The sequence below is a fragment of the Bufo gargarizans genome, chromosome 5 (genome assembly GCF_014858855.1).
Source record: "Bufo gargarizans isolate SCDJY-AF-19 chromosome 5, ASM1485885v1, whole genome shotgun sequence".
Taxonomy (NCBI): domain Eukaryota; kingdom Metazoa; phylum Chordata; class Amphibia; order Anura; family Bufonidae; genus Bufo; species Bufo gargarizans.
Genome location: NC_058084.1, coordinates 282,368,064 through 282,656,421, shown reverse-complemented (window position 1 = coordinate 282,656,421; position 288,358 = coordinate 282,368,064). Strand labels below are relative to the sequence as shown.

The following is a 288,358-nucleotide window of genomic DNA, read 5'->3' as shown; positions in this document are numbered from 1 at the left end:
GTTTGGCTTGCATAGGTTTCTGGTAATTTTTGTTGCTTCAGCATGCCCAAAACACATGCGGATACAGTTCTCCTGTACTGGCTTCTCTCTCGGCGATACGGACAGCAGTCACGAACGAGGAACCGAGTAAGAAGCACCTTTGGGTTCACCCCATTGTCTCACAATGGTGCAGGAGAGGCCACTTTCATACTTTATACGCCGACTTGAAGCAACACCCGGAGAAATTTCATCTATTTTTCCGGATGTCGGTGTCCACCTTTGACCGTCTGCTGGAGTCTCTTCATCCTGTTCTCATCTTCCAGAACACTAATATGAGGCGCAGCATCACCTGAAGAAAGGCTAATCGTCAATACCAATATTCTAAAGTATGTACACTTTAATTTTTTCCACCTCCTCATATATATATATATTCAGTGGGATGCGAAAGTTTGGGCAACCTTGTTAATCGTCATGATTTTCCTGTATAAATTGTTGGTTGTTACAATAAAAAAATGTCAGTTAAATATATCATATAGAAGACAAACACAGTGATATTTGAGAAGTGAAATGAAGTTTATTGGATTTACAGAAAGTGTGCTATAATTGTTTAAACAAAATTAGGCAGGTGCATAAATGTGGGCACTGTTGTCATTTTATTGATTCCAAAATCTTTAGAACTAATTATTGGAACTCAAATTGGCTTGGTAAGCTCAGTGACCCCTGACCTACATACACAGGTGAATCCAATTATGAGAGAGTATTTAAAGGGTTTCTACCACTTGCATATCACATATTTGGTGTTCAGACACTAGCGATCCGCTAGTGTCTGATGTAGCATACAAGCTAATTATTACATTAATCCGTTCGGCCGATACCTCAAAAAAAGCACTTATATCTTTATGCAAATGAGCCTCTAGGTGCTATGCAGGCGTTTTTCCAGCACCTAGAGGCTCCGTCTACCTTGCAGTTTGCCACCCAGCGCCTCGCTCCAGCACGCCCATCTCTTACTGTATTCGATCCTCCCCCTGCTTCAGCCTTCAGAAATCCCGCGCCTGCGCCGTTCGTCGCGGCATTCGGAGGCATTCGGCGCAGGCGCAGTCAATGTCTGACCGCTCCCCGCTCAGACATTTCCACTGCGCCTGCGCCGATGACACCTGCTACCTACATCAGACACTAGCGGATCGCTAGTGTCTGAACACCAAATATGTGATATGCAAGTGGTAGAAACCCTTTAAGGGGGTCAATTGTAAGTTTCCCTCCTCTTTTAATTTTCTCTGAAGAGTAGCAACATGGGGTCTCAAAACAACTCTCAAATCACCTGAAGACAAAGATTGTTCACCATCATGGTTTAGAGGAAGGATACAGAAAGCTGTCTCAGAGATTTCAGCTGTCTGTTTTCACAGTTAGGAACATATTGAGGAAATGGAAGTGGCAGACCAAGAAAAATCTCGGATAGACAGAAGCAACGAATGGTGAGAACAGTCAGAGTCAACCCACAGACCAGCACCAAAGACCTACAACATCATCTTGCTGCAGATGGAGTCACTGTGCATCGTTCAACCATTCGGCGCACTTTACACAAGGAGATGCTGTATGCAAGAGTGATGCAGAGGAAGCCTTTTCTCCACCCACAGCACAAATAGTGCCACTTGAGGTGGGCTAAAGCACATTTGGACAAGCCAGCTTCATTTTGGAATAAGGTGCTGTGGACTGATGAAACTAAAATTTAGTTATTTGGCCATAACAAGGGGCGTTATGCATGGAGGAAAAAGAACACAGCATTCCAAGAAAAACACCTGCTACCTACAGTAAAATATGGTGGTGGTTCTAACATGCTGTGGGGCTTTGTGGCCAGTGCAGGGACTGGGAATCTTGTCAAAGTTGAGGGACGCATGGATTCCACTCAGTATCAGCAGATTCTGGAGACCAATGCCCAGGAATCAGTGACAAAGCTGAAGCTGCGTTGGGGCTGGATCTTTCAACAAGACGACCCTAAACACTGCTCAAAATCCACTAAGGCATTTATGCAGAGGAACAAGTACAACGTTCTGGAATGGCCATCTCAGTCCCCAGACCTAAATATAATTGAAAATCTGTGGTGTGACTTAAAGAGAGCTGTCCATGCTCAGAAGCCATCAAACCTGAATGAACTAAAGATGTTTTGTAAAGAGGAATGGTCCAAAATACCTTCAACCAGAATCCAGACTCTCATTGGAACCTACAGGAAGCGTTTAGAGGCTGTGATTTCTGCAAAAGGAGGATGTACTAAATATTGATTTCATTTCTTTTTTGTGGTGCCCAAATTTATGCACCTGCCTAATTTTGTTTAAACAATTATAGCACACTTTCTGTAAATCCAATAAACTTCATTTCAGTTCTCAAATATCACTGTGTGTGTCTCCTATATGATATATTTAACTGACATTTTTTATTGTAACAACCAACGATATATACAGGAAAATCATGACAATTAACAAGGTTGCCTAAACTTTCACATCCCACTGTATATATATATATATATATATATATATATATTTAAACCTTTTTTTTTGCCAGATTCCTGGCAACAGGCAACTCTTTTGCCTAACTGCCCTTTGAGTTCTTGCTGGAGAATTCTACCATTTATATGATCGTTCCACACACTTGCAAAGTTATCTGGGCGTGACTTCGAGAGATGGTGATGCCGGAGCCCAGAGTGCAAGATTGGCTACATATTGCTCAGGGATTTGAATAATGCGCCCAGTTTCCAAACTGTATTGGGGCGCTGGATGAAAAGCACATACGTGTGAAGAAGCCGGCTCACTCAGGGTCCAGATTCTTCAATTATAAGCAATATTTTTCTGTGGTCCTGTTGGCCCTGGTTGACAGTGGTCCTGTTGGCCTTGGTTGACAGGTTTATAATTGTCGACATCGGGAGATAGCTGCCTGGATCAGCTGGGCATCCGGCTCCTTTTGTCATTGTGGCTGACGAAGGTTTTGCACTGACACCACATGTGATGCGGCCCTTCTCAGGACGTGATTTAGATGAAAGGAGGTGTGTCTTCAACTACAGGCTGACTTGTACACGTCGTTATGTTGAGTGCGCTTTTGGACTACTTTCCAATAAGTGGAGGGTCTTTATGTCAGCTATACAAATGGATCCTGAGAATGCTACCCTGGGGATTCAAGCGTGTGTTCTTCTTCACTATTGCGATGCTTCCTTTGATGCAAACCTGGACCAATACATGACCTCTTCATCGTTTGGCCTGGACCAGACGCTGCATGGAAGACCAGGATCATCAGGCCTGCATATTCGTGATTTATATGCGGACTATTTTATCAGCCCAGAGGGTGCATTGTCATGGCAGTTAGAAGCAATTCATGCTAGGCAGTAAATGAATATTGACTTAGAACAATGTTGATCAGTTTAGTTTAATTTAGTTAGTTTCCAAGTTGTTATTGTTAGAGTAGGGACTAGCAAGAGAATGAGGACGTCTTGCTGCTGGACGGGTCTCTGCTGGTGTTTCCTCTGGACCAGTTGCTGTCTGTATTTGTGTTTCATCCAAATCTACCGACCCAGTTTGCTCGTCCAGATTATCCACAGTGCTGTAAAAAATAAATAAAAAAAATACAGTTTTTGCCTAAATTTTCTGTACACCTTTTTTTCTTGATTGTAAAGTATAGTGGGCACTCAATATCTGGTACTACATATTGGGTACAACATATTTATTAGTTTAAAATCAATCAATAATCCACCAAGTTATATACGAGACGATCAAATCACAATATAGCAATCAATAAAACACCATAGTATATTATATAGGATAATCTAATGTAAGCAATCCCTAAAAATTCCTGGAGATTAGATAATATATGCAGTCCTAGCCAATGATTGGTTGTTAGTAGGTTAGTTTTTCCATAAAATTCCTCTAAAACGCCTCTAAAAATTCCGATATCATGCGATTGATAAGGTGCACTTGTTTATATCCTACTGTTGTCCTTCAATAGTTTTAAATACGCAAGTCACTTAAAGGTCTCAGTTGCATAGCACATTGTTAGAGTATTAGTTCTGGTTAGGGGTTATTGTGTGCAGTTTAGTAGTTTTGTGCAGTTTAGTAGTTTTACTTACGTCAGTGCACTCACCCCTCTTCTTATACCCAGTAGCGTATGTCCGCCTGCAGTTTTCTTCAGAACTGCTGCAATGATCGGGGACCTCCTTCCGGATCCTGTTCGGCGTCCCACGTGTTCACAGCGTTTCACGTGATCGGAGCATCGGAGCGTCCCACGTGACATCTCTTTGCTGAAAGAGTCGAGTGTTTTTTGCTACCTTTTTTGGGGAGATATCATTTTTGGCGCATTCATTATTAGACATCATTGGGCAAGGTTTTTTTATAATAATGTTTTAACCCAAGGGGTAAGGTGATTTTTTTTAGATCAGGTTTTCATAGACGCAGCGATTCCTAATATGTCTACTTATATTACCACAATGTATATATATATATATATTTATTTTTTATTTATTTTTTTAACTAATTTTAGTTTGTTTAATTAATAATTATTTATTGGCCTTTTTTTTAAACATTTATTTCTGGCCCATAATAGGAACTTCAACTTTTGGGGGTCTGAACCCCTTTTCAATGCATTACTAAACTTCTGTATTGTAATGTATTGCCTTATCCACTAACACTGGGATGGTCAAACTGCGTCTCTACAGTAGTTGAAAAACTACAATTCCCTTCATGCCCTTCTGTAGGCTGTTAACTGTAGACAGCCTTTCCTTGCTGGGAGTTGCAATTTTTGTACAGCTAGCGAGACGCATTTTGCCCATCCCTGCTAACAGGTTGCCTAGGAAACCCAGCAAGGGCTTTAATGAGGAATGGCAGGAAAACTACAAGTTATATTGGTACACCATAGACTTTTTCCAGTGTGCAGGTGCACACAGAGAGGGCTCCGAGTGCCGCCTCTGGCAACCGTGCCATAGATACGCCACCAGTGTAATAATAGTACGTCACTTGTCAGTAAAAATAAAATTGTAATAATATATATTTACTTATGGCCGCAACTCCATGATATCTCTTAAGAACCGCAGCTGCCTGGTGTATAGGTAGGGATGTTTCATTGTACCCGCACCACCGCTACGTGAAGTTTCCGACAACTCCCTTCTAAACTGAAAACGGGTGTTGTTCCACCTTGTCTTTGCTATTTTTACTGTGTGGTAAGGTTAACAGAAAAGTGTATGGTAAAGTGTATGTCCCACCCAGCTTCCTTAACTGGGTGAGGTAAATAAAATCCAGGACAGGTTTTTCCCTGAGGGATCCCAGCTAAAGCCATAAAGGGGAAATAAAGCACAGTCCAGGGAGAGTAATGCCTGGAGAAAGTCTGGGGAGCTGGCTGCCCTGCTGGCTAGAGAAGCAGAGTGCTCTGTGTGACCTGTGTTCAATAGGTGAGCTAGGATCTTTACTGTATTGGTCTGGGCAGGTGTTTTATTTCAGTTTGACTTATGTTTTGTGGTGCTGGACCTTCACCTCACCCACTAAATTATAACTGGGGGTTGCCTGTATTGCAGGAGTGTGATAAATATAGCAGCATTTGGACTTTAACCCTGTGGTCTGCAAGAGAATCTGTCATCGCCGCCCTACCTGAGAGTGTAACCCCTTACAATTGGTGTCGGATGCGGGCAAGCGTCCCTGCTAAAAAAGGCAACAGTCGGTTGCTAAGGGCAACGGCGTGACAGTAAATTATTTATTGTCCTGGGTGAAAGCTGCTGCACCCAATACCATGGAGGAAATGATGAAGTAGCTGGTTCAGGCTAACCTAAGGCAACAACAGGCCATGGAGCAACAGCAGAGGTTTCATGCAGAGGATAAAAAGAGACATGAAGAAGCCTTACAAGTCCAACAACAGGCTAATGCGCAGCAACAACAGGCCATGGCACAGCAGCAAGAAGAAACTAATTGTTTGTTGATGGAGCAGATTACTGCAATAAGAGAGACTGCTGTAACTCCAGCCCCACAAGTGGAGGTAAGCCCCCCAGAGACTTTGAATGTGAGGAAGGTTGTGCAGCGGGCCTTGCAAAAACTGACACTTGATGATGATATTGAGGCCTACCTGACCGTATTTGAGAGGGTGGCAGAAAGAGAGAGGCTGCCAATAGCAGAGTGGGTAGAGGTCCTTGTGCCCTTTTTGTCCGGCGAACCACAAAAGGCCTACTATGACCTCAGGATGCAGGATGTCCGGGACTATGTCAAATAAAAAATGGAGATCCTGGCTCGTTTGAGCGTTACACCAGCGGCTCGTGCCCGGAGGGTCCACACATGGAGCTACACCATGGACAAGCCTGCCCGATCTCAGATGTTTGACCTCCTCCATCTTGTACGGAAGTGGCTGGAACCTGAGACTTCTACACCAGACCAGATTGTGGAGAAAGTAATGGTGGATCGCTACTTTAGAGCCCTCCCAGCGGAGCTGCAACGGTGAGTCGGACATGGAGACCCCAAAACTGCGGATCAGCTTGTAAACCTGGTGGAAAGGTTCCTGTCGACTAAGGACTATCTCCGTGACGTCCCTACCACACCAACACCTCCCCGGAGTGCCCGACCTGTGTCATCTGTGGGTAAGAGAGTTCTGGCTGTTGGGGGTGTGTGGAAGGGTGCAAGAGGGAATAAGGCTCTAGAGGTTGGGCGTGGGCATAAGGCTAAGTCTCTCGGGCAGTCCGGACCCGGAGAGGTTTTCTCACCTAGAAGACCTGGGACGACCCAGTGCTGGAGGTGCCGTGAGTGGGGACACATTGCTGGCTATTGCCCTCTGACCTCAGAGCCCATGGTGTGTGCCGGGAGCCGGAGACAGTCACTGTATGCGTTGCCAGTGTGTGCGGCCTCCCCAGGACTAGAGACTGAGCCGCAGATGTGTACCCTGGTGATAAATGACTGCTCTGTCACGGCTCTGTTGGACTCTGGTAGTCTGGTCACCTTAGTGCATGCCAGCTTCGTGGCTGGTAATTATGTGCCGGAAAAAAGAGTAAGTGTGCTGTGCATCCATGGGGATGCAAAATCATAACCGGTGGCTTGCGTTAAGCTGGAGACTCCAGCTGGGACTGTATCCTATGAAGTCGGGGTCATAAAAAGACTTATGCATGATATGATATTGGGCCGGGACTTCCCCTTGTTTTGGAAGTTGTGGGAGAAGAGAAACATTCCTGCAGAATCTGTGCCGTCTCCTTTAAATAATCATTGCTATGAGGGGCCCATTGAATCCAATGGTTTAAAGGAAAAGACCATTGTAAACAAAAGACAAAGGTGCAAAATAAAGATGTCATGGTAACTGAAATGCCTGATGAAAATATGGGGTTATGTGACGTACCTGATAATGACACTTTTCCATTGCAGGTGTTAGCTGGTGAAGATGAAGCTTCCCCAACTGGGGAAAATGTGTTGGACTTAGGGGTGTCTCGGGGTAACTTTGGTACAGAGCAGTTGAGAGACCCAACTCTCATGAGTGCTCACGAAAATGTTACCGTGATAGATGGTGTACCACAGGTACCAGAAGCTGACCAAAAATTTCCGCATTTTGCCATGAATGGAAACCTGCTGCATCGCGTTATTAAATGCAACAATGAAATTGTGGAGCAGCTTCTGGTGCCAAAACCCTATAGACGTATGGTACTAGATCTTGCATATAACCACGTACTTGGGGGTCATTTGGGTGTTAGTAAAACACAGGAGAGGGTACTACAAAGATTTTTCTGGCCTGGAGTATACAAGGAAGTGGAAATATACTGCGGGTCCTGCCCAACCTGCCAGATAAGTGCCCCGACCTCACATTTCCGGAGTCCCTTGGTGCCTCTTCCCATCATTGAGGTACCTTTTGAAAGAATTGCCATAGATTTGGTGGGTCCCATTGTTAAGTCAGCTAGGGGGCACCAGTATATCTTTGTTGTGTTGGACTATGCCACACGATACCCGGAAGCGGTACCCTTGCGAAACATGGCGTCCAAAATTATTGCCCATGAATTATTTTTCATGTTCTCCCGCACGGGGATCCCTAGAGAAATTCTCATGGACCAGGGTACCCCCTTTATGTCGAAAGTCATGAAAGAGTTGTGCAAGTTGTTCAAAATCACCCAGATACGTACCTCGGTGTACCACCCACAGACAGATGGGTTGGTCGTGAGGTTTAACAAGACGCTGAAACAGATATTGAAAAAAGTAGTAGAAAAGGATGGTCGGGACTGGGACTGCCTCCTACCATACCTTATGTTCTCTGTTAGGGAGGTGCCTCAGGCTTCTACAGGGTTCTCACCATTTGAGTTGCTATATGGCCATCACCCGAGGGGTTTACTCAATGTAGCTAAAGAAACCTGGGAGGCTGAGGCTACTCCCTATAAGAGCGTCATTGAACATGTGGCTGGCATGCAAGACAGGATAGCGACAGTAATGCCCATTGTTAAAGAACATCTGCAAAGAGCCCAGGAGGCTCAAAGCAGAATTTATAACAGGTCTGCCAAAGTAAGGGACTTTCATCCCGGGGACAGGGTCCTGATTCTAGTTCCCACTGTAGAAAGTAAGTTTCTGGCAAAGTGGCAGGGTCCCTACAAGGTTGTGGAAAAAGTGGGCGAGGTGAACTATAAGGTGCACCAACCAGGAAGGAGAAAACCCTACCAGATTTACCACATAAATCTGCTTAAGCCATGGAAAGATCGGGAGTCATTGGTGGCCGCACAGACCATGAGTAAGGAGGTGTCACCACCAATTCCTCTGGTAAAAATTAGTGAGGCATTGTCAGTACCCCAGAAACAAGAAGTAAAGGAGTTTCTACAGAAAAATAGATGAAGGTTTTCTGACCTACCAGGCCGTACCCACCTGATAGAACATTCCGTGAGAACTGAACCCCACAGTAAGGTGAATCTAAAGCCCTATAAGATACCAGAAGCACGCTGAAAAGCGGTATCCTCTGAGGTCAGGCGCATGCTTGAGTTAGGGGTCATTGAGGAATCTACCAGTGAGTGGTCAAGCCCTATTGTCTTAATCCCGAAGCCTAATGGGAGATTTTGTAATGATTTCCGGAAGCTAAATGAGGTATAAAAATTTGATGCGTACCCCATGCCCAGAGTAGACTAACTAATTGAGAGGCTTGGGAAAGCAAGGTACATCACGACCCTTGACCTTACAAAAGGGTATTGGCAGATACCATTATCAGATGATGCTAAAGAAAAGACGGCATTCTCCACTCCAGAAGGGCTGTTCCAGTACACAGTGATGCCATTCGGGTTACATGGAGCCCCTGCTACATTTCAGAGGTTGATGGACCTGATCTTGAAGACACATCGTGACTATGCTGCCGCTTACCTTGATGATGGTCATTTTTTTCATCTGATTGGAGAAGTCACCTCGGGAAGGTACAGGCCGTTATAGACTCCATTAGTGATGCTGGCCTAACCATAAAACCTGAGAAGTGTGCAGTGGGTCTAGAGGAAGCAAAATATCTGGGCTACATTATTGGTAAAGGGCTGGTTAAACCCCAGATCAATAAAGCAGAGGCGATACAAGACTGGCCTAGGCCCTTAACGAAGAAACAAGTCAGGGCCTTCCTTGGCATGACAGGGTACTACCGCTGGTTCGTACCGAATTTTGCCTCGATGGCAACACCATTGACTGACTTAACAAAGTGGACCCCAGAGGCAGAAAAGGCCTTTCAAAGCCTAAAGTCCGCTCTCTGTCAACAACTGGTGCTCATTTCCCCGGATTTTAGAAAAGAGTTTCTAGTCCAGACTGATGCATCTGAGACAGGCTTGGGAGCGGTCCTGTCACAAGTGACCCCAGCAGAGAAAAATTATGCCATAGTGGAACGAGAGTGTCTAGCCATTAAATGGGCTCTGGAGTCACTTAAACATTACCTGCTGGGTAGGAAATTTCAGTTGGTAACAGATCACGCTCCTTTAACTTGGATGAAACAAAACAGGGAGAAAAACGCAAGAGTGACCAGGTGGTTTCTCTCCCTGCAAAATGTTAATTTCAAGGTTGAACATAGGCCGGGGAAATTACAGGGGAACGCAGATGCTTTGTCCAGGATACACTGCTTGTTGGCTAAAAATATCCAGACCTCTGGTCTGGAAAAGAGGGGGGGATATGTGGTAAGATGAACAGAAAAGTGTATGGTAAAGTCCTGGAAGGGGTGTATATCCCACCCAGCTTCCTCAACTGGGTGAGGTAAATAAAATCCAGGACAGGTTTTCCCCTAGCCTGAGAGATCCCAGCTGAAGCCAGCTGGGATCATCAAGGGGAAATAAAGCACAGTCCAGGCTGTCAGTCTGGGGAGAGGAATGCCTGGAGAAAGCCTGGGAAGATGGCTGCGCTGCTGGCTAGAGAAGCCAAATTCTCTGTGTGACCTGTGTTCAATAGGTGAGCTAGGATCTTTACTGTATTAGCCAGGGCCCAGACGGGTAGGTGTTTATTTCAGTTTGACTTATGTTTTGTGGTGCTGGACCTTCACCTTACCCACTGAATTATAACTGGGGTTGCCTGTATTGCCGGAGTGTGATAAATAAAGCAGCATTTGGACTTTAACCCTGTGGTCTGCAAGAGAATCTGTCATCTCCGCCCAGCCTGAGAGTGTAACCCCTTACAACTGTAAAAAAAAAAAAATTGTTGTAACATACTTTGGGGTGCACTTGATGTTATCATCTACTTGCGATGCACTGGGGTCGTCACATACTTTGTGGTACATGGAGGGGTGTATCATACTGTGGGGTGCACTTGGGGGGGCATGTACTTTTGGGTGCACTTGATGTTGTCATATACTTTGCGGTGCACTGGGGGCGTCACATACTTTGTGGTACATTGGGGGGTGTATCATACTGTGGGGTGCACTTAGTGCTGTCACATACTTTGGGGTGCACATGGTAACATCACAGGTCTACACATACCGATGTTCTTTCGCTGGACCTTGCTTGCTTTCTCCCACTCCTCGAGATGAAGCTCCTTTGTTAGTTCCTCCCATGCCGCATCTTTTCGGAACTGTCATGGTATAGTTCGGACCTGGTGTCCCGTAATAGGGGCCGTTCTTGTACAAGAATGATGAGCTTCTCAACATTGATGATGGCCATGATTCTCTTGCAGCCTCCTTTCTCTACTTCATGGTCCTATGTTGCAGCCACATGTGACTGAATGGGGTTTCCTAGAATGTTTTCAGTCCAGGGGTACGCAAAAAACTGATGACATACGGATGCATTTCCGTGTGCTATCCGTTTTTCACGGACCCATTGACTTTCTATGGGGCCACGGACTGCAATTTGCGGCCAAGTATAGGACATGTTCTAAAATAAAAGGAATGGACACACGGAACGGACAGTGCACGGATGACACTGAAAGGAATTCCGCAGTTTTTGAATGGGTCCGTGTATTGTCTGCAAAAATTGCGGAATGGACGTGGAAGAAAAACACGGTTGTGTGAATGCTCCCTTATCTTTACTACCCCTGCTTTCCTGCCCTCCATCATGTTCACGTGATATTTTCCACTGTGTTGGTTCCCAATTTTGATGACATAAAATCTACATCTGAGGCATGACAAGGTTTGTAAGGCTCTGCACTGTAGAATCAACATCATTAGTGACTTTGCCTCTCAGGGTGATGTTATGTTTGGATCCAGGGCTGCCATTAGAAATGTCAGGGCTCCATATAGACAAACCCTGTGTCCCTTGCCATTTTTATTCACACTGTTTACTAATCACAATAAACAATATACTCACTATATTATACAGGTTATTATGATTACAGATATACCAGATTCTGTTTTGTGATATTTAATTAAAAAAGAAAATAGTAAAACTATAAGGCATAACAAAATCTCATCTTCACAACAGAGCTTTTCTATGGGGTTAGGCAACACTATACAGACGTTCTGATATTCAAATCTCACTGAAACCTGTAAAATAATCTTTAGTTAAGGCATAAAAATACAATTTTTACTTTTCCTTTTTGGGAAAAGTTACAATTTTCTGCAAAGGTATTGTTATAAAAATAAATAAATAACAAAACAAAACCCATTAAACCTTTTGCAACATCCTTAGTAGGAAATATCACAAAATACTATTTGGTATCCCTGTAATCATAATAAGCTGTACCATATGGTGATCACATTATTTATAGTAATTAGTAAATGGCACATTTTTTTCCCTTTCATTTCAGTATGCCTGTGAAGAAAATAGCTTTTTAAGCACTGAAAATTCAGACCTTCCAACAAAGCAGGTCTGTAGCGTAATGGCAACTCTTCTGTCTGAGGTCTGGAGTTCAAATCCTGATAAATTTTGTAAAATTCTATGTGATAGGCCTCTCCTCCCCAACACATATACAAAACAGCTCATAGTCCCTGTCCCTCATAAACGTTTAATAGGTAAAGTAAGTTCTATAGGCTTGGAAAGTATAGTTTGTAATTAGATTGAAAACTGGCTAAAGGAATGTGTCCAGAGAGTTGTGGTCAATGATTCCTATTCAGAATGGTCGAGGGTTTTAAGTGGTGTACCCCAAGGTTCAGTGCTGGGTCCTCTATTATTTAATTTATTTATTAATAATATCGAGGATGGTATTAATGGCACCATTTCTCTTTTTGCAGATGACACTAAGCCGTGTAATACTGTGCAGTCTATGGAAGATGTCCATAAAATACAAGCTGACTTGAACACTCTGAGTGATTGGGCATTCACTTGGCAAATGAAGTTGAATATGGATAAATGTAAAGTTATGCATCTTGGTAGTAATAATCTCCATGCATCATATGTCCTAGGGGATGTAACACTGGGAGAGTCACTTATAGAGAAGGATTTGGGTCCTTGTAGATGGTAGAGTAAACAACAGCATACAATGTCAATCAGCTGCTTCTAAGGCCACCAGGATATTGCCTTGCATTAAACGAGACATGGACTTGCGGGGCAGGGATGTAATATTACCTCTTTACAAAGCGTTGGTCTGGCTGGAATATGTGGTTCAGTTCTGGGCACCAGTCCATAGAAAGGACGCTCTGCAGCTGGAAGAAAAGTACAAAGGAGAGCGACTAAACTGATAAGGGGCATGGAAGGTCTTAGTTATGAAGAAAGATTAAAATAATTCAATGTATTAAGTCTTTAGAAGAGACATCTAAGGGGGGACATGATTAACCTATACAAATATATAAATGGGCCATACAAAAAAACGGTGACTGTTCCACGTCAAAAGACAAGTGAGCACTGCCTCTGACTGGAGAAGAAAAAGTTCAGTCTCCAGAAACGTCAAAACTTCTTTACTGTAAGAACTGTGCATCTGTGGAATACACTTCCTCAGGACGTGGTCACAGCAGGAACAGTGAACAGTTTTAAAAAGGGTTTTGATAAATTCTTAAAAGTAAATGACATTAAAGGGGTTAGTTAGTTTTAACTGATGATCTATCCTTTGGATAGATCATCAGCATCTGATTGGCAGGGGTCCGACATCAGCTATTTGAGAATGCAGTGGCGCTATAGCAGCGCCGAAGCCTTCTCACTGTTTACCGCTGGCCCAGTGACGTCACGACTAGTATCAACTAGCCAGAGGATAGATCATCAGATAAAACTAACTGCAGAACCCCTTTAATGCTTATAAAAATGTGTAGAAATATGAGTCTCACTTCCTTCTGGGATTCGCGCCCCCACCTATCCCTTTGTTGAACTTGATGGACTTATGTCTTTTTTCAACCGTATTAACTATGTAACAGCTTCATTAGTATTCACGGCATTGAAGTGAACCCTAATGAGGTTGCCAACCCTTCTTGGATCTGTAATGCTCCAGCTGGGAGGGGATGGACAGGCAGAGACCAGATGCTACAAACACTCCACAGGAGTCTTGCGCTGGCATGTAAACACAGAGAGCAGGTCATAGGTCGCCATTATGACGGAGGAGTCAAAATGCACTCAGAATATCATCATCTGACTTAATTCTGAGGGCATCAATCATTATGTTCCTGGCTGGCAGCAGTGAGCAGGGCTCTGATGGCCCTCCCTGGGGCATTAGCCCACTGGGACATTTTTCTGGTGGTGTGGTCAGGTACCCTTGCAAGTCCAGCAGCCAGTCCACCCCAGACATTTTCTATAAAACTTTCTTTTGGTTGAAGGTTATGGCAAAAGCACCTTCATACCAACAGTTATCCTGGACACAAAGAATAATCTCTGAAAATGAAGGAATAAGTTTCTTACCCCTTTATCTTACAATTATCTAGTAACAATACAAAATTGGCTAATTAAAGTGAGAAAATTAGGAGCAAAGTTGTCCATATCTATAGATAATAGAGCCAAGGAGGGAGGTAAATACATTTTTACTCTTCAGACAGATAAAATAATATAAAAAGTCTTGTTTCCACAGGTTATGAACATCACCATAACTCCACCAACAATAAACAATAGCTGTAATCTGGTCGGGCAGAGATGACACCTGTAAAGGATTTTCCTAGAGGTCTCCAGATGGGTAATGCAGCGATAAGTGGATGTTAAAAGTTAATATGAATGAGACCACTGTTCATCAGAAATGGAAATTGAAAGGTCATCGGCCTAACCAAGAGAGCATCTATTGTGGGGCAACTGAGAATCTTATAAGCCAGAGATATACCCTTGGCACTTGAGGAATTATTGAGTAACCATTTTGTTAATTGTCAACAATGTCCTGTGGAACCAGATGATGAATTCTACACAACTCCAGGCACATTTAAGAGAGGTCATAGGCACTCAAGTGACAAGTCAGACAATTTAAAACAATTTACATCAGCATGGTACACGTGCTAGACAACCTGCAAGGGTACCTGACCACACCACCAGGCACAGGCGTTATCGTCTTGCATGGGCCAGGGAGCATCTACGCTAGACAAGTGACTAGTGGGCCTCAGTGCTGTTCATTGATGAATGTCAGTTCACACTGAGCAGAAATGATGGCCGCCAACAATGTTGTAGACGTCAAGGAGAGTCCTAGGGGTCAGCCACAGACGAACTTTTGGTGGTGTTACAGTGTGGGCAGGTGTGTCTAGTCAATACAGAACTGCCCTACACTTGGTGAATGATACTGTGACAAGCCCATACTACTTTAATAACATCATTTATCCAGTCATTGTGCCTCTGCATGAACAACACAGGCCTAATTTTATCTTCATGGACGACAATGCGCTAGCTCATCAAGGTCGCATCCCTAGGGAACAGCTGCTGGAGAATGGGGTACCTCAAATAGAGTGGCCTGCACTTTCTCCAGACCTGAATCCCATTGAAAACCTATGGGATCGGCTAAGTCGCCGTGTAGAGGCTCGTAACTCTGTACCCCAGAACCTCAATGACCTGAGGGCCGCCCTTCATTAAAACTAGGATACCATGCCTCAGTAGACAAAAAGTTGACTTGCAAAAAGCATGAGACATCGTTGTCAAGCTGTAATTGATGCTCAAGGCCACATGACAAGTTATTGAGACACTGACATTTTTTGTAGGGGTATATCCACCACTGTTGTTGGCTTTTGTCTCAATAAATTGTTTGAGATGAGGAAATCACCATTACATGCTTCTACTTAAATGCCTTTCTTTCATAATATAATATCACTGTAGTATGAACTATTTAAATTTTCGAAAGCCAAATATCCCTAACATTTTGTGAGTAGTGTATATAAGCCCAATTAAAATTAAATGATTGCTAATACAGAAATGATGGCCTACTGAAAATGATGTAGAGAACATGCACTCAAAACGCTCCTTTGCATTAATTACTGCATCAATGTGGTGTAGCATGGAGGTGATCAACCTGTGGCACTGCTGACGTGTTATGGAAGCCTAGGTTTGTTTTGATAACAGCCTTCAGCTCTTTTGGATTATTGTGTCTGATGCACATAACAAGAGGTATTGAGGGCACCGTCCTCCCACCTGGGAATTGAAGGAACACAATCCTGGCCTGATCCGACCGTCCAAGAAATCGGGGTGCAGAGCTTGAACAGAATGAAATGGAGAACAAGATACAGAGATAAGCCGCACTCACCATTCGTGTTCACGCTTCTTTATTGTAGGGCATGTTGCGGCGGCAGACTCACATGGAGCATCAATCCACAGCGACGGCCGTTTTGCGGTATGACCGCTTCCTCCGGCTGTTTGATCCACTCTGGAAATCAAGTGTGTGCTAGTTTATAGCATCATATGGGGGAGGGTCAGCTGACCCATCACTCAAACACCCTTGATGCTACACCCCCTGCACACACCTGAAACACAGGTGCATTGATACATCAGTGCAAGTTTAAGTTTAAAAACAATACTGACACAAATGAAACAAGAGTTACAAAAAGTGACACATAGTCTGCGAATAGTATCTATACACATGGAGGGGTACATAAATATAAATGAAGGGGATGCAAAAGTTAATGCAATAATGTGTAAATACAAAAACGTATAAACATATGTGCAGTGACTAAAGATAATCTAAGATGTATACATAGGAGAATCATATTTAAATAGCGTCCTATTCAATGAATGCTGCCAAATCATTGCGTTCGTTTAATCCTAAACAACCCGTGGCATCCGTTTTAATAATATACCGAGCCTCCTTCTGGAGCAGGGTACGGTGTCTATCGCCTCCGTGAACTGGTGGGGGGACATGTTCTAAGCCGGCAAATCGCAAGACATTTGCGTCTCCCCCATGTTGGCACCGTACATGCTCAATTAGGCGAGTACGTCCCTTGCCTGTTTTAATTGAGTTATGATGTTCTCGTACCTGCTCCATTAAGGATCTCTTGGTTTTTCCTATATAGAAGGATCCACATACACAAATTAACACATAGACTACGTGCGTCGTTCTGCAGTTGATAAATTGATGCACACAGTGTTCCAGACCTCCAAAGAAAAAATGACGGCCTCTAAACATGTATCCGCACAGGGAGCAGTCACCACAGCGATGGTTGCCAATCGGCTTACCGAGTGACAACCAATCGCGCGGTTTCTGCTTGCTGTAACGACTACGCACCAGGATGTCCCTAAACGCGCGACATCGTTTAAAGGCTAATATGGGTTTCTGATCTGTGAATTCACGCTAATCATCCTCTGCCTTTAAGATTTCCCAGTTATTTAATATTGTTTTCTTTATATAGTCTGCCATAGGACTATGCTTGAACACGAACACAAATCTATCCTTTTTCTCTGCACCACTGTCCATCCCACTTTTTCTTTTCCTGCGTTTCATTAGTGATTGTTGCGTGTGGGTTTTAGCCCTCACTAGGGCTGTATCTAACTGCTCTGGTGGATATCCACGCTGGACTGCAGAACGACGCAGTGTATGTGGATCCTTCTATATAGGAAAAACCAAGAGATCCTTAATGGAGCAGGTATGAGAACATCGTAACTCAATTAAAACAGGCAAGGGACGTACTCGCCTAATTGAGCATGTACGGTGCCAACATGGGGGAGACGCAAATGTCTTGCGATTTGCCGGCTTAGAACATGTCCCCCCACCAGTTCACGGAGGCGATAGACACCGTACCCTGCTCCAGAAGGAGGCTCGGTATATTATTAAAACGGATGCCACGGGTTGTTTAGGATTAAACGAACGCAATGATTTGGCAGCATTCATTGAATAGGACGCTATTTAAAGGGGTTCTGCACTTTCATTTAACTGATGATCTATCCTCTGGATAGATCATCAGCTTCTGATCGGCCGGGGTCCGACACCCGGGACCCCCGCCGATCAGCTGTTTGAGAAGGCAGCGGTGCTCCAGCAGCGCCGCAGCCTTCTCACTGTTTACCGCCGGGCCGCCCGCCCACTGACGTCACGACTTGTATCAACTAGAGTGGGCGCGGCTAAGCTCCATTCAAGTGAACAGAGCTTAGCCGCGCCCACTTTAGTTGATACAAGTCGTGACGTCAGTGGGCGGGCGGCCCGGCGGTAAATAGTGAGAAGGCAGCGGCGCTGCTGGAGCGCCACTGCCTTCTCAAACAGCTGATCGGCCGGGGTCCCGGGTGTCGGATCCCCGCCGATCAGAAGCTGATGATCTATCCAGAGGATAGATCATCAGTTAAATGAAAGTGCAGAACCCCTTTAAATATGATTCTCCTATGTATACATCTTAGATTATCTTTAGTCACTGCACATATGTTTATAAGTTTTTGTATTTACACATTATTGCATTAACTTTTGCATCCCCTTCATTTATATTTATGTACCCCTCCATGTGTATAGATACTATTCGCAGACTATGTGTCACTTTTTGTAACTCGTGTTTCATTTGTGTCAGTATTGTTTTTAAACTTAAACTTGCACTGATGTATCGATGCACCTGTGTTTCAGGTGTGTGCAGGGGGTGTAGCATCAAGGGTGTTTGAGTGATGGGTCAGCTGACCCTCCCCCATATGACGCTATAAACTAGCACACACTTGATTCCCAGAGTGGATCAAACAGCCGGAGGAAGCGGTCATACCGCTAAACGGCCGTCGCTGTGGATTGATACTCCATGTGAGTCTGCCGCCGCAACATGACCCTACAATAAAGAAGCGTGAACACGAATGGTGAGTGCGGCTTATCTCTGTATCTTGTTCTCCATTATTGTGTCTGATGTCTCCTCTTGACAATACCCCATAGATTCCCCATGGGGTTTAGGTCAGGAGAGTTTGCTGGCCAATCAAGCACAGTGATGCTGTAGTTATTAAATCAGGTCTTGGTACTTTTGTTAGTGTGGGCAGCTGCCAAGTCCTGCTGGAAAATGAAATCAGCATTTCCATAAAGCTTGTAAGCAGAGGGAAGCAGGAAGTGCTTAACATTTCCTGGTAGTTTGCTGCACTGACTTTGGAATAACAGAGTGGACCAACACCAGCAAAAGACTTGGCTCCCCAAACCATAAATGATTGTGTAAACTTCACACTGGATCTCAAGCAACTTGTATTGTGTGCATCTCCACTCTTCCTCCAAACTCTGAGACCTTGATTTCCAAATGAAATGCAAAATTTAGTCTTATCTGAAAACAGGACTTTGGACCATTGAACAACAGTCCAGTCCTTTTTCTCCTTAGAACAGGTAAGATGCTTCTGATGTTGTCTCTGGGTCGTAAGAGGCTTGACGCAAGGAATGCGACAGTTGTAGCTTATGTCCTGGATAATACATCTGTGTGTGGTGGCTAGAGATGTCGCAAACATAACATTTTCCGTTCGTGAACAGTGAACGCGAATTTCTACAAATGTTCGCGAACCTGTGAACCGGGCGAACCGCCATTGACTTCTAAAGGCAGGCGAATTTTAAAACCCACAGGGACTCTTTCTGGCCACAATAGTGATGGAAAAGTTGTTTCAAGGGGACTAACACCTGGACTGTGGCATGCCGGAGGGGGATCCATGGCAAAACTCTCATGGAAAATTACATAGTTGACGCAGAGTTGGATTTTAATCCATAAAGGGCATAAATCACCTAACAATCCAATTTTTTTTTTAACAACGTGGTTTAAAACATCCAGTGTGTGTATACGATCAGGTATGATGTTGTATCGATCGGGTAGTGTAAGGGTTACGCCCGCTTCAGACATTGACAGACCAAACTCCCCTTTTAATGCACCGCAAACAACCGCAAACAGTCCATTTGCCCAACTGCAAACTTCCCATTTGCACAAGGTTGGATACCAAGCTAGCCATGTCCCGTTTATGTCATTGAAGGTTTCTTCCTCCACCCAGCCACGTACAACACCAAGGGTCCCGGAAAGGTGAATTGAATAGATTTTTCGAATGGGGAGATGGTTAAAAAAACGCTGGCTCCCTCCCCTTTGTTTGAATCCACGGTCACTAAGTCTGTGCCGTGCAATTTACTGTCCCACCCAATATGAGTGCTATTTTCTATAGTTCTCTCTTCTCATCAGTTTAATCCCTGTTACGTCCCATATCAGGGTGGGATGGCCTTTTTTGTCAGGTACCTTCGACTGCCTTCACAGTGACAGACCAAACTCTGATACACCAAACTGAATTGATTTTAGGAATCGGGAGATGGAAAAAGCAGCTTGGTCGGTCCTCTTACTCCCAAGTTGGGGCACTGCGCGTGCACGGAGCAATGTGCTGTGACACCCTATATGAGTGGTGTCTTAACTAGTACTATTCCTATCAGTTTAATCCCTGTTACGTCCCCTATCCGGGGATGTGTGTCAAATTGATTAACCATTGTCGAATTAACAAACCATTACGACATCCTGGAATAATTTAGTTCTGAGCTTTGTACTTGATTTGTATTGGAATTGATGGGGATTTTTTAAATTGTCTGCATTTGTTCTAATAAACTATTAAGAGACTTTATTATGATTTTTTATTTTTATTTTATGTATTAAAAACCCACCCATACAACTTAAAAAAAAAATATTTAAGTTTTTTCTATGAAAAAACATCCAGCCATCCCGATCGCTTTAGGTCTGATCATAATGAAGCAACGGCCTTATCATCTGGGGTGTGGCAACATTGCCAACACACTCATAGAGGCGATGATCGCTTCATTGTGATACGCAAGCCCCTTCACCACAACAAGGTAACGATCACGAAAGGGGACTTGACACTTGTATGTGCCTTTTTTTTTTGTGTGTTTGTTTTTGCAGCCACAGTGCAGCACCAGAGGCCAGACAAATTAGGCATGTACACATGCCTGAAGAACAATGTTATTGTTGCAGCCGCTGTAGCAGCGGCCGGAAAAATTTATGTTTTCAAGACAGAAAGGTGACTAAAACATTGCGGCTTGAACCCTAGTTGGTGGCGGAGAATTCACGAAAGTCATCCGGTATGCAGACATTAAATACAGCAGTGTGGGGACCATTTTGAGGCCAAGGCATGTCATCAGGCCTTTTGTTAGTTAAACGTATCCCCTACTGTCAGTCCCTTCGGGATCCATGCCTCATTCATCTTAATGAAGGTGAGGTAATCAACACTTTTTTGACCAAGGCGACTTCTTTTGTCAGTGACAATGCCTCCTGCTGCACTGAAGGTCCTTTCTGACAAGACACTTGAAGCGGGGCAGGCCAGAAGTTCTATCGCAAACTGGGATAGCTCAGGCCACAGGTCAAGCCTGCACACCCAGTAGTCAAGGGGTTCATCGCTCCTCAGAGTGTCGATATCTGCAGTTAAGGCGAGGTAGTCTGCCACCTGTTGGTCGAGTCGTTCTCTAAGGCTGGATCCCGAAGGGCTGTGGCGATGTGTAGGACTGAAAAAGCTCTGCATGTCCTCCATCAACAACACATCTGTAAAGCGTCCTGTCCTTGCCGCCGTGGTTGTGGTAGTAGGAGGATTACTTTCACCTCTTCCCCAGTTAGATTCCCATTTGGTTTTGAACTGCTGCATCCTTTCTGACTTCCGGTAATTTGGTAACATTTCAGCCACTTTCTGCTTATACCGGGGGTCTAGTAGCGTGGCCACCCAGTACAGGTCGTTCTCCTTCATCCTTTTTATACGAGGGTCCCTCAACAGACATGACAGCATGAAAGACCCCATTTGCACAAGGTTGGATGCCAAGCTACTCATTTCCCGTTCCTCCTCCTCACTGATGTCATTGACGGTCTGTTCTTCCCCCCAGCCACGTACAACACCACGGGTCCCAGATAGGTGACAACAATGAGCACCCTGGGATGCCTGCTGTGGTTGGTCTTCCTCCTCCTCAAAGCCACATTCCTCCTCTGACTCCTCATACTCCTCTTGCAGCGTTGCCGCAGGTCTGGCAAGCGATGATGACAAGGCTGTTTCTGGTGGTGATGGTGACCACAACTCTTCCTCTTCCCGCTCATCTACAGCCTGATCCAGCACTCTTCGCAGGGCAAGCTCCAGGAAGAAAACAAATGGGATGAGGTCACTGATGGTGCCTTCGGTGCGACTGACTAGGTTTGTCACCTCCTCAAAAGGATGCATGAGCGTCCAGTAACGTGGCAAAAAAAATTCTCAGCTCCGCAGAGGCTGTCCTAGCACCCCGGTCATACAAATACTCGTTGACGGCTTTTTCTTGTTGGAGCAGGCGGACGAACATTAGGAGTGTTGAATTCCAACGTGTCGGGCTGTCGCAAATCAAGCGCCTCACTGGCATGTTGTTTCGGCGCTGAATGTCTGAAAAGTGCGCCATGGCCATGTAGGAACGCCTGAAATGGTCACACACCTTCCTGGCCTGCTTGAGGACGTCCTGTAAGCCTTGGTACTTAGACACAAAGCGCTGTACGATGAGATTCAACACATGTGCCATGCACGGCACATGTGACAACTTGCCCAAATTCAATGCCGCCAACAAATTGCTTCCATTGTCACACACCACTTTCCCGATCTCCAGTTGGTGCGGGGTCTGCCACTGATCCACCGGTGCGTTCAGGGCAGACAGGAGTGCTGGTCCGGTGTGGCTCTCTGCTTTCAGGCAAGTCAACCCCAAGACAGCGTGACACTGTTGTATCCGGGATGTGGAATAGACCCTGGGGAGCTGGGGGGATTCAGTTGATGTTCAGCCAGATGCCGCAGCAGAAGAGGACTCAGCCGAGGAGGTTATGGAAGAGGATGGAGTGGGAGGAGTAAAGGAGGTGGCAGTAGGCCTGCCTGCAAGTCGTGGCGGTGTCACCAACTCCGCTGCAGAGCCACGCATTCCATGCTTGGCAGCCGTCAGCAGGTTGACCCAATGCGCAGTGTAGGTGATATACCTGCCCTTACCGTGCTTTGCAGACCAGGTATCAGTGGTCAGATGGACCCTTGCCCCAACACTGTATGCCAGAGATGCCATGACTTCCTTTTCAATCACTGAGTAGAGGTTTGGGATTGCCTTATTAGAAAATAAAAATTGTCCGGGTACCTTCCACTGTGGTGTCCCAATAGCGACAAATTTTTTGAAGGCCTCAGACTCCACCAGCTGGTATGGTAAAAGCTGGCGGGCTAAGAGTTCCGTCAAGCCAGCTGTCAGACGCCGGGCAAGGGGGTGACTCTGTGACATTGGCTTCTTACGCTTAAACATTTCCTTTACAGACACCTGACTTTGGGCAGTTGAGATGGAACTGCTCAAGGTGAGAGGCGGAGTGGCGGGTGGTTGAGAGGGGGCAAGGAGGACAGCAGTGGTTGACGTGGCTGAAGATGCTGGACCAGGAGGAGGATGGTGGCTTTGAGCTTGTGTGCTGCTTCTACTCGTCATCATGTGTTGATCCCATAGGCGTTTGTGATGTGCAATCATGTGCCTTCGCAAAGCAGTTGTACCTAGGTGGGTGTTGGATTTCCCACGACTCAGTTTCTTTTGGCACAGGTTGCAAATGGCATCGCTGTTGTCAGAGGCAGACACACAAAAAAATGCCACACTGCTGAGCTTTGCAATGACAGCATTCTGGTGGTGGCAACAGCATGCGTTGATTGGCGTGCTGTCTGGCTGACCCCGGGTGCCGATACATGCTGTCTGACTGTGCCACTAGCTCCTTGCGACGACCTCCCCCTGCTTCCAGCTTGTCTCCTCCTTCTCTCTGCCTCCCCTTCTGAACTTTCCCCCTCTTCTTCTTCTCTTCGAGCAGGCACCCACGTGGCATCCACGGACACATCGTGATCATCAACCACTTCACTTGTATCTGACACATCAGCAAAGGAAGCAGCGGCGGGTACAACATCATCATCATCACACTGTACGTCCATGTGTGTAATGCTGCCTGACTGAGACATATCCCTGTTATCTACATCCCCTGGCAATAATGGTTGCGCATCACTAATTTCATCCAACTGATGTGTAAATAACTCCTCTGAGGGATCAAGTGAAGCGGCTGTGGTGGTAGTGGTGGTGGTGGCGGCAGGGGGGAGAGTGGTAACTTGAGAGCAGGTGACCAAAGCTGAGCTGGAGGAGGATGGTGCGACAAGGTTCTTAGCGGAAGCTGTTGAAGATTGGGTGTCCTGTGTAAGCCAGTCAACTATTTTCTCCGAATTTTTTGGGTTCAGGGTACGTGGCCTCTGAACACTGGGCATTATTCCAGGGCCAGTGAAAATCACAGCACCATGAACACGACGGCCCCTGCGGCGTGGCCTGCCTCTGCCTGTCATATTACAGCAGATGAGTCTGTAGACACAGAACAATGCCCTAGCTAACGCTTTCCCTATTGAATCAGCAGCAGCTACACGCTCCCTCCTCTCACTGTGAATGCAGTTTACGAATGAATCTAAAATGGATGCTGTCCAGGAGGTGGGAGGGTCTGGGAGGGAGGGTCTGCTGCTGATTGGCTGGAATGTGTCTGCTGACTGTGAGGTACAGGGTCAAAGTTTACTCAATGATGATGTATAGGGGGCGGACCGAACATTGCATATGTTCGCCCGCAGCGGCGAACGCGAACAAGCTATGTTCGCCGGGAACTATTCGCCGGCGAATAGTTCGGGACATCACTAGTGGTGGCTCATGAAGCATTGACTCCAGCTGCAGTTCACTCAATTCTTGAATGAGGTTTGCTTGACAATCCATTCAAGGATGTGGTTATCCCTGTTAATTGTGCACCTTTTTTCTACCACACTTTCTACTTCCTCTCAACTTTCCATTAATATGCTTGAATAAAGCACTCTGAGAACAGCCCGCTTCTTTAGCAATTACCTTTTGTGACTTACCCTCCCTGTGAATGGTGTAAATTACTGTTTTCTGGACAACTGTCAAGTCAGCAGTCTTCCCCAGCATTGTGTAGCCTAATGAACCAGACTGAAGGACCATTTATTTAAAGGCTTAGGAAACATGCATGAGTCTCCAATATTTAACTTTTTCACAATATTCTAACTTTCTAAAATACAGAATGTTGGGTTTTCATTAGCCATAAGCCATAAATCATCAACATTAAAAGATATAAACACTATACATATGTAAACTGCCTGTCCAGAAAAAAAAATCGCCACCCGAAAAAAGTCACACAATGTCACAATATTTATTTTCATCCAGTGTTGCATTAATTTTTCATCAAGATCTTGCATTGATGATGGAAGAGTCTAACTAGTGTGAAAAGCCTTCTCCAGCACATCCCAAAGATTTGCAATGGGGTTAAGGTCTGGACTCTGTGGTGGCCAATCCATGTGTGAAAATGATGTCTCATACTCCCTGAACCACTCTTTCACAATTTGGGCCCGATGAATCCTGACATTGTCATCTTGGAACATGCCCGTGCCATCAGGGAAGAAAAAATCCATTGATGGAATAACCTGGTCATTCAGTATGTTCAGGTAGTCAGCTGACCTCTTGGAGCACATACTGTTGCTGAACCTAGACCTGACCAACTGCAGCAACCCCAGATCATAGCACTGCCCCCACAGGCTTGTACAGTAGGCACTAGGCATGAGGGGTACATCACTTCATCTGCCTCTCATCTTACCCTGATGCGCCCATCACTCTGGAACAGGGTAAATTTTGACTCATCAGACCACATGTCCTTCTTCCATTGCTCCAGAGTCCAATCTTTATGCTCCCTAGCAAATTAAAGCCTTTTTTTTCTGGTTTGCTTCACTGATTAGTGGTTTTTTTACGCCTACACAGCTGTTCAGTCCCGATCCCCTGAGTTCCCTTTGCATTGTGCGTGTGGAAATGCTCTTACTTTCACTATTAAACATAGCCCTGAGTTCTACTGTTGTTTTTCTTCGATTTGATTTCACCAAACGTTTAAGAGATCACCGATCATGATCATTCAGGATTTTTTCCCAGCCACTTTTCTTCCTCAAATATGATGGGTCCCCACTATCCTTCCAGTTTTTAATAATGCGTTGGACAGTTCTTAACCCAATTTTAGTAGTTTCTGCAATCTCCTTAGATGTTTTCTCTGCTTGATGCATGCCAATTATTTGACCCTTCTTAAACAGACTAACATCTTTTCCACAACAACGAGATGTGTCTTTCGACATGGTTGTTTAAGAAATGAGAAGCAACTCATTGCACCAGTTGGGGTTAAATAACTTGCTGCCAGCTGAAAGATAATCACCCATGCAGTAATTATCCAAAATAGAAGGCTCATAACTATTTGGTTTGTTAAATCCAGGTGAAAACTTTTTTTTTTGGGACAGGCAGTGTACACACTCTGTGTGTAATGAATCTATTTAATATATGAGTTTCACTTTTTGAATTGAATTACTGCAATAAATTTTTTCGATGATATTTAGTGAGATACATCTGTATATATAAACCTGCCACACCGTATTGTCTTTTAGCATACAGTGCAGCTGTGAACTTAGGGTAATTACATGGAATCAAGTACTTAGAGTACATATCAAAGGAGAAAATTATTACTTAATAATTTAATGAAGTCTAAAAACTTAGAATTAACATACAGCGATATAATAGAGAAGTGCAAATGTAATTAAAATGGAGCCAAGTGATTAATAAAAATAAAAAATACAGGTTTTTGCTTTTGTAATGTAAAAGGTCATAATAAAAAAAAATAGCTGTTGCTTTATAAACCTGAATATATAATTCTCTAGAATGAAGGTAACAGGTCAGTTTTTACAACATAGGAAACACTGTAAACATGAAACCAATAAAACTGTGGTGGAATTGTGTTTTTTTTTCAATTCCACCACAGTTTTTATTCCAGCATCCCACTACTATGTATGCAAATTTCCCCACAAGAAACACACCCACATACGGCTATGTGAACAGAAAAATTAAAAACACATGGCTTCAGGAGTAAAAAATTTGCAAAAACAAATTGTAAAAAGAATGAAAGCACAAAAACAGAAAATCGCTTGGTCAGGAAAGGGTTAACACTTGTGCATAACCAAATTAAGCACATGACCCAGCAGTGATATGCCGCTTAGGGGCAAGTCACCTCTGCAGCCAGTCACTGGCTGCAGCAGTGCAGGTGACCATGTCTATAGCCTGGCCAAAAGTCCACAAGCCAGGGACTGGAAGATGGATGAACAGGAAGTAAGGGTGAAGTAACAGAGAAGTGGGAGCAGGAAAGTATGACGCTTTCACTAGGTAATACGTGCTTCGGGGCATAACTGAATAGACAAGATTACCAGAAAAATACTTTCAAGAGACTTTGTCATCTTAGACAAGTTCAATTAACTACTGTCCTGCATCAATAGTTAAGATCAGTAATCTCTATACATAATCCCATTCTCCGGTCTCTGTAATGCATTAAGAGGATTCCTGAGCATGCACACATAATGGAGAAGATTCCAGGAGGAGTCCTCTCTATGCTTTACACCGTTGTTTTGTGGGTACACGGTGGGGAAACGAGGGTGAATATAGAGAAACCTGAAAATGGTAAATGTCTTTTACAACATTTTAAGGTTGACTTTTTTTAAAACTGTTAGTGTACATTAAGACATGGCAAATTTGGTTGCAGACTCTTCTATTCATCTGAATGGGGATTGCAGAATTCTATGCGCATTCTGCAGAAACAACTCTATTTAGATCAGGGATCTCAAACTGCGGCCCTCCTGCTGTTGCAAAACTACAACTCCCAGCATGCCCACACAGCCTACAGGTATCAGCCTACAGCAGGGCATTGTGGGAGTTGTAGTTTTGCAACAGCTGGAGATGCCTGATTTAGATGAATGAAACTGATTTTTAGTTGCAGAAATTTCTGCAACAAATCTACTGCATGTGAATATAACCTTAAATTGTATCACAATTTAAACTCTCACATTTGAAAGATGATACTGCACAAGCACTGGAACAGTTGTTGAGGCAACCATGTAAACTTATGGCCAGACTGGGGGCAGAGCCTTTAGGGGAGGCCATCATGACGGGGAGTTGGTTCAGGGAGACCCCAGGGGATAGGGATAATCTAGGTGGTTAGAGGGGTGGGTTTAAGGAGACCCCGGGGAGTGGGGATTAGCCTTTTTAAGTTTAGGGGGAGTGAGTAAGGGGTTAAATAGATAAGGCCAGTGGAAGAGAGAGGCCATTTTAGGTATCCCTGAAATTGGTGTAACACACAAATTTAACCTGTGAGACGGAGCAACTGGAAGAGACTATCAGGCAGCTGAGGACGGCGGCGGAGGTTTGCGGTGCCGGTGGATTCAAGCGCATTTGCAGCAAATGCTCTGGGGGGCGCTATCAGGCTTCCCAACCCCCCTTCCCCCCCGAGCTCAGCGTCATATTCGGAGCCCCTCCAGGGACCCTCCACGGCGGGGACAGCTTCTTCCCATACACCCCGACATGGGAGGAATCCGGCATGTAGGCAGAGCCTGCAGGGTGGCCTGACCCGGTCACCTTGGTCTTCAAGGAAGAGCAGCATGGGAGCAGGACCAGGGTCAGTGGGCACCTTCTCAGGCTCAGGTGAGCAATGTGCCTCCCAGTGCAAGCAAGAAGTCAGTAGGAATGGGGCTGCTGCGTGTCCAGGGGTGGCTGGCAGCAGGCCTCCATCATCAGCAACAGCATCCGGACTGCAGCAGAAAAGAAGCTCCGCCGCTTCTGAGCAAGCCCGGGAAGAGACCGGACCTAACGTTCCTGGCTTGTTCCTAGCCAGGAGACTGGATAGAAATGTAGCATCTGAAGCCGTAGGGTAGTCGCAGAGGACCAAGCAGCTGGATTCAGGATCTGCAGTTGATGGGGACACAGCACCCAGGTGAGACCTCGTGGGGACCTTTAGCGCAGTTAGGGGCAGGGTCTGGGGTGGGGGGAGGGCCCCAGTTGGATTTAGGCAGGGGTCTGGGGCAGTTATTGGGGGGTTTAGCGGGCTTGTTAGCGAGCTGGGGTATGGGGGGACGTCTCCGTTGCCTGCGGTGCGTATGGTGGGGGAGTGCAGGTTTGGATTAGGGTCCACGGTGGCATCGGTACAAACGCAGGAGGAAATGGTGCGGCTGGATGATAAGGCAAGAGGGGAGGTTTATGTTTGCTTTGAGGGGCCGTTAAGGGCGCATTTGAAGCAGGAGATGAGGGAGCGGATTTGGAAAGGGGAATACGTGGAGATTTTTTCCTTGCTCCCGCTGCCCGAGTTGCTTATGAGAGTTTCTGGAGGGACTGTAGAAGGGCTCATTCAGGCATCATTGGCGACCAATACGTGGGAAAAATACTTAAAAGCGTGGCATTACTGGTAGGATTGGTGTGCTAGGTGGGGTGTTAGGAATAAGGAGATGGACGTTCCGCTGTTATTGTTTGTGGGACATTGCAGGGAGGAGGGGTGGTCGATGTCGAAGATGAATAGTTGCATGGCCGGGCTGGCTTTTGAGTTCAGGTTGAGGAAGTTGCCAGATTTTATGAAGTCCTTTTGGTAGTTCGGTTTTTGAGGAGCGGTTATTTAGATTGGCATTTTCATTGGCTTTTCTTGGGGTGTTACGGTTGGGGGAGTTGGTTTGTCCGACAGTTAGTCGGATGGGAGGGTTGCTTAAGGATGACATGGAATTGTTCCACGATAGGGTGGAATTCCTCACCCGGCGTTCAAAAATAGATATGGAGGGAAGAGGGCGTAGAGTTGTTCTGTTCTGCATTCTGGGATGTGCTATGTGTCCAGTGCAATGTATGCGGGATTATGGGGTGGAAAGGAGGAGTGGCGTTTTACCATTGCTAGTTCACATTGATGGGTCTTTTCTGTCCTGTTTTCAGTTCACCGTGTTTTTTTCTAAATATTTGGATCAATTAGGGTTGGGCAAGGCGGGGTATTCTAGTCATTCCTTCAGGATTGGGGCCGTGTCGGAGGCGGCTAGGTGGGGTTTGGGCGATGAGATCATAAAGCGGATCGGGCGCTGGGAGTCTAGGCGTTTTCAATCTTACATACGACTGAATCGTTTGCAAAGTAAAAAGGTCGGGGTCATGGGGGGATGTTCTTGGGGTAGCCGGGTTCTTATAGCAGGATTGTTCTTTGCTTTGGTCTTCTCGTTCCAGGTTCAGTAACAGCCATAGTGTGGATCTTTGGCCATTCTTACATATTCTGGGTGGCTGCCCAGGCAGCGCTTCGACCAGACTGTCAGCAATTAGGGTTGGGGTGCTGCGGGAGATACATAGCTTTATTAGGCAGGATAGGGCACCCGATGTGTTGGTACTGCATGTGGGCGACAATTATTTGGCAGCACGGCCTTTTTTGGGAGCTTCTTCGTGATATCAAGTTCGACCTGCTGAGGCTATGGGCGCTGTTTCCTAAGATGGTGACGGTATGGTCAGACACAGTCCCGAGGATGGAGTGAAGGGGGGCCAGATCAGCGGAGGGTGTGAACAGGGCGAGAGTTAAAGTGAACCGGGCAATGGTTTGTTTTATGGCCAGGAATGGGGCTGTGGCAGTGAGGTATGTGGAGCTCGAAAAAGGTGTTGAGGCATTTTGGAGGTCTGATGGGGTGCATTTAAATTCAGTCGGCTTGGATATGTGGAGTCTGATGTGCAAGACGGGATAGAGACAGCTTTGAATTTATGGAGGGGCGAGCAGACTTAAGTGGTCAAGTCTGGGCGTCGGTGGCAGGGGGAGGTCCTTGAAGTTGGTTATATTCACAGGGGAGGAAGATAGGAGGGCTCTATGGTTGTGGCTGGACTCCCAGTTGTGGCAGAATTAAAAGGGGGCCACTCAGTGGTGCTTCCAAGCTGGGGGGCAATGGTTGGAGGCAAGATGGCTCACCCCGGTGGGGTAATTCCAGTTGTTTGGGGCTTAAAGGACCTCCCCTGTGAGGGGATTATTATGTTGGAGTCAAAACCGCTTCACCCTTGCCGGACGGTACTAGCGTTGACCTCTTTCAGAGGCAGGTTATCAAGGAAATCAAAGAGGGCTCCACCCTGGAAGAAGGAGAGCTTTGTGCTCTAGATTGAATCTCTAAAAATAAATATATAATAATTAAACCGGCCTACAAGGGTGGAAAGACAGTGGTGATGTACAAGACGCAAAACGTACTGCAGAGAAACTTTACTCACTTTTCCCTATTAAACCAGTATGGTACCATATGCGAAAAATCCACAAGTCACTGGTAGATCCTCCAGGACATCCCATCGTGTCTGGCATCAGGTCACTGACCGAGCCCCTCTCCCAGTATTTAGACTGGATTTTGCGACCACTTTTACAAGGGATTCCGTCTTACCTGGAGGACACCAGTGACTTTTTAGGAGCTCTCAAAGAGATTAAGTGGCAAGAAGATTATCTGCTGGCTTCAATAGATGTGGAAAGTCTCTACACAAGGATACCTCAGGAGCAAGGTGTACAAACTATCTGCAGTTTATTAACTAGGCTCGGTAAGAGTTCTCACTACACTGGGTTCATAGGGGAAGCACTGTCTTTTGTATTGTCTCATAACTCCTTTATGTATTATCAGCAATGTTACAGTCAAAAAGCAGGTACAGCTATGGGGACGCCGGTCTCCTGTACCTTTGCTAATCTGTTCTTGGCAGCCTTTGAGGAAAAATACATTTTCACAGTTGCCAATCCATATGTCAAACATATCAGGATATTTCTTAGATACATCGATGATGTCTTCATTATATGAGCTGGTGATAAGAATCTGTTCCACTCCTTTGTAAAGCATCTTTGTAAAGAATTAGAGTTTTTAGATGTCCTAGTTAGTGTGAAGCATGGCAGTCTAGACACCACAATATACAGTGGGATGCGAAGGTTTGGGCAACCTGGTTAATCGTCATGATTTTCCTGTATAAATCGTTGGTTGTTACGATAAAAAATGTCAGTTAAATATATCATATAGGAGACACACACAGTGATATTTGAGAAGTGAAATGAGGTTTATTGGATTTACAGAAAGTGTGCTATAATTGTTTAAACAAAATTAGGCAGGTGCATACATTTGGGCACCACAAAAGAGAAATGAAATCAATATTTAGTAGATCCTCCTTTTGCAGAAATTTTAGCCTCTAAACACTTCCTGTAGGTTCCAATGAGAGTCTGGATTCTGGTTGAAGATATTTTGGACCATTCCTCTTTAGAAAACATCTTTAGTTCATTCAGGTTTGATGGCTTCCGAGCATGGACAGCTCTCTTTAAGTCACACCACAGATTTTCAATTATATTCAGGTCTGAGGACTGAGATGACCATTCCAGAACGTTGTACTTGTTCCTCTGCATAAATGCCTTAGTGGATTTTGAGCAGTGTTTAGGGTCGTTGTCTTGTTGAAAGATCCAGCCCCGGCGCAGCTTCAGCTGAGACAGCTTTCTGTATCCATCCCCTAAACCATGATGGTGAACAATATTTGTCTTTAGGTCATTTGAGAGTTGTTTTGAGACCCCCATGCTACTCTTCAGAGAAAATTAAAAGAGGAGGGAAACTTACAATTGACCCCCTTAAATACTCTTTCTCATAATTGGATTCACCTGTGTATGTAGGTCAGGGGTCACTGACTTTACCAAGCCAATTTGAGTTCCAATAATTTGTTCTAAAGGTTTTGGAATCAATAAAATAACAACAGTGCCTAAATTTATGCACCTGCCTAATTTTGTTTAAACAATTATAGCACACTTTCTGTAAATCCAATAAACTTCATTTCACTTCTCAAATATCACTGTGTGTGTCTCCTATATGATATATTTAACTGACATTTTTTTATTGTAACAATCAACGATTTGTACAGGAAAATCATGACGATTAACAAGGTTGCCCAAACTTTTGCATCCCACTGTATAGGAAACCCACTTCTACAAATGCTCTATTACACTTTCATCCCCCACATGAGTTTTAATCCCCAAAATGTGCTGACAGCTGTTCCTTATGGCCAATTTTTGCAGTTAGCAAGAATAATCACAAATGCAGAAGTGTTTGAAGAACAATGTAGAGACCTAAAGGTACGATTATTACAAAGATAGCCAGCCCAAATCATTAGCTTATCAAAAAGCGCACATACAAAGGAAAAATGGCCTGACATAACGCAAGAAAAAGAAAAATTTGATTGGAGGACAGACTCCAAAAAACGCTAGAGCAGTGTTCACATTTGAATATTCCCCTATGGCCCAAACAATTTAAAAAACTTGACCTGGATAAATGAGAACCTTCACAGACAATTAAAAAAACTATTCTGAACAATTGGCATATGCTACAAAGAGATCATCTCTTGAGAGATAAAATGCAGAATATGCAAAATGTTAGCTTTAGGCGCAGTAAAACTATAGGAGATGTAGTCGCTAATAGTAAATTTGTAAGCTTGCATACCAATTGGCTGGAGAGATGGATACGTTAGATGTGGACACTGCTCTATGTGCGACTTTGTGGATATAGGTACATTAATTCATATAGGAGGTATACAGCACACAGTAAGAGAATTTATTAATTGTAAAACCACATATGTTGTATATGTTATTCTCTGCCCATGTGGCCGATTTTATATAGGCAAAATCTATTGGCCCCTATATATTCGTTTCCGGGAACACAAGAAATCAATTGAAACTGGTATCGGAGCGACCCACCTCATTGAACATATACACATTGCACATCAGGGAGATCAAAAGGTTTTAAAATGTGCTGGCAGTAAGAAGTAGTTAAACTACCCATGAGAGGAGGAGATAGAAAGCATAAACTATTAAAAAAAGAAGCTGAATGGATCATCAAAACTAATGCCATGGGATCATTAGCTGCAAGTTCTACCTTCAAGTACTACATTAAGTACAGTGAAGAGATATTGCAGGAGATAGTCAGGAGGTAGGCTGGAAGGTGGAAACAATACAAAAAAAAGGTAAGATTTGTTTGATTTAAATTGACAATTTTTTTTTCTCCTCTTTAAAATGGCAGACTTGGTTCAGTGCAGGAATTGTTGTGCATTTATTTCATGTTCCACTCTTTGGAGATTCGGATGCTGTCAGATCTGTAGACAGTTCTCCTTACTGCAGCAGGAAATTGCATTTTTGAAATCTGAGATATTTAAATTATCTGTTAAACAAACTCCAGCTAGGACTGCTGCAATGCCACTGCCACAGAGGACCCCCAGAAATGGCAGATGGGTTACTGTAGGTTCTGGAAGACTTAGAGTGGTGGATAGAAGACATGTCCCACAGTCGGTGATTCTCCAAAATTCATTTGCAGCACTCTCAGAATGTAAGGACAACATGGATATGGACTCAAGCACAGAGGGTGAGAAACCATCGACTCCTATGTCTAATGTATGCAAGACTGCAGCCAAGGACAAAAAAGATAAAGTGAAGTCTCAAAGGAAGCAGCTGTTGCTGGGTGATTCAATCATAAGAAGTGTGGAGCTTAAAGAAAATGGTTTTGTGAGATGTCTCCCTGGGGCTACTGCTAGAAGACGTATTATTAATATTGTTAAGCAAGCAAAGCAGGAAGGGGACGTGGATGTTCTTGTCCATCTAGGGACAAATGACCTGGCTTGCAATGAAGTGTCAGAGGTGAAAAAATCTTTTATCACACTTGGTAATGACGTACAGGATTTTGCATCCACCATTTTATTTTCTGAAGTTCTGCCTGTGCATAATGTTCAGAATGATAGGCAGAGGCGCATAAAGGAGTTCAACACATGGCTTGGTAAATGGTGTCAAGAGCAAGGATTTGGCTTTGTTTCTCATAATAGCTCTACTTGGAATAGAAAGGAACTGTACAAAAAAGATGGTTTGCATCTTTCTCTCAAAGGAACAAATGTACTTAGTGAACAACTCCAAGAATTTGCGAAAGAGTATTTAAACTAGGAAGGGGGGGGCAAAAGAGTGAAAATAAAAGAGTCCAATTGCCCCCCGAAACAATGCCAGAACAGGTCAGAAGCACAGAGGGTAAGAAATAAGCTCCGAGTCCTCTCTACAAATGCTCGCAGTTTAGGTAAAAAAATCAATGAACTTGGGTCAATAATGGCATCTGAGAATGTAGATTTAGTGGCTGTTACGGAGACATGGTTTAATGAAAGAAATGACTGGGACATAACCATACCAGGGTACTCTTTATACAGAAGAGACAGAGAAGGCAAGAAAGGAGGAGGAGTGGCCCTCTATGTGAAAGATAGCATTAAATCTAACCTAATACAAGTTGGTGAGGCCAACATAGAGTCAGTTTGGGTTACGTTGCAGTTTGCTAATCATGCAGTAACTCGTGTAGGTGTGATATATAGACCACCTGATCAAGTTAAAGAACTAGATGATCTACTAGAAGAAATAGCTAAAATGACAATGAAAGGAGAAGTTATCATTATGGGAGATTTCAATCTTCCAGATATAAACTGGAAAACCAAAATAGCAAGTTCTACCAGGAGTACAGATATTCTAAATTCCCTACTGGGGTTATCCCTACAACAAATGGTTGAGGAGCCAACCCGGAGGGAGGCCATTTTGGATTTGATATTCACAAATGGGGATTCGGTATATGATGTCATTGTCGGCGAAACCTTGGGATCTAGTGATCACCAGTCAGTGTGGTTTAATATAAGAACTGCGAAAGAGTCCCACCACACAAAAACAAAAGTTTTAGATTTTAGAAAAACAGACTTTTCAAAAATGAAATTAGTCATAAATGAGTCCTTATCAGACTGGAACAGATTACATGGAGTCCAGGAGAAATGGGACTACTTAAAAGGTGCATTATTGAAGGCAACAGAAAATTGCATTAGACTTGTCAGTAAAAGCAAAAAAGGAAGAGACCACTGTGGTACTCAGCAGAAGTGGCCCAAATCATTAAAAATAAAAAGCTAGCATTTTGTAATTATAAAAAAACCCAGAGCAATGAAGATAAGGAAATCTACAAGATTAGGCAGAAAGAGGCCAAGCAAGTTATAAGAACTTCTAAAGCTCAGGCAGAAGAAAAACTAGCTCAGTCTATGAAAAAAGGGGATAAGACATTCTTCAGATATATAAATGAAAAAAGGAAATTAAAACAAGGAATAACTAAATTAAAAATAAAGGACGGAAGGTATGTAGAAGAGAATAAAGGGCTAGCCGACTGCCTTAATGAATACTTCTGTTCAGTTTTTACAAAAGAAAAAGAAGGCGAAGGACCTCCACTAGAAAGGATGACTATTAAATCGTTTGATGCATGTGTCTTTACAGAGGAAGATGTTCTAAGTTTGCTGTCTAAAGTGAAGACAAATAAGTCACAGGGGCCTGATGAGATACACCCAAAATTATTAAAAGAGCTTAGTGGTGAGCTGGCAAAACCGTTAACAGATTTATTTAACCAATCATTAGTAACAGGAGTCGTCCCGGAAGATTGGAAATTGGCAAATGTCGTGTCCATTCACAAGAAAGGTAGTAAGGAGGAATCGAGCAACTATAGACCAGTGAGTCTGACATCAATAGTAGGCAAATTAATGGAAACCCTATTAAAGGATAGGATTGTGGAACATCTAAAATCCCATGGATTGCAAGATGAAAAACAGCATGGGTTTACTTCAGGGAGATCATGTCAAACAAATCTTATAGATTTTTTTGACTGGGTGACTAAAATAATAGACGGTGGAGGTGCAGTAGACATCGCATATCTAGATTTTAGTAAGGCTTTTGACACTGTCCCACATAGAAGACTTATCAATAAACTGCAGTCATTGAGCATGGACTCCCATATTGTTGAGTGGATTAGGCAGTGGCTGAGTGACAGACAACAGAGGGTTGTAGTCAATGGAGAACATTCAAAACAAGGTCATGTTACCAGTGGGATTCCACAGGGATCTGTACTGGGACCAATTTTGTTTAATATCTTCATAAGTGATATTGCAAAAGGCCTCGATGGTAAGGTTTGTCTTTTTGCTGATGACACAAAGATATGTAACAGGGTTGATGTTCCTGGAGGGAAACGCCAAATGGAAAAGGATTTAGGAAAACGAGAAGAATGGTCAGAACTCTGGCAACTGAAATTTAATGTGGATAAGTGCAAGATAATGCACCTGGGGCGTAAAAACCCAAGGGCAGAATATAGAATATTTGACACAGTCCTGACCTCAGTATCTGAGGAAAGGGATTTAGGAGTAATTATTTCAGAAGACTTAAAGGTGGGAAGACAATGTAATAAAGCAGCACGAAATGCCAGCAGAATGCTTGGATGTATAGGGAGAGGTATAAGCAGTAGAAAGAGTGAAGTGCTTATGCCGATGTACAGATCACTGGTGAGACCTCACTTGGAGTATTGTGCGCAGTACTGGAGGCCATATCTCCAGAAGGATATAGATACTCTAGAGAGAGTTCAGAGAAGAGCTACTAAACTGGTCCATGGATTGCAGGATAAAACTTACCAGGAAAGGTTAAAAGACCTTAATATGTATAGCTTGGAAGAAAGAAGAGACAGAGGGGATATGATAGAAACTTTTAAATACATAAAGGGAATCAACTCGGTAAAGGAGGAGAGCATATTTAAAAGAAGAAAAACGACCACAAGAGGACACAGTTTTAAATTAGAGGGGCAAAGGTTTAAAAGTAATATAAGGAAGTATTACTTTACTGAGAGAGTAGTGGATGCATGGAATAGCCTTCCTGCAGAAGTGGTAGCGGCAAATACAGTGAAGGAGTTTAAGCATGCATGGGATAGGCATAAGGCTATCCTTCATATAAGATAGGGCCAGGGACTATTCATAGGATTCAGATATATTGGGCAGACTAGATGGGCCAAATGGTTCTTATCTGCCGACACATTCTATGTTTCTATGTTTCTATCATTAGGTGTGAATGATAAGAATGACCACCTGGCTGTCTTTATATAATGATGTTGTTTTTAACATTGTATGTACAGTTGCAAGAAAAAGTATGTGAACCCTTTGGAATGATATGGATTTCTGCACAAATTGGTAATAAAATGTGATCTGATCTTCATCTAAGTAATAACAATAGACAATCACAGTCTGCTTAAACTATTAACACACAAAGAATTAAATGTTACCATGTTTTTATTGAACACACCATGTAAACATTCACAGTGCAGGTGGAAAAAGTATGTGAACCCTTGGATTTATTAACTGGTTGAACCTCCTTTGGCAGCAATAATTTCAACCAAACGTTTCCTGTAGTTGCAGATCAGACGTGCACAATGGTCAGGAGTAATTCTGGACCATTCCTCTTTACAGAACTGCTTCAGTAATATTCTTGGGATGTCTGGTGTGCTTTCTTGAGGTCATGCCACAGCATCTCAATCGGGTTGAGGTCAGGACTCCTACTGGGTCACTCCAGAAGGCGTTTTTTCTTCTGTTTAAGCCATTCTGTTGTTGATTTACTTCTATGCTTTGGGTCGTTGTCCTGTTGCAACACCCATCTTCTGTTGAGCTTCAGCTGGTGGACAGGTGGCCTTAAGTTATCCTGCAAAATGTCTTGATAAACTTGGGAATTAATTTTTCCTTCGATGATAGCAATCCGTCCAGGCCCTGACGCGGCAAAGCAGCACCAAACCATGATGCCCCCACCACCATACTTCACAGTTGGGATGAGGTTTTGATGTTGTGTGCTGTGCCTCTTTTTCTCCACACATAGTGTGTGTGTTTCTTCCAAATAACTCAACTTTGGTTTTATCTGTTCACAGAATATATTGCCATTACTGCTGTGGAACATCCAGGTGCTCTTGTGCTGCACGTTTACAGTTTGCAATGTTTTTTTGGACAGCAGTGGCTTCCTCTGTGGTATACTCCCATGAAATCCATTTTTGTTTAGTGTTTTACGTATCGTAGATTTGCTAACAGGGATGTTAGCATATGCCAGAGACTTTTGTAAGTCTTTAGCTAACACTCTAGGATTCTTCTTCACCTCATTGAGCAGTCTGCGCTGTGTTCTTGCAGTTATCTTTACAGGACGTTCACTCCTAGGGAGAGTAGCAGCAGTGCTGAACTTTCTCCATTTATAGACAATTTGTCTTACCGTGGACTGATGAACAGCAAGGCTTTTGGAGATACTTTTATAACCCTTTCCAGCTCTTTATGCAAGTCAACAATTCTTAATCATAGGTCTTCTGAGAGCTCTTTTGTGCGAGGTATCATTCACATCAGGCAATGCTTCTGTCATGGAACCATGAACCAGACTTACAACAAGAGATAAGTGGAAAATAAGAAGGTTTTATTGAAGAGCAAGCCGTAAGCAAAGTCCAAACGGATGGCTAAACCGAAGCAGGGTCTTGCGGAGACAGAGGTCAGGAACCAGAAGGGTAGTCAGACGAAGCCAGGATCAGGAACCAACGGGGTAGTCAGACGAAGCCAGGATCAGGAACCAACGGGGTAGTCAGACGAGGCCAGGATCAGGAACCAGAAGCAGCAGCAGTCTTGGAAGCATGTGAACACAGGAGGACCAAGCAAGGAACTGAAGCCACAGACCTCCTATATATATGAGCTAGGCATCCAGCTCCTCCCAGTGGAAAGGAGGAGCCGCAGGGTGGGAGGCTACAAGAAAACCCAGAAACCAAGATGGCCGCCAGCACATGTCAAACGAAGGGAACAGCAAGGAGGTAAGACCATGACAGTACCTCCCCCTCAAGGGCCCCTCCTCCGCGGAGTAAGGAACGGTTTCTGAGGGAAGCGTGCGTGGAAGGCTCGGATCAAGACAGGAGCATGGACATCTGCGGAGGGAACCCAGGAACGCTCCTCTGGACCATAACCACGCCAATGGACCAAAAACTGCACCCGGCCGCGGACCAGGCGTGAGTCCAGGATATTGCTCACCTCATACTCCTCACGATTGCCCACTTGGATCGGACGAGGCCGAGGAATCGAGGAAGTGAAACGATTACACACCAGTGACTTCAACAGGGAGACATGAAACACGTTGGAGATCCGCATGCCAGGAGGAAGCGCAAGGGCATAGGCTACCGGGTTTACCCTGCGAAGCACTCGGAAGGGACCAACAAAGCGAGGCGCCAGCTTGGGAGTGGGCACTCGAAGGTTGAGGTTGCGGGTGGACAACCATACGCGGTCTCCGACCTGGTAGGAAGGAGCGGGCGCTCGTCTGCGATCAGCCTGGAGTCTCTGGCGCTGCGCAGAGACCTCAAGGGACCTCTGGATCTGTACCCAAGAAGCACGTAGGACGGAAAGGTGATCCTCCACAGCCGGAATTTCCTGGGGAGAGAATACCTCCGGTAACACGGCAGGTTGGAACCCATAATTGGCCATGAAGGGAGACGTCCCAGAGGAAGAGTTCACCGCCGTGTTCCTGGCAAACTCAGCCCAAGGCAGGAGGTCAACCCAATTGTCTTGGTGATCGGAGACATAGCAACGAAGGAATTGCTCCAAGGCCTGATTGGATCGTTCTGCGGCCCCATTGGACTGAGGGTGGTAGGCCGAGGAGAAAGAGAGATGAATCCCCAACTGGGAGCAAAAGGCGCGCCAGAACCTGGACACAAACTGACTCCCCCGATCCGACACAATCTCCTTGGGCAAACCGTGCAACCTGAAGACCTCCCTGGCAAAAATCGAGGCCAACTCTTGTGCAGAGGGTAACTTCTTGAGAGGAACACAGTGGCACATTTTGGAAAACCGATCCACTATCATGAGAATGACCGTATGGCCTCGGGATGCAGGGAGGTCCACAATGAAATCCATCCCCAGGTGTGACCATGGACGCTCCCCGGTGGCTATGGGTTGCAAAAGGCCCAACGGAAGGTGCCGAGGGGACTTACTCTGGGCACAAACGGAGCATGCCGCTACATATGCGGCGATGTCGGAACGTAGGGAAGGCCACCAGAACAGACGTGAAACAGCCCAGGACAGCTGATTCTTTCCAGGATGCCCCGCGGCCTTGGAGTTATGGTAGGTTCGCAACAACCGAGTGCGCAACTCCTCAGGCACAAAACACCTGCCGTTGGGTCTCCCAGAGGGAGCACCAGATTGAGCCGCCAAAATCTGCTCACCCAGGGGAGAGGTCAGGCTGGTGCGAATGGCGGCCAGGATCTGATTCGGAGGTATGACCGAAGTCGGAATCGACTCCTCCCCGGACAGCTCGGAGTACTGCCGTGATAAGGCATCCGCTCTGATGTTCTTGGAACCGGGTAGGTAGGAGACCACGTAATTAAAACGTGACAAGAACAGAGCCCATCTGGCCTGATGTGGTGTCAATCTCTTGGCCTCAGAGAGGTAGGTCAGATTCTTGTGGTCCGTCAGGATGAGAACCGGAACCACCGAGCCCTCGAGCAAGTGCCTCCATTCTTTAAGGGCCTGCACGATGGCCAATAACTCCCTGTCACCAATCTGATAGTTGCACTCCGCGGAAGACAGTTTCCGGGAGTAAAACCCACAAGGAAGCAGAGGACCCTCCGGTGTTCTACGCTGAGACAGGAGGGCGCCTACTCCCGTCTCAGACGCGTCCACCTCAAGGACAAACGGCAACCCAGGGTTGGGATGTGACAGAATCGGAGCCGACACAAAGGCGGACTTTAGAGCCTCAAAAGCTCGGATGGCCTCGGGCGGCCAGACCTGGGGATTGCTGCCCTTCCTGGTCAGATCCGTGAGAGGCTTGGCTAGCATGGAAAAGTCCCTGATGAACTTCCGATAATAATTGGCGAAGCCCAAAAAGCGCTGCAGGGCACGAAGACCACTGGGCTGGGGCCACTGTAAGACAGCCGAAACCTTCTCAGGATCCATGGAGAACCCCTCAGCGGAAATGATGTAACCTAAGAAGGTTACCTGGGATCGGTGAAATTCGCATTTCTCAAGCTTACCGAACAGCTTGTTCTCTCGTAACCGTTGCAACACTCGTCTGACATCCATAATGTGGGCCTCCATGGATTCAGAATATACCAAGATCTCATCCAAATAGACCACCACACACTGCTGCAACAGGTCACGGAAAACATCGTTGATGAATTCCTGGAAGACTGCGGGCGCATTGCACAACCCAAAGGGCATAACCAAGGATTCATAATGACCGGTCCTGGTGTTAAACGCGGTCTTCCACTCATCGCCCGCCTTGATCCTTACCAGGTTATATGCCGCCCTCAGGTCGAGTTTGGTAAAGACCGTGGCCCCTTTGAGGCGATCGAACAGCTCGGAAATCAAGGGTATCGGGTAAGCGTTCTTGATCGTGATGCGATTGAGACCCCTGTAATCGATGCAAGGCCTCAATTCACCGCCCTTCTTTTTCACAAAGAAAAATCCAGCCCCTGCCGGGGACGAGGATTTGCGAATGTGTCCGCGTGAAAGCGCCTCCCTCACGTACTCCTCCATGGCCTCATTCTCCGCTACCGACAGTGGATAGACTTTGCCACGAGGAGGAACGGCACCAGATTGTAACTCTATGGCACAATCGTATGGGCGGTGCGGAGGTAGGGCAACCGCACGCACCTTATCGAATACATCCCGGTACTCCTCGTATTCAGGAGGCAACAGAGAGTCCGAGGAAGTACTCAGCAACTTGACAGGCCCATGGATGCAACTAGCCCCACACTGCGGTGACCACGAGAGGATCTCGGCCGATTTCCAATCGAAAGTCGGATTATGCTTCTGGAGCCAGGGGTACCCCAAGACCACCGAGTAGTGTGGAGACGAAATAACCTGGAGACAGACCGACTCTCTGTGAACGGCACCAATGGCCATCCCCACTGGAAGGGTCTCATGAGTCACGTGTGGCGGCAGAAGGGGTCTGCCGTCTATCGCCTCAAGAGCCAGTGGGGAACCTCGAGGCTGCAGAGGAATGGAATTGGCGGCAGCGAACACACTATTAATGAACAAACCACCAGCACCAGAGTCCACCAACGCCTGGGTCGTCACCGAGCCCCCGACCCAGGAGAGGACAACAGTAATCAGTGGTTTGTCAACACGGGAAACCGGGGACGAGGAGACTCCACCCAAGATCTGCCCCCGACAGGATCTCAGGTGCGAGCGTTTCCCGGACGGTTCGGGCATGCCAACCGAAAATGCCCACCGAGACCACAGTACATGCATCGGCCCTCGCGTCTCCGGAGTACCCTCTCCCCCTCGGACAGGCGAGCAAACCCCAGCTGCATGGGTTCACCCCCAGACAAGTCATCCCCAGGAGGCGTGGGAGGAGAGGGAGGCACGGGTGGGACAGCAAACGTAGGCGCCAATCTGTTAGAAGGCCTCCGCAGGCTCTCCTTAAAGGAAGGTCTCTCCCTGAGTCTGGTGTCAATCAAAATCAGGAAAGAAATAAGAGACTCGAGCTCCACTGGTAGGTCCTTAGCTGCAACCTCATCCTTCAAGGCATCCGAGAGACCATGAGAGAAAGCAGCGACCAGAGCCTCATTATTCCAGCCCACCTCTGCTGCCAGGGTACGAAACTCAATGGCGTATTCAGCTACGGATCGTGAACCCTGTCTGATGGACATAAGGAGCTTCGCAGCAGAGGCAGCACGAGCCGGCACATCGAATACCTTCCGAAGAGAAGCAACAAAACCGGAAAACTCGGCAACCACCGGATTGTTGTTCTCCCATAAAGGGCTGGCCCAGGCCAAGGCCTTGTCCGAGAGCAGCGAGATCAAGAAGCCCACCTTTGATCTCTCAGTAGGAAAGGCATGTGGCAGCAACTCGAAGTAAATGCCCACCTGGTTAAGGAAACCTCGGCACTGAGTTGGCTCTCCCCCAAAGCGCTGTGGAAGGGGGGCAGAACCGGTCATACCCCGAAACACCAGAGGCGCAGCAACAGGTGTCGGGGTAGACTCTGGCGCAACAACCGGAGCGGCAGTAGGAGCGGGCCCAGGAGCGACAACCGACCCATCGGCAACGGAAGCTAAATGAGCCGTGCGTTCAAGCAGGGTTTGCAACGCCACAGCGAAACGACCCAACAGGTGATCCTGCTGATCAAGTCTGGCAACCAGCGAAGGTAGCAAGGATGGCCCTGTACCGTCAGAATTCATGGCTTGGTCCTAATGTCATGGAACCATGAACCAGACGTACAACAAGAGATAAGTGGAAAATAAGAAGGTTTTATTGAAGAGCAAGCCGTAAGCAAAGTCCAAACGGATGGCTAAACCGAAGCAGGGTCTTGCGGAGACAGAGGTCAGGAACCAGAAGGGTAGTCAGACGAAGCCAGGATCAGGAACCAACGGGGTAGTCAGACGAAGCCAGGATCAGGAACCAATGGGGTAGTCAGACGAGGCCAGGATCAGGAACCAGAAGCAGCAGCAGTCTTGGAAGCATGTGAACACAGGAGGACCAAGCAAGGAACTGAAGCCACAGACCTCCTATATATATGAGCTAGGCATCCAGCTCCTCCCAGTGGAAAGGAGGAGCCGCAGGGTGGGAGGCTACAAGAAAACCCAGAAACCAAGATGGCCGCCAGCACATGTCAAACGAAGGGAACAGCAAGGAGGTAAGACCATGACAGCTTCTTGTGAAAAGCAAACCCAGAACTGGTGTGTGTTTTTTATAAGGCAGGGCAGCTGTAACCAACACCTCCAATCTCATCTCATTGATTGGACTCCAGTTGTCTGACACCTCACTCCAATTAGCTCTTGGAGATGTCATTAGTCTAGGAGTTCACATACTTTTTCCACCTGCACTGTGAATGTTTACATGGTGTGTTCAATAAAAACATGGTAACATTTAATTCTTTGTGTGTTTATTAGTTTAAGCAGACTGATTGTCGTGACTTAGATGAAGATCAGGTCACATTTTATGACTAATTAGTGCAGAAATCCATATCATTCCAAAGGGTTCACATACTTTTTCTTGCAACTGTATTTGTATTAGATACATCGACATGTAATTGTCTCACCTGTTGACCGGTCACGTGGAGGAGTGAGTGTGGTATTTACTACGGCCCTCAGCCACGTCACAGGAGGCTTGACAAAGAACTGTTTAGTGCGAAACGACTGTTGCCCTGGATTGCTGTGCAGTGACCCGCATCTAGCATGTTTTTACCCAAATAAAGCTGCTATCAATACAACAAATGGTGAGTGGCACTTTTCCTATCGTCTTATTTTTGTGATTGCTATCAACACTTTCAATAGCAGAGCACCACCATAGTATAGCGTGAGCAGCCGTGGCAAGTGTGAATCCAGTCACAAGCTATTAGAAACCGCACAATGCAGTCCCGACTGTGTTTCTCTTCTTCTGAACATTATGTTGGAAATGTTTACATGTTTTATGTTAATAAATACAGCTGCTGTGGCCGATTCATTCCAACCTAGTGTCCGAGTGTTAATATAGATAATTGGGGACTGAACACCAGGTGGGGGAGGTTATCGTGGGGAAGGGATCAGATGAGGAGCAGGAGAGGTTTAGAGGGGTCGGACGGAAGGTAACCAATACCTCCGTCATGCCTAGTGAGTATTATATATGGGTTATATACTAATAAGGACGTGTGAACTATACTTGCTGGGCGTCGTACAGTTACCACCCATAAAGCAGTAGCATCTCTCCACACCTGAAGAGGTGCCCTCTTTTTTTGCATCACTATTGTGCATCTCATCTGTAAGCAGTACATAGACCAGAAGAAGCACATCGTTTGTGTGTGGAACGCATTGCACAAACCTTGTTGATTAACCAACATTACCTGCATACCTGAAGTGCAGTTACTTAGTACATTTGTTAATATAAAGCCACTGTGTCCCTATCTGAGGGCTATGTAAACTACAATCCCTGGCTGCTGCCTCCATTGGGTACAAGATAGTAGCGACAATGTGATTCATCAGCTCTGTGCTGTCCCTTTGCACTTTCTGAACATGTTCATTGTCCTTCCAGGGACAGCACAAAAAGTAGTGTCGTGGGTGAATCACATCCCTGCTGCCATCTTGCACCCAATGGATCTAGCAGCTGAGTACTGAAGGAGTTTACATAACTCATAGATCGGAATCTGGAGACTCGGAGACCTTCTGTTGTGTGGCAGGAGTAAGTTATAATGTCACATACAGAAGAATATCACACACAAAAATAGATTAGGAGGAGCTATTGTCAAATATTTTTTTGAAATTGGCCTTTCAATGAGTGTATAAGCAGTTCTGCCACTACTTCCAATTTATTAATGTGAAAATCAAGTGTACGTGATTCATCAACTACACCCATCAGCTGTGCCTTTAATCTGGAGCTTTGCATCTACATTATTCTTCTCATTAGCACCGAGGACCTGAGTCGGACCTGTGTCAGACCTGTGAGTCATCTCTTATGGCATATAGATGAATGTAAATTAAGACTACATTGCTGTCCAGGAAGTAATATCTTGCAAAGCACGGTGTGCAATTATAGAAAATATGATATAGGACACATTTAGTACAATACTAGTAAACTACCGTAGACTATTTTGTTTCCTGCGGCACTTTCTCATGTACTGATAGTGTACTGATGGAGACATGACATGGAAGACATATCCTTACTGGAGATTGGAAACAAGGAGCAGTGGCAGATAAAGGATATGATATAATTGGAACATATAAGATTAGAAAGCTTAGTGCATTACCATTTTATATTCATTCTGCAGGACCTAAAAGTGATTTCTTCACTACAGTGTGCACAGCAGAACATTTGACGCTTTTTTCACAGTTTTTGTAAAATAATTTTTGTTTATTTAGAGAATAGCTAAATTTCAAATGATACATACATAATTTATCAATAATATCAAGATTCACGCCCCCCCCCCCTTTTTCCCTCCTTTATTCCCAACCATTCACTCAAACCTACCCTCCCTCAGTTTGCGATGCGTCTCAAGGGAAAAAGAAAAAAAAAAGGAAAAATTACAATATAAAGAAAATTGCAGCAAATAAGAGATAAATGGAGGGGGGGGGGGGGCGAGGAAAAGAGAAGGAATAAAAGGAACCTTCATTTGCACCCTTCCTGTATCTTAGACCATTTTTGTTCAGAGTTTCTTTGGTTATATAAAACATTCTCATTTCTTAAACTTTTTGACCAGAGAAAACCAGTCATTGAGGCTTGGGGTGTTCTGTGAAAACCAGGAGTCTGGCTAAAAACTGAATTCTACTCAATAGGACCTTTTGGTACTTATAGCAATTGACCTTAGATAGATCACCTGAAATACAGCACTCCGGTGAAAATGGAATTACTACCTTCAAATTTTGAACAATAAAATTCCGGACTAAGCCCCAGTAGATTTTTAATTCTGGGAAGGACCATAACATGTAAAATCAGCCAAGTGTGAGTCACATCGTGGGCAATTCGAGGTTTCTCTTAAACCACATTTGTTAAGCCATGTTGGGGTAATATATACTCTATGCAGGATATTGAATTGCACCAAGATGTGATTTGCATTGTGCGATATTAATCTTAAACCAGCAAATATATTTTCCTATTGCTGTGACAAAAGCATAGGACAGTCATTTTCCCAGGCCTTCTGGCCGGGGGAAACAACCTGACTCAATACTAAATACCTGACTAAAAACGCTTTTTTCACAGTTGGAGTCATGTTTATGGAGACTGTACAACTGTTACCGTATTCAGAATACTAAAAGTCTTATTTTATTCCTTAAAGGGGTTTCCCAGAATCATAATTTCCCCTGGAACCCCAATGAATCGCAAGAACGTGCGATCCGTGTCTCCCAGTTGAAGGGAGTGGTCCTAAAGAGGGTCTTCCGGAGATAGCTGAGTGCTCATCTATCTTCATCAGTCTCATAGACTTACAATGGAGCAGCAGTGGGCATGTGCAACCACCACTCCATTAAAAAGGGAGACTGCCAGACTCCATGCGGTAATAGCATCCGTGGAAAAGAGATCGATTTGAGACCGGATAAGAGGAGGTGGGGCAAGCGCACAGCCCCGTACTAGAAGCTATTCACCTGGAGACAAATAATTGGAGGCGGGAGAGCACGGGGAAAGACACCAATGTTAGTTGCTTGCTGGACATAGTGTGGACTCTATGCTCATTAATAGTACTGCTGGGTGTCACATAACCTTTCTATCCACATTTACAGACCAGCGATTATACTATAAGTGACTGTCAATAGAAGTTGTACCGCACCTACAGGACATTATATAAAGTACAGTGATTACCGTGGATATGTATTATTAATCAGACATATGTTGCACTTTAATGATCATCATACTTGATTTATTAGGACTAATCATATCTTGAAAAATTTATTTTTATAATGCCTACTAACATAAGGAAATATTTCCATCAATTTATGCTAGACTGCGGTATCTGACGGTTTACATACCACAATATTATTACTGCAGTGGCCAAACATCAAATAATGCAATATAGATTTGAAGCCCCGAGTATTATATTATGAAATGCTTTTAATTGAATCATGCAATACTTTTTATGGTTATTTTTTATGTTTTATTTTCAAATATAATCATGTTTTTCTAGAGAATATGTATGCATTATTGTACTATTTGGACTAGACATACAAACCAGTAGGAGGAGTGCCTATCCTATATTTGCTACTTTATAATTTATATCTGTATCATCTACTTTTAAAATGACCTGATTCCAGGTTGTCATATCCTCAACAAAGAATACTGAACTCTTTTTTTATGTTTTATTTTTCTTTTATATATATATATATATATATATATATATATATATTTGTTATGTCATATGTGTCATGGATACATATATATTCATACTAAAGAATGGACTACAGAATGGTTTTAATGAGCCACAACTTGCTTGGCTACCTTACCACTGTATAACCCTCTTGTTTGGACACATCAGTCTCTGAATATACAGTATGAGATTAGTCACAGTATCTTCATTATTCATTCACCCTTCGTTTGGTGGTAAAAGCAGAATTGTGTTATGGATTCCGTTACCATGGAACATAACGCAATCCTATGATGGAATGCATAACGGAATGCCATTCCGTTACTCATTCCGTCATAATAGAAGTCTATGGGCTATCAAGGTAAAAGAGGAGAAAATATTCAAACGAAGAAAAACTGCTACAAGAGGACATTGTTTTAAATTAGATGGGCAAAGGTTTAAAAGTAATATCAGAAAGTATTACTTTACTGAGAGAGTAGTGGATGCATGGAATAGCCTTCCTGCAGAAGTGGCAGCTGCAAATACAGTGAAGGAGTTTAAGCATGCATGGGATAGGCATAAGGCCATCCTTCATATAAGATAGGGCCAGGGGCTATCCATAGTACTTAGTATATTGGGCAGACTAGATGGGCCAAATGGTTCTCATCTGCCGACACATTCTATGTTTCTATGCAAAACAGATCCGTCCAGTTTCCGTTATGCAGGGAGTCCTCTCATGAATGATGCATAAAAGACATTGAGCTGGAGGATCATGACCTTACATTCTTATCAGCCTGTGGAACAAATAAAGTAGTTAACTGTGCACATATACATTATTAAAATGTGATGTCTTAAGCATGTTAGATTACATGATGGCCTCCTATGCAATGACCTGTTAGTTTACTGCCAAAGGGTTAATGCAATGGTTCACTGTTTAAAGTTATAAGGATGCTTTCTGAGATGTTAACTATGCATTTACTATGGTACAAATGGCTAATGTGATTTTACCATTCGCTATGTATTCCAAAAGGCTAGGTACAGTCAGGTCCATAAATATTGGGACATCGACACAATTCTAACATTTTTGGCTCTATACACCACCACAATGGATTTGACATGAAACGAACAAGATGTGCTTTACCTGCAGACTGTCAATTAAAGCTGTCAGTCTGCAGTTAAAGCACATCTTGTTTGTTTCATTTGAAATCCATTGAGAGTTGACAGCAACAGATTCCAAATGCAAATAGCACACTTGAAATTACCCCAGATCTTTTATCTGCTCATTGTAATTGGGATAATGAGGGAATAACTCACGCCTGGCCATGGAACGGCTGAGAAGCCAAATGTCCCATTACTTTTGGTCCCTTAACAAGTGGGAGGCAAATATGCAAACTGTTGTAATTCCTACACCGTTCACCTGATTTGGATGTAAATACCCTCACATTAAAGCAGCCGGTCTGCAGTTAAAGCACATCTTGTTTGTTTCATTTCAAATCCATTGTGGTGGTGTATAGAGACAAAAATGTTAGAATTGTGTTGATGTCCCAATATTTATGGACCGACTGGATATGGGAAGGAAATAATTACCTGGTAGTTCTTAGTTACAGTTGCGCTGGATCAATTTTCACCTTGTTAGAGAGTCTTCTGGTAAGCAAGCCAGAAAGAAGACCTTTCTTGTGTGGACCAAGAAAAAAATCTTTCTTCAGGAAAACACCATTCCTGCCAGAAAACCATCTTTTCTGCTGAGAACTACCCCTGAGGAAAAAAACATTGAAATATTGCAAATGTTTTAGACCATTTAAGGGCTGCACTTGGACAAAGACAGTAAAGATAACACATGTACAGACGTGGACAAAATTGTTGGTACCCTTTGGTCAATGAAAGAAAAAGTCACAATGGTCACAGAAATAACTTTAATCTGACAAAAGTAATAATAAATTAAAATTCTATAAATGTTAACCAATGAAAGTCAGACATTGTTTTTCAACCATGCTTCAACAGAATTATGTAAAAAAATAAACTCATGAAACAGGCATGGACAAAAATGATGGTACCCCTAACTTAATATTTTGTTGCGCAACCTTTTGAGGCAATCACTGCAATCAAACGCTTCCTGTAACTGTCAATGAGACATCTGCACCTCTCAGCAGGTATTTTGGCCCACTCCTCATGAGCAAACTGCTCCAGTTGTGTCCGGTTTGAAGGGTGCCTTTTCCAGACTGCATGTTTCAGCTCCTTCCAAAGATGCTCAATAGGATTGAGGTCAGGGCTCATAGAAGGCCACTTTAGAATAGTCCAATTTTTTCCTCTTAGCCATTCTTGGGTGTTTTTAGCGGTGTGTTTTGGGTCATTGTCCTGTTGCAAGACCCATGACCTGCGACTGAGACCAAGCTTTCTGACACTGGCTAGTACATTTCTCTCTAGAATTCCTTGATAGTCTTGAGATTTCATTGTACCCTGCACAGATTCAAGACACCCTGTGCCAGACGCAGCAAAGCAGCCCCAGAACATAACAGAGCCTCCTCCATGTTTCACAGTAGGGACAGTGTTCTTTTCTTGATATGCTTCATTTTTTCGTCTGTGAACATACAGCTGATGTGCCTTGGCAAAAACTTCGATTTTTGTCTCATCTGTCCACAGGACATTCTCCCAGAAGCTTTGTGGCTTGTCAACATGTAGTTTGGCATATTCCAGTCTTGCTTTTTTATGATTCGTTTTCAACAATGGTGTCCTCCTTGGTCGTCTCCCATGTAGTCCACTTTGGCTCAAACAACGACGGATGGTGCGATCTGACACTGATGTTCCTTGAGCATGAAGTTCACCTTGAATCTCTTTAGAAGTCTTTCTAGGCTCTTTTGTTACCATTCGGATTATCCGTCTCTTAGATTTGTCATCAATTTTCCTCCTGCGGCCACGTCCAGGGAGGTTGGCTACAGTCCCATGGATCTTAAACTTATGAATAATATGTGCAACTGTACTCACAGGAACATCTAGTTGCTTGGAGATGGTCTTATAGCCTTTACCTTTAACATGCTTGTCTATAATTTTCTTTCTGATCTCTTGAGACAGCTCTTTCCTTTGCTTCCTCTGGTCCATGTCGAGTGTGGTACACACCATATCACCAAACAACACAGTGATTACCTGGAGCCATATATATAGGCCCAATGGCTGATTACAAGGTTGTAGACACCTGTGATGCTAATTAGTGGACACACCTTGAATTAACATGTCCCTTTGGTCACATTATGTTCTGTGTTTTCTAGGGGTACCATCATTTTTGTCCATGCCTGTTTCATAAGTTTATTTTTTTACATAATTCTGTTGAAGCATGGTTGAAAAACAATGTCTGACTTTCATTGGTTAACATTTATAGAATTTTAATTTATTATTACTTTTGTCAGATTAAAGTTATTTCTGTGACCATTGTGACTTTTTCTTTCATTGACCAAAGGGTACCAACAATTTTGTCCACGTCTGTATATGGCTTTAAACTTTACTGCACATGGTTTGGGTTATATTGCTTCTGGCGCTCACCACACTACTGAGACAGTCTGGCCATTTGATTTAGGACTGCACCCTGTAGTTGGGTATTGCAGAGAAATATTGAGAGTGACTGCACGCCTTTGGTCATTTGGGAAGATTGCATGCATAGGACCACCATCATAGCCACCTTCTACACATAGCCTTTGGGAAACGCCAACCTTGTGAAATACTGAGAAGTGTGTTTACTGAGTGTATTTGTACTCTGAGCCCATCATCTATTCTGTGAAAGAGAGACTTCATTTTATTATAATCAAGACAGCCTAGTCCTTGGTCTCTATACTCGATCTGGGTTTTTCTTCCCTGTTCTCCTGCCTTGCACCCTTCTGCTCACCTAACATCAAGGGCATCCCAGCAACAACCAGGCAGGGGACTCCAGAGTCCAGGGTGTGCCCCAAGGGCAAGAAGGGTTTTGCCTCTCCATTCATTGTATGCACAGTCTGGGAAAGTGCTGAAGCAGGGTTAGTCACTGTGAGGAGAACGACTAGCCTCATTGCCATTATCACAACTCCCATCTTTTCCACTACTTAGTATGCCTTCCCCCTGTGGTACAACAGACAACATGCAAAACCTGCTGCGAATAAGCAAAAGCCTCAATCATATGTTAGTGAATCACGAACATGTGCTATTTGTGTGCACACGTATCCATTGAGTTTAATGTGTTTATTCACACATCCTTGTTTTCTGTTGACTGTGAGTCAGTGGAAAAACAACAGAGACATGCATTACTTTGGTTCATGATGCTGACCAATCAAACCCTTTGAAGTCTATGGGTCTGTGAAAACCACTGAAAGAACATGGCATTAAGGATGAAGTACCAAATTCATTCCGATTTTCACCATTTCTTTATTTACTTTGGACGAATTGTGTAAAATAGTGTGCAGCAACATTTTACTGTCCATTTTGGTGGGAATAACCATGAGGAAGGAAGAAGGATGGTTACATGACACTGGGAGGAAGTTTTGGGAAGGGCTTGCCCTAATTGGCTCAGAGACTGACAGACAGCCTGGATCGGCCAATCGGGAAAGGAGTGCAGCAGGCAGGGAGGTACACAACAAGTAGAACACCATTCTGCATTGTACTTGTGACATGGAAAAATGATAGAAGGATGACCTGGAAGGATGATGTGCTGTGGCAATGTCTACTAAAAGAGTCTGCAGACATAAGCCATTGATATACTGTGAAAAGGACAGTATAAGAAGATTATAGGGAGAGAATAGGAGATACATTTGGAAGTGATGGTTATATTAAGGGGTTTAATGTAATCAGGGAAAGAGAGCGAAGGGTGAGAAATAGTCACTATTAGGTGTATTTGCTGGAAGGCTGCTGTCAGCTCAGCTTCTGTCAAGTAGTTGTACTTTACATATTTCTGCAAAAAACTGCCTTTTTTTGGAAATACAATTTTACACTTCTATACAAATTACATTCTTGCATGCACAGTGAATTTCCCCCCTTTTTTTTGTCTAGAAGCCAGTTTCTATTTACTGTTACTGAATACGCGTTGCTACAAGATAAGGGGTTAATAGGATACAGCAGCAAATGCATATCGCATCAGTAACCAAAATTATAACCGTGTTACTGAATGCATTACTACATCACAGTGTCTAGTTTAAAAGATGTTTCTCACCACTGCAAAAAAAAAATTGCATTGTGACACAAGTGTTATCGTGAATGTATGTTATTCTTTGAAAAAAGCACTAGTAATATGACATATTGTATTGTGACACAAGTATTTTAGTGGAGGGCCGTTATTACTGCATTAGAGCATGTAGTTCAAACATGCCTTATTGCAAAAACTGCATTGTTACTTTTGTAATTTGTCAATACCACTGTGCGGTGTGTTTGTGAAAGGGGAGGAATTTGGAACATTTGATTGATTTGTCCATCAAATTACAGGAAAAACACTTGCAATTTTGCTAGTAGCATTTAATGATGTGTATGTACCAAACTGTGACTTTTCATTTAAAAGCCTCATAATAAAATGTCTGGAAAATGGAAGAGTGCAAAATGAAAGACCCATGTCTCGTCCTCCCAGCATTAGAATATGGGTAGCACCAGCCATATGGCCAGTAGTAGTAGTAGAAGTAGTAGTAGTACTAGACCACAGTTCTCCCTGGCTTCCGAAAGGTGCAACATTATTATTGAAGACTAAGAGGATGAGATTGTGGACTGGATGGCCCACTCCTCATCTCAATTGCAAAAGGATGATGTGGAGGTCACCTTTGAGTCTGACACCATGACTTGGTGCCAGGGGCCACAGCATTACTCCTGCTCCTGCTCCTTGCAACCCCAGTTCAGTTTCAGTTGCAGCCTCTCTGTCTTCACTGCCCCCTCCTTGTGGGGCACCTTCTTTTTCCTAAGAGGCAACAGAACCTCACCACACAGTATGGAAGATAGTCAAGATGAGTTATGTGAGAACAGTCAGCACTTTGACTACCATTTGAAAGAGGTTCAGGGGGAGGTGAGAGACCCCATGCATAGCTGTCTTGGTGGCAGTGGTGGTAGCAGTGGCTCCTCTATCCAGGATAATGGTGGTAGGGGCAGTGGTAGTGACAATAGCACTCAGGGAAAATATGGACCAGGATTTATGGACATATCACAGTCCTATAAAAGTGTGGGTATGGGGGGACTATGATGATGAGTGTTTGTTGGACAGAACCTGGAGCTGGATTGGGGTGCTAAGGATCAGGAAGTAACATCTGAAAAGAAGGATATTGGCAGCAGCAACAGCAGAGGCAACGTATAACCAGAACCTCCAAAAAAACAGTCAGGGCCAGACCTACTTCTGAACTTGTAGTGTTGCTGATACTTTGGGGTGCAGGCCCAAAGGCTGCTTCTAGCTGTGTGGGAGTATCTCCTGTCTGTCAGTTTCTGTCCACAGTGCCTAAAGACAAAAGCATTGCCATGTGCAACATCTGCAGGATTAAAATAAGCCATGGGTGTACAAACACAAACATAGGCACCATTGCTCTACTGAACCAAGAAGTGACATCACCAGTTACTGTGGGAAAACAGAAATGGCCACCAGCATCTAGGTGCGGTGCAGTGTTTTTCATCCTCATTATTGCTTACTGTCATCAGGGATCCATAATGGAATGTATGGCTTGGAAACAACTCTACACACCCTGCAATCCACTGGTGCACAAGAGGGGGGGGGGGGGGGATTGTGAATAGGGACAAAAGCAGCATTCCCTGATATTTATCTTACAGCAGACGCTCACGCTAATGCAACAAGGTGCAACAGCAGAAGAACAGCTTACGCATTTTTTCGACTGCCCCATTGCTGTTCAGGACCCACATGGAGAATGTCCTGTGGAGGATGAGGAGGAGGAAGATGAGGAGCTACCACTGAAAGAGGGGTTGAGTTGGTGGTAGAAGAAGAGCAGGAGGCTGATGATGATGACTATCATGGCAACAAATCATCTTAGTGGGGACAGTGCCGGAAAGAACTGGTGACTCCAGCACGCTGGCCAGAATGGCAAGTTGTATACTTGCTTATGTAATGACAGCTGTATCATTCACATAAAGCAGTCTGATGATTACTGGATAGCCATGCTTTTAAGGAAAATGCTATGAAAGCAAAATGCTATGAATGCAAAATGGGGTAATGTTTTCTGCCTGCCAAAATATAGGCCAAATTACTTTATTACTAAGAAAATACTGTATATGCAGCCTGCCACAGCTTTCGGCAAGCAGACCCCCTGTGTGTCTGAGGCCCCTCTGCACCAAGCCCCCCCTCCACCACGCAGAGTCACCCACCTCCAGCCCTCTCCACTACCACAAGCAGCAGAAACCACAGCAGCAGCATCATGCCACGCCAGGCTGATGAAAATCAGCAAATGGAGATGTCAGACCTCAACACCAGGATTTGGTCCTACCTGGACTATCGCCTTTCATCGGTGCATACCATGTTCTCTAACTCAATGGACCTCTAGACAGGCAGACTAGAACAGTGGCCTGAACTGGCCTAGTGTGTTCTCTAAGTTCTCTCTAGCCCAGACTCCAGTGTCATCTCAGAGAGGGTTTTAAGCATGGGGTGTGGTGACAAACAAACCTAAATATCACTTTTGTTGAAATGAACAAGGCATGGATCCATGATGATTTTCACACGCTTTCAGCAGAGGCCAATGAATAGATCTGCCCTTGCAGACGATGCTGCTGCTTCCATTATGCCATTGTCTGTCTGCCTGCCTACCATCATTTTCCATAACGTATGGCTACAGCTGCCGCCATTATGCCACCACTTATGTCTGCCTACCTACCATCATATTCCGTACAGTATGGCTGATGCTGCAGCTGCTACTCCCTACTGTTAATCTCCTACTGCCACTTCCATTACCCCTACTGCCACAACCATTACTGCTGCACAATCACTACTACTACCACCCCTAAACAGTCACTCACACATATCTACTGTCTTGTCTGTCCCATGCTGTGCAGCAGCCACATGCCACTATTAGTCTACTTGCACATCCACACTGCTCGAAATTACAAAGGAGAATTTTTCCAGGCTCGTTTCAAATAAGCCACTCTTTTTTCTGAGAATTAACACTTGTGCGTGTACAAATATGGGCAGGCATTTTGGTCCCATTAACGCATAATTTTTGGACGCTTGTGCAGAATAAGCTAATCTTTCTCCTATTATCATGTGTACATGAGTATAAACAAGGGCAGGGATCTTCCGCCACTGAGGCATAATTGTTGGACACTTTGTCCTAACAAGCCACTATTTTTTTCCATATAAAACCGTGTGTGTATAAACGCTATCTCGTTTTTGGAAGCTTTCTAATATAAAAACGCATAAGACCTGCAATGGTGCAGTGAGTTTTTAATCAGATTGTTTGTTTGTTAACACCATCAAACATGCGTTTAACCATAGCTATATACACTCTGACATTATTTTCATTACATTACGAGACTAAAGGGTGTTATAGAGTAATTATCAGGGCAATTAGAGCAACTTTGATTCTCAACTAATCCATTCTGGTCCAAAGTGAACTTTTTGAAAAGTTTGCTGACATGAAGAGAATCTCAAGAGGTTTGCTCATCTCTATATAGCATTCATGTTCTGTCAGGACATTAGTAGGAGATTAGCTGGAAATCCCTTTTCAGCCTAGCAGCCACATGGAAAACAGATCACATTAAGAAGGGAAAAAACGGACATACAGACCAAACATGGACTCTTCACAGACATTGTCACAGATTGAAAACATCCGGCATGGGGGGGGGGGGGGCAGTCAATAGCAGACAGTGATAGGATGAGCCCATTTGCCCAGGCCCCTCACACACAATGTACTTACCTCACTCCCCAGCAATTTTGTCGCTTCTGAAGCCGCTGCTGTGTCTCCCCAGGGCCGTATTTAATATTGATTAGACCCTGGGCAAAAATTTACTTGGGCCCCCGGGATCCCGCCTTCCCACACCTTAGCAGGCAATCATGCCCTCCACCACAACACACACACACACACACACACACAAATCCACACATCTGGTAGAGTACAGTGAATGACTGTAAATACTTCCAGTTCTGAAGACTCCACCCACAGTATACAGCCCCCCCCCACAGTATACAGGCCCCCCACAGTATACAGGCCCCCCACAGTATACAGCCCCCCAAAGTATACAGTCCCACACAGTATACAGGCCCCCCACTATACAGTAGTTTACAGTATTTTAGCATAACAGCCCCTGTCACCTTTTTCTGATGTAATCTTCACAAAAAAAAGCTCCACAGATAAGGTAAACTTCTCCTGCAGCAACACTCCTGCTAGGACCTGTGATGACCTCATAGCCATGTGACCAGTAATATTGCTAGGTTACTGGTCACATGGTGATAATGTCATAATGTCATCTAAGGTCCTAGATCACATTCACAGCTCTAACAGTACGATGCCTGGACTCAGCACCCCTGTGTAGCTGACAGCTGACACCCGGGGCAGTGGCTAGCAGGGCTCAAGAGGCAGCTGCCTTGGGCCCCCCAGGAGCAACTGGGCCCGGGACAGCTGCCCCTTTTGCCTCTTGGTAAAGACGGCCCTGTGTCTCCCCATTGCATGGATGAAAACATCAGGCGTCAGAGGGGGGGCAGTCAATGGAGAACGGTGACGGGAACAAGCCTCCCTAGCATCACCTGTGCTAGGGGTGGACACCGGCGTTCTTTGCACGTGAGCATAACTAGGCCTGATGAAGGGCTACTGATTAGCCCGAAATGTTGCCATAATTTGTTGTGCATCATGTCCGGCTGAATAAAACTCACAACTTACTTCATCATATCATCTGGAGTGCTGTCTGATTATACTAAGTCTCAAAGTGTTGTTCCTGAGGTGGAGCCAGGAACTTATCCAGGCAAGCACCCACAACAGCCAGATTGTTGTTAAGTGCTGTGATCACCCCGAGGTTGTACAATTGTATGTGATGGGAATACACCTTTAAGCTATCATAATGTTTGTTCAGTAAGCTAAGATCCTAGGCTTTTACAAAGATCTCCATCTTACAGCTGAAGACAGCTCTCCATAAATTTAAAATCTGTAATGAAGCTGGATTCGTCCATAACTGTCAAACAAATCTCAATAGTACAAATGTTATAAGTCTGATTCATATCATCATTCCAGTAAATCCCCTTCCCTCATGTTAAGCTTTGACTGTTCTTGTTGTTGATTAATACTGAACACATATGATTGATGGGCTCCTTATATCGTACCATTGCTTTATGAAGCTAGACTAGTGAACTGCATTGGATTTGTTGTTCTTTCATACCATACTCATTTGGTAAGTTTCTATTTCATACTAGATTTTTCATAAACTGTAAAGTGAAGATCAGGTTATATTTTCCTCTAGTTTGTACAGTTTCATCCCTCTTACAGTATTTTTATGTTCTCTTGTTATATTTTTTGCTCCATGGATGTGTCCCCACTGCTGCCTCATGTGATAACTTTACTGTATGCCTGCTTTGTCTCCCCTCAATACAGGTTGTATGTCTGCTGTTGTATGTCTGATGTACAGTACCTTTTGCTAACTGACATTGTATCAAGTTTCATATCCTTTCTGCATACATCAGAATATAAAATAAGCAACATAATCATAAAGTCGCATTTTATATTGTTCTGTATACAACTCCATCATTTTAAGAATACCCTCTTCCACATTGGATTGTGCTGTAGATCTTTGACCTTTCCTGATTCTTTGTTTTCTTTTGGTTTTTCCATATTTCAATGTCTCTGTAGCAGGGTCACTTTCTTTTTGTGCACAATCTGTCTCTGGCAGGATTTCCACATTCTCAGGAATGTCTGGAGTGGTACTTGCAAGTGACTCGACCTCTGATAATTCTTAAGCATCATCCAGATTGCGGACATTACTTTGAGTTCTAGATAAATAATGATTTCAGAATATTGGAGGAATTCCAGTACAACACACTTATCACATTAATGCATCTAGCTTTTCCATTGTTTATCATGGAATGTATGTGTTGTGAGTTATATCAACCGATTAAAAATGTATTTCCCTTTGTTCATGGTGCCACATGTCTTGTCTACATATTTTGCTTTGTAAAGGGACTCTGCCAATCTTAACTATGGTAATGCATCATTATTAATGCATCAGTCTCTTTTCATCTGCAAACAAGCCGTGCACTGCATAGAAAGGACTCCTGAGCATGTACACCTAGATGTATGCATTGCATGGCTGGTTAGGCCAGTTCCACGCCTGCTGTAAAGCTATTGGCAGGCTATTCTGGCAGAGGAAGAGCCTGCCGGAGTTCACCCTATCCAGCCTAGCCAGATACTGCCATTCACCACCAGACCCCATTCACTATAATAGGATCCCACAGAGATTCGGCCAGTTTCCAGCATGATCGCCGGTACTTAATAGGGCTCCATTAGGTGAGTCAAGTGAATCTTTTTTTAGTCTCCAAATCAATTCAGACACTAAAGAAATAACATTTTACAGAATATATATATTTTATGTGCACAAGCACCAAAATACATACAGTGCCTTTCAAAGGTATTCACCCTCCTTGACTTTTTCGTATTTTAGAGCCTCACAACCTGGAATTAACATGAATTGTTTGAGGATTTGCATTATTTAATTTATAGAACATGCTCATAACTTTGAAGATTTTTTTTAATTTTTATTGTGAAGCAAACAACAAATAGGACCACATAACAGAAAAGGTCAATGTGCATAACTATTCACCCCCCTAAATTCAAGACTCTGTAGAGTCACCTTTTGCGGCAATCACAGCTCCAAGTGGCTTTGGATAAGTCTCTATGAGCTTGCCACATCTTACCACTGGGATTTTTGCCCATTCCTCCTTGCAAAACTGCTCCAGCAATCTTTAATCTGACCACAGATTTCTATTGGATTGAGATCTGGGCTTTGACTAGAGCATTCCAACACATTTACATGTTTCCCCTTAAACCACTCAAGTGTTCCTTTAGCAGTGTGTTTGGGGTCATTGTCCTGCTGGAAGGTGAACTTCTGTCCTAGCCTCAAATCATGCACAGAGTAGTACAGGTTTTGCTCAAGAATATCCCTGTATTTAGCACCATCCACCTGTCCCTCAACTCTGACCAGTTTCCCAGTCTCAGCTGGTGAAAAACATCCCCACAGCATGATGCTGCCACCATCATGTTTCACTGTGGGGATGGTGTTCTTTGGGTGATGTGCCAGACATAGCGTTTTCTTTGATGGCCGAAAAGTTCAATTTTAGGCCTCATGCACACGACCGTTGTTGTGTTCCGTTCCGCAAAATGGGATTCCGTTGTTCCGTGATCCGTTTCCGTTTTTGTTTCCGTGTGTCTTCCTTTATTTTTGGAGGACCACCGGACATAAAGAAAAGTAAAAAAATAGTCTAAGACAGGTTTGCCATGCAAATGATAGGCAAAAAAACGGACGCGCGGACGCGGATGACAATCTTGTGTGCCTCCGCGTTTTTTAGTGGTCCCATTGACTTGAATGGGTCCGCGAACCGTTTTCCATGAAAATAATAGAACAGGTTATATTTTTTGGACGGACTGGAACCATGGATCACGGATGCAGATGGCAAACGAGCATTAGCAGGGTTTTCAACGGACCCATTAAAAATCAATCGGTCCGCAGAAAATCACTAAAAACGGCGCAACGGACACGGAATAAAACAACGGTCGTTTGCATGAGGCCTGAGTCTCATCAGACCAGAGCACCTTCCTCCATACATTTGAGTCTCCCACATGTCTTTTTGCAAACTCACAACGTGCCTTATTGTTTTTGGCCACTCTGCCATAAAGCCCAACTCTATGGAGCATATGGTTTATTGTCGTTTATTGTCGTCCTATGTACAGATACTCCAGTCTCTGGTGTGGAACTCTGCAGCTCCTCCAGGGTTACCTTAGGTCTCTGTGCTGCCTTTCTGATTGATGCCCTCCTTGCCCAGTCCTTGAGTTTTGGTGGGCAGCTGTCTTTTGGCAGGTTTGCTGTTGTGCCATGTTCTTTCCATTTGGTTATGATAGTGCTCCTGGGGATCATCAAAGATTTAGAATTTTTTTTATAACCTAAAACTGACTTTTACTTCTCAACAACATTATCCCTTACTTGTTTGGAGAGTTCCTTGGTCTTCATGGCAGTGTTTGGTTAGTGATGCCTCATACTTAGGTGTTGCAGCCTCTGGGGCCTTTCAAAAAAGATGTGTATACAGTCATGTGAAAAAATTAGGACACCCTTTGAAAGCATGTGGTTTTTTGTAACATTTTTAATAAAAGGTTATTTCATCTCCGTTTCAACAATACAGAGAGATTAAAGTAATCCGACTAAACAAAGAAAACTGAAGAAAAGTCTTTTCAAGATCTTCTGTAAATGTCATTCTACAAAAATGCCTATTCTAACTGAGGAAAAAGATAGGACACCCTTGCCCCTAATAGCGAGTGTTACCTCCTTTGGCTGAAATAACTGCAGTGAGACGGTTCTTGTAGCCATCTACCAGTCTTCGACATCGGTCTGAGGAAATTTTACCCCACTCCTCAATGCAGAACTTTTTCAGCTGTGAGATGTTTGAGGGGTTTCTTGCACGTACAGCCCTTTTCAAGTCACCCCACAGCATCTCAATGGGATTCAAATCTGGACTTTGACTTGGCCATTCCAGGACTCTCCATTTCTTCTTTTTCAGCCAATCTTTGGTTGATTTACTAGTATGTTTTGGGTCATTGTAATGTTGCATGGTCCAGTTCCGCTTCAGCTTTAATTTTCTAACTGATGGTCTCACATGTTCTTCAAGCACCTTCTGATACACAGTATAATTCATCGTGGATTCTATGATGGTGAGCTGACCAGGTCCTGCTGCAGCAAAGCAGCCCCAAACCATGACACTTCCACCTCCATGCTTCACAGTTGGTATGAGGTTCTTTTCTTGGAATGCTGTGTTTGGTTTACGCCAAACATGTCCTCTGCTGTTGTGTCCAAATAATTCAATTTTGGACTCATCTGTCCAAAGAACATTATTCCAGAAGTCCTGGTCTTTGTCAACTTTATCTCTGGCAAATGTCAGTCTGGCCTCGATGTTTCTCTTGGAAAGCAAAGGTTTCCTCCTTGCACACCTCCCATGCAAGTTAAACTTGTACAGTCTCTTTCTGATTGTAGAGGCATGTACTTCTACATCAACAGTAGCCAGAGCCTGCTGTAGTTCTCGAGATGACACTTTAGGGTTTTTGGAGACCTCTTTTAGCATCTTGCGGTCTGCTCTTGGGGTGAACTTGCTGGGGCGACCAGTCCTGGGCATGTTGGCAGTTGTTTTGAAAGCCCTCCACTTGTAGACTATCTTCCGGACAGTGGAATGGCTGATTTCAAAATCTTTTGAGATCTTTTTAAATCCCTTCCCAGACTCATAGGCTGCTACAATCTTTTTTCTGAAGTCCTCTGACAGCTCTTTTGCTCTCACCATGGTGCTCACTCTCACTTCAACAGTCAGGAGCACACCAAACTAAATGTCTGAGGTTTAAATAGGGCAAGCCTCATTCAACATGCAGAGTAACGATCTACTAATTATGTGCACCTGGTGTGATATACCTGTGTGAGATCTGAGCCAATTTAAGAGGGAATACATGTGAGGGTGTCCTATCTTTTTCCTCAGTTAGAATAGGCATTTTTGTAGAATGACATTTACAGAAGATCTTGAAAAGACTTTTCTTCAGTTTTCTTTGTTTAGTTGGATTACTTTAATCTCTCTGTATTGTTGAAACGGAGATGAAATAACCTTTTATTAAAAATGTTACAAAAAACCACATGCTTTCAAAGGGTGTCCTAATTTTTTCACATGACTGTATGTAATGACAGATCATGTGACACTTAGATTGCACACAGGTGGACATCATTTCACTGATTATGTGACTTCAGAAGGTAATTGGTTGCACCAGAGCTTTTTACTGGCTTCCCAACAAAGGGGGTGAATACATACGAACATGCCAATTTTCTGTTTTCTATTTCTAAACAATAGTTTTATTTATATATTTTTCTCATTTCACTTCACCAACTTAGACTATTGTGTTCTGGTCCATCACATAAAATTCAGATTAACAAAACATTGAACTTAAGGCTGTAATGTAACAAAATATGAAAAAAGTCAAGGGGGGTGAATAGGCACTGTATGTTGGTAGGTTAAAATTGCACATGTTCACATTGCACATGTCAACACATTTCTTGACTTTGACCACTGATCATCTTCCTCAATGACAATTTCAGTAAATGTGTTAGAGGTACAGGTATTTTTAGGGTCATTTATGGAAGACCAGCATTTTGTGCCCCCCTGCTGGAGGATGCACTTCATTTATCATGAATGCAGGACTCTTCATAAATTCAGCACATCCTCTCACAGTCTGTGCTCCTAAATGGAACTCTACTCAACTTGTAGCATAAGTGATAGTGAATGTGACCCCGGGCACACCAGGCCCTTGCTCTGCTGATCCCTGTTTACATAAAGTGGCGAGGGTGTCGGAAAAACATCATTTGCACCTAAATGTTGGTGCAATGGCATTTAAAAAGTTGCAAACCATGGACATTGTAGAGTAAATGTTAGGCACCAAATTTATTATATGTTTTAGACATTTTTTATGCCTAACTGGACAGTTTTGAAATATATCTAAAAAAGGAGGCACAGTAAGAGAAGTTGTTGCTGCTAAGAACACACATATGTTTATGTTTTAACTATTTTACCTTATTAATCTCTAGCTTTATGTTATGTTTCTTAGCATTTACTATTGCACTTTCTATACTAATTTTATAAATTACAATTTTATGCAATAGCATATTATACAAGAGAATATGTTCAATTTCTTTGCATTTGAATACCATCCAGGATAAATAATGTTGCATCAGCGCTTTTCTACTTGCAAAGTATTTGCTAAGCTTCTCTGGCAGAAAAGCATTCAGTCAAAAGAATTGTCATATTGTTTCTGACAATAGGCAAAGCGTCTGTGCAGATGATGATTATAAAGTGTTGGTGCAAGTTGATATTCAAATACTTGGGGTTATTTGTACAGAATATATTTATAGCTGTCACCCATACACATGAGATCAATCTAATAAGCTTTATTATTCCGCAATGAAGAATTTAGATAATATTTAAATATGATGCTGCTTTAGCGTTGAGCTTACTTGTGAAGTTGAAGTTGAAGGAAAACTGAGTTATAGGGGTAACAGCTAAAGGCTCTTGGGTAAGAATGTGGTTTTTTTTAGCACACTGCAATTAAAAGGGTTGTTTGTTTGTTTTAGTTTTTTTATATTAATGACCTATCCTCAGGATAGGAATAGATGATTCTGGAACATCTATTCTTATGAGGAAATACGGTGGCTCTCTTGTATGGACAATATGCAAGGTGCACGTGTCTGAACTGACTCACCCTAGTCAGAAGAAGCAGGTGTATAGGAAACTAGGAAGACAGGCACTCTATATCAGGTCACCAGCAGATATCAACAAAGGACAGGGATAGGTATGTTGAAAAAAACTATATTTATTTTTATAGTAGTAATGATAAAAAAAAAACGAATTTCAATATAGGTCACTCCCAATGTACAGGGAGAGGGGAATGGTAGTGAAAAATTGGATAAAAAGGTAAGAATTATATGGGGATAGGAAAAAAGATTAAAAAAAAGACGGGGTTGTGAAAAAGTGGTGATGTTAAAATGATATTTAAAACACCCTGTATTGGGCTATATGTCCAAAAAAATAAAAATAAAAATATTGTATAAGTATAGTCAATGCTCTGGGGTGAGTTCAATGGAAAAAAGTGCAGCAGCAGCCTTCTAGACCCAATGTCTAAGTATATGCAGCTATGCGAAAGTGATTTTCATTTATGCGAAAATAGCCTTCATTTATGCGAAAGTAATTTTCATTTATGCGAAAATTATTTTCAGCGAACCAGTGCCTGGTGGCGTCCCACCGAAAATTGGCTCACTGGTCGCTGTTACCTTTCCTCGAAGATCGCAGGTTCTTTTCTGCGAAGGCGGGAAAAACGGCAAAAAAGGCAAAAAAAAGGGTTTGTTTAAGTGATAGCAGTGATTTGACATAATTTGTGTCAATGGATTTGACATGTGTGTCCCAGTGGGGGAGTCCAGTTAGTGGTCCTTGGGGTAAGAAGGTGAGGAGTAAGATTGCCAGAGTGCGTGTTTTTTCCCCCCAGTTTGTTCCACTGTTTTTAATGGTCTCTTCTACTGTTTTTAATGGTATCTTCCACTGTTTTTAATGGTCCTTAGTGGATCTTATTTGCTGTGTATCTATATTGTTGTTGTTTTGTTTTGTTTTCCTGCCTTTTTTCCAATTTTTCCTGCCTTTTTGAATCCATCCCGGTTTTCTGATGCAGCCTGATGAGGATATTTAAACCCTGGAAGCTTCCCCTAGGTGGGAGGCCCTTGACTGATGGCGGATCGAGTCTCCGGCTGCTTACCATCACCTCGATCCCCCCTCGGTCTCGGGCCCCCACCTTCATACCCTCAACCAACGAACTACTACACACGCTGAGACCACATAAACAACCCATCAACCTTAAAACCCCCCTTCAGGAGATGCAAATGATATCAACAGGGCCCACAATCCATAACAACAATATAGATATATAACAAATTAGACCCACTAAAAAGACCATTAAAAACTGTAAAAACAGTAGAAGATACCACTAAACACAGTTGAAAAGACCATTAAAAACAGTGGAATAGTCTGGGGAAATTAAACACACACACACTGTTATTCTTACTCCTCACCTTCTCACCTCAAGAATCACTAACTGCACTTAAAAAAATAAAAAAAAATAAACAACAACAATATAGATACACAGCAAATAAGATCCACTAAGGATCATTAAAAACCATGGAAGATACCATTAAAAACAGTAGAAGAGACCATAAAAGAATCACTGACTGCACTTGAAAAAACAACAACAATATCGATACACAGCAAATAAGATGCACTAAGGACCATTAAAAACAGTAGAAGAGACCATTAAAAACAGTGCAACAAACTGGGGGAAAAAACACGCACTCTGGCAATCTCACTCCTCACCTTCTTACCCCAAGGACCACTAACTGGACTCCCCCATTGGGACACACAAGTCAAATCCATTGACACAAATTATGTCAAATCACAGCTATCACTTAAACAAACCCTTTTTTTTTTCACCTTTTTTCCCGTTTTTCCCGCCTTTTTGAATCAATCCCGGTTTTCTGATGCAGCCTGATGAGGATATTTAAACCCTGGCAGGCTAGTGTACGGGCTACCACTGATGAAGAAGGCTTCAATCCTTCGAAATGCGTATGGTTTCTCAAGCCCTGGGAAGCGCTTCCAAACTGCTCTGCACCATCAGGCTGACTCCACCCACCGACGATACCGGGAACTAAAAGTGAGTGAAAAAAGCGCGCGCAAAAATTGCCGCACGTGGCAAGAACGTCAGACACAGCCAACAGCCCTCTGATCAGAGGAAAAAGAGCGCAACATTCATATCGACGCTCCGCACCACAAACCGCAGCTTCTCGCGATCATCCCATCCTCCTGCAATCGCACTGCCAGCCGCACCAAGTACCCACAGCACACAGAGGATCCTACGCAGAAAAGAACCTGCGATCTTCGAGGAAAGGTAACAGCGACCAGTGAGCCAATTTTCGGTGGGATGCCACCAGGCACTGGTTCGATGAAAATTATTTTCGCATAAATGAAGGTTATTTTCACATAAATGAAAATCACTTTCACATAGCTGCATATACTTAGACATTGGGTCTAAAAGGCTGCTGCTGCACTTTTTTCCATTGAACTCATCCCAGAGCATTGACTATACTTATACAATATATATATATATATTTTTTTTTTTTTGGGGACATATAGCCTAAAACAGGGTGTTTTTAATATCATTTTAAATATCATTTTGACATCACCACTTTTTCACAACCCCGTCTTTTTTATCTTTTTTCCTATCCCCATATAATTCTTACCTTTTTATCCAATTTTTCACTACCATTCCCCTCTCCCTGTACATTGGGAGTGACCTATATTGAAATACGTTTTTTTTTTATCATTACTACTATAAAAATAAATATAGTTTTTTTCAACATACAGTACAGACCAAAAGTTTGGACACACCTTCTCATTCAAAGAGTTTTCTTTATTTTCATGACTATGAAAATTGTAGATTCACACTGAAGGCATCAAAACTATGAATTAACACATGTGGAATTATATACATAACAAAAAAGTGTGAAACAACTGAAAATATGTCTATATTCTAGGTTCTTCAAATTAGCCACCGTTTGTTTTGATTACTGCTTTGCACACTCTTGGCATTCTCTTGATGAGCTTCAAGAGGTAGTCACCTGAAATGGTTTTCACTTCACAGGTGTGCCCTGTCAGGTTTAATAAGTGGGATTTCTTGCCTTATAAATAGGGTTGGGACCATCAGTTGCCTTGTGGAGAAGTCAGGTGTATACACAGCTGATAGTCCTACTGAATAGACTGTTAGAATTTGTATTATGGCAAGAAAAAAGCAGCTAAGTAAAGAAAAACAAGTGGCCATCATTACTTGAAGAAATGAAGGTCAGTCAGTCCAAAAAATTGGGAAAACTTTGAAAGTGTCCCCAAGTGCAGTCACAAAAACCATCAAGCGCTACAAAGAAACTGGCTCACATGCGGACCGCCCCAGGAAAGGAAGACCAAGAGTCACCTCTGCTGCGGAGGATAAGTTCATCCGAGTCACCAGCCTCAGAAATCGCAGGTTAACAGCAGCTCAGATTAGAGACCAGGTCAATGCCACACAGAGTTCTAGCAGCAGACACATCTCTAGGACAACTGTTAGGAGGAGACTGTGTGAATCAAGCCTTCATGGTAGAATATCTGCTAGGTAACCACTGCTAAGGACAGGCAACAAGCAGAAGAGACTTGTTTAGGCTAAAGAATACAAGGAATGAACATTAGACCAGTGGAAATCTGTGCTTTGGTCTGATGAGTCCAAATTTGAGATCTTTGGTTCCAACCACTGTGTCTTTGTGTGACGCAGAAAAGGTGAACGGATGGACTCTACATACCTGGTTCCCACCGTGAAGCATGGAGGAGGAGGTGTGATGGTGTGGGGGTGCTTTGCTGGTGACACTGTTGGGGATTTATTCAAAATTGAAGGCATACTGAACCAGCATGGCTACCACAGCATCTTGCAGCTGCATGCTATTCCATCCGGTTTGCGTTTAGTTTGGCCATCATTTATTTTTCAACAGGACAATGACCCCGAACACACCTCCAGGCTGTGTAAGGGCTATTTGACCATGAAGGAGAGTGATAGGGTGCTGCGCCAGATGACCTGGCCTCCACAGTCACCGGACCTGAACCCAATCAAGATGGTTTGGAGTGTACTGGACCGCAGAGTGAAGGCAAAAGGGCCAACAAGTGCAAAGCATGTCTGGGAACTCCTTCAAGACTGTTAGAAGACCATTTCAGGTGACTACCTCTTGAAGCTCATCAAGAGAATGCCAAGAGTGTGCAAAGCAGCAATCAAAGCAAAAGGTGGCTACTTTGAAGAACCTAGAATATGACATATTTTAATTGTTTCACACTTTTTTAATATGTATATAATTCCACATGTGTAAATTCATAGTTTTGATGCCTTCAGTGTGAATCTACAATTTTCATAGTCATGAAAATAAAGAAAACTCTTTGAATGAGAAGGTGTGTCCAAACTTTTGGTCTGTGCTGTACCTATACTATCCCTGTCCTTTGTTGATATCTGCTGGTGACCTGATATAGAGTGCCTGTCTTCCTAGTTTCCTATCTATTCTTATGAATCTATGTCGTGCCATTCCTTCGTTGTTTCTACTAGAAGTTATGAATGTTCCTAACATGCTCAACGTATCACTGACAAGAAATAATAAGAGGCGATTTATGTCTCAATTATTAATAATCTAACGGATGGATGAGGATGTTAAAATTGATAACTTTTATTAATAATCAATTAAAATAGGGGGACATGTATCAGAAATCCTCAATAATCTTAATGTGTGTATTATCAAAAAACAGAACTAGTGTGGCAGTGTGTTTCCCATTCTGTAATGCGCATCCTGCTCCTGATGATTCAATATGATGAAACGTGTCGAGCTGTCATGTAGATGCATTGAATGGGAGTTTTAGGTTGAACCAGTGAGTTGGTTAGGTCCTGGATTTGTATACTCCAGGGCTGGTTACTATTACCTGTGACTGGGAGCCCACTGGAGATTGTTGCAGGACTGTGAGTTCCCCTAAAGCAGTTTTCTCCAGGGAGGGGGGGGGGGGGGGGTTATTTACTGACTATCCCTTGTTTTCTGACCAGCACCTTGATACATTTATAAAAATTAGCACTTACCTGGTTTCATTTTTTGGCCGCACCAGGTGACCGTGAAATTATGGCAACAAACAAACACACGGGTTCACCAGACAATACTTGTGTACCTGTGCAGTTTCTGATACAGGTTGGCTGATACAATATGAGAGGGTCTTGTTGAAAAGGAACTGGCTCGATTACTGTAGCCTCTAATCCTTCCACTTGTCGCCCATTACGCCTACTTGTTAATAGTTGTGTTTTTTAGTTAATACACAATATTAAGATTATTGAGGATTTCTGATACATGTCCCCCTATTTTAACTGATTATTAATAAAAGTAATCAATTTTAACGTCCTCATTAAAGATGAGCGAGCATGCTCGGCCGAACTGCTGTTTGGCTCGAGCATCGCTATGCTCGGTAGATCCGAGTGTTCGGCCGAATAATTTGGGTGCTCGAATACAATTTAATAGAAGAGGGTGTCTGGTTCATAAAAAAAGGTTAGAAATTGATGGAAAACCCATCAAAATGGTTTGGCAACAGCATTAAGAGGATAGCTGGATGCATCTTAGACTTCTATTATGTACGACATACAATAGATAACCACACAAAGGCAGTATGCCAAAAGCCAGGTATGTGCAAGCCATCAATCTATCCATGAGACAGATGACAGTCTTAGTCAGCATACCTTACAATGACAGACTTGTGCACTATGAGATATTCCCAACCAGCTCTGATCTGACTGAGAACCAGTAAACCTCAAAGTTATTTTGCATCTGTTGGATGGCTTGGGTGGACCTGCGCACCTAGATCAATATCATTATGGCGACAAAAAGTTTTCTGATTGTCCTAACATAATATTCAATAACCCTTCTATACAGTTTTGTCATGTAAAAACTAATTTGCATAAACATGGACATATGGGAAAGACATGCAAATGAGCAGAATCTGCCTTGTTTTTCAGCTATCATAAGACTATGAAAACCAATAGATGGCAATATTGAGTTATGAACAGCGCCCTCTATTGGTTTCACTGTCTTATGACAAGACAAATATTTTTGTCATAAGACTATGAAAACATTTCTAACCTTTTTTTATGAACCAGACACCCTCTTCTATTCCGAGGAGGGGGTGCCTGGTTGTCTCCCATTGACTTACATTATACTTGGTGATTGGCCGAGCACACGAATATATCAAGGTGTTCTGGCCGAACACCCGAATACTTTGGTGTTCGCTCATCACTAGTCCTCATCCATCTATCAGATTCCTAGCATGCTCACCAAAAAACTACAAGACCTGGGGCAACCTTTCCTCAGCCAGTGATTGGATCTTACACAAAATGAGCTCTAAATGTTCTTCTTTGACCATCCAAAAAGTTGGGTGGTATGGCTGCATATAATAAAATGGAACTGACTAAAAAAAGGAATTGAAGTGGTACATAAATAACCTCAACCAGGAGAATACAACAAGACGTGAAGTTAAAGAGATTAAATAAAGTCTGCAAAGATATCCTGTAAATATAACTTGACAATTTCACTGAACACTTGCACAACCTTGTGGATTAATAAGGCTCGTAATAATAAGGCTCTTCGTTCTGTTTCTTGATCATGTGATCAAAAAAGTAGGCTAAGTTGTCATAGTAAATTCTTAATGTCAAACTCACTTGGGAACTCGATCGCAGACAATAGAAACAGCTAGTTCAAAATACAAATCCATACTGTAGTACTGGCTTATTATATTACTGTTCATACTAGCATCATGGCTTCTATTCATAACAGTACTGATTTTCAAATGAATACTGACAATCCTTGACTTTAATGGTTCCATCTAGGTTTTGTCAGGAGTCTAGTATTATAGAAGAATGCTCCAGAATGGGCTGCCCTTTGTGTCATATATACCATATAAGAGAACAGAACCCCAAATGGTAGTGTGAACAGAGCATAACATCTACATGCAGTAAGCTCCCCCTAGTGGTGTCTTTAAGCAGTCAGAAATGTATCATTTCACTGTATGGTTGAGTAAAATGAAGTAGGGGATTTGGAGTGCTATGTCAGGAAACTTCTCTGACTCTTCTACAGACATAATAAAATTGAAAGGGTTTTTTCACTTTGAAAAGTGCCCACTTATTAGAAGAGTTGCTTGAAAATACACTAATCACATAGTGTCCCTCTATTGCTAGGAACCCAGTGATCAACTATATTCTGTCTGGCAGTAGATATTAAATTTTCCTGCAGCGTCACCCAGGAGTGGACTGGCCATAGACCCTACACAGAAATTTCCTGATGAGCCGATCCCCCCGGGGGGCACCAGAGCCCTTCTCACTGCCACCAGTCAGTTGCCTAATTATATATTTCAGTGGACCAAGCAGTCTCTACCAATAACCACTTCCTCCCAGAGTCATCCAAATTTATACACACGGGTAAAACATCGATTCCCACAGACCTACCATATAAATATTTATTATACTCACAAGCATAGATGTATAAAAGCATATAAATCACGTAAAACCAGGCAAATGTTCATGCCCGACCCATGTTTTGCTCAAAATGCTTAATCAGGGGCGCATACCTCAATCATTAACAGGTTCTTAAAATGTCCGTCGCTACTTCCTCCCCCACCCTTCCACATTGCAAAGCCCAGATTCTTATATGCATTATAAAACCACCAAGAAACATCCAAAAAAAAATCTATATTAAAATCCCATGGTTGTTTCAACCACATATTTTTCTTTCTTTACATCAGCACGTCCCCAATTACTAACATCCCCACCCATATGCTCACAGTGACTTCATTGATAAATTGTGTTCATGACATCATCTTTTCTCACTCATCTATGTGGTTCTCACTAGCCAATTCTGGGAAGGCGTTACATGTTTCTCATTCACTCCGTTCTTTCTTCCTAACAGCAGAGTACGAGAGGGCTCAGGTAAGTCACGATTATACATGATTATGTCAAACATGGTTTTAAATCACACTCTACATTTAATCCTTGTGGCTTAATGGTATCCAATTTGTAGATCCACCTCACCTTTTGTCGGTCTATTTTAGCAACAGTGTCCCCTCCTCTCCAATTACTCTTCACTAACTCTATTCCAGTGTCCCCTCGGGTTCTTCTGGTGAGCGATTTTAAAATGCAGCGACACCCCGTGTGTTTCCAGACCCTTTTTTATATTCCTGATGTGCTCTTGCACCCTCACTTTAAGCTTTCTCATGGTGCGGCCCATGTACTGGAGGCCACAAGTGCACTCCAGCATGTAAACTACACCGGAATTTTCACACATTATCATGCCTTTAATTTTATCATCTTTATTTCTCTTATTTGAGTGTATTGTAGGTGTCATTCTCAATTTTTCATCCTTATTTCTGTTTCTGCACGGAAGACAGAACCCGCACCATAGGAATTTATTCTGCTTTTCCTTCCCAGTATCCATAGGGATGGCACTATGTACTAAAAGGTCACCAAGGTTCGAAGCCTTTCTAAAGATAATATCTGGACAGTCTGGACTTTAATTCCCCACAATCGGGTCATTTTTCAGCGCTGCCCAATTTTCTCTGATTGCATTCTTGATCGGGCCAGAATGGGTGTTATACTGTGTTAGTAAGGCAAACTGAAAGTCTTTGTTTCTCTTTTTCCCTACCTATTTTTTATTTATTGATCTTCCTTCTTTTTCTATATCCTGACCATGGGCTAATAACTCCTCCCTTGAGTACCCCTTTTTTATAAGCCTATGCTGTATCACCTTGCTTTGTTCCCCGTAATCTGCCACATCAGTACAATTTCAAAAGATTCTTTTTAGCTGCCCCTTGGGTATGTTGTTTAGCCATGTGCCATAGTAACAGCTACTCAAGTCAATGTACCCATTGACGTCTGTGTCTTTAAAAAAAAGTCTTTGTTTTCAAGACCCCCTCATCCACAAATATGGTTAGATCTAAGAAATTCACTGCTGCATTAGTAATACTGCTAGTGAGCTTAAGGTTCCAGTCATTTACATTAAGGCCCGCAATGAAATCCTCCAAACCTTGCTTGTCCCCCTCCCAGACAAGCAGACAGTTGTCGATGTACCTGTGCCAAACACTTAGTTTGCCAAATCAGGTGGTTTTAAGTAAGTGTAGGCTGATCACCTCCTTTTCCCATAGGGACATAAACAGATTGGTGAAACTGGGGGTGAATTCGCCCCATCGCCGTTCCGACTATCTGCAGGTAATAGCCTTTGTCAAATCAAAAATAGTTATGACCTAGGCAAAATTCAACACAATCTAGGATGAATTTCCCTTGCTGCGCAGACATTGTTGGATCAATGGTGAGTTCTTCTCTAATAGCTTTCAGTCCCAACTCCTTTGGTATGATAGTGTATAGTGAGGTGACATCCACTTTAGCCAGCCACATCCCATCTCCAAAGGGTCCAAAATTTGCAATCAACTCAATTACACTCCCTGAATCCTTCAGATAGGACGGAGCCTTAATAGCCTATTTCAGCAAGAAATAATCCATATATTCAGTTAATCTACTTGTCAGGGCATTGATCCCTGACACAATAGGTCTACCCGGGGGGGGGGGTCTGTCAAACTTTTGTGGACTTTAGGTAAATGATAGATCACCGGTGTCACTAGGTTCTTAATGGTTAAATAATCCAGCTCTTTTTTTTTACTGATAATACAATTTTCATACCCCCTTTGCAATAGGCCACCTAATTCCATTTTAAATTCTGGTAGTGGGTTCTTCTTGAGCGGTAGGTAGGTTTTTGAGTCCGCTAGTTGTCTATGCATTTCTGCTTCATATTTCTGGACATCCATAATAACTATCTCTCCCCCCTTATCAGCCGGTTTAATAACAATATTGCTATTATCCTCCAAAGATTTTAATGTTGCCTTCTCTTCGTTAGATCATAGAACCTTGGTTTAGTCTCCATCCTCTCTATTTCTTTTAGTAACCCCCTCTTGAACACCTCAATAGACTCATTATTCTTGTTTTTTGGGAAAAATTTAGATTTTTCATGTAATTGTGTTTGTGTATTATCCTACTGTCTGATCCTGTGTTTTTAATTGCGGCTGCTTGATTACTCATGAAATATTTCGCTATATTGATCTTTCGTATGTACTTTTGTACATCAAGAAACAACTCAAACTTAATCAGACCCTTTACAGGTGCAAACTTCAAGCCCCTCCCTAGAACTCTTGTTTCTTGTTCTGTTAGGACATATGCACTCAAATTAAAAATGCCTGTTATTTCCTCTTGCTCTTTTTGGGGTTTGGGCCCGTGCTTTGCTGCTCCTCTTTTTCCTCTAAATGATCTCTTTTTTTGTGGTGTCATCGTTCTCTGGGTCCCCTTTTCTTCCCCCATCCCGTGTTGGACCTCTCTGTATTCCCTTTATCGATTGATAGGGAAAATTTTGTTTGTTTGGTATTACCCTACTTTGTATCTGTAACTGTACCTCTCTATTCCGTCATTAGCATAATCCTGTTGCTGTTGATATATATTTTCCTCTATATTCCTCTCTTCATAATGGTGGTTCTGCTGTCTCGTATTCATATTATTATTTGGATGGCAAAGATATTGTTGGTATGCCAGTTTTGGGGGACCCTGTGTGTAGCGGCCCTTATTTTCTCCTCTTTTACCTTGTTGATTCCCTTTATATATTTAAAAGTTTCTATCATATCCCCTCTGTCTCGTCTTTCTTCCAAGCTATACATGTTAAGGTCCTTTAATCTTTCCTGGTAAGTTTTATCCTGCAATCCATGTACCAGTTTAGTAGCTCTTCTCTGAACTCTCTCCAAAGTATCAATATCCTTCTGGAGATATGGTCTCCAGTACTGAGCACAATACTCCAAATGAGGTCTTACTAGTGCTCTGTAGAGCGGCATGAGCACCTCCCTCTTTCTATTGGTAATGCCTCTCCCTATACACCCAAGCATTCTGCTAGCATTTCCTGCTGCTCTATGACATTGTCTGCCTACCTCTAAGTCTTCTGACACCTACAATACACTCAATACACTTCTGACACCTACAATACACTCAAATAAGAGAAATAAAGATTATAAAATTAAAGGCATGGTAACGTGTGAAAATTCTGGTGTAGTTTACATGCTGGAGTGCCCTTGTGGCCTCCAGTACGTGGGCAGCACCATGACATGAGAAAGCTTAAAGTGAGGGTGCAAGAGCACATCAGGAATATAAAAAAGGGTCTGGAAACACACGGGGTGTCGCTGCATTTTAAAATCGCTCACCAGAAGAACCCGAGGGGACACTGGAATAGAGTTAGTGAAGAGTAATTGGAGAGGAGGGGACACTGTTGCTAAAATAGACCGACAAGAGGTGAGGTGGATCTACGAATTGGATACCATTCAGCCACAAGAATTAAATGTAGAGTGTGATTTAAAACCATGTTTGACATAATCATGTATAATCGTGACTTACCTGAGCCCTCTCGTACTCCGCCGCTAGGAAGAAAGAACGGAGTGAATGAGAAACATGTAACGCCTTCCCAGGATTGGCTAGTGAGAACCACATAGATGAGTGAGAAAAGATGATGTCATGAACACAATTTATCAATGAAGCCACTGTGAGCATATGGGGATGTTAGTATTTGGGGACGTGCTGATGTAAAGAAAGAAAAATATGTGGTTGAAACAACCATGGGATTTTAATAGAGATGTTATTTTTGGATGTTTCTTGGTGGTTTTTTAATGCACATCAGAATCTGGGCTTTGCAATGTGGAAGGGTGGGGGAGGGGGAGCGAGTAGGGACAGACATTTAAAGAACCTATTAATGATTGAGGTATTCACCCCTGATAAAGCATTTTGAGCAAAACACGGGTCGGGCATGAACATTTGGCTGGTTTTACATGATTTATATGCTTTTATACATCGAAGCTTGTGAGTATTATAAATATTTATACGGTAGAATTGCCTACAGGACTTCACTATTGGAGCACACTTCCTTTGCAGCGGTGACTAAAGGGTGCAAATTACAAGAAGAATAGAAAAAAAACAATACTCTGATGTGCCTGCGTTTTCTTCTACGCTTGTGAGTACAATCTGTGCAAGTGTGTGTGAATAGTGACCACAATACTTTCCTATTAGTGCGGTTTTTAGTATTCCACAGGGCTCTTAGTGGTGAGAAGACGTCTGTGGGAATTGATGTTTTACCCGTATGTATAAAGTTGGATGACTCTGGGAGGAAGTGGTTAATGGTAGAGAGTGTGCAGTCCACTAAAATATATATTGGCTGTTTGTGAATATGACCCACTTCACATTTGGGACTTGCTGCACTTCAGGATTAAGGCAACGTATTGGAGAAAACAAGTTTTTTATATTGCGTAATGATCTGATGCTCTCAGCATTTATTAATACTAAGAGCATCAGGTACTTAGGCACCTGTTTGGCTTCCACAGGTGTCTTCCTGAATTCAACTGTATCACCCTCTTTAGGACAGTTATATAGTTGAATACTGTGGCACAGTCAGCAATATTTTGTACTGCATTGTGGTATATGGTTCTGCTGAGGCAGTATTTTATGCTGCAATAAGGTACTGCTGGTTCCCACCTACCTTTGTGGCCCCGATTTCTATAAATCTGGATCTTCCTACAACATGGGGGCTCTTTTATTTTTTCCAGGCCCACTTTAAGTTCCCAGTCCTCCCCTGGAGCCATCTCAGGGGAAATTAAGCATTACACGATACCAATTCACAGCAATGAATTGTCTGTGTAATACAGGGTAGGACAAATATTTCAGACCACAAGAAGGTACTGTTAATTGCATTCCACTTTGGCCAGAACAGAGGACCCCCTTTCCCATAACAATCTAAGAATTCCCTAATTGGGTATATGAAAATGTGTTTTCTAAATTGGACAACATTTTTAGCGATTTTGTACCTAGTTACTGTATCTATATAATTAAAGAAGGACGTATATATGTATGTTCCGCGATCACTCAAAAATGCAACCATCGATTTCAACTAAACTTGGTATATACATCCCTTGCTACCTGGAAATAAATCTTGTGGAGGGTCACAGCTCTCTAGGATGTACCGTTCCTGAGATATTTCTGCAAGTCTTTCTCTTCATATCCCAACTGCCATACACACGGTCACATGTCCCTTATCAGCCAATAGAAGCTTGCAGGCCCTTAGTCTCCACATACACACAGCTTTACTCCAGGTTTCCATAACAACCCAGCCATTTTTCTTCACTGCTGTAGGTCAGGTTTAGGCTAGGGCTACATGACGACAATAAGTCGCACAACACATAGGGCACAACTACACTGCTACATGCATCCATCTTTGATGGATTTTTTGCGACTGTCATGTCGCTGTCGCAGCATGTCGCAGTGCAACACCATAGCCTATCATTATAAAATTTGTTGCAAAACCAAAATATCGCCAACAGGAGCATAACCCTATCACTCATGTGTGGACACATAAAAGCCTCTCTACCAAATCATATAGGCCACACATGTAATATAACAAAACATCACTTTATTGAAACACAATGTAACAATGACAATAAACACATATATAAAATCATGCGGATGAGTACTGTGATAAAGACCCCACTTGGCCAGTAAAGTGCATCCAATATTAGATATAGTGACCAGTGTAAAATGTCAAGAACCAGGAATTACTGTAGGGAAAACAACTCAGACTACCAACTGAGTAAAAGGTTGAACCCATAGTGATCAATACAGTCTACTGGTGCAGCCATAATCAATGCATAAATACAAAAACATAAATTGATGCATCATACTAACCTGGGGGGAAAAGAAGCAGTTTCCCTGACGCGCGTTTCGCCTCGCCAAACTTTTTCAACCTTTTCTGCCTTTGTGGGGCTTACATAATAGAAACCACCCATAATTGATCCCATTTTATAAATTACACCCCTCAAGTTATTTTAAACTGATTTTACAAACTTTGTTAACCCTTTAGGTGTGCTACAAGATTTAAAGAAAAATGGAGATGAAATTTCAAAATGTCGAAATTTTTGTTGACAGATTTTCTATTTGCATCCATTTTTTCTGTAACACAGCAAGGGTTAACAGCCAGACAAAATTCAAAATCTATTACCCTGATTCTTCAGTTTACAGAAACTGCCCATATGTGGTGGTAAACTGCTGTATGGGTGCACAGCAGGGCGCAGAAGAAAAGGAGCGCTATATGTTTTTTGGAGGGCAGATTTTACTGGACTCGTTTCTAGGCACCATGTCCCATTTAAAGCCCCCCTGATGCACCCTACAGTAGAAACTACCACAAAGTGATCCCATATTCAAAAATATAAGGTTGAGATGACAGCTTTGTTGGTACTATTTTGGGGCAAATAAAATTTTTGATCGCTTTATATTACACTTTTTGTGATGCAAGCTAACCAAAAAATGGCTGTTCTGGCACAGTTTTAATTTTTAGTTTTTTACAACCTGTTCACCTGACAGGTTAGATCATGTACTATTTTTATAGAGGATGTTTTTATGGATATGGTCATATCAAATATGTCTACTTTTATATTTATTTGTTTTATATCCTTTTTTTTTAAATCATGTTTTTGTGTCTTCATTTTCTGAAAGCCTTTTTTTTTCTGACGATCATCTTGTGTAGGGACTCGTTTTTTCTGGGAAGAGTTGACATTTTTATTAGTACCATTTTTGGGTACATATTATTTTGTAATCACTCAATAATACACTTTATGGGGCAAGGTGACCAAAAAAATAGTATTTTTGGCACAGTGTTTATGTTATATTTTTGATGGGATTCACCTTAGGGGGTAGATCATGAAATTTTTATAGAGCAGGTTGTTATGGACGTAGTGATAGCTAATATGTACTGTATACTTTTTATTTATTTATACATAATAAACAGAGATGAGAAAATTTCTAAAAAATTCAATTTGGTTGTTTTGCTGAATTTTCTGAAAAGATTTAATTCATTTCGAATTTATTTGTGGTGAATTGCGTTAAAAAAACAGCTATTTCCTGGCTGCAGAGAACCTGTATAGTGGTGTAGAACACTGTGCCTTGCAGTAACACGCATAGGGAGTCTGTTGTGGTAGTGAAACAATACTGTGAGTCAGTATGACATGCAGATGACAGGCGTCTCTCGTAGAATCACTGCACACTTCACTTATTTGGGAAGTTATAGGGCCAAAACTGACCAAATAACTCAAGTGTGAACTCAGCCTTACAGGTCAATGTTAGCGTCAAGAAGAAGCACACTCCTTTTAGACCGTCGTCAGCTGATTCCACATAGATCTCTACAGAACCTGTTCTATTAAACGCTGACAGAGTGGAGCGGGTGTCAGCAGTAAGTTTGTGTTGACGTCACTGATTATTTTGCCCTTCATCTGATCCATCAGAACAATAACCCCCAAAAAATGGATCCTGTCTGTTGAGCATCCGCCTTCACTCGGTCAGCATTTGGTCATTAATCCATCAGTATTGCTAAAGCCCCCCCAAAAAACAGGAGTGGATCCAAAACAGAGATGACACATAAATGGAATATTTGCATGTCTTCTGTGTTTTGTACCCACTCCTGCTTTTGGCTACCAAATCATAAGCAGTACATAACATAACAATTCTGATGGAACCATGTCATACAGGCCTTACAGCTACTACATAGACAGGATCCATTGTGCGTCTCATTTTTCCTTCCTTCGACAGATCAGAAGAAGGGTCAAATAAATGATGATGTCAACCAGGCCAAAGAGGCAAAATAGTGGCCCAGTCATGAAGTGGGGAGGGTGGAAACAGCATGAGAAGTCCACAGAGTGGCACAATGACAGAATGTGGAGGTGGCACAGCATGAAGAGACCACAGAGTGGCCCATTGACATAGTGGTGAGGTGGAAGCAGCATGAGGAGACCACAGAGTGGTGATGTGGCAGCAGCATGAGGAGGCCACAGAGTGACCCAGTGACATGGTGGTGAGCTGGCAGCAGCATGACGAGACCACAGAGTGGTGATGTGGCAGCAGCATGAGACCACAGAGTGGTCCAGTGACATAGTGGTGAGGTGACAGCAACATGAGGAGACCACAGAGTGGCCCAGTGACACAGTGGTAAGGTAGCAGCAGCATGAGGAGACCACAGAGTGGCCCAGTGACAGAGTGGGGAGGTGGTGGGTAATACCAGTACCAGCTGAAGATGGTGGCTGGCAGTAGGAGCACCATGGCAGGTGTGGCATCAGGCGGGTGGCAGCATCAGAATAGTAGCTGAAGCAGGTAGCCAGGAGAAACAGGTCTCTTTTATCAAAGTGTAGGTGTGGCACCATGGATGATCTAGTCTGATGCATGAGGCACTGGTGTTTGAAAATCCTGGCTGATCCACGCCTGATTCATCTTCACAAAGGTCAGTTCCTTCACATTGGACACATTGGACAGGCGAGTTCTCCTTGGGGTAACTATGACCTCCGCAGCACTAAATACCCGCTCTGATACCACACTGCTGGCCGGGCAGGAAAGCTCATCCAGGGCAAATTTGGCTGCCAAGTAGTCCAGGGGATTTTTGATGTGGGGTGGCAGGGTGTACTCCAAGTATGCCACAACCTGCTGGTTCATGTATAGCTGCTGCTGCTGGTGAGTAGTTTGTAGGTGGGTGAAAAAACTGCTCATCAGTAGTGTTGAGCGCGAATATTTGTATTGCGAATTTGTATTGCGAATATTGGCACTTCGAGAATTTGCAAATATTTATAATATAGTGCTATATATTCGGAATGACTAGTGTTGAGTGTGAATATTCGAATTGCGATTTCTTTTATCAAATATCGTAACTTCGAGATTATGCGAATATTTAGAATATAGTTCTATATATTAACGAAATCGAATATTCTTTTTTTTTCTTTTTTTTTTTTAAATTGTAAGATTTTTTTCTTTCCCACTTCCGTAAAGTTGTTCTTACCCGTCCTTAGGATTTCTGGCTTCCTGGCTGCTCCAGTCTGTGCCCTTCTGCCGACTTCCGTGCTCATGGAACGTCCCCATCACCATGGGAACGTCTCCATATACTAGAATGTACTGTTGGATTTGAGAATTACGTTGAAATCGCAATTCGATTAATTCAAGTTATAATAATCGAATTGCGATTTCAACTTGGACCTGGTTTACTATGGTTGGCTTGGTAGAATTAGCTAATATGACGAATGTATTAGTCATATTCCACAAAACGAAGATAACAAAGTATTCTCCATCTTCGTTTTAGCTACCTATTCATCAACTTCGTTAATTCTAGCAATCAAATAGGAAAGTTTACTATAGAGACAGCTAAGTTTAATTCGCTATGCGATTATATTACTTTGCTTTTTAAAAAAATAAATAGAATAATTATAATACCTGATAATTATTATAATTATTCTATTTATAAAAAAAAAGCAAAGTAATATAATCGCATAGCGAATTAAACTTAGCTGTCTCTATAGTAAACTTTCCTATATGATTTCTAGAATTAGCAAAGTTGATGAATAGGTAGCTAAAACGAAGATGCAGAATACTTCGTTATCTTTGTTTTATGGAATATGACGAATACATTCGTCATATTCGCTAATTCTACCAAGCCAACCATAGTAAACCAGGTCCAAGTTGAAATCGCAATTCGATTATTATAACTTGAATTAATCGCAGTTGCGATTTCAACTTGGACCTGGTTTAGTTGAGACCCAGCAGCAGCATCAAGTTGAAATCGCAATGCGATTAATATAACTCGAAGTAATCGCATGGCGATTTCAACTTAGTACTGCTATATTCCATATTCGTTAATTCTAGCCTAATATGGAACATAGCAGTGCTAAGTTGAAATCGCAATTCGATTAACTCAAGTTATAATAATCGAATTGCGATTTCAACTTGGACCTGGTTTACTATGTTTGGCTTGGTAGAATTAGCGAATATGGCGAATGTATTAGTCATATTCCTCAAAGCGAAGATAACAAAGTATTCTCCATCTTCGTTTTAGCTACCTATTCATCAACTTCGCTAATTCTAGCAATCAAATAGGAAAGTTTACTATAGAGACAGCTAAGTTTAATTCGCTATGCGATTATATTACTTTGCTTTTTTTTTTATAAATAGAATCATTATAATAATCAAGTATTTTATTTAACTATTCAATAAAAAAAAAAAAAAAAAGCTAAGTAATATAATCGCATAGCAAATTAAACGTAGCTGTCTCTATAGTCAACTTTCCTATTTGATTGCCAGAATTAGCGAAGTTGATGAATAGGTAGCTAAAAACGAAGATGGAGAATACTTTGTTATCTTCGTTATGAGGAATATGAAGAATACATTTGTTATCTTCGCTAATAGATATCAAACCAATAGGAAAGTACTAGCTGTAAGTTAAAATCGCAATACGCGATTATTTAAATCGCATATTATTTGCGATAAATGAAATAATTGCGAATATTCGATTTCGACGAATATAATACGAATATTCAATCGAATATTTGCGAAATATCGCGAAATCGAATATGGCACCTCCCGCTCATCACTAGTAATGACGAATATTCTTTTTTTTTTTTTTTTTAACACTGTACACAGGTGATCATCCCTCCCCTTCTTCTAGCTGGTGGGCCAATGAGAAGGCTTTGTCACAGTTTAGCAACATCCCTAGCATCCAATAGAAAAGTTGCCTACACCTTACTATATAAGAACCTCCCCAGCAGCTATTTTCTAAAGTTTATTGCAGTTATGAAAGAGACAGCAGTGTCATTGCTGTGCTCTGTGCTTTGTTGTATTACATTAGACAGTTAACATACAGTATATATAATTCAGATAGTTAGGTGGAGATAGTCAGTGTATGTTTGATTGATCTATAGTGTAGCTGATAGGTTCTGCTGTCCATACATACATGCTACAGACATAGTGCTGTGATGTCATAAGTTGCACGCATTGCGAAAAAATATTTGCATCATTAATTGCCGAAAATTCGCAAGTGCAAATATATTGGAGCACTCTATCTGCATATAAAGCTATTCTAATGTTCTACTGTGCCAACCATTTTCTCCAGTCTCAGGAAACTTATACCAGCTTGAAAAATGTAGCATAAGTGACCCACACCTGTATTTCGCACGCATTACGCGAATATTACATTGCTGATTTTTGCAATCAAGAATATAATCTCGAATTCGTGAATATGACGAATATTCTACAAACGATTTGCAGAATATTGCAAATTCGAATATTGCCCCTGCCGCTCATCACTACTCATCAGCGACTCTAGACTTAAGTTGCTGCTGATGGAGCTGGTACTGCTCCTGCCCCCCACCCAGCAGCCATGGCAGTGGAACGTGAGCTCAGAGAGCCCCCTGGTCAGACCTGCATGAGGATGGGCGATGGCGCACAAAGACAGCGGCCAATTGACTACATAGGATGACTCGATAGTAGTTCAGTTTGTCCTCCCTCTCAGCGGGTGGTAAAAAAGCCCCCATTTTGGACCATTAGCAAATGCCTAATATGGGGGAGAGCCAGTAGTCATCCCTTGGCCAAATGGTGACAATTCGGCTGTCACTGCACGAGCAAGTGAGCATAAATCGGGCCATTTGCACAAGTGACTCGGAAGAACTCCCTGCCTCCATCTCCACTACATACTGCCACGGTGTGTCTGGGTCCTCTGCAACGTTTTCCTCATCATCCTGTAGCTCTTCTGCCTGCTCCTCCTCTCCTGTCACCTGTTTAGAAAAACTAGCCATTTCTCTACGCATTGCTTGTGCTCGAATGTCCTCCTCCTCCTCTAGTCCAGCTTCCCCTAGGGCTCATGTGGCCATGAGATGTAGTCACCATGTCTCTTGTCCCCCGACCAGCCAGATTAAGCAGCATGTGCTCCAGGACATGAATCAGTGGAATTACGTTGTTTATCCCATAGTCCTGGCGACTGACAAATAAAGTGGCCTCCTCAAAGGGCCCGAGCAAATTGTGAGCAGGTGTGACGCATGAGCTGCCACTGGCTAACATCGAAGTTACACAGGGGAGTACCTCTGTCCGCCTGTATCATCAAGAAATTGTTTATGGCCTTTCTCTGTACCAGCAACTTGGCCAGGAACATATTTAGCTTTTGAGCTGTTTGATGAGTGCACGCATACTGTTGTTTGTTGGCAATTGCTTTGGATATCGATTGCTGACAGAATGACTGACGAGGAGGACGAGGAGCAGGAGCATCAGGACCAGCAGATGATGGGAAGGACAGACAGATCCCTTCAGCTGAGGTGGTGGAGACTCGACTGCATATATATATTTTTTCTGATTAATAACTCCCCCCGCAGAACATAAATAACAATCACAATTCACCACAGAACAGATAACAGGAAGTAGATTTATCTCTCTTAAATACACCCTGTAAATGGCTGTAGTACACTGTAACTTCACAGCAGAACGGCAATTAAGACGTATTCTTTTTCCTATTTCTACACCCAAAAGAAATAAATATAACAATCATAATTCATCGTAGAATGGCCCCAAACACCCCCGAAAAAGTAAAACAATGTAAAATCAATGCAGGACAGCTAATAAGACGTATGTTTCTATCCTATTAATACACCCTATAAAATGGCTGTAGTACAATGTAACTTCACTGCTGAACGGCAATTATGACATATATTTTCCCCTTTTTTTTCCTATTAATACACCCGAAAAATAAAACAATGTAAAATCAACGTAGAATGGCTAATGGGGTGTACGTATCTTTCCTATTAATACACCCCGTAAACAGGCTGTAGTAAAATGTAACTTCACTGCAGAATGGCAATTAAGATGTATTTTTTTCCCTATTTCTACACCCCCAAAAAAGAAATATAACAATCACAATTCACCGCAGAACTTCTAATGGAACATACGTATACTTTATATCCTTTTAATACACTTCGTAAATGGCTGTAGTACAATGTAACTTTACCGCCGAACGGCATTTTTTTCCTATTAATACACTCCTCCCCCAAAAAAAAATGTTTTTAAAACAATGTAAGATCAACACAGGACAGCTAATAGGATGTATGTATCTATCCTATTAATACACTCCGTAAATAGCTATAGTGCAATGTAACTTCACCTCTGAAAAGCAATCATTACATATATTTTTTCCTTTTGTTTTCCCTATTAATACACCACCCAAAAAAGTTAAACAATGTAAAATCAGCGAAGAACAGCTAATAGGGCGTACATATCTTTACTATTAATACAACCTGTAAATGGCAGTATCACACAGAACTTGCACCCCGGTCACAAGCAAGGTTTGCTGGAATTAGTGATGTATCATATAGTGCAATCAACCTAAAATCAGCAGTATAAGTGCAATTTGGATCCCCATTTAGTGCAATAGAAGGTGTAATAGAATCGCTCCTATTACCCAGGCTGTACACTCTCCTATTGCACCCTGTTCTCCTTTTATAGTATAGTGTAGATGATGCCTTCCTATCCTTTCCCTACACCTTGACTAATTTCCCTGAACTTGTAAATAGTTTTTTCAGCACAATGAAGTTTTTCTAGCACTGTCCCTAGCACCTGCTGACGTCTGTTCCTGCACTAAGCACACTGGAAAATGGCAGAATCCAAAATGGCTGAGGCTATTTATAGGGCTGTGACATTACAGGGTCTGTCTGGCTGCTGATTGGGTGCATACATGGCCTTGTGGGTGATCCCTCATTCCCAGAGTTCTTTGCTCCATGTCCCAACACGTGCAGCAGCCATTTTAGGAAAAAATGCAATTCGAATTCGTTGCTGGGTATTACACTTTTCGTGATGTAAGGTGACAAAAAATTGCTTTTTTTGGCACCGTTTATATTTTTGTTATTTTATGGTTTTCACCTGAGGGGGGAGGTCACGTGATATTTTTATAGAGCAGGTCATTGCGGATTCAGTGATATCTTATATGTCTACTGTTTTTTAAGTTATTTCAGTTTTACACATTAAAAACATTTTTGAAACAAAAAAATCATATTTTGGTGTCTCCATTTTCTGAAAGCCATATTTTTTTGGGAACGATAGTCTTATGTAGGGGCTCCTTTTTGCAGGATAAGGTTGTCACGGTGGACAGGACATCAGATACACAGAAAAATAAACAAACAAGTATCCAGGCAAGAAGCTGGAAATCAGAGTCACCTCCTGACACTTCTCTACCAGCTCTCCCTATACTGCTATGCCCACATTCAGACCCTTAAGGTGGGAATAATGTGTCCTCGTGCCTGGGCTGCAAATTCCCTAAAATCCCTAAGATGGTGAAGGGGAATAGAGCCAGCCTTCTCCCTCAGAACCTGGAGGAGGCAATGCGATGGTTCCACCGGTTTCACATATTTTTTCAGTAAAGACCTGTGAAACACATCATGGATCCTCCAAGTCTGCAGAAGATCCAGCCGAAACGTTTCTGGATTGACGACCTCAGATATTTTGTACGGTCCAATAAATCTTGGACCCAGTTTCCAAAATGGCACTCTCAGTTTAATATTTTTTAGTGGACAACCACACCAGATCACCCACACACAGGTCCGGACCAGTCACACGTCTCTTGTCAGCCATTCGCTTATACCTCTCACCCATCTTCTCCAAATTCACTTGGATCCTCCGCCAAATAGAAGACAAGGCAGAAGAAAATCTCTCCTCCTCTGGCATCCCAGAGGAACTAGTACCAGAAAAGGTACCAAACTGAGGATGAAAACCGTATGCGCCAAAAAATGGCGACTTACCCGTGGACTCCTGCCTATGGTTATTCAAAGCAAACTCTGCTAGGGACAAGAATGAGGACCAGTCCTCCTGATTCTCAGCCACAAAGCACCTCAAGTAGGTCTCCAGGTTTTGATTAGTACGCTCTGTCTGCCCATTCGACTGCGGATGAAAAGCCCAAGACAACGAAAGTTGAATACCAAGTCGAGAACAGAACGCCCTCCAAAACCTGGAGACAAACTGCGTGCCCCTATCAGAAACCACATCCGAAGGAATGCCATGCAATTTCACGATATTCTCAACCAAATTCTGTGCAAGAGTCTTGGCATTGGGCAGACTAGCTAACTATATAAAGTGAGCCATTTTACTAAAACGGTCAACAACCACCAAAATTACTGTTTTCCCGGAGGAACTCGACAGATCCGTAATGAAGTCCATAGACAAGTGCGTCCAAGGACGAGACGGAATAGACAAAGGAAGAAGTGAACCAGCAAGTTGAGTATGAGCAACCTTTGACCGGGCACAGGTTTCACAAGCTGCCACGTAATCCTCAACACTCTTACGTAACCTGGGCCACCCGAACCTCTGGGACACAAGGTCAAAGGTGGACTTACCACCAGGATGTCCAGCAAGGACAGTAGCATGATGTTCCTTGAATACCTTGAATCGCAGTCCTTCAGGAACAAACAACCTCCCTGGGGGACAAGAACCAGGAGCCCCCTCCTGGGCTCCCAACACCTCCATCTCCAATTCGGGGTACAGAGAGGAGACCACCACCCCATCAGCCAAAATCGGAGAAGGATCCTCTGAAACACATCCCCCAGAGAAACTGCGAGACAACGCATCTGCCTTGACTTTTTAACCCCCGGGCAAAATGTAACCACAAAATTGAACCTGGTAAAAAACAGTGACCATCTGGCCTGTCTAGGGTTCAGAAGCTTGGCAGATTGCAGGTAACACAAATTCTTATGATCCGTATATACTGTAACGGGGTGAGAGGCCTCCTCCAACCAGTGACGCCATTCCTCAAAGGCCAATTTAATGGCCAGCAATTCTCTATCTCCTATATCATAGTTCCTCTCAGCGACCGAGAGCTTCTTGGGGAAAAAAAAGCACACTGAACCCATTTGCCAGGAGATGAGCCCTGTGACAGCACTGCTCCAACCCCCACTTGTGATGCATCAACCTCCATCACGAATGGCTGAGACACGTCGGGCTGCACCAGAATGGGAGCAGATGTAAAACATTCCTTAATAGTCAAAAAGGCCTACAATGCCTCATCCGACCAGACAGAGACGTCGGCGCCCTTCTTAGTCATATCGGTCAGAGGTCTTACAATGGTAGAATAGTTCAAAATAAATTTTCTATAATAATTAGTAAACCCCAAAAACCACATCAAAGCTTTCTGATTCTCTGGTCGGTCCCATTCCAGAACCGCCCAGATTTTTTGGGGTCCATACGAAAACCAGAGTCAGAAAGCAGATATCCCAGAAACGGAAGCTCCTGCACAAATGTCATTGACGAATTGCTGAAATACCGCTGGCGCGTTCGTCAACCCAAAAGGCGTAACCAGATTCTCGAAATGACCCTCGTGCGTGTTGAAGGCCGTTTTCGACTCACCCCCTTCCTTGATTCTGATCAGATTGTAGGCCCCTCTCAAATCCAACTTGGAGAACACCTTGGCTCCAACAATCTGATCAAAAAGGTCGGAGATCAAAGGAAGGCGATACGGATCACGGACCGTGATACGGTTCAATTCCCGGAAATCCAGACAAGGTCTCAGCAATCCATCCTTTTTCTTTACAAAGAAAAAACCTACTGCCACCGGAGACTTAGAAGGCCTAATATGACCTTTTGCCAGACTCTCGGCAATATACTTCCGCATGACCTCTCTTTCGGGTTGAGAAAGATTGCAAAGCCGAGACTTTGGCAACTTAGCCCCTGGGATGAGATTCACTGGACTATCATAGTCACTATGAGGGGGCAATTCCTGAGCCCCACCCTCCGAAAAGACATCCGCAAAATCTGAAAGATACTGAGGTAGACACACCAGAGATAGATGTGCCAAGACAATTATCCGAACAAAATTCACTCCAATCAATGATCTGTCTTGCTTGCCAATCTATAATTGGGTTATGTTTTGTCAACCACGATAACCCTAAGACTATAGGAGCGGGCAAGTCATTCATGACAAAACAAGACATAATCTCAACATGTGAATCACCCACCCTTAACTGAATACCATGGGCAATATGAGTGAGATTCCTTTGAGAAAGAGGGGAAGAATCAATTGCAAAAAACGGAATCTCTCTTTCTAACGTGCAAGTACTTAGCCCCAGATTTTGAAGAAAAAGAGAATCAATAAGGTTTACCCCAGCACCACAGTCAATGAATACTTCAACAAAAAAAAATTCTTGAGTCTAGCGCCACCATAGCTGGAAGGAGAAAATGAGTATTACAGGGAGCTTGCATACCTGCTTGCTCCACCACTCCATTCACGCTACCAAGAGTCAGGAAGTTTTTTTTTTCTCTTTCTCATCAACATGCGGTTTAACAAAAGGACAAGCAAAAATAAAATGACCACTTTTCCCACAGTAGTAACATAGTTTATGCAATCTCCTAAAGTCTCTACTACCAGAACGGAAAGATACCTGACCCAGCTGCATGGGTTCCTCCCCTACCCCAGAGTTACATGTCATATCACCCTGGGGAGCAGGTGAGATGAAACCACTCACAGAAGGGATCCCTTGCGCGGAGGGAGCCTTACACCTCTCTCTAATACGTCTATCTAACCGTACTGCCAAAGACATTGCATTCTCCAAAGTATCTGGGTACTCATGAAAAGCAAGGGCATCTTTCAATCTCTCAGATAACCCCTGACAAAACTGACTATGTAACGCGGGGTCATTCTACCCTGACTCGGTAGCCCATCTCCTAAATTCAACGCAGTAAGTCTCTGAAGTATGTTCACCCTGTGATAAATTACGCAATTTAGATTCCGCCATCGAGACCCGATCTGGGTCATCATAAATTAATCCCAAGGCTTTAAAAAAAATCCTCTACCGAGCGGAGGGCCAGAGAACCAGGCGGCAGAGAAAAGGCCCAGGATTGTGCGTCCCCTTTTAGCAGAGAAATGATTATACCAACCCTCTTTCATCACCTGACAAAGATGGACGCAGCCGAAAATATAACTTGCATGACTCTTTAAAGCGGATAAAGTCATCCACACCCCCTGAAAACCGATCAGGAAGAGCAACCTTAGGTTCAAGGTTGGATTGACTTCCACCAGCGGAGCCATGAAGCAGACAATTCTGACAAAGTGCAACAGCATTGCGGAGGTCAGCTACCTCCCAAGTTAATTCCTGCATAAGATTAACCAACAAATTAATTGACTCCATCAAAAGGCTGCTGCAAAATGGCAGTCTAGGTTATGGTGGGTTATATTGTCACGGCGGACAGGACATCAGATACACAGAAAAATAAACAAACAAGTATCTAGGCAAGAAGCTGGGAATCAGGGTCACCCCCTGACACTTCCCTACTAGCTCTCCCTATACTGCTATGCCCACATTCAGACCCTTAAGATGGGAATAATGTGTCCTCATGCCTGGGCTACAAATTACCTAAAATCCCTAAGATGGTGAAGGGGAATAGAGACAGCCTACTCCTTCAGAACCTGGAGGTGACAGGCATCTCTCTAACAGCCTAGACAGCAACAACAAGAAAACAATAACCAACTTATCTTTTCTGAGCATAAAAAGCCAATCCTTCCTTCCTTACTTCCACAGAGCCAGACAGAAGCTATAACCTGCATGGAACACTGGGAGTGGGGGTAATTTAAACCAACATCCCCACCCAGTGCACCTGAAGATAGGTGGATCTAGCTTGACTCCAAAACAAAACAAAAGACTAGACATGTGCTGCTAATCTGTTAGACCTCCGCACATAGCCCAAGCAGGGCATGACAAAGGTACGGTGATACCTGTTTTTTCATATTTTTAGCCCCTTAAGGACACAGGGCGTACAGGTACGTCCTGATGTCCCGGTACTTAAGGACACAGGTCGTACCCGTACGTCCTGTGTAGTTTTCATCACTGCTGCACGGCCGTCAATGATCAGAACGTGGTGCCTGTTGAAATCATTCAGCAGGCACCCTGTGACAATGCCTAGGGGGGGGGTCCTGTGACCCCCCCTCCCGCCGCATTGCTGATTGCTAAAAACCGCAGGTCTATTCAGACCTGCGGTTTGTATCGCTTATGCAAGTTTCTGATCCCTGCGGTCCGTAACCGCAGGGATCAGAAACCTCAAAGTGCCTGTATTTCGAAGTTAACCCCCCCGCAGGGTGCTGAACAGATCTGTGCTAAAGGCAGAGATCTGTTCAGACAAAATGTAAGTGAAATACAGTCTGTATTATACAGACATCAGACCCACTGGATCTTCAAGAACCAAGTGGGCCTGGGTAAAAAAAAAGTGAAAAAAGTAAAATAAAAAAAACACATTTATACTTGATTAGAAATGAAAAAAATCCCTATACATGTTATATATCACCACGTCCGTAACAACCTGATCTATAAAACGGTCATGTTACATTCCCCGCACGGTGAACGCCATAAAAAAATAAAAACTATGATAAAAATTGATATTTTGCCTACCTTACTTCCCAAAAAAGGTAATAAAAGTAATTTAAAAAGTCATATGTATGCCAAAAAAGTACCATTCAAACAGTCGCCTCATCCCGCAAAAAACTAGCCCCAAGATGAGACAATGGCCCAAAAAATTAAAAAACTATGGCTCTCAGACACATGGAGACACAAAAACAAGTTTTTTTGGTTTCAAAAATGATATTATTGTGTAAAACCTTAATAAATAAAAAAAAGGTACACATATTAGGTATTGCCGTGTCCGTAAGAACCTGCTCTATAAAAATATCACCCCTCAGGTGAACAACATAAAAATAAAAATAAAAAATGGTGTAAAAAAAAAGCAATCAAAAAGGTATATGCACCCCAAAATCATACCATTAAAACAGTCATCTTATCCTGCAAAAAATGAGATCCTAACTAAGACAACCGCCCAAAAAATAAAAAATAAATATGACTATGGAGACACTAAAATTATTTTTTTGGTTTCAAAAATGATATTATTGTGTAAAACTTTAATAAATTTAAAAAAGTAAACATATTAGGAATCCCTGCGTCCGTAACAACCTGCTCTATATAAATAGCACATGATCTAATCTGTCAGATGAACGTTGTAAATAAAAAATAAAAACTGTGCCAAAGCAGGTATTTTTTGGCAATTTTCCATTTTAATCCATTTTTCCCCGTAACCAAGCAAGGGTTACCAGCCAAACAAAACTCAATATTTGTTGCCCTGATTCTTTAGTTTACAGAAACACCCCATATGTGGTTGTAAACTGCTGTATGGGCACACGGCAGGGCGCAGAATGAAAGGAATGCCATATGGATTTTGGAAGGCAGTTTTTGCTGGACTAGTTTTTTGACCCATTGTCCCATTTGAAGCCCCCCTAGAGTAGAAACTCCAAAAAGTGATCCTATTTAAGAAACTACACCCCTCAAGGTATTTTAAAACTTATTTTACAAACTTTGTTAACCCTTAAAGTGTTCCACCAGAGTCAATGGCAAATGGAGATGAAATTTCAGAATTTCAATTTTTTGTTACTTTGCTTCACAAAAAGTGTGCAACCAGAGCAACCAAAAATACTATGTACCCTAAAATAGTACTAAAAAAACTGCCACCTTATCCCGTAGTTTCCAAAATGGGGTCACATTTTTGGAGTTTCTACTCTAGGGGTGCATCAGAGGGCTTCAAATGGGACATGGTGTAAATAAACCAGTCCAGCGACATCTGCCTTCCAAAAACCCCACGGCGCTCTTTTCCCTCTACGCCCTGACGTGGGGGCGTACAGTGGTGTACGACCACATATCGGGTGTGTTGTGAGTCAGGGCAATAAATATTGTTTTGTTAGAGTTTTGTTTGGCTGTTGTGGCAAAACCAACCTCGCCACGGTGTTTTGGAGGGGGCTGTTTGCCAGCCTCCTGCCCTGGGATTATGGTCCCTTAAGTTATTGGGTCTTAAGGCACTTGGGACTGAGCCCTCTGTCCCTGGATTGCATCATTTGCCTTACTTGCTTGGATGGAGCACATGGTGAGAACAATAGATACAGGCATTTTAACTCACAGACACTGTTCTGGCTTTTCAACACGGTGCTATCTTGCCTGTATTTGGTGCACAGAGACATCATTCAGTAGTTTGAAACTACCAAACAGGGGACACATTTATTAGTGACTATTTTCTGTATGACTTGTATATTTTCAGTCAAACTGGCATAAAACTGTATCTTCCAAACTACTGAACGGATGTGGGTGAATTTTGGATATGTGGTTCACCCAGATCCCCCTGTTCCGAGGATATATTGGTTATGGGGTTATTGTATGTTTTGGGGTTCCTGTGATATGTTTTATAAAACTGTATTTCTCTGCCTTTGATAATTATATTCGCCCTTGTGTTCAATAATCATCACTGGCAGAGGGGAGGATTTTGTGTGGGTGTGTTTCTATTGTCCCATTGTGTGTTTAAATGGTGATGTCTGTCCTGTTGTCTCCACATGTGTATTGGTGATTTCCCTTTGTCCTGAGAGATAATTGGATTACTTCTCGGTTGTCTCTGGGACAGAGAGGAGGAAACCATGATGCATTGTGGGGATGTGTTGTATCTGTCCTGTACTTGCAACAACTTTAATAAAAACCAGGCTGGGTGTGCCAGCACGTCAGACCACTGCTTGACCCTCAACACGGAGCCTTGTCTCGTTATTGGGGGGATTCCCTGTATGCTGTTGGAGACTGATTGCCAGGAGTGTAAGCTGATTGTATGCTTTTCCTGTTCGTCTGCTAGCAGCTATTCGCGAGGGTCCAGTTTGGAGTGCTATTTTGTATCTGTAATGACCGGTGTCACGCACAGGGAGGAAAACAGGGAAAGCCCTGCCTAAGGGAGAGGGAAAGGTGGTGACCCCTAACTCACCTTGCGGCTGGCACCTGACTGCCCTGACGTCCCTAGACGGGTTCCTCACCCGTGCGGCGATCACGTGCCTAAACCCTGGCTTTCCCTGAAATGAGCCCTAGATAGTGAACGGGCCGGTGGGATCACTAGTCCTCACCACTGCACTAAGAGGGAAACACCAGGGAGAGGACAGACAAACACAGACAAACACCCAAGTCGACGACAACAACTGTCCACAAAGGTCCAACAGGGATCCGGAGGGTAGCGTTCTGAATCAACAGTCAGAGAACGCAGCAACACAGCTCCAGTGGGTCAGGATAGATGTCCAGGCAGGAAGCTCTATCTCTGGCAACCAGAGAAGTGTGAGAGAGGAATATAAGGAGGTTTGGAAGTGCTGGACAAGGAACAGCTGAGGAGAAGGAGCTACGGATCCCTGAGTGAGCCAAAAGGGTTTGCAAAGCAAACCCAGAAAGCTACCATAAGGAAAACAGCCCTATCTTAAATAGAGTGTGCAGCCAACCGCTGCGACTTCCTGACCCCGGGTATAACGGAGTCAGGCGTGGTTCTCGATACCCTCGTGACAGTACCCCCCTCTCTACGAAGGGCCTCCGGACACTCAGGACCAGGTCTCTCAGGATGAGAGGCATGAAAAACCCAAACTAACCTGTCGGCGTTTACCTCAGACGCAGGAACCCACATTCTTTCCTCGGGACCGTAACCTCTCCAATGCACCAGATATTGAAGAGAGCGGCGGACCCGACGAGAATTAACAATTTTGGATATCTGAAATTCTAGATTACCATCCACGACAACAGGAGGGGGTGGCAGCGGTGATGGTTCTAGAGGTGGAACATATTTTTTGAGTAACGACTTATGAAAAACATTATGAATTTTAAAAGTCGGAGGTAACTCCAGGCGAAAAGCCACCGGGTTGATGATGGCTACAATTTTGTAAGGGCCAATAAACCTAGGACCCAGTTTCCAAGAGGGAACCTTCAATTTAATATTCCTAGTAGACAACCACACATAGTCATTCACTCCTAGGTCCGGACCTGGCGACCGTCTCTTATCAGCCATGCATTTGTATTTACCTCCCATATTTTTCAAGTTAGCTTGCACCTTCTGCCATACCGATGAAAGAGATGACGAAAAACGTTCCTCTTCGGGAACCCCAGAAGACCCCCCCTCTTTGAAAGTACAGAATTGGGGATGAAAACCATATGCACCAAGAAATGGTGACTTGCCAGTGGATTCCTGACGACAATTATTTATGGCAAACTCAGCTAACGGTAAATATGATGACCACAACTCTTGGTTTTCAGACACAAAACATCTTAGATATGTCTCAAGGTTTTGGTTGGTTCGCTCAGTCTGTCCATTCGACTGAGGATGGAAAGCTGAGGAAAAGGACAAGTGTACCCCCAAACGGGAACAAAAAGCTTTCCAAAATTTAGAAATAAACTGGGTACCCCGATCCGAAACAACATCGGAGGGGACCCCGTGAAGCTTCGCGATTTCACTGACGAATACCTGAGCAAGAGTCTTAGCATTAGGTAGTGCGGGTAACGCAATGAAGTGTACCATTTTGCTAAACCTGTCCACTACTACCAAAATCACTGTTTTACCCGCAGACAAAGGTAAGTCAGTGATAAAATCCATTGACAGATGTGTCCACGGTCTATTGGGAATGACGAGTGGTAATAGAGACCCTGCAGGACGTGTATGTGAAACTTTTGCGCGCGCACAGGTAGAACAAGAAGACACAAAATCCATGACATCCTGACGCAACCTTGGCCACCAAAAACGACGAGACAATAGCTCCAAGGTTGCTTTACTACCTGGGTGCCCAGCAAGTGCCGAATTATGATGTTCCTTTAATAATTCGAAACGTAGGTTCAACGGTACAAACAATTTCTCTGAGGGGCAAGAGACCGGGGCGTCCCCCTGGGCCTCTAACACCTTCCCCTCCAAAACAGAGTGTACCGCAGAGACAACCACTCCTCTTTGTAGAATGGGCACCGGATCACTCACATTACCCCCTCCAGGGAAACAACGAGATAGTGCATCAGCCTTGGTGTTCTTTGCCCCAGGACGATAGGTAATAACAAAGTTAAACCTGGTAAAAAATAGCGACCACCTAGCCTGTCTAGGGGTGAGACGCTTAGCTGATTCGAGGTACAGGAGATTTTTGTGGTCCATAATCACAGTGACGGGGTGGACTGCCCCCTCTAAGAAGTGGCGCCACTCCTCAAACGCAAGTTTAATAGCTAATAGTTCCCTATTGCCAATATCGTAGTTCTTTTCTGCTGCAGATAGTTTTTTCGAAAAGAAAGCACAAGGACGCCATTTGCCAGGAGACGGACCCTGAGACAGCACCGCCCCCACTCCCACCTCTGATGCATCGACTTCAACAATAAAAGGCTGAGAGACATCAGGTTGGACTAGTACAGGTGCTGAGGTAAACCTCTCTTTTAGAGAGGAAAAAGCAACTTTAGCGGCGTCAGACCATTTAGAAAAATCAGTCCCCTTCCTAGTCATGTCAGTAAGCGTTTTTACAATAAGTGAATAATTTTTAATGAATTTCCTAGAGAAATTCGCGAAGCCCAAGAACCGTTGTAGTGCTTTGAGGTTCTCAGGAAGATCCCAATCTAAAATTGCCTGGACCTTCCTAGGATCCATACGGAAACCTGAAGCAGATAAAAAATAACCCAGGAATTGTATTTTCTGAAAGGCGAAGACACATTTTTCAATCTTAGCATATAATTAATTTGTCCGTAGGACCTGCAGTACTTGTCTGACATGCTCCTCATGTGTTCTCAGATCAGACGAATAAATTAAAATATCATCTAGGTATATTACCACAAACCTGCCGATTAGATGACTAAAAATGTCATTAACGAAATGTTGAAAGACGGCAGGAGCATTGGTCAGACCGAAAGGCATAACTAGATTTTCATAATGCCCCTCAGGGGTGTTAAACGCTGTCTTCCACTCATCCCCCTCCTTAATACGAATCAGATTGTAGGCCCCCCTAAGATCAAGTTTGGAGAACCACCTAGCACCCGCAATCTGATTAAACAGGTCAGGAATGAGAGGAAGAGGGTATGGGTCTCGGATGGTTATCCGATTTAATTCGCGAAAATCTAAGCAAGGACGCAGGCCCCCATCTTTCTTTTTAACGAAGAAAAACCCTGCAGCCATGGGTGAAGAAGAGGGCCTGATGTGTCCCTTAGCCAAGCTCTCGGAGATATAATCTTTCATGGCTTGTCTCTCTGGACCCGAAAGATTATATAACCTGGTCTTGGGTAATTTTGCGCTGGGAATAAGGTTAACCGGGCAATCATAAGGACGATGAGGTGGTAACTTCTGACAACCCTTTTCAGAAAAAACATCCTCAAAATCCGAAATAAATGAAGGTAGGGTAGTTATGGAGGCAACTAAGCAATTGCTATTTAAGCAATTTTCTCTGCACTGCTCACTCCACTCCAATATCTCCCTGGCCTGCCAATCCACTACTGGATTGTGCGCTACCAACCAGGGAAGACCAAGCACCACTGGAGTGGGAAGCCCCTCCAGAACATAACCTGAAAGAATCTCGTTATGGTGGTCCCCTACCCGAAGGTGTATATTATGAACAATGTGGGTGAGGTTTCTCTGAGACAGGGGAGCAGAATCAATAGCAAATATGGGAATGGGTCTCTGTAACGTACAGAGAGACAAACCCAAAGTGCGGGCAAAATGGGCATCTATCAAATTTACCCCTGCTCCACTGTCTAAAAAGAAAGAAATAGTCTCCGTCTTATCACCAAAAACAATAACCGCTGGCAACACAAATTGCGATGTTCGTATGGAGGAGACGTATACCCCCCGGCTGACATCCTCCACACAGCCTGGGGTTAGTAGTTTTTCCGACGGTCTTTTGTTTCTGAGGAAAGAAGGACAGACATTAATGAAATGACCCCTCTCCCCACAAAAAAAACAAACCCCACGCCTACGGCGAGCCTCAGGAGGACGGACCTGACGAGTAGTTCCTCCTAGCTGCATAGGCTCGTCTAAGTCCGTACAGACTAACTGCTGCTTGAGAGGAGTTACCAATTTCTCTGGTTCTTTCAACCTGTCCCTAAGGCGTCTCTCTATACGGATAGAAAGGGACATAACCGCATCAAGGGAAAAGGGGGTCTCATATAATGCAAGCGCATCCTTAACCCTTTCGGATAACCCAGAGAAGAACTGACTCCTGAGAGCCGGGTCGTTCCATTGGGTATCCGTAGCCCACCTACGGAATTCAGAGCAATACTCCTCTACCGGCCGTTCTCCTTGTAAGAGTCTCCGTAATCTTGATTCAGCCAGTGCTACTCGGTCAGGGTCGTCATATATGAGACCCAAGGCCCCGAAAAACTCATCCACTGACCGAAGAGCCTGGGAATCAGTAGGTAAAGAGAACGCCCAGGACTGCGGGTCCCCCTGCAGCAGGGAAATAACAACCCCCACCCGCTGATCTTCATTACCAGAGGAGTGAGGGCGCAGTTTAAAATATAACTTACAGGCCTCACGGAATGCCAAAAACTTGTCCCTTCCCCCAGAAAATCTGTCAGGGAGAGGGACCTTGGGTTCCGCAACAACCTGGTTACCAGTAGCAACCGCTGGGCTTGCGGTCAGTTGTAATTGCTGCTGTTGCTGGAGGACCGACGCCTTCAATCCTACCACCTCCAAAGACAGGCCATGAAATTGTTTGGACAGAGCAGCAATTTGATCCATACTGGATTCTAAGTAGGTAAAAAAAATAAATAAAATATATATATATATGTTTTTTTTTTTTTTTACCTACACAAAATAAGGGCCAGAGATAATGTAATGACCGGTGTCACGCACAGGGAGGAAAACAGGGAAAGCCCTGCCTAAGGGAGAGGGAAAGGTGGTGACCCCTAACTCACCTTGCGGCTGGCACCTGACTGCCCTGACGTCCCTAGACGGGTTCCTCACCCGTGCGGCGATCACGTGCCTAAACCCTGGCTTTCCCTGAAATGAGCCCTAGATAGTGAACGGGCCGGTGGGATCGCTAGTCCTCACCACTGCACTAAGAGGGAAACACCAGGGAGAGGACAGACAAACACAGACAAACACCCAGGTGGACGACAACAACTGTCCACAAAGGTCCAATAGGGATCGGATCCGGAGGGTAGCGTTCTGAATCAACAGTCAGAGAACGCAGCAACACAGCTCCAGTGGGTCAGGATAGATGTCCAGGCAGGAAGCTCTATCTCTGGCAACCAGAGAAGTGTGAGAGAGGAATATAAGGAGGTTTGGGAGTGCTGGACAAGGAACAGCTGAGGAGAAGGAGCTACGGATCCCTGAGTGAGCCAAAAGGGTTTGCAAAGCAAACCCAGAAAGCTACCATAAGGAAAACAGCCCTATCTTAAATAGAGCGTGCAGCCAACCGCTGCGACTTCCTGACCCCGGGTATAACGGAGTCAGGCGTGGTTCTTGATACCCTCGTGACAGTATCCAGTTCGGGAGTTTGGTGTTCTGCAGTAGCTGTGCCTGTCTCTCAGAAAGGGGCATATCGCCAAACGGATTTTAACCCCTTGTCTGCTGAAACAGTCCGTTACAGCTGTTAACCCTTGCTTTGTTAGTGGAAAATATGGATTAAAAGGGAAAATTTGGCAAAAAAAATATATTCTGAAATGTCATCTCCATTTGCCATCACCTCTTAGGGAGCACCTAAAGGGTTAATGATGTTTGTAAAATCAGTTTTGAATACCTTGAGGGGTGTAGTTTCTCGAATAGGGTCACTTTTGGGTGGTTTCTATTATGTAAGCCTCACAAAGTGACTTCAGACCTGAACTGGTCCTTAAAAAGTGTTTTTTTGAAAATGATTTGTAACGTCCCCAAAAAATGAAATGGCATTCCCAAAATGATCCAAACATGAAGTAGACACATGGGGAATCTAAACTAATAACTATTTTTGGAGGTATTACTATGTATTATAGAAGTAGAAAAATTGAAACGGAATTTTTACAAAATTTGGGTAAATTTGGTATTTTTTTATAAATAAAAATGTTTTTTTTTTTTTACTCCATTTTACTAGTGTTATGAAGTACAATATGTGACAAAAATACAATCTCAGAATGGCCTGGATAAGTAAAAGCATTTTAAAGTTATCACCACATAAAGTGACATTGGTCAGATTTGCAAAAAATGGCCTGGTCCTTAAGGTGAAATAAGGCTGTGTCCGTAAGGGTTTAATAACTTTATTGGGGTCATTTATTAAACCGGTGTAAAGGGGGTTGGATCTCCTAGGCTTCCATAGAAGGCAAGCATTCATGCTTGTGTAAGGCATCGGGCTGACTTGACACCCATCGGGTCCTAGTCACTGCAGCGCAGGCACCTGATGGAGACCCCTTACACATCGCAAACACCTTCCATGCCGCTGTCAGCATTAACTGTGGCATAGAAGGGGATAATCCGCCAGCATCGCTGTAAGAGCTGGGACTGCCGGGCCTCTGCACTGATCTGGCGAGCACCGCTCCGGTGACTGCCCAATCAACTGGAAGTCCCTTCTCGCTATGACATACTAGTATGTCATATGTCAGGAAGGGGTTAATCTGGCACGAATTTAGCGGTGTCACCTTTTTTTTTTATTAACAACTGTGTTTCTCTGCCTAAAGAGGACCTTTCACTAGAATAAAAAATCTAAATTAACTATACAGACATGGAGAGCGGCGCCCAGGTATAGCCTCCGGTATCTTCATATGTTAGGCTCCACCCAGTGGAACCTGCCGGTGTCTCATTCTCCCATGCTGTAGCGCTGGCCAATCACAGCGCTCAGCTCATAGCCTGAGAGTTTTTTTTTCTTTCTCTCAGGCTATGAGCTGAGCGCTGCGATTGGCCAGCGCTACAGCATGGGAGAATGAGACGCCGGCAGGTTCCACTGGGTGGAGCCTAACATATGAAGATACCGGAGGCTTTACCGGGAGAACGGAGCGGCGCCAAGGTATAACAGTAAGTGCAGGGAGATCCCTGGGCGCCGCGCTCCATGTCTGTATAGTTAGTTTAGATTTTTTATTCTAGTGAAAGGTCCTCTTTAAGGTCTCATGCACACTGCTGTTGCTCGGCCATTCTGTGTATTGGGGACTGGAATTTGCGATCCCCAATGCACGGGCAACATCTATGCGGATTCCACAGACGGATCCAGACCCATTCAACTTAAATGGGTCTGTGATCTGTACGCTCCACAAAAAAAAAAAATTGCAGACCTATTCAACGCGGCCGGTGCCCGTACATTGTGGACCCGCTGTTTGCGGTCAGCAATATGGGCACAGCCGAACAATGGCCGTGTGCATGAAGCCTAACCCTGCTTTTCTAGAATTCCAAATTATCTTGCTATTCTGTGCAATAAATAAGTGCCCAGTCCATCAGAATTCATACAGATAGTAGATAAATGGGTTTTTACAGTATTTGTTTAGTGCATAAGAACACTTTTATGAGACAGATGCCCTGTGTCTCCACTATTTTATGGCAATAGACTTTTAGAAACAGTGAAAAGACAAGAGGAAAGCAGTAACAGCTTGACTTGTACAGGAGGTAGACATCTCTAAGTTGTCTTGTACAGAAAGCGATTGCAGTGTCAGCAGTAAAAGTGGCATTTGGAGCTTCCAATTTGAGTCTAATAATAAGAGCCAGTAATACAGCTGCCGCCTTGCAATCTGATCTAACACCAGGAAGTGGCTATAGTTCTATATTTCACATTACAGGTGTTGTGCAGGGCTGGCAGTTGGTGTTTTAAGGGGAACATGACATCTCTATAATGCCCCCCCACCCACTGTCCGCAGAACTTTAAATCTCAAGTTATCAAAACAACTCTATTGCCCTGAAAATGAGCAAGGGCAGGCTTGACATTCCGAGGGCCCCAAGCAAAGTCGTGTCTGGGGGCCCTAATCAAAGACATTTTTGGATAGCAAAATACAACATTTACCCACCTTGTAGAGAGGCCATGTGATGTCAATAAGCTTAACTAGCCTAGTAGATGATGGACAGTCCGCAGTCACATGGCGTGTACTGCATTATCTTCCGCACTGTGCTTCTGGTCTGGTCTAGGACTGCAGGTAACACCCACCACATTACCTGTACTCAGAAGGTTATCACTGTGTCATCTGTGGTGTTACATAGGACTGCAGGTAACATCTACAAAATTACCTGTAGTCCGAAAGTTATTACTGTGTTATCTGTGGTGTTACATAGGACTGCAGGTAACACCCACCACATTACCTGTACTCAAAAGGTTATCACTGTGTCACCTGTGGTGTTACATAGGACTGCAGGTAACGTACTAAATTACCTGTAGTCCGAAAGTTATTACTGTGTTACCTGTGGTGTCACATAGAACTGCAGGGAACATTTACCACATTACCTGTACTCAGAAAGTTATCACTGTGTGATCTGCAGTGTTACATAGGAGTGCAGGGAACATCTACCACATTATGTGTACTCAGAAAGTTAGAACTGTGTGATCTGTAGTGTTACATAGGAGTGCAGGTAGCATCTACCACATTATATGTACTCAGAAAGTTACCACTGTTATCTGTAATGTTAAATAGGACGGCAGGTAATAGCTACTAAATTATCTGTACTCCGAAAGTTATAATTGTGTTATCTGTGATGTTACATAGGACTGCAGGTAACATTTACGAAATGATCTGTACTCCGAAAGTTAGAACTGTGTTATTTGTGATCTTACATAGGACTGCAGGAGATATCTACTACATTTTCTGTACTTAGAGTGTTACAGATGTAGCCGAGCTAAACTTGACTCTGGTAACACATGGTGCATCTCGTTACAAAAGCCAGTGAAATTCATTAAAAAGTTAGCTATCTTTTTCTTACCTAACGCATTAACCATCAAGTTTAGCTCGGCTATATCTCTATCACTGCTATCTGTCACATAGGACTACAGGTTGCATCTACTACAGTCGTGGCCAAAAGTTTTGAGAATAACACAAATATTAGTTTTCACAAAGTTTGCTGCTAAACTGCTTTTAGATCTTTGTTTCAGTTGTTTCTGTGATGTAGTGAAATATAATTACACGCACTTCATACGTTTCAAAGGCTTTTATCGACAATTACATGACATTTATGCAAAGAGTCAGTATTTGCAGTGTTGGGCCTTCTTTTTCAGGACCTCTGCAATTTGACTGGGCATGCTCTCAATCAACTTCTGGGCCAATTCCTGACTGATAGCAACCCATTCTTTCATAATCACTTCTTGGAGTTTGTCAGAATTAGTGGGTTTTTGTTTGTCCACCCGCCTCTTGAGGATTACAGATGTCCCGAACTATTCGCCGGCGAACAGTTCCCGGCGAACATAGCTTGTTCGCGTTCACCGCAGCGGGCGAACATATGCGATGTTCGGTCCGCCCCCTATACATCATCATTGAGTAAACTTTGACCCTGTTGCTCACAGTCAGCAGACACATTCCAGCCAATCAGCAGCAGGCCCTCCCTCCCAGACCCTCCCACCTCTTTCGGAAGCTGCATTCTTAGTGGGAGGAGGAACAGTGTAGCTGCTGCTGATTTAATAGGGAAATCGATAGCTAGGCTAGTGTATTCAGTGTCCACTACAGTCCTGAAAGACTCATCTGATCTCTGCTGTAAGGACAGCACCCCAAAAAGCCCTTTTTAAGGCTAGAACATCAGTCTGCTTTTTTTTTTTCCTATGTAATCAAATTGCAGTTGCCAGCGTGTGTGTCAGGCTCACAGCCCTGCAAGTGCATAGTGTCACCAGCGCAACTGATATCTGGTGTCACATTCGATTCCATTTAATGAAAAAAAAACTATTTTGACTGAATAAATAGCAGTCAGTTGCACACACGTGTTAGTGTGTTTAAGGCCCAGTGCAGTGCATAGTGTCCCTTCAGCGCCATTCATATCTGGTGTCACATTCGATTCCATTTAAAGAAAAAAAAACAATTTTGACTGAATAAATAGCAGTCAGTTCCACACATGTTTGTGTGTTTAAGGCCCAATGCAGTGCATAGTGTCACTTCAGCGCAACTCATATCTTGTGTCACAGTAGCTTGCACGCATAGTACAACTTAACTAATCTAAAGAAAATGACAGGCAGAGGCAGGCCACCCCGCAGGGGTAGTCGTGGTCGTGGTGCTGTGATTCCCTTTGGCCCTAGACTAATGCCCAGTGTTCAGAGGCCACGTACCCTGAACTCGAAAAGTTCTGAGGACATAGTTGACTGGCTAACACAGGACACCCAATATTCTACAGCTTCCGCTGGGAACCTTGACGCACCATCCTCCTCCAGCTCAGCTTCGGGCACCTGTCAAGTTACCACTCGCCCGCCTGCCACCACCACCAACACTAGCACCACAGCTGCTTCACTTGATCTGTCAGAGGAGTTATTTACACATCAGTTGGAAGAAATGAGTGATGCGCAATCATTATTACCAGAGGATGTAGATAACAGGGATATGTCTCAGTCAGGCAGCATTACACACATGGACGTATGGTGTGATGATGATGATGCTGTACCCGCTGCTGCTTTCTTTTCTGAGTTGTCAGATACAAGTGAAGTGGTTGATGATGACGATGTGTCCATGGATGTCACGTGGGTGCCCGCTCGAAGAGAAGAAGAACAGGGGGAAAGTTCAGAAGGGGAGACAGAGAGGAGGAGGAGATGAGTTGGAAGCAGGGGGAGGTCGTCGCAAGGAGCTAGTGGCACAGTCAGACAGCATGTATCGGCACCCTGGGTCAGCCAGACAGCACGCCAATCAACGCATGCTGTTGCCACCACCAGAATGCCGTCATTGCAAAGCTCAGCAGTGTGGCATTTTTTTTGTGTGTCTGCCTCTGATAACAGCAATGCCATTTGCAACCTGTGCCAAAAGAAACTGAGTTGTGGGAAGTCCAACACCCACCTAGGTACAACTGCTTTGCGAAGGCACATGATCTCACATCACAAACACCTATGGGATCAACACATGAGTAAAAGCAGCACACAAACTCAAAGCCACCATTCTCCTCCTGGTCCAGCATCTTCAGCCACGTCAACCACTGCTGTCCTCCTTGCCCCCTCTCAACCACCCGCCACTCCGCCTCTCGCCTTGAGCAGTTCCTGCTCATCTGCCCACAGTCAGGTGTCTGTCAAGGACATGTTTGAGCGTAAGAAGCCAATGTCACAAAGTCACCCCCTTGCCCGGCGTCTGACAGCTGGCTTGTCTGAACTCTTAGCCCGCCAGCTTTTACTATTTAAAAAATTTGTAGCTATTGGGACACCGCAGTGGAAGGTACCCGGCTGAAATTTCTTTGCACAAAAGGCAATCCCCAACCTGTACTCGATTGTGCAAAAGGATGTCATGGCATGTCTGGCACACAGTGTTGGGGCAAGGGTCCATCTGACCACTGATACCTGGTCTGCAAAGCATTGGGTAAACCTGCTCACGGCTGCCAAGCATGGAATGCGTGCCTCTGCAGAGGAGTTGGTGACACCGCCACGACTTGCAGGCAGGCCTACTGTCACCTCCTCTACTCCTCCTACTCCATCCTCTTCCATAACCTCCTTGGCTGAGTTCTCTTCTGCTGCTGCGTCTTGCTCCACATCAACGGCACCCCCCCCCAGCTCCCCAGGGGCTATTCCACATACCGCATACGACAGTGTCACGCCGTCTTGGGGTTGACTTGCCTGAAAGCAGAGAGTCACACCGGACCAGTACTCCTGTCCGCCCTGAACGCACAGGTGGATCAGTGACTGACTCCGCACCAACTGGAGATCGGCAAAGTGGTAAGTGACAACGGAAGCAATTTGTTGGCGGCATTGAATTTGGGCAAGTTGACACATGTGCCGTGCATGGCACATGTGTGTAATCTCATCATACAGCGCTTTGTGCATAAGTACCCAGGCTTACAGGACGTCCTCAAGCAGGCCAGGAAGGTGTGTGGCCATTTCAGGTGTTCCTACACGGCCATGGCGCACTTTTCAGACATTCAGCGCCGAAACAACATGCCAGTGAGGCGCTTGATTTGCGACAGCCTGACACGTTGGAATTCAACACTCCTAATGTTCGACCGCCTGCTCTAACAAGAAAAAGCCGCCAACGAGTATTTGTATGACTGGGGTGCTAGGACATCATCCCATTTGTTTTCATCATCCCTTTTGTTTTCTTCCTGGAGCGTGCCCTGCGAAGAGTGCTGGATCAGGCTGTAGTTGAGCGTGAAGAGGAAGAGGAAGAGTTGTGGTCACCATTATCACCACCAGAAACAGCCTTATCAGCATCGCTTGCTGGACCTGCGGCAACGCTGGAAGAGGAGTCTGAGGAAGAGGAGTCAGAGGAGGAATGTGGCTTTGAGGAGGAGGAAGACCAACCACAGCAGGCATCCCAAGGTGCTCATTGTCACCTATCTGGAAGAACAGACTTTCACCTATCTTGAAGAACAGAACAGACCTTCAGTGAGATCAGTGAGGACGAGGAACGGGACATCCAACCTTGTGCAAATGGGGTCTTTTATGCTGTCGTGCCTGTTGAGGGACCCTCGTATAAAAAGGCTGAAGGAGAACGACCTGTACTGGGTGGCCACGCTACTAGACCCCCAGTATAAGCAGAAAGTGCCTGAAATGTTACCGAATTACCGGAAGTCGGAAAGGATGCAGCAGTTCCAAAATAAATTAAAAGGTATGCTTTACACAGCGTATAAGGGTGATGTCACAGCACAACGGGAATCTAACTGGGGAACTGGGGAAGAGGTGAAAGTAATCCTCCTCCTACCACGACCACGCCGGCAAGGACAGGGCGCTTTACAGACGTGTTGTTGATGGAGGACATGCATCGCCACAGCTCTTCGGGGTCCACCCTCAGAGAACGACTTGACCGACATAACTGCAGATATCGACACTCTGAGGAATGATGAACCCCTTGACTACTGGGTGTGCAGGCTTGACCTGTGGCCTTAGCTATCCCAATTTGCGATAGAACTTCTGGCCTGCCCCGCTTCAAGTGTCCTGTCAGAAAGCACCTTCAGTGCAGCAGGAGGTATTGTCACGGAGAAGAGAAGTCGCCTAGGTCAAAATAGTCTAGATTACCTCACCTTTATTAAGATGAATGAGGGATGGATCCCGAAGGGACTGACAGTGGGCGATACATTCGACTAAAAAGGCCTGATGACTGAGATGAGCTGCCTTGGGCTAAAAATGGTCCACACACTATTGTATTTTATCTCTGAATGCCGGATGACTTGCGTGACTTATCCGCCACCAACTAGGGTTCTAGCCGCAATTGTTTTAGGGCACTTTCTGCCTGGGAAGCATACATTTTTCTGGTCGCTGCTACAGCAGCGGCTGCAGCAATACCTAGTTTTTCAGGCATGTGTACATGCCTAATTTTTCTGGCCTCTGGTGCTGCACTGTGGCTTCAAAAACCGAACAAAAAAAAAGGCACATACATGTGTCAGTTCCCCTTCGTGATCGTTACCTTGTTGTGGTGAAGGGGCTTGCATATCACAATGAAGCGACCGCTTCTATGAGTGCGTTGGTAATGGCAATGTTGCCACACCCCAGATGATAAGGTTGTTGCTTAATTGTGAACAGAGCAAAAGCGATCGGCTGGATAATTTTGCATAGAAAAACATTAATTTACTTTGTGATCATCTAAGGTGATCATTAAAGCCTACTAGGCCAACAATGGGCCCACACTGCACAATCATTGTTTTCTGGGTCACTTAACTGTCACTGAACTACTTCAGCATGACCATAGGCTTTGAAAACCCCCATCGCCTGCAATCTCCCAAACGTGCGCACGAGCACAGTCATCACTACACCAAGATTGACGCATAGAGGAATACAATTTATGTCATGAGTGTGTCAACTATTGACAACTCTTTGTGGTTGTCTATAATCTATACCATACACGTCCCCTGATAGGGGACATAACAGGGATTAAACTGATAGGAATAGTACTACTTAACACACCACACATATTGGGATTGCACAGTACATTACACAGCGCACTTGCAGTGCCCCAAATTGGAATTAAGAGGACCGACCAAGCCTCTTTTTTCATCTCCCGGTTCCTAAAATCGATGCCATATAGACGTCCCCTGATAGGGGACGCAACAGGGATTAAACTGTTAAGACTAGTACTACTTAACACGCCGCTCATATCTGGTGGCACATTCGATTGCACGCGCAGTGCCCCAAATTTGAAATAGGAGGACCGACCAAGCATCTTTTTCCATCTCCCGGTTCCTAAAATCGATGCCATATACACGTCCCCTGATAGGGGACGTAACAGGGATTAAACTGATAAGAAAAGTACTACTTAACACGCCGCTCATATCTGGTGGCACATTCGATTGCACGCGCAGTGCCCCAAATTTGAAATAGGAGGACCGACCAAGCATCTTTTTCCATCTCCCGGTTCCTAAAATCGATGCCATATACACGTCCCCTGATAGGGGACGTAACAGGGATTAAACTGATAAGAAAAGTACTACTTAACACGCCGCTCATATCTGGTGGCACATTCGATTGCACGCGCAGTGCCCCAAATTTGAAGTAGGAGGACTGACCAAGCATCTTTTTCCATCTCCCGGTTCCGAAAATCGATGTCATATACACGTCCCCTGACAGGGGACGTAACAGGGATTAAACTGATAGGAATAGTACTACTTAACACACCTTATAATAACGCAAAGAGAGGCAACGCAGAGAGAGGAGTCTGAAGAAGAGGAGTCAGAGGAGGAAGGTGGCTTTGAGGAAGTGGAAGACCAAACACAGCAGGCGTCCCAGGGGGCTTGTTGTCACCTTTCGGGGACCCTTGGTGTTGTACGTGGCTGGGTGGAGGAAGAGACCTTCAATGACATCAGTGAGGACAAGGAACGGGACATGGCTAGCTTGGTATCCAACCTTGTGCAAATGGGGAGTTTGCGGTTGTGCAAATGGACTGTTTGCGGTTGTTTGCGGTGCGTTAATCAGGGAGTTTGGTCTGTCATTGTGAAGCGGGCGTAACTGTTACACTACCTGATCGATACAACATCATACCTGATGTTTTAAAGCACGTTATTCCAAACAATTTTGGAATGTTAGGTGATTTATGCCCTTTATGGATTAAAACCAGATTCTGCGTCAACTACGTAATTTTCCATGTGAGTTTTGCCATGGATCCCCATCCGGCATGCCACAGTCCAGGTGTTAGTCCCCTTGAAACAAATTTTCCATCAATATTGTGGCCAGAAAGAGTCCCTGTGGGTTTTAAAATTCGCCTGCCCATTGAAGTCAATGGTGGTTCGCCCGGTTCGCCCGTTCACGAACATTTGCGAAAATTGGCGTTTGCCGTTCGTGAACGTAAAATTTTATGTTCGCGATATCTCTATTGAGGATTGACCACAAGTTCTCAATGGGATTAAGATCTGGGGAGTTTCCAGGCCATGGACCCAAAATGTCAATGTTTTGGTCCCTGAGCCACTTAGTTATCATTTTTGCCTTATGGCACGGTGCTCCATCGTGCTGGAAAATGCATTGTTCTTCATCAAACTGTTGTTGGATTGTTGGAAGAAGTTGCTGTTGGAGGGTGTTATGGTACCATTCTTTATTTGTGGCTGTGTTTTTGGGCAAAATTGTGAGTGAGCCCACTCCCTTGGATGAGAAGCAACCCCAGACATAAATGGTCTCAGGATGCTTTACTGTTGGCATGACACAGGACTGATGGTAGCGCTCACCTTTTCTTCTCTGGACAAGCCTTTTTCCTGATGCCCCAAACAATCGGAAAGAGGCTTCATCAGAGAATATGACTTTGCCCCAGTTCTCAGCAGTCCATTCACCATATTTTCTGCAAAAGATCAATCTGTCCCTGATGTTTTTTTGGAGAGAAGTGGCTTCTTTGCTGCCCTTCTTGACACCAGGCCATCTTCCAAAAGTCTTCGCCTCACTGTGCGTGCAGATGCACTCACACCTGCCTGCGCGTGAAGCACGCGTTTCTTTGCAGGTCACCATGGTTAACAATGGAAGAACAATGATTTCAAGCATCACACTCCTTTTAACAGGTCAAGTCTGCCATTTTAACCCAATCAGCCTGACATAATGATCTCCAGCCTTGTGCTCGTCAACATTCTCACCTGAGTTAACAAGACGATTACTAAAATGATCTCAGCAGGTCCTTTAATGGCAGAAATGAAATGCAGTGGGAAGTTTTTGGGGGGATTAAGTTAATTTTCATGGCAAAGAAGGACTATGCAATTCATCTGATCAGTCTTCATAACATTCTGGAGTATATGCAAATTGCTATTATAAAAACTTAAGCAGCAACTTTTCCAATTTCCAATATTTATGTAATTCTCAAAACTTTTGGCCACGACCGTACATTAACTGCACTCCTAGAGTTATCACCGCTATCTGTGGTGTTACATAGGACTGCAGGTAACATCTACCACATTACCTGTACTCAGAGAGTGTAATATGGAGCAACCAAAAATCATATGTACCCTAAACTGGGACCAAAAATACTGCCACCCTATTCCGTACTTTCTAAAATGGGGTCACTTTTTTGGAGTTTCTACTCTAGGGGTGCAACACGGGGGCTTCAAATGGGACATGGTGTCAAAAAAAACAGTCCAGCAAAATCTGCCTTCCAAAAACCGTATGTCATTCCTTTCCTTCTGCGCCCTGCCGTGTGCCCGTACAGCAGTTTACGACCACATATCGGGTGTTTCTGTAAACTAAAGAATCAGGGCCATAAATAATGAGTTTTGTTTGGCTGTTAACCCTTGCTTTGTAACTGGAAAAAAAATATTAAAATGGAAAATCTGCCAAAAAAGTGAAATTTTGAAATTGTATCTCTATTTTCCATTAAATCTTGTGCAACACCTAAAGGGTTAACAAATTTTGTAAAATCAGTTTTGAATACCTTGAGGGGTGTAGTTTCTTAGATGGGGTCACTTTTATGGAGTTTCTACTCTAGGGGTGCATCAGGGGGCTTCAAATGGGACATGGTGTAAAAAAAACAGTCCAGCAAAATCTGGCTTCCAAAAACCATACGGCGCACCTTTCACTCTATGCCCCACTGTGTGGCCGTACAGTAGTTTACGGCCAAATATGGGGTGTTTCTGTAAACGGCAGAGTCAAAGCAATAAAGATACAGTCTTGTTTGGCTGTTAACCCTTGCTTTGTTAGTGGAAAAAATGGGTTTCATCCCCATTTGCCAATAACTCTTGTGCAACACCTAAAGGGTTAACGAAGTTTGTAAAATCAGTTTTGAATACCTTGAGGGATGTAGTTTATAGAATGGGGTCATTTTTGGGTGGTTTCTATTATGTAAGCCTCGCAAAGTGACTTCAGACCTGTAGTGGTCCCTAAAAATTGGGTTTTTGTAAATTTCAGAAAAATTTCAAGATTTGCTTCTAAACTTCTAAGCCTTGTAACATCCCCAAAAAATTAAATATCATTCCCAAAATAATTCAAACATGAAGTAGACATATGGGGAATGTTAAGTCATTACAATTTTTGGGGGTATTACTATGTATTACAGAAGTAGAGAAACTGAAACTTTGAAATTTGCAACTTTTTCCACATTTTTGGTAAATTAGGTATTTTATTATGCAAAAAAAAAATTTGTTTTACTTCATTTTACCGGTGTCATGAAGTACAATATGTGACGAAAAAACTATCTCAGAATGGCCTGGATAAGTCAAAGTGTTTTAAAGTGATCAGCACTTAAAGTGACACTGGTCAGATTTGCAAAAAATGGCCAAGTCCTTAAGGTGAAATAGGGCTGAGTCATTAAGGGGTTAATGAGTTTTCACCACCAGTATATACAGTACAGACCAAAAGTTTGGACACACCTTCTCATTCAAAGAGTTTTCTTTATTTTCATGAAACTTGTAGATTCACACTGAAGGCATCAAAACTATGAATTTAACACATGTGGAATTATATACATAACAAAAAAGTGTGAAACAACTGAAAATATGTCATATTCTAGGTTCTTCAAAGTAGCCACCTTTTGCTTTGATTACTGCTTTGCACACTCTTGGCATTTACTTGATGAGCTTCAAGAGGTAGTCACCTGAAATGGTTTTCACTTCACAGGTGTGCCCTGTCAGGTTTAATAAGTGGAATTTCTTGCCTTATAAATGGGGTTGGGACCATCAGTTGTGTTGTGGAGAAGTCAGGTGGATACACAGCTGATAGTCCTACTGAATAGACTGTTAGAATTTGTATTATGGCAAGAAAAAAGCAGCTAAGTAAAGAAAAACGAGTGGCCATCATTACTTTAAGAAATGAAGGTCAGTCAGTCTGAAAAATTGGGAAAACTTTGAAAGTGTCCCCAAGTGCAGTCATAAAAACCATCAAGCGCTACAAAGAAACTGGCTCACATGCGGACCGCCCCAGGAAAGGAAGACCAAGAGTCACCTCTGCTGCGGGGGATAAGTTCATCCGAGTCACCAGCCTCAGAAATCGCAGGTTAACAGCAGCTCAGATTAGAGACCAGGTCAATACCACACAGAGTTCTAGCAGCAGACACATCTCTAGAAAAACTGTTAAGAGGAGACTGTGTGAATCAGGCCTTCATGGTAGAATATCTGCTAGGAAACCACTGCTAAGGACAGGCAACAAGCAGAAGAGACTTGTTTGGGCTAAAGAACACAAGGAAAGGACATTAGACCAGTGGAAATCTGTGCTTTGGTCTGATGAGTCCAAATGTGAGATCTTTGGTTCCAACCACCGCGTCTTTGTGCGACGCAGAAAAGGTGAACGGATGGACTCTACATGCCTGGTTCCCACCGTGAAGCATGGAGGAGGAGGTGAGATGGTGTGGGTGTGCTTTTCTGGTGAAACTGTTGGGGATTTATTCAAAATTGAAGGCATACTGAACCAGCATGGCTACCACAGCATCTTGCAGCTGCATGCTATTCCATACGGTTTGCGTTTAGTTGGAACATCATTTATTTTTCAACAGGACAATGACCCCAAACACACCTCCAGGCTGTGTAAGAGCTATTTGACCATGAAGGAGAGTGATGGGGTGCTGCGCCAGATGACCTGGCCTCCACAGTCACCGGACCTGAACCCAATCAAGATGATTTGGGGTGAGCTGGACCGCAGAGTAAAGGCAAAAGGGCCAACAAGTGCTAAGCATCTCTGGGAACTCCTTCCAGACTGTTGGAAGACCATTTCAGGTGACTACCTCTTGAAGCTCATCAAGAGAATGCCAAGAGTGTGCAAAGCAGTAATCAAAGCAAAAGGTGGCTACTTTGAAGAACCTAGAATATGACATATTGTCAGTTGTTTCACACTTTTTTGTTATGTATATAATTCCACATGTGTTAATTCATAGTTTTGATGCCTTCAGTGCGAATCTACAGTTTTCATAGTGATGAAAATAAAGAAAACTCTTTGAATGAGAACGTGTGTCCAAACTTTTGGTCTGTACTGTATATAATGTGCAAAGGATAATCACCATATAAACCCTGCATGTAATTTGCTATATAACCAGATACAGTATATATAGTACAAAGGATAATCACCATATACACCCTGCATGTAATTATCAGTATATACTGTGCAGAGGATAATCACCATATACACCCTGCATGTAAATACCAGTATATACAGTACAGAGGATAATCACCATATACACCCTGCATGCAATTACCAGTATAAGCCGATACAGTATATACAGTACAGAGGATAATCACCATATACACCATGAATGAAAATACCTGTATAAGCAGATACAGTATATATAGTACAGAGGATAATCACCATATACACCCTGCATGTAAATACCTGTATAAGCAGATACAGTATACACTCACCTAAAGAATTATTAGGAACACCTGTTCTATTTCTCATTAATGCGATTATCTAGTCAACCAATCACATGGCAGTTGCTTCAATACATGTAGGGTTGTGGTCCTGGTCAAGACAATCTCCTGAACTCCAAACTGAATGTCAGAATGGGAAAGAAAGGTGGGCTACAACAGCAGAAGACCCCGCCGGGTACCACTCATCTCCACTACAAATAGGAAAAAGAGGCTACAATTTGAACGAGCTCACCAAAATTGGACTGTTGAAGACTGGAAAAATGTTGCCTGGTCTGATGAGTCTCAATTTCTGTTGAGACATTCAAATGGTAGAGTCCGAATTTGGCGTAAACAGAATGAGAACATGTATCCACCATGCCTTGTTACCACTGTGCAGGCTGGTGGTGGTAGTGTAATTGTGTGGGGGATGTTTTCTGGGCACACTTTAGGCCCCTTAGTGCCAATTGGCCATCGTTTAAATGCCACGGGCTACCTGAGCATTGTTTCTGACCATGTCCATCCCTTCATGACCACCATGCACCCATCCTCTGATGGCTACTTCCAGCAGGATAATGCACCATGTCACAAAGCTTGAATCATTTCAAATTGGTTTCTTGAACAAGACAATGCGTTCACTGTACTAAAATGGCCCCCACAGTCACCAGATCTCAACCCAATAGAGCATCTTTGGGATGTGGTGGAACGGGAGCTTTGTGCCCTGGATGTGCATCCCTCAAATCTCCATCAACTGCAAGATGCTATCCTATCAATATGGGCCAACATTTCTAAAGAATGCTATCAGCACCTTGTTAAATCAATGCCACGTAGAATTAAGGCAGTTCTGAAGGCAAAAGGGGGTCCAACACCGTATTAGTATGGTGTTCCTAATAATTATTTAGGTGAGTGTATATAATCACCATATACACCCTGCATGTAAATACCTGTATAAGCAGATACAGCATATACAGTACAGAGGATAATCATTAGAGATGAGCGAATTTCCGCTTATGAAATTTGTTTGCGATTCGTTTACTGGTAAATGCAGAATTGCTTTATGGATTCCGTTACGGAATGCATAATGGAATGCCTCTTATTCATTCCATCATAATAGAAATCTATGGGCTGCAAAATGGATCCGTCCCGTTTCCGTTATGCAGGGGAGTCTTGGATGGATTCCGTTACCACGGACCATAACGCAATTCCATGACGGAATGCATAACAGAGGCATTCTGTTCGGCTACTTTCACACTTGCGTTCAGAGCGGATCCGTCTGAGACGGATCCGCTCATATAATGCAGACGGTGGATCCATTCAGAACGGATCCGTCTGCATTATATTGTAAAAAAAATTCTAAGTGTCAAAGTAGCCTCAGATGGATCCGTCCAGACTTTACATTGAAAGTCAATGGGGGACAGATCCGTTTGAAAATTGAGCCATAGTGTGTCATATTCAAATGGATCCGTCCCCATTGACTTACATTGTAAGTCTGGACGGATCCGTTTGCCTCTGCACGGCCAGGCGGACACCAGAACGCTGCAAGCAGTGTTCAGGTGTCCGCCTGCTGAGCGGAGGACAAACGGTGCCAGACTGATGCATTCTGAGCGGATCGGCATCCACTCAGAATGCATTAGGGCAGTACGGATGCGTTCGGGGCCGCTTGTGAGAGCCTTCAAACGGAACTCACAAGCGGAGCCCCGAACGCTAGTGTGAAAGTAGCCTTATTCATTCCGTCATAATAGAAGTCTATTACCAGTATAAGCCGATACAGTATATACAGTACAGAGGATAATCACCATATACACCCTGCATGTAATTACTTATATAAACAGATACAGTATATATAGTACAGAGGATAATCACCATATACACCCTGCATGTAAATACCTGTATAAGCAGATACAGTATATATAGTACAGAGGATAATCACCATATACACCCTGCATGTAATTACCAGTATAAACAGATACAGCATATACAGTACAGAGTATAATCACCATATACACCCTGCGTGTAATTACCTGTATAAACAGATAGTGTATACAATACAGAGGATAATCATCGTATACACCCTGCATGTAATTACCAGTATAAACAGATACAGCATATACAGTACAGAGTATAATCACCATATACACCCTGCATGTAATTACCTGTATAAACAGATAGTGTATACAGTACAGAGGATAATCATCATATACACACTGTATGTAATTACAAGTATAAACAGATACAGTATATACAGTACAATCACCATATAACCATGCATGTAATTACCTGTATAAGCAGATACAGTATATATAGTGCAGAGTATAATCACCATATACACCCTGCATGTAATTACCAGTATAAACAGATACAGTATATACAGTACAGATGATAATCACTGTATACACCCTGCATGTAATTATCAGTATAAGCAGATACAGTATATACAGTACAGAGGATAATCACCATATACACCCTGCATGTAATTACCAGTATAAACAGATACAGCATATACAGTACAGAGTATAATCACCATATACACCCTGCGTGTAATTACCTGTATAAACAGATAGTGTATACAATACAGAGGATAATCATCGTATACACCCTGCATGTAATTACCAGTATAAACAGATACAGCATATACAGTACAGAGTATAATCACCATATACACCCTGCATGTAATTACCTGTATAAACAGATAGTGTATACAATACAGAGGATAATCATCGTATACACCCTGCATGTAATTACCAGTATAAACAGATACAGCATATACAGTACAGAGTATAATCACCATATACACCCTGCATGTAATTACCTGTATAAACAGATAGTGTATACAGTACAGAGGATAATCATCATATACACCCTGCATGTAATTACCTGTACACTACGTGCAGAATTATTAGGCAAATGAGTATTTTGACCACATCATCCTCTTTATGCATGTTGTCTTACTCCAAGCTGTATAGGCTCGAAAGTCTACTACCAATTAAGCATATTAGGTGATGTGTATCTCTGTAATGAGAAGGGGTGTGGTCTAATGACATCAACACCCTATATCAGGTGTGCATAATTATTAGGCAACTTCCTTTCTTTTGGCAAAATGGGTCAAAAGAAGGACTTGACAGGCTCAGAAAAGGCAAAAATAGTGAGATATCTTGCAGAGGGATGCAGCACTCTTAAAATTGCAAAGCTTCTGAAGCGTGATCATCGAACAATCAAGCGTTTCATTCAAAATAGTCAACAGGGTCGCAAGAAGCACGTGGAAAAACCAAGGCGCAAAATAACTGCCCATGAACTGAGAAAAGTCAAGCGTGCAGCTGCCAAGATGCCACTTTCCACCAGTTTGGCCATATTTCAGAGCTGCAACATCACTGGAGTGCCCAAAAGCACAAGGTGTGCAATACTCAGAGACATGGCCAAGGTAAGAAAGGCTGAAAGACGACCACCACTGAACAAGACACACAAGCTGAAACGTCAAGACTGGGCCAAGAAATATCTCAAGACTGATTTTTCTAAGGTTTTATGGACTGATGAAATGAGAGTGAGTCTTGATGGGCCAGATGGCTGGATTGGTAAAGGGCAGAGAGCTCCAGTCCGACTCAGACGCCAGCAAGGTGGAGGTGGAGTACTGGTTTGGGCTGGTATCATCAAAGATAAGCTTGTGGGGCCTTTTTGGGTTGAGGATGGAGTCAAGCTCAACTCCCAATCCTACTACCAGTTTCTGGAAGACACCTTCTTCAAGCAGTGGTACAGGAAGAAGTCTGCAAGGTAAGAAAAACATGATTTTCATGCAGGACAATGCTCCATCACACGCGTCCAAGTACTCCACAACGTGGCTGGCAAGAAAGGGTATAAAAGAAGAAAATCTAATGACATGGCCTCCTTGTTCACCTGATCTGAACCCCATTGAGAACCTGTGGTCCATCATCAAATGTGAGATTTACAAGGAGGGAAAACAGTACACCTCTCTGAACAGTGTCTGGGAGGCTGTGGTTGCTGCTGCACGCAATGTTGATGGTGAACAGATCAAAACACTGACAGAATCCATGGATGGCAGGCTTTTGAGTGTCCTTGCAAAGAAAGGTGGCTATATTGGTCACTGATTTGTTTTTGTTTTGTTTTTGAATGTCAGAAATGTATATTTGTGAATGTTGAGATGTTATATTGGTTTCACTGGTAAAAATAAATAATTGAAATGGGTATATATTTGTTTTTTGTTAAGTTGCCTAATAATTATGTACAGTAATAGTCACCTGCACACACAGATATCCCCCTAAAATAGCTAAAACTAAAAACAAACTAAAAACTACTTCCAAAAATATTCAGCTTTGATATTAATGAGTTTTTTGGGTTCATTGAGAACATGGTTGTTGTTCAATAATAAAATTAATCCTCAAAAATACAACTTGCCTAATAATTCTGCACTCCCTGTATAAACAGATAGTGTATACAATACACTGTATGTAATTACAAGTATAAACAGATACAGTATATACAGTACAATCACCATATAACCATGCATGTAATTACCTGTATAAGCAGATACAGTATATATAGTGCAGAGTATAATCACCATATACACCCTGCATGTAATTACCAGTATAAACAGATACAGTATATACAGTACAGATGATAATCACTGTATACACCCTGCATGTAATTATCAGTATAAGCAGATACAGTATATACAGTACAGAGGATAATCACCATGTACACCCTGCATGTAATTACCTGTATAAGCAGATACAGTATATATAGTGCAGAGTATAATCACCATATACACCCTGCATGTAATTACCAGTATAAGCAGATACAGTATATACAGTACAAAGGATAATCACCATATACACCCTGCATGTAATTATCAGTATAAGCAGATACAGTATATACAGTACAGAGGATAATCACCATATACCCACTGCATGTAATTACCTGAATAAGCAGATACAGTATATACAGTACAGAGTATAATCACCATATACACCCTGCATATAATTACCAGTATAAGCAGATACAGTATATACAGTACAATCACCATATAACCATGCATGTAATTACCAGTATAAACAGATACAGTATATACAGTACAGATGATAATCACTGTATACACCCTGCATGTAATTATCAGTATAAGCAGATACAGTATATACAGTACAGAGGATAATCACCATGTACACCCTGCATGTAATTACCTGTATAAGCAGATACAGTATATATAGTGCAGAGTATAATCACCATATACACCCTGCATGTAATTACCAGTATAAGCAGATACAGTATATACAGTACAAAGGATAATCACCATATACACCCTGCATGTAATTATCAGTATAAGCAGATACAGTATATACAGTACAGAGGATAATCACCATATACCCACTGCATGTAATTACCTGAATAAGCAGATACAGTATATACAGTACAGAGTATAATCACCATATACACCCTGCATATAATTACCAGTATAAGCAGATACAGTATATACAGTACAATCACCATATAACCATGCATGTAATTACCTGTATAAGCAGATACAGTATATATAGTACAGAATATAATCACCATATACACCCTGCATGTAATTATCACGGGTGAAGTTTTCAGATAGCTGGAACTTATGAATAAACGAGCGACTGGCTTTATCCCAAGCTAAGGAGCTTATAGGTGAGCCCTATAAAACCCTAAGAGCTCTCCCTGACTGCTATGCACATGCAAGGGTCTCGATGGTAGACGATTGCATGCCCACGTACCTAAGTCTGTGTGACACCTGAAAACCCTATAACAGTGAGGGGACACGATCACCGTCTCCCTGCACTTAATATGGACGGAGTCAGGGTCACCTAGAATCAAGCCAGCAAGGAAACACAATAAAGTAAAGGACTTATCTGAGCAAACAGCAGAAGCAGCCTCCATCAGTGAATACTTCATCCAGGAAGTAGTATAAACCGCAAAGTGAGGCAGTATGGGAGGGAATATAAAGGAAGACGATTAGTCTAAATAAGTGACACCTGGCAGAAGGAAAAGAGATGAGAAAGTGAAACCAAAACAAAGAACATCATGCAAGAGGTAGAAAAGAACGTCTGCCAGACCTTCTCACAGAACTGGCAGTGACAGTAATTACCTCTATAAACAGATACAGTATATACAGTACAGAGGATAATCACCATATACACCCTGCATGTACCGTAATTACCAGTATAAGCAGATACAGTATATACAGTACACAGGATAATCACCATATACACCCTGCATGCAATTACCTGTATAAGCAGATACAGTATATATAGTACAGAGTATAATCACCATATATACCCTGCATGTAATTACCTGTCTAAGCAGATGCAGTATATACAGTACAATCGCCATATACACCCTGCATGTAATTACCGGTATATGCAGATACAGTATATACAGCACAGAGGATAAGCACTATATATACCCTGCATGTAATTACCTGTATAAGCACATACAGTATATACAGTACACATGATTATCACCATATACACCGACAAGTCACCTAAAAATCTAAGGGATTTTATTAAATCTAAGTGTTTGATTACTTTAATATTATTATATCACAATCTGGGTGCAATTAAGAGAAAAATATTACATTTGCATTTCTCAAGAATTTTTCCTGCATTTAGTGGCAAAAGCTAAATCAAAAAACGTAAACCATGTGCAGCAGGCAAGGGCAATCTGACAATAGAAATATGATATTATTGATGATATACACAGATGTAGTAGAGTTAACACACATGCTTTCCGAGACGTCTTATCTAAACTAAATGCGTTAAGCAAACACTTTCACTTGCTTTTCAATGGCTTTTGTTTCAAGATAACGCAAAGAGTTATGAAATTTGAGTTAAGAGTGTGTTATACCTGCTACATCTGTAGCAGCCACTATCCCATCAGGTTCAAGGTTTCTGCGGACTGTGCCCATGCAGTTGGGCTGTACACATGAGACAATGTCTCTCAGTTCACGACGTTATGATGTCATGTCCAATGACCTGTACATTAGCGTCTGTTCCATATCTGTCAACGACCATGTCTGTGTCCTTAGGACATAGATATATTTGAAAGTTGTGGCGCTGTCTGACCAGGGCCGTCTTTACCAAGGGGCAAAAGGGGCAGCTGCCCCGGGCCCAGTTGCTCCTGGGGGCCCAAGGCAACTGCCTCTTGAGCCCTGCTAGCCACTGCCCCGGGTGTCAGGCTGTCAGCTACACAGTGGGTGCTGCCATGCCATGCCTGCCGGCACTGAGTCCATGCATCGTACTGTTAGAGCTGTGAATGTGATCTAGGACCTTAGAGGACATCATCACCATGTGACCAGTAACCTAGCAATATTACTGGTCACATGGCTATGAGGTCATCACAGGTTCTAGCAGGAGTGTTGCAGAAGTTAACTGTGGAGCTTTTTTGTGTGAAGATTACATCAGAAAAAGGTGACAGGGGCTGTTATGCTAATATACTATAATCTACTGTATAGTGGGGGCCTGTATACTGTGGGGGGACTGTATACTGTGTGGAACTGTATACTGGGGGGGCCTGTATACTGTGGAGGGGCCTGTATACTGTGGAGGGGCCTGTATACTGTGGGGGGGGGGCCTGTAAACTGTGGGGGGCTGTATACTGTGCGGGGGGCTGTATACTGTGGGGGACTGTATACTGTGGGGGGCCTGTATGCCGTGGGGGGCCTGTATACTGTGTGGGACTGTATACTGTGTGGGGGGCTGTATACTGTGGGGGGACTGTATACTGTGGGGGACTGTATACTGTGGGGGGCCTGTATACTGTGGGGGCCTGTATACTGTGGGTGGTGTATAGTGTGGAGTGCTATACTGCTGTACTGTATAGTGTGGGGGGCTGTATCGTGTATAGTTTGGGGTGCTGTATACGGTGAGGTGCTATACTGCTCTACTGTATACTGTGAGGTGTTGTATACTGTGGGGTGCTTTATACTGTGGGCTGCTATACTGCTCTACTATATACTGTGGGGAACTGTATAGTGTGGGGTGTTATACTGCATACTGTGGGTTGCTGTATACTATAGGGTGCTATACTGCATACTGTGGGGTGCTGGGGTGCACTGTAACACTAGGGTGAGCCGAGCCCTGGTCTCCTTCCTGCAGAGCGGTGCCCACTTCCAGCCTGAGCCCAGCTGCCCAGAGCACTGATCCTGAGCCGCTGGAGTCTTCAGAACTGGAACTATTTATATCACTGTACTCTACCAGGTGTGTGGATTTTTTGTGTGTGTGTTGTGGTGGAGGGCGTTATTGCCTGCTAAGGTGTGGGAAGGTGGGACCCAGGGGGCCAAAGTAAATTTTTGCCCAGGGTCCAATCAATATTAAAGACGGCCCTGTGTCTGACCCACCTGAAAGTTGGAGGCCCCACCCTATTGTGTGGTTTGCGTGGTGATAAAGACCACCACAGTAAATGAGCAGCTTGAAGTCAAGGGGATGGCAACCTTCACAGTTCAAGTCAAGCTTGCCAAGCCCCCTTCCTGCCTACTTCACTCTTGATGGATAGCTATTATTTCTTTTCTCATGCACAATGTGTCAGATATCCTGCGCTTGCACTGCGCTGTTTAGTTTTCGGAGCCTGCACAGTGCACCCAGCTATAGTGTGCTGTGCTTCAAAAGAAGCAGGCTCCTGCAGAATTACAGGTATTCCAATGTATACCAGTCTAAAAAAATTCCCAAATAGATATATTTGGCATATGCTTTGCGACATATATTTGGGGTTCTTTCATGACACAAATAGGCACTGCAAACAAACGTGAAAAAACAAGCAAACAATGCCATCTGCAAAGAGCGTAAAATAAAATAGATACCATTTCTTTTCCAAAATTAACCCAAAATGTTGCCATAAGCATACTGAAAACACAAAACAATACTTATGCAAAAAAAAACATGAAATGAGAAAGAAATGGCTGTGTCCTTACATTTTTCTTTATATTATTTAGAAATACTCTGAAAGGACTATGGAAAGTATTCTGAAAATGTCTTTATTTCACCTACTTGAGATAAGAAGGAATGTTTCATTTTAAGTAAAGAGACTTGAGAAGGTCTTCTGAGAACAGTCTTATTTAACCTGAATCCTTAACAGATTCACTTCAGATTATGGCACCTTCATGGCCCTCTATCAAATCTCAACTAGGGGAATAATGCAATTTCCAAAACAAGCCTTGGATAACTTAGGGCTGGAAAAAATTGCCATTGCTGGCATAGCCGTAGGCTATGTTTCCACGCAAAATCCACAGCACGAAAATCTGTGGTAGATGTGTAATAGATCGGTAACTGAAAACAGGTAGGTTTTGTTGGCAGTTTTGTAATCTGGTGGCATTTGTTACAAGCATTTTAGAAGAGTTTTTTGAAAGATGTTTTTCTGCTTCCCAATTGCCTTCTATGGAAATCCACAATTAAATCTGCTTCAAAGAAGTAACATGTCACTTCTCAAGTGTTTTTCAAATCACACAATCGAGCACCAGGTGTGCACGTTTGAGTTTTTCACATTGACATCAAGGGGACATCAATGCCCTATGATTAATATCAGATTATGGGGTTCCGACACTAGGCATCCCCACTAGCGTTGAGCGAGCATGCTTGGTCGAACACCGAGCATCGCGATGTGCGGCACATCGCGGTGTTCGGCCAAACACCACGTGTGCACGAGCGCGATGCTCGAGTCTCCTCCCAGCACGTTTGGCTACGCAGCCAATAAATGTGCAGGTAAGTACTGCCACTCACTGTAATGCCATAGCCATGTTGGTTACTGGCATTACAGCGATTGGCTGTCCAGAACGCGTCATCGGGTGCCCCCGATGTCCCAACACAGCGTACAGATGTCTATATCCCAGGTCTTTGAACGAAAGCACAAATACCCAGCCACCCACCCACAGGCCATAGCACTAAATGAGCACCTTTCCAAATTATTTGCCCTGGAAATGTTGCTCTTTAGGCTTGTGGACACCAAGGCTTTCTGCAGCTTGATGGCAGTGGCCGTCCCTCGTTAATCAGTCCCCAGCTGCCACTATTTTGCCCGGTGTGCCGTCCCCACCTTACAACAGCATGTGTTCCACAACATTACCCGTGCCCTGACCAACGCAGTTATTGGGAAGGTCCACTTAACGACTGACGCATGGACAAGTGCTTGTGGCCAGGAACGCTAAATTTCGCTGACGGCAGAATGGGTGAACGTTGTGGAGGCTGGGAGTGAGTCGTACACTGGGATGGCACAGGTGCTACCGATGCCAAGAAATGCGGGCCATCAGGATTCCCGCCACCACCTACATTAGTGTCTGCAATCCCCCCTTCCATTAGTGCGGGCCTTCATTATGTTCAAGGAATGCAGGTTCCACTAGCATGCTGAGCCCACTCTGTATTCCACCTTTCCTGGTGCCAAATGGCTACCAATACATACAGGGAGAGTAGTGTGAGTTTAGCATGCATGTGGAGCCTGCATCCCCTGAATATAATGGAGGCCATTTTGGCACAATAAGAGGCATAATATAATGTGGGCTCGGCATGCATGTGGAACTTGCATTCTCTGAATGTAATGGAGGCCAGTATGGCACCAGTTAACCACCTCAGCCCCCCTAGCTTAAACCCCCTTAATGACCAGACCACTTTTTACAATTCTGCACTACACTACTTTCACGGTTTATTGCTCGGTCATACAACTTACCACCCAAATTAATTTTACCTCCTTTTCTTCTTACTAATAGAGCTTTCATTTGGTGGTATTTCATTGCTGCTGACATTTTTACTTTTTTGATATTAATCATAATTGACCGAAATCTTTGCCAAAAAATGACATTTTTCACTTTCTGTTGTAAAATTTTTCAAATAAAACTACATTTCTATATAAATTTTTCTCAAAATGTATTGTTCTACATATCTTTGATAAAAAAAAAACATGCAATAAGTGTATATTTATTGGTTTGGGTAAAAGTTATAGCGTTTACAAACTATGGTGCAAAAAAATTAATTTACGCACTTTGACTTTCTGAGCACCTGTCATGTTTCCTGAGGTTCTACAATGCCCAGACAGTAGAAACACCCACAAATTACCCAATTTCAGAAATTAGACACCCTAAGGTATTCGCTGATGGGCATAGTGAGTTCATGGAAGCTTTTATTTTTTGTCACAAGTTAGCGGAAATTGAATTTATTTTATTTTTTTCTTACAAAGTCTCATATTAGACTAACTTGTGACAAAAAATAAAATTTTACATGAACTCACCATACCCCTCACGGAATACTTCGGGGTGTCTTCTTTCTAAAATGGTGTCACTTGTGGGGTATTTATACTGCCCTTGCATTTTAGGGGCCCTAAAGCGTGAGAAGTAGTTTGGAATCCAAATGCGTAAAAATGCCCTGTGAAATCCTTAAAGTACTCATTGGAATTTGGGCCCCTTTGTGCACCTATGCTGCAAAAAAGTGTCACACATGTGGTATCACCGTACTCAGAAGAAGTAGGGCAATGTGTTTTGGGGTGTATTTTTACATGCTGAGTGAGATAAATATCTCTGTAAATGACAACTTTTCCAATTTTTTTATACAAACCGGATTCCAAAAAAGTTGGGACACTAAACAAATTGTGAATAAAAACTGAATGCAATGATGTGGAGATGGCAAATGTCAATATTCTATTTGTAATAGAATTAGATGACAGATCAAACGTTTAATCCAAGTAAATGTATCATTTTAAAGGAAAAATAAGTTGATTAAAATTTTCACGGTGTCAACAAATCCCCAAAAAGTTGGGACAAGTATCAATAAGAGGCTGGAAAAAGTAAATTTGAGCATAACGAAGAGCTGGAAGACCAATTAACACTAATTAGGTCAAATGGCAACATGATTGGGTATAAAAAGAGCTTCTCAGAGTGGCAGTGTCTCTCAGAAGCCAAGATGGGTAGAGGATAACCAATTCCCACAATGTTGCGCAGAAAGATAGTGGAGCAATATCAGAAAGGTGTAACCCCGTGAAAAATTGCAAAGACTTTGCATCTATCATCATCAACTGTGCATAACATCATCCGAAGATTCAGAGAATCTAGAACAATCTCTGTGCGTAAGGGTCAAGACTGTAAAACCATACTGGATGCCCGTGACCTCCGGGCCCTTAAACGACACTGCACCACAAACAGGAATGCTACTGTAAAGGAAATCACAGAATGGGCTCAGGAATACTTCCAGAAACCATTGTCAGTGAACACAATCCACCGTGCCATCCGCCGTTACCAGCTGAAACTCTACAGTACAAAGAAGAAGCCATTTCTAAGCAAGATCCACAAGCTCAGGCGTTTTCACTGGGCCAGGGATCATTTAAAATGGAGTGTGGCAAAATGGAAGACTGTTCTGTGGTCAGACGAGTCACGATTCAAAGTTCTTTTTGGAAATCTGGGACGCTATGTCATCCGGACCAAAGAGGACAAGGACAACCCAAGTTGTTATCAACGCTCAGTTCAGAAGCCTGCATCTCTGATGGTATGGAGTTGCATGAGTGCGTGTGGCATGGGCAGCTTGCATGTCTGGAAAGGCACCATCAATGTAGAAAAATATATTCAGGTTCTAGAACAACATATGCTCCCATCCAGACGTCATCTCTTTCAGGGAAGACCCTGCATTTTTCAAGAAGATAATGCCAGACCACATTCTGCATCAATCACAACATCATGGCTGCGTAGGAGAAGGATCCGGGTACTGAAATGGCCAGTCTGCAGTCCAGATCTTTCACCTATAGAGAACATTTGGCGCATTATAAAGAGGAAGGTGCAACAAAGAAGGCCCAAGACGATTGAACAGTTAGAGGCCTGTATTAGACAAGAATGGGAGAGCATTCCTTTTTCTAAACTTGAGAAACTGGTCTCCTCGGTCCCCAGACGTCTGTTGAGTGTTGTAAGAAGAAGGGGAGATGCCACACAGTGGTGAAAATGGCCTTGTCCCAACTTTTTGGGGATTTGTTGACACCATGAAATTCTGATTCAACATATTCTACCCTTAAAATGGTACATTTTCTCAGTTTAAACTTTTGTTCGGTGATTTATGTTCTATTCTGAATAAAATATTAGAAGTTGGCACCTCCACATTCATTGCATTCAGTTTTTATTCACAATTTGTATAGTGTCCCAACTTTTTTGGAATCCGGTTTGTACAAAGTTGTCATTTACAGAAATATTTCTCTCACCCAGCATGGGTATATGTAAAAAGACACCCCAAAACACATTGCCCTACTTCTCCTGAGTATGGCGATACCACATGAGTGACACTTTTTTGCAGCCTAGGTGCGCAAAGGGGCCCAAATTCCAATGAGTAACTTTTAGGAGGGCATTTTTAGACATTTGGATTCCAGACTTCTTCTCACGCTTTAGGGCCCCTAATATGCCAGGGCAGTATAAATACCCCACAAGTGACCCCATTTTGGAAAGAAGACACACCAAGGTATTCCGTGAGGGGCATGGCGAGTTCCAAGAATATATTTTTTTTTTGGGCACAAGTTAGAGGAAAATGATTTTTTGTCTTTTTCTTTTTCTTTTTTCTTCTTACAAAGTCTCATATTCCACTAACTAGTGACAAAAAATAAAATTTTACATGAACTCGCCATGCACCTCACGAAATACCTTGGGGTGTCTTCTTTCCAAAATGGGGTCACTTGTGGGGTGTCTATACTGCCATGGCGTGAGAAGAAGTCTGGAATCCAAATGCGGAGCCGCAAAACACATAAGGACGTCTGAATGGAGCCTTACAGGGGGGTGATCAATTACAGGGGGGGGGGTGATCAGGGAGTCTATATGAGGTGATCAGAGGTTAATAAGGGGTTAATAAGTGACGGGAGGGGGTAGTGTAGTGTGGTGATTGGTGCTACTTACAGAGCTGCCTGTGTCTTCTGGTGGTCGATCCAAGCAAAAGGGACCACCAAAGGACCAGGTAGCAGGTATATTAGATCCTGTTAACAAAACAGCGTCTAATATACCTTTTTGGGGTTAAAAAAATCGCATCCACAGCCTGCCAGTGAATGATCGCTGCTGGCAGGCTGTAGATCAACTTCTTAGCTGTGCGTCGCTGTTCACGCGAAATCTCGGCTCTCGCGAGATGACGCATCAGTGCGTCAAGGAGGAATAGCCCGGCCGCCCGCAGAACGCATCCCTGCGTTAGGCGGTCGGGAGGAGGTTAATGTGGTATTTAGTGTTAGGTTCCCTTCTTACTGATATCGCCTTGATGTTTGGCAGACGGGTCCAAATAATTTTGTACAAAATGATTTGCCAACCATCTCAAATTTATTAGCGTAGCATTAGCACCAGAATACTTTCTATTATTTTGGCATTATTGTACTTTATTTGGTTTGCAGAGTGCTGTTGCGTTATATATATTTTTGCCTTTGTGCTTTCAGCCATGGCAACGTGCACCTGCACACTGGATGTGCTGACTGACCCCCAATTTTTCTTTGCAGTTTGTATTGGAGGTGTGACTGACTCTGTTGGTCGTGCACTCCTGATCAACCTGTCTGCCCCATTGGCTGTTTTTAATTAGTATAGCTATAAAGCTGTAGCCTACTCTCCCTGTATGTATTGGTAGCCATTTGGCACAAGGAAAGGTGGAATACAGAGTGGGCTCAGCATGCTAGTGGAACCTGCATTCCTTGAACACCAATGAGGTATCATATAGTGTGGGTTCAGCATGCATGTGGAGCCTGCATCCCCTGAATATAATGGAGGCCATTTTGGCACCATAAGAGGCATAATATAATGTGGGCTCGGCATGCATGTGGAACTTGCATTCTCTGAATGTAATGGAGGCCAGTATGGCACCAGTTAATGTGGTATTTAGTGTTAGGTTCTCTTCTTACTGAGATTGCCTTGACGTTTGGCAGACGGGCCCAAATAATTTTGCACAAAATGAATTGCCAAGCATCTCAAATTTATTAGCGTTGTATTAGCACCAGAATACTTTATATTATTTTGGCATTATTGTACTTCATTTGGTTTGCAAAGTGCTGTTGCATTGTATATTTTTTTTGCCTTTGTGCCATGGCAACGCGCACCTGCGCACTGGATGTGCCGACTGACCCCCGATTTTTCTTTGCAACCCCCCTTTCTGCTCCTCCACCTCTGAATTGTCATCTTGTAGCACCAGTCAGCCATCATTCAGTAGCTGGAAACAGTGTAGCACTGCAGTGGGGAAGCGGCAACAGGCCACGCTGAAACTTATTTGCTTAGGTGACAAACAGCACACCACCGCAGAGCTATGGCAGGGTATAAGGGACTAGACTGAGCTGTGGCTCTCGCCACTCAACCTACAACCAGGCGGCAAACTTGTCGTTTGGAGATAATCGGTTCATGAAGACGGCCCTTCTGGATTCTGGATCAGCAGGAAACTTCCTTCAGCAAGCCATAGTGGATCAATATTGTATTCCAGTCCGACGCCTGCAGAGACCATTGATGGTGTCATCCGTCGATAGAGCCCTTCCATCTGAGTCCGTACAATTTTGTACTGAACCTGTAAGACTACAGGTGGGAGCTCTTCATACAGAAGAGATTTTGTTCCTGGTTCTTCAAAGTCTTTCTCACCCTCTCCTTTTGGGGTTTCCATGGCTCCGTACCCATGAACCTGTTCTTGATTGAAAGTCTGGAGAGGTGCTTCGTTGGGGACAGTACTGCCTTGGAAAGTGTCTTTCTCCTGTTCGGCCTGCTCGGTTACCTCGGGTACCACGAAATCTTGAAAATCTGCTTGCAGCATACTATGCCTATGCCGACGTCTTTGATAAGAAGGAAGCTGAGACGTTACCTCCACACAGGCCTTATGATTGTCCAATTGATCTGATTCCTGGTTCTTCACCTCCCCGTGGTCGCATTTATCCTCAGTCACCAGCCGAGACACAAGCCATGTCTGAGTACATCAAAGAAAATCTTGACAAAGGATTTATCTGGAAATCATCTTCTCCGGCTGGCGCTGGCTTCTTCTTTGTAAAGAAAAAAAGATGGTTCTCTCCGCCCATGCATCGATTATAGGGGCCTAAATAAAATCACTATCAAGAACAAATACCCCCTTCCCCTTATTCCAGAGTTGTTTGACCGCCTCAGAGGAGCTTAAATCTTCTCCAAATTAGATCTGCGTGGGGCCCACAACTTGATCCAAATTCGTCAAGGGGACGAGTGGAGGACCGCCTTCAACACCCGTGACGGTCACTATGAATACCTGGTGATGCCGTTTGGACTAAGCAATGCTCCTGCAGTGTTCCAAGAATTCGTTTATGATATTTTCAGAGACTTGTTATATCCTTGTCTTTTCTCCAGATTTGGCTACTCACCAGAGTCAGATTCGGCTGGTCCTTCAAAGGATAAAAAAAAAAAAAAGATCTGTATGTCAAGTTTAAAAAAAGTCTCTTCAAATAAACCTTGCTTCCATTTTTGGGGTACATAATATCAGATACTGGCCTACAGATGGATCCTGAAAAGCTGTCTGCGATTTTGAAGTGGCCCCGTCGTTCTGGTTTAAAGGCTATTCAACGCTTCCTGGGGTTCGCCAACTACTACCGCCAGTTCGTGCTACACTTCTCAGCCCCCATCTCTGCCTTGACACGTAAAGGGGCGAATCCCCAAAATTGGACTGCTGAGGCTGAATCAGCCTTCCAAGCCTTGAAACAGGCCTTCTCTGTGGCTCCAGTACGCCATTGTCCTGATGCCAGTAAGCAATTTTTTTTGGAGGTGGATGCATCGTCTATTGGAGCTGGGGCGGTGCTTTCACAAAGATCTCCCTCAGGTAAGATGACATCATGTGGCTTCTTCTCCAGGGCCTTCTCCGCTCCGGAGCGCAAATACTCGACCGGGGACAGAGAGTTGTTGGCCATAAAAATGGCATTGGAGGAATGGCAATACCTTCTGGAGGGAACCAGTCATACGGTAGTGATCTATACGGACCACAAGAATCTCACCTACCTACAGTCTGCACAGAAACTTAATCCACACCAAGCTCGATGGTCCCTCTTCTTAGCTCGTATTGGTTTTGTTCTTTACCTTCGTGCTGCAGATAAGAACATCAAAGCATAAAACAAATCACCTGACCCAAGAGAGTGTCACAAGGACCACCCCATAAATGCACATCCGACAATGAATCAATATTAAAATGTATATATAAAGTTTATTAGACACACCAAAAGACACATTAAAAATGGTATACAATTAGAACAAAGTGCGGTATGCAATATAATATATATAACCGACACACACAGGTCCACTGAGTTGCCACATGCACTATAAACCAGCATATGCAAATCCTATACATAACAGGAAGCAAATGTAAAGTAAGGCAAGACCGCTAAAAATGGGAGCGGACCATGATAAGGTCAGATATCAAGAGCCAAACCTACATCGACCGCTGGTGCAGTGGACCTGGAAGCGTAGTCCGCTCCCATTTTTAGCGGTCTTACCTTACTTCACATTTGCTTCCTGTTATGTATTGGATTTGTATATGCTGGTTTATAGTGCATGTGCCTACTTTGTGGCAACTCAGTGGACCTGTGTGTGTCGGTTATATATATTATATTGCATACCGCACTTTGTTCTAATTGAATACAATTTTTAATGTGTCTGTTGGTGTGTTTCATTCATTGTCGGATGTGCATTTATGGGGTGGTCCTTGTGACTCTCTCGTGGGTCAGGTGATTTGTTATATGCCTTTTTTACCACCCCTTGCAGTCCGTGAATTCATTTGGTGTGCCCCCTGTCCCTTTAATTATTAAGAACATCAAAGCAGATGCTCTTTCAAGATCCTTTGATTCCACTGACCAGGAGGAGAAGCCCCAATTCATCATTGATCCCACAAAAATCTCGCCCTGTCCAGTCAAGCTATCTGAAATTCCTCCTGGAAAAACCCTTGTTGCAGAATCTCTCAGAGAGCGAATCTTACTATGGGGTCATTCAGCTAAAGTGGCGGGTCATGCTGGTCAAAGGAAGACCTTTAGGTTCATTGCACAGCGGTACTGGTGGCTAACCATGTGACAAGACATCCTAGAATTTGTAGCTGCTTGTCCATCCTGCGTGCAAAATAAAACTTCCAAACAGCGTCCAGCTGTTCTTCTGCTTCCCCTTCCAGTTCCTGAGGTTCCCTGGCAACAAATAGCCATGGACTTTATCACAGATCTACCCACGTCTTTCGGTTGTTCTGTAATTTGGGTAGTGGTTGACTGCTTCTCCAAAATGGCACATTTCGTCCCTCTGCCTGGTCTTTCTTTTGCTCCCCAACTGGCCAAGAAATTTATCGAACACATTTTTCGTCTCCATGGCTTTCCACTCCGTATTGTGTCCAATAGAGGCGTACAGTTCACGTCTAAATTCTGGAGAGCTCTCTGCAAGCTATTAAATGTATCTCTGGACTTCTCGTCAGCATATCATCCTCAGTCCAAAGGTCAGGTGGAGCGTGTTAACCAAATTCTGACAAACTTCTTGCGCCACTTCACTAACAGTCATCACAACAACTGGGTCGAACTATTGCCTTGGGCTGAGTTCTCATACAACAATCATGTCAGCGACTCTTCCAAGAAATCTCAACTTTTTGTTTATGGCCAACTATCCTTCTCCCGATGTCTCCTTCTTCCGGTATCTCTGCTGCAGACGCTACCTCAATAGAGTTCTCTCAAATCTGGGAGGAGACTAGGGGCGCTCTGAAAGAGGCTTCTGTGCGCATGAAAGAGACCGTGGAAAAAAAAATCGAAATTCTCCAAAATTCCGTCCTGGTGATAAAGTCTGGCTCGCTTCCAAATACATCAGACTCAAAATACCCTCCTACAAATTGGGTCCTCGCTTCATCGGTCCATTTGAAATTCTTAAACAAATGAATTATGTTTCCTACAAGCTTAAGCTAGCAGCCTCCCTCCGGGTACCGAATTCCTTCCATGTCTCCCTGCTTAAACCCGTCATCCTGAATAGTTTTTTCAAGAAACCGGTCTCTGTCCTGTTGCGGTCAGTGATGAGAACGTCTATGAAGTAAAGGCCATTCTGGGGGTGGGAAGGGAAAACCCTGTTTCTGGTGGATTGGAAGGGGTTTGGCCCTGAGGAGAGATCTTGGGAACCCAGGGAGAACATCAATGCCCCTCTTCTGCAGAAAAAATGATTGTCTAGGACCAGCCCTAAAGAGAGGGGGCGTGCTGGAGACTTACATTAGTGTTGAAGCTTGCATGGGTGTGTCTCTCTTCACCTAAGAGGCAACACACACATGCCCTCTGTCTCAGCAGCCTATGGCTGGATTGCAGCAGGTATTTAAAGGCACTTCCTACTAAAGGAAGTTGCATGAGCAATCTCAGTGTCTAGCCTGTCTAGTCCCTATGCAAATGTGTTTATCTTGTCTGCCTTCCTGTGTACCGAATCCGGCTATTGTACTCCTGGACTTTGCTTTCTGCCACCTGCCTCTGACCTCGGACTTCATTTATGGACTTTGCCTGTTTGCCGCCTGCCTCTGACCTCGGATTTTGTTTGCTGACTTTGCTTGATTGCCACCTGTCCTGACCCGTACCTCCAGGCCTCGTACGTCCCCTTGGTGCGTGCACCGAGCACTCTGACCCCTGGACAGCTGCCACTGACTTGGGAACTACACTGGAGTGGCACCTGGCAGCTACCCTATGGCCCAAGCCTATCCCCACCATCACGGGCTCTAGTGAATACCAGGGAGCTGCTTAGTTACGCCCCTCCGGAGTATACCCAGTAAGTGGCGCAGTAGGTCCACACCCGCTTGCATAACAATGTGATATACAGGTTGTATCGAAGTGCCTCTTCCTTGAAATTGTAGTAAATATACAGAAAAGAATGTTTCCTAACAATTTTTCCTTATTATTTCCAATTATTGCCAGTCTGTATAATTGGCGTACTACTTGGACAACATAATTCCCAGCAGCGACCTGGGAGTCCAAGATGCATCCAGACATCCTCCCCATGCTGTTCCCGAACCGTTTTAGTGGTTTTTCCATCAATTTCTGACCTTTTCCTATGAACCAGACACCCTCCCCTCTTCAGAGCAGGGGGTGCCTGGTTTAATGCTCTGGTTCTTCCATTGTGATCTGGTTCTCTGTAGAGCACCTGAGCATCCAAAGTGTTCTACTTGAGCACCAGAGCACCCGAGCACTTTGGTGCTCGATCAACACTAATCCCCACCGATTCATTGTTTTCAATGAGCTGCTGGAGCTTGAAACAAAACGGTGGATAGAGCTGGAAGAAGTAGGTTCCATCCACTGTGTAGTGGCTGTATCAGCATAGTACATCGTACCATTCACATAAATGGAATATGAGTTGCCATACGGCAGCTCTACTTGTCCCCCTACCGCTGATTGGCAGCTTTTTTCCTACACACAGTTTATGCAAAAACTGTCAATTGCCCAAAAGGAAAGGGGAAACAAGAGTTCCTCAAACTACTCAGCATTGAATTAAATAAAACAACTAGATCAAGTGACGCAGCACTTTAATCACAGCCTCTGTCACCAGTTTATGCTGCCTTCAGATAGGGCGCGATAAAACTGGTGAGAAATTCCATTTAAAGAGGTTGTCCACTTTGAACAATCTTTACGTATTAGAAAGGTAGTCCCTTGACAATAATCAAATCACAAAGTGTCCTCCAGCTTGGACCCGCAGTGATCAGTGGTAATCTGTGGGTAAACCTGGCAGTAAGTATTTAGTTTCCCTTCAGAATCAATCAAAGGAATGGAATGTCTGCGTAATACAGGGACAGGTCCACTGAAGCAAGAGATTCTCATTGCAATCACTCTCTACTCTGGAAATAAATGAGGAACCTGAACAGAGGATACCCCTCTATTAAATCTTAAAAGGAGTTGTCCAGGATTTTAGAAGTGATGATCTATTGTCAGGATAGGTCATCAGTGTCTGATTGGTGGGGGTCCGACATCCTACACAGCTCCATCCATTGTAAATAGGACAGAACTGGTTACTACTTCTCTACTCTCATTCACTCCAATTGGAGCAGCTTGGTCCACCACACAGTGGATGGAGCTAGGTAGTACTCAAATCATCTTCTGGCACTGGAGCTACTGCAGAACACCTGATTGGTGCGGAGTGTCAGACCCCTGTTCATCAGACGTTAATGGCCTCTCCTGAAGATAGGCCATCAATTGTAAAATCCTCGACAAGTATATGAAAAGGGTTTGCTAAACAGGAGAATCCTCCTCTGGAAAGTAAATAAAGTAGGGAAGAGTTCTTCTCTTGAATCTTAAAGGGAACCTGTCACCAGTTTTATGGTGTCCTAACTAAGGGCAACATAAATAAGTGACTGATTCTCTTAGCAAAATGTTGGGTCACTTTCTTTAATTGACCCAGTCATTCTGCCAACATCTTGTATTGAAAAGCTCCAGCTGATAATGATGAGTCATGAATATTCATGAGCCCCTGACTCTCCCCGCCCACCTGCTGCTGAATGTTATTTTCCATATGAATCAGCAGCAGGTGGGGAGGGGAGTGGCTATAGCTCTGAATTAAATATACGCTGGACTCAATGACATTACGCTGGACTCAAATCAGCTCATTAGCATGCAGCATCTTTGTGTGTATATTATGATGTAACCATCTGTCACACCAGTAAGTGAATACATCTAAGGCACTTTTTAGTAGTTAATGATTGTATATAATTAGTTAGATTATAATCAAATATCCACATGACAGGTTCCCCTTAAGTAGTTGCCAACAAACCATGAGTAAGCTCGAGGAAAATATTTAGCAATTCCACCATGAAAGATCTTGTATGTATATAATGTATGTTTCTCATTAAATCTGCGTTTACATGCAGAAATCACCTTCGCCATGTGGGGGACGAGCAATCGCTAGAGTGACTGCTCGTCCCCATACACGTTCATTGTTCAGATCGCTGTTTACAAAGGGCACTCCTTCCCGATAATTCTGCTGATCCCTGGCCAGTGTGAAGGTGCTTTTAGAGATAAATATTGCCATCGTTACTGTCCTGACATGTAGGCAGAGTTTCTAGTTGTGTGAGTTGTATGTACTGTATTGGCCTGCTTCAGTATCCAATGAGCAAAATTAGCTGTCCTCAAGTTCCTCTACACACTCTGCAAGATCCTGTCAGTTGAGATAAAATTCCTTAACCTCCTAACCCCCTAAAATTTCTTAACCACTTACCCCCTGAAATTAAAGACTCGCAAACCTAGCCAAAAAGTCTAGTCAAAGGGCAGGGCAGTCAAAGAATCCTGTTTGATGTGAAATGTTTCCAAATAGATTTTTATTTATTAACAAAGTAATGCAGGACATTCCCTTGAAAGTGTTAAAAAACATAAGATGAATGACTGAAACATGAAAACTAATAATTACCGTAAATAAATAATGAACAATGCTGCCATCTTTAGATCAATTTGAAAGAGTTATTGTACATTTGGATTGTTGCAAAACATACCTAGTACTGTGTATTCGAAAATACCTGTTGGCCATAAGATGATGCATCAGACTATACAGAAATCTATCTGTTGCTGACCTGGCAGAGCCAGCATTATATATGGTGTAGGAGCTTCTCAGACGAGAAGGTCTAATACGCTGAATGACTTAAAAAGATTAGACAGATTAGACTTTCATCAATAAAAAGGATTCTTGGTAATGATGAGAACATGAAAGATGAGACATAATTGCAAGAGCTATAAAGAAACCAGTGCATATATGTTCTCAGCTGTTCAGGGTGGAGGATTCCCAACTAATAACATCAAATAGTGATTGAGCAAGATAGATTTTTATTGTGTACAGACCAAAATTGTACTAGATAAAAATGATCTGCTTTTTCCAGCACCACTCTTCTTCATGGGCTGTATCTGGAATTGCAGTTTGCAAGGGAATAGGCTTAAAGGGGTTGTGCAGGATAGGTCATTAGTATCTGATCGGCAGGGTCCAGGAAATTGCAACCCCGCCGATTACCTATCTGAAGCTGTAACAGCGCTCATGCAAGCGCTGCTTCCGCTTCAAAATTTCCTGTGAGCCGTTTCATTGAAAGTAATTACAAATGTTCTTCCAATTAACTTGACTGGGACATGCAGTTGTAATTGCACTATGCCGTCCATCAATATTTTAGTACTGCACAAGCCCTTTGGGCTGGGCAAACACATTCAGTAGCTGTGGATGAACAATCATTAAATGGGTATGTTTATTCTACAGGGAGCGCAGAATTATTAGGCAAGTTGTATTTTTGAGGATTAATTTTATTATTGAACAACAACCATGTTCTCAATGAACCCAAAAAACTCATTAATATCAAAGCTGAATATTTTTGGAAGTAGTTTTTAGTTTGTTTTTAGTTTTAGCTATTTTAAGGGGGATATCTGTGTGTGCAGGTGACTATTACTGTGCATAATTATTAGGCAACTTAACAAAAAACAAATATATACCCATTTCAATTATTTATTTTTACCAGTGAAACCAATATAACATCTCAACATTCACAAATATACATTTCTGACATTCAAAAACAAAACAAAAACAAATCAGTGACCAATATAGCCACCTTTCTTTGCAAGGACACTCAAAAGCCTGCCATCCATGGATTCTGTCAGTGTTTTGATCTGTTCACCATCAACATTGCGTGCAGCAGCAACCACAGCCTCCCAGACACTGTTCAGAGAGGTGTACTGTTTTCCCTCCTTGTAAATCTCACATTTGATGATGGACCACAGCAGGGCCGGCCTCATAACCCGGCATCCCGGGCAAGTGCCGGGGCCCAATGCTCCTGGGGGGGCCCACTGAGCTGCTATGAGCACTTCCATCAATACAGATGGGAGCTCTCACTGCTGTCATTTCACTTACGCAGTACCCCTTTGGTGGGGCCCTCTGAGCTGCAGAGACTCAGACACGCCCCCTCTACACAGGACACACGCCTCCTGAGGAGAGAGACCGGAGGGCTGGAGCTGTGAGTGAGTCTGCACTGTGACTGTCTCTTGTCTGTGGGATAGTAGGAAAGGGGGGGACTCTTCGATCGGCTGCTGCTTCATTCTATTTAGTTGTATTACTGTTTGCCTCCATGATACCTGCCCCCCCACATCTGCCCCCCCCCATATCCTGTCCTATCTCATCCTCATGGGGCCCCTGCTGTCTCCTTTCCTCCCTCATGTATCCAGAGCTCCTGTTTCACCCTCCTATCTCCTATTGCTGCCCTGCACAGACCTCCTGCCCCTACTTCTTGTATGAATCCCCCTCAGAGCCCCTTCCCCCTACTTGCTGTGTCCACCCCTCCTGTCCATCCAGGGCTCCTGTTTCACCCTCCTATCTCCTATTGGCTTGGACAGACCTCCTGCCCCTACTTCTTGTATGAATCCCCCTCAGAGTCCCTTCCACCTACTTGCTGTGTCCACCCCTCCTGTCCATCCAGGGCCCCTGTCTCACTCCTCTGCCTCTCATTATGGTGGCATCTGAACCGCATTCACCATAAGGACCTTCTAACGTCACAGGGTCATGTGACTGTGCCCCCCACCCCGTACTGTACCCCCTTTATACCCTGCATTGTGCCCTCTTACCACACCCTGTGCAGTGCCCATAGTCATTCCGTGTACTGTGCCCTCTTATACCCTTTTATCCGGTCACTGTATGGTGGTTTTATCATTGTATGGCGGTGTTATCACTATATGGCGGTGGTATCCAATAACTGCATGGCCATAACTGTGTCCCCTTCCATGCCGACACCACTTTTTTTAGACCTGGCATGAGCGGGAAAAGATACAGATTGCGGTGCTAAGGACCTTTGCGCCACAATCTGTGTCAGAAATACACCTAATATAGACGTATTTCTATATAATAAATGACCCCCTAATTGTATTATTATTCGGGGGTAGGGCTAATATCTTTATATTATATAGATTCTAGTGTATTATACTGTGCCCTGTATTTCCCAGTAGAAAATTATCCTTGGGAAACACAGTCCTCACCCCTGACCACCAGGACCAGGTAGCGCTCTGTCAGTACATGGCGGCCTCCCCTCTGCGCCACGCTGCTCCGCTGTGTTCTGGGGCTTATTCTGACACTAGGGCTGGGTTCACATCCCATTTGTGCCATCCATTTAATGTATACCAAAAATGTATGCGTTAACAGATGCCTCAGACTGATGCCGTACAGTGGTGTCCGGTCACCGTACAGTTCCATTGTAAAAAAACATATATGCATTTTTTACTTGACTGCAGGATACAAAAACGTGGAATGCTGCACATTTGTATACATCAGGCATGTCCAAACTGCGGCCCTCCAGCTGTTCCAAAACTACAACTCCCAGCATGCCTGGATAGCTTACAGCTATTAGAGCATGCTGGGAACTGTAGTTTTGCAACAGCTGGAGGGCCGCAGTTTGGATATGCCTGGTATACATCAAACCGATAGGAAAAACGTGATGTGAACACACATTGGGGGGGAGGGGGGCGTACTAAAATTTGCTGTGGGGCCCAGTCAGTTCTAGCTACATCACTGCACATCTTCTCTCCTCCAGGCTTGGCTCACTGCTGCAGCGGGCCGCCGGAGAGAAGGAGCGCAGGGAGCTGCGGTTAGTAAATGACAGGACCGCCAGCTCCCCTGCAATGATAGTTATGTGAGGGGGCCACTGGGGGGGTCATTCATCACACGGTGAGGGCCCCTCACACAGTATAATGACTCCCAGTGCCCCCCATTTAGTATAATGATCCCCATTGACCCTCTATTTAGCATAATGACCACCGGAGCCCCCATTAAATATAATAACCCCTCGTGCCCCCTCCATACAGTATAACCCCCAGTGTGGGGGCGACTGGGGGTCATTATTCTGAATGGAGGGTCACTGTGGGGTCATTATACTGTGAGGGCCCTTTACATAGTATAATGACCCCCAGTGTCCCCCATTTAGTATAATGATCACCAATGACCCTCCATTCAGTATAATGACCCCCAGAGCCCCCTCCATACAGTATTCCCCCAGTGTGGGGGCTACTGGGGGTCATCATTCTGAATGGGGGCGACTGGGGGTTATTATTCTGAATGCAGGGCCACAGGTGGTCATTATACAGGGGGGGGGGAATTGGGGGTTCATTATACTGTGTGAAGGGTCACTAGTAGTCATTATACTGTGTGAAGGGCCACTAGTAGTCATTATACTGTATAGGGGCCACTGGGGGTCATTATACCGTGTGGGAGCCACAGGGGGACATGTCAATGTAAAAAAATGCCTCATGGGGGCCCACTGGGATTTATCGCCCAAGGGCCCACATGAACCTGGAGCCGGCCCTGGACCACAGGTCCTCAATGGGGTTCAGATCAGGTGAACAAGGAGGCCATGTCATTAGATTTTCTTCTTTTATACCCTTTCTTGCCAGCCACGTTGTGGAGTACTTGGACGCGTGTGATGGAGCATTGTCCTGCATGAAAATCATGTTTTTCTTGAAGGATGCAGACTTCTTCCTGTACCACTGCTTGAAGAAGGTGTCTTCCAGAAACTGGCAGTAGGACTGGGAGTTGAGCTTGACTCCATCCTCAACCCGAAAAGGCCCCACAAGCTCATCTTTGATACCAGCCCAAACCAGTACTCCACCTCCACCTTGCTGGCGTCTGAGTCGGACTGGAGCTCTCTGCCCTTTACCAATCCAGCCACGGGCCCATCCATCTGGCTCATCAAGACTCACTCTCATTTCATCAGTCCATAAAACCTTAGAAAAATCAGTCTTGAGATATTTCTTGGCCCAGTCTTGACGTTTCAGCTTGTGTGTCTTGTTCAGTGGTGGTCGTCTTTCAGCCTTTCTTACCTTGGCCATGTCTCTGAGTATTGCACACCTTGTGCTTTTGAGCACTCCAGTGATGTTGCAGCTCTGAAATATGGCCAAACTGGTGGCAAGTGGCATCTTGGCAGCTGCACGCTTGACTTTTCTCCGTTCATGGGCAGTTATTTTGCGCCTTGGTTTTTCCACACGCTTCTTGCGACCCTGTTGACTATTTTGAATGAAACGCTTGATTGTTCGATGATCACGCTTCAGAAGCTTTGCAATTTTAAGAGTGCTGCATCCCTCTGCAAGATATCTCACTATTTTTGACTTTTCTGAGCCTGTCAAGTCCTTCTTTTGACCCATTTTGCCAAAGGAAAGGAAGTTGCCTAATAATTATGCACACCTGATATAGGGTGTTGATGTCATTAGACCACACCCCTTCTCATTACAGAGATGCACATCACCTAATATGCTTAATTGGTAGTAGGCTTTCGAGCCTATAAAGCTTGGAGTAAGACAACATGCATAAAGAGGATGATGTGGTCAAAATACTCATTTGCCTAATAATTCTGCACATAGTGTATAAGAAGAGTAGAAAAACCCACTGTCAGGCATCCCTAGTGGCAGCTTATCTCCCAGGAGAACCAAAGGATTGGCGAAAAAAATCATTTTCCCAATCCTCCTCTCCCCCAACATCATCTGTCAGGGGAGATTTGGGAGCTCCCCATACACATTAGAGTGTCTGCTGAATCTGCCGTTCTTGATGGGTTTGGCAACAATACATTAATGTGCATGGGGGCATTTAGTTGCAATGCCAAACACAGCACATAGACACAAGTGGTGGGTTTTCTGGGGAAAAAAGATTGTGCAATGATTCAAATATTGGGTCTGATAGGTTTTGCTGCAGTATCTGTCATTTTGATGAGGAGGATAGTCAGGGCCGTCTTTAATATTGATTGGACCCTGGGCAAAAATTTACTTGGGCCCCCTGGATCCCGTCTTCCCACACCTTAGCAGGCAATCACGCTCTCCACCACAACACACACACAAAAAAAACACATATCTGGTAGAGTCCAGTGAATGACTGTAAATACTTCCAGTTCTGAAGACTCCAGCGGCTCAGGATCGGTGCTCTGGGCTGGAAGTGGGCACCGCTCTGCAGGAAGGAGACCAGGGCTCGGCTCACCCTAGTGTTACAGTGCACCCCAGCACCCCACAGTATGCAGTATAGCACCCTATAGTATACAGCACCACACAGTATGCAGTTTAGCACCCCACATTATATAGTAGAGCAGTATAGCAGCCCACAGTATACAGCACCTCATGGTATACAACACCTCACTGTATACAGCACCCCAAACTATATACGATACAGCCCCCCACACTATACAGTACAGCAGTATAGCACTCCCCCCACTATAAAGGCCCCCCCACACTATACAGGCCCCCCACACTATACAGCCCACCACACAGTATACAGGCCACCCCCCCCCCCCCCAGTATACAGCCCACCACACAATATATAGCCCACCACACAATATATAGCCCACCACACAATATACAGCCCACCACACAATATACAGCCCACCACACAGTATACAGCCCACCACACAGTATACAGCACCCCACTATACAGTAGTTTACAGTATCTTAACATAACAGCCCCTGTCACCTTTTTCTGATGTAATCTTTACACAAAAAAGCTCTGCAGTTAACTTCTGTAGGACCTGTGATGACCTCATAGCCATGTGACCAGTAATTGCTAGGTTACTGGTCACATGGTAATGATGTCATTAAGGTCCTAGAATTAAGATCATTAACACAGTACGATCATGATGCCTGTGTAGCCGACAGCCTGACACCCGGGGCAGTAGCTAGCAGGGCTCAAGAGGCAGCTGCCTTGGGCCCCCCAGGAGCAACTGGGCCCAGGGCAGCTGCCCCTTTTGCCCCTTGGTAAAGATGGCCCTGAGGATAGTGCTGTATGTAGTGCCCCCCCAAAAAAAACGATTGAAGCAGGGGTGTGATATACCAATAATATACTTTCTATATAGTGCATTTGGGTAGTGCAGCATTTGTTTGATGTTTTGCTGCGTTACCTCAGCTCACAGAGTAACAAACGATATTGGAACAAATAATTTCTACTGGTGTGATATACCAGTTGCCCGCCCCAAAAACTGATTGAAGCAGTGTTTTTTTTTCAAGAGGGGGGATTTTGTTAGCCATGTTTTTAATCCAATTTTATATTTTTAGTTCTTTTAAACATATGTATTTGTACTGGCCTTCAGTAAAATTGATATCCATTGACTGTCTAATAGACCTCCAGCCATATACTTGTTCTTTAATGTACGCTGAATGCATCGTTTTTGGGGCCTGTAGTACACTGGCCTGCTGGAAAATTGATATCCAATGACCGTGTAATCTACCTTCAGCCACTTACTTACTTGTTCTTTTATGTACGCTGAATGCATAACTTTTGGGGCCTGTAGTACACTGGTCTGCTGGAAAATTGATGTCCAATAACTGTGTAATCTAACTCTAGCCACATACTTACTTATTATTTTATGTACACTGAATGCATAATTTTTGGGGCCTCTGAGGAATTCAACACCAGTGACAACCACATGTTATCAAATTTCAACTATTATCATTAGTTTTTTTTCCCAAGGGTTCAAGGGGGGATTTCGTTAGCCATGTTTTTAATCCAATTTTATATTTTTTGTTCTTTTAAACATATGTATTTGACCTGTATTTGCACTGGCCTGCAGTAAAATTATTTTAAACTTGGACCTTGTAGTATAGTAGGATTTCTTGTGGTAATGTCTGACAAAAGGCTATTAAAGATACAAGTCACTAATCTGGTGTAAAAGGGACAGTATACGGAGAGTAAAGGGAGAGAATAAGGAGAGAATAAGAAGATATGAGGGACTGGTCATTCTCTCACTGTTGTTTTATGCAACTTGCTGGCAATCCTAAAATAAACACTTATATTGCTGTATGAAGAGCCAGCTAGCTTCTTTTGTAAAAGGTTTCTACAGTTCATAGACTTTATACCAGCACCACAATAGCATGCATTTTGCTGCAAAAGCTGAGCAATTGCACTTATTTAAAAAAAAATCAATAAAAAATGTTTAAATTTACCATTTGTAATTGGGTATCTCAAAACATTATACCCGTGTTCCAGAATACAGTGAATATTACTACAAGATAACAGCTAGTTATAGCAAAAGCATTTTACTGCAATAACACAATTTTTTAATCTGTTATTGAACACATTGTATATTACTGCAAGGCAATGGGTAGTTCCAGCAAATGCAATAATGTAATAATGCCATTGTTAAAGGGATTCTGTCACCTCCCCTAACCCAAAAAACGATTTTAAAGCAGCCATGAAGCACAGCTTACCTTGATTAGGCTGTGCTCTTTGATCTTGTAATCCGTCCAGCAGTTTCTGCAAAAAACAACTTTTATTGATATGTAAATGAGTCCTGAATGTGCCCAGAGGGGCATTTTTGTTCCTCTTAGAGAGCCCAGTACCGCCCTTCTTACAGTGCCCAGCCCGCCTTCCTTGCACTGTCTATCCGCCCCCAGCCTGCCACAGCCTCTCCTCCCTCTCCTCCCCCTCCCTCACGCCGAACGAACTTTCGCACAGGCGCAGTACCCACTGAGGGCTGCGCCTGTGCGATCAGCAGGAGACTGAGGGCAGGAGCTTCATCCTCGTCACTGGGCATGCGCCGAGCCCAGTGACGTCCGATGCTCGCTCTTCCCTCAGTCAGCAGGGAAGAGCGAGCATCGGACGTCACTGGGCTCGGCGCATGCCCAGTGACGAGGATGAAACTCCTGCCCTCAGTCTCCTGCTGATCGCACAGGCGCAGCCCTCAGTGGGTACTGCGCCTGTGCGAAAGTTCGTTCGGCGTGAGGGAGGGGGAGGAGAGGGAGGAGAGGCTGTGGCAGGCTGGGGGCGGATAGACAGTGCAAGGAAGGCGGGCTGGGCACTGTAAGAGGGGCGGTACTGGGCTCTCTAAGAGAAACAAAACGCCCCTCTGGGCACATTCAGGACTCATTTACATATCAATAAAAGTCGTTTTTTGCAGAAACTGCTGGACGGATTACAAGATCAAAGAGCACAGCCTAATCAAGGTAAGCTGTGCTTCATGGCTGCTTTAAAATCGTTTTTTGGGTTAGGGGAGGTGACAGAATCCCTTTAACCACTTCAACCCCGCTAGCTGAAACCCCCTTCATGACCAGAGCACTTTTTACACTTCGGCACTACACTCCTTTCACCGTTTATCGCTCGGTCATGCAACTTACCACCCAAATGAATTTTACCTCCTTTTCTTCTCACTAATAGAGCTTTCATTTGGTGGTATTTTATTGCTGCTGACATTTTTACTTTTTTTGTTATTAATCAAAATGTAACGATTTTTTTGCAAAAAAATGACATTTTTCACTTTCAGCTGTAAAATTTTGCAAAAAAAACGACATCCATATATAAATTTTTCGCCAAATTTATTGTTCTACATGTCTTTGATGAAAAAAAAATGTTTTGGCAAAAAAAAATGGTTTGGGTAAAAGTTATAGCGTTTACAAACTATGGTACAAAAATGTGAATTTCCGCTTTTTGAAGCAGCTCTGACTTTCTGAGCACCTGTCATGATTCCTGAGGTTCTACAATGCCCAGACAGTATAAAAACCCCACAAATGACCCCATTTCGGAAAGTAGACACCCTAAGGTATTCGCTGATGGGCATAGTGAGTTCATAGAACTTTTTATTTTTTGTCACAAGTTAGCGGAAAATGATGATGATTTTTTATTTTTATTTTTTTCTTACAAAGTCTCATATTCCACTAACTTGCGACAAAAAATAAAACATTCTAGGAACTCGCCATGCCCCTCACGGAATACCTTGGGGTGTCTTCTTTCCAAAATGGGGTCACTTGTGGGGTAGTTATACTGCCCTGGCAATTTAGGGGCCCAAATGTGTGAGAAGTACCTTGCAATCGAAATGTGTAAAAAATGACCGGTGAAATCCGAAAGGTGCACTTTGGAATATGTGCCCCTTTGCCCACCTTGGCTGCAAAAAAGTGTCACACATCTGGTATCGCCGTACTCAGGAGAAGTTGGGGAATGTATTTTGGCATGCCATTTTACATATACCCATGCTGGGTGAGAGAAATATCTTGGCAAAAGACAACTTTTCCTATTTTTGTATACAAAGTTGGCATTTGACCAAGATATTTTTCTCACCCAGCATGGGTATATGTAAAATGACACCCCAAAACACATTCCCCAACTTCTCCTGAGTACTGCGATACCAGATGTGTGACACTTTTTTGCAGCCAAGGTGGGCAAAGGGGCCCAAATTCCAAAGTGCACCTTTCGGATTTCGCAGGCCATTTTTTACACATTTTGATTGCAAGGTACTTCTTACACATTTGGGCCCCTAAATTGCCAGGGCAGTATAACTACGCCACAAGTGACCCTATTTTGGAAAGAAGACACCCCAAGGTATTCCGTGAGGGGCACGGCGAGTTCCTAGAATTTTTTATTTTTTGTCGCAAGTTAGTGGAATATGAAACTTTGAAAGGAAAAAAGAAAAAAAAAGAAAAATCATCATTTTCCGCTAACTTGTGACAAAAAATAAAAAATTCTAGGAACTCGCCATGCCCCTCACGGAATACCTTGGGGTGTCTTCTTTCCAAAATGGGGTCACTTGTGGCGTAGTTATACTGCCCTGGCAATTTAGGGGCCCAAATGTGTAAGAAGTACCTTGCAATCAAAATCTGTAAAAAATGGCCGGTGAAATCCGAAAGGTGTTCTTTGGAATATGTGCCCCTTTGCCCACCTTGGCTGCAAAAAAGTGTCACACATCTGGTATCGCCGTACTCAGGAGAAGTTGGGGAATGTGTTTTGGGGTGCCATTTTACATATAACCATGCTGGGTGAGAGAAATATCTTGGCAAAAGACAACTTTTCCTATTTTTTTTATACAAAGTTGGCATTTGACCAAGATATTTTTCTCACCCAGCATGGGTATATGTAAAATGACACCACAAAACACATTGCCCAACTTCTCCTGAGTACGGCGATACCAGATGTGTGACACTTTTTTGCAGCCTAGATGCGCAAAGGGGCCCAAATTCCTTTTAGGAGGGCATTTTTAGACATTTGGATCCCAGACTTCTTCTCACACTTTCGGGCCCCTAAAAAGCCAGGGCAGTATAAATACCCCACATGTGACCCCACTTTGGAAAGAAGACACCCCAAGGTATTCAATGAGGGGCCTGGCGAGTTCCTAGAAATTTTTTATTTTTTGCATAAGTTAGCGGAAATTGATTTTTTTTGTTTTTTTCTCACAAAGTCTCACTTTCCGCTAACTTAGGACAAAAATTTCAATCTTTCATGGACTCAATATGCCCCTCAGCGAATACCTTGGGGTGTCTTCTTTCCGAAATGGGGTCACATGTGGGGTATTTATACTGCCCTGGCTTTTTAGGGGCCCTAAAGCGTGAGAAGAAGTCTGGAATATAAATGTCTAAAAATGTTTACGCATTTGGATTCCGTGAGGGGTATGGTGAGTTCATGGGAGATTTTATTTTTTGACACAAGTTAGTAGAATATGAGACTTAGTAAGAAAAAACAAAAACAAACAAAAAATTTCCGCTAACTTGTGCCAAAAAAAATGTCTGAATGGAGCCTTACCAGGGGGGGGGGGGGTGATCAATGACAGGGGGGTGATCAATGACAGGGGGGTGATCACCCATATAGACTCCCTGATCACCCCCCTGTCATTGATCACCCCCCTGGTAATGCTCCATTCAGACGTCCGTATAATTTTTACGGATCCATGGATCGGATCCGCAAAACACATGCGGACGTCTGAATGGAGCCTTACAGGGGGGTTATCAATGACAGGGGGTGATCAGGGTGATCACCCCCCTGTCACTGATCACCCCCCCTGTAAGGCTCCATTCAGACATCCGCCTGATTTTTACGGATCCATGGATACATGGATCGGATCCACAAAACACATGCGGACGTCTAAATGGAGCCTTACAGGGGGGTTATCAATGACAGGGGGTGATCAGGGTGATCACCCCCCTGTCACTGATCACCCCCCCTGTAAGGCTCCATTCAGACATCCGCATGATTTTTACGGATCCATGGATACATGGAACGGATCCACAAAACACATGCGGACGTCTGAATGGAGCCTTACAGGGGGGTTATCAATGACAGGGGGTGATCAGGGTGATCACCCCCCTGTCACTGATCACCCCCCCTGTAAGGCTCCATTCAGACATCCGCATGATTTTTACGGATACATGGATACATGGATCGGATCCACAAAACACATGCGGACGTCTGAATGGAGCCTTACAGGGGGGTTATCAATGACAGGGGGTGATCAGGGTGATCACCCCCCTGTCACTGATCACCCCCCCTGTAAGGCTCCATTCAGACATCCGCATGATTTTTACGGATCCATGGATACATGGATCGGATCCACAAAACACATGCGGACGTCTGAATGGAGCCTTACAGCGGGGTTATCAATGACAGGGGGTGATCAGGGTGATCACCCCCCTGTCACTGATCACCCCCCCTGTAAGGCTCCATTCAGACATCCGCATGATTTTTTACGGATCCATGGATACATGGATCGGATCCACAAAACACATGCGGACGTCTGAATGGAGCCTTACAGGGGGGTTATCAATGACAGGGGGTGATCAGGGTGATCACCCCCCTGTCACTGATCACCCCCTCTGTAAGGCTCCATTCAGACATCCGCATGATTTTTACGGATCCATGGATACATGGATCGGATCCACAAAACACATGCGGACGTCTGAATGAAGCCTTACAGGGGGGTGATCAATGACAGGGGGGTGATCAGGGAGTGTATATGGGTGATCACCCGCCTGTCATTGATCACCCCCTGTAAGGCTCCATTCAGACGTCCGCATGTGTTTTGCGGATCCGATCCATGTATCCATGGATCCGTAAAAATCATGCGGACGTCTGAATGGAGCCTTACAGGGGGGTGATCAATGACAGGGGGGTGATCAATGACAGGGGGTGATCAGGGAGTGTATATGGGTGATCACCCGCCTGTCATTGATCACCCCCTGTAAGGCTCCATTCAGACGTCCGCATGTGTTTTGCGGATCCGATCCATGTATCCATGGATCCGTAAAAATCATGCGGACGTCTGAATAAAGCCTTACAGGGGGGTGATCAGTGACAGGGGGGTGATCAATGACAGGGGGTGATCAGGGAGTGTATATGGGTGATCACCCGCCTGTCATTGATCACCCCCCTGTAAGGCTCCATTTAGACGTCCGTATGCGTTTTGCGGATCCGATCCATGTATCCGTGGATCCGTAAAAATCATACGGACGTCTGAACGGAGCCTGACAGGGGGGGTGATCAATGACAGGGCGGTGATCAATGACAGGGGGGTGATCAGGGAGTTTATATGGGGTGATCAGGGGTGATCAGGGGTTTATAAGGGGTTAATAAGTGACGGGGGGGGGGGTGTAGTGTAGTGTGGTGTTTGGTGCGACTGTACTGACCTACCTGAGTCCTCTGGTGGTCGATCCTAACAAAAGGGACCACCAGAGGACCAGGTAGGAGGTATATTAGACGCTGTTATGAAAACAGCGTCTAATATACCTGTTAGGGGTTAAAAAATTCGCATCTCCAGCCTGCCAGCGAGCGATCGCCGCTGGCAGGCTGGAGATCCACTCGCTTACCTTCCGTTTCTGTGTGCGCGCGTTCACAGGAAATCCCGGCCCTCGCGAGATGACGCATATATGCGTGACTCTGCGCAGGGCCGCCACCTCCGGACCGCACATCTGCGTTAGGCGGTCCGGAGGTGGTTAAACTTGTGTTTTACCCAGTCAAACTCATTTTACTGCAAAAGCTACATTGTTAAACCCATGTTACTGAACATATTCTATTACTGCAATAGTTCAAAGACATATATCATATTTTCGCTTTATAAGACGCACTTTTTCCCCCCAAAAGTGGGAGGAAAGTGGCCGTGTATCTTATAAAGCGAATAGAGCAGTATTACACAGCCAGCACATCGCAGGCCATGCTGTGCTGCATATGCATAGCGGCCTTTGATATGCCAGTGCAGCGTCCCACTAGTGTACGTGGGCACTGCAAAAGCTTATTGTGTCATATGTTATATCATGCTGTATTTCATCCTTATGTGAAATTCCTGTTACCAGGCCGTCAGGAGCACTACACACCTTCCACCACTAGATGGTGGTAGCACCACAGTATATATAGCTCAGTTCAGGCCTAGTTAGTCAGTTGGTGAGAGTGAGAAGATGGAGTGAGGAGCTAGGGGGAAGGAGAGGTCCCCTCTCCTCTCAGCATTCTCTTGGGCTCCACAGCCCAGAGGAGCCAACTTGTATCTCAGTGTCAAGCCAGGAAAATAGGCAGAGGTGAAGTTGTATTCTACCATTCACTCTTCTAGAGTAGCAAGTGGATTTTGTCAAGTTTATTGTGGAAAAGACAAAGGTTCTAGGCGCCTTTGTATCTAGGTGAAGGATTTATTAGCTTCCGGCAGCCTCACCGTTATTTTAAGGACAGATAAGATTTCTGTTTGTCACACACACAGGGGGTGGGAAAGTGACCACTGAGCTCAACTCGCACCCCTGTCCCTGCCTACTTGCCTCGCAAGTCCTAGTGACAAGCAACAACTGGTTGACAAACTCTCAGCTAGGGTAAGTGCAGGGAGACAGTCAAAACATGCAATAGAGTAGTCAAACAAGCCGGTACCAGAGGAGCAAGAGGAGGATTGTCAGGAGAAGCCGAATTCAGAAACGCGATGACCAAGGGATGAGACGGACGATTAATCAGGAGACAAGCAGGAACAACAAACCAGGTAAGTATACTGCAGGAAGGACCTCAATAACAGGCAATCTGTGGCCAGCAGATTGCTTGTTTAAATAGGGCGCTAGTGGAGTCATGTGACGTGGCCAGTGTCACATGACTCCTGAGTTACAATACAGCTGAGCGCTGAGTGATCAGCTCGGCACTCAGCCCTAGTGTGGCTACCACAGGAACGGGTGACGCAGGGCGCGCTGATGACGCGAGCACGCCTCGGCCGTCCCCGCCGCCTGGAACCACGCGCAGATGTACAGCCTGTTACATTCATCACATCCAACTTGCATGTGTGTCAGAGACTGTTATATAACTGGATGCAAATCGTTATCAAGAACCTGGTTATAGTAAAGTTCTCAGTTGGATTTAAACCTGCGTCATTTTTCTAACTCCATACTACTACCACTCTCAACATTTTGCACCATGAAGGTGCTGGCGTCACGACGTTACCCAAGTCAGGGGCCCAGCCGCACAAGCACTCAGAAACCCAATCACTGTCAAGGGCACCTCAATCACCACCTGGCCGGTGTCACCTGTAATAGAGTGTGCCCCGGAGAATCTAGTGCTGTTCTCCCATTCACTGCACTGCTGGCCCAGGGAGGCATCTGCTAAACCACGAGAAACCGATGAACTGTTTGTACACTTCAGCCCACCGTGAACCTCACGTGTTCTACCCCTGTGGACTGGCACGTTGCACCAGTGACATGTAAACAGGGGCACTATCGGGGTAGTAGTGAGGCCTGGCGGAGTCACTGAACTTCATTAACTCAGGCCCCGGTCAGAGCAGCCATCACATATAAAGTGTATAAACTAGCTGTAATCGCTTCTCTGCAGTACTCACTATGCACACAGCGGGCAGGCCAGCAACGCATGTCTCTCACTCAGTCACACTCCGGCCCTGCCCACTTCATTAATGAAGTTTTGTACTGTCTCCGAACAAAATAAAAATGTATGAGCAGTGCATAGGCAAAATTTGTATATTCAATATTCCTATCTGCGCCTTTTGGTTTGGTACCGAGGTACCAGCTGTTAGTAACAGCCAGGCTCCTGCTACTAATCAGGCAATGTCACAACCAGACAGCTGAGAAGCTCTGACAGAGGCCTTTCAGAACCTCCTCCTTGACTTTCTTTAAATTCCTCCCCAGAATGCTTTTCTGGGCGGCTTATACTACTTCCTGGAGTTTGTGTGCATGCTGATCTTGTTCTCCTCTCTGCTACAAAGTTAAGTGTTGAACAATTATCTGTTATTTTCTGTTTGCTGGATCCCAGGTGACCCTGACTCCCTCCGTATCTTGTGTAGGGAGCCGGTGGTCGTGTCCCCTCACTATTGTAGGGTGCTCAGGGGTTATATAGTCAAGGTACGTGGATATGCAAACTTCTACCATTCAGATCTTTGCATAGGCTGAGCAGCCAGGGAAAGTGCCAGGTCTTCTGCAGGGGTCTCCCTTTTGTTCCTTAGCTTTTGGATCCAGCGAGTCATTTATGTATGTTGCTTTGCCTTGTTTCCTGTACACCGTCCGTGACAGGCAAGCACTGCTTCTGTGCCCGCCCGATCAGTACATACATGTATGATGTGGGTGGGGAGCTCACTTCTTGCTGTGCTGTACATGTATGGCTAGAGTTCGGAAGGGGATTAAACACGCTCTTTATTATCATTGTCAACTATGCATTTACTCATAGCTATATGTCACTGACCTTATTGGCTATTGCTGTCATTGCATTAACCCCTTAATTACTGGGAAATTTTCCATTTTTTTAGTTTCACTTTTTACTCCCAGCCTTCCCAAAGCCATAACCTTTTTATTTTTCCTTTCACATAGCAGTATGAGGGCATGTTTTTTGCATGACATGCTGTACTTTATGATGGCGCTATTTATAGTTGCATACAATGTAGTGGGAAGCAGGAAAAAATTCCAAATGGGGTTGAATTATAAAAATAAAAAAAATATTCTGCCACAGTTTTATGGTTTTTTACAGCATTTCCTATGCGGTAAAACGGACCTGTTATTTTCATTCTCTGTTTCAGTACGATTACAATGATACTCCGCATGTATAGTTTTTCTAACTTTATTTCTATGTGTTGTGGGGATTCGCTCTAGTAGGCAGGGTAAGCAGACGCAAAACAGATGCAAAACACCAGTTTGTAAAATAAAACTTTAGTGTTTATTCACACACAAGGCAAAAACAAAGCAACATTTTTTTGGCTAAGTTTTCGTTCACACAAAGGGAAGTCCAAAGAACAAAACAGTCATCTTGTAAGCAGGTTTTTCCAGCGGTCCACAACAGGCTTTAGGGGGTCTGTTTCCCCGCATACGGCTCTCAGCCCACTAGCTCGGCACCATGCCTCAGATCCCAAAACAGAGGCAACTTGCTGTTGAGCCCAGCTGTCTTTTAAGGACAGCTAGGTGTTGTCAAAACCTGGATCGGCACTTAAAATCCAGTCCAGTGTTTGACCCTACCTGTCTGCAAATCAGACACTCGCCAGACAATGTACCCGGGACGAGGCATCCGCGTTTCCCTGTAACCGGCCTGCCCTGCGTTCCACTGTAAATTTAAAGTTCTGTAGGGACAGGAACCATCGGGTGACCCAGGCATTTCTGTCTTTGGCCTGGCTCATCCACCTGAGAGGGGAGTGCTCGGTCACCAAGCAGAATTTTATCCCCAACAAATAATAGCTGAGAGACTGGAGTGCCTACTTGATAGCCAGGCACTCTCTCTCCACTATACTGTACCTGCTCTCTGCTGGGGTGAGCTTACGGCTGAGGAAGATAGCGGGATGCTACTCCCCGCTGAATTCCTGGGACAATACAGCACCGAGGCCCACCTCGGAGGCATCTGTCTGTACTATTAATTCCCACTTGAAGTCGGGCGTCACCAAAACCGGGGACCCACACAGGGCCAACATCACGGACTTATGTCCCTTCAAAAGTCCTGTCAATGGTTCGTCCCCCATAGCAAAGTGGGGGACAAACCTCATGTAATAGCCCACCATCCCCAGGAACGACTTTACTTGCCTAGATGGTACAGGTCGGGGCCAATTCCGTACGGCATCTATTTTGTTTACTTGGGGTATGATGACTCCGCGCCCAATAACATACTCAAGGTATTTAGTCTCTTCTAACCCTATCGCGCCCTTTTTTCGGTTAGAGGTTGTAGCGGATTGCGTTTGGCTACAATGGATGTTTCAACTGGACTGTTGATTGGATTTGCAATGTTATGTTTAATTCCCTATGGTTCATTACTTGTAAGACAAAAAGTAATCAGTAACCCGCTGAGCATTCGTCTCAACTGGACTGTTGATTGAATTACTTCTCAGGCTGAGGGGAGGGAATGTGTGGGCTGTAACCAGTCTGTGATTGAAGAATGGATAATTTTCTGTAGATGTCTCTCTTGCATGGGAGAGTGGCATAAAAGTAGGGTATGTGTCATTAGTGTCCTGCTCCTGATACTGTGTCGTCCAGTTATTGGGAAGAGTGATGGGATATTCGTGGATGGTTTTAATTACTACTGATGCTGTGCTTCCTTTGCTAATAACCTGATCCTGAAGTAACCCTTGGAATACCGGCTGAGAAATCCTATGTCGCACTAGCGCTCCTCTACATTGGACAGCGAGATCCCAACCAAGCTGCGATGGTTCGTGGGGTCGGCAGTGCTTACGGTGTCAAGTGGAGTGCTTGGAGTCTTCGGGAAGCACTAGGAGCATCCATCAACGAAGGTACCCAGTCAGGGTGCCAGGAGATCAGTTACAGCGGTCAAGCCAGCCTTTCTAAGGGAGTCCACCACAGCCTGAACCTTAGGTAGGTGACTTTCCCAGTCGGTACTGTGGATAACGATATTGTCCAGGTACGCCAAGCATACCGATGATGTGGACAGAGTACAATGTCCATTAGCCTTTGAAACGTGTAGACCAAAGGGTAATACCTTATACTGATACAGTCCCTCTGGTGTGATGAAAGCTGTTTTCTCCTTGGCAGCCTCTGTCAAGAGTACCTGCCAATACCCTTTGGTGAGGTCCAAAACAGGAAAACAGAGAAATACCGGGCTTGACCTAACTTATCAATAAGCTCATCCACTCGGGGCATGGGATATGTGTCAAACTTGGAAACCTCATTAATTTCGTCACCTCTTTTTACCCTATAGAGATGCAGACATGCACAGCTAGATCGCCGCTAGCATATCCGCAATATACCTGACCCATATCTCTGAGTTGTTTTATTGAGTGTAAAAAATAATTTTATATATATATACACTCACCTAAAGAATTATTAGGAACACCATACTAATACGGTGTTGGACCCCCTTTTGCCTTCAGAACTGCTTTAATTCTATGTGGCATTGATTCAACAAGGTGCTGATAGCATTCTTTAGAAATGTTGGCCCATATTGATAGGATAGCATCTTGCAGTTGATGGAGATTTGAGGGATGCACATCCAGGGCACGAAGCTCCCGTTCCATCACATCCCAAAGATGCTCTATTGGGTTGAGATCTGGTGACTGTGGGGGCCATTTTAGTACATCGAACTCATTGTCATGTTCAAGAAACCAATTTGAAATGATTCAAGCTTTGTGACATGGTGCATTATCCTGCTGGAAGTAGCCATCAGAGGATGGGTATACGGTGGTCATTAAGGGATGGACATGGTCAGAAACAATGCTCAGGTAGCCCGTGGCATTTAAACGATGGCCAATTGGCACTAAGGGGCCTAAAGTGTGCTCAGAAAACATCCCCCACACCATTACACCACCACCACCAGCCTGCACAGTGGTAACAAGGCATGATGGATACATGTTCTCATTCTGTTTACGCCAAATTTGGACTCTACAATTTGAATGTCTCAACAGAAATCGAGACTCATCAGACCAGGCAATATTTTTCCGGTCTTCAACAGTCCAATTTTAGTGAGCACGTGCAAACTGTAGCCTCTTTTTCCTATTTGTAGTGGAATTGAGTGGTACCCGGTGGGGTCTACTGCTGTTGTAGCCCACCTTTCTTTCCCATTCTGACATTCAGTTTGGAGTTCAGGAGATTGTCTTGACCAGGACCACAACCCTACATGCATTGAAGCAACTGCCATTTGATTGGTTGACTAGATAATCGCATTAATGAGAAATAGAACAGGTGTTCCTAATAATTCTTTAGGTGAGTGTATATATATGTAAATCAGCCTGGTAAGGGGATGCTAACTGTTCTGGAGCCCAGCCCCGCCCCACTGTGAAGGATCCCAGCACCGCCTGTATCCACGAATCTCCTCCTTGCTCACAAAGTCAGATTGCCGTAATCTTGCAATGCGCGAGCTCGTGCATGCGCAGTGCCGGCATAGTAATCCTTCCCTGTGCTGGTATCAGCCTCAGGGAAGGAGCTGCACATGCGCGAGATCGCACACCGTGAGATTACGGCGATCTGACTTCGTGGAGATTCGTGGATACTGTGGGCTCCTTCACAGGGGGGCGTGGCTTGGCTCCAGAACGGTTAGTGCAGCCCCTTGGGCTCCTTACCAGGCTGATTTACATATATATAAAAATCATTTTTTACACTCAATAAAATCACTCAGAGATATGGGAAGGTATATGGCGGACATACTAGCGGCGATCTAGCTGTGCGTGTCCGTATCTCTATAGGGTAAAAAGAGGTAACAGAATCCCTTTAAGTTTGCGGAAGTCGTTACAGAATCGTAAGGTCCCATCCGGCTTGGGTATTAAGACTATCGGTCGGCCCATTCACTTTTTGACTCCTCGATGACGTCTAGCCGCAGCATTAGCTGCACTTCCTCCGAGATGGCTTGTCGCCGAGCCTCGGGTACCCAGTATGGCTTTAACCGGACTTTTGCCTGAGGTTCAGTGACAATGTCATGCCGGATTGCGGAAGTGCGTCCAGGGACGTTCGAGATCACATCCGTGTTCCGACTAATAAACTCCCTGGCCTCCTGAGCCTGTTTAGAGGAGAGGCTGTCAGCAAGTTTTACTGTGGCAACCGCTTCCTTTGCATCAGACAGAGGGTCCGGAAACTCTTCTGCTAGATTCTTTTGTGTATGGAAGTGCTCATCTCCTACTGGCCCCCACCGCCGCCAGCAACAAGAACTGGCAAATACAATATCAGCTGGTTGGTTTCCTGCTGCTGCTTGTTACCCTCCCGCTGTTGCAAGTTAGCCTCCATGAGGGCTTTCACGACCGCCTTTATTTTGTCAGGGGACACGGGTCGTAACCTTGCTGGCTTGATATAAGACACCCGTGCCCAGAAAAAACTCAAACTTTTTAGTCTTCAGGCCAGCCTCACTGCATGTGCCCACTACAAGCCACCAATTGTGGGAATTGGCTCTGGTAGGCAGGGTAAGCGGACGCAGAACAGAGGCAAAAAAACTGTTTGTAAAACAAAACTTCAGTGTTTATTCACACACAAGGCAAAAACAAAGCAACATTTTTTTGTCTTAGTGTTTGTTCACACAAAGGAAAGTCCAAAAAACAAAACAGTTACCTTGTTGGCGTTACACTGATCGCGGACATTAGCCCTGGATGCCTGCTGTTTAAGGATGTTAAGAACGGGTTAAAGGTCATCTGTCAGCAGATCTGAACCTATGAAACTGGCTGACCTACGGCATGTGTGCCCACATTGCTGAGAAAAGTGATGAGTTGTCGTTTTTTCCTAGAGGCTTTGATTGACAGGGCCAGGTGTGATGATGCGGAGAGTACACTTGTAACTGATTGATTGAAATCTCTGCTCTTTCTATGCTTAGGGGTCCAGTGGGCACCCCTATCAGTCATTGACAACCACCCCTGTATAAGCATGCATAAAGATATAGCTGTCAATCAATGAGAGGGACCACCCACTGGACTCCTAAGCATAGAAAGAACAGAGATTTCAACCAATAACTTACAAGTTTTGATGAGGTTTTTCCCATAAAACCATATATTAATTTGCTCAGCTCCTCCTGCTCTATAACGAACTACTGGTCAATTGGACTGCAAGTTTGACAATATAGCCACAAGATCAGGTTTTCTGATGCAACAATATTGGAAGCCAAACCCAGGAGTGAATAAAAAAACAACAAAAAACTTCCCAGAAGAATCTTTTGATACTTTCTTTTTTTTATTACTCATTCATGATTTTATTCTCCAAGACTGCATCAGAAAACCTGACCGTGTGGCCGTACTCTCAAGGGGTTCTCCTAGAATTAAATACTGATGACCCATCCTTAGGATGGATCATCAATATTTGATCCACGGGGGTCCGACTCCCTGCACCTCCACGATCAGCTGTTTGCAGAAGCTGTGTTACTGGAGCCAGACTTTGGAACTACACAAGTCCATCCGCTGTGTACTGGCCATGACTGGTTACTGAAGCACTGCTCGCATTCACTTGACTGGGAGCAGAGATCCTGTAACCCCCTTTGACCACCACATAGCAGATGGAACTGTATAGTTCTGGTGCCTGGTTTTGGAAATACAGCTCCTGGTAACAGCTGATCCCAGAGGTGCAGATGCAGATTTTTTTTTGCGATTTGGTGCAAGTGATGGTTTAAATGCCTTTGTTTGTTGAGCTAATTTCTGTGGTTTATTTTTCATGGCAGGTGGGGCTAGTATGGATTTACAAATTCCCACGAAAATAGAGTATTGTAATATGTATGGTCTCAGCGAACAGGTGGTTATGGCGACAGTTTGGGTTGGGGTAGGTAGAATTTTCTTTTACTTTCTTTATTTGTAGTGTATTTTTTTTTCCTTTGGTTTGTATATACATCTTAAATCAACCCTGTGGGTCATAGCAGCAGAACATGGCAGCTAGGTTGGTGGGCACCCTGTGATCACGGGTTTGCAGCAGAGAAGAGAGAAGTTCTGAACTTCTTTTCTGGTTCTGACCTGTACCTGTTAGACTGCACAACTTTAAAGAGGACTTATCCGTGGAAATAGGTCCCTGTTTTATGTGAAAAACAAGACAGATTTCAGAATATTATCTGACAAAATTGTGAGGTCAAGCGGGAATTGTTTGGCCGCTGTTGGCTGACATTACAAGTGTGTTGCATGATCTGTCAGATTCAGCAAATCATTTGCCACTTTTCCAATGTGTGTGTGTTTTAACCATCTCCCTGGTCTGCCAGTTTACACTATTATATATATCAATCAACGGACGGTTAATTGGCCACATTCTGGACGATCATAATCATATGTGTATGGCTATACACTGCTCAGCCATAATATTAAACTAGCTGATAGGAAGTGAAAGACGTTGATTATTTTTTTTGTTAAAATGGCACATGTCAAGGGGTTGGATATTTTAGGCCTCTTTCACACGAGCAATACCGAACGTGTCAGGCCTCACACGTCTGTGTCCATGAAAAGAAGCAAGAAAAATGAGTCAGTATAAAGGATCTGAGCGACTTTGTAAAGGGCTAAATTGCGATGACTACATGACTGAGTCAGAGTGCCTAAAAAATGTTAGATCTTGCTGGGTGTTCCCTGTATGCAGTGGTTAGTACCTACTAAAAGTGGTCCATGGAAGTATAACCGGGTCATTGGAGTGAGGGCTAGCAACTCTGGTCTATTCCCACAGAAGAGCTGTTACAGCGATAACTTGAGCCTCCAATGATAATGTGTAAAGAGCCTTAAAAGCTTTTTCCCCCAAAAAACATATCAATATATTATGGTTAAAAAAATCACTCTCTGCGGAACCTCTCGCTGGGGCAGAATGGCCGATGCCCATGGGCCTATCCAAGCACTCCTCATGGCTGCTGGCTGGATATAGAACTATCTGATGCTCTCAGTATTAATTAAAGGGAATCTGTCACTAGCGATTTACCCAAAAAAATTTCCCATGAATCCATGTTTAACAGAGTACCTGTTTTCCATCTGTGTTCTTCTTTTGATTGTGAGTCTTGTTATTTCTTCAAAAAAGCGATTCTTCTGATATGTAAATGACGCTGTAAGGAGCCCAGAGGGGCGTTATTCTTTCTCCGCGGTGCCCAGGAACACCCCTCTGATGTGCAGTGCCCGCCTAAGTTTGAAAACTAATTACGCCTCCCAGTTCCTCTAAATCGCCTCCCAGAGGCGAGGCTAAGTGCTCAACATCCGCCCCCCCCCCCCCCCCCAGCGCCGCGCTCTGCAGCAAACACCCCGATCCTCCTCTCGCCGGCATCCCAAATCCCGCGCAGGCGCAGTGCCGTCAGTCATCTTATAGCGCAGGCAATCGCCGGCACTGCGCCTGCGCGGGATTTGGGATGCCGGCGAGAGGAGGATCGGGGTGTTTGCTGCAGAGCGCGGCGCTGGGGGGGGGGCGGGTGTTGATTTAGAGGAACTGGGAGGCGTAATTAGTTTTCAAACTTAGGCGGGCACTGCACATCAGAGGGGTGTTCCTGGGCACCGCGGAGAAAGAATAACGCCCCTCTGGGCTCCTTACAGCGTCATTTACATATCAGAAGAATCGCTTTTTTGAAGAAATAACAAGACTCACAATCAAAAGAAGAACACAGATGGAAAACAGGTACTCTGTTAAACATGGATTCATGGGGAAAAAAAATTGGTAAATCGCTAGTGACAGATTCCCTTTAATGCTAGAAGCATCAGGTACTTATGCACCTGGTGGGTCGCCATAGGTGCCCTCCTGAATTCAACACCCGCTATCTTCAGGACTGTGATACAGCGGGGGCAGCAGTACTTTTTGCTGCACTGTGGCATTTGGGTTTTTTGGGGTGGTATTTTGTGCTGCACTAAGGTATTGCTCTTCTCACCTACTTGTGGTGCTCCACCTTCTGTCAATTTGGACCAGCCTACAATATGGGGCCACTTTTAGGTTTTTTACAGGCCCACTTTAAGTTCCCGGTCCACCTCTGAGTCCCCTGCCATACAAAGCGACATCATGTACTGCAGTCACCTCTCTGCATTATCCAACCCCAGCCAGTGTGGTATTGTGACTGTAACGCATGAAGTCCCCCACCTTGTGCAGCACATGACCCACCGGATTTGAATTTGGGAGAACCAGTGGGGGATTGTGGGAAACCCATGTATTGGTTAGGGGCCTATTTAAGAAGAAGCAGGCCTTATTAGAAATGTGTGAAATACATTATTAAACCATTGCATTAACCCCTTCAGAACACAGCCATTGTTCACCTTCAAGATGCAGCCTAATTTTGCAAATCTGACGTGTCACTTTATGTGGTGATAACTTTAAAACGCTTTTACTTATCCAAGCTATTCTGAGAATGTTTTCTCGTCACATATTGTACTTCATGAGAGTGGCAAAATTGAGTCAAAATATTTCATTTTTGTTTATAAAAAAATACTGAATTTACAAAAAAAATTGAAAACTTAGCAAATTTAAATTTCTCAACTTTTATAATAGATAGTAATACCTCCAAAAATAGTTATTAATTAACATTCCCCAAATGTCTACTTCATGTTTGATCCAAAGAAGACACAGTTGGCACTCCGTGCATCAGAGATGCGGTGCGCGCGTCCAGGGTAGAAACCTCACGTACTTGTACAAAGAGGACCGGCACTCGCTTGAAGTAAAGTAATGGTCACATACAGAAGGCAAGTGACGCGTTTCGGCTACTATGAGCCTTTTTCAAACATAATGATTACATGCACCAAACACATTTAAATAGCCCGCGGTGGGGCCGGAAGTGACGTAGGTTACCATAGCAACCTGATAAATAAAGGACACCATGTCAGAATTACAAACTTGTGCAACAATGTTGCTCAATGGCAACATAACACTACCATATTACATTATAGTAAACTTACGCCCTGACCAGGCAAATATACTAGTTGACGGGAATTGTTCTCACGAATCAAGTTCTCAGTGAGAAAAAAAAAGGAAAGCATATTGAAAAAACGACTGCAGTACTGCAAGACTCATCACACATCAAAGAAAGCTATTTAAATCATAATCACGGTTTAACCCTTTAAGTTCCAGGGTTTGCAGGCGATAGATCCAATAGGCTTCTCTCCTTTTGAGCATTTTAACCCTGTCACCACCTCTCCTTGGCAAAGGTATGTGCTCTATTATCTGGAAACGCAACTAGGAGATGGTATGTCGGCATTTATCAAAATGATATGGGATGCGAAGTAACACATTTTTATTTCTTACTGCAGATTTGTAGTTTACAAAAACGATCCTTCATCCTAGTAGAAGTCTCACCGACATACACAAGTCCACAGGGGCACTTCAAGATATAAACCACGAAGTTACTATTACACATGAAAAAAACATTTATTTAGAATTTTTCTCCTGTATACGGGTGAGTAAAATGTTAACCATTGATCACACTAGAGCAATGTATGCACTGAAGGCTTGGGTACGTGCCATTTTTGGGTGTGGAAAAAGTAGCCTGGTGTATGTTGGATCTTTCGCTACCTACATCAGCTCTAACCAGAATGCTGCGAATGTTCTTTGACCTTTTATAATATGAAAAAAAAAGGTCAAAGAACATTCGCAACATTCTGGTTAGAGCTGATGTAGGTAGCGAAAGATCAAAATTTTCAAATTTTTTCAGGACCAGTTCAGTTATGAAGTCACTTTCTGAGGCTTAATTATTAGAAACAACCCATAAATCACCCCATTTAAGAAACTACACCACTTAAGGTATTCAAAACTGATTTTACAAACTGTGTTAACCCTTTAGATGTTCCACAAGAATTAAAGAAATATGTAGATGAAATTTCAGAATTTCACTTTTTCGGCAGATTTTCCATTTTAATCAATTTTTACCAGTAAGAAAGCAAGGGTTAATAGCCAAACAAAACTCAATATTTATTGCCCTGATTCTGTAGTTTACAGAAAAACCCATATGTGATTGTAAACTGCTGTATGGGCACACAGCAGGGCACAGAAGGAAAGGAACGCCATATGGTTTTTGGAGGGCAGATTTCACTGGGATAATTTGAGGTGCCATGTCACATTTGAAGACCCCCTTATGCACCCCTAGAGTAGAAACTCAAAAAAAAGACCCCATTTTGGAAACTATGGGATAAGGTGGCAGTTTTGTTGGTACTATTTTAGGGTACATATGATTTTTTGTTCTATATTACACTTTTTGTGAGGCAAGATAACAAAAAATAGCTGTTCATCTGACAGGTTAGATCATGTGGTATTTTTATAGAGCAGGTTGTTACGGACTCAATAATACCAAATATATGAGCCCCCTCCCCTTGTAAACCCCACAGGTGCCGCAGTCAGCGAATATGAAAGGGTTAATCCACTGGCATCACCGCATACATCGATGCCGGCAGATGCAGCAGGGCCCGTGCTGCGGATTGGATGGGTGCAGCTCCTGCACCCGCCCGATCACATCACGTACATGCACATGAGATTGCGGTAAGGCACCACATTCCCCCACGTACATGTATGTGATCTTGCAGGAAGGGGGTTAAAGGCTATGTACACCTTTGGGGGCAATTTCTTTTTATGATTGCATTTTACTCATTTTGAACTAAAAATCCTTTTTTCAATTGGTCTTTATAGAAAATATTGAGCAATTCTGTCACAAAGGGTTAACAGTATATCTAGCTGTGTGAATCAAACTTTTTACTTTGTGCAGTCATCTAATAACCCTTATCTATAAATTACTAAGAGGTCGTAAACACTTATTTAAGCTACATTCTTATCAGTAAGATAAGAACTGAGCTATAATGAGTGTTTATATGAGATCAGAGATAAGGAGCTGTCAAATGAGCTACTGTACCTGATGGAACAGAGAGAAAATTCAGATCCTGCTACCAAAGGCTGCAAAGAGACAGTGGTTCCAAATTTTTTATAAAGACCAATTGAAAAAAATATTTTTAGCTTAAAATAAGGCTACTTTCACACTTGCGTTCGGGGCTCCGCTTGCGAGTTCCGTTTGAAGGGGCTCACAAGCGGCCCCGAACACATCCGTCCAGTCCTAATGCATTCTGAATGGCCGCGGATCCGCTCAGAATGCATCAGTCTGGCAGCGTTCAGCCTCTGCTCCGCTCAGCAGGCGGACACCTGAACACTGCTTGCAGCGTTCGGGTGTCCGCCTGGCCGTGCGGAGGCAAACGGATCCGTCCAGACTTACAATATAAGTCAATAGGGACGGATCCGTTTGAAGTTGACACAGTATGGCTCAATCTTCAAACGGGTCCGTCCCCCATTGACTTTCAATGTAAAGTCAAAACGGATCTGTTTGCACTATCATGGTAACGCAAACGGATCCGTTCTGAACGGATCTAAGCGTTTGCATTATAGGTGCGGATCCGTCTGTGCAGATACCAGACGGATCCGCACCTAAACGCAGGTGTGAAAGTAGCCTAAGTACAATACAGTAATAATAATAAAAAATACCCCCAAAGGTGTAGCCCTTTTTCATGCAGAAGGTCTGAATCCAGATGCAATGTGTGTAGTGAACACATAGCATCTGGACTGAATCCTGACCCATTCATTTCAATGGGTCTGTGTACATGTTGTTTATCACTGATCATCTCTGCTTTCAGAAAAATAGCAGCATGTTCTATAGTGTGCGCTTTTCCCGCAGCTCTGGTCCAACAGAAGTGCGTAAGGTGTGTGTGAAAAACGGAATGTGACTGGATGTAATGCGTTTTTCACTGATGGTTGCTAGATTTAGATTGTTATACTTCAGTTTTTCTTCATGGGCGTGAAAAATGCATCAAACCTGATTGCATCTGAGAGGAAAATACGGAAAAACACTGAACACAATTGCAGCCAAAACTGATTGAACTTGCGTGGAAAACCATCAGTTTTTCCTTGAACAAATCCTGACACAATCCGTAGGGCCTTAGGTCCCTTTCACACGGGCGAGATTTCCGCGCGGGTGCAATGCGTGACGTGAACGCATAGCACCCGCACTGAATCCTGACCCATTCATTTCAATGGGGCTGTGTACATGAGCATTGTTTTTCACGCATCAGTTCTGCGTTGCGTGAAAATCGCAGCATGTTCTATATTCTGCGTTTTTCACGCAGCCCTGGCTCCATAGAAGTGAATGAGGCTGCGTGAATAATGCATTGCATCTGCAAGCAAGTGCGGGTGCCATGCGTTTTTCACTGATGGTTGCTGCTAAGAGATGATGTTTGTAAACATTCAGTTTTTTATCACGCGCGTGAAAAAGGCATTAAAACGCATTGCACCCGCGCGGAAAAAACTGAACAACTAAACGCAATCGCAGACAAAACTGACTGAACTTGCTTGCAAAATAGTGCGAGTTTCACTGAACGCACCCGGCCCCAATCCGCAACGCCCGTGTGAAACCAGCCTTAGGCCGCCTTCATACGAGCAAGTCTTCCGTGTTTGTGCACAATGCCTGACGTGAACGCATAGAAGCCGCGCTGAATCCTGACCCAGTCATTTTAATGGGTCTGTGTACAGGAGCTGTGTTTTTCACGCATCATTTCTGCGTTGCATAAGAATTGCAGCATGATCTAAATTCTGCGTTTTTTTTACGCAGCCCTGGCCCCATAGAGGCGAATGGAACTTCCGGATGCAATGCGTTTTTCACTGATGTAACCTGGATGCGATCCGGATGCAATGTGTTTTTTCCTGATGGCTGTTTGTAATTCTTCATTTATTTTTCCACGTGCGTGAAAAACGCAACGAAATTGCACCCGCGCAGAAAAAACTGAAACACTGAACTCAATTGCAGACAAAACTGCGAAATCGTTTCACTGAACGCATCTTGCGAGAATCCGCTGGTGGGAAGGGGCCCATAGAAATGAATGGGGCAGAGGCAAGAAATGCAGCCCATTTCTATGGGATCACCCCTACTCAGCGACCCTGTCCCCATGTAGCCCTGGCCTTAGGGTTAAGGACTTGCTGTCAGCGCCCACTCAGTCTAGCATCACTGCCCACCTCAGCCAGAGCCTGTGTAGTAAGGAGCAGGCACAGGGCAGCCGCACACAGGCCTCTCAGCTCCCTCCCCCTTCCTCTGCCGCTACCAGAGAGAGACAAGGGGAGGGGGCAGGCAGCGCATCATCTGGCAGCTTCCTCCCGCTAAACCCTTTAGGCACCGGCACCAGCAGCCGCCTGCACCGAGTCATCCCTGGCCGCTCCACCTCCTGCAGCCTCTGGAGACGTGTCCTGCGCTCCCCGGAGATCTCAGCAGATCCTCCCCACCTCCTCCTCAGGAGCTTTCGCTTTGTGTGTGTGAGACCTAGAACATCCTCGCTCCCACAGCAGATCTCCTACATCCCCAGCACGGATTAGAAGCCCCCTCCTTAGGAGGAACAGGAAAAGGGGGATCTGGTTTCCCTCCAGACGGCGCTGAGATTTTCCAGCTTCTTCATCCTCCCCTCATCATCATCACCACCACCAGCTTCATCTGTTCCTGGTCAACTTCTGGCGACTGCCTGAACTAGTTGGATCTGCTGGGCTTTTTCCATCAGGCAGCAGACCTCCTCCTTCTCCCCCCCCCCCATCATGAGGCTGACCAGAAAGCGCTCGGGTCCAGGAGGTGGCCAGCAAGAGCTGACCAGGCCGGTCAAGAACCCCTTTGTGCATGACCTGCGCTTCACCCCACTGCAGAAAGCCAAAGTAGGTTCTCTATGTGTGTCTGTGCCAAAGCAACATGGGGCTCAGATCCTCATGTGTGCATGTTGTCGTGTGTGTGATGTCACCTGATGCAACCTAGCTGACAGCTGACATGCTCTGAACATCCACAATGTTCCTCAGAAATCTCAGGCTCACCCTTGCAGAAGTTGAGCTTCTAGAATGTACTGGCCCTTAGAAATGCCATAACAAGTGGGAACTCTTCTCTGGTTTGCTCTTATGTTGATGCATCCAGGAACTGCAGGGGCCTATAGGCAGGACCTCACCTGTCAGCTGTCACCTGCACCGCCAGTCCACAGCTCTTCTCACCCATAGCAGTAAATAGGATTCCAAGAAGAATCGCTCATTTACTGGTCATGGAGGAAGAATATCCAAATATCTGTCTACTGGGAGCGCAAAACCTGTAGAAGCCCCACCACTTTGGAAGTGGGCGCCATTCAGTTGTTCCACAGCACAAAGTTGGATCTAAGCTGCCATCAACCAGTCTGGGCCTAAACATTTTCAGATGTTTATAATCTGTATACTTATGTTTATTTTTTTTTTATTGATATCCTTTATTCTATTTAATATTCCCATTATTTTTATGTATATCCTTTTATTACTTCTTTCTATATATTTTTTTATATATCTGTCATTATTTTTATTTATATGCTTGTATTATTTATTTATATTTTTATTTGTTATTTCTAGTTTTTAAGTATAACATATATTTATTTTTATTTGTATAATTTATTAGATCTATTTTTATTTATAGCCATTTGTTTTGTTTTTTTATCATTTACTAAGCAGCAACAGTGTAAAACACAAGGTTTCTCCATCTTGATATGCAGGAAGTAGAATTATTGCTTCCTCCTAATTAAAACTTGCAGGATGATGCTCCAGCTGGTGGGCGCCAAGCGGCATTTGTTACTGTCTTTGCACAGCAGCATGCTCTCTAATTGGCAAGCTGTGTTTCTAGTGCATCAACCCCCTGTTTCATTGAGGCCTCATGAAATGAATGGGGCCCATTTAGTATCCTCAAAATGTGGGTGTGATTGATGGCATTGTTCTGATGACACCTCTAGACTCACATGGCACGTGGGCCCACATAGATCACCTCAGCACTGGGAACGCCACTTGACTTGCTTACAGTGTCTTATCTCACATTGATTTCTGGTGTCTTGGACTATTTCACTTCCTGTTGATGTGCCTCGCATGATTTCAAGTCTTGGAAATTCACAAAATGTTAACGCAAGTGTTTAACCCTTGAGCAGCAGAGGAATGTGCAAATTTATTCAGTGAAAGGGTTGATGCCATTAGTGCAATCAATGCCAGGCTGATTCGGTATGCACCCTCCATTTACATTGTGTGCTCTGAAATTTCCCCAGGGGCATTTGTGTACATATTGTTTATGCATGAATGAGGAATTCCTTTCACATCAAGGCGCTGGTTGTACCCGTTTAAGTTTTATTTTACACTTCCTAAAATTTTCATCATACTTCAAGCCACCTCATTCTTTTTCGTGTAGAGAGGGATCTGTTCAGTTAGCACATGGCCGAGGGATTATTTGTTGAGGAGCTGAAAGCTTGACATGCTCACAGTGGGGAATAAACCAGATTTGCCGTGAAGTAAGTTTGAGTTAGGCTTCGTTCACACCAGCGTTCAGCCTTTCCGTTCTCCTGCTCCGTTATAGGAGAACGGAAAGGACGGATTGGGCACATAACTGAGGCGAGCGGAGCCTACGGACCTCATAGACTATAATGGGGTCCGTTAGGTTTACGCTCAGAAAATGATTTTGGAGCGGAGACAAGGACTTTTGTCTCCGCTCCAAAATCATTTTCTGAGCGTAAACCTAACAGACCCCATTATAGTCTATGGGGTCCGTAGGCTCCGCTCGCCTCAGTTATGAGCCCAATCCGTCCTTTCCGTTCTCCTGCTCCTATAACGGAGCAGGAGAACGGAAAGGCTGAACGCTGGTGTGAACTCAGCCTTATCCAACTAATATTGTCCTCACCAAAGTATAAGGGGGGATTTATTAAAGACGTCCTCCCACAAATATTTGCTGACCTGTTAGAAAGGTATATGATGTAAACTTGGTGAAGGTAATTTTCTTACCAGAGCCTATATTTCTGAGTTATAACCTCCCTTCTGATTCTCAGCTGTGTCATGTAACCAACACTGACTTTCTAAATAACACAGCATCTTATGTGTGGACAGGAAGTCAGTTTCTCTATGTATTCCTAGGGGAGGCTTAATGTCAGTCTCATATGAATGACTAGAGGAGTGACTGACTTCCTTTCCTGTGTCAGTTGGAGATCAGTGTTGACACAGCTGAGGATCAGATGGGAGGTTATAACTCACAAATACAGACGCTGCTCAGAAGAGTACCTTTAGTACAAATTACATCATGTACCTTTCTAAGGCTGGTTTCACACGGGCATTGTGGGAAAAGATGCTGGTGCGTTGCGGTAACATACACGATTTTTCCCTGCGAGTGCAAAGCATTTTAAAGCGTTTTGCATGCGCGTGAGAAAAATTGGCATGTTTGGTACCTAGACCCAAACCCGGATTTTTTCACAGAAGTTCGGGTTTGGGTTCAGTATTCTGTAAATGTTATTCTTTTCCCTTATAACATAGTTATCCGCACTTGCTTGCGGATGCTTGTGATTTTCATGCAACCCCATTCACTTCTATGGGGCCTACGTTCTGTGAAAAACGCACAAAATAGAGCATGCTGCGATTTTCACGCAAACGCACAAGTGATGCGTGAAAATCACCGCTCATGTGCACAGCCCCATAGAAATGAATGGGTCCGGATTCAGTGCAGGTGCAATGCGTTCACCTCACGCATTGCACCCGCGTGGAAAACTCGCCTGTGTGAAAGGGGCCTAACAGGTCATAGAATTAAAATATTTGTAGTAGTGTAGAGTGCTACTTTAAAGGGAACCTGTCACCGGGATTTTGTGTATAGAGCTCAGGACATGGGTTGCTAGATGGCTGCTAGCACATCTGCAATATCCAGTCCCCATAGCTCTGTGTGCTTTTATTGTGTAATAAAACCGATTTAATAGATATGCAAATTAACCTGAGATGAGTCCTGTATGTGAGATTACATATGCATCTGGGCCTCTTGGAGCAATGGGGGCGTTGCTGTTACTCCTAGAGAATCTGCTCTCTCGGCAACTACCGCGCCCTCTCCATTTTGATTGACAGTGCCAGGCAATGAAAATGTGATCATGCATGGCCCTGACAAGTCAATAAAAGTGGAAAGGGTGCAGCAGTTGTAAAGAAAGTGGAGCCTCTAAGTGTAATGGCAACTCCTTTGCTGCTCATAGAGGCTCATTTCCATATATTAAAACATTTTCTCAGTAATACGGGCACATGTGAACATGGGACCAATACAGATGCCTTCAGCTGTCAAGCGCAAATGTACTAGGTCAGCTAGTTTCATAGGTACAAAACTGCTGACAGATGCCTTTTAAAGGGATTCTGTCTCCATCATTACCGCTCATATGGTACCATAGGTCTCCTAAAGGGCTTTCTAACCATATCTGTATATGCAATATAAATGTATTTGTGCCCCATAAAATTTGATTTAATAAATATGGTAATGAGCTTGAAAAAGACCCCAAGGGTCGGTACTTATTGTTCATGAAGCCCAGCCGTGCTCATTCTTACTGAGTCCCGCTCCTCCTCCTCTCTTCTTGTAGTCTTCACGTGCGGACGTCACCCTGCCGCAGCAGTAAAATCTCAGAATTCCCGTGCGGGCCTCAATAACTGAACTACACATGCTTAGAATCCCTTTAAGGAAACAAATGGAAATTACAAGTGAAAATAACGATTGGGGATGTAGAAGAAGAGATGATGCATGTGCCACATGTGATCCCCACTGCTCCATGTGCAGTGCGTCCACGTGTGGTCGGTTTTTAATTCACTTAAATGAGTGAGGCTCACAGAAAAATGAGAGCTGAAAGGTGTATCCTGCTATATTCTCTACATGGGCCGATGGTGAAAAATTGTGAATGGGAAATGGCCCAATGACTGCCAGGCTAGGGCTACACGGCGACATGTGTGCAAATAAGTCACGTGACAAGAAAATGTGGTAGTTGTGCTAAGCATAGGAACAACACTATTGTAAACTTATTATGAACAGTTGTCCAGTCGCCGGGTATGCAGCCGAAGCATCCGATTCTTCAAGAAGAGAGGCCCAGTCTCTCCAAAGTCAGTGTAATAGCAATATAGTAGGACCGCAATTTAGGCGCAAGATCACCGGTCAGGACAGATGTAGATATAATGTATCTTTCTTCTTTAATGGAAATTGCTCATCAAATAAAACAAAGCATTTTGGAGGTACTTAGGCCCTTTCATCAGGTTAAGAAGGAGTATATAGATGTATAATATATATGTGTGTGTATGTATGTTCATCACTCAGAAACGCAACCATCGATTTCAACGAAACTTGGAAACAAATCTTGTGGGGTCTCGGCTCTCTAGGACGTACCGTTCCTGAGATATTCCCCCCCCAAAATTACCTGCATTAGCCAATACAAGCCTGCAAGTCTTTCTCTTCATATCCCAACTACCATACACACGGTCACATGTCCCTTATCAGCCAATAGAAGCTCGCAGGCCCTTAGTCTCCACATACACACAGTTTTACTCCAGGTTTCCATAACAACCCAGCCATATGTCTTCACTGCTGTAGGTCAGCTTTAGGGTCCATTCACACGTCCGCTATTCTGTTCCATATTTTGCGTAACTGAATTGGGACCCATTCATTTCTATGGGGCCGCACTTCCAGGTCTGCATTTCCATTCCTGAAAAAAATAGAACATGCCCTATTCTTGTCCGCAATTGCAGAAAAGAATAGGCATATTCTATTAGTGTCGGAGATGTGCGGTCCGCAAAATGTGGAACGCACATTGCCGGTGTCCGTGTTTTGCAGATCCGTGGATCTACAAAACACACACGGATGTGTGACTGGACCCTTAGGCTAGGGCTACACGATGACAATAAGTCACACAACACATATAGCACAACTACACTGCTGCATGTGTCGCGCGACATTGATGTCACACCAATGTCGTGTGACATTTTGTATAATGATAGTCTATGGTGTTGCACTGCGACATGTGACATACTGCGACAGTCGCAGAAAAGTCAACTGTCGGAGTCTTGTCGCAGTCTCAGCATGTGACATGTCGCAGTGTGACACCATAACCTATCATTATAAAAATTGTTGAGACAAAATGTCACTCGACACATGTTGTCATGTAGCCCTAGCATTAAAGGGGCAGGGCGCTGTGGAGGTCACTGTTAAAGAGGTGTTCACTGTGGATGTTACTGTTAAGGGGGCAGGCTGCTGTGCAGGTCACTGTTAAAGGGGCAGACACTGTGGAGGTCACTGTTAAGGGGACAGGCTGCTGTGGAGGTCACTGTTAAAGGGGAAGACACTGTGGAGGTCACTGTTAAGGGGGCAGGGGCCACACTGTTAAGGCAGCAGGGTACTGTGGAAGTCGCTGTTAAGGGGGCGGGCCCCTTAGAAGGTCACTGTCAAGGGAGTGGGGTGCTGTGAAGCTCACTGTTAAAGCGGCGGACTGCTGTGGAGGTCCCTTTTTAAAGTGGCAGGGCACTGTGTGGGGGACTGTGCAGTTCACTGTTAAAGGAGCAGGGTGCTGTAGAGGTTACTGTTGGGGGATACAGTCAATATCTTTTAACGACACACACACAAACATTAAATGCAATAGATGAAATATACCCGTGCAAAGCCGGGTCTTTCTGCTAGTATTACATATATTTATACCCCCCAAAAACGCCAGAAAAACGCACCTGTGTGCTTCCCATATTTGCATAATTTCTGACCAACTCGTACATCATAAAATCTCAAATATAAAAGCATGATACATTCACCCATCTTTTATTGATGAAACTGCCTAAAAATTACGTATATAAGGGGGAAAATATGTTTTTAATACAGGTCACGTGATCGCAATCCCGGCGACCACGTGACCGTTCTCATTGGTGTAGCGTGGCTTATAGGAGGCAGGACAAGATGAGCATGTGATTGGTTAGTCACGTGGTCGCTTCTCCTCTCGTTGTCATGGAGAGAATGTACAACAACTTGGGCCCGGACGCTCTCCTTGCCGGGCGAGTCACGTGATCGCTGTAGTTGAGATCACCTGACACTATAGTGCAATCACTTGACTTGTTGCCATGGTGATTGACTCTGCAGCGTCGGGTAGGGACAGCAACACAGAGTGTTATAAGAAATAAGAAGCAATACCAGGAAATGGCCTATATAAAGGATCTCCTGTATATTATTTAGTATGTTTAGACAAAATTGGGCTATGCTGATAAAATACATATTTGTAAGCTTGATAAAATGTATATTAAAAATATGGGGAGCAAGAGGGTGATCAATTATGTGTAAAAGATAGTAATTGAAATGAATTATTTAAAAAAAAAAAATATTTTTTTTTTACTTTAAAAAAAAAGGTTTCTGATAAAGGTAAATACTGTTATAGCAGTAAGGGGAGATTCTGTCGTAGCGTGATCATAATGAAGATAAAAAATTGGTATAGTATGATAAAAAAATATATATATAGATAAAAAAAACATTTTTTATTATTAATGGCCTGATTTTTAATGCAAGCTGATGTACAGTGCTGCCCATAAATATTCATACCCCTGGCAAATTTTTACTTAAAGTTACTTTTATTCAACCAGCAAGTAAACTGTTTGAAGGTTTTCTGAGAGATGCTATCTTAGAGCATCTCAACGGAAATAAGCGAATAACGCCATATCAGCATGGCTTCGTGAGGGATCGGTCATGCCAAACTAATTTAATCAGTTTCTATGAGGAGGTAAGTTCTAGATTTGACTGCGGCGAATCAATGGATGTCGTATATCTGGACTTCTCCAAAGCATTTGACACTGTACCACATAAAAGGTTAGTATATAAAATGAGAATGCTCGGACTGGGAGAAAACATCTGTATGTGGGTAAGTAACTGGCTCCGTGATAGAAAACAGAGGGTGGTTATTAACGGTACACACCCAGATTGGGTCACTGTCACTAGTGGAGTACCTCAGGGGTCAGTATTGGGACCTATTCTCTTCAATATATTTATTAATGATCTTGTAGAAGGCTTGCATAGTAAAGTATCAATTTCCGCAGATGACACTAAACTGTGTAAAGTAATTTACACTGATGAGGACAGTATACTACTACAGAGGGATCTGGATAGATTGGAGGCTTGGGCAGATAAGTGGCAGATGAGGTTTAACACTGACAAATGTAAGGTTATGCACATGGGAAGGAAAAATGCAAGTCACCCGTACATACTAAATGATAAAACACTCGGTAACCCTGACATGGAAAAGGATCTAGGAATTTTAATAAACAGCAAACTAAGCTGCAAAAACCAGTGTCGGACAGCTGCTGCCAAGGCCAATAAGATTATGGGTTGTATCAGAAGGGGCATAGATGCCCGTGATAAGAACATAGTCCTACCACTTTACAAATCACTATTCAGACCACACATGGAGTACATGAAAAAAGAGCAATACATGAGGATTCTCAACCAGTGATGCCCAGGTCGCATTGTTCGCCCGCGAACATATGCGGGCTGCCATCTTTTTCACAAGTCCGGCGAGGCACAGGTAAGCCCTTATCTGTGCCTGTGCCGCAAGCCGGTCTGAAAACAAATGCGGTCACTAGGAGTAGGCAGTTCCGAGAACAGCCCGCTGAAGGCCCCCGGTGGCTGTTCTCGGAACTGCCTGCTCCCGCTGACCGCACTTGTTTTCAGACTGGCTCGCGCACAGGTACAGGTAAGGGCTTACCTGTACCTCGCCGGACTTGTTAAAAAAAGATGGCAGCCCGCATATGTTCGACAACATGAGGAAGTCTGCAGAGAAACTTGGCCTTGGGCACCAGTGGACATTTCAGCATGACAATGACCCAAAACACACAGCAAAAGTGGTGAAGAAATGGTTAGCAGACAACAACATTAACGTTTTGGAGTGGCCCAGCCAGAGTCCAGACTTGAATCCAATTGAGAATCTGTGGAGGGAGCTAAAGATCAGGATGATGGCAAGAACACCTTCCAACCTGAAAGATTTGGAGCTCATTGCTAAAGATGAATGGGCAAAAATACCTGTGGAGACATGCAAAAAGCTGGTCTGCAATTATAGGAAATGTTTGATTGCTGTAATAGCCAATAAAGGCTTTTCTATTGATTATTGAGAAGGGTATGAATAATTTTTGACTGGACACTTTTTGCTCAAATGTAAATAAAAGCTGAAAAAAATTTTTTTTGCCCACAATAATGCCTCTTGTATATAGTCTTATTATCTTTTGGGAGACACCTATGTCATTGCCCGTCAAAAAATTACTTGCTGGTCGAATAAAAGTAACTAAGTCGAAATTTGCCAGGGGTATGAATAGTTATGGGCAGCACTGTATGTGGTAAAACATTAGACATAGAAAAAAAGGGAGGGGGGGGACATTTCACATAATAAAAGAAAAACCGTAAAGGCTTAGTTGATAAGATGTATTACATTTGGAGGGATTCAGAGTGTTCTCGACTGCTTCATTTAGACCTTATGGGTTAAGACTATTCAGTTTATAGATCCAGTACATCTCGCGGCATCTTATACCTTGTAAATTCTTGCGCTGATGTACTGGTATTTGTTCAATGGGGGTAATTTTGAAACCTAAAAAACTTCCCCATGATAGTTTTCAGCGTTTCTGTAAACACTATGTTTTTTTTTTATTTTCTTTTTTTATGTTTGACCTGTGTATTAAATCTATTGCTTAGTAATGTTTGAATAGTGCGCCCAACGTATTGTAGGCCACATGGGCATTCTAAAACGTAGATCACGTATGTGTAATTGCAATCCAGGGAACCGGATATTGTGACCGTTTCACCATCTCTTTTGTTTGTATAAATAGTTGTTTGGCAGGTAGTTTCACAGCACAGGCATCTAGATTGTCCACATTTTTTACTGCCTTGTTTCTGTAGGATACCCGTATATTCATTCATTTTAACTGCACTTTTTATTTCACTCGGAGCTAAAATATTCTTAAGGGTGCAGGCCTTTCTATAAGTAAGGTGGGGTGCTCTCGGGATAATTCGACTTAAAATAGGGTCTTTTTTTTTAGTAAGTGCCAATGTTTATTTAGTATAGATTTCACCAAACTGTGGTTTTGATTGTGAGTCGTAATAAAATTCAATGATTGCATAGTCTCTTTAGGAGTTGTTCTGGATTCGGGCAGCAGGCACTCAATTTGTGTGTGCTTGGGTGATGATCTCATTAGGATATCCCTTTTCTCTGAACCTTGAGTGAAGGACTTCACTTTGTTTTTCATAATCCCTCTCCAGGGTGCAGTTCCGTCTAAATCTCTTGAATTGGCTAAATTGAATTTTCTGTTTCCATTTTTTTATAATGTGTACTTTTATAGTTGAGATAGCTGTTGCTATCTACTTTTTTTTTTTTTTTTTAAAGTGCGAGTCAAGATTTAGCGCCCTAAAAAGGGGGGCTGTATAAAAAGCTCTAAATCAAGATATTCTGTTCTAATATTGTGGTGGGACCCTGTAAATGCAACTCCCCACTTATTGTTATTGAGATGTGATATTAATTCATCAATGCTTACAGTATCCCCTCTCCAAATAATAAGATCATCGATGTACATCTTAAAAAAGATGATATTGTCCGTCCAGTATTTGGTTTTGTATATGTAACTCTCTTCAAATTTACCCATAAATAAGCAAAATTGGATGCGAATTTCGTGCCCATAGCGGTACCCCGTACCTGTCTATAGATCTGGTCCTGGAATTTGAATGTATTATGTGTCAATATGAATTCAATACTATTAGTGATAAACTCTTTTTGTTACGTTGGCATAGACTCATCCTTGGCTAGGAAATATGCCGTACATTTTATCCCCAATTCATGGGCTATATTGGAATATATCTAGAGTTAGCCATTAATACTCCTCTTTCCATTTTATTTTTTTCAATTTCTTTATGAGTGAAGTGGAATCTTTGATGTATGATTCCAAATTTAGTACATGTTTCTGCAAAAAAGTATCAATGTAATGTGATAGGTTGCATGTGAGTGAATAGACCCCAAAGTGTTGTGTGTCGCATTGCGACACTATAGACTATAGTAAGATCAAGTGTTGTGCGACCCATGTCGCCATGTGGCCCTAGCCTAAAGGGTCTGTGTTCAGTATGGATTCTGTCCGTTTTACTCTCAGACAGCACCGAGATGTGAGTATCACCAGTCTGAAGTCCTAATGGTGCCTGCATTTCTTTTAGGACACAATTGGGGTAATTTATTTGCCAGTTTTATACATAAAATAAATATTTAGCAGCACCCCTTTTTGTGACTTTTTAAGGGTCTGTGTGACCAAATTTTGTCACAGAGACATTTTTACACCGTCCTTAACACAGGGTAGTGTCCAGGGACCCGCGTGGGGTATTGACTTTGGCAAATTTACTACCCTGTAGGCGTGAATGATTGAAGACGATTTGGTCAGAGACTGGAGTCCTTTTCAAACTAGGTACACGGACTGCCAGAGGATGCGCTTAATTTATGACAAGGCATTTCCGTAGATTCGCTATTTTATGACGAGGTGCAGCGTAGGGGGGAATCTTAGACTGGTTTAAAAAATGGGTCTTAGTAAATGACAATATCTCCATTCGTTTTAGCGAGAGATGTACAATATTCGGCACACACTGCGTTTTCACGCTGCCCTTGACTCTAGGGATGCGCGTGCGGACACTCCAGGCACACAGGATGGTGTGGGATGCGCCTAATTTATGACAAGGCATGTCTTGTCAAAAATTAGGCATGTCCTCCAGCAGCACAGACGATAGCAAAGACCCTTTATGTGTTCACAATTCTTATAGATTGCCACTCACATGTGCTTTATACTATACAATGTCTGTAGTCCTGAAGAAAACATCATAAACGTCACCACTATGGCGGTACTAATTATGAATGTCACCATTTGGGTACCTGGGTCAAATCAGTGCTGCCATTGTCTGACTGCATGGACACCCCCCCAACTAGTAATGTCCAGTTCTATCTTTTAGGGATCGACCGATTATCGGATTTACCGATATTCAGGATTTTGAACGTTATCGGCATCTATTTTGCCGATATTCCGATAACGTCCTTGGAACACAGATCGCGCTGCTGTCAGCGTTCTCCGTGCTCCCTCAGCAGCAGCACAGGGGAGAAGGAGCAGTGTCTCCTCCCCCTGTGCTGCTGCTGCCGCTCCAGCCAATGGGAGGACAGGGGACAAGAGGAGGGGAGGAGCTATGGCCACTGCGCCACCAATGAAGCTTAATCTCTCATTTATTCATATACAGGAGGCGGGAGCTGCAGAATCACATTGCCGGCTCCCGGCCTCTATGAGCTGTAGCTGCGATCTGCGGTAGTTAACTCCTCAGGTGCCGCGGATCGCAGCTACAGCTCATAGAGGTCGGGAGCCGGCTATGTGATCCTGCAGCCAGCTCCCGCCTCCTGTATATGAATAAATTAGAGATTAAGCTTCATTGGTGGCGCAGTGCGCCCCCCCAAGCCCCCCAGTATCAGACATTGGTGGCGCAGTGCGCCCCCCCTCCCCCCCAATATTAGGCATTGGTGGCGCAGTGCGCCTCCCCCCCCAAGCCCCCCAAGTATTAAGCATTGGTGGCGCAGTGCGCCCCCCCTCCCCCCCAGTATTAAGCAGTGGTGCGCTCCCCCCCCCCCACCCCAGTCGCAGTGCACCCCCCCACAGGATCCCCTCTCCCCTGCTCCTCCGATCGGAGCCCCAGCAGTGTAATGCTGGGGCTCCGATCGGTTACCATGGCAGCCAGGACGCTATTGAAGCCCTGGCTGTCATGGTAAGCTCCATGCTGCTGTGTGCACAAAGCACACAGCAGCAGGGACAGTGTGAGCTCCTATTCACATCAGGGTGAATAGGACAAGGGTTCTAGTCCCTAAGGGGGCTAAAAGTTAGTTTAAAAAAAAAAAAAAGTAATAAAAATAAAAACACCAAAATATTAAATATAAATGAAAAAGAAAGATTTACAAAAAAAATAAAAATACACATTAACAATAAACATTAATTTTCAGCAGACTTGTGGGAATTGTAATTTTTTTTCAAAAATGAAAATTCCCAGAATATCGGTATAAATTATCGGCTATCGGCCTGAAAGTTCACAAATTATCGGTATCGGCCCTAAAAAATCAATATCGGTTGATCCCTACTATCTTTACTGCAGACTGCTAGCAATCCATTCATCCACTCCTAGCAGGAATAATAAAGGTATCACTCAACTTACAGTGACAAGTAATTACATGAGGAAAGCAAGTAGTAACTAAAACAGACATGTCAGAAGAGGTGTCAGGTCCCCTTTAAAATGTAATGTTGGCCAAATCTGTTTTGCCCCAGGCATATCCAGAACACCTTCTTAGGCCACCTTTTTTCCGTTTCCGTTCCGTTTTTTGCGTTCCGTATACGGAACCATTCATTTCAATGAATCCTCAAAAAAAAACGGAAGGTACTTCATATGCTTCCATTTCCGTATTTCCGTTCCATTCAAACATAGAACATGTTCTATTATTGCCCGCAAATCACGTTCAGTGGCTCCATTGAAGGCCTTATGCACACGGACGTATTTTCAAGGATAGGACTGTTCTATTAGGGGCCAGCTGTTCCGTTCCGCAAAATACAGAATGCACATGGATGTCATCTGTATTTTTTGCAGATTCGTTTTTTGTGGACCGCAAAATTCATACGGTCGTGTGCATGAGGCCCAATTTAATGGCTACGCAAGAAAAACGGAATGCGTCTTCCGTATCCGTTTCATTTTTATGTACTTGTTTAAACATTATTGCTTGTTTCCGTTTGCGATCCGCAAAAAACGGATCACAAACGGAAGCGGAACAGAACCGGTAACACTACTGAAAAAAAAAAATGGAAAAACGGATATGTTTAAACAAACTGCAAAACCATACGGTCGTGTGCAGGAGACCTTACCTGGGAGTTTTCTCTTAGCTTCCTTCAGATGTAACTATTTTACCGTGTACAGCAGCGGGTGTATTTCCTTATACAGATGACTGATAGATCATGACGAATCATGATGTGTTCTCGTAAAACTCATTGTCTAAAGCAGGGGTGCACACCTTTTTCTGGTCCATGGACTACATAGTCAGACTGAGCCACTCCCAAGGACCTCAATAAAACTTTAAGGGGTATTCCCATCTGAGACCTTTTATGGCAAATCAAAAGTATCTAAAATGGCAGTTCACTTCTAGGAACCCACCTATCAGTAAAATGTAGGTCTGATTCTCCTCAGTCAGACCTCCAGACTGGAGACCATGCAAACATTTGGCTCTTCCCATTGTAGATTATGGGGATTGTGGTTATAGCCTAGCCTTTCACAAATCCCTTAAACTACAATGAAGAGACCCACATGCATAGATGGCCACCTGTCTGAAGACCTCCATACACATTAGATTTCGATAGTTAACCAGCAGGCCTGGATAATCTGTGTGAATGGGGGTCTCCCAAATCAGAAAGAAGGGCAAGAAGAATTTCAGTGCCTGATCCTATTCTGGCAGGAGGGAAGCTGCTGCCAGAGGTGCCTGTCAGTGGATTTTTCCTCACTTTCCATTGAAAACACATTCATGCTCAGTCAAATGGAGTATACATGTGTGTAGGAGAGTTGAGAGGAATAGCTGTGTGGATGCCCTTAAAGGTGTATAGACACCATTAAAGGTCGCCATACGCATTCAGTAGCTGTGGAGTGGGCTAAACAATCTTTCAGCAGATACCCTTCCCGACTCCCTCATACATATACATGTTCGGCCGAATATGTATGTGTATTGTGTGAGGATACGAGAGAGAGCCACTGCCAGACACTTTGGTGGCAGCTTATCGCTTGGGAGAACAAAAATATTAATTTTGCCCGATCTTTCTCTTCCCTGACATCATGCCCAGCTTCCAAAACACAAAAACTGTCGGCCAAACTCCCGTTCCCAGTGGGTTCTGCCGACCATACACTAATGTGTACTGGGGCCTTAGTCCTTTCTGGAGTACCAAACAGGGGTCAAGGAACTTAATTTTCTTGTTACCGTATAGGCAACCCAAAGATGGTTACATAGTGCTCCATTATTCTTTGCCCATCCATGTTTGCCAGATGGTTGTAGGCCACACAGAATGGCAGTACCGGGTGCATGTTGCCCTTGGTCGAAGGTTGTGTGCACCCCTGTACTAGTGGAAGAGGGCAGGGAGAACTGTACAGATCTCTATATAAAGGGGAGAAAAGCAGAACTGGATCGCACATCCACAATGCTATGCTTAGATCTAATTAAACTCGCTTCTCTGTGCAATATTAAAGTGTGCAGCCCCCCATACTGCATGCTGTACAAGAGGCATTAGTGTAAATTTTGATCAAAAGGCATAAGCCCACTCGCCACGCCAAGGTTGCCTCTTTGAGTGTGACCTACTCTGACAAAAAGGCGCAGCACAATGCGGTGACAAAGCGCCACTGCCCTAGTAGGTGGCAGGACCCAGGAGTCAAACTGCAACTCTTTTGTCTGACAATGCCACCCATGGCACTGGGTCCCACCAACCTACCAGCACAGCGCCACAAAAACAAAGGCCACCATGCAGTACTGCACCATCTAAACAGTTGTATAACACATGATATCCATTCATATCAGAAACTGCAGGTCAATTACCACTGTATGTAGACTTCTGCAAAATTAAAACCACCTGTCCCGAATGGGAGGATATCTGATACTAGTAATAAAGAAGAAAGATTCAACATGCATATATCAAGGGGAGAAAAACAGAACTGCATAACACATCTACAATGCTATGCTTAGATCTAATTAAACTCGCTTATCAGTGCAATTTAATTTAATTTAGCGCAGAAGTCTACATATAAGTGGTAATTGACCTGCAGTTCCTGATAGCAATGGACATGTTGTGTTAGACAACTGTTCACATGGTGCAGTACTGTGTGGTGGCCTTTGTTTTTGTGGCGCTGTGCTGGTGGGTTGGTGGGACCCAGTGCCATTGATGGTATTGCCAGACAGCAGGGTTGCTGTTTGACTCCTGGGTCCTGCCGCCTACTAGGGCAGTGCCGCTTTGTCACCACATTGTGCTGAGCCTTTTTGTCAGAGTAGGTCCCACTCAAAGAGGTGACCTTGGCGTGGTGAGTGGGCTTATGCCTTTTGGTCAAAATGTACACTAATTCCTCTTGTATAGGGGACTGTACACTTTAATATTGCGCTGAGACGCGAGTTTAATTAGATCTAAGCACAGCATTGTGGATGTGCGATCCAGTTCTGTTTTTCTCTCCTTGATATATGTACTGATATCGACACTTAGGCCGAATGCACACGGCCGTGTTCCGCGGACCCAGCCCCGCAGCACGGTGACCCGATAGGGATGTACAAGCTGCCACAAACCCCCTTTATGCTGCGGTCAGCGTGACCGCGGCATACAGGGAGATAATCCGCCGGCATCTGTGTTTTAACCGATGCTGGCAGATACAGCAGGGCCCAGCTGTCAGAATCATCTGGGCCCCTGTAGCTAATCGTGGCAGTGTGTGTGGAGCAGCCGGTTAACCCTAGAACGAGAATGCTTGTCCTAAGGCTTCACGTACCGGCCAGTTAGGACTAGCATTCTCGTCCTAGGTCGGCAACCTGTTAGCAATGAAATTTCAGCTAAAGTGTGTGTGTGTGTATATGTGTATATGTGTGTATATATATTTATTTATTTTTTTCCTTTCAGTTTCTCTAGAACAGGGTCAGCAACCTCCGTCACTCCAGCTGTTGTGAAACTACGACTCCCAGCATGCTCCATTCTCTCCTTTAAGAGTTCTGAGAACAGCCAAGGAGGTGTGCATGCTGGGAGTCGTAGTTTCACCACAGCTGGCGTGCCGAAGGTTGCTGATCCCTACTCTAGAAGTTAACAGGATCTTTGTAATGAAAGCTTTAATACAAATGAAACGCCTGATTCAAAATTAAAACCAAGTCGATTATGTGTAACCCAGTGCTCACTCACATACAATATTGGCGCAATGAGGTAAAAAGAACACACAAGTCTGCATGTGTGAAAGACTCTCAGTGCTGGGTTAAGCAGAGCTCCTGGTGTGGACTTGTAATTGCTACAGGTGACCAGTGATGGCCAGTTCGCCATGTTCGCCCGTGAACACATGCGGGCTGCCATGTTAAATCACAAGTCCGGCGAGGCACAGTTAAGTCCTTACCTGTGCCTGCCGCCGCAAGCCGGTCTGAAACAAATGCTGTCAGCGGGAGCAGGCAGTTCCGAGAACAGCCCGATGAAGGCCCCCGGTGGCTGTTCTCAGAACTGCCTGATCCCGGTGAACTGCCTGCTCCCGGTGACTTACCTGTGCCTCGCCGGACTTGTGATTTAAGATGGCAGCCTGCATGTGTTCGCAGGCGAACACGGCGAACTGGCCATCACTGCAGGTGACTGAAGGGCTTCATAATATCCAGGCTGTCTTTTCTTTCCACCCTTTAGGGGTGTCCACCTTTTATATAACCATCGTAGCGGTGGGATTACCAATTGGCCCCTCCAATTGTTAAAAGGCACAGCAAAGGTGGCATCTGCTCTGGAGGATTCATCATGGCTATCTGTTGACTATATTCATTAGAATGGGCTCCATGTAACACCTAGTTTCCATGAAGTGATCGCAACATGGAATGTGTGACCGCCCATGACCTCCTCTGTTCAGAACCTAGGCCCATGGTGAGCAGCTGATTGCTGGTGGGCTTTCATGTAGGAAAGATGGCTTCCAACTGATGGTTAACGATTTTCATCACTTTTTTCTTCATTTTAATTGATCTTGGTGGAATATAGTGATTTACTGTAGAATAATCCACTCGAGTCTCCTTCATGTTTCTATTCAGAATAATCCCATGTAATAACACATGGCCTCTGCTTTCTGCTGCTTTTACTTGTGCGCGATTCACTATGTGAAAGGAGAGAACTTGGCTGAGGCTATTGGATTGAGGCTCTGTAAAATGCAAGTTCACAGCATTTGGTTGCCATGGTAATCGTAACGTATACATCAGTATAAAGCAAGCGATTATTCTCCTGGTAAGTGTGTGTAGTATGTTATTTCTGTGCATCCATTAGAGTAGAATTCCGATTAGCATTAAACGCAGTGATAGGCATGCTTTTGCTAAGAACGTACCGTCATATTGAGAGGTAAGTTTGATATCTGCTCTGCTATGTGGTGACAAGAGATTAAAACGCACTTCATTTGAAGGGGGATTCTGGTTATATTGGTGGCAGTCTGACCCCTGGGACCACCACGATCACAAGAACTAGGATCTCATTGCTGCTCCATTCATCTCCATAAACCGCTTGATTGTCTCTGGTCGTCCCATACAGTTTGGGAGGCCAGGTGACCTGCCCGACCTGCTGCTAAATCCACACACAGCATGGAACCCCCATTCTCTCAATAAGTGGGGTACCCATGGTCAGACCCCATCCTCTAGCCACTAGAACGTGGTCTGATTGGAATATACCCTTAATGTATTGTGAATGAAGTACAGACTAGTTTCTTATTGCGTGACACAAGGTTCAGAGTTATATTATACTCCTCCAGACATTATATGTAACCCTCTGTAAAATGATTCTACCATTTAGTAACCCAAACCTCTGACTGCCTCCTCTATTTTCACTCTGACTACAAACACCCAAACCTCACCCCACAGCTCTGCTCATTTTTTATTAAACAAGGGCCTTACATTGATGGTATGCAACAAAGGGCATACACAAATCTCATGGGTCCGCATGGCAACACTTAGTATGCCTCCCCAATGAGTTGTATGAGAATTTTTATTATTTTTATTAAGTGGAGGAAATTTTTAATGGAAACAAAAAGTTGTTGTTTTCCACTTTTCTCGAATTGTATGATAAAAAAGGGAACAGGTGCTTACTAATAATATATAATAATATGGTGATCTTTCTGAAGGCCATATTACATCAGATAGCTGGCATAAATGCACAAATAAATCTCCTCCATACGGCTCTAAAATCTCCAGCTTCCCTTTATACATTACATAATACTAGCTACCCATAGTAGTCACTACTAGGGTGAGCTCAGTGCATATCAACTTATACATTTACCAGTGAAGTTAATGGAAGCTGTACAAATCTCTCTTCTGGGTCTATGTTAGGAACAGAAAAAGTTCAGTACTGGGCTCCTTCTCTCCACAGGTCCCATAGCAATTATTGGTCTGCTTCCATGGTAAGTACACCAATTTGTAAGATTAGATTATTTTTTTTAAACATTTCTAAGTCCCTTAGTAAGTAAAAATGCAACAAACTATGCATTTAAAAATGTTCGTTATATAGAATTAATAATATATAATAATCTTATTTTGGAGCTAGAGTTGGAGTCGGTACATTTCCACTGATTCTGATCCCTACTCCATAGGTTATATAGACCTATATAGAGCAGACGTTGAATAATTTGGCAGTTTTGCCACTAATGGTCCTTATTAGACGGGCAAATATCTTTTCATTAACGAGCATCAACAAGCAATTTAGCGAGTTGTTTGCATCCAAAAAACCTTCAAGTACACAAAACAATCACTAAATATTTTTAACTGTTTGCTCTTTTTTTTTTTTTACTTATATTTTATTGAGTTTTTAAAAATGAGAAAAAAAATACACCTCTCCAGTAGTGTTGCATACAAGTACAGTAAGGTCAAAGGGTCAATGGACACAAATATCACTAACAATCTGTGGGTCCCTTTTGAAAGGTTTTAAGGGGTTCTGCAGTTTTTTTACACTGATCTATCCAGAGGATAGATCATCAGGATCTGATCGGCGGGGGTCCGACACCCGAGACCCTTGCCGATCAGCTGTTTGAGAAAGCAGCGGCGCTGGCAGTAGCGCCGCGGCCTTCTTGCTGTTTACGGCAGGCCCAGTGACGTCACGACTAGTATCACTGGCCAGGGTGGGGCTAAGCTCTGTTCACTTGAATGGATCTTAGCCGTGCCTAGGCCAGTGATACTAGTCGTGACATCACTGGGCCTGCGGTAAACAGCAAGAAGGCCGCGGCACTACTGCCAGCGCCGCTGCTTTCTCAAACAGCTGATCGTCAGGGGTCTCGGGTGTTGGACCCCTGCCGATCAGATCCTGATGATCTATTCAGAGGATAGATCATCAGTTTAAATATACTGCAGAACCCCTTTAGCAAACTGAACTCTCTCAGCAAGATGTGTAATTGAAACTGAAATTAAGGAAAAAGAAGAGTACACTGCTTTTCATCAGATTGGTCGCAATTTCCGAAGGCCAGGTAGCTCATCATGCACACTTCATTTCCTTTCCTTTATTTCCTAGTCGACTATTTGCTGACTCTTGAGATCACTGTTTGTTCGCCCCTAAAGCATTTTACACTGCAAATGACTAGTAGAGTTCTGATTGGGCAAGGCCATGCAGTGGCGGCGACTAATGATCATTTTTCAGCTAAGCAGATTTGTCAAATCTGCAGAAAACAAACAATTTATCGCTCGTCATTCAATCACTGCACACTGTTGCAAGCAACGATAATTCAGAAATTTGAACAATTATATGAAAAATCAAATGATAATCACTCCATCTAATATGCCCTTAAAGGACATCTCTCAGCAGATTTGTACCTATGAGACTGGCTGTCCTGTTACATGTCCACTTGGCAGCTGAAGACATCTGTGTTGGTCCCATGTTCATATGTGCTCGCAGTGCTGAGAAAAATGTTTTTAATATATGCAAATGAACCTCTAGGAGAAACAGGGTTTTTCCATTACACCTAGAGGCTCTGCTCTCTCTGCAGCTGCTGCGCCCTCTGTACTTTGATTGACAGGGCCAGGCAGTCCAAATGTTGTCACACCTGGGCCTGTCAATCAAAGTGCAGGGGGCGCGGCAGTTACAGAGAAAGTGGAGCCTCTAAGTGTAATGGCAATGCCCCTGATGCTCCTAGAGCCTCATTTGCATATATTAAAACATATTTTTCTGAACAATGCGGGCACACATGAACATGGGACCAACACAGATGCCTTCAGCTGACAAGTGGACATGCAACAGGTCAGACAGTTTCATAGGTACAAATCTGCCCACAGGTGCCCTTTAAGTGGTCTGTAAGGGTGGCTATATTGGCTGTTATACATCTTTTCTTGGAAGTGCTCTGACTAAAAGGGGAGCACCATTCATTTTGTTTTCCTTTTAAAACTTCAGTCCATGTGACGCTTGATGTACCAAGGAAATTTACTTCACAGATCTGTTAATTCCCTGTAAAATCCTTACTCACTAGACAGCGTTGCCTTGCCGGAAATGTTGATTACATGTGACATTCTCGTTTGCCTGCCTTTAATCTTTAGTAGGTGCAAACCGGAAATGCCAGTGTAAATTTCCTGGATAAATTAGCTTGAAATACTATGGTATTTTTGGTACCAGAATTTTGTGTCTGCATATACTGGTAGGAAATATTATTATTCTGTCATGAGAAAACATGTCCCAGGAACGTTCCTGATGAGAAAGATAAGGAAAACAGGTTTTACTCCAGGTTTCCATAACAACTCAGCCATTTATCTTCACTGCTGTAGGAGAGCTTTAAAGGAAATCTGTCACAAGGATAATTTCTATAGAAGTAAAGTCATGGCCTAATGGCACTTACAACCTTATTTCAAGATGTGCCTTTGTTCCAGCAATAGATGTTTTTATCAACTGAAAATCCAGTTTATTTGGTATGCAAATGAGCCAGTAAGGTGCCCAGAGGGGCGTCACTCTTGCAGGAAGAGGCCCAGACACGCCCCCTGCCACAATGTGTCCAACCTCCAAAAGATTTAAAACCCTGCCCCCTAAGCAACGCTCCGATCTGGTTAGCCTACGCCTCCTCCACTCCTCAGCAGACAGGGATTTAAAAAATTAAGGTAAAAATTAACTTCTGTCAGCTGCAGGGGTGGGAAGGAGGTTGACTTTCTCCCTGCAGCTCACACTCAGACCGTACAGTGCTGCTGTCTTAGGCCTCTTTCACACGGGCGTCAGTTTTTTTGCCCGGATAAGAGCCGGGTGCGTTGCGGGAAAATGCGCGATTTTTTTCTGCGCAAGTGCAAAACATTGTCATGCGTTGCACTCGCGTGAGAAAAATCGCGCATGTTTGGTACCCAAACCCGAACTTCTTCATAGAAGTTCGGGCTTGTGATTGATGTTCTGAAGATTGTATTATTTTCCCTTATAACATGGTTATAAGGGAAAATAATAGCATTCTGAATACAGAATGCATAGTAAACCAGCGCTAGAGGGGTTAAAAAAAATAAAAAATAATTTAACTCACCTTAGTCCACTTGCTCGCGAAGCTGGCATCTCCTTCTGTATCCTCTGCGCTGAAGTTGAACAGGACCTGGGGTGAGCTGCTCCATTAAATATTGGTTAAGGACCTTCGATGACGTCACTACGGCGGTCATCACATGGTACGTCACATGATCTTTTACCATGGTGATTCACCATGGTAAAAGACCATGTGATGACCGGAGTGACGTCATCGAAGGTCCTTAACCGATATTTAATGGAGCAGCTCACCCCAGGTCCTGTTCAACTTCAGCGCAGAGGATACAGAAGGAGATGCCAGCTTCGCGAGCAAGTGGACTAAGGTGAGTTAAATTATTTTTTATTTTTTTTAACCCCTCTAGCGCTGGTTTACTATGCATTCTGTATTCAGAATGCTATTATTTTCCCTTATAACCATGTTATAAGGGAAAATAATAATGATCGGGTCTCCATCCCGATCGTCTCCTAGCAACCGTGCGTGCAAATCGCACGGCATCCGTACTTGCTTGCGGATGCCATCCGATTTTCACACACCCCATTCACTTCTATGGGGCCTGCGTCACGTCAAAATCGAACAATATAGAGCATGCTGCGATTTCAACTGAACGCACAAGTGATGCGTTAAAAACATCGCTCATGTGCACAGCCCCATAGAAATGAATGGGTCAGGATTTAGTGCGGGTGCCATACGTTCTCCGCATGGATCGCACCCGCACGGAAAACTCGCCCGTGTGAAAGGGGCCTTAGAGTGAGATGTTCAAAAGGACACGCCCCCAATCCAGTAAAGGCCACTGTTAAGGGGGCGGGCCCCTGTGGAGGTCACTGTCAAGGGGGTGGTATGCTGGGAAAGTCACTGTAAAGGGAAAGGCTTCTGTAAAGGTCAAAGTTAAGGGGGTGGGCTGCGGTGGAGGTCCAATTTTAAGGGACAGAGCACTGTGGAGGTCACTTTTTTGGGGGCAGGGTGCTGTAGATGTCACTGTTATAGTGGATAGTGTTGATATCTTTTAGCGACAGACACAAACATTAAATGAAATAGATTAAATATACCCGAGCGAAGCCGGGTCCTTCAGCTAGTTATGTTATATAATTACAAACGCTCACAAATGCCCCCAAAACATTAGATGCAGGTGATGGTATCTAGTCACACGGGTTAGGCTACTTTCACACTAGCGTTAATATTTTCCTGTATTGAGATCCGTCATAGGGTCTCATTACTGGAAAAAAACGCTTCTTCAGTTTTGTCCCCATTCATTGTCAGTGGGGACAAAACGTAACTGAACAGAATGGAATGCTCCCAAAAAACATTTGCTTTCCGCCCTGGGATGCGGAGCAAGACTAATCCGTCATGACCCACAATGCAAGTCAGTGGGGACGGACCAGTTTTCTCTTTCACAATAGAAAATGGATCTGTTCCCTATTGACTTTCAATGGAGTCCATGACGGATCCATCTTGATAACGGATGCAGACGGTTGTATTATCAGTAACGGAAGGGTTTTTGCTAAACCCTGCCGGATCCAACAAAAACTATAGTGTGAAAGTAGCCTTAGGCCCCTTTCACACAGGCGTTGCGGGAAAATATGCGGGTGCATTACGGGAACACCTGCGATTTTTCTGCACAAGTGCAAAACATTGTAATGCGTTTTTCACTCGCGTGAAAAAAAATTGCGCATGTTTGGTACCCGAACTTCTTCACAGAAGTTCGAGCTTGGGATTGGTGTTCTGTAGATTGTATTATTTTCCCTTATAACATGGTTATAAGGGAAAATGGCATCCTGAATACAGAATGCATAGTCAAATAGCGCTGGAGGGGTTAAAAAAATATATATAATTATTTAACTCACCTTAGTCCACTTGTTCGCGTAGCCCGGCATCTCCTTCTGTCTCCTTTGCTGAACAGACCTGGAGTGAGCATTCATTACATGAACAGGACCTGTGATGACGTCACTCCGGTCATCACATGGTCCGTCACATGATCTTTTACCATGGTGATGGAACATGTGATGACCGGAGTGACATAATCACAGGTCCTGTTCATGTAATTAATGCTCACCCCAGGTCCTGTTCAGCAAAGGAGACAGAAGGAGATGCCGGGCTATGCGAACAAGTGGACTAAGGTGATTTTTTTTTTTGTAACCCCTCCAGCGCTATTTGACTATGCATTCTGTATTCAGAATGCTATTATTTTCCCTTATAACCATGTTATAAGGGAAAATAATAATGATCGGGTCTCCATCCCGATCGTCTCCTAGCAACCGTGCGTGAAAATCGCACCGCATCCGCACTTGCTTGCGGATGCTTGCGATTTTCACGCAACCCCATTCACTTCTATGGGGCCTGCGTTGCGTGGATTATCGCACCGCAACGCGCAAAGAGGAGCATGCTGGGATTTTCACGCAACGCATAAGTGATGCGTGAAAATCACCGCTCATGTAAACAGCCCCATAGTAATGAATGGGTCAGTATTCAGTGCGGGTGCAATGCATTCACCTCTCCCATCGCATCCGCGCGGAATACTCGCCCGTGTGAAAGGGGCCTTAGGGTGCATTCACAACACCATTTAGATTTCCGTTCTTCTGATCAGTCACAAGAAGAGAGAGTAAAAAAAAACAAAAAAAAAAAAACGGGATCCTGTAAAATGATGGCTCCTGTTGCATCAGTTATGCATGTGATTGCAGAGAATGCATCTTTTTTTTTTTTTTTGCAGCAATCTCAATTTTTTTATTTTTATTTTTTTTGCAGGATGCAGTAAAAAAAAAGGATCTGGTTGCATCAATTGTCATCCATTTGAGCCATTTCCCAATCCGTTTTTTTTACTGGATCCTGCAAAAAAATCCATTTTTTTTTTTTTTTTTTTTTTTTTTTTTTATACAAGATCCTGTTTTCTTTTTCTGTCGGATCAGAAGAACGGAAAGCTAAACGGTGATGTTAATGCGCCCTTAGTTGACTCTTGGGATTTATCCACCATTGGTCTAGGTGAGGACAAAAGACCAGTTTGGCTTTCTTTTCTGCCTACTTGCACTCTGGGTGGAAAAAAAAAGATCAGTTGTGAAAAGTTCTGGAGCTCTTCAGAGAACTGTATGAATATGTTATTAGTTCTGGGGGTTAGTTAGCATCCAGATATATTTGGTAACAACAACTTTGTACATTAGCAGTGGCGTTGACCAATTGTCACCTTTTAGCCTTTATGAGGCTCCACTAGCTAGCTGTTCTGCACCCATAAGTCGTCAGTAGCAAGTGGACACCTTCCCTGGAAGGAAATGCGTGTGTGTGATGTCATGATTCTTATTTTATCCAATTGACTAACTCCAAACAGATTCGAGGAAATCAGTGATTGTAATACAGTTTTATATTTTGTGAAAGAATATCTGTCAGCACAGAGGTATGATAAAGCTACTCGAAGAGGTAGCATCCATAGTCATTTGGCAACCATGAAGAGAGAACTGATTACCGCCTCCCCCTTTTCCTCTTGATGTTCGTTTGCCAAGTATTCATGCCAGATGCAATTGATAGCTCTAGCAGTGAACTTTCAGTTGTCTAATATTTCCATTGTGCAGTTTGAGAAGATGATCAAGGAATCTATGCAGGATTTTAGCTCTTTAGGTGAACAGTTATTTCCCTTGTTCTTCCTCTCTCATCAGCCACATGGCACCTGGTCTAACCAGAAACCATGTTTGCTCAAGAAAAGATGTGGACTTGTCTGTTGCTTGAGATTGTGTGTGGCTGCACAGATAAACCTACAAAATCTTGTGCCTTTTAAAGAGGTTATCTGGGAATTTGATATTGATGGCCTATCCTCAGTATAGGTCATAAGTATTATATTGATGGGTCTGACTCCTGGCACAACCGCTGATCAGCTGTTTGAAGAGACTGCTGTGCATACCAGAGCTCCTGTGAGCGCCATGGCCTTCTCTCAGCTCATCAAGCACAGCGCCGTACATTGTATAGCGGCTGTGCTTGGTATCACGCTCAGCCTCATTCACTTCAATGAGGCTGAGCTGTCCTAGGCCATGTGACTGATGACCTATTCAGAAGATCAGTAAAAATATATTGGAAGACCCCTTTTAAACTTTTTTTCTGCCACATTGTGGTGCAACTTGACCACCCTTCAGCCACCATGTCTGGTCTTGCCCTAATGCCACTTCTTATTTAACCACTTCACGACCGCCCATTGACTATAAACACCCATGTGCTGGTCGTTTATTTCTGAATGGACCTTTTATAGGGGAAGCAAAGTGTAAAAAAAAAATAAAAAAAAATAAAGTGTTTTATAAAAAAAAAAGGTTTCACATGAAAAAATAAAAATTCCCAATTAAGTAATTTAAAAAAATGTTAAAAATAGAACAAAATAAATAAAATAGACATATTTGGTACCAATAAAACCGTCACCTCATCCTGCAAAAAATGTTATCCTACATAAGAAAATCGCTCAAAAAAATCAAATAAAAACTATAGCTCTCAGAACATGGTATTATTGTGTTAAAGTGAAATAACAAACAACTCTATAAAAATATCACATGACCTAACCCCTCATGTGAACACCGTAAAAAATAAATAAAAAGCCATTTTTTGTCATCTTGCATCACAAAAATTGCAACACCAAGCTATCAAAAAGGCGTATGCCCCCCAAAATAGTACCAATCAAACCGTTACCTCATCCCACAAAAAATGAGACCCTACCTAAGAAGAAAATCGGTCAAAAAATAAAAAAGCTTTGGCTCTCATACTATGGAAACACTAAATTTATATTTTTTTGGGTTTAAAAAATGCTATTATTGTGTAAAACTTAAATAAGAAAAAACACACATTAGGTATTGCCACGTCCGTAACGATCTGCTCTATAAAAATGTCACCTGACCTAACCCCTCAGGTAAAAATAAATAAATAAAAACTGTGCTAAAACAACCAATTTTTCCCCCATAAAGTGTAATAATTAGCGATCCAAAAAATCAATTGTACTAAAAAATTGTACCAATAAAAACATCAACTCTTCCTGCAAAAAACGATCAGCAGAAAAATAAAAAATATATGGCGTTCAAAAAATGGAGACACAAAAACATAATTTTTTTTTTAAATGCTTTATTATGTAAAACAATTCTAAGCCTTCTAACATCCTAAATGATGAAATGACATTTACAAAATGATGCCAACATAAAGTAGACATATGGGGAATGTTAAGTAATCAATATTTTATGGTATCACTTTCTGTTTTAAAAGCAGAGAAATTGAAATTTTGAAAATACTAAGTTTAAAAAAAAAATGGTAAATTGGGGACTTTTTCATAAATAAAAGTAAAATATATTGACTCAAATTTACCATTAACATGAAGTACAATTGCAGTGGCCAGGTACGGGTGGATAATATTCTGTATCTGTCGTGACGCCAATTGCAGTGTGCGCAGGGTACTTTCCCAGGGCCATTCCAAGGTGTTATAACGCACGTCCCAGATTAGGAATGCCAGAGTGGTGTAATGGCCTTTAATGTCTCTATAGCTTGATGTTAGTTGTGTCACTGTATCTCCTACCTGGGTATGGCCAGACTCCTGGCTCAAATTTGAGTGTAGTGATAGTACGAGTAATAGAGGAACTTGGCAGAATAATTGATGTCCAGATCTTTTAGATGAAGAAGTTCAAACGTTTCTTTACGTGAAATAACTTGCATCCAAGCGGTATACAGGTTTTGGCAATCATTGGCAGGAATGAGTACTTCTGCTTTAAATGTGGAGCTTGCAGGATAAAATGTCTGCTAGGTAGGTCTGTAACACTGGCAGGATTATAGGATTAGTTTCTGCACTTATCTGGTGCCTTCTGCTGTGTGGGGACAGACTAGCTGAGGAGGAATTAGCTTCTCCTAGGACTCTGGACTTATCTCACAGATGAATTCTCAGGAGATGCTTTCTTCCTGGAACTCTGGAGGTTGTCTGTAGTTTCTGCTTTCTTCATCCAGCATAACTGAAGATGCTCTTGCTGGGTATATATGGACATGTCTCAGCTGAGACTAGGTCCTTGCTGTCTTCCCTATGCAGGGGAAATCCTCACACACACCCTACCCCTAACTCACTCTAACTTCCTTCTCCACCTATACTGCAGGATGTGGGACCAGCCTAACTCTCCACAGAGGGGGAGCTAAGCTGGAATAATCCATTCCAGCTCAGATTCACTAAACCATACTTGCCAATGGGTTGCTGCCACCTACTGGTAACTAGGCAACTTACATGAACAATTAAATTTAACATGGATTTATATGCACATTTATGGAGGACATAATATAAATTACATCAGATAACAGTATAAAGGCTCCTAGAAGATAGTAGCGGGGTAGAGGCGTGTAGTTACACAACTGTGGGGTGTTACACAATGTGTCACGAGAAAACAATCTGTGGAACTGTTCCAAAGTTATTACCACATAAAGTGACATGTCAGATTTGCAAAATTAGGCCTGGTCAGGAAGGGGATAAATGGCCCGGTCTGGAAGTGGTTAAAGGGGTTGTGCCACGATATTAACCCACATATAATGTGAATGGGGGTCCCATTTCCCCTCAATGGATAGAGCATGCATTTCAACCTGTTGCTCTTAATTTAGAAGAACGGCACCTCCCAGCAGTCGGACCCCACGATCAGAAGATGGATAAGGGATAAGTTAAAGGGCTTCTGTCACCCCACTAAACATTTTTTTTTTTTTGTTCACTTATAATCCATATACTGCGATTTTATGCCTACATAATCTAATTAATCATTTTGCTGGTAGCACGGTAATTTGCATATTTTAAAATCACGTTTTTAACACAATCTACTGAACCAAAATGATTAATTAGATTATGTAGGCATAAATCGCAGTATAGGGATTATAAGTAAACAAAAAATAAAAATAAAAAAGGTTTAATGGGGTGACAGAAGCCCTTTAAAATAGTGGCGCAACCTCTTTAAGGGCAACGCAAAAAAAATAAAAATCATTATAATCAATTTGGTAGAAGTCTGGATCTTCTGTTTGGAAATTTATCTTCATCTTTTCTGACTATTACTCAGAATATGCAGCTCTGGCGACTTGATAGGGTTTCTGCAACTTCCTAATATATAATGAGTTAAATATAGTTCACAAATTCTGATTTCAGTGCCTACTAGAAGGTGTTGTTAACATGTGCTTCTCACATGGTTTTCAATACAGGGTGCTCTGTATGGAAGTAGGCGCAAGTTAAAGGGGTTATCCGATAATCCTAAAATTTCCCCTCCCCCCCCCCCCAATTCCTGGGCCCCTTGTATGGATTATACTTACCTGCTCCCCGGTACCCGCGTTGCCCCTCATCCCTGTATGGCTGCCATAGCATGAGCAGTCAGTAGCAGGCCGCAATGGGGATGAAACCCTCTTAAGGCTAGTCACCCTCGCAGCCTGCTCACGAGCTTGCGATCTGACACAAAATCGAGTAAGTGTGCAGAGTAGAGGAGTGGACTTCCAATTAGCGGTAAGCCTATGAAGCCAGATGTTCTTTATAGGCTGCCTAATAACTGGTCAATAAGTGGCTTGAAATCTGCAGCAAATATTGTCCAGAAACCTCTTCTTCTGCTTGAGGTATATAACTTGGAATGATTCGTTTGCCAATGGTTTTAATGGATAAACTATATTTAGCGGTACCTTTTGTCAGTGCGGCTCTTGTAGCGTGGCAGTCACGTGAAAGCCTTAGAAATGTACCTCTAACCTGTTCTTGGCTGGAGGCCTAAGCAGCGTGTAACTGATAACAAAGCCCTGAAGGTTAGACTATCCGCGGCCACAAAGATTTGCTCGGTGGTTTCATTTACCTTGTGTTGACTGTTATTTCTTTATACTGCAGTAGACGCCCAGAATATTTAGTGTCTCTTATTCTTCCCTTTGGATTTCTGGAGGTTATAAGAAAATATATTCACATAAACAATTCATTGAGAAAATCGTTCTGTTTGTTGCCGATGTCTCGCAGTATATCAGATCGGATTAGGGCTAATTTAACCTGTCTATGACCAGCTTTTCGCTTGACAAATACAATTTGGCCTGTTGTGGCAGTGCATCTCTTGCCAGTGAAATCATTGAGAAACCTTTTTGCTTGCAATCCCGAATGACGTCATTCTGGACTCTCATTGTAGATTATCTACAGCCAAAATGATTAAAAACGTTTGAATCTGCTTCCAAGGCAGCATATAACCAGCAAAGGTTTAAGATGCGCTTATGTCAGCATAAACTAAAGACAGTCTAATGTATGCGAGTATACAAAGAGGAGCTCGTCCGCACTGGGTCCGTGCGACGAGCGGATGGACACAAAGTGCAAGACACAACCCAAGCTTGGATACGATTTATTTATTTTATTTTATTTTTAATTAATGAAAAGACGACGTGTTTTGGGGTACACAGGACCCTTTTATCAAGTCTGTATCGTGGAGTTCCCTGGTGCAGCGGTGCACCTGCAGCGGCACTTTTGTACCCGCTGCATGTGCACCAGGGAACTCCACGGCCGCATCTTCCAGCTGCGCCTACTATTATTTCCTCTGAAAGGGACTAAACAGGAGATTCCCTCAGTAAGCCTACAGTGACAAGGATACAGACTTAATAAAATGGTCCTCTGTATCCCGAAACGTGTCGTCTTTTCATTAATTAAAAAAATTAAAATAAAATAAAATTTCGTATCCAAGCTTGGGTTGTGTCTTGCGCCTTGTGTCCATCCGCTCGCCGCACGGACCCAGTGCGGACGAGGTCCTCTTTGTATACTCCAACACTTACCAAAGTGGTGGCTTGGCCCCCGCCCATGGTTGACTAGGACACCACCCGGCAGCACCAACCCAGACAGCCTCAGTCATGGACAGGACTCATCTCAGGTTAATTTGCATATGTATCAAATCAGTTTTTTTACACAATAAAAGCACACAGAGCTATGGGGACTGGATATTGCAGATGTGCTAGCGGCCATCTAGCAACCCATGTCCTCAGCTCTATACCCAAAATCCCGGTGACAGGTTCCCTTTAAGGAGAATTTGGGCTATTGTGACCTGAACCTGCTATTTTCGACATGGCTCTTTCTGACAAAGTTCACGCAAAATCTGTGTCGAGGGGGCCACCATTCTAGCTTGATAGGGTGAGCACATTTCTATGAGTACTAACAAGTAGCACTGTGCCTAGATGGATAGGACATTCAGTATATTCCAGTAGTGGTATGATTGTTTTGAATGGCACACCAGTGTTTGTTACTTTTATATGGTGCATTTTTTTTTTACTATATATATGTATTTGGTGTATTTACTGATACAGATTGGGCATATGTTTCATATTTTACAAGGTTTTGTGCAATTAATTGTATTTGTGTATGGTTACCGTGCTGGGTTTGGTGGTCAGCATAATATTGGATACCTAATATATTGAATTGTTAATTTTTAAATGGATTTAATAAAATAGTTTTTAATGGGGAACTTTAAAAGACTTGAGATTTTCTTTTCTATTAATGTATTAATTGAGTTGGTTCCGTTACGAGTATGTAAGAACATACATTTGGACATATTCCTTGCAGGTTGTTGAATTTATTGCCTGATCTTTGTGTTCTCCAGGGTGATAAGCCATTGGCAGAGGTGTCTGGCAGCAGTCTTTCACATACATGCCCAGCTGAACCAACTGTGGTTCAGGTCATCAGTATCTGATCGGCAAGGCCCTTGACGATCAGTTGTTTGAAAAGGCACCAATACTCCCGTGAGCACTTTGGCCTTCTCCTTGCTTACCAAGCACAGCATCGTACATTGTATAGTGGCTGTGCTTGGTATCTCGCTCAGTGCCTAGGTCATGTGATTGATGAACGTGTTGTCACAGGCTTAGGAAAAGCTGAGAGAAGACTGCGGTGCTACTGTGAGTGCCGATGCCTTCTCAAAAAGCTGATCGGCGAGGGTCCCTGATGTTGTCGTACTCCCACCGATCAGATAGGGGGATAGGTCATCAGTATTAAAATCCCAGAAAACTCCTTTAATTGTTCACTGAGGAGGTGTTCTCAGCGACAGACAGCTATCTATGTATACACACTTACACAGAGAATGCTATCATTGATAACACCTCTCCTGTGTACAGCTATTAATGACTGATGGCTATCTATGTATACACACTTACACAGAGAATGCTATCAATCGCTAATAACACCTCCCCATATGCAGTTATCCATGACTGACAGCTATCTCTGTATGCACACTTACACAGAGTATGCTATCCATCACTGATAACACCTCCTTGTGTACAGCTATCAGTGATTGATGGCTATCTATGTATACACACTTACACAGAGAATGCTATCATTGATAACACCTCCCCTGTGTACAGCTATTAATGACTGATGGCTATCTATGTATACACACTTACACAGAGAATGCTATCAATCACTAATAACACTTCCCCATATGCAGTTATCCATGACTGACAGCTATCTCTGTATGCACACTTACACAGAGTATGCTATCCATCACTGATAACACCTCCTTGTGTACAGCTATCAGTGATTGATGGCTATGTATACACACTTACACAGAGAATGCTATCATTGATAACACCTCCCCTGTGTACAGCTATTAATGACTGATAGCTATCTTTGTATACACACTTACACAGAGAATGTTATCAATCGCTGATAAGACCACCTGTATGTACAACTATTCACTGACTGAAAGCAATAACTGATAACACCTCCCCCCGTGTACAGATATCAGTAACTGACAACTATCTATCTATACACACTTACACAGAGAATGCTATAAAACACTGATAACATCTTCCCTGTGGACAGATATCAGAAATTGACAGCTATCTATGTATACACAGTTAGAAACAGAATGCTATTAATCTCTGCTAACACCTCCAAGTAAACAAAATGTCAAAAAAAGCTGAGATACAAATGTATAAATTACAAGTTTTACTCAAGTTTAGTTTTTTCTGCTCTATAACATGCTGCCTGCAGATTGCACTGTATTTTATGGTGTCGGGTCCTCTTTAATTTGCCAGTGTGTAACCAACACAGTTCTTTATGTGTGGATCACTTCTGTGGTTAATGATAATATGCAGTATTTGACAACTGCACACCCAGCAACTGCTTAGTATATGGCCCAGGTGCCACCATAATGGAGATGCATTCTAACCTACAGCCTGAGGAGTAGAATAGCTGAAGGAATAAATAATGCAGGTCGCCCTTAATAAACTCGTTGGACTCTGTGTGATATATCATTTATGGTTAATAATGGCTTGTAGGATTTACTTTCATTTGTATCTCAGCACATTGCATTGAGAATGGTAGTCCAACCAGAGAAAAGCCGTTCATTGGAGAATCCTATTGAAGTCTGAACTCCCTGCATGGTCTTGGGCCTATTTGTCTATAGAAATCCTACAGATTTTGCTCAGATTCTACACCCACGTTATGTAACGAGGTCTCAGTCTATTTTAGTGACACCTCCATAAATATGGTATGTTGCATCTACTCTGTAATTTTCATTAAGCATTTCACATACATAATTTATGTCTGCGGTTTCTGCATGCTTTCAAGTTCGTTGACAGTGTAAGAAAAATGATTGCTTGTGAACTCTTGCCTCGGCGGTAGAGTTATCCTTATGTAAATCCGCATCTCAGTTTATTGCTGATGTTTCCTGATGTCAGAGATAGGGATGTTTGTTGATCTTAAGGAGCTTTTTTCCTGTTCCTCAGCCCAGGCTTTCACACTTGCACTTTCCCTTTTTGCTAATGAGATCTGTCATAGGATCTCAATAGCAGGGGAAAACTTTTTGTCCCCATTCATTGTCAACGGTTGTATTATCAGAATGGAAGCGTTTTTGCTGATTCATGACGGATCCAGCAAAAACGCTGGTGTGAAAGTAGCCTCAGTGCAGGAACCTTGCCAAAAGTCCTGTCTTGTGGAAGGTGTCTGTTTAGATCATTGAGTAATGTATGGCATTCAGAAGGAATTTATATTGAGAATCCGGTTTAGACGTGTACAGTGTTAGGGTATATGATGAATAATCTTTACTAGAAAGACAGGGGCTGTTTTCAGAACCTTTAATTTAGCTGGCTAATGCCATGCGGATCCTATATTGTACTGTGCCTAACTTCATATTATGCCTTTTTAGAGGCATTTCGTTATGCATTCCGTCATAGAATTGTGTTATGGTCCGTGGTAACAGAATCCATAACACAATTCACCTTTTATCAGTAAACGAAGCGTGAACAAATTTCATAATATGACATTCGCTCAGCTCTAGTGCCTAATATTAATGTGCCATTGGGAACCTTATACTGTATTGTGCCTAACATTAACGTGCCGTTGAGATCCTTAGGCTACTTTCACACTGGCGTTTTGGCTTTCCGTTTGTGAGATCTGTTCAGGGATCTCACGAGCGATCCAAAATGGATCACTTTTGTCCTAATGCAGGGCTGGCCAACCTGCAGCCCTCCAGCTGTTGCAAAACTACAACTCGCAGCATGCCCAGACAGCCTACAGCATGGCATGGTGGGAATTGCAGTTTTACAACAGCTGTAGAGCCACAGGTTGGCCAGTCCTGCCCTAATGCATTCTGAATGGAAAAGGATCCGCTCAGAATGCATCAGTTTGCCTCTGTTCCGTCTCCATTTTGCTCTGGAGGCAGCGTTTTGCTGTCCGCCTGACGAAGCGGAGCCAAACGGATCCGTCTAGACAAACAATGTAAGTTAATGAGGACAGATCCGTTTTCTCTGGCACAATAAAAAACTGATCTGTCCCCCATTGACTTTAAATGGTGTTCATGACGGATTCATACGGTTGTATTATTGTAACGGAAGCGTTTTTGCAGATCCATGACTGATCCGCAAAAAGCTCTAGTGTGAAAGTAGCCTTAGGCTCCATTCACACGTCCGTATAATAGGTCCGCATCCGTTCCGCAAATTGTCCAAGATTAGGCATTTTCTATTATAGTGCCGGCGATGTTCGTTCCGCAATATGCGGAACGCACATTGCCGGTGTCTGTGCTTTGTGGATCCGCAAAACACATACGGATGTGTGAATGGACCCTTTTTCTACAGCTCGTTCCCTTTAACTGTCACAGCCTCTTTCAGAAGATATGGCACGTGCAGCCATCTTGATGAGGCTTAGTGGCTCTACTAAATTTTTAGATGCATACAATTACAAAAGTATTCAAATCCAAGTGCTTGCTTAAAAATGTTGAATATTTTTCATGGAGGACCCCTTTAACCTTTCCTGTCTCTTTGTGACTTGAAACTACTTTAAACTTGAATAGAACATATTACTGTATATTCCGGCGTATAAGACGACCCCCAACTTTTCCAGTTGAAATATAGGGTTTGGGCTATACTCGCCGTATAAGACTACCCCTCCAACAACATTTACTTTGGCATCAAGATCTGCAGGTAATTGTGCAATTTTCGTCTTTTGCCTCAGTACCATACTATGCCTTTCCAAGAATCTAGTACACCAGGATGCAGTGGCCTTAAATCTGTTGCTGTGATCTGGGTTAGATTTGGCCCACTGAAGTGCAAACAAACGTATTTTATTTTGTGTCACTACATAACCGTTTTGGCGATGCTCATTCACCATGTCTGCTACATGTTTTTCGAGTTCTGGCCAATGTGGGGTGCCTTTCCTTAATGCACACTTACCCCTTGGCATACTTTAATGCTTTTAATTTGCTTTCCAGTCGCAAACCATCTTTTCTGTTACTCCATATTGTCTTGCAGCAGCGCAGTTATTATGTTCCATGGCAAAGTTTACAACTTTAAGTTTGAAACTGGCTTCATATTTCTTTCTTCTTGCTGGTAGAGCCATGATGGGGTCTTGACTGTTAGCCATTTGTATACTGTACTGTATGTACTGGCGCTATACTGTATGAACCGATGCAGATACTGGTGCTGTACTGTATGTACAGGTACAGATACTGGTGTTGTACTGTATTCACCACCACATGTATCTGCTCCCCAGATAGACTCAGTTTTTCACCACAGATAAGATGCACACCAAACTTCATTAGAGATCCGCCAACATTAGAATTGGCTGAAGTGCAGATGCTCCTGCTCCCCCCCTGCCTTCCCTCAGAATCGCCAATCCAACCCAGTATACAACAACCAGCCAATCACAGCAAGCGATGTACCGGTATTTTCTGTGCACACTGCATACAAAGCCTGCTTGGATTGGGTGGGTCAGCTCTCCCTGCCTGCCCAGCCCTCCCTGTCTTCAAGACGATCTGAGCGGTAGTACGCAATGTGATACTGCCGGCTGCTTCAGGAGCGGCTGGCCGGGATGCAGCACACGGTGGCTCAGCTAGAGGGCGCCTGTCCCTGAAGCTGGAGAAGGACAGCTTCTCCAGTCTTGCTAGGAAGTAAGTTTCAGCACGCTGTATACCGGCATATGAGACGACACCCGGCGTATAAGACGACACCCGACTTTTGAGAAGATTTTCATGTGTTAAAAAGTAGTCTTATACGCAGGAATATATAGTACATGGAACATGGTATCTGATCTGCAGACTACTCTGTATTGAGCAGGAGCAAATACGGTTTTATGGGATATGATTCAGTGTAACTTGCATTTTATTCATTTCGTGGTTATTTCCTGCTCTTTCTGTTTTTGTGATTCCAGTGGGCAGTCCTACCCAGTGATGGACAGTTATTTCTGTGTTTACAGTCATAGAGGTAAAGCTGCCAATCGCTGATGGGACCGCCCACTAGAGTCCTGAGCATAGAAAGAGGTTATGATACAGAAAGAGAAACGAAATGGTGGGTGCTACCTTATTGTAGTCTTGAGGAACTCAGAGTGAAGGGGCTGTACATAAAGCAACGTAGCAGTGGTGCACAGCAATATAAGTCCAATAATACACAGTTCATGAAGGAAAAAGATTCAGCGCTCACCATTGTAAAATTCCAGTTCTTTATTCCTCCATTAAAATGTGTATTTTCAGGGGGAGAGGGGAATAAAATTCCTTTGCAGTGGCTTATTTCCAGGAGGAGCTAACTTTCTTTCACCTCTCCCCATGGTGATGGATCATGTGATGGACCATGTGATGAGCACAGTGACGTCACCACAGGTCCTTTTCCTCACAGATCATCAAAGAAGAAGACGGAAGAGGAGCCAGGCTGCGTGAACAAGTGGATGAGGTGAGTTAAACAATTGTTTCTTTTTTTTAACCCCTCCATCCCTATTTTACTAAGCATTCTGTATTAAGATTGCTGTTCTTTTCCCTTCTAACCATGTTATAAGGGAAAATAATAAAGATGGAGGCCCCATCCCGATCATCTCCTAGCAACCGTGCGTGAAAATCGCACTGCATCCGCACTTGCTTGCGGATGCTTGCGATTTTCACGCAGCCCCATTCACTTCTATGGGGCCTCCTTTTCGTGAAAAACGCTGAATATAGAACATGCTGTGATTTTCACGCACTGCACGAGTGATGCGTGAAAATCACTGCTCATGTGCACAGCCCCATACAAATGAATGGGTCCGGATTCAGTGCGGGTGCAATGCGTTCACCTCGCGCATCACACCCGCGCGGAAAACTCGCTCGTCTGATGGTTTTCCTGTGGACAGATTTTCCCCCCTGATCTATGCAGCTCCTCCAGAGTGTCCATTAGACTCTTGGCTACTTCTCCAATTAGTGCTCTGCCTGTCTGGGCTGTCAGCTAAGGTGGAAAGCCATGCCTTGGTAGCTTTGCAGTTGTGCCATACTCCTTCCATTTTTGGACCACTGTCTCCTTGTCTACTGAATAACAATTGTACCCGCATATCTGAATTTGGATGCTATATGGTTTAAACCATCTTGCCTGTATAACTCTATTTACTGGCACTTGCTCCCATTGGTCTGTGTCCTTGTAAACCCATCAGCTGGGACGGGAAAGTTCCTTCCCCGCGTGAGACGCCGACATTGCTAATACCACGTGGGACGCTGTAATCGGGATCTGGACAAAAGACTGCATTTACAATCGGAGCGAGGTGCCAGAGCGATGGAACATGTAATCGCGACCAAGGTATCGTTGCCAGTGGGGCGCCACTTTTAGCATATATTGACACCTGACCGCGCTCTTAACTCTTAAATGAACTGGGTACGCATTACTCTAGTCTTTGAATGAACTGGGCTTAGATACTACAGTCCTTTTAACTGCATAATACAACAACATCTGATTGTTGTTTTTATTCCCAGAAGGACTGGGTAGATATACATCTGGCATTTGGACATAATGGACTTGTGTACTGCGTTTTCTTGAATACACCTTATGAGGAGACTATCTGTATCCTGATATTCTGGTGTTGGATGTGTATAAATTAATATGGTGACACTTGTTACTGAATCAATTCATTACATTGTTGCAACATACTTTTGGAAATGCCACCCTACCTCCCATGTGCTTATTTTGAGGTGGTAGTCCTTTTACCCATGGAGGTGAATGCTTGATATGAACTTTTAATTTATATCAGAATTATCAAGTGTGTTATTAATGATATGTGGTTTATACAATCTTCATATTTGCTTATCCTTTGTGCACAATTTTAAACTTGTTTCTATGCTTGTTGTATATTTTGTATATTAAAGGTTCTTGATATTTTACTAAAATAAATATAACGCATCACTCCTTGGATAAAAATGTGGAAAAAATGTGATATTCACTTTTTTATCCAAGGAGTGCTGTGTTATATTTATTTGGATTGTTTTTAGACCCCAGGACCAAGGGGATAACGCTGGCACCTGAACTGCTTGAAGCTAGGAGTCCTGCCCTGTGATTTTCTGGATATATACAGGTCCTTCTAAAAAAAATAGCATATTGTGATAAAGTTCATTATTTTCTGTAATGTACTGATAAACATTAGACTTTCATATATTTTAGATTCATTACACACCAACTGAAGTAGTTCAAGCCTTTTATTGTTTTAATATTGATGATTTTTGCATACAGCTCATGAAAACCCAAATTTCCTATCTAAAAAAATTAGCATATTTCATCCGACCAATAAAAGAAAAGTGTTTTTAATACAAAAAAAGTCCACCTTCAAATAATTATGTTCAGTTATGCACTCAATACTTGGTCGGGGATCCTTTTGCAGAAATGACTGCTTCAATGCGGCGTGGCATAGAGGCAATCAGCCTGTGGCACTGCTGAGGTGTTATGGAGGCCCAGGATGCTTCGATAGCGGCCTTAAGCTCATCCAGAGTGTTGGGTCTTGCGTCTGTCAACTTTCTCTTCCCAATATCCCACAGATTCTCTATGGGGTTCAGGTCAGGAGAGTTGGCAGGCCAATTGAGCACAGTAATACCATGGTCAGTGAACCATTTACCAGTGGTTTTGGCACTGTGAGCAGGTGCCAGGTCGTGCTGAAAAATTAAATCTTCATCTCCATAAAGCTTTTCAGCAGATGGAAGCATGAAGTGCTCCAAAATCTCCTGATAGCTAGCTACATTGACCCTGCCCTTGATAAAACACAGTGGACCAACACCAGCAGCTGACATGGCACCCCAGACCATCACTGACTGTGGGTACTTGACACTGGACTTCAGGCATTTTGGCATTTCCCTCTCCCCAGTCTTCCTCCAGACTCTGGCACCTTGATTTCCGAATGACATGCAAAATTTGCTTTCATCCGAAAAAAGTACTTTGGACCACTGAGCAACAGTCCAGTGCTGCTTCTCTGTAGCCCAGGTCAGGCTCTTCTGCCGCTGTTTCTGGTTCAAAAGTGGCTTGACCTGGGGAATGCGGCACCTGTAGCCCATTTCCTGTACACGGTTGCTCTGGATGTTTCTACTCCAGACTCAGTCCACTGCTTCCGCAGGTCCCCCAAGGTCTGGAATCGGTCCTTCTCCACAATCTTCCTCAGGGTCCGGTCACTTCTTCTCGTTGTGCAGCGTTTTCTGCCACACTTTTTCCTTCCCACAGACTTCCCACTGAGGTGCCTTGATACAGCACTCTGGGAACAGCCTATTCGTTCAGAAATTTCTTTCTGTGTCTTACCCTCTTGCTTGAGGGTGTCAATGATGGCCTTCTGGACAGCAGTCAGGTCGGCAGTCTACCCATGATTGCGGTTTTGAGTAATGAACCAGGCTTGGAGTTTTTAAAAGCCTCAGGAATCTTTTGCAGGTGTTTAGAGTTAAATAGTTGATTCAGATGATTAGGTTAATAGCTCGTTTAGAGAACCTTTTCATGATATGCTAATTTTTGTAGATAGGAATTTGGGGTTTTCATGAGCTGTATGCCAAAATCATCAATATTAAAACAATAAAAGGCTTGAACTACTTCAGTTGGTGTGTAATGAATCTAAAATATATGAAAGTCTAATGTTTATCAGTACATTACAGAAAATAATGAACTTTATCACAATATGCTAATTTTTTTTAGAAGGACCTGTGTGTGTATATATATATATGAGTGGTTCCAAATAGAGAGTGCTGGTTTATATCCAAAATCCTTCCATTTTCAGATGATGGGTTGAACAGTTATCTGTAAGATGTTTAGCGCTTGGGATAATTTTTTTATAACCTAACCCTGCTATATACTTCTCCACAATTTTATCCCTGACCTATCTCATGTGTTCCTTGGTTTTCATGATGCTGTTTGATCACTAATGTTGTCTAACAAACCTCGGAGGCCTTCAGAGGACAGCTGTAGTTATATGGAGAATACATTACACACAGGTGGACTCTATTTATTAATTAGATGATTCTGATGGCAATTGGTCGCACTGCATTTTATTTAGGGGTATTAGAGAACAGAGGGCTGAATACAAATGCACTCCGTACATTTCAGATTTTCATTTATTAAAGGGAACCTGTCACCGGGATTTTGGGTAAAGAGCTGAGGACATGGGTTGCTAGATGGCTGCTAGCACATCTGCAATATCCAGTCCCCATAGCTCTGTGTGCTTTTATTGTGTAAAAAAACGATTTGATACATATGAAAATTAACCTTAGATGTGTCCTGTCCCTGACTCATCTCATGTACAGGACACATCTCAGGTTAATTTGCATATGTATCAAATTGTTTTTTTTTACACAACTAGCCATCTAGCAACCCATGTCCTCAGCTCTATACACAACAACCCGGTGACAGGTTCCCTTTAAAGTTTTGAAAACCATTCTCTTTTCACTTCACAGATACTTGCTACTTTGTGTTAGTCTATCACAGGGATGCCCAACCCGACATGACTTGGATAACATTTAAACCAGCATCTCATCTGCAGACATCTGTTTCGGGGTGATTGCTCCTCATCAGTGCAGAGCAGAGAGTACTGGCTTAATTGGGTGAGAGGCCTAGGTCAGGATTTGTAGTGTTATATGTCCCTATGGCATGAGGCGTTTTATAGGCCAGGCAATGCTCCTCTGGAATTCTCATGAGCATTTTTGAGAACTCTAGGGGGTAGATGATACATGTAGTTGGTGTATTCTGTTAGAGCATGCAATCTAGTTAGGCATCTGAAGTTTTTGGCATAAGCTTGTACATTACTCATAAAGATGTCGTTTTGCATAAGAATTACCTGAACAATATGTGACCTATTAAGATTTCCTGTCAAGCAAGCCTCTTATTGCCTTCATGACTGAAGGATTATTGATTTACTATTTAACTACTGGGTGACTGCTATGGAGGTTCACAGTGATATGACCAGGCACATGAATGGCTGTCATGCAGTTAAGGATACTTTCACACTTGCGTTTGGTGATGATGATCCGTCCAGATAATACAACCAACTGCATCCGTTCAGAACGGATCCGTTTGTATTATCTTTAACGTAGCCAAGATGGATCCGTCTTAAACACAATTGAAAGTCAATGGAGGACAGATCCGTTTTCTATTGTGCCAGATTGTGCCATAGAAAATGGATCCATCCCCATTGACTTACATAGTGTGCCAGGACGGATCTGTTGGCTCAGTTTCATCAGACGGACACCAAAACACTGCAAGCAGAACAGAATGGAGACGGAGGCAAATTGAGGCAAACTGATGCATTCTGAGCAGATCCTTTTCCATTCAGAATGCATTAGGGCAAAACTGATCCGTTTTGGACTGCTTGTGAGAGCCTTTAACGGATCTCACAAACGGAAAGCCAAAACGCCAGTGTGAAAATAGCCTTACATACATTATTTTCCATTATATGCATAGTGTTTGGTGCTGCTTGTTATTACCATATTTTTCGCCCCATAAGACGCACTCCCCCCCCCCCCCCCCCCCCCCAAAAGTAGGGGGAAAATGCCCCTGCGTCTTATGGGCCGAATGCTGACATTTTATATCGCAGTCTGCGATGCTGCAGTATGTATCAGCTGGAGGAGGGCGGGAGGAGGGGCAGGTGTCATGCAAATGCAGCTGGGCCGGTGCGTTCACTGTACTCGCTGCTTTATTGCCTAAACCTTGACGCACGTGACGTCAGTGAGTTACGGCCGGCCGCCCCCGCCCTGCTCTGCCTGCTACAGGACATTTAGTAAGTAGTACAGATGGGGCTGGGGATTGGAACTTCAATTAAAGTTATTATTATGAAAGGTTTAGGCAATAAAGCAGTGAGTGAGCGGCAGGGCCGGGGTACAGTGACCGCACCGGCCCCGCCGCATTTGCATGCCACCGGCCCCCTCCTCCCTCCCCCAGGTTTAGCTCCGTTATATTATGGCATCTATGGATGCCACTATTATGGGGTGGGGGATATGTGAATGGCACTGTTATGGGGTGGGGGATCTGTGGGTGACACATATATAGCAGTGCCATCCACAGATCCACCCCCCATAACAGTGCCACCCACAGATCCTCCCCTCCATAACAATGCTATACACAGATCACCCCCCCATAACGGTGCCATCCACAGGTCACCCCCCCCCCCCCATAAAAGTGCCTTCCACAGATCACCCCCCCATAACGGTGCCATCCACAGATCACCCCCCCCCCCCATAACGGTGCCACCCACAGGTCCCCCATGGTAGTGTCATGCACAGACCACCATTGGTTCAAAAGCACACCTTTCGGTTAAAAAAATATTTCTTCTTATTTTCCTCCTCAAAAACCTAGGCGCGTCTTACGGGTTGGTGCGTCTTATAGGGCCAAAAATACAGTAATTTGTTATATTCTCTATTCTCTCTGTGTATCCTTGTGTTTTAAATACAGTATATAACAATGTAGCACTTTTTTATGCTCCTAGTTATGTGAAAAGCTGGCATTAATAACCAGTACAGACCTGTATAAACTCGATACCTTGCGGTAACAGGAATTTTACATTTGTCTCAGTGCTACAAATTCAGTAACAGCCTTTCGAGTACGTTATATCTTGAATTATTCACTGCAATTCCTTGGGGTTTATTCACATCAGTAATTTTGCAGATGCGGGATATGGTTTACTATGTGTTTTGAGCATAATTTTTTATATTTTATTTTTTTCTTCAGTAATTGTTGCTTTTTTCAGGGTGTAAGCAAAGAATGTTGAAGCCAATATGTTAAGAACCCACTTTTACATGTTAGGAGGTTTCATTGACCGCAACTGTAATTACCTTATTTTAGTCAGAATAATTTTGGAAATGTGTGAAAAAGCAGTGATGGAGAAAATAATGGGCCGTTGGTTAATAGTAATAATAATTATTTATATAGCACCAACCTATTCCCCTGCACTTTACAATCCCCTTGATTCTTCTTTATGCCTTCCAGCATTTTCGGCATTCAACGTTGTGCCAACCAAGTAGATACAGGATGTGATAAAGGGCCTGAGACTTTTGTCAGGCTGTAGGGAGATCTCTGAGACTGGTTTTGTCCTCATGGCTTCTCTGCTTTAGGGTACGTTCACACTAGCGTTTTTACTCTCCGGCACCGAGTTCCGTCACAGGGGCTCTATACCGGAAAAGAACTGATCAGGCATATCTCCATGCATTCTGAATGGAGAGTCATCCGTTCAGGATGCATCAGAATGACTTCAGTTCAGTCTTTTTGACTGATCAGGCAAAAGATTAAACCGTAGCATGATATGGTTTTATCTCCGGCAAAAAAAACTGAAGACTTGCCTGAATGCCGGATCTGGCATTTTTCCCCATAGGAATGTATTAGTGCCGAATACCGGCGCAGACCGGTAAAAATGTGAAAAAAGATACAACGATGGATCCATCCGTCCGCATGACAAGCTGAGAGACGGATCCGTTCTTGCAATGCATTTGTGAGACTGACCCGCATTTGGATGCGTCTCACAAATGCTTTCAGTCACATCCAGACCGGCGGATCCGGCGGCCAGTTCCGACGACGGAACTGCTTGCCGGATCACACTGCCGCAAGTGTGAAAGTAGCCTTACTAACCATATTGTTCTATCCACCATGAGCATAATCTGAAGTGAATATTTTTTTAGATAATTGCAGTAAATTCAATTCCATCATTTCCCAGTTAGATTCAGTGATGAACCCGGCAGTGGCTTCTAGCTTTATCAAATTGAGGAAATAAAAATGGGAATTGTTGCCATAGCAGTTGGTCAGCTTCCAGCTGGTGGTGGTGATGAGACATCCCCTTTTAATAAAATGATGCATTGTATGACTAATTAGCCATTCTTTTGAAAATATGAATGTGAAAGGATGCCGCTTAGGTTACCAGCAGTGAATATATTGTGTTTTCTAGCCACAGAGCGCCTGAAGGCTTAATGACTGGAGAAACGGGTTCAGAATACTTTAATGCTGTGGGAAAAAAAGTTCCGGTACATACTTCAAATCCTGTTTTTCTTGCTTACAGATGCCTCTTGTGTCTTCGTTTTTTATTTTTCATTTTATTTTTACTTTTGGGCCCTCTGTGTTTGTAGTCCCACTCTTCTGGAATGAAATCAGGGAAACAAATCTCCCTGGATCCTCCACTTGCAAGTCTCTCCTTCCCACCCTCCAGTCAGGAGGTATGTTACTGCCTAGAGCACGGGTGTCAAACACAAGGCCCGCGGGCCGAATCCGGCCCGCCAGACCTCGTCATGTGGCCCGCGTAGCCGCCGCCGGCCGCCGGCCGCCAGCCTTCTCCTTTTATTATCACTTCCTGCAGGCGGCCCCTGCAGGAAGTGATAATAAATCGCATAATGAGCGGCAGGGCTTTTTTTCTGGCGGAACCGCCACCTTTTGACATCGCAGCCTGCCATGCTCCAGCATCGCAGGCTGCGATGTATCAGCGGGGAGGGACTGGGAGGAGGAGCTGGGGGCCGGTGCGTTCACTGTGCTCCGGCCCCCAGCTCCAGTAGTTATAAAATGTGTACAATTGATAAGGATTCTATTCACGAGGCCCCCTCTGCAGTAGAACATTCAATATAGCCACATCCTACTCACAGGGCTGTTATCTTAATGCTGGCCGGCTGGGCAGACGAGCGGCAGCGTCACGACTGACGTCATGTGCCCGGCCTACTTTCTGAATGAAGGAGGCGGCGCAGGCATGTGACGTCAGTCGTGACGCTGCCGCTCGTCTGCCCGGCCGGCCAGCATTAAGATAACAGCCCTGTGAGTAGGATGTGGCTATATTGAATGTTCTACTGCAGAGGGGGCCTCATGAATAGAATCCTTATTAATTGTGCACATTTTATAACTAGTCTGTACTGGAGCGGCAATGGGGGGGGGGGGGTCTGTGGATGGCACTGTTATGGGGTGGGGGGTCTGTGGATGGCACTGTTATGGGGTGGGGGGTCTGTGGATGGCACTGTTATGGGGTGGGGGGTCTGTGGATGGCACTGTTATGGGGTGGGGGGGGTCTGTGGATGGCACTGTTATGGGGTGGGGGGGGTCTGTGGATGGCACTGTTATGGGGTGGGGGGGTCTGTGGATGGCACTGTTATGGGGTGGGGGGGTCTGTGGATGGCACTGTTATGGGGTGGGGGGTCTGTGGATGGCACTGTTATGGGGTGGGGGGTCTGTGGATGGCACTGTTATGGGGTGGGGGGTCTGTGGATGGCACTGTTATGGGGTGGGGGGTCTGTGGATGGCACTGTTATGGGATGGGGGGGGGTCTGTGGATGACACTGTTATGGGGTGGGGGGTCTGTGGATGGCACTGCGCCGCCCACTTTATGAATGAAGCAGGCGGCGTGGGCGCATGACGTATGACTCACGCTGCCAGCGCCTGTCCTCCCGGCCTGCCTCCTCCCTCCTCCCGGCTAGCGCTTGTAGTTGTAAGTACCGGTAATACACATCATCATTATACAGTGAGCGGGGCCCGTGTAGTAGAATAGTCACTGCACGGGCCCCGCTGTCATTATAAAAGCAGATGCCGGCCCCTAGCCCGTGTATTGAGGGTCATTCACTGCAGGGACACTTATGGAGGGTATCTGTGGATGACACATAGCATAAGATGCTATATATGTGTCATACACAGATCCCCCCATAAGAGCCACCCACAGATCCCCCATAAGTGCCACCCACAGATCCCCCCCATAAGTGTCACCCACAGATCCCCCCCATAAGTGTCACCCACAGATCCCCCCATAAGTGTCACCCACAGATCCCCCCATAAGTGTCACCCACAGATCCCCCCATAAGTGTCACCCACAGATCCCCCCATAAGTGTCACCCACAGATCCCCCCATAAGTGTCACCCACAGATCCCCCCATAAGTGTCACCCACAGATCCCCCCATAAGTGTCACCCACAGATCCCCCCATAAGTGTCACCCACAGATCCCCCCATAAGTGTCACCCACAGATCCCCCCATAAGTGTCACCCACAGATCCCCCATAAGTCCGATGCAACCAGCCCTTTGAGGATGACCAAACTGCTGATGCAGCCCCCGATGAATTTGAGTTTGACACCCCTGGCCTAGAGCATGGATGTCCAGCCGGCCGTCTTCCAGCTGTTGCAAAACTACAACCGCCAGCATGCCTGAACAGCCTACAGCTATTAGGTCATGTTGGGAGTTGTAGTTTTGCAACAGCTGGAGGGCCGCTGGTTGGACATCCCTTGCCTAATGGCAAAACCACGTGATCTGTGACAATTCGTTTTGGGGGAGATGGTCACATGTGAAGTTTCATATTTTGTGAGAGAAAACTATGTGACCACAATATGGTATAAGATTACCCTTTTAGTGGTACTATTTTGGGGTACATATGATTTTTGAACACTCGATAGTATGCTTTTTGTGAGGCAAGGTTTTTATTTTTTTACAGCATTCACCTGAGGTGATAGATCATGTGATATTTTTATAGACCTGGTCGTTACGGACGCAGCGATACCTAATATAATAATCATGTTTTTTGTCTCCATTTCTTTGAAAGCCATATTTTTTAAATTTTTTATGCCGATCATCCTGTGTAGGGGCTCGTATTTTGCGGGAAGAGTTGACGATTTATTAGTACCTTTTTTGGGTACATAAGCTTTTTTGATCGTTCAATATTTTTGGGGCAAGGTGATCAAAAATGGCACAGTTTTTATTTGTATTTTAATTTTTTTTATACGGTGTTCACCTGAGGGGGTAGGTCATGTAATATTTTTATAGACACATATCTAATATGTCTATTTTTATTTTATTAATTTTTTTATTAAAAATCGCTTGATGAAGGGAAAAGGGTCCTTTTTTATTTTTACTGCAAACTTTAATTTTTTATTTTAGAAAACACTTTTTTTTTTACTTTTTTGCTCTTCATTCATTTCACTCTTCAATCTTTATTTTTGGCCCACTATAGGGACTTCAGCATTTCGGGGTCTGGTCCCTGTTTCAATGTAATACGATGCATGCTGTATTATAATACAGTCCTGATCAAAAGTTTAAGACCACTTGAAAAATGGCAAAAAATCATATTTTCATTGTTGGATCTTAACAAGGTTCCAAGTAGAGCTTCAACATGCAACAAGAAGAAATGAGAGTGAGACAAAACATTTCTTTGAGCATTCAATTAATTGAAAATAACGATTAAACTGAAACGGGCTGTTTTTCAGCTGATCCAAATTTTAGCTGATCCAAATGCCTTTAAAAGGCCAAATCTGTGCAAAGATGTGGATTCATTGTCATTTTCTGTCAGGTAGTTACACGCTGTGATGGCCAAGGCAAAAAAACTCTTCCTTTTTTGAATGTGGTCGGGTTTTTGAACTGCATAGCAGGGTCTCTCACAGCGCGCCATCGCTGCTGAGGTGGGACGCAGTAAGACAGTAATTTGGAATTTCTTAAATGATCCTGAGGGTTATGGAACAAAAAAGTCAAGTGGAAGGCCCAAAAATATTTCACCAGCACTAAGCCGGAGGATCCAATTGGCTGTCCGTCAAGACACTGGACTGTCCTCGACCCAAATTAAGGCCCTTACTGGTGCTGACTGCAACCCCATAACCATCAGATGGCATCGGAGACTAAAGGGCTTCAAAAACAAAAAACTTCTTCAAAGACCTTGTTTCCTTGAACGCCACAGAACTGCTCGTTTGAGCAAGAGAGCACCAAACATGGGACATTCAAAGGTGGCAGAAAGTTTTATTCTCTGATGAGAAAAAATGTAACCTTGATGGTCCTGATGGTTTCCAACGTTACTGGCATGACAAGCAGTTCCCACCTGAGATGTTTTCTACGCGCCACAGTGGAGGGGGCGCCATAATGATCTGGGGTGCTTTTTCCTTCAGTAGAACAATGGAGATTCAGGAAGTGCAGGGGCGTCAAACAGCCGCTGGCTATATCCAGATGTTGCAGAGAGCATTCCTCATGACTGAGGGCCCTCGTCTGTGTGGTAACGACTAGGTTTTTCAACAGGACAACGCTACAGTACACAATGCCCACGGGACAAGGGACTTCTTCCAGGAGAATAACATCACTCTTTTGGCCCATCCTGCGTGTTCCCCTGATTTAAATCCAATTGAGAACCTTTGGGGATGGATGGCAAGGGAAGTTTACAAAAATGGACAACCGTTCCAGACAGCAGATGGCCTTCGTGCAGCCGTCTTCACCACTTGGAGAAATGTTCCCACTCACCTCATGGAAACGCTTGCATCAAGCATGACAAAACGAATTTTTGAAGTGATCAACAGTAACGGCGGAGTTACTCATTACTGAGTTCATGTTTGGAAGTTGGATTTCTGTTTTGGGGGGGTTTATATATATATATATATTTTTTTTTTTTTTTTTTGAGGTGTGGTCCTAAACTTTTGATCAGCTGAAAAACAGCCTGTTTCAGTTTATTCGTTGTTTTCATTAAATTGAATGCTCAAAAAATGTTTTGTTTCACTCCCATTTCTTCTTGTTGCATGTTGAAGCTCTACTTGGAACCTTGTTAAGATCCAGCCATGCTAAATATGATTTTTTACCATTTTTAAAGTGGTCTTAAACTTTTGATTAGGACTGTACATGAAAACTGCCAGCTTCACACTGACAGTGTGCCTGTGAGACCTAGCCTGGGTCTCACAGCCTTCTGTACATGGCAGACCCTGAGGCTAGTACTAGTATGTCAATTTATGGGAATTCACTTCCTGCAAAGGCGTTGATATTAAATGATATTAATAATATTAAACAATAACAATATTCCAGCGTAAATTCAAGGGGACAGTCAGCAAAGAAAGCACATGAACTAGAGAGTATATTGGGTTAAATAAAGCATATTATACACAGTCAGTTATGCAGCATAAAGATTGATAAAACATATAACCAATTTGCCATGCATAATAGCATAAAAAACACTTCAATGATTACATAATATCACAGGAATTAAACAAACCAGAACACAACAATACAAATTAAAAATGCAAAGATAACTGCAGGGTTAATCAAGGAGGATGAACAAAAATCACAACCTGGACAGAAACGCCATTAAAATAGATAACTGTAAGCAACAATATTTCACTGATTCCTGTACCTAATAATCCTGGAAACAAACCAGCAGTTCCTGCAACAAAACAATGTTAACCATTCTAGTTGCAATAACAATGATTCAGTGATGCAAAACCATTAACTCCTTCACCCAAAAGAGTTTTGTTTTACAGCATTCCTTATGTCGTAAAACTGACCTGTTACCTTCACTCTCTAGGTCAGTATGATTACGGTGATATCACATTTGTATAGTTTTTATTACATTTTTAATACTTAAAAAAATGAAAATAAAAATCTTAATTTTTTTTTCTTTTCATATACAGTATGTGTGCAGAGCTGTGTGAGGGCTCATTTTGTGCAGGATTATCTGTGTTTTAATTTATACCATTTTGGGGTGTGTATGACTTTCTGATCACTTTTTATAGAATTTTTTGTGGGAGATGAAACAACAAAAATAAGGAAATCAACCATTTACATTTTTTTCAGTTTCACTGTTTGCTATATGGGATAAATATTTGCATATATTAATAGTATGGGCGTTTGCGCACATTGCTGTAAGCGCAATGAGATTATGGAGATTATACCAAAGCGTGTTGTTATGGTTGATTCATTGGATATGTTCAATGAATCAACAAGCTCATGCGCTTTTGAAAGTAAAAATATTGCAGGTTAGAGGTGGTAGATTTTTGGAGATGCAGCATTTATCCAGGGGGTTCTAGTTGTTATATTTGGAGTCGGTAGTAGTTTTTATCCCTTAATATGGGGCATTTAGTATCTAAAAATAAAAAATAAAATCACTGAAAATAACACATACCTGCGCCAATGTGGTCTCAGTCAGGCAGGACCTACTCTGAAACTTCCTGCCTGACTAAGACCACCTTGGCGCAGGTAGGTGGGCACAGATGTGTTTTGATCAAACGATATTGACTGAGAGTCTCAGATTTTATCATATCAGAGTGAGGGCTAAGTCCATATATAATGTTTGGGTCTAATGTGTTAGTGCATTATTTTCTGTGATTTTTATTTTAAAAATGTAGCCATGCACATCCTCATATTTATTTATTACATTGTGCAGGATTTTTTGTATCTTTTTTATTTTTTTCTGTGATTTTTGCAGTTAGTATTTGACAGTATTTTGCATTTTTCTGGATCAGCACAGTTGTATTGTGGCTTATACTTGATGGACTTGTCCTTTTTTTTAGCTTTGCCAACGTTACAACTATGTCAAACAGCATTGACTCACTTCAGATGTCAGTATGTTGTTTGTTAAAAGCACAATATCTTCAGTGGACACCAAAGACAATTTCCCAACAGCCGGTCTAATAAAAGTATAACATCTGCAGCTTACCACTGTAGTCTGGATAATTATATCTAGAAGCAATCCACCAATTTTTTAAAGAAAAATGCCTAGATTAGATACATAGGTTGCTAATATGTGAGCAAAAATGGGTGGAAGTTTCCTTTTAATTTTCAGATCAAATGCATGCAGTAAATATACTTAAAGGGAACCTGTCACCGGGATTTTGTGTATAGAGCTGAGGACATGGGTTGCTAGATGGCCACTAGCACATCCGCAATACCCAGTCCCCATAGCTCTGTGTGCTTTTATTGTGTAAAAAAACTGATTTGATACATATGCAAATGAACCTGAGATGAGTCAGAGCTTGAAAATATGACTCTTCTCTGGTCAGACAAGTAAGATATGACTCTTATGTTAATTTGCATAAAAGGTGGGAAGTACAAAACTGCATAATACTTATTGAATTCATCTGCAAATGAAATTAAAAGTGTAATTTATATGTTTAGGGTAACACAGTGAACATTTAGAAACGCTCAGTGAGGGTAGCCTAGTAGAGGTGACCGGTTCCCTTTTAAGCAATTATATCTTTTATATTGCACCAAGTATTGGCTGAAAGATCTGTCACAAAGCTGGAGGAGGGCGATTCGGCACATAGCAGAATATATTTTAGGGTACTTTTACACTTGCGGCAGAGGATTCCGGCAGGCAATCTTGACGCAAACGGATGCATTTGTCCGGATGCGGATCAGTCTCACAAATGCATTGCAATACCGGATCCGTCTCTCCGGTGTTATCAGACCGGAAAGCCGGATCAGTCACTAATGCACTTCAATGGAAATTAATGCCGGCATTCCGGAAAGTGATCAGTATTTTTGGCCGGAGAGAAAATTGCAGCGTGCTGCGGTATTTTCTCAGTCCAAAAAACGTAAGAGGGACTGAACTGATGCATCCTGAACGGAATGCTCTCCATTCAGAATGCATTAGGATAAAACTGTTCAGTTTTTTTCTGGTATTGAGCCCCTAGGACGGAACTCGATACCAGAAAACTTTAAGGCAAGTGTGAAAGTACCCTTAAGGTTTACTTCCGTGTGTTGTGGGTTTGGCAAGGTTATGCTGCTGCACATATATGTTGTAACGCTGACTTGTGGTCGCTGCAGTGTAGTAAGAAGACAACTTGTCAACAAGTTGTACACACCGTACTGTGACATTATTTTCTCTCTCTCTCTCTTTATTTATAGATATATATATGCAAATTGACTTTAGAAAAGATGGATTACATGAAAAAGGGGGCCACTAATATTTAAAATTCCTTAGTAAATGCTATTTTCTAGTTTTCCTTTGCTATCAGGCTTCTCCACACTCGTGTTATCAGCTTCTGTTCTTAATCTTAGCTGCCAGTCTCTTGCTGGAAGGTTTGTCTCTAACAGTACATGTTTTTGTTTAATTATTATTGTGGTGGTGGTGGGGGATTTTTTATTTTTGCTTGTTCTAGTCTGTTCAAGCTACATTCTTTAACGTATACTCCATGATCTCTTTTTTTTTTTTTTTTCCCCAACACATCAAGCAATGCAGAATGTTGTGTTGCTCAGTACATCATAGTTGACATACGTTGCTGAAATGACGGTAGACATTTTTGACACCCTAGTGCCAGAAATGATTCCATTCATCCAACAAAGGGATGTGTCTTCTGATCCATTGCATTTATTTTTTCAAAATAGATATCCATCACTGCATTGCACTGGAGCTTGAGAGATAGACGGTGGTCACTTTGTGTCTTGTAGGCACAGATCCAACCACTGTAAGTGCATAGTCTGATAAAAACAAGAGAAACAAGGAAGCAATCTTGACTATTTTTAGTCTGCGTTCACACTACAGTCAAAGTCCCCACTTGGAACATCTGTTGGTACCGTAGTTCTGTCTAATTTATCGGGGAACATAGTGACGTATGCAGCTTTGGTATCTGTTTTATGACTGGTCCAACCCTGCTTCATGTTTATAATGGAAACCATGATGCTAGTGTGAACACACCCACAGCCCTTTAATCCAGAGCACTGGTAATAAGGTAGTTAATCCTAACCAACGTACTATTCTAGTACTGTGCCATCACTTGGGGGTGCTGGCTGAATTTTACAGCTGGCACTCTGCTCTAGCTGCTGGGATTGGAGATATTGCAGATCCTGGCAGCTTAAAGGGATTTTCAGAGATTTTAATACTGATGATCTATCCTCTGGTGGGGGTCTTAGAAGCTGTTTCATAAGGCAGCAGTGCTCGCAACTTACCCTAGGCCAGTGACAACTTGTTCATCAGTCACGTGGCCTATGTGCAGCTGAGCCCCATAGAAGTAAATGGGGCTGAGCACGATACCAAGCACAGCTGCTATGCAATGTATGGCGCTGTGCTTGGTGAGCTGCGAGAAGGCTACGGCACTAACAGGAGTGCCAGTGCCTTCTCAAGCAGTTCATTGGTGAGGGTCCCGGGCCTCAGGTCATAAGTATCTGATCGATTCAGGTCTATCTAGAGGATAGGTCATCAGTATTACAATCTCAGAAAACCCTTTTCACTATGGTCCCAACAACTATGGCATCTAAGCACTCAGACAGAGGGAGGGTTCTCTCTCCATCCTCTGATTGGCAGTCCGCTAACACAGTCGTAGAGGTGCTGAGCAGTTGTAATGGCAGCTTCTTTTTTCTTTTATTTTTTTTCTCCTTTTTTCCCTTTCTCTTAAAGTTGCCTGGCAGCCACTTTACCTCCCTTCATATAAAGATAAATACAGTGATCCCTCAAGATACAATGGCCTCAGGATACAATATTTTCAACATACAAAGGTCTTTTCTGACCCATCGTGAGTTGAAACTAGACTCGGCATACAATGATTTAGACTCAGATCCAACCAATCAAGGCCACTTCTCTGGTAAAATAGCTGTATTAGATGCTAGTTAGCAGATATTCCTGACAGTTATAGGTAAGAAAACAGTGGGGTTGCGTGGAAACGCTAAAAAGGACCACAGAGAGGCGCCAAAATCCCTAGTATCTAGGCTTGTGATGGTATATACCCAAGCTTGAATTGTTAGATACACATAAGTGGGGTGACAGTACTTTCACACTCACCAATTTATTTATTGTGATTCTCACGGTCAATTCGTATATGATGTGCAATTAGCAAATGTAGTATTAGGTGGATATAAATATATATAAAACCTTTGGCAAATATAAAATCTAGATATAAAATCAAGATATAAAATCAAATCAAAATTTTAGTGACTCACTTCACCCAGGAGGGTAATGTGGGATAAAGCACAAGACACCCACATCACACCTCCTGCGCCTGGATCGCCAGTAGAGTCTCACGGATGAACAATGATCACTCAGGAATTCTTGTTCATTCTTTATGTTTTTTTATTCCAAAGCCAGGGTGGGGGAGTGAGCAGCTCGACGCGTTTCGGGGCCTCTTAATGGGTCCCCTTCATCAGGAGCATATAAAATCGTAATACAATATAATGGGGTTTAAATAACAAGTAAAACACAGAAAAAAACCGCCAAAAACGGCTTCCAATTCCGTCACTTCCGGTACTGTATGCGCTCCAAGGTGGAACGCACCGGAAGTGATGTCATATTTGTCCTTTAGAATGTCGGCTATACTACCGATTAAATATTAGAGAGACATCACAGTATAGGAGCATGGTGAGGTCCTGTAGGGCCGATGGGGGGCACGTACCAGCTGGTCCAGGCTGTTTGGGAAGGATCGTGTCCTTTTCTCTATTGTGTTCACGGTGGAACGCATCCTGTACTTCCGGTGCGTTCCACCGTGGAGCGCACCCGAAACCGGAAGTGCCTCTCAAGATGGGAGTTTTACCAAAGGAAGCAGAGAAGAAGAGAAAAAGGGGGGGGGGGGGGGGGGAGGTGCCTAGATAATAGGCTTACACAAATGTGAGATTTGGATATTATGGAAAGAGATATGTATATAAGTTTATAACAAAAGTATCTTTAAAGTGAAGGGGAAAAAAAGATCACATGACCAGCTCCCTAATCACATGATCGGGGGTTACATTTCTGTTATTAACAGAATCGGATATATATGTTTCTATACATTATTCTGTTGAAGTAATGGGAAAGTGTTTATAAAAAAAGGATGAGAATGGTGTTGAACAAGTGATAAAAGAGAATAATATTGGTATTACTAATATTTGACAGCATTGATCAGAGTACCATATAATATGTATTGATGATAATTAGTAAAAGTGAAAATAATAATAATGCATAATAAATAAGGATAATATTAATGATCAGTTAATAGCATCGAGTGAAGTAAAATCTATTACTAAAAAATAAATATATAATAAATATACTGTGATTTAATAAATATATATAAATAAATATATATAAAATCTCCATATATATGTATAGTAGAAAAAAAAATAAAAAAAATTGTCCCCTGAAGGGCAGATGCTACATTGCAAAATATAAAGTATGGCGACGGTACTTCTTTAGTAATTAGAGTATTCTAAGCTTTCATTTAGGCCGAAAGGGGATAGGGTATTTAGTGTGAAAATCCAGTACATCTCCTTTCGGCATAGCTGTTGATATGATGAGGTGATAGTTTCTAGAGGAGTAACTGTGAGACCGATTATGGAGCCCTCATGTCGTTCAGAGAAATGCCGTGATACGCTGTGTGTCGGGACTTTTCGTTTAATGTTAGATCTGTGTTCACACATTCTTTCAACGACTATTTTCAAGAAAGCACTGTTTGAACTTGTAGATTCTGGTTTTAATCAAAATATTTTAAACAAAAAAGAAAAAATATTCCTCACCCATAATCATCCCACCACCGCTCGCTTTTACTTTTTGCCTAAAATACACAAAACCCTTACCAACCCACCAGGCAGACCCATCATCTCTGGTATAAACTCCCTTACATCTAACCTTTCAGCGTATGTCGACACTTTCTTACAAAAATACGCACAAAAACTCCCCTCCTACTTAAGAGATTCCACAGACCTCATAAACACCCTCAATTAATATAGTTTGGAAGGACCACTACATTTGGGTCACACTGGACGTAGCATCCCTCTACAGTAATATCCGACATGACTTAGGAATACGCGCAACGAAACATTTCCTTGAGCTGGATCACGAGATGCACCCCCCCTCAGAAAGATTTCATTTTAAATTCAATACAATTTATTTTAGAACATAATTTCTTCACTTTTAATGACACCTTTTACATTCAAACAAGGGGTACCGCTATGGGTACAAAATTTGCACCCTCGTATGCTAATCTGTTCGTAGGCCTCTTCGAGGAGTCTCTAGGTCTCCAACACCATAAGGATATACACCTCTACCGTCGATATATCGATGATATTATCTTCATCTGGGGTTGCAGCGTTGAAGAACTCACGTCTTTTATAGTAACGCTAAATCAGAATGACTGGGGCCTACAATTTACACATGAATTCGACTCCAAGAAATCAACGTTTTTAGATCTACATATTGAAATTATCACGAATAAGATCACCACTAGCACCCATTTTAAAAAAGTGGACTCCAACAGCTACCTAGAATACTCCAGCTGCCACTATACGAAATGGAAAAGAAACATACCGTACGGGCAAATGAAAAGAATCCGGAGAAACTGCTCCAATGAAAAGACCCTCAAAACTCAATTGGGAATTTTAAAGGATCGCTTCTTGGAAAAGGGCTACCCAAAAAGTTTAATTAAAGCATCCACCCAGAGGGTTCTAAAATTAGACCAAAGAGAAGCATTGAAACCACCACCCCCGAAAACTACTGACCCAAAAGGATACCAATGCAATCTCATTACCAGGTACAATAGAGACCACCAGAACATTAGAAAGGTAGTTATGAAGCACTGGAACATCTTACTAAAAGACCCCATCCTCAAAAATATTCTACCCCAATTACCGTCCATAACATTTAGAAGGGCACAAGCTATCAAAAATATCATCGCCCCGTCCTGTCCCAAACTTCAAGCCCCCACGAAAACCATCTTCCCACAGCTAATAAGAAAAGGGTGTTTTTAAATGTGGCACGAAAAAATGCAAATGTTGTGCGATGATCACACATGATACTAGGGCCATCGAAACAGGAGGTCCCTTGGGCCCCTGGACAATAAAACAAGACCTGAACTGCGGGACAAGAAATGTCATATATCTCCTCAGATGTCCCTGCGGTTTAAAATATGTCGGTAGAACTACCCAAACCCTTAGGGAAAGAATGTGTGAACACAGATCTAACATTAAACGAAAAGTCCCGACACACAGCGTATCACGGCATTTCTCTGAACGACATGAGGGCTCCATAATCGGTCTCACAGTTACTCCTCTAGAAACTATCACCTCATCATATCAACAGCTATGCCGAAAGGAGATGTACTGGATTTTCACACTAAATACCCTATCCCCTTTCGGCCTAAATGAAAGCTTAGAATACTCTAATTACTAAAGAAGTACCGTCGCCATACTTTATATTTTGCAATGTAGCATCTGCCCTTCAGGGGACAATTTTTTTTTTTTTTTTTTCTACTATACATATATATGGAGATTTTATATATATTTATTTATATATATTTATTAAATCACAGTATATTTATTATATATTTATTTTTTAGTAATAGATTTTACTTCACTCGATGCTATTAACTGATCATTAATATTATCCTTATTTATTATGCATTATTATTATTTTCACTTTTACTAATTATCATCAATACATATTTATATGGTACTCTGATCAATGCTGTCAAATATTAGTAATACCAATATTATTCTCTTTTATCACTTGTTCAACACCATTCTCATCCTTTTTTTATAAACACTTTCCCATTACTTCAACAGAATAATGTATAGAAACATATATATCCGATTCTGTTAATAACAGAAATGTAACCCCCGATCATGTGATTAGGGAGCTGGTCATGTGATCTTTTTTTCCCCTTCACTTTAAAGATACTTTTGTTATAAACTTATATACATATCTCTTTCCATAATATCCAAATCTCACATTTGTGTAAGCCTATTATCTAGGCACCTCCCCCCCCCCCCCCCCCCTTTTTCTCTTCTTCTCTGCTTCCTTTGGTAAAACTCCCGTCTTGAGAGGCACTTCCGGTTTCGGGTGCGCTCCACGGTGGAACGCACCGGAAGTACAAGATGCGTTCCACCGTGAACACAATAGAGAAAAGGACACGATCCTTCCCAAACAGCCTGGACCAGCTGGTACGTGCCCCCCATCGGCCCTACAGGACCTCACCATGCTCCTATACTGTGATGTCTCTCTAATATTTATCGGTAGTATAGCTGACATTCTAAAGGACAAATATGACATCACTTCCGGTGCGTTCCACCTTGGAGCGCATACAGTACCGGAAGTGACGGAATTGGAAGCCGTTTTTGGCGGTTTTTTTCTGTGTTTTACTTGTTATTTAAACCCCATTATATTGTATTACGATTTTATATGCTCCTGATGAAGGGGACCCATTAAGAGGCCCCGAAACGCGTCGAGCTGCTCACTCCCCCACCCTGGCTTTGGAATAAAAGAACATAAAGAATGAACAAGAATTCCTGAGTGATCATTGTTCATCCGTGAGACTCTACTGGCGATCCAGGCGCAGGAGGTGTGATGTGGGTGTCTTGTGCTTTATCCCACATTACCCTCCTGGGTGAAGTGAGTCACTAAAATTTTGATTTGATTTTATATCTTGATTTTATATCTAGATTTTATATTTGCCAAAGGTTTTATATATATCTATATCTACCTAATACTACATTTGCTAATTGCACATCATATACGAATTGACCGTGAGAATCACAATAAATAAATTGGTGAGTGTGAAAGTACTGTCACCCCACTTATGTGTATCTAACAATTCAAGCTTGGGTATATACCATCACAACCCTAGATACTAGGGATTTTGGCGCCTCTCTGTGGTCCTTTTTAGCGTTTCCACGCAACCCCACTGTTTTCTTCCTAATCACCCACCTTGAGGGCATCAGGGTGGGTCGAGACCATTGGCAGCCTGCCCTCCTTTGTTCCACTAAATTTTTAATTTTAATTTTCTATATATATATATATATATATATATATATTTTTTTATAAATATATACATATACTTGTTTTCCAAAAAATTCTGGTACAAACGAACTACACGTACTTTTGACCTACCTTTGGCGCCCTGCGAAGTTATCCCTGGACCATCATTCTGAAAGGCCCAGTGACTAACCCTCTTTTTTTCTTTCCCTGTCTCTGAGTTATAGGTAAGGACTTGTTTTATCTGTCTTAGTTACCTGCTTACTTTTCTTAAATCTTCATTTCCTATTATCTTGGATGACATTTTGGGGTTTTGGAACGATTACTCAACTTACAATGGTTTCAACATACAATGGTCGTCCTGGAACAAATTAAGAGTCCATTCAGACATCCGTAGAATGGGTCCGGATCCGTACCGCAGTTATGCGGAACGGGTGCGGACCCATTAATTTTCAATGTGGCCGAAAAAGATGCGGACAGCACACAGTGTGCTTTCCACATCCACATTTCCGGTCCGTGGCTCCACAAAAAAATAGAGCATGCTGCGGACAAGAATAGGAATCCTTTATTAAGTGTCGGCGATGTGCGGTGTCAGTGTTTTGCGGTCCACAATATGCGGACCGCAAAAACACTACAGACATCTGAATGGACACTAATATTGTAACTTGAGGGAGCACTGTATACATTTATAGAAGTTTCAAGGTGATAACGGATAATCCTTGCTAATGGCTGCTGGTTCAGGGCTGCTTTTTTTTTCTTCTCTTCCCATTAACGACCTATGGGAGAAAATGAGCGAGAGACGGCAGAAGTCCAAGGGGTTGGATTGGTTTGGGAACAGACTTTTTTTTTTCTGCAGGACCCATGTAACATCTCCCACCTACTTGACATTATCGTCAAGAATTCCATGATTTACATTTCAAGTGGAAGTGTTTAATAGGTTTTATGACGCTCTACTGTTTGGGTGTGCTTTTAAATAGAAATGTCTTGTAACTTGATTTGTAAGTTTTTCAAGTCTTGGATTATAAATGTAAGCCGAGTTGCACTTCTAAAGGTAAAAATGTTAATTGTGTTAATTAATCCACACGTTTCAGGAAGTGTTTCTTGGTGTCTGTAATATGCTAATAAGAGTCAGGCTGAGAAGCTTCCTATGCGCATTATCCTGCCATCCATTATCCTGCCATCCGTCTGGCACTGGGTAGGGTGTTTGTGTAAATCTTTGCACCCTTCTTCTTAGATGTGTACATTATTACATAGCTTAGGATCTCTGTGTCTTTGTGCAAAATACCTTTGACCGCCATCTCCTAGCTCTACACAAACCAACACCAGTCTCATCACAGAATTTAATATCGGTTTCAGAAGACACATTTTGTTTGGGTGAAAATGTGCCAGTGTGTGCCAGCTGTTCATGAAAGAAAAAAAAAATCTTGTTTTCCATTAAAATGGCCCCAAAAATGTCCTGTGCTTGATCAGTGGTTCGCATTATTCATCAAAGGCTTACAATTGCACTCCAGAATAATGATTCCTTACATAGTCTTCCATGTTCCTTCATTAGAATGTGAATTCATGAGAAAAATGTCTTACAAAACCTAAACATTCCCTGAAATAGTGCTGACAAGCTGTAATTCCACAATATACTCTTATATTATACTATATACTTCTATATAGAGGTATACCTGTGCTTTCCAGCACCCGGGACAAGGATTCAGCACCCCTACCCTCACACCGCACTCGCCACCCAACTACCCAACTTTATTAGATCAGAAAGAAGGAAGATCAGTGGCAAATTATTTTATACGAAGCCTCGCCTCACCCGCGTAACTATACACACCCAATCCCCTTAGGGGGAAGTATTTTTGCGCTTGTTTTAGGAGTAAAAATAGTTGCAAGCCCGCTTTTTACAACTATTTAGGAGTGGCAAGGTTTTGACAAGGACCTGGACTCTGGCCCAAACACATTTGCAAACTTTTACGCCTGAAGACATGTGTAAAAAAGGAGAAAAAACTAGTCCAGGGGCCCGAGTAGTTTTTACTCCAGGAGCACGGACTTCTGGAGGTGCACCTAATTCATAAAGCTAATCCTCCAGCAGTGCAAAGGGGGAACAATCAATGCAAAAAGCTGTTTTTTGTAAATGATCCCCAATATGTTATCTGTAATACCTGTAAATCTATCATGGGGTACACGGCGGTACCAGTATACCTTAAATGAAAGAACCAATGGCTCCTACCGCATCCAGGGTTTCGTTGGCATGTTGTCCGCTGGAACTGGAACAATGTCCCTGTGCTGATGAGAATAATCACATAAGGAAGGGGTGGTAACTGCCCCTGTCATGGTAGATCCCTAGCAGTGTAATCTAGAGCATTGCTTTCCCCTTAGTGCTACCACACAGTACTAATACCGACATTTTGCCCCCTTTTAGTAGTAATACCGACATTGTGCCCCCTTTTAGTAGTAATACCGACATTGTGCCCCCTTACAATAATAATGCCCACATTGTGCCTCTTTCAGAGTAGTAATGTCCACACTGTGCCCTATCACAGTACTAATGCCTACACTGTGCCCCTCACAGTAGTATTGCCCACACTGTGCCCCACATAGTAACGATTTTCATATTGTGTCTTCTGCACAGTAATAATGTCTACATTGTGCCTCCTTCACAGTAGTAGTGCCCACATTGTGCCGCCTCACAGTAGTAATGCCTGCCAGCTGAAAGTTAAAGCAGGGAGTGGACGACTCCCTGCATCACTATAAACTGCCTGGGCACACCCTCAACCGTCCGTGCATGTGCCATGCTCACTCCCTGCCTAAAATTTTCTATAAAAAAGTCAGATTTTATTAATTTGTTTGTTGTGCTATGAGAATCTGTAAGCAAAATAGAGATGATGCCATTCTGTTGGACTCGAGCCATACTTGTAGTGTAATGGTACATTTCCTCTGCAACTGCCCGAGCTGCTTGGTGGAGTGCCTGGGTAAGGCTGCTTTCACACTAGCGTTCGCTGGTCCGCTCGTGAGCTCCATTTGAAGGAGCTCACGAGCGGACCCGAACGCAGCCGTCCAGCCCTGATGCAGTCTGAATGGAGGCGGATCCGCTCAGACTGCATCAGTCTGGCGGCGTTCAGCCTCCGCTCCAGCTCGCCTCCGCACGGACAGGCGGACAGCTGAACGCTGCTTGCAGCGTTCGGGTGTCCGCCTGGCCGTTCGAAGGCGTGCGGATCCGTGCGGATCCGTCCAGACTTTCAATGTAAGTCAATGGGGACGGATCCGTTTGAAGATGCCACAATGTGGCTCAATCTTCAAGCGGATCCGTCCCCCATTGACTTTACATTGAAAGTCTGGACGGATCCGTACTAGGCTATTTTCACACTTAGCTGTTCTATGCTAAAAATAATGCAGACGGATCCGTTCTGAACGGAGCCTCCGTCTGCATTATTATGAGCGGATCCGTTCAGAACGGATCCGCCCGAACGCTAGTGTGAAAGTAGCCTTACAGCTTGTGCATGCATTGTGCTGCTCCATTCATTCTCTGTGGGACAGCTGAGTATTGCTCTTGGTAATTTCCATCAGGTCAAGTAGAGATGAGTAGTACAGCAATGCGCATTTCTTGACCTGCTGCTATTTTGATTTGGTGGGGGGTGGATTTGGAGCCCTGCAAAATACAGTCCCCCATTCTCATGATCAGTGGGGGTCCCAGTGGCAGGACCCACCAATCTAATAGTTATCTGCTATCCTATGGATAGGGTTGTACTAAGACAGAACATGATGTTCCTGGAATGCTTTGGAATAGACTTAAAAAAGACACAACTCAGTGGCACAAAATCGGTGTCAACAGTGAAAATGATGAACTTATTGTAAATATCTTTATTAATGCAAAGTATATACAAAAAAGGCTGCACAAACTCACACTTAATAATAAAGATTACACCTGCGAAAGTATAAGCTCATATGAGCCGCCAAGTATGGTATAATAAATAGCATCCAATGGCTATAATGTTTAACGAGGGCTATAAAACATTCTACAAGTATTTATTAAGCAATCATAAATGTAAATGAAGAAAGCTACACAATATACCAACCAGGGTGAGACATGGTCACCTGAGAAAAATAACAACCACCACCTCTGTAACCTGAAGCATGTTTTGCTGTCCACTTTCTCGAGGGCTACTGACTTGAAGATTCCTAATGTGCACCAGTGGGACGTCATCCAAAATGTTGTAACCAATCACATTCAAACTACACCAGAAACCTCCCTATTCAACTTAGGCCATAGACACACAGCTGTGGTTCACCCGATTAAAATGCTCTTTTTCTTTTGTTGATTTAAGGCACCGTTCCCATTCAAGCAAGGGCGTCATCATCGCTCTTATTACAAGTTCTGCTCCTTTCCATGTACAGCCCCTCCTTTTATTTATGGGCCAGGCAGTGGTGACGTAATCTCACCTGGCCCTGTGTTCTTGCACATGCGCCATTGGTTCACATATCGGCTCATGCCCAATTCAGCTGTTACGGATCAGCGAGAGTGGTCCTGCTTTGCCAACCAACTGGTTTGTGTTCGGGTTAACCTTAATGGCGTTATCCTGGCACTTCCTTGGTATTCAAGAGATTAGGATGTGGAAAACATACCAAAGCCACAGGTATGTGTAAACAGGCACTTAGGTTTTTTGTAACTTGGAGTCCAGGCTGTAAAGAAACACCAGACACAGGTAAAAGCTTGCAGGCCGGTTAGTGAGCAGACTCTGGAAAGGAAACAGGCTGGATAGTGGGCAGGAATAAGGACAATACAGACAAACTAGGTAAGCAGAACTTGACATTGAAAACAAAATATTGGAGGGGGGGGGGGGGGCAGGTAAATACTGGAGAACACACCAGAGCGAAGGTGGGAGATAATGAATGACTCGCCAAGGGATCAAGCAAGGCATAGTCTGAATACAGTCCAAGGGCAGGCTGGGTAGATGTGTATTCCTGATAGCAAATCCAAGGTCAGGGCAGGCGGCAAGGAGCAGAATCAGTAGCCAAATGAGAGATCACATCTTCGCTGGAAACTAGAAAACCCAAAGCTCAGGCACCGTCCCCCTGGGGAGGCTGGCTTCCATACCAAGGGAAACTCCGCCAAGGGAAAGATTTGCAGATATGCTATTATGCGCACTAGTCCTAAGGGAACAGAGACTGGAGCAATTGAGAGTTCGCTGGGCATCATGGTAAGTAGCAGGGCAGCAGTGGGCGACAGGCCTGGTTCATGGCAGGGCTGACAAGAAGGGTACTGGCTGTGCATTGATGACTTATAGGCTTTGTACACCTTCTGAGGCAATTTTTGTTTATGATGGCATTTTACTCAGTTTTGGCTAAAATCATATTTTCAGTTGGCCTTTATTAAAACTATTGAGCTGTTCTGTCACAAAGGGTTAACTGTTTTACTAACTGTGTGACTGGTACTTTCACTTTCACAAGGTGTGAGGGGAAAATTCACAGGCCAGTACAGCATCTCAGCTGTGTACAAGGATTCCATATTTTAAGACCAATTGAAAAAATATTTTTTAGCTCAATTATGACCACCCTGTCATCCATCAGCAGTGGCCGTGCTTGCACATTATAGGAAAAGCACCAGCCTCTCTGGTGGCCAGGACTGCGGGAATGTGCATAAGCCTTTTCCTATAGTGTGCAAGCACGGCCACAGCTGCTGGATTGCAGGGTAGTCATAATTCCTGAAAATGAGCAGCGTATAATGTGATGGAAAAATGAATCCAGCCAGCAAAGGAGGCAATATGGTCAATCACAATACATTAGTAAGTGCCTTGTATTCACTATGTCTACACGATAAATGCCATTTGCTGAAGTGAGAACAGAGCTTCAGATCAACAAAAGGAAACATTGTTTTAATCGAGTGAACCACAGCTATGTGTCTATGGCCTTAGATGGATAGGGAGTTTGCTGCTGACAGATACCCTTTACAAAAAAAACTTTAAGGGGTGGTATGGCATTGAGAGAAACCTAGATGCTTTCTTCGATTATCAATTATTTCACTCAGATGGCTGTATCCGGTTTTACCACCTCAGCCACATTCACTTGAATGAGCTTGAGAGACAATACCAGACACCACCCAATTACTACAGTGCTGCTGTTTGTGAAAGAAAGCCATGTTTTTATGAAATATCATAAATCGCCTTTATTTTAATACCCAGTGCATAACTTTTTGCAGCAGTAAAATAGAATATTTTTAGCAAACCAAAATCATTTCTATGACTGCACAGGTGAAGTCAACATGAGTAAATTCAGCTAAACATCTATTATCTACTTTATGTCTTACAGATTGTCTTCATGACGTTGACTTTGTTCCCCATCCGTCTGTTTTTTGCGGCATTCATGATGCTTCTGGCCTGGCCATTTGCCTTTGTTGCTGCTATGGGCCGTACGGGGAAAGAGCTTGAACAACCTATGTCCTGGTGGGCAAAGTGAGTTTTCTTCAATGATCCCGTTACTGTAAAAATTATTAACATTTGTGTAAATGTCTGAACACTGGAGCTGACCGGAATATACAGACTTCCACGGATGCATTTCCTGTGCAGTTTGGGTTATTTCACTGTAGAAAAGTGAGCACCATGCGCATTCTGTGGATTATGTGTGAGGTTTCACCCAAAAGAGAAATGTTCTGGTTTATATGGATTCAACAGTATTCACATAATAGAAATAAGTTACAGCCAAAGTAAAGCTGGCAGCATCTAATGGGTTAACTATGTAAAAAAGATGCTAGTTAACATACAATATAAATCCTTTAATAATAGTCCAAAAACTTGTAAAACTCATAAGTCCAGGATCAGAAGAGATGCACTGCAGCGATATAAACGGAGACCGCCATGGTCGCAGTGGTATGGGAGGGGATTTTCTGAGACCCAAAGTGGATAATCTAATCTAGAAAGTTTGAAAACCTGCACCTTTTTCCAGAACTGAACTACAGTGTAATATGGAATTTACTAGTGATAAATATAAAAGCATAGTACGAGTTTTAGGGGGTCATTTATTATACTGAAATACGCCTTTTATTAGGCGTATTTCAGGCGCATCTTTGACTTCGTCCCACTTGTGCCAGGTCTAAAATTGTGGGAGTGGAAGGGTCTCAAGTCATCATTTTCTAGGCCTGTTTTAGGCGTAGAAAATGGTCTAAATGTAAGACGGCTCGGAATCTGTCTTACATTTAGACTGGTGCTGGATGCGCGGAGGGTATGGAGAGGCCTGCGCCTCTTCATAACTTCGGCAGATCCACCGCCAGCTATGGGCCTTTATTAAGACCAGCGTCTAAAATGCCGGTCATAATAAATGTGCCCCTTCATTTTTATTTTGAGCTTTCTATCCTTAATAGTGAATGTCATTTACATTTCAGAGTTTTAGATAATCCATCCATTTTGTGTCCTTGTGACTGAGTTTCGGAAGGCGTTTAGAAAGGCACATCCATATGATACAGTACATATTACACTTTGCAGTAGATTTTCTTCCACTCTTCTCCCTCTCGGTAATGGTTACTCATTCATAGCCGTGATACGTGACTCTACACGCCCGATGCTTTGGCAGATCTAGTTTGCTGAGTTGGCTGATCGCTATATACAAGCTCTGTGGCCTCAAAGAGAAAAAAGGAAAGCTCATGTTTCTCTTTACAGCGTGGCTTTGAGATGGCAAATGCTCCTTTCTCAGATTAACACCCCCCCCCCATAGGTGTCTGTTTTCTTTTTTTTTTTTCATGCCAATGTACCTCTGATTGCTGCACATAAGTCCAGATCACGTCTTTTTTTTTTTTTCCCCTGCTGCCCCCTGTTCTCCCACTGAAAGCTAGGCAGAAATACACAGTCAGGACTGCTGTGCTGCGCTAACATAACGGAGAGGACTCATACGCATGCATGGCAGTCCTGACAGTGTATTTCAGCACAACTTTTAAATGCTGACAGCGGTGTAACGGGGGAAAGTAGGAAAATAAAAAAAAATTGTGATCTGGATCATGTATTACTGCAGATAATTGTCCAAGATCCTGTTGAGAGATTTCCTTTAAAGGGCTGTGCACAGAAATATTCTACATTTTTTAAACCAGTGAGGTCCGAATACTTTTGTAACATTTATTATAGCCATAAAGTATAGTTATTCAATAAAATGTTTAGCGCCACCTGCTGTTTGCCCTTTTTCCTTTTTTCTCCATCCACTTCACTGAGCTGGTCGAACGTGCTCAGTTTAAATCTTTAACTGCCACCAGTCATATCTTCTGTAAGAACCTGTGACAGTTACAGGGAAAGAACTACACTAGAAAGGACACACCTCTGAGAAAGGACATGTCCCCTGAGCTGTCAGCCTGAAATAAGTCTAGCAGAGTAGCTGGAGTAATGAATGGGCAGACATCTGGATTCATAGAAGCTCCTTTTACATGGATAGATCATTCAGATAATTGCCAGGAATAAACCACCTGTGCTCGATAATTGCTTGACTGTCTGTGTGGAGATAAGTAATCAATACATCGATCACTTGTCCATAGGAAATCAAATTTTCTATGGGCAGTAGGTCACAGCACAATCTACTGTACAAAAACGATGAGTTTATGTGTTGGGTGAAAGACACGATCACCCGATGAAGGAGCGTCTGCTCTTTTATTAGGTGATTGCCGTCACTTTGTACGCAGGCTAATTATCGGGAACGAGCATCTCTACAAACGCTTAACATTGATAATCAGCCTAGCTTTCAGGTGACCATACGTATTCTAGTGTACTTGGCTGACAGCTGTTTCTCCTGGCCCCTCCATGCACACAGAGGAACAAACACAATCGGGCATGTTGCATTTCAATATTCCCAATCCTTTTCCCCCCAACATACGTCTAATGAGCGTGCAAATTAGATGGTCAGTTGGTTCAACTGAAATCAGCAACCATAGTCTGGCGGGTATGACGAATCCTAGTGTCATTTTTAATGTAGTCTTGATTAACAAGCCAATAAAATCAGAATGAAAAAAGCTAGAAGTCTCTCACAAAAAGGAGAGTGTTTGAAATGGTGAAACAGGGCATGTATGTGTAGGGGAACAGAAGTTAAATGACAATTGGTTATTCATGTAATTTTTTTAAGCCAAGTAATGGTCATTACTTCCTCATAACTACAGTCGTGGCCAAAAGTTTTGAGAATGACACAAATATTAGTTTTCACAAAGTTTTCTGCTAAACTGCTTTTAGATCTTTGTTTCAGTTGTTTCTGTGATGTAGTGAAATATAATTACACGCGCTTCATACGTTTCAAAGGGTTTTATCGACAATTGCATGACATTTATGCAAAGAGTCAGTATTTGCAGTGTTGGCCCTTCTTTTCAGGACCTCTGCAATTCGACTGGGCATGCTCTCAATCAACTTCTGGGCCAATTCCTGACTGATAGCAACCCATTCTTTCATAATCACTTCTTGGAGTTTGTCAGAATTAGTGGGTTTTTGTTTGTCCACCCGTCTCTTGAGGATTGACCACAAGTTCTCAATGGGATTAAGATCTGGGGAGTTTCCAGGCCATGGACCCAAAATGTCAACGTTTTGGTCTCCGAGCCACTTGGTTATCACTTCTGCCTTATGGCACAGTGCTCCATCATGCTGGAAAATGCATTGTTCTTCCCCAAACTGTTGTTGGATTGTTGGAAGAAGTTGCTGTTGGAGGGTGTTTTTGTACCATTCTTTATTCATGGCTGTGTTTTTGGGCAAAATTGTGAGTGAGCCCACTCCCTTGGATGAGAAGCAATCCCACACATGAATGGTCTCAGGATGCTTTACTGTTGGCGTGACACAGGACTGATGGTAGCGCTCACCTTTTCTTCTCCGGACAAACCTTTTTCCCGATGCCCCAAACAATCGGAAAGAGGCTTCATCGGAGAATATGACTTTGCCCCAGTCCTCAGCAGTCCATTCACCATATTTTCTGCAGAAGATCAATCTGTCCCTGATGTTTTTTTGGGAGAGAAGTGGCTTCTTTGCTGCCCTTGACACCAGGCCATCTTCCAAAAGCCTTTGCCTCACTGTGCGTACAGATGCGCTCACACCTGCCTGCTGCCATTCCTGAGCAAGCTCTGCACTGGTGGCACTCCGATCCCGCAGCTGAATCCTCTTTAGGAGACGATCCTCGCGCTTGCTGGACTGTCTTGGATGCCCTGAAGCCTTCTTAACAAGAATTGAACCTCTTTCCTTGAAGTTCTTGATGATCCTATAAATTGTTGATTGAGGTGCAATCTTGGTAGCCACAATATCCTTGCCTGTGAAGCCATTTTTATGCAACGCAATGATGGCTGCACACGTTTCTTTGCAGGTCACCATGGTTAACAATGGAAGAACAATGATTTCAAGCATCACCCTCCTTTTAACAGGTCAAGTCTGCCATTTTAACCCAATCGGCCTGACATAATCAGGGCCGTCTTTAATATTGATTGGACCCTGGGCAAAAATTTACTTGGGCCCCCTGGATCCCGCCTTCCCACACCTTAGCAGGCAATCACGCCCTCCACCACAACACACACACACAAAAGATCCACACATCTGGTAGAGTACAGTGAATGACTGTAAATACTTCCAGTTCTGAAGACTCCAGCGGCTCAGGATCAGTGTTCTAGGCAGCTGGGCTCAGGCTGGAAGTGGGCACCGCTCTGCAGGAAGGAGACCAGGGCTCAGCTTACCCTAGTGTTACATTGCACCCCAGCACCCCACAGTATGCAGTATAGCACCCTATAGTATACAGCACCACACAGTATACAGTATAGCACCCCACACTATACAGTACCCCACAGTATGTAGTAGAGCAGTATAGCAGCCAACAGTATACAGCACCCCAAACTATACACGATACAGCCCCCCACACTATACAGTACAGCAGCATAGCAGTCCACACTATACCGCACCCACAGTATACAGACCCCCACAGTATACAGTACAGCAGTATAGCACTCCAGACTATACAGCCCCCCCCCCCCACACTATACAGGCCCCCCCACACAGTATACAGGCCCCCCCCACACAGTATACAGGCCCCCCCACACAGTATACAGCCCCCCACACAGTATACAGCCCCCCACACAGTATACAGCCCCCCACACAGTATACAGCCCCCCACACAGTATACAGCCCCCCACACAGTTTACAGCGCCCCACACAGTATACAGGCCCCCCCACACAGTATACAGGCCCACCACACAGTATACAGCCCCCCCACACAGTATACAGCCCACCCCACAGTTTACAGGCCCCCACACAGTATACAGCCCCCACAGTATACAGGCCCCCACACAGTATACAGCTCCCCGCTATACAGTAGTTTACTGTATATTAACATAACAGCCCCTGTCACCTTTTTTTGATGTAATCTTCACACAAAAAAGTTCCACAGTTAACTTCTGCAACACTCCTGCTAGGACCTGTGATGACCTCGTAGCCATGTGACCAGTAATTGCTAGGTTACTGGTCAAATGGTGATGATGTCTTCTAAGGTCCTAGATCACAACGTTAAAGTACACAGACAGCTTGACACCCGGGGCAGTAGCTAGCAGGGCTCAAGAGGCAGCTGCCCCTTTTGCCCCTTGGTAAAGACGGCCCTGGATATAATGATCTCCAGCCTTGTGCTCGTCAACATTCTCACCTGAGTTAACAAGATGATTACTGAAATGATCTCAGCAGGTCCTTTAATGACAGCAAGGAAATGCAGTGAAAAGTTTTTTTTGGGGGATTTAAGTTAATTTTCATGGCAAAGAAGGACTATGCAATTCATCTGATCACTCTTCATAACATTCTGGAGTATATGCAAATTGCTATTATAAAAACTTAAGCAGCAACTTTTCCAATATTTATGTAATTCTCAAAACTTTTGGCCATGACTGTAGATGTCAGCTGTGATGTGGCTGCATTGTACAGAGACCTCCTGAAGTAGCTGTATGATTAATGTGTACAGAAGAATGCTCAGCACGGGGCAAACTAAATCAGATTGTGAAAAACAAACTTCCAGGATTATACTGTACTATTTATTGTGCAGGTTCTTTCCATGGAACAATTGGACAGTGGAACAGAGCTAACAATTGCTAGACACGTTAGTTAGACCCCTTGAATGAAAATCAAAAGAAGACCAGGGGAGCAGCATAAAATGTACACTGTATGGATAAAAGTATTGGGACCCAAATCTTAATAAATTAATTCAGATGTTTCATTCGGTCCATTGCCACAGGTGTATAAAATCCAGCCCCTAGCCTTGCAGACTGCCTTTACAAACATTTGTGAAAGAATGGGTCATTCTAAAGAGTACACTTAATTCGAACGTGGTATTGTAATAGTATGCCACCGTTGCAATAATTCAGTTTGTAGCCCATAGTGCATAAAAGTCCACAATGCTCTGCTGACTCAATGACTGCAGCATGCCAAACCTTCTTTCGCTTGAACATCAGTACAAACTTGTGCATCGGGAGCTTCATGGCATGGATTTCCATGGCCAAGCAGCTGCATGCAAGCCTTATGTTACCAAGCACAATGCCAAATATCGGAGTGGTTCAAAACAGGCCACCATTGGATTCTGGAGCAGTGGAAACATGTTCTGTGGAATGACAAATCACACTTCTCTATCTGACAGTCTAATGAACTAGTCTGGATTTGGCGAATACCAGGAGAACGCTACCTGCTTGACGGCATTGTGCCAACTATAAAGTTTGGTGGATAATGCTATGGGATTGTTTTTGAGTGGTTCCTTAGGCCCATTAGTCCCACTGAAGAAAAATCTTAATGCTTTCACATACAAGACATTTTGGAGAATTGTATGCTTCCCAATTTGTGGGAACAGTTTGTTGTAGTATGACTATGCACAAAGTAAAGTCTATAAAGGCATAGTTGAGCGAGTTTAATGTGGAAAACTTGACCACAAAGAGCCCCAACCTCAACTCCAACACATTTGGTATGAAATAGAACAGAGATTGCTAGTCAGGCCTTCACATCCAACACCAGTGTCTGACCTCACAAATCCTTTTGGATTAAAGGACAAAAAGTTCCACAGACAAATCTTGTCGAAAAAATAAACACCTATAAATTAGGTATAGCCCTATAAAACCAAGAAAATCCATGAAAAAGAACTAAACACCTATATAATTGTTAATTCATGTGTTTATTATACTGACACAATTATCCCCTTCAAGCATTATGATGAGGCATCGCTCAGAATAGACAGTGTGAAAATCCTATTTACCCTAACTGAGATCTATTAGGGTGAACAGGAAAGGGTCCCGTGTATTAGGCCCCTTTAAAAGTAAAAAAAAACAAACACCAATATATAAAAAATTCCTGTACGTTGAACAACGTTACGGAAAAAAAATAAAAAACACACAATTCGGCATTTTTTGTCATCTTGTCCCCCCACAAAATTAAATAACAGTGATCAGGATGGCAGGTTGTTTTTTTTTTTTTTTTTTTTTTTTAGCGCACAGTGATGTTAAACCCCCCAAAAATTCTGTTGTTTTTTTGTTTTGTTTTTAATTTTGCCACACAAAGATTTTTTGTTTGCCGTTTTTCCAATACGAAATATGGTAAATGAAATAAATGGTGGCAATAAAAATGCATCTTGTCCCACAAAAAAAAGCCCTCATATAGCTATGTGAACAGAAAAATAAAAAAGTTATGGTTATTGGAATGTGGGGAGTAAAAATGCAAAAATGAACATAGGTCTTAAGGCAGGCATGTCCAAACTGCGCCCCTCCAGCTGTTGCAAAACTACAACTCCCAGCATGCCCTAATAGCTGTAAGCTACCCAGGCATGCTGGGAGTTATAGTTTTGCAACAGCTGGAGGGCCACAGTTTGGACATGCCTGCCTTAAGGGGTTAAAGAGGGACCATTACAAAATGAGATCAATAGTACATACTGTAGAACTTTATACTGTATGTATTAAATATAAATAAAGTTCAAGCGCCACATAAAAAAACATTGTATCTTAATTGAAGTGCTATATGAGGAAAATGAGTGGCATTGAATATATGAGGTAAAGTACTACTATAATATTTTACTGTGCGACACTCACCATTCTTTGCCGAACTCTCTGCATAAGCGCTGTCAGTCACAGGGAAGGGGGCGTGGTTATCTTGACTTGAAGCAAGGAGGCCGCTGCGCCCTTGACTTCAAGCATGACTAGAGAAGTGCGCCGGCAGGGGATAAAATAATGTTTTCTGAGCTTTAGCCGCATTGACCTTCAGGAAGAAAATTATAGTCAGAAACACTCTGCTAGCTACTGTCAGGTACTTTTGTAGTTGACAGGTTCCCTTTAAGTAAAATACACTATACAAGTTGAACTGGATCATAAAACAGTGAATACAATATTATAAACTAAATATATAAAGTGCAAGTGCCTTGTAATCCTACATACACAGTATCGGCCTGTCAAAGTCATAAAATAAGGCAGTATGGTCCTCCTACGCCTCAACGCATTTGACCATCAGACTTCCCCTTTAAAGGGGTTGTCCAAGTTACATAAAATCTCTGGCATCCCCTGTGTATGTGCAAACCTAATAAGACGTGATATTACCTTTTTTTTTCCACTGTCGCTTCCAGCTCTGCTCTCCAGTCTTCCCAGTCACTGTTGTCGTCTTCCTGACCTCAGCAGTGGCTTCCTGTACATGAAAAGACATTTCTGTTCACGATAGCAAAATATATCCTTTTGTTAATGTGGCTACCCCCTTCATCTCCAGTGACCTATTACATGTACTGGCTACATCCATTGAATGCCTTTATTTATGTTAATGCCTTTATTTAATTTAACTATGTTATATAGATTTGTACCATCGGACATTACTGGTTGGAGTATTGCAAACATTTCCATGCGCAAACCCAGCGTGTTCTACTGGATCCGGCACTCCTAATTCTTCTGAGGGCAAAAGTCCATTTCTGTGTTGTATCATCCTATTGTGCCACATAGGCTACTTTCACACTAGCGTTCAGGGTTCCGCTTGTGAGTTCCGTTTGAAGGCTCTCACAAGCGGCCCCGAACGGATCCTTACGGCCCCAATGCATTCTGAGTGGATGCGGATCCGCTCAGAATGCCTCAGTCTGGCACCGTTTGGCCTCCGTTCCGCTCAGCAAGCGGACACCCGAACGCAGCTTGGTTGCGTTCGGGTGTCCGCCTGGCCATGCGGAGCCAAACGGATCCGTCCAGACTTACATTGTAAGTCAATGGGGACGGATCCGTTTGAAGATGACACAATATGGCTCAATCTTCAAACGGATCCGTCCCCCATTGACTTTCAATGTAAAGTCTGGACGGACCCGTCTGACTAACTTTCACACTTACAATTTTTTCTAAAATATAATGCAGACGAATCCGTTCTGTGCAGACACCAGACGGATCCGCTCCGAACGCAAGTGTGAAAGTAGCCTAATAGGGCAAGTTATACTGTATGGTGTGTGCGATAGGCAAGCGTTGTTATCTGCTGTAATACATCCTGGTCTTCTTATCTACCACCTCTTCTCACGGTGATATACATTGGCTTGCAGCCTTGTACTTGTGGTAATGCTACAGCTTTCTTCTAGGCCATTACCTCTAATTTCTGCAGAATGAATCCTATAAGTAAAGCTGAGTTTTCATGCTGCGATTTCACTTTCAGTCTGATTCATTCTGACCACATCTAAATAAAATCGCAGCAGATAGATTCCCTGAAGCAATCACTTTCAATTGTCTATAACCTTTGGCGCTGTAATGTAATATAATCAGCTTGCAGGATGGATTGGAGATGCCAAGTGCAAAGTCCCAATCTAATTTTCAGCTGCAAAACTCAAAAATGTAGTATGGCTAAAACCTAGAAACTAGGGGCTGAACCCCTTCCAATGTAGATGCACAACAGAATGCAAACGCACTGCCAAGAAATGACCAACTTCACATCATACTGCTGTGTTTTGGGATCACTTTATATTAGCCCTTGCCTCCTGGTCATTGGTAAAGGGCACTGAAAAGCTGTGACGAGAAGAACAAATGCTCCTCTACATGTTTCTTGTAGGCATCACGGGTAGGTTTGGCAATGGTTGCCGATTGTGCCTATATCCAGTTACGGTCCTACCATTTCTCAAACAGGAGCTGCTACAGTTTATCTACAATCTCTTGGTCATCAGTTTACCTTTGGGTTTCTTGTCTGATTATTTTGGGGTTTCTTGTTTTAATTCTTGCCTAAGCAATTATATTTGGTTTTCTAATGTAAGTTTATTCTCCAAGCCCAGCCACGTCCTCTGGATTAATTACAGGCTCCGGCAATGTTTTTACTCTTGTTATCTAGCCAATATGGTGATGCTTACAATGAATTCTACATCCCCACTAAGCCTGGTAACCACGGCTTATATCTACTGCCACATGATGAAAATATTGTTCTATTATTCATTGTCAGGACAAAAATAGCATGAAATGTGTTCTGGAGCTCAGGCTCTCTGTCATACTCCAGGCATGAGCATTATTCATCACGCCTTATCATTGGATACAAATGACATGTCTACACAGTCCTTTCATGTATGCTTTGTGTGTTTTCTGCAGGTTTGTTTGTGATATTTTATTCTTTTTCTGTATTTTTTTTTCTGTCTGGTTTCCTGTAAATTATTTACATAGTCCGTATTTACCCCAAAGTTTTTATTGGTGCTGCATACCCGTACACCACAAATCTATAATAGGACTATGTGAGTTTGACTGTGATGATAATGAGATGACTGCTGAAAAGTGATCTGTACAGGAAGAGTCAGCCTGTTATGAGGCTCAGAGGTCAGTGTGAAAACTGCAAGATTTCGGGATAAAAAACAGATCACCTAAATTCTTTATAAATAAGCCCAAAGGCAGCCTTGACTCTACAAAACTGCTGACATGCCTTTGTTTGGACGCTGCAACGGTCAGTCCAGACAGAGTTGTGGAGCAGTTCACAGCAGAGAATGCCTTCAGGGCACGTGTGGAAATGGTGCATGGAGGGTTAAAATCTCTTGTCCAGGCAGGTGAGCTATCCACTGCCCCTACCTAAGGCCGCCTGCACATGACTGTATCCATTTTTGCAGTCCGCAAATCACGGATACTGGCCATGGGCATCCCACATTTCCCCCTCCTCCGGTTCCCACAGTATGTTTCAAGTGCCTATTCTTGTCCGTAAAATGTGTTCCCTTTTTTTTGCAGAGCCATGGAAAGAACGTGCAAATGCGGATAGCACGCAAGGTTGCTGTCCGCATCTTTTGTGGCCCCATTGAAATCAATGGGTCCACATCCCATCCATATCGGATGCAGACCAAAACTATGGTTGTGTGCATGCGGCTTAACACTGTCAGCAGTTTTGCAATCTCAGAACTGCTGACTAACTCCCTTGTAACATAAAACTTCATTAAAATAATAGTTAAAATTTAAAGCTGAATAAAGTAATCCCTATTTCTAGGGGATGGCTACTTGTAATGAGTATATTTATTTAATATGCTTCAGTTTCTTGGCCTGAGCTGTTACTGTAATTTTCTGGAAAAAGCTTGAGCGGATTATTTCAGGCAAGATGTTGATTTTCATCCTCACTGTACTGCCAGGCCAGTTGCTTAGCATTGGCCAGAGCATCTTAGGATGAATGAATATATAATGTTCTTAAAGGGAACTTGTACATGTAAATGCAGTGCAATTTGCAGGCATCACGTTATAGGGCCGAAAGCTGAGCAGATTGATATATAGGTAGTTTTATGGGAAAGGATTGAGTAAAACATGTACCGTATTTATCGGCGTATAACACGCACTTTTTCCCCCTGAAAATAGGGGGCAAATGATGTATGCGTGTTATACGCCGATATAATGTTAAGAAGCCATGTTTTTACATACCGGAGGTATAACATTAAGATGGCGCAGTGCCTGCCGCAGCTCCCTCCTCATGCGCCGCCTGTCCCAGCTCCCTCTGTTATGCGGCGCCTGCCCCAGCTCACTCTGTCATGCGCCGCCTGCCTGTTCATTCATAAAGTGAGATAAGCAGGCAGGCGGCGCATGAGGAGGGAGCTGAGACAGGCGGCGCATGACCGAGGGAGATGCCGGTCTGCGCCGTCTTAATGTTATACCTCCGGTACTACAGTAAGTACCGTACAGCGCGTCTACAATTAGATATAGAGATCAGATTGAATGTTTAACAGTTGCGGGGCCCAATGTATTAGAGTAGAGTCACTGCACCGGGCCCCGCCATGAGTGTCCCCGCCTCCTCTCTCCACACTGATCCATCTGATGGGGGATCTGTAGATGACACTTATGGGGATCTGTGGATGACATAAGTGTCATCCACAGAGCACCATAAGTGTCATCCTTTTACATTATTTACCTTATAAGTGGTAATAATATTAATAAAAAAAAGTTCTGAGCTACCCTTATTTTGCTTCAAAGTTCTTTATTTGAAATTTACATTTTTTTCCTGAAATTTCCCTCTTAAAATGAAGGTGCGTGTTATACGCCTGTGCGTGTTATACGCCGATAAATACGGTAATTTACTCCTTTAAATCTCTGCTGTATCTATGCTTAGAAGTCTTGTGGGTGATCATTTTCAGTAATTGACAGTTAACTCATGAATAAGAATAGAAAGTTAGCTGTCCGACAGTAAGGGTCCATTCACACGTCTGCAAAATGGGTCCGCATCCGTTCCGCAATTTTACGGAACAGGTGCAGACCCATTCATTTTTAATGGGGCCTGAATGTGCTGTCCGCATTTGCGGATCCGCACTTCCGCATCCGTGCTTCATTTTCCGCAAAAAAATAGAACATGTTAGGCATGATTAGGCATTTTCTATTATAGTGCGGTCTGCAAATTGCGGAATGCACATTGCCAGTGTTCGTGTTTTGCGGATCCGCAAAACACTTACGGACGTGTGAATGGACCCCAAGTAGAACCAGTGACATGAGTCTTATAGAAAAGACATGTATAATGTTTTTTCTGAATTTTTTCCTATAAAACTACATATCAATCTGCTCCGCTCCTCCTGCTCTATAACATGCTGCCGGCAGCTCAGACACCATGTTCAGTGTGACAGGTTCCCTTTAATGTTAGTTGCTTTAGTACAGTATTTACAGTTTTTTACTTACTGTATATATCACCAGCATATTCTGTAGCAGTTTACAGAAATTATCACTGTACAATCTAAATTCCCTATCATTATGTCTGTGTAGTGTGGGAGGAAACCAGAGTACCTGCATGAAACCCACACAGACACAAGAAGAACATATAAACCCTATGCAGATGTTGTCCTTGGCTGGATCCAAACCTAGGCCCAGCACCGCTAACCACTGAGTGTCTGAGCTGTGATGACACACACGCCATAAATAAGCATTGCACTAATTTGGGAGGAAAACAGACCCTTTTTGTAATCTCCAGTAACCACTTTAAAGGGCGTAGAGCCTTTAACCAGTTATTGATCGCCAATATGCCTTTTTGTGGCAGTCACTAATGGGCCTTAAGGCCCCATGCACACTGCCGTGTTTCACGGCCGTGTGCGGGCCGTGGAACCGCGGCCTGGATCTCTCCTGAGAGCAGGAGCGCACGGCGTCACTGGTTGCTATGACGCCGTGCGCTCCCTGCTGCCGGCACAGTACAGTAATACACTGGTATAGATCATACCAGTGCATTACTGTATTGCGGCGGCAGCAGGGAGCGCACGGCGCCATAGCAACCAGTGACGCCGTGCGCTCCTGCTCTCAGGAGAGATCCAGGCCGCGGTTCCACGGTCCGCACACGGCCGTGAAACACGGCAGTGTGCATGGGGCCTAAGGCTGAGTTCACACGAGCGTGACAGATTTGGTCCGGATGCGTTCAGGGTGCGTTCAGTTAAACTCGCACCATTTTGCAAGCAAGTTCAGTCAGTTTTGGCTGCAATTGCGTTTAGTTGTTCAGTATTTTCCGCGCGGGTGCAATGCGTTTTGATGCATTTTTCACGCGCGTGATAAAAAACTGAATGTTTACAAACAACATCTCCTAGCAACCATCAGTGAAAAACGCATTGCATCCGCACTTGCTTGCAGATGCAATGCGTTATTAACGCAGCCCCATTCACTTCTATGGAGCCAGGGCTGCGTTAAAAACGCAGAATATAGAACATGCTGCGATTTTAAAGCATTGCAGAAGTGATGCATGAAAAAAAATGCTCATGTGCACAGCCCCATTGAAATGAATGGGTCAGGATTCAGTGCGGGTGCAATACGTTCACCTACTGCATTGCACCCGCGCGGAAATCTCGCCCGTGTGAACTCAGCCTTAGGCAGCCTAGTTTAAGCATTGCATGGGTCTCTTGTTCAGAGCAGATGCCATGACATCTAAATAGTTTACAGGAAGGGGGCTCCCTCTGTCGGTCATCTGCACCCTGTGAATGAAATCAGAGGGTGCTGATGTCTTAGCATAGAACCCGGGCCCTAATGAACTTCCCAGGCCTGCCTACAGTGTATTTCCATCAGGCAATGCCAGAGAGATGCATTGCAGTGACAGTATAATACACTGCACTGCATAAACAGTACATTGTATTATAGAAGCAATGAAAAGATTGCATGTTATAGTCCCCTTGTGGTAGTAGTAAGTTGTTAAAAAAAAAAAAAAAAAAAAAAAAAGTTAAACTTTTATTAAATAACAAAAATGCACCATTTTCCACTGATTTTTTTTATTTTATTTTCTATGGAAGAAGTTGCAAAAATAAAATCCCCTCCACATAGTTGACAATGCCAATTCTGTAAAGAACTGCACTACACAGTTATGAAACTTGCCAAAAAAAATGCCAGAATTGCTGGGGGGGTTTGTGTGGCTACATTGATGGAAAAATAAAATAGCTCTTGGAATTCAACAATGAAACAAGTGGAAAAGAAATTGCTTAAGGGGTTTGTGTTGGGTAAATAAAAATTTTAATTTTATGTGTAAATTAAATTGTATGTGACTTTTCTGTTTTTTAATATGTATTAAGCTAATTTCTGTGGTATGGGGCACAAGTGGGCAGAGGAACCAGATTACAGCTTATGGGTAGATCTGCCTCTATGGTTTTAGAATGCTTCTGTTTTCCTTATAAGTGTTGCTGACTGGTAATGCAGCCTGTATCTCCAAGTATAAATTTGGGAGATTTAAAATAAAAGCTATTTCGGGTTAGCTCTCCCTCAGGCAAGAAAAGCACATTACAAATGTTTGGTGTTGTAAACTTGTAATCGGCCATAAAGAAGTTGTCTGAGTAAAAAAAAATGCTGAAAGGCAAGAAAAGTGTTAAAATAACAAATGCACACTCATCGGTCCAAAACCCCTGCTTTAACCTAAAAAACGAATGCTTTACTTATTGGCTCTAAAATAACAAAATAATGCAAACTCACTGGTGAAAAACTCCTTTGCTCCAGCACCGCTTCTTCGACTCTTCACGCTGCTGCAGCCATGATATCATCTTCTTGGCTGCAGTAGTGATGTAAGATATATTGCATGTGAGAGATCTCTGATGCCAGTGATACCAGCAGTCAGATGTGGTTATACAGGCCAAGTTACCACTGCAGCCATATAAACAAAGCAGTTTTGCTGGATTGGAGGGGGATTGAACCAGGGAATATGCATTCATTTGCTATTCTTTTTTTGTTTTATAGGGGTTGTCTCATCTGAGACAATAGGGGCATATTGCCTAAACAGAGCCCTGAAAGTGGTGGAGGGCACACTGCGCATGTGCAGCTGCCCTCTATTCATCTCTATAGGGCCTCCAAAAATAACCGAGCACTGGCTCAGCCATTTCCGTCAGGCCCATAGAAGTGAATGGGAGCGGTGAGTGGTCATTGCATGTGCGCTCCCATTCACTTCTATGGGGAGAGTGCTTGGTGGTAGCCGGACTGTAGTCCTCCGGCCACCATTTTTGCTTGCTCTGTTCTTGATATAGGGAAGGGACTTGCACCTATCAGACAATGGAGGCATTTCCTAGTGATATGCCCCCATTCTCTCAGATGAGCCAACCTCTTTAAAGGGTTGTTTAGGATTTAGATTTTTATTTTTTTAAAGAAACCGCACCACTCTTGTTCACTGGTTGATGGGTTGTTTGTGATGCTGCAACCTAGCTGCATTCAATTGATTGGGGCTGAGCTGCAATACCAGACACAGCCTATGGACGAGTGTGGAGGTGTTTTTGAAAAAAATAAAATAAGACAGTTTTCTCAATCCTAGTCCATTATTTTAGAGAAGAACTCTGGCTGGGTGAAGTTGAAGTCCTTTGGCTAGATCTCACTGGGTAGTGGTGGTTCTGGTGTGGGACCTGAAGGGCTAGCATCATGTATCAATAAGCACTGCTAACACTACACCTCAATGTGGGTGACACATCCAGATCAGCTAGAATTTATTGATGCCTATTAATAGTCTCCTATGTGTATACATCACGGCTAATGCTCTTCCTCAAATTCCTCCCCTGGGTGTAATTTGTTATTTAAGGAGTAGGGCTTCATGAGGTGTAGCACCTGTCCTAGGCAGCCCTGCAAACAAAATCCTTTCTAAAGGAGTCATGAGCATGTACGCACCACTAACAATAGCTATAATAACTAACAATAATTACCATGTAACGCCATCTTGGATAAATAGGCTGCATTGCTTTATCAATCGTAAAATACTAGAGATGAGCAAAGTATTCAAAAATTTGATTTGGCTGCTCATTCTGAGGCTCATTTGCATATATTAAAACATCATTTTTCTCAACAATGTGGACACTGGGACCAACACAGACGCCTTCAGCTGCCAAGTGCACGTGTAACAGGCCAGCCTGTTTCATAGGTACAAATCTTCTGAAAGATGCCCTTTAACACTACAAAATATAGACCAAACCATTAACTTCTAACTGCAGTTTTAGTTTGGTGCAGCATTCTCCTGGGCCCCTTCTGTCTGAGGCCCCAGGGCCCCTCATGAAAGATAACCACACAAGACTAGACATTAGAATTGTTTATTTCATACATATTCATAGTTTCTGTAATAAACCCTGAATTTCCCATGTTAATGTATACCTGGAACTTTTTATATTTCAGGTTTTTGGACATTGCGCTAAAAGTTATAATGCGGACAATGTGGTTTGCTGGTGGCTTTCATTGGGTGACTGTAAAGGGAAGACAAGCCTTGCCTGCAGAAGCTCCGATTCTCACTCTGGCTCCACACTCTTCCTATTTTGATGCCATTCCAGTAACTATGACAATGGCCTCCATTGTCATGAAGGCTGAAAGCAAAGACATTCCTGTTTGGGGAAGTGAGTTACGATTAAGAAACTAAAGTTGAAAAGTGCAAAGAAGTAGAACTTTTGTGTACATGGTATTGGCCCTTCAAACAGCTCCCCTAGGAGGGATCAGGAATACAGGCTATAGGTTTGTTATTGCCTGTATTGATGCACCTTCCCACCACCTGCTCTCTAAACAGAGATCTAAAAATATTGTATATTACCGTATTACCGTGAATTCTGAGATCTGGGAATAAAATAAGCTTGACAGGAGCATACAAGGTTTTTTAAACAATTATATATACAGTACAGACCAAAAGTTTGGACACACCTTCTCATTCAAAGAGTTTTCTTTATTTTCATGACTATGAAAATTGTAGATTCACACTGAAGGCATCAAAACTATGAATTAACACATGTGGAATTATATACATAACAAAAAAGTGTGAAACAACTGAAAATATGTCATATTCTAGGTTTTTCAAAGTAGCCACCTTTTGCTTTGATTACTGCTTTGCACACTTTTGGCATTCTCTTGATGAGCATCAAGAGGTAGTCACCTAAAAATGGTCTTCCAACAGTCTTGAAGGAGTTCCCAGAGATGTTTAGCACTTGTTGGCCCTTTTGCCTCCACTCTGTGGTCCAGCTCACCCCAAACCATCTCGATTGGGTTTAGGTCCGGTGACTGTGGAGGCCAGGTCATCTGGCGCAGCACCCCATCACTCTCCTTCATGGTCAAATAGCCCTTACACAGGCTGGAGGTGTGTTTGGGGTCATTGTCCTGTTGAAAAATAAATGATGGTCCAACTAAATGCAAACCGGATGGAATAGCATGCCGCTGCAAGATGCTGTGGTAGCCATGCTGGTTCAGTATGCCTTCAATTTTGAATAAATCCCCAACAGTGTCACCAGAAAAGTACCCCCACACCATCACACCTCCTCCTCCATGCTTCACGGTGGGAACCAGACATGTAGAGTCCATCCATTCACCTTTTCTGCGTCGCACAAAGACACGGTGGTTGGAACCAAAGATCTCAAATTTGGACTCATCAGACCAAAGCACAGATTTCCACTGGTCTAATGTCCATTCCTTGTGTTCTTTAGCCCAAACAAGTCTCTTCTGCATGTTGCCTGTCCTTAGCAGTGGTTTCCGAACAGATATTCTACCATGAAGGCCTGATTCACACAGTCTCCTCTTAACAGTTGTTCTAGAGATGTGTCTGCTGCTAGAACTCTGTGTGGCATTGACCTGGTCTCTAATCTGAGCTGCTGTTAACCTGCGATTTCTGAGGCTGGTGACTCAGATGAACTTATCCTCCGCGGCAGAGGTGACTCTTGGTCTTCCTTTCCTGGGGCGGTCCGCATGTGAGTCAGTTTCTTTGTAGTGCTTGATGGTTTTTGTGACTGCACTTGGGGACACTTTTAAAGTTTTCCCAATTTTTGGGACTGACTGACCTTCATTTCTTAAAGTAATGATGGCCACTCGTTTTTCTTTACTTAGCTGCTTTTTTCTTGCCATAATACAAATTCTAACAGCCTATTCAGTAGGACTATCAGCTGTGTATCCACCTGACTTCTCCACAACGCAACTAATGGTCCCAACCCCATTTATAAGGCAAGAAATCCCACTTATTAAACCTGACAGGGCACACCTGTGAAGTGAAAACCATTTCAGGTGACTACCTCTTGAAGCTCATCAAGAGAATGCCAAGAGTGTGCAAAGCAGTAATCAAAGCAAAAGGTGGCTACTTTGAAGAACCTAGAATATGACATATTTTCAGTTGTTTCACACTTTTTTGTAATGTATATAATTCCACATGTGTTAATTCATAGTTTTGATGCCTTCAGTGTGAATCTACAATTTTCATAGTCATGAAAATAAAGAAAACTCTTTGAATGAGAAGGTGTGTCCAAACTTTTGGTCTGTACTGTATGTATGTGTGTGTGTGTGTATGTGTGTGTGTGTGTATATATATATATATATATATATATATATATATATATATATATATATATACACACACACACACACACACACACAAGATAACTTACCGGTATTTTACTCTGTATTTTAACAATCACCTTGAACAAATGAGCGAGCTCCCTATCAACTAGTTCCCAACAAGGCATCTGGCCAATGCCCATATGATACAAAGAGAGGTTCTAGTGGCAAGACTCCTGTTGCCTAGATGATGTCCTTAGTGGAGCTAACCTCTTTGTTACATGCCTAGCTGTTTTCTAGCTTCCTAGCCCCTCATAAAGATCTTCAATGTACAGTATGCATGTACAGTTGATTCAGAAACGCGGCCAGGTACTACTAACCAACTACATTACAGGGATTTAAAGGGAAAGAACCACTAAAATAAACCTTGCCACACAACAACTTTGTATATTACAAAATATTAATACTTTAAACCTTTCTACTTTACAACCTAATAAGGTTGGTTAAGTTCATACAGGGCAGATTTGTAACAGATGCTTCTGCATTGGTCCCGTTCATCTAAACCGGGCTTGTAGCAGTATATTGACATGCACTGAACTGATTTGAAGTTGCAGAAACTTCTGTAATAAATCTACAACGTGTGAGAATATAAATGTGGAATCTTAGTTCTTTCTGTAGAAGTAGCCAAAAGTTTGTTATATAAATCATTTGATTAAAGAATTGGGTATTTTTTATATTAAATGTTTAGAGGAAATGTCTTTTTTTTTTTTTTTTTTTTTTTAAGTAAGATACAAATAATATAGGCTACTACTAGAGAGTAGTCAAAGCAGTCCATAACATATCTCTTAACTGTTCCTGTTTCCTGGAACACTTAATTCCCAGGAATTTCCAGTGCTGCCGCTTTGGTCCTCACCGCCGACCACTGAGCGGTCAGCTCACCTTGGTCTGTTAGTCCTCAAACTGGAAACTTGAGTGCAAGAAGATAATCCTGGACCAGAAATAGGCTTGACTTACAGGTTGCAGCAGTGATGCAGTCTTAGGCTAGGGTTACACGGCAACATTTGTTGCACAACATTTCATGCAATGTATTGCAATGGTCTGGCAGTGCATGCTGCGCTGGGACTTGACAGTTGCAGAAAAATCTAAGTCCTAATTTTGTATGGCACATAACCACTGCAGCCAATCATTGGCCTTAGCAATATTGTGCCATATACTGCTGAAGCCATTGATCGGCTGCAGCAGTCCCTTGCTGTAGAAAGCTACTTTACTGCTGCTGCCTGTACAGACCAGATGTGGGGATTGGAACAACAGCACTGAAAACTGTGGGGTATGAAATGGTGAATGCATATTTTTGAATTTTTAGGAACTTTAGGGAAATGTATATATGAGTGGGGAAAACCCTTTATTCATGATAGTCTAGACTATGTAACCCCCTCAAAGAAGATTTTTTAAAATGGTGACAAAATTTGGCAGCAAATTCATGGCCTAAAACACATACATACTGTACCTAAACCTGCACACAAAGCATGCGCCACAAACAAACTGCAAACATATACTCAAATACATGCACACACACTTGCCTATGTATACACGACCAAAATTCTCTACATGCTTGCCTTTGGCAGCCCAATATAATGGGAGCTACTGCATTTTGTCAGTTTTGGTACCAACAGTAGGCAATAACCAGATTATGCCTTGTATATTAAAGGGGATGTCTGGGAATTAATGAAAATACTTAAATATTACTTTATTATTACTTTATTAATATTAAATATTACTTTATTAGAACTATATTCCAAATACTGTTCCTTTAGTTAGAATGGCTTGTTTTGTCTAGGGAGGAATTATCAGAAGAAATATTAGTACACACAAAACCTGTACTAATCACACAGCAGGACAAGTTACTTCAGAACACTGAGATGAAGAGCTGCCTCAGCCTCCTGTCTGCTCTGCTTGTCAGGGATTATCATCAGGAATACAACGGATAAGATATTCATCTAAATCTCTGTAGGAATGGAGTTCATGAGGAGACATGAAGTACAGAGACGAGGGACAGGACAGACTGGTAATGGAGACTGCATACAAGTGCTGCTGCTCATCAGCCACATCCCCACCCTCCTCTCTGTACTTCATGTCTCCTTTATGAGCTCCATTCCTACAGAGATTCAAATAAAGATCTTATCAGATGTATTCAGGACCATAATCCCTGACAAGTAGAAGAGAAGGATGAGGCAGTTCTTTGATTTAGAGTTGATTAGGAACTTGCCCTCCTGTGGGATTAGATAAATCACTGCAAAAGGTGCATCATATTGATATGCAACTAACAATGCTGGCTAATCCCTCAGGCTGATGTTAAATACTGAGACTTTAGCCAATGTATTCCAGTCAGGAACACAACGGGGACCTTTTGCACCACCATCAAGGTATCTGTGTGGCATGGGTCCTACCACTAGACTACCTATGGTGTGTGAACATGGTCCGTATTGTCAGTTGCATATCATTGTGGTGCACCTTTTGCTGTGATTTATGTATTTGTATATTTTCATCCACACACTACTCCATCTTGGGTAGGATGCCATTGTGGTGCATGTGGTCCGCTGCCGACATCCTCCATTGTATGCATTTGTTGCTGGGGATTTCCGCTAGCAACGGATCAGGAATTGCTCCCCCGGTTATAAACCTGCTACAGTGTTTAGGGTTATTGAGCATTTCCTCCCATTTAGGCCACTTTATTTTAGTGATTTTCCTGTGTGATTAGGACAGGTTTTGTGTGTACTAATAGGACGGCGGCCATTTTATGTCCCCTAATGATTGCTCCGTAGACAAAACAAGCCATTATAACTAATGAAAGGTATTTGGGAATATTTTTCTAATAAATAAATATTTAAGTATTTTAATTTTCTTAATTCCCAGAGAGCCTCTTTAATTTCTCAGTATGGTCTTATTCTTTAAGCTAATTGCAATAACTACTATATCTTTCTGACCATTCAGCAGGCACCCCAATACTGTGCTTGCTGTGCTCCCCTATGCCCACAAATACAATGTTGTTATATTGGCACTAGTAATGTTGTCCTTCCTATAGTGTTCCAGTTGTAATAATGCTCCCCTACAAAAAAATAAAAAATGCTAACCTGATTCCCATTCCCTGTTGTTATTTGCGGTGCTTGCCACAGGCTTCTTCTTCCCTGCTCTCTGAGATACCTGTGTTCCCACACATGCAATCACAATGCTGTCATCGCTGATTTCCTTCTGCTACCTTCTATGCCATTCACACACTCTCGTAAGCTTTAGGCCTGTAAAGGTAAATTACAGGGAATGGAGCCTTCGACAACTGTCTCCTACCATGGTATTCGATTCTCTCACTGTCCTAAGGGCACCGGAGGCTCACCTAGCAGACCTGCCCAGCCACAGGCATGGTACTTATGTACCTGTTGCTCACAGTGTTAATTAATGCTGCGCGGGTCAGGTTTTTATGTACCTGGCCAGCGGCCATGAGAAGGTTGTCTGCAGCTAGCCACCCTCTGGACAGTGACCCACCGGGCAGTTTTCCTTAGGGTCTATGGCTAGTCCTACCCTTCTAGCAAGATATTGTTCCTTTAAAGTTTCTTCACGCGTGCAAAAACGTGGATTGATTCCAAATGAAATGTTCTCAAGCCAAAAGGAAAGTGTAGTTTCTTGAGAAAGTTAATAGACCAAAACCATGTTCATTAGATTAAAGAAATTTAGCAAAAGGTCTGCTAAATAATTATAGCTTTTATCTGCGCTGGAACAAAACATTTAACAAGGTTTAGGATGTTTGTTTTCTACTTAGATTCACCTTTTGTTAGTTTATAATCCGAATTTCTGGCTTGTTGGTGATGTTTGCCGTTACAGTGGGGACTGTAGATTAATCATATTATTCCTTTCTAGGACTAAACAGAAAACTGATGAATAATTTTGTTTTTTTTCCCCCAGCATTAATTAATTATATTCGACCAGTGTTTGTTTCCCGCTCTGATCAAGATTCTAGGAAAAAAACTGTAGAAGAAATCAGGCGACGAGCCCAGTCAAATGGTATTTGGCCACAGGTATGATGAATGTATAAATTGTATTTTTGATTAGAGCTAGCAGGCTCGGGGTTTAAGTGAATTACGTAATGGATTCCGTTCTCACAGAATCCATTGCGTAATTCAATGCCAGCATGCTACATAATACAAGTGTATGGCCAGCCCTGAGGCTTCCCTTCTGCTGGCCATACACTTGTATTATGATGGCATGCAAAACCTCTAAAGGCATTCTGTGTGGAATGCCGACATTGAATTACGTTATGGATTGTGTGAGAAGGGAATCCATTACGTAATTCACTTAAACCCCGAACCCAAACTCGAACCTATTTTATTTGAAACCATTTTCTACCTTTTGAAAGAAAAGTGTGATACTCTAGATCAGTGTTTCCCAACCAGTGTGCCTCCAGCTGTTGCAAAACTACAACTCCCAGCATGCCTGGACAGCCTTTGGCTGTGCGGGCATGCTGGGAGTTGTAGTTTTGCAACAGCTGGAGGCACACTGGTTGGGAAACACTGCTCTAGATAAACCCTTTAAGGATTCCATGGTGCCCATTGAAATGAGTAGGCCTTCCATATCATGCACGGACATCTTTGATCCTATGAGAAATGCTGTTTGTTGCAGAAGTATTCTCTGGCTATAGACCAGGGTTCTTAACCAGAAACTCCTCTGTTAACTCAAGATTTATTAATAGCATATTTGAAAATAGGTTTTCGGCATCAGATATAGTTACATATATGCACAGACTCCACTACGTGACTTATTAACCCCTCCAGAATGTACTTCTGTTAGAAAGGTTCCTTTTTTCTCCTGATGGGATTGGATCCCATTATTGACATTGACAGCTCCTCCATGGCTTTTCTACCCTTTCTATTTCATTCTAAGATGGAGATTACTGATCATTATGCTTTATTCTGCTTTCTAAGAGAAGACACATATGGTGTTCTTCAGACTCTTGAGATCAGTAATGAAGACTGCTAAGTACCGATAGCTCCCCCTATTTGATATGATAGGTTTAACACATTTTTACTTTTTCCTTGTTTAAAGGTAATGATCTTCCCAGAAGGAACATGCACCAACAGATCCTGTCTGATTACCTTCAAACCTGGTAGGATATGAGATTGTATGGAATATGTCAGGCTATGTGTATAATTGTCTGGTGTGATGTAGTAATGCATAACTATAAACCATAAATCTGCCTATGCCAGGTAAAATGATTTGGTTTACCATGTTCACATGAGTGATATATTGGTGATATTTACACTACTTTATGTTACTCTGTACTCATTGTATGCTTTGGATACTTCACTCACTCCAGCTGCCTGTTTGCTCACGTGTGTCCTTTGATGTCCATTTGTGACGTTTCCCTCTATACCAATCCATTGTAAGACACTTCTGGTGCTCTTGTTTTCCGTGTACACAGTGAAAGTTGATATAGGAGAACAAAAGCTTGTTGTGCAGAACTGTTCCATTAACCACTTAAAGAGGACCGGTAACTTCTCCTGATATGTCTGTTTTAGCTGCTGCTTTCCCTATGTTATAAATTTCTGGATCATGTATTTTTATGACTTTATTTTTTACCATTAGTTTATTATTCCTGCAAGAATTTATGACTGGATTACTGGAAGTTTGTATTGAAGGTCCAGATGAATGTTACAGGTTGGGGCTGTGTCCCTTCACAGTTTGACACTGGCAGCACAGATTGGATAATTTTGGACTATACAAAGACACACCCTCTACTGGAAACAGCCAGCTGTACCTTCACAGCGAAATTTTAGCAGGAATAGTAAAGGAATGGTACAAGATACAGTTAAAAGAATATATGCTTCAGAATTCTGGTTACAAGAGGAATACAAGTACTATATTTTCACTTTATAAGACGCACCTAGGTTTTAGAAAAGGGAAAAAAGGACACAATATTTTTCATCAAACCTCAGAACAGATTCCAAATCTTTATCAGACCCCCAAAATAGACCCCCAGTTTTCATCAAACTTCAGATCAGATCCCCATATCAGACCTCAGATCAGATCCCCATATCAAACCTCAGATCAGATCTCCATATCAGACCTCAGATCATATCCCCATATCAGACCTCAGATCATATCCCCATAGCAGACCTCAGATCATATCCCCATAGCAGACCTCAGATCATATCCCCATAGCAGACCTCAGATCATATCCCCATAGCAGACCTCAGATCATATCCCCATAGCAGACCTGAGATCATATCCCCATAGCAGACCTGAGATCAGATCCCCATAGCAGACCTCAGATCAGATCCCCATAGCAGTCCTCAGATCAGATCCCCATAGCAGTCCTCAGATCAGATCCCAATAGCAGTCCTCAGAGCAGAAACCCATATTAGACCTGAGATCAGAAACCCACATTAGACCTGAGATCAGATCCCCATATCAGACCACCATAACAAACCACAGATCACATCCCCATATGAAACTTAAGATCAAACCCCTGTATTGGATCAGACCCCCATGTCAGAGCTCTGATCAGACCCCCTTCAGAGCTCAGATTAGAGGTCCATCAGAGATGAAAATAAATAAATGAACTTACCTCTCCTGCTGCTCCGGTGGTCTCTACTGCAGTTACCACTCCTTGTTTCCAGGGTGCGCTGCCCTGTGACCTCACTGCATACGACGACAGATCATAGTGCGCACACTATGTCTTCACGCTGTATGCAGTCAGGACAGTGCAGCAAGGTGCCTGGAAAAAGACCAGGGAGCCGTGAGTACAGCCAGCTCTATATGCACCACTCTCCATGCCTCCTGCGTACCAGTGAGTGCTTTTACTAGTGAGCACATCCTTTATGATATGTCTGGTCATCATGTTTTTAACTTATTGTAAACCTCTATTTAAACCCAGCGCCTCTAGTTTTTGTTTTTTTTACTTTTTAGATATTTAAACTTTGATCAGTATAAAAACTTAAAACTGTCATAGACCCTTGCAGTGTACCTAATGGACATATAGGAAATGTTTCTATTCTCTAAAACACAAAATAGCATGGATGGTACAGTGCAGTACAGATCTGGTATGAACAGTAGTGTTAATGTTTAGAGCTTTTTTGATTAAATTAAACTGACTGTGTCTACAGCTTCCCCTAGTTGAAATAACAGAATCATCAGCACAAATAGACAGAATCGTTTTACCATGTTGGCATTTTTTTTCTGCCTCTCAATCCTGGCACAAAAATATGATGATGAGGAAAGACTAACTGTTGAATGGAGCCTGTAAATAATCCGCAGTTTAATCTGCGGGATTGGTTTCTGATAAAGCCTGTCATTCGTTTGATGTTTTTTCACTGTCAAAAAACATGAAAGTAATTATATGAGAATCACTTTTCAGGGCACCTTTTTATGACCCTTAACTCTTTAAAGGAACATAAAGTTTAAAACTAAACAAAATTAAAAACAAAATACAATGGAGACCTGACATGCTAGTGTGTTTCACTTCTTCCTGTTCTGTCCTATGTTCTAATACAGAACAGAAAAAAACCACCACCCATGTTCTTCCCACCTTTTCCTCCTGCATGTAGTGATGGAAATAGTTTGGAAAGAAGGTTGGGCCTATTTTAGCTCTCTGCAGTGGTCAAGCATCAGGTGCAGGCAGGGCTGTTTCCATCGGTTCTACAGACTCGAATGGAGCAGCGGTAGAGCATGAAGGGGGCTTGTTTATTGCCGGAGGGAGAGGGGGAAGAATGGCAGCAACGTTTGGTACTACTTACCTCTTGAAGAATAAAGGATGAGGCATCATGAAAACAAACTTGCCCACAATGTTTCCCCTGACTGTAGACGTTGTGAGACAAGCTGCCCCCAACCACAGTATATAACGTAGTGTTTATGGCTAGCTGCATGTATTGTTCTGCGCCTCTGTATGTCCGTTTTGCAACAAAGTCCACAAAATGTGCAACACATGCCCACTGAAGTCAATGGGTTTGCAAAGAATGTGGCTGTAACAGAGACCACATCTGTATTTTGTGGATCCGCGATTTTCAGACTGCAAAATGGATACAGTCATGTGCATGGGGCCTAAAGGTTTTTGTTAGAAAGCTCGGAAATGTATCATCCCTCAACACCACTATTGTGGGGTAAAAGTCTCAAATTGTGGCGCACGACTTCTTGATATTCTGGCCGCTTTTCTAGAGTGGCAAGAAAAGGGTGTGGGGCTTCCCAAAGCTTCATTTAGACGACCGGGCTCATTTAGACGACCGTAGTGTTTTGTGTTCTGCAATTTGTGGACCACACATGGTCGGTACTATGATAGAAATGCCTATTCTTGTCTGCTCTATTCTTGACTTGCTCTATCTTTCTTGCGGGGCCACGGAATGGAACTACAGAGGCCGACAGCACACCGTGCTAAATTGCGGAACGCATAACGACCCATTCATGCGGTCGTTTGAATGAGCCCTAACTAACTTATCAGAAGCTGGCTCAAGTTATATCTCAAGTCTAGCTGGGTTTATTGACATAATGGGGGGAAACAGATGCGCCTACTTTATAAAGTGGCATCTGCCTATAAAAAAATGGATGTGCATTACACTCCAGTGCACAGGGGGGCAAGACCAAAAAGGGATCAAGATATGTTTTGACATCAGTCTGACCTCTACAACCGGTACTGTACCTGATGAATAGATTGGGCCAACCATCAGATGTCTACTAGGTTTTAAAAAAAAATCCTTTTTATCCTTCATACATGAACTTTTGCCATGTTGTTTTTTACTTGCTATTACCCAATTAAAGCATGAATAATTCTGCATTCTTGGATGATTTCTTGGCTGAAGAAATATACAGGTTGGAGCAGCAGCCATGTGCTTCAAGGGATGCAGCATCCTAAACACACTTTCCTGAGTTGTACCTGTTTTTTGGTGAACATACTCATTTTATTGTGTCACATCTATCTCTGCAGACTTACTACATTGGAGTCCTTGTTATTGCAATTGTCTATTTTAATAAGTATAAAACGTTGTTGAAAAGCTTCTTTTTAATAGTATTTTATGCAGTACGTCCTATAGAAAGTTAATTGGACATTTTTGAATAACTGCTTTAAGAGTGACAAACTTGTGGCCATCATGGGGAAGGCAATTATGGCTGTTGTTCTTTTCATTGCATATATAAAATGTACTTTTATACAGGACTGAATACTCCACATATTTAGTGTAGCTGAAACTGCATTAATTTTTTTCAAAGGAGTTGTCTCATCACAGATAATGGGAGCATATCGCTGGGACCCACACCTATATCGAGAACAGAGCTCCAAAAGTGTTGGAAGGCGCTCTGCGCATGCGCAGCCGCCCTCCATTCACTTTCTATGGGACCGCCGGAAATAGCTGAGCGCTGGCTTGGCTATTTCTATTGGGCTCATAGAAGTGAATGGGAGTGGAGGCTGGTCATGCTCGGTGTGCTCCCATTCACCTCTGTGGGTGGTGGCAGGACCGGAGTCCTCCAGCCACCACCTTGTGGGGCTCCGTTCTCGATATAGGTGCAGATCCCTGCGGTATGCCCCCATTGTCTATAATGAGAAAAAAAACATCTTTAAAGGGTTTCTGTCACCAGAATTAACCCTATTAAACTGGCTGACATTAGCGATGTGCTAGTGTCAGCAGACCCTAACTCCTATTGATGCACAATTTGGGGGGCATTGCTCCTACTCCTAGAGGCTCCGTTCTCCCGCCTCAAGTCACGCCCTGCCGTCCTTGATTAACAGGGCCAGCGTTTTTCTACTCCTGTCGGCCCTGTGTGCTAGATAAATCTCGTGCCTGTGCAGTCCCATTTACCCAGCACACAGGGCTGTCAGGAGGAGATGAACACTGCCTGGCCCTGTTAATCAATCAAGGACGGCAGGGCGCGACCTGATGTGGGAGAACAGAGCCTCTAGGAGCAGGAGAAACTTGTGTCGTCGTCGTCCCCCCCCCCGCTGCTAGAGGCTAGTTTGCATATCATCAAAGTTAAAATTGTGCAGTAACCAGGGCATCCATAAGAATAGGAGTTAGGGTCTGCTGACATTAGCACATGGCTAATGTCAGCCAGTTTAATAAGGTTAATTCTGGTGACAGAAACCCTTTAAGTCTTCTACTTTCATAGTTTTTGAGATGAACACCTCAAGGTTAAATAAACTATTACCATGTTATAGAAAGAGCACTTATATTGTATCGATTCCGTGTGTTCCATGTACAGTAATATAAATACCTTGGCCCCTTCCTATTCCTTTGTATGTTTGTGCATTATATAGCACTCCTAGTCAGCGTGCAGGATCTAGACCCGGTTAACAATTAGTAGGTCCATCCCACCGTGGATATGAAGTCTGACCCATGTGTATGGCAAGTCTTGGAAATGCTGAGTAGATCAGGCTGAGCTTCGACAAGTGGACACAAGACCTGAGTCATGATAAAATTAATCTTCTTTAGAAAATCAAATATCTTGCTCCAAGGTGATACTTTGGACTAACTTTGACCTTTTGGAAGCATGAATGATGCCTGCTTTATTTTAGAACATATGGTGTAAAAAGTAGGGTTATTATTTTTTTGAATATTAAGTAACGGCCAGCTGTATGCACATGACTGTGGTGATGAACAGGTCCTAGGGGCCATTTTACACTGGAACTACGGGAATAGGGATCACAAAGTAATCTTGATTGTGCAGCCATATCAGACTTTCTTGACGCCTTGACATCAACTCAGGTTAGAAATAAAAGATTTTGTATAAAGAGGTGAGACCTATGATTTAGCCCAAGAATTGGTTTCACATATGAAGATGATTGCTTTACTATAAACACTTAAAGGGAGTCTTTCACGCAGATTCACCCTATTAACCTAATAACAGTGTTATGTCCACGGCATCCCCCCTATTAAAACTGTGCTTACCATTTGTTCCTTGCGATCATCGTTCTGCAGAAAAACACTTTTAATCCGCATGCAAATGAGGCTGTAAAGGTGCCCAGGGGCGTCGTTACAGCTGCCAGTGCCCAGGCCCCTGGGTCATTTTCAAACAAAGCGCAAGGTAAACTGTGATGCCCCGGCCCGACTGTGCTCATTCAATGTGCACGCGCCGATATAGAGTTCATCAGTGCATGCGCGGGATTACGGACGGGAGGAGGGAGGTTAGAGCAGAGACTAAGGGCGGGCAGACGCGGCGGAGGGGGAGTGGCTTCGTATGAAAATGACCCAGGGGCCTGGGCACCGGCCGTTGTAATGCCGCCCCTGGGCACCTTCACAGCCTCATTTGCATGTGGATTAGAAGTGTTTTTCTGCAGAACGATAATAGCAAGGAACAAATGGGAAGCACAGTTTGAATAGGGGGGATGCCGTGGACATAACACTGTTACTAGGTTAATAGGGTGAATCTGCATGAAAGACTCCCTTTAAAGGGAACCTGTCATCAACTTTATGTTGACCTCACTGAGGGCAACATAAATTAGAGACAGCAATGCTGATTTCAACAGTGTGTCAATCATGAGCTAAAAGTAAGTAGTTGCTGAGAACCAGCATCATAGTCATTGCAGCACAGGCCTTAAGAAGAGTCAAATCTACCTGAGAAGAGTCCTGGTTATTCATAATCTCCTGCTCTCTCACCCATCTGCTGATGATTGGGTAGAAGACTGTCAGTCATCAGCAGGTGGGCAGGGAGAGCAGGAATTCATGAATAACCATGACTCTTCTCAGGTGGCCGGGACTCTTTTCCAGGCCCAGTCTGCAATGATTGTGATGTTGGTTCTCGGCAACCATTTACTTTTAACTTATAAATGACAGACCGCTGAAATCAACTCACCTGTCTCTACTTTATTTTTGTGGGACTGCTGGATGTAGGTGAGCACTGTACTCGCCCATCTCCAGCAGTCCCATAGAGATTGAATGGAGAGGCAGTGTGCATGTTCAATCAACTGCTTCTTTCATTTCTTAAAGGGATTGTCCATTTTCAAGCTACTGTTGACCAACTTGTATGTAAGATGATTATATGGCACTTACTGATGTAGCCTTTGTTAATTTTCTGTGCCATTTGCTAGATTTTATAAGCCATGTCCCTTTGTTAGTGAAATCGTCTGTGCTATCTGCATAGAGAGGCACTGTCTATAAAATGACCACTGATGCAGTTTATTTAAATAGAGGTGTCACGGACGTTCCCGTGGCAGGTACCAAGAGATCGGAGAGACTGGCAACTCGTGGGTTAAATTGACAAGTTCACTGTGGAGCTTATTGTGTCTGTGTTTTGGTGAATGCCACACCCCTTGCTTCAGGTGTTGCTTGTGGATTTTCCTTTCCCATAAGTAGCCGCTTCTCACTCTTGGAGGTGCGGTTGATAGATTTTGTTCCTGCCTTCTAACTATCTGGTCGGTTGTACTCTGTGGTGCTTCTGGAGTTGCCAGTTTTCTATTTTCAGCTAAGTCTTTTCTTATTGTTTTGTGTTTGTTATATTCCCTGTTGTTTGTATTTGGGCCTGAAACAGAGACTTCCATTCGTCCATCTGGGGAGGAATGGGTTGTCTTTGGTCCTAACCTTATTCCAGGGCCTTATAGGGATATAAGGGCCTAGGTATACAGCATATGAATATTTCTACCTTCAAGGTCTATTCATATTGTTAGGTAGTCAGGGCCCGGATTAGGGTTGTTTAGGAGGTGACCTGTTTCTTCCCTAGTTTCCAGGACCAGTTACTGTTCCCCTTCCCTCCTGTGTTCAGTGTGGAGTTTACCCCCCACACTGATCGTGACAGGAGAATACTCAGTATTGTATATTAGAATGGAGGAGGCAGAGTGATGTGTCTGGTCACATGTCCCTCCATCCGTGGCCATTTTCTGAACAGGAAATCACAAAAGACTTGCCAGCACGGGGGCATACCTTATTAAATATATAAAATGGTGGAGAATATCAACAGGCTATATTAGTAAGTGCCATATAGTCATCCTACAAACACACTGATTAACAGTAGCCAGAAAGTGGCCCACGCCTTTAAGTACAGGATCCCTCATTCCTGTAGATAGAGGATAACTTCATATTTTTGGAATACTACTTTTAACCATTATATCCCTTGCAAAGGGACCCTTTCACCACCTTCACCCAACACTCAGTGCAGAGTATTTGTTGGGTTCCTTGCTAATCCCCCAAAAATATAAATGTATACAACTATTATAGTCTTACCCAGTTGGATTGTTTAATATATAATATATAAATATTTTTAATCATACTCTGTATTTTTATCTCCTTTTTGTTCAGGTGCATTTATTCCTGGGGTCCCTGTACAACCAGTAGTTTTGAGGTACCCCAACAAAATGGTAGGTCATCTTCCTTCCTATAATATAATGTATTCTTGCCTTTCTACCATGCTGTCAGAAACCTGAATCTCTCTCAAATAACAAGTGCTATAAATATGGAAGAGTGAGATGTGAAGAGCATAACAGACATATTTGCTTCCACAAAACACACAAACTACTGTAGATAATTAAAAAAAAAATCCCATTTATTCTACATATGCCTAACCTCACCATAAATAACCGGTGCATTTTCTAGATTGGTTTCTGCAGTAAAGAGATGGTAAGTCTAGTAAAATATCAAAAGGAAACCTCTCTGTATTTTTTTTGCTCCTAAACCACCACTATGCCTTATTACATGAAGCGATTATATATCTAAACATGATCCTATGTGCTAAATCCAATAAAAGAAAATCTCAGGTATCACCTTATAAAATTCTGCACGCTATATGTAAATATTACCACTGAAGAGTCACATAGGCAGAGTCCAGGTCAGGAGACACTCCTCCTGGCTTGACTGGCTTTCCCCAGACTGCAGCCTCCAGTCTAATCTCATGTATGCACCATTGCCATGTTCTACCTGGACATGCACAGTGCAGCAAGGGTTTTGCCCCTGGTTTAACCACTCTACTACTTTCTCAAGGTAGTGTAGAGCAATTATGGCAAGAGAGAAAAAAAGAGAGAGGCGCTCATAGGGTAGTAAGCGATGATACGCAGATAAATGGATTGAGTTTGCCCACCTTTGGGTGTTGTGCAGGTGTACGCGCACAACAGGTTTAGACACACAATAGGTCGGGAGGGTGAGGGAGGTCCGTGCTGCCGGTACCCGTTCAATCCCTTTGGATGGAGTTGCCAGAAACTCCTTGGGATTGTTGAGGGCGAGAAGAGTGATTTGTGTCTGAAAACACACGATAGGGTACCTCTTTGGCGCACAGGGACGACCACAGTTTCAAGGTTTTTTGGTATAAATAATATTTATTGTTCAGTTGACAGCGCGTTTCGGAGTTTATAACTCCTTTATCAAGTCTGGGGACTCCTGCTGTAGTAGCTGATGCTGCATCTGGCGTCCCCAGCATCAGCTACTACAGCAGGAGTCCCCAGACTTGATAAAGGAGTTATAAACTCCGAAACGCGCTGTCAACTGAACAATAAATATTATTTATACCAAAAAACCTTGAAACTGTGGTCGTCCCTGTGCGCCAAAGAGGTACCCTATCGCGTGTTTTCAGACACAAATCACTCTTCAAGGTAGTGTAGAGGGATGATTGAGATGGAGGACAGTGCATGCGCAGTACACCTCACTGCACTGCGCATGCCCAGGTGGTACGTGTCAGTAGTGCATATGCAAGATTAGGTGAGAGTTGGTAGTGATGTACAGCAGTCAAGAGGTGCCAGTCAAGTCAGTGAAGGTGGAATTAGAGCTGAGACTGCATGACGTTCCTGATCTGGACACAACCAATATTACTCTTTGCATGGTAATTTAGATACAGTGTGGAGTATTTTCAAAGTGATAACTGAGAGTTAAGTTAATTGGATTTAGCATACAGGAACAAGTTAGGAAACATGAGCTTTAGGTAGCTGTCTAAGAGACAACAAAGTTTGCTGATAGAATCCCTTTAATGGACCAACCACTGATGAGCAAGTTCTACCCAGGTACAGCAGGTGTTACATTTCTTAAGATGTGTAATATTACAGTGTATTCACCTGCTGCATGTATCTTATGTTCGGATGGGAATATTTCTTCTGTATAAAGCTTCTCATGAAATGGACAGTAACCCTGTTATGTATGATTAGATTAGATTTGTACCATCTGGGTGGGTAGGACAACTGGCAGAAATCCCCGTGGTCTCTGAGTCAGTATTTGACTTGAGAAATAAATAAAGAAAAGTCGTTTAGCATTAGGGACTGTATAATCCCCTGACTGTATTGCATCTTGTTTACGAAGCTCATAGCTGCAAAGAGCGAGCTCGAGCCTTTCCCCGGAGCAGCACTCTTATTACCACGGGCTTAACTCCTTCCATTCTAGTGGCTTCTTTTTGGCCATTGTGTGTGGCAGATGGGATCATCTTACACAGAACAGCACACAGTCCTTAAGTCGGCTAAAGGCCTGTCTTCTGATATTTGCTTTGTAGTGGTTCACACACTGCATATATAGAGAATGCTACACAGCAATCACAGGGTCTGTTTATTTCTCACACAAGTGGATCCTGCTAGATGGCTTCTTTTCCAGGATCCAGCTTATAGTGTGGGCTTTCATTCTCAGAAATAGAATCCTCAGTGCTAGGCAAAAGAGCTTGCATACTAGACCAATGGTGTTTATTACCACTGCCGTCACTTCTTTAGGTTCTGATCAGTATAATTGATTAATTATGTGAGGACAACTGTAAAGTCATGAGATGCCTGAATGCCTCCTGGCTTATGGGATTTAACATCGTATAATGGAGCACCGTAGCTTAGTGGTTCTGTCATTTCTTCCTTTGTCTTGCATAGAATGTGTGATTCCCTCTATATTAGTGTTTTATGACATTTGAGATGCCGTTATAAACAGTTGTCGCTTAGTTTCTGGCTAAAAAAAAAAATTGCTGTAAAATAAACAATACTCAGTGCTATTTGCAACTTCCTTGGTAGCAAGTAGCTCCCAAGTGTGCAGCTTACAGTCTGAGCTGAAGATGGAAGACAGAAGAAAATGGAAGAGGAGACGCTGAAGCTCGCTGTCCTGGGCAAGTATCCTGAGAATCCTCCTGCATCCACAACATACAGACCTCCAATGCAGCGCTACAAGGCACCAGAGGTCGGGCACGCCAGCCACCGTCATTATGAAGCAGCACAGTAAGAAGGAGAGGGAGGGAAAAGAGAACGGGCTGGCGATGCGTGCCAAGCAAGATGGCGCAGGTGCGGGAGAGAAAGCTGCAGAGATCGCAGCGCACCTGGAGAAATTTACCAGACGGGCTCCTACAAGCACCCTAACAATCCTTGAGAAGACAGAGGGCGGAAGCTGGGCAATGGGTGTACTCAACTCTTGGTACGACCACAGGCAGCATGGCGGATCGGGGAGCAGAGGGAGAGATTATAGCAAGCATGGCAGATGAAGAGGGAGAAAGTACTGGAAAGACTACACAGGAAGCTACCAAACCCACAATCACAGATGTGTTTAAAGCAATCACTAACTGCAGCAAAGCACTTATCTCCCTTAATACACAAATGGGGAGCTTACAAGAAAATATGTCTTTTATTAGGCACAATCTCAGGAAGGTCTCAGAGAGAATTAAAGAAGTGGAAGATCAGGTCAGCTGCTTGGAATATAGTGTCTCCTTTAAGAAAAGACCTAGGAAAAGTCACCCATGATGTCTCTTATCTACTGAACAAGGCGGATGATTTAGAAAACAGACTCCGCAGAAATAATTTGCGACTTTTGGGTTTTACCGAAAAATTGGAAGGAACAAATGCTGCAGTTTTCTTCGGGCAGTGGCTAATTGATAAATTTGGAAAGGACTCTCTGTCTAATATGTTTGCTATTGAAAGAGCTCACAGAGTGCCCTTCCGCTCACCACCACCAGGGGCCCCTCCACAAGACCTATCCTGATGAAGTTGCTGCATTTCATAGACAGAGTCGCCATCTTAAGAAAAGCAAGAGAACATGAGGATTTGTTAATAAATGGCAGAAAAGTGCTCCTATTCCTGGAAGTGCAGAAAAAACGGGCGAAATATGTTGAAGTGAAACGCCGCCTGAGGGAGTGTCAGCTACCATACACAATGTGATATCCTTCCAAGCTGAGAGTAGTGGCAAAAAGAAAGGTTCACATCTTTGATACGGCTAATGCAGCGGCACAATGGCTAGAAGCTACAAATCTACCAACGAACCTTGAGCCATCTTCGGGATCATCTCCAGATGCAGAAGAAAGGAACCAGATCTGGTGTCAGATGTACAGATACCTTGGACGATGAGTATAGAAACGGGACTGTGACATTAGTTTAAAAGGTCCCATGGAAACATGGGACTACTAGCTGAGGAGCCTTTATGGGGAAGGAACTACAGCAAAAAGTACTGTAATATGTTATAGATTATTGCACCAAGTTAAGTAAAATAGGATGCATATCTATTTTTTATGCAAGATAAGTCCGGGAGGAGAGTGTAATGAGAGCAGGAGTAGTTGGGAATTTTTATTCTGTATCTCAGGTAGTATATACACTCACGTTGCCTACAGTCGTTGGGTATATTTTGGTTTTTAGCCCAAATCCCCGCGTTGCAGAGGGGAATGTGTTTATGTAGATGCATTATGTTTGTACGTTTTGGGAAACCGCACCATGATTTAATTTAGAGGTAGTGAAAGATGTGTGGAATGGGGAGGGAGTCCAGGGAGTGATATCTGTGGGGTTTGATGATGGGGGTTAATGTAATAACCTGGAACGTGAGGGGTCTCAGGGACATATCCAAAAGATATGCAGTATTGAACTCCTTAAGACAATTCCAACAAGCCATTGTATGTTTATAAGAAACACATCTGACAATGGAATCCATAGCTACGTTGAATCGTGCATGGGTAGGGCAGTGTACTCTAGTCATGCTAGAAGGGTCAGTGTATTTATACACAAGCAGATCCCGTTTCAGTATACTAAGACAGACAAACATAGACCCTAACGGTCGCTATGTATGCCTGCAATGCACAGTATTTCAATCAACACTTGTAATAGTGGCGATATATATCCCACCCCCATATACAGGTACTGAAACAAGTATTGGCGTTTATGGCTGCGTCTCCAGATGTCCCCCCACTTATTGTTGGAGACTTTAATATGGTTCTCCATTATAACATAGATAGGCGCCATGAGGTCGCTAATCCTGGGGAAGTACTAATATCCAATATGGCAAAGGTATTTATGGAAGCAGCACATTTGGAGAATTCGGAATCCTAAAGTTAGACAATTGTCCTGTCATTCTAGCTCTCATAATACATTATCATGAATCGACCTAGCAGTAGGTAACCAACAGATACTAAGACTTGTACGGACAGTGGTGTCCAGAAGTCTTTCCGACCCCATTAGGGTTGAATTGAGCTTGGATTCTGCATCTAGGAGAGATAGAGGTCTGTGGAGGCTAAACCCTTTCTGGCTAACTATATTACATGATGAGGTGTGAGTTCATGTCAATTAACATTGGGTCAACATCAATGGGGGTAGTGTGGGACACATTCAAGGCTTTTGTTAGAGCAATGGTCATTAAACCTATTCAAAGGCATAAATCCAAAAGTAGGGAATTGACACAAGAATTGAAGTCTAGAGTCACTGACACGGAATGTAAATATGTAGAAAGTACTACAGATGTGAACTGGTCTAACCGGTCTAATACGTACTGATCCCAAAGTGACAGGTCTAGTATATGGAATTATAGAAGAGGAAATTGCACTCCATGCTGATGACATGCTGCTCTTTTTGGAGAAAATAGACCAGTCTATACATCATGAAATGAAGCTAATTGAAGATTTTGGTACCTATTCAGGTCTAACCAAAAATTGGGACAAATAAGTCATGCTTCCTCTGGACTCTGTACCGATATCGCTCCAGGATAAGATAGGCCCTCTACAAATAGCCAAAACTTTCAAATGCCTAGGAATACAGGTGTCATATAGATCACAAGACTACATAAATGTAAATTATATGTTGAAGAAAATAAAACGAGCGGCACTCACCACTGTGGACATGCTTTATTAAAGAAGAAGAGAGCTATACTAAACAGGCCCTCGAGTTGAAACAGCGTTTGGTAGAAACAGGTTACACTGAAAAAGTGTTGGAGAAGGTGGATGGATTCTCTCAGTATGATCTATTGGTTGGTAGAAAAAAAGAAAAAAGCCTCGGCAATAAACCTGCCAGAGGGTATAATGATCAGAAAAAGTTTGCATTCTCCTTTAAATATAGCCCGATGGCTGATGTGATACGTAAAGCCATATACAAAAATTGGGATATTTTGGGGGGGGATGCGGGTTTGTCAGGTTATATAGAACATAAACCTTTGATAACTTTTAGAAGAAGTCATACTATTAGAGATAAGATTGTCAGAAGCCGGTTCACAGGAGAGAAGAGAAGTAATTAGTTACGTGAGAGGATTCCCAAAGGCAATTTTAAATGTGGCAGTTGCTCTTTTTGCAAATATAATTCCCAGAAAAGAGTCCTAGAGTTTGGTGGGATACGTCAAAGGGTTGACAATATTATTACCTACAGGAGCACCTTTTGTAGTTTACCTGTTGATGTGTGGCTATTGCCGCTTTTATATAGGTGGATGGAGCAGGGCCATGACTGCCACCAGAACCTTCGTAAAGACCCTGGGAGCCGTTGCCAGGCCGAACAGGAGGGCTACAAACTGGATATGAAATGGATCCACTGCAAACCAGAGAAACCTCTGATGACTGACGCAGATGGTTACGTGAACATAAGCATCCTTGATGTCTATCGAGGACATATACTCCTTCTGTTCCATGGACACAATGACTGACCTCAGGGACTCCATCCGGAAGCTGCGGATGCAAAGAAAACGGTTGAGCGCCTTAAGGTCCATCCCCTCTTTTTTGGGAGTCACAAAGAGATTGGAGTAAAACCCCTGAAAATGGTGGACGACGCTTGAAGGAAGGTTTGTGTTTCTGATCCATGGCCGACTTGTCTCTTGGGGCTAGAAAAACTCAAAAAGGGGCGAAAAAAGGCTTCTGCATATTTTGACCTACTAGACCGCCCCCTGTTCTGTGGTAAATGCTTGCTCTTACCACCTGTAGTGTCTGAAATCTCGTCCAGGCATTTACCAAAAAGCCTGCTGCCGATAAAGGGGGGGGGCGTCAGGTTCCGCTTTGAAGCATTATCTGCCGCCCAGCAGGAGAGCCATAGGGTACGGTGAATAGCCACCAACAGGGCTGACGAATGAGCCATAAGCCTGGCCGCATACAAAGTTGCTTCACAAATATACGCACTGGCATGAGAGAGCTGCAGTGCCATATTTGCAAGTTCCCCTGTGGGGACTCCCGAGTCGAGACCCTGACTTGCCCACTCCCCCATAGCCTTGCTAACCCATGTAGAGGCAAATACCGGACGCCCCCAGGTACCAGTTACAGGGCGACAGCACCTCTGCCCTGCATACTCCCCCTCCATCAGAGACATCCTGGAGGGGCCCATCCTTGTAAGGACCAGCAACTTGGGGAGGGAAATGGAAGGGGGAGCACTTTGGAGCACTTTTTTTTTTTTTTTTAAATAATACTCTCCTGTCCGGGTCTTCTGCCCCCCTGGCTCCACCCAGATCACCACCTTTTGGTGTGCCGCCCCTTGGGGAGGTACGCTACACCGGAACAGAGGGGACCTGCGGTGGACGGCTGTGGTGATCTGAACGCTAGTGGGAAACAAAGGCTTTATAGGAACCTCTGGTCCTCCTTTGCTTCTGGAGAACGGGAAGGAGCAGGGGGTTTGGGGACCCCCTTGTTTCCAGTCTCCTGGGTGGGAGTGCAGGCAGTTGAAAAGACTGCCCGAGACTCCCGCTAGAAAAAGGAGAAAAATAAAAAATAAAAGAACAAAAATCAGCAGACCTCTCTGCCTCCTACAGACACTAAGCTAAAAGGTCAAGCCTGTGTCCCCCAATGATACGGATGAGAAATACAATTTTTTTTTTTTTATACAGCTTTCACAAATCTGCTGCTGTACATCCCAGGAAGCACCTCTCATACAGTACAGCTCCTCTGCACCTCTCCTTACCAGTGTTTAGTACTGTCACGTAAACTTGCAGAGAAGCTGGGCCTATTCTGTATTGTTACTGGTATGGTTAGCCATAGGTTAGTTTCTCTGCTTCACTGTCTGCATTGTGTGACCAGGCAGTCTGTGCCTCACCCACCATCCTGTTTAACTCCAACCTGTTCAACTATTCTCCATCTGGAAATGGATAGGACCAAAAGGAGATGTACCCTGATTTCTCTGACAAACTTCTACAATACTGCTTGTTTGAGTTTAGAGACTGGTATATACATTCATTTAGTTATATCATCCTCTGTGCTATACTTTTATATACTTGTGTTAATGTGGTGACCTCATCTTGGCTTGCATCTGATTTCCGCATTTACCAACTTTGCTGCAATTGGTAAAAAAAAATATTTATGTTTTAGTAGAAAAGTAGAAAACATAATTGCCGTCTGTCATAAAGATCTTACAATTACAGTGCTGGGTAGTGAACTTAATCTGAAATGCAAATATACCTTTCTGGCAGTGGAGAAAGAAAAACACAAACTCCTATCGCATTTGCAATTAGTTTACAAGTGCCAGTTAGGCGGTCCTGAGCCTGGCAAGTGCCGAGGCTCTCCTTAATAAACTCTGTCCCCTGCCTTTACAGTTCCTTTATATAGCCCATTTGCAGGGCAGAAAAGATCATTTTTTTGCAGTGGTGAAAACTGTCAAAACCAGAAACATTTATCACATATGCAAACCGTTTCCAAGTGCTCAGTGGATGGTCCTGGGCCTGGGGAACATGCGTACAATGTATGATCAATTTGTCTTTATCTTTTTTACATTTAATTTGGTCTTTGTGTTCATGTTTTCTCTAGGACACAATAACCTGGACATGGCAAGGACCAGGAGCGTAAGTTCTTTTTACCCTTTAATTTTGAAATTTTGAGATCATAATATAAAAATAAATAAAAAATATTCAGAGCATTGAGATAAGTACCTCTTTTAATGGGGACATTTCAGGTAATAGGCAAATATATAATAGGAAATTGCTGTTTTTAATGATTGCTGTATTACTTTTTCTTTTTCCCCCCCTTAGAATGGACATACTTTGGCTTACGTTATGTCAGTTCCACAATTATGTAGAAATAGAGGTAAGCAAGGTGGTTCTGCAAAGCATTTTTAATAAATGTCTGTAACTGATCAGGCTCAGTAAATACTGTCATTATTAGTGGTTGTCTTGCTGTATGTGCACTTGCACAAATGGTTCTAGCCTCAAAATAATTTAGCCTAATTAATGACTGCCCAAAACGTCAAACCACCTTACTCAGCTATTCATGTAAGGGCACAGGCTTGTCCCTGTACCCCAAAGGGACAAAAAATGATAAAGAAAATATATCAAAAAGTACTCTTTCTAGGCTTCACATAATTAATATGGTAATTATTCCAGCCCCTAATTGGGTGACGCAATTTATATCCTTCACGTTAACTAGAAAAATAAAAATTGGGCCCAAATGTATTTATCAATATTAGCAGCACTATTATTAATGTACGTGCCAAAATGGGTATGTGCTAAGAATATAGCTCCAAAAATGCAGAGGCCTTTGCAATTTCAGACCACTGCCACCTTGAGAGTGTCTAATATAAACCAATAGTATGACTCTGGTCTGAGTACTAGACGATTAACCGGACTGTCAATGTTATTAGCTGTCTAGTAGATAGGTTATAGTATGTCCACAGTAGATTGCCACTGTAAATCCACTGTTTTAGCTAAAAGTATCATCTCTTTTTTATGTATGGTATGAGATTTACACAAATTCTGCCATTAACAGTGATTAAGCTTATACTCCACCATCTATAAACGTTGCATTAGATATTTGTCAGCGGTACCATTATGAATAATAGCCCTAAGTTCAGTTTCCGGACCACTGGGCTGTATCAATAGATGTCAGAAAGCACACGTCAAAGCCGGCTCCTGATTGGCTCAGTGTGGCTGTTGATTCTGTTCAGCAGTCCTGGTCTTTTAAATGTGTCCCCTTATTTTTTATGTGGCAGAAAGGGATCCAGATAAAGGTGGGGGCAGCACTGGGTGGCACATACCACATTTAACTGATTATTGTATTATTTTATTTTTATCTCTGATCTGAGGTCTGCTTCACATGGGGGACTTATTAACATGTAGGTCTGATCTGAGGTTTGATTGGGAGTCTTATAAAAATTAAGCATCTGATCTAAAGTTTCATTGGTAGTCTGATCTGAGGTCTTAATAGGAGCCTTATTAACATTGGGGGTCTTATTAACATTGAGGGTCTGTTCTGAGATCTGAATAACATTGGGGGTCTGAGCTGAGGGCTGATGTGTCTTATGGGCAGGCGCCTCTTTTAGGTATATAGTGCTATGAAAAATGTAGCTAGTCCCACAAAGAACAAGCTCTCATACAGCCATGTCAACTGTAAAATAAAGTTATGGAAGGCAGAGAGGAGAAAACAAAAATGTTGCTGCAAAAATTTGCTATGTCCTGAAACTTTTTAAGTAGTTGGTGCTGAACTAGGAACCCCCACAAATTGCAGTTTTCAAGCTGCATACTGGTTCTACTTACCTCAGTATTTGTTTGCTTCAGACACCAAACATTCACTACCTGATTGATCAGTTTTTGGAGTAGACTGAGTTTTTCTGCCTCCTGAACTGAAGTTTAGATGAGATGTTTAATGGGTGTGCTTAGAGTCCACTGAATCTAGTTGTAATTGTGTCTTTCAGATGATAAAGGCACTTAAATTCAGTTGACATCTCTTCATTGATATCTCATTTTGTCTTTGGAATCTGTAGGTTGAGGGAGTGATAACCATGACTACCATAACTATTTTTGTATAATTCACAAACAGCAGGGGATGACTTGTTAGGAAGGATGCTCATAAGTAGTGGTAAGATCCACTCATGGCTCGCTCAATGTATATGCTGTATAAGATCCTAGCTCCTAGTATGTGTTGTGCAAGATTCTACTATCTTCTTGTTGTATCTTCTAGTTTCTTCCTATTTATACTCCATCTGAGGAGGAGAAGAGGAACCCTGCCCTGTATGCAAACAACGTAAGACATGTCATGGCCAAGTATGTACCACAAAGTTCTTTTATTCTATTTGTTGTATGCGTTACCTGTTCAATTTTTAAGAGTTAATATTACAACGACTATAACGCGGTTGAGTTTACTGGAAACAAATGCGTTTCTCCCCCAAAAAGTTTTTCTTAGAAGAACTGTCAAAACAGAATTCTACTATACGTTCACTGATGGGACTTGAGTAGCCACTGGTGATGATCCACTGTGTCCATATCTAGGAAGGCATCCTAAAAATATATTCCTACCCAGCATTACGTAGAGCTTACCCCTAGTGTATATATATATATATATATATATATATATATATATACTTTTCCTTCTTTGCTATACAAATAGGCATTGCTAGAAGTAAATGGATGCACCCCATATTCTGGATGAAAAGCAACTGGTTTTACCATAGAAAGAAAGTTTGTCAGAAAATGCAATTATTATTATTATTCGTTGAGCCAGTTACCAAGCTGCATAATAAGCTTCCAGTAGACCACAGGAAAATTGTTCTACTAGTGACCGCTTTGAACAATCTCTTTTGTTAGAAGGGTCCCCCCGACAATAAGCTGATTGTGGTTCCACTGCTAGGACCTCTACCAGTCAGCTGTAATCCGTGGAGGAAATTTGACATCAAGTGTTCAATTTCCATTTAGTGCCACCACAGGGGAAAATAAGCATTTCAGACTTCACATTGAAAGCCAAGTGTAAAGCCGAACGAGAGGCCCTCTCTTTAGCCAATTGGCACTCTTGCTAGGACATGAGAGTCCTGAATCTTGTACCCTATCTATTCATTCAGAATACCATTATAGGCTAATTTAAGATAAGTCTTCTAAACCAGTTACATAATTAGTAAAACATTTATTTCAATCAGAGCTATTAATTCTATAGAAATCTATATTGTGGCGTAAAAAAAAAGGAGTAAAATTATGGTGTATGCCATATTTGCACCATAGTTCACGACTTTTAGAGGTTCTCGCCACTTGTGGTGAGAAAAGGGGCAAGGCTTAGTGCAGCCCGCCAGATTTACTGTAACTTACGCCAGACACTGGCATAAGTTATAGATTAAGTCTGTACCAGCTCCGGGTGCATGGAGTGCCAGAGATGCACCTCAGTTATTAAGAGGCATCTTCCCCTTAATAAATTAGGCACACCTTACTCCAGCGCAGGGAGACCAGGACTGGGATATAAGAACTCCAGTCTTAATAAATCTCCTCCGGTGTGTTGCGGTTTGACAGACATTTTTACCTCGTTTACAGTGGTGAACAGGAAGCTTTTAGACTACGGTCCCATGTTTTGGTCACCACTCATCAGCATGATCAATTTTCTGTTGCCCAACTATTGCTGTCCATGGTGCTGAAGTAGACTGGTCTGCCCAGGATAGGGGAGGAGGATTTCATTTATTTAATACTTCACTTGGATTTCCATGTCTGAATACAATTCATAAAGTGGAAATACATTTTTGTTTTGCTAGTCCTATTAGCTAAATTAAAGAGTAAATCGCCAGAAACATCTGTTCCCTGTGTAAGGTCCTGCTTGTTCTATAGCCTGATAATGACAGATGTTGCAGTCTTATGCCTTGTACAAGTATTAGTCGTTTTCTGCAGGTAAATTATGTAAAATATCTTACATATATGTGTTACATGTAAAATATAATGATAAAATATATTGACTTGTTTGTGTAGCTGATTCTTCTTTTATTGCTTTTCCCTCTTTAAGAGCCTTGGGTGTGTCAGTCACAGACTATACATTTGAAGACTGCCAGTTGGCCCTAGCTGAAGGACAGCTCCGTCTCCCATCAGATACATCTCTCCTGGAATTTGCAAGACTTGTTAGAAGTCTGGGGTAGGTTCTTCAGTGTATATTATTTGTCATGCAGGTGTCATTTAATCTACGGTTTGTCGTCCTTTGTGCTGCTTTAGTCATATCCTTGGTGTTATGTTGACTGCATATATTAGTCTGATTAGAAATGGGGCAGAGAGAAAGCACTGTATCAGTATGGGCAGTTGCGTCAGACATACGTTAAAGAGAAGATAAAGTACAGCGTGAGCAATTCTTAACTTGCCCGAACAGATGCTTCTAGTAGTGTAGATGCACTATGATGCGCTACATTAATAGAATGGCGTTATTCTAAGAGTAATGCACACCATTATTTTAACTATATCAAGTGCCAATGCCATGTTCACCCTTTTTAGCTTCTTCTGGTCTCCTCACCTTGTGCAGGCGGGCAGCAGCTTGTCTCATCAGACAACCAACATCTGTTTCTCCCTGGAGCGCATTGCATCAGCTCTTAATAACCTTGCCAGTTGTCAATGCTTTGTTTTCCTATATTCCTCCCCTGCATAGAAAATAGTCTGTCACACAAAGCCCCAGCAATTTCACTAATAAATATCACATAGTATTTAAGGCCCCAATTCCTTATCCACTGTCTAAAGAAATATATAGCTATATAGTTCTATGAATTTAGAAGAAGGGATGAATAGAAGGTTTCAGGGCTGCTTTACGATCAGATCACTACACTGGCACTGAGAAAAGCCCATATTCATTGCACAGTAATCATTTTCAGGGGATAAAAGGGGTTGTACCAAGCTTTTAAGTTATCTCCTATCCACAGAATAGGGGAAAACCATCTGACCCCTGGGACCCCCACCGATCACAAGAACTGGGGTTCCATTTCCCGTTTGGAGCAGCAAGTTTTGCATGCACACTGCCGCTCCATATATTTTGTATCGGAGTACTGCAGATAGCGAGTACAGCACTCTATCTCCAGTGCTTCCATAGAGAATGAATGGGTCAGTGTGTGCATGCATGACCTTCCACTCCATCAGAACAGGGCATTGGGACCCCTGTTTTCGTGATCTGAGGGAGGCCCAATGGTCAGACTCCAGCGATTAGCTAGCTTTCCCCTAACCTGTGTATATGGGATAACTAGGGATGAGCGAATCGACTTCGGATGAAACATCCAAAGTGAATTCGCATAAAACTTTGTTCCAATACAGTATGGAGCAGGAGCTAGGTACCACTTAGGAACCGAATCAGAGTTCGGGAAATGTTTTTTTTACAGTACAAGTTCGCGAAGCATAACTTCGGCGCATTGGAGCCAATACATTTTAATACAATACGGAGCTTCTGCTCTGTACAGTATTGGAACAAAGTTTTATGCGAATTGACGTTGGATGTTTCATCCGAAGTAGATTCGCTCATCCCTAGTCTTAACCTGTGCCCCCCAAAAAAACTCATGTGTCCACAGTCTAACAGTTCCCATACTGTTGCTACGTTCCCAACTTCTTATGGTCCCGGCCAGACTGGAAGTGGCTTGGTCCCATGACCACTGCATTCAGTCACTGACCTCAGCAGTCACTAGCAGTCATAGGATCAAGCTACTTCTAATATGGCAGGGACCCAAAGTGGCCAGGGAAAGGACAGTGCAGTGGATTGAAGACAGGTGCTTTTTTTTTTTTCTATTGGGCACAGGGTAGGACTTTTGGGTTTATCGACTTTTAGGCTGGACATCCCCTTTAATAGAATAGTGCTCTATCTAATTTGAAAAGCCCTATTCATTGGACAGTAATACTTTAACAGCTTTAATAGAGTTGTTTTCCTTTTTTATATTTTTTTACTAATTGCATTTGTCTTTTTTTACAGCTTAAAACCAGAGAAGCTTGAAAAGGAATTGAAACAGTTCTCTGAAAGTGCTAAAAAAAGAAATGGGGAAAAAATAAACTTAAATGAATTTGCAGACTACTTATCTGTTCCAGTAACAGAGAAATTAGAGGACCTTTTTGCCTTATTTGATGAGGTTTGATTTCTGTTTCCATTATATATTTTATAATGATGTGTAATGTAAGACTCGCTGCAGTAACTGTGCTGTATGTAAATCAGGTTGCCTTTTAGCTTAATTTCCTGTATTTGTGACAACAGTTTCCTTGTAAGCGTCATATGCTGAATGGTCACAAGACGTTTTATCTGCTTAGAGTGCATTGCCGATCTATGGTGATTTACATAAATGTATTGGACCCTTACCGTTCATGCACTTGGAAGTATTAGAACAGAGCACAAGGGATAAAAACATGTAAAAAACTGAGGTGGAGAGTATCTGCAAGATACTTGATGAGTAAAGTAAGAGGGGGGTTTGATGGGAATATAGGGAGAGATTTATCCAAAGTGGCTCAAGGGAAAAATTGAGTAGCACTGGGTAAATACTCCACTCTTTTAGGGCCACACATGTTTATGTGGGACAAGTTATTTTATTAAAGGGAGTCTGTCAGCAGTTTAACTGTGCAAAACTACTGACAAGCCTAATTAGGGGCTGGGGAGTGCAGGACAAACATACCTTTTAAAGATTCTGAGTAGTATGAATATGAACATTTTTTCCTCTGGGCACTGGAGACAGTGCTTCACTGTGTAGTGCCCTCCGCATTCAGCTGCTTCACTGCCTCTCACCTTTGCTCTGAGTGACAGCTGTAGGATCCAACCAGGAAACCACTACTGTCACACCAGTTTCACTCAGAGCCATGAGGAGGTGCTGTGAAGCACCTCAATGCAGGCAGCACCTCACAGTGAAGCATCACTTTCTTGCACTTGCAGGAGCAGAGCCTGGCAGAATGAAGATTCATATTCACACTACTCCTGATAAAAGTTGTTTGTCCTGCTCTCCCCAGCTTCTCTATAGCAGTGTTGCTTCATCAAACCTGATGACAGACTGTTTATGGACATTAGAATGTATTTGAGGGTTGAGGTATTTGGCATTTCAGTAAACTTTAGAGACATGATGGACCACGTTCTTAGAGTAGCTTTAGTTACTTCCATGGTAAATTACTAGCTTATGCTTGTATATGGCACATATAAACAGTATTTTATAGACCATTATAAACAGACTTTTGAGTAACTATATACATTTCTTATAATGGTACTATTGTAAAGGGTAATTTGGGATTTTTTTGTTATAGTTGCCCCCATTTGTAAACTACATGGAAGATAGAATCATGTCCATTTTTTATTTGCCCCTTTAGCATGTGGTACCTAATGAATAAATCATACTCATCTGCTCTCCACCACCCCCAAGCGCCATGTGACCCAGCCGTGACCTGATGCTTAGGGACACGTCACTGCTGAGGTCAGTCATACAGTAGTGCACATGACCCTGTCCAGGCCCCGACCTAAAATAGGCCAGCCATGGATCAGAAGATCACAGAACAGAGCCAGGGCACCCGGACAGAGCAGCATGGAGCAGGTGAGTATGACTTATTAGGTACCACACGTGATCTGGGCTATTTAAAAATGTCATAATCCCCTGAAAACCTCTTCACCACAATGATGAACTATACTGTAATATGTAAGTAGTACTGCAGATAGGGAGGCCTGATTGCTACTTTTTATTTTCCTACTTCCCCCTGTTCCTCCTCTGTCGGCATTTAAAGCTGTGCTGCAATACATTGTTTGAGAGAGAGTCCTCTCCGTTATTTTAGCTCAGCACAGCAGTCTGGACTGTCTGTATAAACTGCAGCTTTGAGCGCTGACAGCTGGGGAAAAAGGGGCAGTAGGAAAATAAATACATTTATATATTTAATAATTATATTTATCATGTTACCATTTCAGAACGAAGAGGGTGTCATTGACCTACGGGAGTATGTAATTGCATTGTCGGTTGTGTGTAGACCTTCCAAGACGTTAGAAACCATTCAGCTGGCTTTTGAGGCAAGTAGCAATTTCTCAGCTCTTTTCATGATGAACTGTCTTTGGTGCATTGAACTTTTATGCTATTATCATTATCTCGTAAGGCTTTTATCATTTCCCAAATATGGGACCATAATGGTTTATGGCAAGTTGCCACATTCCATGCCAATAGTTATGGTTATAACTTTGACACAACCTTGTTCTAAGTTCGGCTTTTTTAGGTCAACATGTAGATTGAAGAGCTTTTACGTATTGAATATTTTTATTTAAATATTCTTGTTTTTAGACTTTTTTGCATATTTATTAAACATTTAGTGACTGTCCATTCATGTGAGATAAACATTGGCAATTAGAAGTAATGGCTTAATTTTCATGGAGGTTTTTGCTTGATCATTAATGAAGAAAAATAACTGCAACAGCCGCACTGAAAAAAATGATCTCTATGGCAATGTTTCTGTTCACTGACAGGTAATCTGTATATTGTTTTTATTATTTTTTTTATTAAACTTTATTCTTTTATTACTTAAAACATACAATCTTTGATCACATCACTCACATAGTGTAACATATTCTGTATTAAAGCTATAACAAACTTTGTTAATTATCACCCAACCACCCGCCCACCACCCTTGGGATAGAGAGGGGAGGGGAGAGAGAGGAGCAAAAAGAAAAAATAAATAAATAAAAATACAAAAAAAAATTACCTTCCACCTACTATGGCCATTTATTCCAAATCTCTTCAAATCCCGCTGGATTTTTAGTATAGCACTCCGGAACCCGTTGGATTTTAATAAGATTAACTATTGCTTCATACCACTGCTCCACTGTGGGCGGATCTGCTTTTATCCATTTCTTAAGTATAAGGAGTCTAGCATGAAATAGTATTTTACCCAAAACCATTCGTGCTTCCTTCTTTAATTTCAGATGTTCAGTTGCTCCTAGTATTCAAACTACTGGATCTTCAATCACCTGAACATCCAGAAATACTGATATTATCTCTGCTATCTCCTTCCAATATCTGAAAAGTCTGGGGCACCTCCAAAAACAGTGAATTAAATCTGCATCCCCTTCCCTACATTTTGGGCAATTGTCCAATATTCTAACCCCCATTTTCTTTAACATCTTAGGGGATCGATGTAATCTATGTATTATAAAAAAAACTGTGATATTTTATGCGAACCCCTATCCGAAACCATTGAATAACTTCTAAGGGCATCTTTCCATTTTTCTTCGGAAAAAAAAGGCTGGAGCTCCTTTCCCCATCTTTTTTTTTGCTGATATTGTAATCCGTTCTTTCTTTCCTTCCATCAATATCCATCAATATCCTTCCATCAATATCCCATATTTGTTAAACCGCTTTTTTCTCCTCCATCCATGAATTTATATATTCAATCTGATTGTTCCTTTCTATATTCATCTAATTTTGCCCCTGACCTCAAGGCGTTCCTAAACTGGTAATATTTATAAATGTCCTTTTGGGGGATCCCGAACTCCCTAACAAGTGTATTAAAATCCTTCAGTTTATCATCTTCAAATACTTGAGATAAATATTTTATCCCCTTTTTTTCCCAGTCAATATAACTCTTGATCGTTTGAAGCTCCCTCAAATTAAAATTATTCCAAATAGGTGTGTATTGAAGAAAGCCTTTTATCCCAAGTAATTTTTTAATCTGTCCCCATATGTAATCCATTCCATTCAAAATTCTATTTTCTGTATTATTTTTATCAAGTGTACCCGATTTCATTATCTCTAAGTGATTGTGTTCCCCTCTCCAACCCATTTGTGTTACATCCTGTCTTCCCACTAAACTATTCAAACTTCCTCCTATCTGACTATATTGTGTTATCAAATAATACATAAACCAATTGGGAACCGCCAAACCACCTTCTCTCACTGGTAGCTGAAGCACTTCTTCTTTTTTTATCCTGGGACTAGAGCCCTTCCATATAAATTCCCCCATTAGGCGATCAAATAATTTAAATATCTTCTGCGGGAGTCTTATTGGGGCATTTTGTAACACATAGAGTACTTTTGTTAAAAAAAATTTTTTTATTAGATTTACCCGACCTTGAATAGAGAGTGGTAGTCTTTTCCAAATATGTATTTTAGTTCTAAGTTCTTTTATTACCGGGAGTACATTACATTTTTCATAATCTTCTATATTGCCGGATATTTGTATACCTAAATATTTAAAACTCTCGTGTTTCTCAAGTACTTGAACCCTTGAATCCCTCCCTAACTGCCCATCACCCAATACCATCATATGGGATTTCGCCCAATTAATATTTAATCCCGAAAAAGTGCCAAACCTATCTATTTTATCTAATATTCTACTAAACTGATCTCCTGTGTTATGCATAAATAACAAAATATCATCGGCATACATTAATATTTTTTCATCTCCTTCCGCATAGTGAAAACCTTTTATCTCCCCATCATCTCTTATTATACTTGCGAGAGGCTCAATTGCTATGGCGAATAATAGTGGAGAGAGAGGGCATCCCTGCCTGGTGCCCCGGTGAAGGGCAAAAGGCAGGGACAAGCTCCCATCCACCATCACCCTAGCTCTTGGATTAAAATATATGAGCTGAATCAATTTTATAAACCCCTCGCCAATACCAATCCTTTTTAAGACTGCCCATAGGTACTCCCATTCAATACAATCGAATGCCTTTTGAGCATCCAATTAAAGTATTGCTTTATCACCTGGTTCTGTTCTATTAGCCTCAATATTAGGGTACACCCTTCTTATATTTGAATATATTGTTCTACCCGGTATAAAACCGGTCTGATCTTCATGGATTATACCTTTAATCACTTTGGAGAGCCTCCCTGCCAAAACCTTTGCCAGGATTTTGACATCCGTATTCAACAAAGATATTGGTCTATAAGATCCGGGATCTAGTTGTTCTTTACCCTTTTTGGGATCAAGGTAATAATTGCCTCTTTCATGGAATCTGGTAGATCCCTTATCCTTTGTGCCTCCTTCAGTGTTCTTACTAATTCAGGTATTAAAACCCGGTAAAAGGCCTTATATATTTCAAAGGGGAGACCGTCACACCCTGGCGTTTTTTCGAGTCTTACTTTACCCAGAACTTCATTGATTTCGGCTATTGATATTTCTCTATCCAAATATTCCTTTTGGGACTGGGATATCTTCCTCCAGGCAACCTGGTCTAAATATGAATCCAACTCTGACCTTGAATATCGTACCCTAGTTTCATAGAGATCCTTAAAATACTCCCTAAAAACATTTTTAACTCCTTCCGGTGAGGTGATTATTTTATCCTTATTATCTTTTATTGCCCCCATCCAAGATTTACCTCTTTGATTTTTTACAATACCTGCCAAAATTCTCCCCGCTTTTTCTCCCTCTGAAGCCAGTCTAAACCCTTGGAAGAACAATTCTTTCCTACTTTTCTCAAGCTGATGTATTTTTAGTTTTTCCTGTTCTTCATCCCATTCCTTCCTATTTTGTTCGGTAGGATTGATCATATATGCCCTACTTAGTTCTTGTAGTTTCTTTTCCAATAAATTACCCTTTTCCTTATTACATTTTTTCCAGTAATTTACCTTTTTAAACAAAATTCCTCTCAAAACTGCCTTAGCTGTATCCCAGACTATCAATCTACTGGCCGAACAATTATTCTCCTGAAAAAAAAAACTGTTATTTCCTCAATTATATTGTCTAAATCTACAATAAATGACAACCAATGGGCATTAAACTTGAACAATGGAACCTTGTTCTTCCTAGTCAGATCTATTTCAGTTACCAATGCACTGTGATCCGATAGGACCATGGGCATATACTTTATCTTAATCCTATTTAAAAGCATTACATTTTTATTCCCCAACACCATATCTATCCTTGACCATGATTGATAGGTTTTTGAATAACAGGAGTACATAATTTCCTCCGGGTTCTGATAGCGCCACACATCTATCCAGTTAAATTCCAAGGCCAATTTAACCAAATCCACATTTTGTATCCTTCCCCCTCTGCTAGAAAACCTATCCCTGAGTGGATCCATTACAGCGTTATAGTCTCCTATCGCTACCATTATACGATCTTGTCTGTTCACCATACATCTATGTAATTCATACAGAACCTCTTACTTATATGGTGGTGGAATGTATATATTTGCGATTACTACTTTGACCCCTTCTATATTACACTGCAAAAAGAGGTATCTACCACAGTCGTCCGCCTCGTGTGTAACACACTCGAATCTAATCCCACTATGTACCAAAATTGAGACCCCTCTGGAATAGGTAGTATATACCGAGTGATATCCTGCAACTATCCATCTCTTATCTAACCACCTTAAAGATTCTTTGTCCAAGTGTGTTTCTTGGAGGCACACGATGGCTGGCAAAAACCTCTTCATCCACTCAAGGATAGCGTGTCTCTTTACTCTATCTCTTAGGCCTCTCACATTCAATGAAAGGATCCTAACCATCTAGCAGAGAGGGAGGCAAAAGGAAAAAAAAAATCTGTATAATGTTAAATGCCATGGGGGATCCACATCTGTAAAGCTTTACCATGTTCGGTGACACGTGTTTTCCTCCCATAGATGTACCAGTCAGAAAATGACAAAACTATTGTAGAAGATGAGCTGGCTGTGATTTTGAAGACTGCACTGGGAGTCTCGGAACTGAATGTAACAGATCTTTTTATAGCAATAGATGAGGAGGAGAAGAGTAAAATCACATATGGTAAGTCTTTGATTTTTTTGACAATTTTTGGGGCAGATTTAGACAGTGTAAACCTAGACGGGCAGTCTAATGATGTGCCACGTTTACACAGTGGCTATTGTTAGATGATAAATTTGATGCATGGCTTGATAAATTTTTTTCTAACTTTATACCACCTATTGGTTGGTTTACAGAATTTTCTGCTAAAAATTGTGGCTCAAAATCTTGCATTTCAGGACGCATCCATTTCCCCTCTAAGCCACAATCCATTTACTGCTAAGCCACTCCTCTCAGTAAGCTAAGTACTTTGGATTTTGTAAAACTAGAAAAAAATGGTGCATTTTACAATAAGAGCTACGTGCCATCATATTGTAAATGTGGTTAAAACTACTTCATTATCTTAACCCTTTCCCACCCAGCACTTTGCTATTATATCGCTGCGAGTAGCAAGTTAATGCTCAGTACTGTGATGGAGTTCAAGTTCCCGAAGGAAACAAAAAAAAATTAAGAAACAGTTGAATAAAGATTTTAAAAATATAAAAAAAAATTTAAAATAAAGAAAAACCTTCCCAATTCTCATGTATAAAAAAAATATCCCAAAATGTCAGAAATATTTATCGTGGTGAACACTACAGTGGCTGAATTTTGTTTTTTGACCACTTTGCCTCACAAAAACAAAAAAAAATAATAAAAGAAATTATCAAAAGGTTGTATATATCCGAAAATGTTATCAATAAAAACTACAGCCAAAAAAGGACCAAACAGCTCCATCAAAAAAGTTGTGTCCGAACAAGGTGACACAAAGCAATTTGACACCATAAAAACTAAACTCTAAAAACTGTGTCAGAATTAGTGTTTTTTCACTTTGCCGCCCCAAAAATAAAACATTAAACAATACATTAGGTGTGCCCAAAAATGGCCCTAAAGAGGGATTGAAGAGGAAATGGTGCTGTAAATAAAGGCAACTGATCCCACAAAAAAAAGCCCTCATTTGGCTATGCTGACTGAAAAATAAAAAGTTGTGGCTTTTGAAAAGTAGAACTTAAAAATGAAAACATTGAGGGAGATTTATCATACTGGTGTAAAATAGAACTCGCTTAGTTGCCCATAGCAACCAGATTCTACCTTTCCTTTTCCAATGGAGCTGTGAAAAATGAAAGGTGGTATCTGATTGGTTGCTATGGGCAACTAAGCCATTTCTACTTTACACCAGTTTGATAAATCTCCCCCTGTGTCCTGAAGTCTAAAATAGGCAACATCCTTAAAGGGGTTGTCTCATCTCATACATTGGTGGCATATCACTAGGAGATGCCACCCATTCAGATAGGTGTGGATCCCGCCTCTAGGACTCGCTCTTGACTCCAGAACGGGCCCTCCAAAGTGAGGCACCATCCATTCACTTCTGTGTGGCTTAAAAAAAAAATAGCAAAGCATACTCGCTCGTCTATTATCGGAACTCCCATAGAAGTGAATGGAGAGCACTTGCACATGCTCGGTGAGCACTCATTCACTTTCGGGGGCCCATTCTTGATACAGGAATGGGTCCCAGAGGTGATTTGTGCACCTATCTGACATCAGTAGCGTATCGCAACTATATAACACCAGTGTTTGAGATGATACAATCCTTTTAAGGGGTTATAGTTATCACAGACTATTCTCAATTCCCTATCAGTATGTCTTTGGAGTGTGGGAGGAAACTGGAGTACCCAGAGGATACCCACACAGACATAGGCTGAAGATACAAACTCTACGCAGATGTTGTCCTTCGTCAGATTTGAACCTAGCAGCTCAGCACTAATCACAGAGCCACCGTGTTGCCCCATATCTTTTGAGTGTATCATTTATTTAGTACATCCATAGCATAAACTAAAATCTCACACCTCCCATTTTGTCTAAGCGATGTGACTGCACTGTTGTCCACTAGGGGGCATAATGTAACCACTTTTTTATTCAGTTCTATTCAAAGCTGTAAAAATGTGAAAGTAGACTTTGTCTGGTATTATCATTGTAGGTAACTGGGCAGGTTTTGCTATCATTAGAACCTTGTAGCTTACAACACTCAGCATTTTCAAGTGGGAAGAAAGGTACAAGAAACATGTACAGATCCACCAGAAAAAAATAAAAAGTGAAACTGTTTTTAATATCCTACTTCCATGCTAAGATACAATCGCTGATTATTACAGGCCCAAAGCCTGAGGCTGCACCGCTGAAAGATGTTTTTCCTTCGGAGCTCTCAGGTGCAGTTTTGTCATCAAGACCTTGTGTTGATCCAAATCACCAGAAACATTTATCTACATCCTACGTGGCCAGAAGTTTGGCAGTTGTGTGGAATATATGTGTGAACACGCCTGTCCATGGTGATTTGTTTCAGACAACATCCTCATGACAATTTGGCCTCAGAACAAAAACGTTCCACTCCCGTACAATGAAGGCTGAAAGTTTCTGTATTCATGTAGATTAACAGCATTCTCCTGTTTTTCTTTACAGTGGACTTTGACAGGTTTGCTGCTTTGAATCCACAATTTGCTGAAATGTTTCTTTATCCAGATATGATGGACTCTGAAGCTTGTGTAGACAGCTCTTCTGTTACTGCCCCTAATGGTTTCTGTACTGATTTCACACCTGAAGATATGGAAGAATACCACAATGAAAAAAAGAAGCTGAACTAAAACTGGAACTTCATCTCCCTCTCCTGGTGAGGGGCATATATGTATTGTACCTCTCAACATAGTTAAACCCAGCTATATTTTTGTTTTTATCTTTGACACTTTTCATTTTTTGTTGTTTTTGGTTATTTGGTTTGTGTTCTTAAGTACAATCAGAAATATTTGAAAAGCAAGGATGGATTTTGATCTGAATAACTTCATGGGGGAAGGGGGGGGTGTTATGTGTGTAAACTATAAACTGGATAGGAGACAATGATGGTGTTGCACATGGTAACCAAACACTGAACCTCAGTGAAGTATATTCTAATTTTCACACCTACCCCACAGTGTGTGCTGTGATATAAGCAACAGATGCCAGAAAGCCTTAAAAAAGTTCCTTTCTTATAACAGAATTAAAGGGGTTGACCGACCCCAAAAGCAATTTAGCTATGGCCCTAAAAATGTGTAAATAAAAATGGCTATAGTGGTGCATGTGGACACAGATGGGTGTCGGACTTCCAGCCATCGGAGACTGGAAGGAGCGAGGACAGGAGCCTTGGCGTTGGAATGGAGAGGCGGTAAATATTTAAGTGGCTTTCTTATTTCATTTACACAATTTCAGATCCATAACTAAAATTGCCGGACAACCTCTTTAAGGGTCTATTACACGGGCTGATGATTGGGAATGAATGCTTGTAGGAATGTTCATTCAGCCAAACATACAAGCTGATTGGACCTTTTATGTGTGGATGAAAACACTCGCTGGTCGACAGCACATTTCCCCCTGTAAGGAGGGGAAGTGATAGCGACATTAATTAAAGGGCATCTGTCAGCAGATTTGTACCTATGAAAACCTATGAAACTAGCTGACCTTTTACATGTGCGCTTGGCAGCTGAAGACATCTGTATTGGTCCTATGTTCATGTGTACCTACATTACTGAGAAAAATAATGCTTTAATATATGCAAATGAACCTCTAGGAGTAAAGGGGGCATTGCCTTTACACCTAGAGACCACTCTCTGTGCAACTGCCACGCCCTATCCACTTTGATTGACAGGGCCAGACAATGAAAATGTCATCACGCCTGGCCATGTCAATCAAAGTGGAGAGGTTGTGACAGTTGCAGAGAGAGCAAAGCTTCTAGGTGTAACAACAACGCCCCCGTTGCTCCTAGAGGCTCATTTGCATATATTAAAACTTCACTTTTCTCAGCAATGTGGGCACATATGAACATGAGACCAACAGAGATGCCTTCAGCTGCCGAGCACACATGTAGCAGGTCAGCCAGTTTGATAGGCTCAAGTCTGCTGGCAGATGCCCTTTAAAGGTGAGCAGGGGAAAGAAGATCGTAGTAACGATCATTCATCCTCTATACAGTTTTTATAAGCCTGTGTAATGAGTGTTTAAACCAGCTCTGATCGAATCATCGTTTGGCACATGCTATGGCCATGTAAAGGGACCCTTATAGGCTTGCAGTGTATTATAACCAAATTGATGTTCTGTCCATGTAATAAAAACTGCAAACTATGGCCTGAAGATGCAATTAAATGCCCCAAAGACACTGATATTTTCAGTACATCAATATGGGTTTTTCATTCGTGTGCAGGATTGTTTACCACCATCCTAGTAATCATATTGATTGGATTGGGTTCAATTATAAGCAGTATTTGATAGATCTGGCCTTCATGACCTCTTAACAAATGTGATTGTCTATGTTCAGACTTGCTCCACCACTGTAAACCTGGCATAGCTTGGAATTCTTGACTTCCTGAGCTTGAAATATGCCACCAAGTGTAGGTTTGCAAGTTGTTGTTTTTTTTTTTTGGTAAATGTTGTAATGTATCTGTATGAAATTCTCTATGGTTTCCTGTTGTTTGAA

General features: G+C 43.1%; 1 protein-coding gene across 3 annotated transcripts; it reads left to right on the top strand.

The window, feature by feature from the left end:
- The first annotated feature begins 161,535 nt into the window (after positions 1–161,535).
- LPCAT1 (lysophosphatidylcholine acyltransferase 1) lies at positions 161,536–287,389 on the top strand. 3 transcript variants are annotated; one of them, XM_044293446.1, is made up of 14 exons: positions 161,536–161,643; positions 230,585–230,727; positions 247,260–247,474; positions 253,338–253,450; positions 254,475–254,535; positions 262,643–262,701; positions 271,242–271,276; positions 271,463–271,517; positions 273,387–273,469; positions 275,181–275,306; positions 277,107–277,260; positions 279,060–279,158; positions 283,713–283,854; positions 286,321–287,389. In XM_044293446.1, the coding sequence occupies exons 2-14, from the start codon at positions 230,594–230,596 to the stop codon at positions 286,500–286,502; spliced, it is 1,458 nt and encodes a 485-aa protein (XP_044149381.1). In that variant the 5' UTR covers positions 161,536–161,643; positions 230,585–230,593; the 3' UTR covers positions 286,503–287,389. The 3 variants fall into 3 exon arrangements, with proteins under 3 accessions (XP_044149381.1, XP_044149380.1, XP_044149382.1); XM_044293445.1 differs by lacking the exon at positions 161,536–161,643 and adding an exon at positions 165,247–165,908; XM_044293447.1 differs by lacking the exons at positions 161,536–161,643; positions 230,585–230,727 and adding an exon at positions 165,247–165,908.
- The last annotated feature ends 969 nt before the right edge of the window (positions 287,390–288,358 follow it).

Coding starts and splice junctions, on each gene's coding strand:
- LPCAT1 (XM_044293445.1), top strand. CDS start 165,795: ATGAGGCTGACCAGAAAGCGCTCGGGTCCAGGAGGTGGCCAGCAAGAG. Junction 253,451..254,474: donor CAAATGGTATTTGGCCACAG/GTATGATGAATG, acceptor CCTTGTTTAAAG/GTAATGATCTTCCCAGAAGG. Junction 262,702..271,241: donor TGAGGTACCCCAACAAAATG/GTAGGTCATCTT, acceptor TGTTTTCTCTAG/GACACAATAACCTGGACATG.